This window comes from Homo sapiens, chromosome 4 (genome assembly GCF_000001405.40).
Source record: "Homo sapiens chromosome 4, GRCh38.p14 Primary Assembly".
Lineage (NCBI taxonomy): Eukaryota > Metazoa > Chordata > Mammalia > Primates > Hominidae > Homo > Homo sapiens.
The window spans coordinates 75,632,278-75,859,397 of NC_000004.12; the positions used below are offsets into that span (position 1 = coordinate 75,632,278).

At 40.1% G+C, this 227,120-nt stretch overlaps 2 protein-coding genes, 1 long non-coding RNA gene and 1 pseudogene across 34 annotated transcripts, besides 15 other annotated features; 2 read left to right on the plus strand and 2 right to left on the minus strand.

Annotated features, from left to right (window-relative positions):
• Positions 1–10,508: 10,508 nt before the first annotated feature.
• G3BP2 (G3BP stress granule assembly factor 2) lies at positions 10,509–92,160 on the minus strand. Of its 26 annotated transcripts, none has more exons than NM_001400006.1 (14): positions 91,999–92,160; positions 91,779–91,899; positions 62,521–62,652; positions 29,654–29,772; positions 26,566–26,647; positions 25,280–25,453; positions 24,647–24,737; positions 23,491–23,593; positions 22,789–22,969; positions 21,706–21,804; positions 16,362–16,464; positions 14,752–14,880; positions 14,061–14,179; positions 10,509–13,425 (listed from the first exon to the last, which is right to left on the minus strand). In NM_001400006.1, the coding sequence occupies exons 4-14, from the start codon at positions 29,746–29,748 to the stop codon at positions 13,153–13,155; spliced, it is 1,449 nt and encodes a 482-aa protein (NP_001386935.1). In that variant the 5' UTR covers positions 29,749–29,772; positions 62,521–62,652; positions 91,779–91,899; positions 91,999–92,160; the 3' UTR covers positions 10,509–13,152. The 26 variants fall into 26 exon arrangements, 23 of the variants coding, with proteins under 23 accessions (NP_001386935.1, XP_047272421.1, NP_001386936.1 ...); XM_047416465.1 differs by having other exon boundaries at positions 62,521–62,796; NM_001400007.1 differs by lacking the exon at positions 91,779–91,899.
• Positions 40,014–40,991: an enhancer, noted in NCBI's record as "NANOG-H3K27ac-H3K4me1 hESC enhancer chr4:76597475-76598452 (GRCh37/hg19 assembly coordinates)". NCBI's record gives its function as "activates a minimal SCP1, AML or CMV promoter by ChIP-STARR-seq in naive and primed H9 embryonic stem cells {active_cell/tissue: H9 hESC(naive and primed)}" and the evidence as "EXISTENCE:reporter gene assay evidence [ECO:0000049][PMID:30033119]".
• Positions 40,424–40,663: an enhancer, noted in NCBI's record as "active region_21619". NCBI's record gives its function as "activates an Ori minimal core promoter by ATAC-STARR-seq in GM12878 lymphoblastoid cells {active_cell/tissue: GM12878}" and the evidence as "EXISTENCE:reporter gene assay evidence [ECO:0000049][PMID:35858748]".
• Positions 40,944–41,233: an enhancer, noted in NCBI's record as "active region_21620". NCBI's record gives its function as "activates an Ori minimal core promoter by ATAC-STARR-seq in GM12878 lymphoblastoid cells {active_cell/tissue: GM12878}" and the evidence as "EXISTENCE:reporter gene assay evidence [ECO:0000049][PMID:35858748]".
• Positions 41,970–42,947: an enhancer, noted in NCBI's record as "NANOG-H3K27ac-H3K4me1 hESC enhancer chr4:76599431-76600408 (GRCh37/hg19 assembly coordinates)". NCBI's record gives its function as "activates a minimal SCP1, AML or CMV promoter by ChIP-STARR-seq in naive H9 embryonic stem cells {active_cell/tissue: H9 hESC(naive)}" and the evidence as "EXISTENCE:reporter gene assay evidence [ECO:0000049][PMID:30033119]".
• Positions 42,948–43,924: an enhancer, noted in NCBI's record as "NANOG-H3K27ac-H3K4me1 hESC enhancer chr4:76600409-76601385 (GRCh37/hg19 assembly coordinates)". NCBI's record gives its function as "activates a minimal SCP1, AML or CMV promoter by ChIP-STARR-seq in naive H9 embryonic stem cells {active_cell/tissue: H9 hESC(naive)}" and the evidence as "EXISTENCE:reporter gene assay evidence [ECO:0000049][PMID:30033119]".
• Positions 64,023–64,072: a silencer, noted in NCBI's record as "silent region_15481". NCBI's record gives its function as "represses an Ori minimal core promoter by ATAC-STARR-seq in GM12878 lymphoblastoid cells {active_cell/tissue: GM12878}" and the evidence as "EXISTENCE:reporter gene assay evidence [ECO:0000049][PMID:35858748]".
• Positions 66,602–66,761: an enhancer, noted in NCBI's record as "active region_21621". NCBI's record gives its function as "activates an Ori minimal core promoter by ATAC-STARR-seq in GM12878 lymphoblastoid cells {active_cell/tissue: GM12878}" and the evidence as "EXISTENCE:reporter gene assay evidence [ECO:0000049][PMID:35858748]".
• Positions 70,501–71,247: an enhancer, noted in NCBI's record as "OCT4-NANOG-H3K27ac hESC enhancer chr4:76627962-76628708 (GRCh37/hg19 assembly coordinates)". NCBI's record gives its function as "activates a minimal SCP1, AML or CMV promoter by ChIP-STARR-seq in naive H9 embryonic stem cells {active_cell/tissue: H9 hESC(naive)}" and the evidence as "EXISTENCE:reporter gene assay evidence [ECO:0000049][PMID:30033119]".
• Positions 72,740–73,485: an enhancer, noted in NCBI's record as "OCT4-NANOG-H3K27ac hESC enhancer chr4:76630201-76630946 (GRCh37/hg19 assembly coordinates)". NCBI's record gives its function as "activates a minimal SCP1, AML or CMV promoter by ChIP-STARR-seq in naive and primed H9 embryonic stem cells {active_cell/tissue: H9 hESC(naive and primed)}" and the evidence as "EXISTENCE:reporter gene assay evidence [ECO:0000049][PMID:30033119]".
• Positions 83,845–84,360: an enhancer, noted in NCBI's record as "H3K4me1 hESC enhancer chr4:76641306-76641821 (GRCh37/hg19 assembly coordinates)". NCBI's record gives its function as "activates a minimal SCP1, AML or CMV promoter by ChIP-STARR-seq in primed H9 embryonic stem cells {active_cell/tissue: H9 hESC(primed)}" and the evidence as "EXISTENCE:reporter gene assay evidence [ECO:0000049][PMID:30033119]".
• Positions 91,490–92,410: an enhancer, noted in NCBI's record as "NANOG-H3K27ac-H3K4me1 hESC enhancer chr4:76648951-76649871 (GRCh37/hg19 assembly coordinates)". NCBI's record gives its function as "activates a minimal SCP1, AML or CMV promoter by ChIP-STARR-seq in primed H9 embryonic stem cells {active_cell/tissue: H9 hESC(primed)}" and the evidence as "EXISTENCE:reporter gene assay evidence [ECO:0000049][PMID:30033119]".
• Positions 92,087–92,256: a silencer, noted in NCBI's record as "silent region_15482". NCBI's record gives its function as "represses an Ori minimal core promoter by ATAC-STARR-seq in GM12878 lymphoblastoid cells {active_cell/tissue: GM12878}" and the evidence as "EXISTENCE:reporter gene assay evidence [ECO:0000049][PMID:35858748]".
• On the plus strand, positions 92,300–182,009 carry USO1 (USO1 vesicle transport factor). 4 transcript variants are annotated; one of them, NM_001290049.2, is made up of 26 exons: positions 92,300–92,608; positions 120,096–120,182; positions 120,263–120,327; positions 125,220–125,296; positions 128,317–128,328; positions 138,162–138,262; positions 138,545–138,647; positions 138,805–138,860; positions 142,399–142,519; positions 150,403–150,581; positions 154,785–154,925; positions 157,873–157,961; positions 158,366–158,520; positions 161,413–161,624; positions 163,059–163,079; positions 167,345–167,455; positions 168,074–168,192; positions 168,341–168,522; positions 168,802–168,923; positions 171,857–171,995; positions 172,863–173,026; positions 174,209–174,295; positions 176,676–176,774; positions 178,155–178,262; positions 179,883–180,098; positions 180,929–182,009. In NM_001290049.2, the coding sequence occupies exons 1-26, from the start codon at positions 92,543–92,545 to the stop codon at positions 181,016–181,018; spliced, it is 2,922 nt and encodes a 973-aa protein (NP_001276978.1). In that variant the 5' UTR covers positions 92,300–92,542; the 3' UTR covers positions 181,019–182,009. The 4 variants fall into 4 exon arrangements, with proteins under 4 accessions (NP_001276978.1, XP_006714460.1, XP_006714459.1 ...); XM_006714397.4 differs by lacking the exon at positions 163,059–163,079; XM_006714396.5 differs by lacking the exon at positions 128,317–128,328.
• Positions 92,411–93,330: an enhancer, noted in NCBI's record as "NANOG-H3K27ac-H3K4me1 hESC enhancer chr4:76649872-76650791 (GRCh37/hg19 assembly coordinates)". NCBI's record gives its function as "activates a minimal SCP1, AML or CMV promoter by ChIP-STARR-seq in primed H9 embryonic stem cells {active_cell/tissue: H9 hESC(primed)}" and the evidence as "EXISTENCE:reporter gene assay evidence [ECO:0000049][PMID:30033119]".
• Positions 92,427–92,506: an enhancer, noted in NCBI's record as "active region_21622". NCBI's record gives its function as "activates an Ori minimal core promoter by ATAC-STARR-seq in GM12878 lymphoblastoid cells {active_cell/tissue: GM12878}" and the evidence as "EXISTENCE:reporter gene assay evidence [ECO:0000049][PMID:35858748]".
• Positions 92,591–92,768: a silencer, noted in NCBI's record as "fragment chr4:76650052-76650229 (GRCh37/hg19 assembly coordinates)". NCBI's record gives its function as "represses an EF-1alpha promoter that drives an FKBP-Casp9 reporter gene in an ReSE screen in phorbol 12-myristate 13-acetate-treated (for megakaryocytic differentiation) K562 erythroleukemia cells {active_cell/tissue: K562(+PMA)}" and the evidence as "EXISTENCE:reporter gene assay evidence [ECO:0000049][PMID:32094911]".
• An 8,230-nt stretch (positions 182,010–190,239) lies between the features above and the next one.
• Positions 190,240–206,423, plus strand: LOC105377284 (uncharacterized). 4 transcript variants are annotated; one of them, XR_001741730.1, is made up of 6 exons: positions 190,240–190,803; positions 192,069–192,152; positions 192,862–192,985; positions 198,091–198,352; positions 205,044–205,155; positions 206,073–206,423. It is a non-coding gene; the product is annotated as an uncharacterized LOC105377284 (long non-coding RNA). The 4 variants fall into 4 exon arrangements; XR_938891.2 differs by lacking the exon at positions 192,069–192,152; XR_938890.2 differs by lacking the exon at positions 192,069–192,152 and having other exon boundaries at positions 198,224–198,352.
• On the minus strand, positions 197,177–197,312 carry RNU2-16P (RNA, U2 small nuclear 16, pseudogene; annotated as a pseudogene).
• Positions 206,424–227,120: the final 20,697 nt, after the last annotated feature.

Here is a 227,120-nt window from a genome sequence, read left to right on the forward strand (position 1 = left end):
TTGAAAGCCAGTTGTAGAGGACAGAGGTTATTAAAGACTTACACATTCTGGCCATCTACAGGATTGTTAATAGAGAAGGTATTATGTAGAAACAGGATTGTGTTACTATTTTTTCTTTCTTTTCTTCTGAGGCGGAGTCTCACTCTGTTGCCCAGGCTGGAGTGCAGCAGCACGATCTTGGCTCACTGCAACCTCTGCTTCCTGGGTTCAAGCGATTCTCCTGTCTCAGCCTCCCAGGTAGCTGGGATTACAGGACCCCACCACCACGCCTGGCTAATTTTTTTCTTTTTTTAGTAGAGGCAGGTTTTCGCCATGTTGGTCAGACTGGTCTCGAACTCCTGACCTCAGTTGATCCGCCCGCCTCAGCCTCCCAAAGTGCTGGGATTACAGGCGTGACCCACCGCACCCGGCCTATTTTTTCTTTTTAAAGAGGGAAATATTTATAGGGAAAAAGAGTGGGGAGAGACCTTAAAGGGGCAAGAAAATGAATAATTAATGAAAAACCAAGGAGAGGTACTGAAGAGTAGGTAATAATATATGAGAAGGGGTTAGGCTTGAAGAGGTTTAGAGAAAATGGAAAAAACTGAGAAAAGTGTAGGGCATACACTGTGGGCCCAGGCCATCTCAGTAAAAGAACTTTATTTTTGCATAAAAAGGTAATGGTGAGATAGAGGCTTAAGGATTTGAGAGCAGAAATACGTTAGAATAGTTAAGAAGTCATTTTGATATAAAAGGAACACAAAATAGTAAAAATGTGCTCACTTGAGCCTGGGTACCATGAATTTACAGTGAACCAACTGACACTGTTGCCCAGAATTGGGCAACCCCAAAGGAAAGAATGGAGAAAATAGATGATATATAAGCTGCCTCTTTTAGAGAACTGGTAATGCAAAAAGATTAAACAAAGGAGTTAAGGAATTTCAGAACAAGGATCACTGAGAAAAAAAAAAGGAATCAAAGATGCTGAAGAAAATACCATTAAAATTGCTTGCCATGGGCTCCTGCTAAATAGGAAGATAAATTTTGACAGCAGTTAGCTAATAAACTGAAAACGGAGGCACTGAGGGTCTGGAAGTCATCATAGGCATGAATAATAAGTTTAAAGGAGCAATATAGGAGGAAAAAGTTATCAGAGAAAGCAGTTTGTGTATTCCAGATGTTGGAAATGGCACAGGATGATCAGTTCTAAAGGGTGGAGTATTTGGCTGTTCCTTGGGTAGCTGAAGTTGAGTGGAAAATGTCATTGAGTTCAAAGAAACTTGAGGTCACAGTATGAAAAATTCATTAACATGAACTACCAAGTAGGACTATAGTGGAAGAGGCTGAGAAAGACATTAATCAGTGAAGAAAGTGAAAATGTTCTAAAAATCTAAAGAAAACAGTATGGGAGTGCATGAGGTAGATGTCAAGAGAGGACAGCTTGAGAGATGGCAATGGCAATGAAATAAATGTGAAATAGATTAAGGACCATATGACCCAGCAATTCCACTTCCAGGTATTATAAGAGAAATAAAAACATGTTCACATAAAAACTTACACACAAATGCTCACAACAGCATTATTAATAACCAAAAAAACAGAAAAAACCCAAATGTCCATCAGCGGAGGAATAAAATTTGGTGTATTCAATTTAATGGAATATTACTCAACCATAAAAGGAAGTGCTGATACATGATGGATGAATCTTGAAAACACTATGCCAAGGGAAAGAAGCCAGACACAAAAAGGCACGTGTTATATAAAGTGTCCAGCCTAGGCAAATCCATAGAAACAGAAAGTACATTAGTGGTTACCAGGGGCTGTGGTTAGATGGGAATGGAAAGTGACTACTGGTAGGTATGAGGTTCCTTTTTGGGGTGATGAAAATGTTCTGGAATTAGGAAGTGGTGATGGTTATATAACCTTGTGAATATACTAAAAACCACTGAACTGTATGCTGAAAAAGGTGAATTTTATGTAATTTGTATCTCAACTTAAAAATAATAGACTAGAGGGGGATTAGAAATTAAAGCCTGCCCAGAAATATTTTTCAATGATTTTATATATTTTAGTTTAGAGTAGACCCATTCTTCCTCACATTAGCAATCATCTCTTAAATTACTCTCCACAACAATCATTTTCTACATATCTTGACATCCAAAAAACAATGTGCTTGGGCCCTTTTCTTGCCCGTCCACCACTAGTCCCCCCGGGCCCCATGAGATCCTGACTGATGAGGTTTTGGCATCACCTCAATTGAGTCACCAAGTGAAAGGGCCGTAAAATCTTTAGACTACAAAAGGTTCTTCATTATCAGTATATTATAGAACATGCAACTATGAATACATTTCCCCATTCTATTAAGAAAATGGACTGACTTATTTTGAAGTTCTAAGTTTTTTTGATGGGAGGACATTTGCTAAACCTAGTTTAATGACTTGATTACTACATTAAAAGATTATGAAGACAACTAGATTTGAAAACCTAAAGTATAATGTGCCACTTATTTTGCCAAGTTCAACATATATCACACCTTGCTGTATCAGCCACCAGCATCTATACCATAGTGGTTGTGAACATAGGAATCCATTCCTCAAATATTAAAAATACTATATATTCTTTCCTACTTAGATAACCATGGTAATAAATAAAATAGTATACCTTCTGTTTGTTTGCACTAGTAACATGCCTCTTATTACCCTCACTTACTTTTCATTTCCTTCTAGTTTCACCCCATTCCTCTGTTCATCCTTATAGCAAAACTACAGAAAAAGTTGGTGTTCATTAGTTCAATTTCCAATATCCAGTCCTCTCTTGGACTTCATCCTTATTACTTCATTGAAATAGTTCTTACCAAAGTCACTATGACCTACATCCTGCCAAAGACATCTGTAGTGGAGCTTACTAGCTACTCACAATAAGCTGATTTCTTTTTTGCCTGTATGCATGGCTTATTTTTTGCAACCTCCGTGGAAGTTGGGAATGGCTATGTGATTGAATTCAAGCCAATGGAATATGAGATGTGTACGTTCCCATTCCTGGCACATAAAAATCTAGCACTCATGATCCTCCAAAATCTTTTTCCCTTTTAGTCGGCTATATTAGAGATGATTCCGTGATCTTGAAGCCACCTATTGAAGTTGGTAGAGCCTTCATTCACCTGTGTCCCTAAATAGCTACGAGGGGGGAGGGCCAGACCACTGGTCTTTTCACTGCCACTCTAATACTTTTTACAGGAAGCAGGGAAAAAAAAAAAAACTATTGTATCTGAGCCATTAGACATTTTGGTATCTATTTATTGTAGCAGTTAGCCCACTCTAATTCACTTGCTATTTTATTTGAACTTTCAGCAGCATTTGACACAACTATCTATCCTTTCCTTCTGATAAACTCTTGAAACTTGGCTTTCCGTGACACCAATACTTATCATATTTTGTCTCATTGTTTTCTTTGTATGCTCCTCTCCTGTACTATAACCCTAAGTTTTGGAAGTATCTGAGGTCTCATTCATCAGCCTCATCTCTTCTATACATACTCTTCTTAAGTGATCTCATCTAATCCAAAGGCTGCAAAGATCTGTTTGCACCACTCACAGCACAGACTTCTCAGAACTCCAGAATCACACATTTAATTGCCTGACATTTCTTCTTGGATATCCAATTGGCATGTGAAACTTAACATGGCTAAAACAGAACTGTTGATTTCCCCTCCACAATCCACTTCTCCTCTTTCCCTATGTGAGTACCATAGCCTTCCATCCAAGCTGCCCCCAAATCCTATGAGTCATCCTTCAATCTTCCCTCCCTCACATTCAAAATCCAATCCCTAAGCAACTTTATAGGTTCTACCTTGAAAACATATCCTGTTAACTGACCACTAACCACCGTCTCCACTGCTACAACCCTTATCCAAGCTACCATCACCTGTCACCTGACAGCTCCTAATTCAGATCGCATCAACGTTCAGATCCCTACCATCCCGAGTAAAATTCAGAATACAAGGCCACCCTCAATTTAGCTCTTCCTACCTCTTAATGTCTGCCTACCTCTTAATATCATCTGCATTATCATTAGAGCCATATTGGCCTTCTTATTGCCCTTTAAGATACCAAGCTCCTTCCAAAAACAGGGCCTCCAAATTTTCACTTGGAACACTTTACCCCTAGATTTACTCAAGTCTGCCTTCTCTTCAAATCTTAGGTATACCTCTTTTCATTACCATCCTGGGTAGAACAGCCCCATCTCCAGTCACTATTCTCCTGTACTAGTTCTACTCCAATTAGCCATGTGGTCTTGAACAAATAGCTAACCCTTTGTGCCTGAGTTAACCCTTCTGTAAATCATACTACTCTCATAGGATTACCATTAGGATTAAATAGGTTGTATTCTGCCCAGGACACATCAGAACTGATATTAACATGCTTGCTGCCTCTCTCTCTCAAAATGCAAATTTCCTAAAGGTAGGTTGTGTCTGCTGTACTTCCAGCCAGCATCTAGGCAAGTTTCTGGCACATATTCAGTGCCAATATTCATTGATGGCTATACAAGTTCTTCTCACATCTTTCACATATATGTGTTACTTTATTATTTGTGCCTGCCTTGAAATACCACTCTAAGTTATTCCAAGTCACCTTCCAATGAAATGTCTCACATCTGCTTTCTATTCCAAAAAGCTTGTCACTGTGTCAGGCAGTTTTTTGTTTGTTTGTTTTTAACCTCTCCAAGCTTCAGTGCACCTCTTAAAAAACAAAAAGAGGGTTATCAGAATAAAAGGTATAATGTATATAAAATGACAGTTCATCAAAAAATATTCCCTTTTTTCAGTTCATAGACACAGTATTAAACATCTATTAACTTCTGTTCCAAGTCCCCACTCTGCCTTATTACTTAATGCTTTGCTTCCTCAATATAATTCCTGATTAAGGGATCCTTAATTTTAGGCCTGCTAGTGCTAGAGACTGAGTTTACAATTTTCTAAAATAAAGCAAGGATAAAAATGCATTCCATTCAAAGTTTACATTCCTGGTGTTTAAAACCCCTTTTCTAAAATTAAATAACTCATTCTGAGGTTGATTTTATAGCCCTTTAAGACAGGGTCACGCTCTGTTTCCCAGACTGGAGTGCAAGTGGTGTGAACATGGCTCAGTGCAGCCTTGACCTCCTGGGCTCAAGCAACCCTCCCACATCAGCCCCTGAGTAGCTGAGACTACAGGCATGTGCTAACATGCTTGGTTAATTTATTTTTTGTGGAGACTAGGTCTTGCCATGTTGCCAGGCTGGTCTTGAATTCTTGGGCTCAAGTGATCTTCCTGCTTCAGCCTCCCAACGTGCTAAGATTACAGGTGTGAGCCTCCATGCCCAGCCTGTGTCACCGTTTAAAGCAGATCAACACTTTGATAATCCATCACTCAAATTGTCTCATACTATAGTATCCTAAGCCTCCGTATCTTTGGCTGTAAACAAGTAGACTTAGCTTGTTTAGATCAGATGCTATTTCTCTCCCTCAGATGTAATAGACCTGGACTACAACAGCTTACCAGTTCTGCTTCCATTCTTGTGATTATAGCACCTATTTTCAGTACAGCATATTTTATCACTCTGCTGCTTTCTACTTTAATGTCTTCCTATGGCAATTAGAAAAAAATCTAAATAAACTCCTTACCCTGGCTTACAATCTTGAGAGAATCCTGTCTTCTACCTCACCTCTTACCACTTTGCCACTCCTTGACTCACTCCATCCAGCCTCTCCCAGTTACCCTCCAAGCTTTTCCAGTTTTACAGACTGCATTAGCTAGTCCTTTTGGTGGCGTGCCCCTGCATTAAATGTCAACTCTAGAATATGTGACTGGGTAACACCTGCCTCAAGTTGCCACTGAGAGGCTTTGTATTATCTTAATGTTCTACATCACATTTACAACTACTTCCCCATTACCAAGTAACTACTCTCTGGGAGACCAATGGCCTATTCATTCATGTATCTTTAACATCAAGAATAGGTCCTAGTGCACAGAGGTGCTTAATAAACATCATTCAGGCCGGGCGCGGTGGCTCACGCCTGTAATCCCAGCACTCTGGGAGGCCGAGGTGGGTGGATCACCTGAGGTCGGGAGTTTGAGACCAGCCTGACCAACATGGAGAAACCCTGTCTCCACTAAAAATACAAAATTAGCTGGGAGTGGTGGTGCATGCCTGTAATCCGAGCTACTTGGGAGCCTGAGGCATGTGAATCACTTGAACCCGGGAGGCGGAGGTTGCGGTGAGCCAAGATCGCGCCATTGCACTCCAGCCTGGGCGACAAAGAGTGAAACTCCGTCTCAAAAAAATAAATAAAATAAATAAATAAATAAAAATAAACATTGTTCAGTGGTTGGTCTTCACTAAAACAATGAACTATATATAACAGAAATATCTGAAGAAAAAAATACGTATGCCAAGTCATTTATAGGAACCATGTATGGGCTGCATTATGGGAGTTCATTATTTTGGATCATCTGTATTTTCCATAATGTGCACAGCATGTATTTGTTTTTAATTGTGGTAAAATACACATATTTCATGTATTATTTTCAAAATAAAAAGAGCATAAGTCAAGGGAGCCAAACACAATGTACGAAGTTACAAACACTCCTAGCTAGACTGATCTTTTCAAGTCTTACATCAAAATCCCATAAAGCATTTCTCTAGCACTCCTGTCCCTCCTTTAAAGCTTTTTCCCCTCTTGTGTTCCTATCCTTCATATAACATTTTACTTCTCCAATTATACAAGTGAGGAACTTCAGATTCTTCAATACTACCCCTTTTCTCACCAAGACCTGGGCATATCACCTTCAAATCTTCCAAATGCATCAACTTTAGATTTCTAGCACTGCCACTCTAGTCTAAGCTATCATAGCTCTTGAAACCCTTTACCTGGTTTACTCCATCATTATTGAACTCCTTCAATTTGTTTACTCTGTAGCAAGAGACATTTCAAAATAGAAATCCTGTCACTAATTACCTTCCCCCTACACCTACCTACCTGCCAAAAATCACTAACTTCCCCATTGCACTTAGTTGGAATAAAGACCAACCTCTGTTAGGCCAACTAGACTCTGTACTGTCTGACCCCTAGCTATCCTTCCAAATAGGCACCCACTCAATTTCCTCATAGAGCTTCTTCAGGAGCCCTTTTAAGTACTTAAGAGTGGGAATCTTGTTTAATCATTTCCTTTTTTGAGATGGAGTTTCACTCTTGTTGCCCAGACTGGAGTACAATGGCGCAATCTCGGCTCACTGTAACCTCCGCCTCCGGGTTCATGCGATTCTTCTGCCTCAGCCTCCTGAGTAGCTGGGATTACAGGAATGCGCCACCATGCCTGGTTAATTTTTTGTATTTTTAGTAGAGACAGGGTTTCACCGTGTTGGTCAGGATGGTCTCAAACTCCTGACCTCAGGTGATCTGCCCACCTTGGCCTCCCAGAGTGCTGGGATTACAGGAGTGAGCCACCGTGCCTGGCTTTAATCATTTCTTAGTAGTACCTAGAACAGTGCTTGGTATTTTGAAGTTCAATGGTTAATGAATGAACTGAATAAGCCAGTGGAAGTTAGAATAACATGAACAAGTCTTGTGGAAGGGAAAATGGACAATAAGGGAGGAGGAAGACAGAAAGTATTGAATGGAAAAGATGAGACTTCAAACATTTCTAGGCTGATTAAATCAGAAAAAGAGGTGTTCATCATTACAGAGCCAGGTATACACAGGTTAAGTTGCATAGGAAAAAAAATACATTGTTTTGGACTTACCAATTTTGAATTATCAAAAGGGAACTAGCCAAAAGGATATTTAAAAAGACATGTTTGGAATGCAGGGTAGGTAGACAGTAGAAATGCAACTAAGTCAATAACAGCTAACACTGGCCAGGGGTGGTGGCTCACACCTATAATCCCAGCACTTTGGGAGGCCGAGGTGGGTGGATTACCTGAGGTCAGGAGTTCAAGACCAGCCTGGCCAACATGGTGAAACCCTGTCTCTACTAAAAATACAAAAATTAGCAGGGCATGGTGGCGGGCGCCTGTAATCTCAGCCACGCGGGAGGCTGAGGCAGAATTGCTGGAACCCGGGAGGCAGAGGTTGCAGTGAGCCGAGATTGTGCTATTGCACTCCAGCCTGGGGCAACAACAGCGAGACTCCATCTAAAAACAAAGCAAAACAAAACAAAAACACACAAAAAAACAGCTAACACCAGACATTTTAGGTGCTTTCCATGTTAACTCTGAGTCCTCATAATCACCCATCCCATTTCACAAATAAGGAAACAGGCACAGGAAAATGCTTAGATGGTGGAGCTGCCATGCAAGCCCAGGCTGTCTCCAAAGTTCTGCTCTTGACCATCATATAGCATATGGAATTTACTGAGTGGATAATATATTGAAGCCAGTGTAGTGCCTGGCCTAAATAGAACGATCCAGATAAATTTTGTGGGGAAAATAGACAAGGGACAGAAGGAACTAGTAGGGTATGGTGACAATAGAAAAACAGGAGCAGTGAGGCCGCGTGCGGTGGCTCACGCCTGTAATCCCAGCACTTTGGAAGGCCGAGGCAGGTGGATCACGTGAGGTCGGGAGTTCGAGATCAGCCTGGCCAACATGGGAAAACCCCGTCTCTACTAAAAATACAAAATTAGCTGGGCGTGGTGGCACGCGCCTGTAATCCCAGCCACTCGGGAAACTGAGGCAGGAGAATTGCTTGAACCTGGGAGACGGAGGTTGTGGTGAGCCAAGATCGAGCCATTGTACTCCAGCCTGGGCAATAAGAGCGAGACTCCATCTCAACAACAACAAAAAAAACCAGGAGCAGTTAAAATAATATTAATGTCACAAAAGTGAAAGCATTTCAAGGAGGCAGCCAGCTTCATCAAAATTTTAGAGGTCAGCCGGGTGCGGTGGCTCATGCCTGTAATCCCAGCACTTTAGGAGGCTGAGGGGGTGGGGGGCAGATCATGACGTCAGGAGATCGAGACCATCCTGGCTAACATGGTGAAACCGTCTCTACTAAAAGTACAAAAAGTTAGCCGGGCGTGGTGGCACACGCCTGTAGTCCCAGCTACTTGGGAGGCTGAGGCAGGAGAATTGCTTGAACCTGGGAGGTGGAGGTTGCAGTGAGTTGAGATCGCGCCACTGCACTCCAGCCTGGGCGACAGAGCAACACTCCATCTCAAAAAAAAAAAAAAAAAAAAAACTTTAGAGGTCAAAGACAAAGATCAGTTAATTTGGCCATTAACAGAAAGCTAGTAATGTTTCTGTTATTACTTAATTCTGAATCTGCACTTACAGTATTTTGCCCAATATTTGATAATGCTAAAAAGACTTTTGAAAAATTTCGTAAATTCTAAACTTCTTATATTTCCGAAGCATATGAAACATAATGTGTACAGGTACTACATAGATTAAAAGATTTTATTCCTTATCAAAAACTGCCAGAAACTTCATTATTTAGGAACTGATAATGTTGCAAATTATTTTCTATGTGAACATATTTAAATCACAAATTTCTTTCGTGACTTGTTTATCCAGTAATTGTAAATAAATAAAGAGCACTGGCATCAAACTGATCAAAACAGTCTTCTAACTAGGAAGTCTTATAAACACAAAATTAAAAAAAATCAAGGGTCTCTATTGATCTGTAGCTAAAATATAAGTTATGATGAGCAACTCAACCTCTTGAGTGGCTAAGGTTTTCAAATACGTTGTTCATATAAATTCCCGGGACCAAGTAATAATTTGCTCTTTTAAATTTGAACCTATTTTCAACAGTGTGAGATATACATTTTATCCCCTTTAAAAAATGTTTTTCCATTGCCAGAGTTGGATAAATTACATTATAATTAGAAGTCAGTTTACAAAAGGTTTAAGTCTTCCTTCCCCCCTAAGATGAAGCAATGGTTATTCTGGTTTCTCCCCAGTACAAGTTTGTGAAGACTGATTTAGAAATCTTAGAGTGTTATTAATAGCAGGTAAAATTCAACTATATCATCCCCTTTTAGGAAGGAAAAGGTTCAAGTTCTGAAATTACACATGCCTTAGGACCTCATTTTTCATTGAAAGCATGACTAAATATGGCTAATGGTTACATCAATATTTTTGGAGAGCTTGATAAATTAGTTCCAATTTCTGAACTTGAGTCATGTCCATTAACTTCAGGTAACCTCAATCTTCTCATCCCTTCCCTTCTCCTTTCTTGTGAGATGCAAGGCAGAAAATACTTTAGAAAATCCAAGGTTGTAATCTGCTTTAGATCATTCTCATCATTCTTACTACTTATTATTCTAACATTCAACCTGTATACCAGCAGTCTAACTGGACGGAATAGATCTCTTACAATGGTCAAGTGTTACTTAAATGTTTTACTTTTTTTATACGTATCAAATTTCACAAATAAATTGTTTTAAAACCCAACTGCTTATTATTCCCACTTAGTTTGTATGAAATGCAACTGGGAGAAAACATTTGGGAACAATAAAAACTATAGATTAAATTAGGGACATAGATAAATGCTGCAGACATCAGTAGTTTATTGTTTGTTTAGTCCAAACACATTCAATATGGAAACTCAAAGAATACTTTCCACCTGAAACAATTAAACTAGATTCTACTAGCATATAATGCTTAACACATTACAGCAATAAAGATGGTAATCCATTGTCTTCTATACCTACTAAAGCCAAGATGGTAAAGCCAATTTGGTTGCAATAGTGTCATAAGGATAGAATATTACCATCAAAAAATAAAACAAAATCAGCAAATAACAGTAATGGTAGATGAATATTTTTACTCTGTTTCACTGAAAAGAGGACAAAATGTTAAAACTCCACAGTACTGCAGGTGAACAATCACCATGTAAACTTCTCCATATGATGTTTTAATGTTTTATTCATGGTATGTAAAGACTGAAGCTGAATGGCTCTTTGCTCTACTTTTCTATTATTACACTTAACATTTGTCATTACTTTTGGTGCCAGAACAGTTTTCATGGATGGCAGGGCAATATCCTGAATTGGAAATTATATATATATATATATATATGGAAACAGAAATACAAGAAAATATGCTTGGGGGAAAAAAAACATTGACAATAAAACAACTGCTTCTTTAAAAGTAGTATTAATAAAGGCTTCAAAACTCCAAAGTAATTTTCTGGTAAGAATTTCAAGTACTATATCAGAAAGTATAAAACTGTTTCAAACAGAAAAAAAAAAAATCCTTAAGCCCCCCAAAAATGGAAACTATGAAAATCTGTGTCCCCAAAATATATGCAATAGTGCAAGACTTTCCCTCAAACATGGAAGACCTCATTCAAAGGGGGAAAAAGGGACAGATTTTACTCATATTGCCCAGTACATGAAAAACAAAATACATGCATCATTTGCTAGTTTACTAAATAGCAAACAGTTGCATAATTCAGAACCAATTTGCTACTATGTCAAGTGCATATCTTGTCTGTTTTACAAAGATAGAATGGAGAAGTCTTCCATGCTAACGAGCAGCTTTAAGTGGTCACACTTATTTACCCCACTCCTGCCTGAAACATCAGAAACTGGTATGTACTGACTGCTCCAAGCATAAAATTGGATAAGCTTTGCCATACTTGTGGTTTACTGGAACTTGCTATAAAGACAGACAATAATCCAGCAGCTACAAACTTTGCTCACAGAATTGTTTAAAGATTCATGTAAAAATAAAAGATGTCGTCCCAGACTTAAATTCAGGAGCCACTCGGGTGCTGACATCAGTTCAAGAATTGTGCAAAATGAATGACAGTTCCCTGCCCCCCAAATAGAAAATGCAAACACTTAAAGAGCTGCTGTTCTTTTCTCCGAAAATTGCAGTATCCTCACTTCAGGCTTACTTGCCATTTATAGAATCTGACTGCTTTTAAAATGTCACTAAAAATGTACGTCAAGTTGACTGACTTTTCCAAGCCCTGAAGTGATATGTTTCAACGTCCACATTCAGGCTAAGAGAAAAGTCAACTAGAGGCTTACTCAAATAACTGACTTCCTCCTTCCCTCTCCCCACAAACACACAGGACTCCCTCCCTCCCACAGAGAACACAAAGTTGTTAACTGAAGAACAAGATAAATAATATGCTAGTCCATTTTACTGATTTTAAAGATACTGCAATTTTTATACATTTCGATGATTTTTCAACATTTTGCAGCTGTTTGGCTTTGCAGCACAGCAATTCATACACTATACTGTACAAAATTACCAGCAAGACTGGAATGATGTATTAATAGAAGGCACCATCATGCTTATTACATTACCAGAGAACAAAAATACAGTAAAGACAATTTTCACTGTACACAGCTTAAAGAAAGGAAAAAAGGGGAGGAGGAGTGTGTTGAGCAGCCAGCCATCCCTGTACTGAAGAGGGGCAGGTAGAAAAATCTTAGATATGGAGCTACTAAATCTGGTCTAATAGTCAAGACCATCGCATTTGAAGTTCTAATTTTTATTATTTAGTTCATAACTAAAATGATTTCCTTCTGGAATATACTTGTAGTCTTGTTAAGGTTTATGTGTACACACGCTGGTCACAGCAAGCAGATAAAATGCCCTCATCATTTCACAAACTATTTTCTACTGGAAAAGAAGATGAGATTTTTTCCCTGTTGCCTCCTGTTGCAGATGTCAATGTTAATGAGTTCAGAGTACCCATTAGTACATTTTGATGAGTGCATAACAAGTTTCTGTTGGTTTGTATTTTTGGGGGGAGCCAAGAAAAAAGGCAAGATTCTCCAATTGCACAAATTGCACTATTTGTGTTCCCAGCATTAACAGGCAGAAACAGTAACACTTAAACAAAATGTGCAGCAGAAGATTTTTTTTTTACTCAAAGGACCTGAATTCAGTGGGCATGTCCTTTTAAGTTCACTTTGTCGTAGATAGTTTAAGATATGGTCATTTCTCAGTCCTTAATTCTCCAAGTCTAGATTTATAAATTAACAATGTGAATCCTGTTGTGAAATTGGGGAAATAATGTCCACCTCAATTTAACTGATAACCAAAGATGCTTTTCACATCAAAGAAATGATCAAAAAGGCTGTGTCACATTCCAAAGCCAAAAAAAAAATTAACAAGAATGCAAACACGATGAATAATGTACCACTGCCAAGACTTTGCCAACAGTGGAGCTTCAGCGACGCTGTCCTGTGAAGCGGCCCTCCATTTGCCCGGTTCCTCTTCCAGAGCCAAGTTTCTGTGCCATGCCACCCCTTGGAGGAGGTCCTCTTCCATCACGATCACGCATCATTCCACCACCCACAATTCCACGTGGACCACCGGGACCTCGATCATTGCGCCTAATATCCCTGCGATCATCACCACCACCTCTGGTTTCTCGCTCTCTTGCAGCTCTTGTTTTTTTCTCTTCCACATTTAAACGTACTTCCCCTCGAAACATAATCGGCTTTATAAAAGAGAAGAAAAATATTTACATGGGCAGGTTAGACAGCAATAGAAATGATTACTCTGAACAGGTCAGTCAGATAAGCATAAGGAATAAAACACTTTTATCAGCCCCCCACCCCCCAGAGATAGGGTCTCAGCTGTCACCCAGGCTGGTGACAGCCAGTGGCACAAGCATGGCTCACTGCAGCCTTGACATCCTGGGCTCAAGTGATACTCCCACCTCAGCCTCCTGAGTAGCTGGGATTATAGGTGTCTACCACCATGGCCGGCTATTTTTCTTTTTTTGTAGAGACAATGTCTCACTGTTGCCCAGGCTGGTCTTGAACTCTCCTGGGCTCAAGCAATCCTTCTGCCTTAACTTCCCAAAGTGCTGGGATTACAAGTGTGAGCCACTATACCCAGCCAAAATTCTTAACATGCAATCTTGCAATCTTTCCCACCTTCTTCAGCAAAGCAAGTAACAAAATTTAAAATGATCTGCAAACTAACAAATCTTTATTCTTTGCATAAATACCATTTAATAACTATTTTTAGCTTTATTATTAAAAGATTTTCTATGGTTTTTAAATACCCCAAATTAATATATACAACAGAAATAATAAAGTCTTGAATTATGCCCTTTAAATCACTTACTTTTGCAATTAAGATTCTCTGAACTGGTTCAGAGTCATCAAAAACCACAAAACCAAAATTTGGAAGCTTTCCCCCAACACCCTTGGTATTGATGCGAAGTTCCACAACGTTTCCAAAACCTGTGAAAATATACATTACATCAAGGGTTAAATATTTTTAACAGAATACCTTGATGGCTCTAATTGTTCAGGATGAATATCGTTATCTCCCCGATCCATTTTAAAATAAAACTCGCAAGCTTCTACACACAGTGATAGCCAAGGTACGTTTACTCAAGCAGGCAATCCCCTAAGATACCAAGTAGCCTGCCCGCCTGCTGTGTTACCTTTCTGCATCTTTGGTAGTCCTTTCATAAGTAAAGTTAACTGCATAATTTTGGAAAGACAATGTATTTTCTCCTAATATATTGACCCATTTGCCAAATGAATCCTTTATCTCTGAATTTATGACTGATTTATCCAGCTGTTTCTTCTAAACACTACTGAGCCAGGCCAAATCAACACTAAGCAGTCACTGAGAAACATGTGAGATAAGTCATCTACTCCCTTCTGCACAATTAAGGTGGGTCTGGTAGCTGGACACAGTATAAAGAGAGAAACATTTAAAAAAAATAGTTATTAAAAAAGCTCCATATGCCTCTTGCTTAATTTAAAATAATTTAAAAACTCCAACAGCAAAATAAATCACTTACTCATGAAGAATTCCTTTAGCTCATTTTCATCAATATCATGTGGCAAGTTACCAACAAAAAGTTGATGACTATCTGGATAGCGAATTATTCTACGGTTGTCAGAGTCATTCTGTTCCATATCTCCTCTGCCTGAGAATAGAAATAGAGCAGATACTAAAGTTTACAATATCATAAAAACTACTTCAAAGGAGTGAATGTAAAAATCACTTAATATTGATATTCCTGTTTTAGTTTAATAAGACTAGGTGAGCTTCTTGAAAAAGAGGCAAAAGTACTTATTACTAGTAGGTTAGAAAACAGCATGACACTAAAATGTAAAGTGAGGACAATGACTAGGTTGCTAAAATAGCTTCTTCTAGATCTACTGGATTATACAAAAATCAAATATTAGTACTACAGGTATTCCTCCTTAACCAAACTGTTGCCATCACCCAGGAACCAAGCAGATTTCAGATAGTGAGGTATAGCTTACTAAATATTTGCTTAGTTTTTTGAAATTCAAAATTCTTTGGCTTTATGACATTACAGCAATCAGTAAATTTTAACAGCAATCATCACATTTATGCAGTCTATACATATTAAGTGTGTATGTATATAGATATACATAAAATCTTATTTGATTCTCCCAATAACACAAGGAACACAGTGAGGAAAATAGGCAATACAAGAATAATTTGTGTAATATTTGACATAAAAGAAGCTCAGAATTTAAGGGTTTCACTCAAGATCCCAAGTTTAATCACTGACAAATTTAGGACTTCTAGTTTGGTAACATATCACTTTAAAAATTCACATTGTAAATGTGATATATACTATCTCCATCTCTCCCATCTCCTCCCCAAAGCAATCTAAACATTCTTACAGAGTTCAAATAAAAGTATTACATGTGTAGCTAACAAGGTAAACAAGTCAAAAATCATGGCAACTTACTTAATACCTAAGAATCAAAATGGGCTTATTGTTTATCTGTAAAGAGATAAGACTGCTAAGAGAGTAGGTTATTGGCAGCTTGGTTTTGAACTCTTAAAACCAGTGACTAGGCCGGGCACAGTGGCTCATGCCTGTAATCCCAGCACTTTGGGAGGACGAGTAGGGCAGATCATGAGGTCAGCAGATCGAGACCATCTTGGCCAACATGGTGAAACCCTGTCTCTACTAAAATACAGAAAATTAGCTGGGCCTGGTGGCGTGTGCCTGTAATCCCAGCTACTTGGGAGGCTGAGGCAAGGGAATCATTTGAACCCGGGAGACAGAGGTTGCAGTGAGCTGAGATCACGCCATTGTACTCCAGCCTGGCGACAGAGCAAGACTCCGTCTCAAAAAAAAAACAAACAAACAAAAAAAAAAAACAAAAAACCGTGACAATAACCAAATAAGACTTAAGTCTTTTACACCTTCAAAATATGTCACCATGGCATGTCAACCAATCCTCCCTAAAAATTGGTTATTTGGCCCCAGACACTATTTAGCAGGTTGCTCACATCACATCTTTAAGCAATTTGAGACTATATGGGTCTGTGTATAGAACGCATCATAGTTTTTTGTTTAAGTTCAGTCTTTTACAGCCTTACAAATGTTAAATGCTAAAGGCTATAAAGGAGCTGACTCACCTGGTCTTGGTCCTCTAGGAGGAAAACCAGGTCGTTCTCTAGGTCGTTGTTCACGCACACGAGGTGGCTGAGATTGAACTTCTGGTTTAGCTTCGACTCTTGGCTAAAATATAAAGAAAAAAAAACATTATAAAAAACACTCCACTGGAGAAAAACCAACCAAAGCACCTAACGACAAGTCACTAGCAGACATAACAGTAGTTTTAAGTTTAGAATGTTTTTAACATAGTGTCCTATGTATGAGAAAAATAAATTTTTATCAAGATATTCTGTACCAATCTAGGACTGTAGGTAGCTTTTGTTTTCCCACTTAATGCTGTGTAACTCACAATAAGTTGCTTTTTACAGTCACATTTTTTCATTAAAGTTATATCAACACTGAAATAGCATAAAAGGTATTGCTACCAAAAAAAAAAATCACAAAAATGCAAGATGAACCACTCCATGTAAATACATAAACAAAATTAAAAGCCATCTTCATCTTAGACAAGAATACATAACACATAATTTCTGAAAATCTAATTTGCTATCCTTCAAATGTAACAGTGCTCAGTAGTATTGCCTAAATCTCTGCCCATAACCTTAAAATCAGTATTTTTATAGTTCAAAGTATAAAAATTAGCTTGCTCTAACACCTGAAATTGCTACCTGTAAGGTTAAAATGCATGTTAAAAAAATGACAGAAACTTATAGGAACTTGTATGTAGCATCTCAAATAGTTAAAGTCCTTTAGCTCCCTACTGTTCTTCCTTATGAGAAAAATATGCATTTGAAGTATTGGTCCCAACGATTTTCCTTAACTAGGGGTCTGGGAGTAATAGGACAGTTTAAGATGCCTCCCAAAAGTTTCTGCCAACTGCTGAATTAAACATATAATTATTTTTAAAACAAAATTACATCGGCGTCTGCTATTACCTTTTCCTCAAGACAACAGCATTTTCAGTATTCCCAACCTCTTCAGACCTTCTACTACCCAAATATTTATGGTCCAAGGAGAGACAAATATATGAGCCTACAAAGGATGCTGAAAACACCCAACAGGATATGGAGAACATGTCCTCAACTCAGAAAGCTAGTAATTTCAGTCCCATCTTTAAAGATGGTCATCTCCATGTAATCCCAGCACTTTGGGAGGCCAAGCTGCGCGGATCACCTGAGGTCAGGAGTTTGAGACCAGCCTGCCCAATATGGCGAAACCCAGTCTCTACTAAAAATACAAAAAATTAGCTGGGTGTGGTGGCAGGCACCTGTAACCCCAGCTACTTGGGAGGCTGAGGCAGGAGAATCGCTTGAACCCGGAAGACGGAGGTTGCAGTGAGCCAAGATCACGCCACTGCACTCCAGCCTGGGCAACAAGAGTGAAACTCCTTCTCACAGAAATAAATAAGTAAATAAATAAAAAAGTGGTCATCTCTGAGGACCTCAGTCCATGCAGCGGCTCAAACTCTTTAATCATTTATATAACAGATATTGTAATTTACAAGGACAAATTCTGACACAAAAATGCTTCCTTCAGCCAGGCACAGTAGCTCATGCCTATCACCCCAGCACTTTGGGAGGCCGAGGCGGGCAGATCACCTGAGGTCGGGAGTTCGAGACCAGCCTGACTAACATGGAGAAACCCTGTCTCTACTAAAAATACAAAATCAGCCGGGTGTGGTGGCACATGCCTGTAATCCCAGCTACTAGGGAGGCTGAGGCAGGAGAATCACTTGAACCTGGGAGGCGGAGGTTGCGTGAGCAGATCATTGTACTCCAGCCTGGGCAACAAGAGAGAAACTCCATCTCAAAAAAAAAAAAAAAAAAAGCTTCTTTCAAAAATGACAATTTAATGTAAATGATTTCAGCCACTGTAACCAAAAGGAATATTAACTCCTATGCTAACAGTTTAACCAAGTTTGCCTGCCTCTTCCTAAATTCTGTTTTCCTCTATGTCAATGTCCTATTTCCCTCAAGATGAAGTTGCTTACCATATTCTAGAATTCTACTAGTTATAAAATGAATATTTTTAACTCTCTCCAGGTTTTGTTGTTATTTATATGTATTTACTCCTATAAAGTCTGTATCTTTTATTTTTTTAGAGAGACACAGTCTTACTCTATTGCCCAGGCTGGAGTGCAGTGGCACAATCATAGCTCACTGTAACCTCAAATTCCTAGGCTCAAGTGATCCTCCTGCCTCAGCCTCCCAAGCAGCTGAGACTACAGGCACGCCAGTGCCCAAGGCCCATATCTTAACTTACTTTTACATCACCCAAAGAACCAAGCACAGTGCTATTAGACACAGATGTTCAGTAACTATTTGTTCATTTAAATTAAATTACATTTTTAGTTCTCTGACCCAAAACATGCAGGATAATGTTCTATGTCTGACAAAGATACGTAAGTGACAGCCCTGAGACCACCGCTATCTGTATTTGGGGTTTAATTCTATATAATAATTTGATGCAAAATGTGATGCTGAAAAAGGCAGTTATTTAGAAACTTCAACTAAGGGGGTCTAAAGGCATACTTCAGTATGAATATAAACAGAATTAGAGAATAAACGTACTCTGTCAAAGTTTAATAAAGTGAGTGTATTACTGGCAATTAATAAAAACACTAAATGCACCTTTATTACAAAATTTAAGAAAAACCTTAGACTCATTCAATCCAAATGTTATCAAAGAACTTGAGGCCCTGGTCTTGACTGATTTAAATTCTTTTCAAAACAGATTATCAAAACACGAGTAACTACAAGTAGCAAAATAAAGTTCTTCCTTATTCTTTAAGGATGAAAATTAAAAACAGATAAAGTTAAATATTAATAATTTCCAACATCTTACAAATAATTCATGCCATTGATTTAGGAATCTGACTTTAAGTAGATATCTGATGATGCCAGTTTAAGAAAAATACAAGAACAAAAAGCTAACACTGTCCCTTTCAGTAACTGATTGACATATGTTAACTAAGTCAGCTGCATACTTATAATTCTTCAGGTCTCCAGTTTCATGATTAAAACTAGTTTTTCTGAACAGATAACATGGCCAATATGCCACACAGTAGAGGGCCTTAAAATTAATTCCATGCAACCAGAAAGTATGATCAAATGACAAACCCACAAATGAAGGTCAAACAGAATATGAAGTAAGTACAGAACCATCAAATCAAGTCAATAAAAGCAGGTATAACCACAAATAATAAGCCCTTCAATTAAACATAAGCTTTGTAGGTGAACTAGTCAATTTCCAGACAAAATATTTTATTCAAGAAATTAACTTACCTACTTCTAAGTTAATGCCTACCAATACCCTGGAATTAACTTCCTTTTATCAATAATCTATGTTCAAAGTACAAGGAAATGAATACTACACAAAAGTAACAAACTAAAATTGAAGGATTATTAAATCAAGTAGAAATATCATGAATCCATTTTAAGTATAGCCTAAAGACATTAGAACGTTCTTTTAAAGTTTAAATTCTAAACATTTAAAATTTTTGTTTTATTAAAGGGGTGGCATAGGAAATACAACTTCATTTCCTACAACTAACTTTGAAAATATATTTAAGGCAAACTACTTGAGATAAATATGAAGGTATTTTTCTGGGCAAGAGACTAGGATTTAATCAGGCATGTCTTAAGAGTCCTCTTTGATGCAAATACAGATAAGATACATGACTCTGCAGCAAGGTGCTGGAGAATTGCATAAGGTTTACATGAGGCTGGGCGCAGTGGCTCATGCCTGTAATCCCCACCGTTTGGGAGGCCAATGCGGGTGGATCACTTGGGTCAGGAGTTTGAGACCAGCCTGGTCTACATGGTGAAACCCCGTCTCTACTAAATATACAAAAATTAGCCAGGCGTGGTGGCGGGCACCTACAATCCCAGCTATTCGGGAGGCTGAGGCAGGAGAATCACTTGAGCTGGGGAGGTGGAGGTTGCAGTGAGCTAAGATAACGCCACTGCCACTACCACTGCACTCCAGCCTGGGCGACAGAGCGAGACTCTGTCTCAAAAAAATAAACGTTTACATGAGCCACATATGGACTCATGTCCCACTGCATGACTTCAAAGCCCAACCCTACTATGTACATAAATGTCTGTGAGTTACTCTAGACCTCAATTTTTTGATCTCTAAAACAGAAACAATAGTACCCACCCTGACAGGGTGGTTGTGAGGATTCACTGAAAATGAACAAAAAGTGCTTCACACAATGCTTGGCGCATATCAAAGGCATAAGCACTAGCTATTTTAACTTTTAACTGTTTAAACTCTCTGAAATGAAATAATCCAAAGGTTCCAAATCCAAATCTGATAGGAAATGAAGATTCCAAAAGAAGGGCCAAAAGTTATTTATTGGGTCTTCATATGGGTAGAAAAGCACAAAACAATACTGCACAAACTAATTTCCTTTGTTAAGATGGAACTCTGGGTGACCATCTTACATAAGGGTAACCACGCATTGCCTGAATACCCAAATGAAAAAAAAAAAAAAGTATCACGGGCGTATTCTACTTTTATGTAGCTGATTATGTGTCCCAACACCAAAAAACTAAAAATTACTACTTTTAAAACCTCAAAATTTCACTGCTTAGAACATATAAAAGATACATTTATATACTAACATTTCAAACATAAATTTTCTAGTGGAATGAAGTTTAATGCAAAATGTAGGGAAAAAATTGGACACCCTTTATATGCTGATAAACTTAATTAGAATTTAGTTCATTCTAAACTAAATCTAACAAACTTCTTAGGTAGGCAGTGTCTTATTTTCACATTTTTGAAAGCTCTGAAATGGGTAAGATGACAAACAGACAAAAAGCAGAATACTAGAATGATCAGTTAAGGTGAACACTACAGTCATAAGTTGGTACAGGCTTCAATTAAGTGGTGTGAACCACTTACACACTGAGAGCTTAGGCAGCGTATGTTAAAAAGTTTCCTGGTTTTTTTTTTTTTTGCTTTAAAAAAAAAAAAAAAAACAAAAACGATTCTTTATTACGCCACACTACTTTGTGCCTCTCCGAATTTCTTACCTAAAATATTTTTGCTAAATAGAATTTGAAGCTTTTGAAAAAGGAACATTCTTTTTGTTATTTTAAGAAGCCTTTTAAATGACAATATTATATACTGGTAAAAACCAACTTAATCTGTATTTCACACACCCAAACCCCAAATACCACCTATGTAGATGATGAATGGAGATTTGACATTTAAAGTGGGTGCACTGACATATAATACAAGTTTTTTGTATATTTAATCCATAATTTCTGATTGACTCATTTTTAAAAGTATTTTAAAAATAAGCAATTGGCAATGTAACAAGGATACAATCCAATGTGTTCACAGATTGGTTACCTGTGAGACTGGTGCTTTAACATGGGGTGGAATTCCAGAGGAAGAAACAGTACCACTAGGAGGCAGGTTTTTACTGGTCACTGAAGCCCAGGAGAAAGCCTGCAGGAAATGCAACAAACCTAGACTACTAATCATGGAAAACCACCAACATTCCTATAGGGAAACTTCCAAATATATATTTTCTTTTCATTTCTAAACTATTGCTCTATATTGGAAGACTCCTAAAAGAAAGGCACACACACACATGCCAGTCTATGTGCCAGCTTTCAAAATCTCATTATGCAAGCTTATTTATAACTTTTGTCTGACTACTAAGTAAAACCATAAGCAAGTTCCTACGTACTCTAAGTAGATGAGCAAGTGGCAAACAAAACCACTAACAAACATGCTAGAAAAACCTGAACCTAATAGAAACAATTTATTTCCCCTTTGGGGGTAAGATAGGGTGTGTGATGGTGTTAACGGGAGAGGGAAGGATAGGAAAGAAGAGAGTATTAGCTGGAAACTCTGACATTCACAAATTGAACAAAGAATCTCCTCCTATCACCACTCAAATATACTTTAACCTTTGACTTTGAAGAAAGATAAAAGAAGTTTCAGGTAGGCTTACATGATACACTAAGGATGTCACTCATCTTTCCAAGATAGTTTAATTGGTGTAGAAAGGAAACTGATCCCATTTAAACCACAAACAACAGGTATCTCTTCTTTTAATTATAGACCAACTTGTTTAAGTTGGGAAACTGCATGATTCCTGGTGCATCTGTGCTCAGAGAATTTAATACAGAATGAAAGAACAACTGACAGCTCTATACATGGATCCAAATAATTTCATATAAGTTACTAAACAATGCATACAGACAAGGATTCATCTTAAGTTATAAGTTTCACTCTTAGAGGGGTATTTTGCGGGGCAGGGAAACAATAACATTTTCTCAGGTAACAAACAAACCCCACAGCTTCTTTCATATACATAAAATAATTTACTAAACAATTTAACATAATAGAAAAAGGTCATACTTCATTAACAGCACCAAATTTGAACATGTGATGTTGTAAGTCTAAAGAGTTCTTTGATCTAACCTTTGGTGGTTCTTGTGGCAGAGAAACAGGTTCTGCCGGAGGAGGAGTAGTAGATTTCTCCTCTAGTTCTTCTAAGTTCTTCTCCTCCACTTGTGGTTTCAGCTCTTCAGTCTTTGTTTCAGATTCTGGCTCAGGTTCAGGTTCATGAGAGGATTCTTCCAAAGGCTCCTCTATGCCATTACTACAATAAAATATTTAGTTCACTTTTTAGTAGGAGTTCAAGTAAGAAAAAATTCAATTTCTCTCTAATCCAATGGGTGTAACTAGTTATATGCCAATAACTTGTTCTAGATCTACAAAGTATTCAAAGCAAAATTCCAAAAAGAGCTATAAGACAGAAGGAATAATACTCTCAAGTAGCAGTTCTTTAATCCCACCATTTCAAAACTGAATTACTAAGAATGTTTACTTTAGTGCTAACTATAAACCTTATCTTTTATAAAAATAAAATGCTTACTCTGTGTTGTCTTCAACACTCTACATTATCAGTAAGGAACCACTGTTTTGGTGCAAGCCATGTTCAATTTTTGTATTAAATAAAACCATTCTTTCCAAATTTCTTGCATATACACAATAGGTACTCAAATACTGACATAATAGGTGGTTTTATCAAGAATTTACTTTCAACAATAATTCTAGGAACAGAAACCACCTTGCTGACATAGTTCAGACCAAATTTAACCTTGCAAATAGTATGCTTACGTCACAGGGTGAGCTTCATAGTAACCACTGTTAGCATTTTCTTGCACAGGTTCAGGAGATGGTTGTCTTTCTTCTTGTTCCTCTTCTACTTCATCTTCTGATTCTGAAAATACATAATACAGCACATCTTTTTTAAAGAGGCTTCACAATTTCTAACGGACATATTTTTAACATGTTTAAGGAAGTGGTATGATAGCAAAAAAGAAAATTTGACAATTTTCTTTCCTTTTTTTTTTTTTTTGAGATGGAGTCTTGTTCTGTTGCCCAGGCTGGAGTGCAGTGGTGTGATCTTGGCTCACTGCAACCTCCGCCTTCTGGGTTCAAACGATTCTCCTGCCTCAGCCTCTTGAGTAGCTGGGGTTATAGGTATGCACCATCATGCCCAGCTAATTTTTTTTTTTTAAGTAGAGATGGGGTTTTCACTGCATTGGCCAGGCTGGTCCCGAACTCCTGGCCTCAAGTGATCCACCCGCCCTGGCCTCCCAAAACACTGGGATTCCGGGCATGAGCCACCGCGCTCGGCTCCAATTTTTTTTTTTTTAATAACAAAGGCATTCAACTACAATATCCCCTGTTCTCTCAAAAACTGGAGAGCAAGGATGAAGTTTAATATTTATTGTACTCTATTAGAAAAAAACAAATCTTTCAGTAAAAGGAAAAAAGTTATATTAAAGCCACAATTTAGCTTCCTTTGTAACATATATTTAATAGAGCAATAATGATAAAGAAACTAACCACTGTACATCAATGGAAGATCAATTAAATAATTACGGCATAGCCACAACATAGACAGCCAACAAAGACATATTATTACATTAAAAAAAAGGAAGCTTTGAGTCAGTGTAATTCCACATTTATAAAAATACATGTTGCCAAGTATAGAATCCAAAAACCTTCTCCAATAGGCACCAAACTTGGTTATCTACAGAGGATGAGACTGAGGGGAACCTTTTTCCTTGACATCCAAATTTTGTATATTTTCAAACAATGGACATCTTTTTGTAACAACGACAACAACAACAAAACCATGAAAAAAGGATGTTTGACACAGTTACAATAAAGCAGCAAATTTCCGTAGATGTCATACTTATAGAAATTAGTCCATAAAGAGTACCAACAGAACCCTTCTATCTTCATATCTTCAAAGTAACCTCACCTTCATCAAGTTCAGGCTCAGAATCACCAAACACTTCATCTTCATAACGAAACATATCATTGTGAACATAAAATTTATTTGGAACAGATCCCTATAGGAAACAACATTTATTCCATAAATATCCAGAAATCTGGTATTATATAAAAGAGCAAATTACATGGCATACACAATTTCTCATTTTAATACTAGAGATCTTGACTCAATATAATTTTCCAATGCTGAACATGCTATGATGTTTATATAAAATAAAAAGGTCACTCAAAAAAACATAATAGCAAAACTCGCAATTACTTTTGCACCAACCTAGTAGAACTCAAGAAACAGCTATTTAATAGAAAAGAAACCAAAAGAACTCTTCTATTTTGTTTTCAAATGTAACCTTTCAAATATACCAATATATTTTTTGTATTAATGTAATCTTAATCATCTATTTACAAACTTGTATCAGTATTTGATTTTTAATTCCAAATAGTCAAAGCACATGTACACACACGCACTCACTCAAACAACAGGTCAAACACAAATTCCCCAAAAATAACAATATGCAAATCTAAACCTATTAGAAGAAACCTCTGGACACTTCAACCAACTAGCAACCATATAAATGAAAACTAAGTGAATTGAGAAACTTACTTCAGGAGCCAGAACAAAGGTTTGCATAAACTTTCTTTCTGGTTGTCCACTGTTAGACAGCAAACCCATGACCTGGACAACTACTCCATCACTCAAGGTTGCATGAGCATCCACATGACGAATTTTAGTATGACATTCACTGAAGTTCAGAGATAATACTTTGTGGTGTATATCCTTTATTAGGGAGGGAGGGAAAAATATAAACTCTGTGATACTGCATTACCTACACAATAATATTACCTACCCTCATTGATTTCCTTACAACTCTGCAATATTAACTAATCTTCCTGAACTGAATCCAACGACCATGCTGTGCATCACTGCCAGAATGATGTTCCTAAAGAAGAAATCACAATAGCTCTCCAATATTGTGCAGTAATCTGGGCTTTATACAGCTTTCTCCCACTTTTCTGTAGTAAGTATTTGGTCATTCTCACAAATTGTGTTGACGGCTCCTTGAACTTACACATAATTTTACTGTGTGTTTGCTGATGCTATTTTTTGTCTACTTATAATTCCTTATTTGGTAAGGCCAAATCTTGTGGTCTCACATCCTCTACACAAAGTCTTCCTTCCCTGTTAGGCCATAGGAAACATACATTTCTGTGCATTCCTATAGCATAGGGTTTAGCTCAGATTTGTATAAACTTAATACACTGTCTCAACTATCTCATGTATAAAATACATCAATGATATAAAACATACCATTTTCTCCTTTGTAGCCATCGTAATATAACACCATGTTTCATACAAAAATGATGTTTAAGAACTCAAGCATGTTTGACAATTATTGTCAAACTGAACAACTATTGACAATTTATGCTGACAATTACTGTCAAACATAAATTTCAGTTACCAATAACAATCATATTGGGGAAAAAAAAAAAAAGCCGGCCGGGCGCGGTGGCTCACGGCTGTAATCCCAGCACTTTGGGAGGCTGAGGCGGGCAGATCACCTGAGGTTGGGAGTTCGAGACCAGCCTCAACATAGAGAAACCCCGTCTCTACTAAAAATACAAAATTAGCCGGGTGTGGTGGTGCATGCCTGTAATCTCAGCTACTTGGGAGGCTGAGGCAGGAGAACTGCTTGAACCTGGGAGGCGGAGGTTGTGGTGAGCTGAGATCGCACCACTGCACTCCAGCCTGGGCAACAAGAGCAAAACTCCGTCTCAAAAAAAAAAGAGAAAGAAAGAAAGAAAAAAAAAGCCATGGACACAAGAAGGCTATTTTTTAAAATCTCCATCTTAACACAAAATTTCTAAACTACATATGAAATTGATACTTACATTTTGGCCATAAACAGCTTCCTGGGGCTTTCCACTAGCATCTACTCCACCATGAACATAGGAAGAATTCCTGCCATAAAACCTGCAAAACCATAATTAATGATTAACACTGAATTGTCAAGAGAAGCCTAAGAAGCAGAATTCTGGTGTCATAGACTAGGTTCCGGATCCCGCTCTGTCACTAATTAGTTGCGTGATCTTGGACAGGTAAGTTACTTAAGGTCTTCAAGTTCAGCTTCCTTGGTTATAAAACAGGAACAGGAACTACTCCATATGGTTGTTGTAAGGATTAAATGACTAATGCACATAGAATGCTTAGTTTATCTGGCACAGTAAGTAGACAATCATTAGATATTCACATCTATTTTTTGTTAAGTGGAAAAATCGGATATTTTTGATGATTTAGTACATTCTAAATACAGATGCTATAGTAATTGACCCTGTTTTTTTCTTCAGATACAAAGACTCAGCTACCTAGATTTGTTTGGGAATCAGAGTTTAATACTGTATCCAGATCTCCAAATGATTACTAACTCTAAAGGCTTAAACTGTTTAGATTTAAAATAACTGAAATAATTCAGAGACCAAGTCTAAAATCCAAAATTACGCCAGCATCTAATTTCTTTTTAATATTTTTGTACTGTTCTTAAGTATGTGTAAATTAGTCTTTTATTGGCATTATCCAAAGCAATTAGAATTAACATCTTTCTAAATTAAGCTCAAAGATGTGAAGCTAATTTTTTCACAATGAAAACACAACTCCTATAGTAATAAAACATGTAAGAGCTTCCTTTATGCTAAGCAATGTTTTTAGTGTATTATGTGTACTGATTCACTTAACTTTCTTAACAATCTCATGAAGTGCTATTATCTAAATAAACAAGCTGAGGTTCAGAAGAGGTTAAATTAACTCCCCTAAGGTAATATACCTATCAAGTGGGGCACCCAAGATAAGAACCTAGTCAGTCTAACTTGAGAGTCCATGCTTTTAACCACTACTCTTATCATTAAACTATTTTCTCTCATGTACTACTGGCAATGTTTTCTACAGAACAGTTTGGCTGTGTGTGTATACACATGAAAAGCCTCAGAATGATCATCTCTTTGATGCATTAATTCTTCCAGGAAAGTATCTTAAGAAAATAACTAACTAGCAACGTGCACAAATAATGCATGTTTCAGGATATTCATTAGTGTTGCTTACCACAAGTGGAAAATTATAACAACCTGAATTTTCATTAAGAAAGAAATTGGTCAAATAAGCTAGGTCTAAAACAGAAGTCAGTTACTGTTTAAACATGATGGTGTAGGGCCTTATTGTTTTAAAATTTGTTCTTGGTCACTAAAGAAAACAAAAAACCCTGTATCATGAAAAGACCAAATTTCAGATATCAAAAGGCCCTATTAATTATTTATCTTCCCCCAAACTCCCTCACATACATTGTCATAAAAAAATCTTTATTTTTACAATTAGAGAATGACATGCAGTTATTCATTTTGCATTTATTTGAGGGGAAGATACATGTTAGTTACACTTTATATATATACTACATTCTAATAGAATGGTTGGGGACACTACTCAAAACTGGGCCTGAATACTGGCTATGGTTAGCTTGTTTACTTACTGAGTGATCCTAGATGAATTACTAACCTCAACTGTCTAATAGGTAGAGAGCTAATAAAAGTAACTTCACTTTAAGACTGTCATAAGGAATACATAATATACATACGTAAAGTAATTACAAATAGAGCCAAGCAAACAGTAAATATAAAAATGCCTCAAGTAAGACAGATTACACGTATGTTCAACAGAGCAAGACAAATTGCTACTAAAATGCTAATTAAGATGACCTACAGATAAAGGAATTTAAGTCTTTTAAACAGCCTTTCTCACAGTAAGTGGCAATATATTTATCCTTAACCCATCTGGCCAGTGTGTTCTGCAATACTTACAAAGTCTAATTCTTGTAAGAGTTTCACCTATCTTCTACTTGCTAAGATACACCAAGAAGAACAAAAATTAAATACTACACATAATATAAATCAATTTCACTTCAATCTCTGGAAAAAACAAGCCTACAGATGTCCACTTCTTGTTAAAACAGTAAATAAGGTTATTGCTGCTGTTTTACAAAGGAATACTATTTTACAGATTAGAAGAAATACAAATTTTCACAGTATAATCATTTAACTGATTCATCCCCCAACACTGTTTGGGAGAACTTTAAAAAAAAGATTTAAGCTGTTGATTTCAAATTGCATATTGGAACCCATTAGTTGGTCAAACCCAAGATATGGTCTTTTGAGACGAAGCCTCACTCTGTCACCCAGGCTGGAGTGCAGTGGCACGATGCTCGCTCACTGCAGCCTCCACCTCCCAGATTCAAGCAATTCTCCTGACTCAGCCTCCTAAGTAGATACAACTACAGGCGCCTGCCACACACCCGGCTAATTTTTGTATTTTTAGCAGAGACGAGGCTTCACCATGTTGGCCAGGCTGGTCTCAAACTCCTGACCCTCAAGTGATCCACCTGCCTCAGCCTCCCAAAGCGTTGGGATTACATGAGTGAGAGAGCCACTGTGTCCAGCCTCATGTAAACCTTATATAGTTCTCCAGCACCTGCCCCCAAAGTTTGTTTTTTTTTTTTTTTAATGAAATAAAGGTCGGGCTTGGTGGCTCATGCCTGTAATCCCAGTACTTTGGGAATGCAAGCTGCAAGCTGGGAGATCGCTTGAGGCCAAAAGTTTGAGGCCACAGTGGGCTATGATCATATCACTGCACTCCACCCTGAGTGACAGAGGAGACCATGACTCTAAAAATAAAATACTAGAGTACATATAAGAATAAGCGTGTGCATATATAGATATGAATGTGTTATGTACCAGAATATGACATAAAATGTTTTTATTACTGTGAGTTGCAGTTAAAAACACTTTTTGCCATCAAATGAATAAAATATTGAATACAGTTTAGACATGTTTACAAAGATACTGTCAGATAATGAGGAGACAGGAAATGCAAAATATATATAGTCATACCCAAGAAAAAAAGTAGATAAAAATACCAAATTATTTGTTTAAAATTTACCTGTGTAAATATTCCGGAGCTTTATTCAGCAAAGTATAATATTGCCTCACAAACTCCCGCCCTACAAGCAGCGGACTGGGCTTCTCCATAACCATTTCTTTGCTGCACAATGTCAAATGCTGAGGGAGCAAACACAAGAATAACTATTAAAAAGTCATCTTTGTCATCAACCACCATGAAATAAATTTTCTTTTTAGCCAAATTTAGCAGTGGGGAGTTGTATACCAATTTTAGTGACACTAATGTTAATAAGTTCTGATAACCCACTACCATCAGACTAACCTGAAATAATTTTTTTTTTTTTTTTTTGAGACGGAGTTTCACTCTCCTTGCCCAGGCTGGAGTGCAATGGCGCAATCTCAGCTCACTGCAACCTCCGCCTCCCGGGTTCAAGCGATTCTCCTGCCTCAGCCTCCCGAGTAGCTGGGATTACAGGCATACGCCACCACACCTGGCTAATTATGTATTTTTAGTAGAGACGGGGTTTCTCCATGTTGGTCAGGCTGGCCTCGAACTCCTGACCTCAGATGATCCGCCCGCCTCGGCCTCCCAAAGTGCTGGGATTACAGGCGTGAGCCACCGTGCCCGGCCTAACCTGAAATAAATTTTCTTAGTCATACAAATGGGAACAAAATTAATGCCACTATTAAAAAGCAACTTACAACAAATAGCAAAACAATACATTCCTAACTACTACTATCCATAAGGTAACCTCCAACATTTGTGTCTCCCTTTCTCTCTCTTTCTTGATTTCCCTACCCTTCGGTAAAGGGAAATAGCATCTTTGTTCAATTTCTTATCCCCAGGAGGTCCAATGCTGCCTCAGACTACGTACAAGTCCTTCTATTCACAGTGCCTTTTTCCTTTGGGGACCAAAATCTACTACATTCCTGGATTCCAGTGGTTTTATCCTAGGAAGCAAGACAGAGGGCCCAAGTTAAGACTCAGAGATAACACTCATGGCAAAGCACCATGACTTGTGTTTTTGTATTCTCTTTCCTTCTGGGAATTAATTTCACCATTTTCAAAATGGTAACAATGATTAATCACCAGCTATAACTTCAGTACTTAGAGAGAATCATTTTTTACCTTTGATATTATGTCTCTCTTTCTTTCCACTAATTAAGCATCTAACTACATGAGATACTGTTTATAATAAATGAAATACTCTAGTGAACAAGATAAGTCTCTAGCCCTCAAGGAGTTTATAGTCTGTCAAGAAATATAAACAAGCAAACTGGAAACTTAACAGAATGGGTTAGGTGCTATGATAATGTGCCTCAAAGTTAAAACCAACAAGAACAACTAACATGAAATAAATACAATTTCCTATTTTTGTCTTCTGAGACAGGGTCTCGCTCTGTCACCTAGGCTGGAGTTTAGTGGTGCAATCATGGCTCACTGCAGCCTCAACTGCCAGGCTCAGGCTCAGGCTCAAGCGATCCTCCCCGCTAAATCTCCTGAGTGGCTGGGACTATAAGCATGCACCTGGCTAATTTTTTTAAATTTTTTAATTTTTATTTTTAGCAGAGACGAGGTCTGGCTACAATGCCCTGACTGGTCTCGAACTCCTGGCCTCAAGTGATCCTCTCACTTCAGGTGTGAGCCACAAACAAAACTTATCATTTACTGTAGGAATATAATCCCCAGGGCCAGGTACGGTGGCTCACACCTGTAATCCCAGCACTTTGGGAGGCAAGGCGGGTGGATCACAAGGGCAGGAGTTCAAGACCAGCCTGGCCAAGATGGTGAAACCCCATCTCTACTAAAAATAAAAAAATTAGCCAGGTGTGGTGGTGGGTGCCTGTAATCCCAGCCACTCCGGAGGCTGAGGCAGAGAATTGCTTGAACCCGGGAGGCGGAGGTTGCAGTGAACCAAGATCGCGCCAGTGCACTCCAGCCTGGGCGACAGAGCGAGACTCGTCTCAAAAAAATAAAAAATAAAAATATGAAATATAACCTATTTTATTTTTGAGATGGAGTCTTGCTCTGTTGCCCAGGCTGGAGTCCAGTGGTACGATCTTGGCTCACTGCAACCTCTGCCTCCCGGCAGAGCAATTCTCTTGCCTCAGCCTCCCGAGTAGCTGGGACTACAGGCACGTGTCACCACACCTGGCTAATTTTTGTATTATTAGTAGAGACGGGGTTTCACCATGTTAGCCAGACTGGTCTTGAACTCCTGACCTCGTGATCCACCTGCCTCAGCCTCCCAAAGTGCTGGGATTACAGGCGTGAGCCACCGTGCCCAGCCACCTGTTTTATTTTAAAAAGACCTATTAAACTTAAAAGTACTAAAAAAAAAAAATCATAATTCCTAAGCATGTATCTACTGGGTAAATCAGGATGCAGTTGAAATTCCTGCTTAGCCAGGTGCGGTGGCTGACGCCTGTAATCCCAGCACTTCAGGAGGCCAAGGTGGGCAGATCGCCTGAGGTCAGGAGTTCGAGACCAGCCTGGCCAAAATGGTAAAACCCCTTCTCTAGTAAAATACAAAAATTTGCCAGGCGTGGTGGCTGGCGCCTGTAGTCCCAGCTACTTGGGAAGCTGAGGCAGGAGAATCGCTTGATCCCAGGAGGCAGAGTTTGTAGTGGGCCAAGATCATGCCTCTGCACTGCAGCCTGGGCAACAACAGAGTGAGGCTCCATCTCAATAAATAAATAAAGTCCTGCTTAAACTTCAGGTTGAGCTGGGAGGATCATTTGAGATCAGGAGTTCGAGACCAGCCTGACCAAGATGGTGAAACCCCATCTCTACTAAAAATACAAATAATTAGCAGAGCTGATGGCACACACCTGTAATCTCAGCTACTCAGGAGACTGAGGCACAAAAAATCACTTTAACCTGGGGGACAAAGGTTGCAGTGAGCCGCGATCACACCACTGCACTCCAGCCTGGGCAACTGAGTAAGACTCTGTCTCAAAACAAACAGACAAAAAAACACTGCAGGCTGGCACAGTGGATCATGCCTGTAATCCCAGCACTTTGGGAGGTGGAGGTGGCAGGAAAGCTTGAGGCCAGGAGTTCAAGACCAGCCTGGCCAACAGAGAGACCCCATCTCTATACAAAAAATTAAAAATAAAAAGTCAATTTCCATGTGTGTTTACTTTAAATAACTAAAACAATTTCAGAGACAGCCCTGCATAGGTCATTAAAATTGTGATGCTGTTTTTAATAAAAATCAAATACCAACTATAGTAGAGCTTACAGATAGAGTGTAGCTTTACATAATTCTAGTGACTCACAATTCAACTTCTACATTATGTTTTTAGGTTCCTTGTTTCTTCCTTTCCAACAAACTATCCCTCCTCTAACTGTCCTTCTTAAACTCTCAAACTTGATTTACAAAAATCCCCAAATCTGTTTAAAATTTTTTATAATGCCTCACTTGCTTTCAAAAATAGTTAATTCACAAAGAGCAGATCCAAATACTGCCATTTCAGGTGTCATTGATTTTCCAGAAAACTTAAAACTCCCAATAAGGGTAACAACCCTAGTGCAAAAAGGACTCACATATGCTACATTTAAAGTAACAAAGCACTGGGCTGTGGCTCACGCCTGTAATCCCAGCACTTTGGGACGTCGAAGTGGGCAGACTGCTTGAGCTTAGGAGCTGAAGACCAGCCTGGGCAACAAGGCAAAACCCCATCTAAAATTAGCCAGACATGGTGGTGCACACCTGTAGTCACAAACACACAAACACACACACACACACAAACACACAAACAAACACACACACACACACACACACACACACAGCTAAGCAACTAACATTTTTATTTTGAATAATGAGGGTGGGTAAAGAACAGTAGACTTACCTGGTAAAATTTAACAAGATAACTAAAACATGGAAATTATATGTATTTTAACACCATAAAAACTGATGGTAAAATAATACTAACACATGGGAAAATACTACATTACTCTCTGAACAAAATAACTATACACAAAATAGTTTTCTTTAAATTGATAGTGACAGAAATACTATTAGGAATTTCCGGGTTTGGGAATTGTTTTCTTCTCTCTGGATTTCCAGATTTTCTACAGGAACACTGTTGTCATTTATCCCAAATTTCCCATCATATTCATAGAGTACATACTGATCTATCATTTTTGTCACTTACATATTTGTTTCTCAAACCAAAATAAAATGGTACATAATACATATATAATATCACAGGTCAAAATGCTCTAAAGATTTGTTGTAACAAGGTTCAAAAAAAGCTTCAAATTGCCCACTATCTACATGGTCACTGAAGTATAATGGCCAACATACCATCAATTTAGAACAGAGAGACAGGGAAGGGCAGTAGAAGTAATATTTGATTAATCAATACTCAATAAATTAATACTTAGAACTATTGGAAGGCAGTAACTTGAAAAGTTAACTTCAAATGGTAAATAAGTAAGGCAATGCTAATCTGGTAAAATCTAAACAGGCATATAACAGGTTATATAGAAAGCTGAGCTTTTAAGGTGCAGAGGAGGCTCCCAAAGGAATGGTAAAACAAAATCAAGATTTACTGAGAGAACAGTGTTTCAACTAATTACATCAGTTACTTCTTTAACCATAACTCCGATTTGAAGTGACTCAGAATTTAGAGAGCCAAAATATAATTGATAGAAATCAACCAGAAAATGACTACTAGAGATCAACCATCAAACAACGTGGTTTGGGTATTGCAGGAAATAAGACTATGAAAATTGAGTAAGTAATATAAAGTTCGTATTTATAATTCATGCAGTGTACGTAAGAAGGTTGAGAAAAAGGAAAAAAGCCAAATTACACTTTCAGAATAAAAGTGATTACAAGAAGAAAGAATTGTGCCATTTTTATTATTCATAGCAAATCATCTTACAGGTAATCCATTTCTAGATCTGGGACCTTCCATTTCTTAAAAAAAGTTAACAAAACGAAACAAAATTCTGAATATGGGAGTAAAAGGTTTCAACTATCTTATCCATGGCCATGAAAAACTCATGACCTTACTGGATCTCGATTTCCTAGTTTACAAATTGAGAAGAAATCCCCGGTCAAGCCTACAAGACTATACAGTTCTACAAAGATAGCCAAGAAGGCCTGGTGCAGTGGCTCACACCTGTAATCCCAATATTTTGGGAGGCCAAAGTGGGTGAATCGCTTGAGCTCAGGTGTTTGAGACCAGCCCAGGCAACATGGCAAAACCCCGTCTCTACTAAAAAATACAAAAAATTAGCGGGGCGTGGTAGTGTGCAAGCGTAGCTCCAGCTACTCGGGAAGCTGAGGTGGGAGGAATGCCTGAGCCCGGGAAGTCAAGGCTGCAGCGAGCCAAGATGGCACCACCGCACTCAAACCTGGGTAACAGGAGTGAGACACTGTTTAAAAAAAAAAAAAAAAAGATAGCCAAGATTAAAGGATACTTATACACAAAAAGAAATCTTTAGAAAGTTCTTAGATTAGCACCTTCAAAGATAACTACCATCTTCAATAAGGTGGTTGTTAGCCTCACCTAACAACCTTTTTAGAAAAAGTTAAATACAATATATCACACTCCACTTCTTCCAATGACACCTGAAAATGTGAAGAATCTCACACAGGAATGCACAGTGTAAAATTTTATCTGATACATTAGCTCTATACACAGTCAAAGCTCTCTCATGAACAAATCCGTCTTTTACTTGTCAAATGAAAACATTATCCAAGGCCAGGCGCAGTGGCTCATGCCTACTTCCCAGCACTTTGGGAGGCAATGGCAGGAGGATCACAAGGTCAGGAGATCGAGACCATCCTGGCTAACACAGTGAAAGCCCGTCTCTACTAAAAATACAAAAAATTAGCCAGGCCTGGTGGTACGCGCCTATAGTCCCAGCTACTCAGGAGGCTAAGGCAGCAGAATTGCTTGAACTCAGAGGCAAAGGTTGCAGTAAGCTGAGATCACACCCTTGCACTTCAGCCTGGGCAACAAGAGCGAAACTCTGTCTCAAAAAACAAAAAACCGAAAACATTATCCAGTATAGTTTAGAGGCTTTTTACTCTCCAACTCTGCCTATCGCACCTAAAATCCCAGTGAATCTTCATCAGAATATTTTATTCATTCCTGTTTCTTAAAATGTTTCCTCTGCATTTGCCTAATTCCTGAAGCACATGCACTTCAGCTCTCACGGAAAATTGCTCTATATTTGTCACCATATTTTCTGAATCTATTAATTATACACATTGAGAGAGAGTGGAGTATTGGTAGATAATACACACTGAGAGGGAGTGGAGCATTGGTAGACATACATGCAGATTAGAAAAGAAAGTCACATTGAGCTTCATTATCCTACAATGAACTTATATTTCCTCAGTTTCAAAATAACGTAAAAACCAAAGTTATCACTCTCCTTTCCTCAAACTTTGACTAAAACGTCACCTTTTAGGTAAGAAACATTTAGGTTTTTTGTTTACCATTTAAAGTTCAGTGAATCACTACTATAATGGGGCTGCCTCCAAAACAATCAATCTTAGGCTACATTAATTTAGATGTAATATCTAAAATGAGTTGATTGCTAATTGAATATAGTGAATGGAAATTATAAGAAGGTAGATTTGGGTGAAACATAACACAAGAATAACGCGAGTTGTCCAAATATCAAATAGAGCTACTTAACAAGTAGCCAGTCACTACAGGTATTCCAGAGACTAACTGAATGGTTTGGCACAAACATAGTAGAGTCCATACATCCAAAAAAGTAAGATTAGGCCATTCCAACACTAAGATCCTAAAAGTCTGTTAACAAGAAGCAGGACTTTTGACTTCTCCTCCAATACTCATCTCACACCTTCCTATCTGCAATGATTGAAACCCTATGCATTTATCTGGGCCCAGCAGAAATCCTGTCCCCTTGAAAATCTTTCTACTCCTACTGAATTCCTCAACAGAATATAACTCTTCTCTATTAACTCTTAAAGCACTTTTGGCCTTTATCATAGCAGTTTATTGATCATGCTCTGCCCTAAATTACTAACTGTACACCTGTCTTCATCTTCTATTCCCCTCTCAAATATTATAACTCAGCTCTCCTTTGAATGCAATTCTCTGGAAACATCACAATTCTTCTCAATAATCGAATGACTTCTCAATCCTCCACCCATCTGCATTATCAATGTTGACTACCTCCTCCTAACTCTTCTAGAGTTCTATAAGGCAAATTTTCCTTCTCATCCAAACGCAGAATTTCTCAAGGTTCTGTCTTCTAACCTGGCAATTTCAGCTTCTGGTCTCATGTCTACCTAAACGTGTATCTAGTCTATACCATAAGTTCAAATTTTACATTTGTCACCACATACTGAACACCTAGACATGACCCACATATGTCCCAATACACGCATGCACCAAAGAAAGCTATTTCCTTATTTCTGTTAAAAGTGTCATAATCTTCTCAACTTGAAAGCTCAGTCGTGACTTTCTCCCCTTTAGCTTTGCCACTTAAACTGTGAAATCCTTACAATTCAGAAGGTGGAATTTGTGCCCTCCTTTTCACTCCCACTGTTCAGACCTTTTATTCTTCAAAAGTCTTTCAAGCCCCTGTATCACGTGTAGTATATACTGTACTGAGTAAAATCCAAACACCTGCATTCAGTTTGGCATCTAAGGCCCTACACAGAAATCCAGTCTGACATTCAATGTCATAACCAACCTTTCAAATTTATCTCCTACTATACTTTCTCATCCCTGTATCAAATTCTATACAAATATTTTAATCACCTAATATTATTCTCTGCAATTTCACTCTCTGCGCCTTTGTCTTACTTCATTCATTCCCATCCACAAGCTGAGTCAATGGGTTATACAAAATAAATTCATTTCAACATTTATTTTATGGCTACTATGTATGTACCAGAAACTACAAAAGGAAAAAGAGGCCGGGTGCAGTGGCTCACGCCTGTAATTCTAGCACTTCGGGAGGCCGAGATGGGTGGATCACCTGAGGTCAGGAGTTCGAGACCAGCCTGACCAACATGGCAAAACCCATCTCTACTAAAAACACAAAAAAGTTAGCCGTGTGCAGTGGCGGGCGCCTGTAATCCCAGCTACTCAGGAGGCTGAAGCAGGAGAATCGCTTGAACCCGGGGGCGGAGGTTGCAGTGAGCTGAGTTGTAAGTACTTGGTATTAGTTATTATAAAAAGAATAAGACCTCTAGTAATAGGAGGCAGTTCTCTTTACCAGATACTGTTACCAAAGGTTATGTGGGTGCTAAGACACAGCTTATCTCCACTATAGGATACTTACCCCTTTCCCCTCTGGAGTCCCTCACTCATAGCTGGGCTCAAACTAGTCAGGTTTATTTATTTTAATTGAACCATGGACTATATCCATTTCCAACAGCTAAATGCATATTAATACTGGAACTTTCTGAAATTCCAGATGGTTTTTGTTTGAAGTAACTTAAACAATCTAAGGAACACTATACCTTTTTAAAGAAATGACCTTCAATCTTTTGTGGTACACCATTGAATGAAAGCTTCACAAAGAAGATCTAAGAATCATAGTGGTACAAATAAATAATAAAAGTAAGTTATGGATTAAATCTCTTATTCAGGCTCCAAAAGGTGTTTTTGTTTTCTGTCCTTCTCAGAAGTTGAGGGAGGCTAGTTTTAAAATTCAGAAGCTATTAAAAGTGACCAAGCAGTAAGAAATGGAAATGCTTGCTGTCCACAAAAATAAAGCATGTATTTATACTATGTTTTAAAGTTTAACAAGTAACCTACTATTTTCTTTTGTCTTTAAAATAGATAGGGCATTATCTTCATTTACAGAAAAGGATGTTTAGAGAGCCTAAGGAAAGGTGTTTGGGGTTCCTCAGTTACAGTAAAAAGAAAGAGGATTTGAAATCAGGTCTCCTGACTCCTGACTCAACTGATGTTTTCATTACACTTTGGTTAGGAACAACCGCTTTGGAAGAGCAGCCAGCTCTTCCAACAATACAAAAAATTAATTTTAAACAAGCAATTGTTAGCTTATGTGAAACTGTTGAGAAGAGTGAAAAGCAAAGGAATACAGCAGGACAGCAACAGAAAATCCAAGAATAATTTTCAATATACCTATGGTTTCAAGATAGGGTAAAATACTTGGAAATTAGCAGATAAAAGTAAGCAGAAACACGACAGTCAAGAAACTAATTCTATTGCTTCTGAAGGTAGGCCAGGACCTTCCTGAAGGTGGGTGGACCAATTTATTCTATCGGATATAAAACAAGTGTCTACCAGTGGAGAGTAACTAGGTCATGTTTGTCCATTAAATTCTACTGAATTTAAGTTCAGACGCAACACTTTAGTTTGTGCCTTTCAAAATCAACATTGAAAAGGAGTCATTCACTGTCTCCATATTCACTCAAAATATGTGGAAAGTCTTTTTAAAGCAATCTAGGGGGAAAATGTTCAATCCTAATTATGCGTAATAAACAGCGATAATTTTGCAGGATAAGGAGGGAAGTTTTCAGAATCTAAAGACACAGTGCCAACACTTTCTTCAAACCAGGAGTTGCCTGCTGACAAATCAACTGCTCAGCTGCTAACTGAACAGTTAAGTTAGTTACTCTACGAAATGGTCAAATAATGTGTTTTCTTCTTTACCTTCTAATTTTTATCCCCATCCATCCCACAAGCATTCTGGTTCACTCTTGATGTTTTTTCACTATTACTAATATTTCGACCCTGAATATCAATCTGAACTATGACAGCTCTTAGTAAGAAATTCATTCTAGGTCCTTATTATTCCTACAATTCCTTGACTGCTTTTCAGAATTAGTTTGTAAAGATTAAATCATAACATAAAGGCCCATAAGAGTAATCTTAAACATTTAAGAAAAATGTTACTGCCAAAGAAAGGATAATTCAATCCTGAGGTTCAAACTCATCGTACCGTTTATCTCCTAAGACCAGGAATCTTGGATTATCAAAAAGACCACTGGATGCTAACAGGGCCAAAAGTTTACTTAGAAACTTGGTTCACATGCCTAAGGCTATATTAACTGCCAAATATGGAGCTAGAGAAAAATTGCCATCATCTCCCACTCTAGTACACCGGGGCTCTCTTAACGACAGTTAATGTTTCCTAGATCCAGGTACCTGCAACACTAACGTTTGAAAGACCAGAACAAGGTACAGAGCCTTGAACCTAAAACCACAGTATCTTAATCCAAGTTAATATCCCACAACAATCATACAGGGAGAACAGGACTTTACTATTCCAGCTAAAAGTGCAAGTGCCTTTTTTTTGTTGTTGTTATGAAGGAAAAGGCACTCTCCTCCCACCCCCCAAATCCGTTAGAACATTAAGTATGTCTTGGGGAAAAAAGCTGATCTATGCAGGAAATTATAGACGAAAATCTATATTCGCCCCAAAGCGGCAAAGGGCCATCTTAAGAAATCTGCTTTTAGAGACGCAGGAAAAATTCTATCAGATTCCACTAACAAAATCAACACAATCTAGGGAAGCTTCTGTTCCTTTCTGTCCCCCCATCCCAACAAAAGCGGGAACCCATCCCCCAAAAGCCATTCCCGAGTCAATAAGGGATCGTCTGCATAAGAGGGGGACGAAGAAGGCGCACGTTACAGTTCCAGTATCCGAACACGTTCGGATTAAACCCGCGGTGGCAGGGAGAGGGGGGTTGGTCAAACACGACGGAACACTAGGTACTGGGTAAGCGAAGCGGCGGCTGCCTTCAAACCCGGATTCTGTTTCCGTGCACAGAAATGGTGCCCGGAGGCCGCCACTTTCGCATCTGCGTCGCTTCTGCCTCCGTCGACACAACCTCTTTTCCCCTCCCCCCACGGGCGGGGTGGCGACGGCCTCTCCGCTCCGAAGGAACAAGGTACAAGAGCCGAAAACGATTCGGAAACAGGAACGGTGGGCTACCCACCCTAAAACATCCCCTCCAGAAAGCCTGCTCCCACACTTCCTGTATTAAGCTTCCATCAGCGCGCCTTCGGGAGCTGCTGCGTGCCTCCCCCCCCACTTCGCCACCTCATCCCCAATAAACCTCAACCCCACCTGTGCACTCGGAGCCCTCTGCCCGCAAGACGCTCGCGGGTCACCTCCCTTCCCAGGCGGCCTCCCACCCCTCACCTAGAGGAAAGACTGGTCTTCTCTCACGCACACACGGCACCGTAGGGAGCCGGCAAGAACAATGTCTCTGCCGCTACACCTCCGGCTCCCGGGCTCACACACCGGACGATTGCCTCGCGCCGCGGAGCGCGAATGGAATGTCCCTTTCCGACCACCACACCGACCTCCCCTCCCGGCGCCCGTACACACCTCCAGCCAACGGCGGCGGCGGGTACGTCGCGCGGAGGTCAGAAGAGTCGCTGAGGACCGGGTGCGGCGGGTTCTTATTGCTCGCCGCCCCCTTCCTCCGACAACTCGGAAGCCTCGGAAGCCGGAGAGCCGCGAGTTCGTCTGCCTCACAACCACCTCTTCCCGGGCGCCAGGCGCTGCGACGTGCGACAAGGACCACGGACGTCCCGCCCCCTTTGCCACCGCCCCCTCTTATTGTTTTACCCCTGCCGAAAGGGCCAGGGAACCCCCGAGCACAGCGTCAGCCAATCACGCATCTCCTCCAGAGCCGGACCCAACCTTCCCGTGTCCCTCTGCGGAGCACGCGCAGTACGCTGCCGCGCTCGCACACGCTCGCGCCCGGAAAGCCGGGGAACCGGAACCGGCCTAAAGCCAAGATAAGAGTCCGCTGATTTGACGTCACAAGCAGGCTGCCTTTCTCCGGTCCCGAGGCTCCAGCCTTGCCGCCCTTCTTCCTGATCGCGCAAGCGAGAGCTGGTTCGCAGCAACGCAGTGTCTTTTGTAGACTGATATTCTGGTCCTTTTTATTAATGGGAAGGAGGGAATTTAGTAATCTCTCTGAATAGGTGTCTGCAGGTTGCTGCTGTAGACGAGCTTAAAATGCAGCCGGTGATTTCAGCTGTTTGCACACTAAACTCACCTACATTGTTTACTTAACCCATCCTAGGTTTTAAGCCCCATTAAGAGGCCCTGCAGTAAAGGAAGAACATGACGTGGGCTTTACAGAGGGGGAAAAGACTATTTCTTTGTGTCCTTGTTACGAATTTAGGCATGGCTAAATATCAGTAGATACTAAAGCATTTTACATACTAAAGCTAAAAGAAGGCCTGAAATACAAGGATTACAGTCCTGTTCTAGCTCTAAGCCCAGACTTGCCCCCAGGGTGAGACACTGGTGACCTTGTTTCATGGACAAAGCCAAGCCAAATCTTGTAGTCAAGGAAGCCACTTTGCATCTTAGGTCTGGCAGTGTTTTCAGAGAATACCGAGATAGCACAGGAATTTTGGAATGAAGGACTGAGGAAGTGTTCAAAGAAACGGAAAGGAAAAAATACATTAATGAATGCTTACGAACTAAACATGGTGGACGCAAGCATGTACATCTCATCAGTTTTCTTCGCAATCCTGTAAGGGCAATTTTAAGGTATTTGGCATGTTAAGACAATACGTCAAATACCTTAAATATTGGCAGAGGCAATGCCAACATTAGGGCCTCCAAAGTCTACAATATCTTTACCTTTAGACTGCTTAAAGATACTGTTATATGCAAAATATTTGGGCAGACCATCACTTTAATGAAATCAACCTGATGTTTTTCCTTAAAGCATCAAAATACATTACATGCCGGCTGTCCTTTAATATACTGGGCTTATATACCAGGCATTCTTGTAATTATACAGCCTTCTGAGCCTCACAGTAACCCTATGAGCTAGTTGCTATATGTATGTACATATATATATATATATATATATATTTTTTTTTTTTTTTTTTTTTTAAGATGGAGTCTCTCTGTGTCGCCCAGGCTGGAGTGCAATGGCACGGTCTTGGCTCACTGCAACCTCCGCCTCCCGGGTTCAAGCGGTTCTCCTGCCTCAGGCTCCCTAGTAGCTGGGACTACAGGCGCATGCCACCACACCCAACTAATTTTTATATTTTTAGTAGAGACGAGGTTTCACTATGTTGGCCAGGCTGGTCTCGAACACACCTGACCTCGTGATCCGCCCGCCTTGGCCTCCTAAAGTGTTGGGATTACAGGCGTGAGCCACCGCACCCGGCCAGTAGTTGCTATTTTTATGCCCATTTTATAGATGAGAAAACAGGCTTGGAGAGGTCAAGTAACTTACCCAGGACTACACTGCTACTATTCACTGGAGCTGGGATTCAAACACAGGCAATCTGCCTCCACAGTCCATACCCTCAGGCAAACTATAGAATACTCCCATTGTACTAATTGCCGCAATTCACTTATCTGCCCTACTGCTGACTAACCTTCAAGTGTTTCCGGTTTGGAGCTCTTCCGTGCAATGCTATTATAAATATTCTTCACCATGTATCCTGCAGAGGTGCAGAACTTTCTCTAGAGCAGTGGTTCTCAGACCTTAATGTGCACCGAAATCACCTGTAGGGCTTGTTAAAACAGATAGTTGGGCCCCACTCCCTAAGTTTCTGATTCAACAGAGGCCCGAGAATTTGCACTTCTAACAAGTTCTCAGCTGATGGTGCTACTGCTGCTCTAGGAGCCACACTTTAAAAACCACTGATATAGGCCGGGCGCGGCAGCTCACGACTGTAATCCCAGCACTTTGGAAGGCCGAGGGGGGCGGATCACCTGAGGTCAGGAGTTTGAGACCAGCCTGACCAACATGGAGAAACCTCGTCTCTACTAAAAATACAAAATTAGCCGGGCGTGGTGGCGCATGCCTGTAATCCCAGCTACTCGGGAGGCTGAGGCAGGAGAATCGCTTGAACCTGGGAGGCGGAGGTTGCGGTGAGCTGAGATCGCGCTATTGCACTCCAGCCTGGGTGACAACAGTGAAAACTCCGTCTCAAAAAAAACAAACACCACTGATCTAGGGCAGAGGTGGGCAAACGGTTTGATAAGGGAAGGATTAGATAGTAAATATTTTTGGTTTTGAGCGCCACGTATGGTTTCTGTTGCATATTCCTCTCTCTCTCGCATCCTTTAAAAATTTAAGAAACATTTTTAGTTTAGCTCTAGAGCTACACAGAAACAGCCCTCAGGTAACCCTGCTCTTGAGTAGACACCAATAAGTGGAGTTAATGGGAAAAAAGATTCAGCGATCTTCAATGTTAAGTAAATATCTCTAACCTATTCTAACTGGCGATTTTTACCTCATAAACATATCTCTACACAAATAGCCCCTGCCCAGGTTCAGGCCCCTTCATCTTCCCAGGAAGACTGCAGTGGCCTCCTAACTAATCTCCCTGCCTCTCAAACATAGCCTCCATGAAGCAATGTCCACCTCCTATAGACTAGGCAGGGAGACCAGTGTGAACGGTATTCATTCGGTGGCTCAGGCCAAAAACCTCTTTTTCTCACACCAATTTATTGACAGCCAATTGCCAATAATTTTTTTTTTTTTTTTTTTTTTTTGAGATGGAGTCTCGCTCTGTCATCCAGGCTGGAGTGCAATGGCATGATCTGGGCTGACTGCAACCTCCACCTCCCAGGTTCAAGCCATTCTCCTGCCTTGGCCTCCCAAGTGGCTAGGACTACAGGCATGTGCCACCACGCCCATCTAATTTTTCTATTTTTAGTAGAGACGAGGTTTCACCATGTTGGCCAGGTTGATCTCGAACTCCTGACCTCAAGTGATCCACCCACTTCGCCGAATTGTCAATACATTTCTGTTCCCTCTACCTTCAACATTTATTCTGGATTAAATACTTTGCATCACTGTTACTGCTGCTATAGTAGTCCAGGCCACCATTGCCTATTGCAATAGCTTTCTACTTGGCCTCAATGCTTCCACTCTTATTCCACTACAGTCTGTTCCCCTCACAGCAGCCAGATCTTTCATAGTTATAATTGAGATGGTCCCAAAACCTTTAAAAGGCAACACAAAATCTCAGGTCCTTACCATGGCCTACAAGGCCTACCTGATCTAGTCCTTACCTATTACTTCCATTTCTTTTCTTACCACTGGTTTTCTCACACCACCCCAGCCAGCTCTTCCTTTGACATTCTCATCACATTACCACCCCAAGGCCTTTAATGTGAACCTTTATCAAAACACTGTGAAAAATAAAAGTAAATGAATCAGACCCAATCACCATTAGCAGGTAAATTTTTAAAAGTAAAATTACTAGAATTATATTACCTGATTCCTGATTTTTATTATAAACTTCAGCATAAAATACTTAGATAAGTATTTGAATAAGATAAGACATTTGAATTTATAAAGCTTTTCCTCTACACCCTTTCATTTGACCATTCTCAACTTTACTGAATACTAAAAGATCAACCAAGTCCATTATCACCACTTTTGCTGATGAAGTAGGTGTATACGAGATGACTACATGCGGCTGGGCGCAGTGGTTCACGCCTGTAACCCCAACACTTTGGGAGGCCCAGGTGGGTGGATCACGAGGTCAGGAGTTCGAGACCAGCCTGGCCAACATAGTGAAACCCCGTCTCTACTAAAAATACAAAAATTAGCCAGGCATGGTGGTGCGCACCTGTAGTCCCAGCTACTGGGGAGGCTGAGGCAGGAGAATCACTTGAACCCAGGAGGCGGAGGTTGTGGTAACCCGAGATCGCACCACTTCACTCCAGCCTGGGCAACAGAGCGAGACTCTGTCTCAAAAAATAAAAAATAAAAAAAAAAAGAGATGACTACATGCATGTTTAGGGGTCACACACCCCACATAAATAAGGTTTATGAAGACCAAGCATTGGAAGGGAGTAAAATCCAAGTCCTTAAGGGAAACGCATTTTTCTTGGAAAGTGTCTTTACTCACCATGTTTTTAAACTTTTAAGGCTTGCAAAACAAATGTCTTGGCCCCACTACTAATTCAGTTAGGAAGGATGATGCTGTGGATTGAATGTATGTGCCCCTCCAAAATTCATGTTGAAACTTAATCTCCAATGCAAAAGTATTAAAAGGTGGGTGGGACCTTCAGGCGGCAACTAGGTCATGAGGGCCTCACCTTCATGAATGGAATTCGTGTGCTCATAAAAGGGGATTGAGGGAGTTCATTAGTCTCTTTTGTGCTTTTGCCCCTTTCACCATGTGAGAACACAGCAAGAAGGCACCATCTTTGAAGCAGAGCAAGCCCTCACTAGGGTTGGCCCTTTGATCTTGAACTACTCAGCCTTTAGAACTATAAGCAATAAGTTTCTGTTGTTTATAAGTTACCCAGTTGAAGGGTGGTTTTGTTGTTGTTGTTGTTGTTGTTGTTTGAGACAGGTTCTTGCTTTGTCTGTCACCTGGCTGGAGTGCAATGGTGCGATCATAGCTCATTGCAGCCTCGACTTCTCAGCCTCCTGAGTAGCTGGGACCACAGGTGTGCACTACCGTGCCTAGCTTGTGTGTGTGTGTGTGTGTGTGTGTGTGTGTGTGTGTGTGTGTGTACACAGGGTCTCATTATGTTGCCCAATCTGGTCTTGATTGCCTGGCCTCAGGCCATCCTCTTGCCTCAGGCTCCCAAAGTGTTGAGATTACGGGCATGAGCCACACCTGACCTAAAGGTATTTTGTTATAGCAGCCCAAATAGACTAAAACAAATGATAATGCTGTCAACAGCATAGTATTTAAAGAGTCTGGCTGGGCACAATGGGGTATGCTTGTTGTCCCCACTACTTGGGAAGCTGAAGCAGGAGGATCACTTGAACCCAGGAGTTTGAGTTCAGCCTGGGCAATATAGCAAGACCCCATTTCCAAAAAAAATAAAAAAGAATCTGGGCTCCAGAACCACACTGCCTGGATTTGAATCCCAGCTTTATCTCATCACTTACTAGGTATATCACTATAGGCAGGATGTTTCACTTTTATGTGCCTCAGTGTTTCTCATCTGTAAAATGGGGACAATAATAATATCTACCTTATTAGGGTACAGTAAGGTTTAGACAATACATGTAAAACATTTTAACAGTGTCTGGCACATGGTAAGTGCTCAATAAACATCGGCACTTAATGTTTGGTTCTTGAAAAAGTATATGCACCAATTGCTTTCAACTGATTCCTTTTTCGCAGACTGCCCACTGCTTTGTTCTGAAGTAACAACTTACATTTGTATAGCATTTTACAGTTTTCAAAACACTTTCAAACACATTATCTCATTTCAATTTCACAGCAATTCACAAAGCAGGCAAGCTGCACAAGGCTAAAAATGGCCAATTTAGAAAGAGAGCCCAGAGTCCCTCTGACTCATGCCACTACACCATGTCCTACTGCTAAATGATGAACTTTTATAGACTTTGAACAAGACTTACTGATTGAAAACATGTTACTTGAGAATCCCAGGGCTCTCTCTTGGTGCAACTGGATCCTTTACAAAGCTTTTTAATGCACAGAGAAACCTACTCCCATGAGTAGGATGAATCCATTCATTTTAGAGCAAGAGAGGAGAAAGCCTATTATGACCTAAAGAAAGAATCAAATGTTAATTTCTCCCTGCAATCTTTCCAGCCATTATCTGTTTGTGAGGCTGGGACAGGTTAGGGTATAAAGGAGTGTTTTCCTCTCCAATCATTGTGAGTGTGTAAAATATGTCTCACATCCAGAAAAGTGCATGAAATGGCCTGCCAATCTGTGTGATGAAGTACAAAATGTCACAATATGAATGACTGCTATAGGTGGTAGATTTTAGGTATGTAACTTGTTTTGATCATATCTATGAAAGTCTATAAGTAGGTGAGATTCTACATGCTACCTGAGTTTGAGAGAACAAAGGTTGCAAGTTCTAAGAAAGTCACTTCTTCAGAATTTAGAGGCAATAGTCTCATAAAAAAATCAACATACAAAGAATCAGATTATCAATTATGAAAATAACCCACCCTGAATTTGTGAATTCTAACGGATTCCATTTAACACTCTTGAAGCCATGATGCCAGCTAAAAGCACCTCAGGCTGAGTAAATGAGGTGCTTTTCAGAGATAAAATAATCCTGGAAAGCAGAACAACTAAAGATAACATAAATGAATGAGGAGGCATTTGCCCTGAATCCAGAAAATGACTTTGAAAAGAGGAAATATTTCACCAGTGTTTATCTCACACTGTCCAAGATAGACTATATTTGTCAGGCAGGAATATCCTAGCCCTCAGTGGGCTGCAGGGTGTGTTTAATTCTTCAAGCCTTACAGTCTGGATATGAGACGCCACAAGGTTATCCAATTCTCTCCTCACCAAGCACTGTGACACAGAGAAGGGGGCCTGATCAGCAGATATTCTATGTCTTTGGATGGCATATCCCTTTGTGAAATGGAATTCCTGTGGTTTGTTCATCAGTCTCTTATAGATTAAGTTAATATAAAAGAGTGTGTCAGAGACAGATTTCCTTCTGAGGGGGGATAGGAAGTTGTACTGAAAGAAGTCAGGGCTGAGAGCAAATCCTCCACTTAAATATAGAAGCATGAAACACATGGGATCAAATCGCATTTTCTTCACTAACTACTTCTGTGACACTAGTCAGGTTAGTTCATTCCTCTGACCTTGACTTTCCTCAGTGGATAAACAGCCTACTTAGGATTGTTCTGAAGATTCTTTATGGCATTTAGCATACTTTCTGGCAAAGTGTGTATATGTGCATGATTCCTGTTATAAAACCGAGGCAAACCTTCAACATCAGGGGACCCCAACACAGTGCCACGCAACTTCATAGACAGCTAGCCAGGTTTCCCATCCATCCTTCCATTTCCCACTCTCCTCTTGGGACAAATACTTGGTTGTTTGGCAGTGTAAAGAAACTGTGGCCTAGCCAGGCGCAGTGGCTCACGCCTGTAATCCCAGCACTTTGGGAGGCTGAGGCGGGCGGATCGCGAGGTCAAGAAATCAAGACCATCCTGGCCAACATGGTGAAACCCCATCTGTACTAAAAATACAAAAATTAGCTGGGTGTGGTGGTGGCATGTGCCTGTAGTCCCAGCTACTCGGGAGGCCGAGGCAGGAGAATAGCTTGAACCCAGGAGGCAGAGGTTGCAGTGAGCTGAGATCATGCCGCTGCATTCCACCCTGGCGACAGAGCAAGACCCCGTCTCAAAAAATAAATAAAAAATTAAAAAAAAAAAAAGAAAAACCGTGGCCTAAGTCTTTCTCTTAAATATAGTCAAATTCAGCCAGGCGTGGTGGCTCATGCCTGTAACCCAGCACTTTGGGAGGCCAAGGTGGGTGGATCACCTGAGGTCAGGAGTTCAAGACCAGCCTGGCCAACATGGTGAAACCCCGTCTCTATTAAAAATATAAAAATTTGCCGGGCGTGGTGGCATGCACCTGTAGTCCCAGCTACTCGGGAGGCTGAGGCAGGAGAATCGCTTGAACCCGGGAGGCAGAGGTTGCAGTGAGCCGAGATCGTGCCACTGCACTCCAGCCTGGGCGAAAGAGCGAGACTCCGTCTCAAAAATAAATAAATAAATAAATATAGTCAAATTCAGAAGGAGGAGGAAAAGGATATATAGTAGTCCCCCCTTATCTGCAGAGGGTACATTCCAGGACCCTCAGTGGATGCCTGAAACACCAGACAATACCAAACCCTATATATACTATGTTTTTTCCTACACATACATACCTACGATAAAGTTTATACATTAGGCACAGTAAGAGATTAACAATTACTAATGATAAAATAGAAAAATTATAACAGGCCAGGCGTGGTGGCTCACCCCTGTAATCCTAGCACTTTGGGAGGCTGAGGCAGGTGGATCACCTGAGGTCAGGAGTTCGAGACCAGCCTGGCCAACATGGCGAACCCTGTCTCTACTAAAAATACAAAACTTAGCCGGGCGTGGTGGTGTGTGCCTGTAGTCCCAGCTACTCGGGAGGCTGAGGCAGGAGAATGGCTTGAACCCAGGAGGCGGAGGTTGCAGTGAGCCAAGATCGCACCACTGCACCCCAGTCTGGGCAACAGAGCAAGACTCCATCTCAAAAAAAAAAAAAAAGAAAAATTATAACAATATGCCAGCATCACTACTCTTATACTTTGGGGCCATTATTAAGTAAAGTAAGGGTTACCTGAACACAAACACAGTGAAACTGGGATAGTTGATCTGATAACTGAGAAGGCTATGACATGACCAACCAGAGGGTAGAGCAGACAGCATGGATACACTGGACAAGAATGATTAACATCTTGGGTGGGATGACAGAGGAAGGTGCAATATTTCATCACACTACTCAGAATGGTGTGCACTTTCAAACTTATAAACTGTTGGCCAGGTGCGGTGGCTCATGCCTGTAATCCCAGCACTTTGGGAGGCCGAGGCAGGCGGATCACGAGGTCAAGAGCTCGAGACTATCCTAGCCAACATGGTGAAACCCCGTCTCTACTAAAAATACAAAAATTAGCTGGGTGTGGTGGCACACGCCTGTAGTCCCAGCTGCTCGGGAGGGCTGAGGCAGGAAAATCCCTTGAACCAGGGAGGCAGAGGTTGCAGTGAGCCAAGATTGTGCCACTGCACTCCGGCCTTGTGACAGAGCGAGACTCCGTCTCAAAAAAAAAAAAAAAAAAAATTATGAACTTTATTTCTGGAGTTTTCCATGTAATATTTTTGGATAGCAGTTGAACATGGGTAACTCGAAGGGGGAGGAATAGTGTAGTACTTTTGAAAGCAAATGTGTTTTATTAATTTCGTTCAGCTCCCAGGTTATAAAACTATTCAGGGTAGTAAAAAATCAACTGTATGGAAAATACAGGGCTTTCATCAGCAGACAGAAAACTTGGTAGTTGTGAAACTTCTCATTGGGAAAAGATCTCCATAAAGAAATCATGCAGCTGGGCTGGGCACGGTTGCTCATGCCTGTAATCCCAGCACTTTGGGAGGCCAAGGCGGGCAGATCACGAGGTCAGGAGATCGAGACCATCCTGGCCAACACGGTGAAACCCCGTGTCTACTAAAAATACAAAAATTAGCTGGGCATGGTGGGTGACGTGTGCCTGTAATCCTAGCTACTTGGAAGGCTGAAGCAGGAGAATTGCTTGAACCTGGGAGGCAGAGGTTGCAGTGAGCTGAGATGGCGCCATTGCACTCCAGCCTGGTGACAGAGCGAGACTCCGTCTCAAAAAAAAAAAAAAGAAAGAAAGAAATCATGCAGCTGATAGACACAGCGCATTGTGACTTTCTTCTACCTTGGCCAGTCTGGAGCAGAACACAGCCAGTCCCTCATGCAGGGTCCGCATCAGCTCTCATTTTCCACCCACACATTTCTAGGTGTAACCACTTCCTTGTAGAGTCTAGACTAGCAAAACTGGGGGATCTGGCTCCATGGCAGCAAAATACTTCTCTCTGCTTTACCTCAGCAGGAAGCATACATGAGATTATAACTAGGGCAGGAATGGTCCTCAGAATAAAGATGTAGGCCGAGCACGGTAGCTCACACCTGTAATCCCAGCATTTTGTGAGGCCAAGGCGGGCAGATCACCTGAGGTCAGGAATTTGAGACCAGCCTGGCCAACGTGGTGCGAAACCCTGTCTCTACTAAAAATATAAAAATTAGCTGGGCGTGGTGGCGTGTACCTGTAATCCCAGCTACTCGGGAGGCTGAGGCAGGAGAATCACTTGAACCTGGGAGGTGGAGGTTGCAGTGAGCCGAGATTGTGCCATTGCACTCCAGCCTGGACAACGAGCGAAATTCCATCTCAATTAAAAAAAAAAAAGAATAAAGATGTAACCTGCACTTCTGGTTAGTTCATAAGCCTGGCTTTTTAAACATCTATATCCTCCTGCTGGACTGCCACTCTGACCTATATGCCTCTGTTGACTCACTACCTAGGTGAGTCCTGGCTGTGGAAGTAAATTACCTGGCTGCTAGTGTCTGGCTCAGAACTGACAGGAGCTCCCAGTTATCTCCCTTTTTCTAGCTGGGTATCTAGTGATCCCTGCTGGGCCTGACCCCTAACTCCATAGCCATGCCGTAAAATACCCATGTTTATGGTGGTGACATGAAAAGGGAAAGAGAACCAAAAGTTATTGACCAAAGGCCTTTTGTGCACAAGAAAGCAGTCCTAGATAAAATGTGTTTGTAAGGGCAATGTTGGAAGCAGAGGATTTTTTTTTTCTCTAAGCAACAAAGAGCTATGGAGAATCCAAGAGACTTTCAATGAGTAATTCAAGGAATAATAAGAAGGTTATTATTCCTTGGGTGCCAGAGGGAAGCTTTGCTATAAGCAGAACTGGAAAAAGATATTAAAAATCATAAATAGGCCGGGTGCGGTGGCTCATGCCTGTAATCCCAGCACTTTGGGAGGCCAAGGTGGGCGGATCATGAGGTCAAGCGTTTGAGACCAGCCTGGCCAATATGGTGAAACCCATCTCTACTAAAAATACAAAAAAATTAGCCAGGCATGGTGGCATGTGCCTGTAGTCCCAGCTACTCAGGAGGCTAAGGCAGAAGAATCACTTGAACCCAGGAGGCAGAGGTTGCAGTGAACCAAGATCACACCACTGCACTCTGGCCTGGGCGACAGAGTTAGACTTTGTCAAAAAATAAATAAATAAATAAAAATAATAAAAATAAAAATCATAAATAAAAAAATAAAAAATATAACAAGTTTCTGGATTTTTTAAAGTAAATGTATTTATTTAAATGTTGCTCTAAACTAGAAGTTTTTTGTTTTTGTTTTTGACAGAGTCTGGCTATGTTGCCCAGGCTGGAGTGCAGTGACTATTCAATCACAGGCATAATCATGGCAAAGCAAACTGCAGCCTCAAACTCCTCGGTTCAGGTGATCCTCCCACCTTAGCCTCCCTAGGAACATGCCACCATGCCCAGCTAAACCAGAGTTTTTAATCTGAAGCCTAAGCATATTTTGGAAGGGTGGATATAGGGAATGTTTGTGAAACCATGAACATTCTGTATACATGTATGTCTCTTTTTTTTTTTGCTGAAAAGATCCATATTTCATTGTCTTCTAAAATGGGTCTATGTCCTAAAAGGTTAAAAACCAATTATCTAAACCATGCTCTTTTTCGATATATTTCCTGGTAATAAGTTATCAAAATAAAGGCTTTATAGTATAAAGAATACTATTTTTTATTAAAAAGTCATGTTACACTAAAATTCTGTTAATCAATGACCTCAGTTTGTCATAACTGTGAGATGCTGAACTATTTACTGATTTTGATCTTGTTCTGTAGTTATATAGGATACCAATATTGGCAGAGATGGGTGAAGGTTGCACAGAACCTCCCTGTACATTTCTTTGCAACTTCCTATTAATCTATACATATTTTATTTTGAAAATAAACACTTTTTTAAAAGTTTATTAAAAAAAAAAACACAAAACAAAAAAAAACAGGCCATGCATGGTGGCTCACGCCTGTAATCCCAGCACTTTGGGAGGCCGAGGCACGTGGATCACCTGAGGTCAGGAGTTTGACACCAGCCTGGCCAACATGGTGAAACCCTGTCTCTACTAAAAACACAAAAATTAACTGGGCATGGTGAGGTATGTCTGTAATCCCAGCTACTCAGGAGGCTGAGGCAGAAGAATCACTTGAACCTGGGAGGTGGAGGTTGCAGTGAGCCGAGATCGCGTCACTGCACTCCAACCTGGGGGACAGAATGAGACTCCGTCTCAAAAAAAAAAAAAAAAAACCAAAAACACAGATCCTGAAATTTGATGGTATTTGGTTCTTAATCCCAGCTCTGTATTTAAAACCTATATGATGCTAGGCAAGTTACTAAGTTCCCTCAGCTTCTTTCCTCATTGATAAAAAGGCACAATTGCAGTTAGAACTGTTGCATACATGGTTTTCAGCACAGGGCCTGACACACAAAGCACCACATAAATATAAACTATCGTGATTATTTTTAGACAGTATGGTCATAACGCAGACATCACTCTTCACTGGGTGACAGGTACATAGCTTCCAGACATGGTTCCTAAGTGGAAATAAACTGTCTCCTTTGGAGTAGTTTTGGAAACCAAATCTATAAAGTGACAGTAACTATCATAAACAAGGAACTGCCCTTTGAAAATTAGAAGAAAAATGTCCAGTGTAACAGAATAATATGGAGTTAAGGAAGGAGAGAAGGAAGAAAGGAAGGGAAGTGTGTGCACATACACCACACATGTGCACACACACATACACACAGAGCAAAAGCAGGGAATGAGACAATTTTTTAAAATGGGTATTCCAGTCCATATTTGCTCAGCACTAACAGTGTGCTTAAAGACTGAAAATTAGATAGAATCTTTATTTAAATTGTTTGTTCAATGGACAAATTAATGATAGTGTTCATTTCCCAAAGCTGCACATGTTTTCCATTAAGGATTATTTAACTAAACCTAAAATCTGGAAAAGGCCAGTAAAAGAAAAACAAAAAGATGGTCATGTAGTTAATCATATTAATCATTTGCTTTCAAGGAGTGTATATGCTAATGGAAGAGACACAGGCAAAAAAGAATTTTAATATCACAGTAACACAATAAGGTTTCAGACAGATTTGTACAGGGTACAGTGAGAACAGAGGAAATGGGGAAATAATGTCAAACTACAGGTTCCAAATTCCTGGAGGAGATGACACCTAAGCTGAGTCTTGAAGGTGGTGGGTGGTGTAAGAATGAGCCAGCGAAGGAAGTGCAGTGGTTGACATAGCTGTCCTGGCAGAAGGAACAGCAAGAGCAAAGGGTGGGTGGCGGGGGGTGGGGGTGGGGGGGCGGGTGGCACAGCACTAACATGTGCTGGCAACCACAAGCAATTCAGTATTACCACAAGATCAAGTCTAAAGTAGAGCATGGCTTACAATAGTGTGGTATCTCACAAAGGGGGGAAATGGCATTTAAAGAAATTTTTTCTTCAAGTTTTCCCACTGTATATAATAAACCCTAGAAAAAAATAAAATACATTCTAGCAAAAATATTTGTTCAAATAAGCACTTTCATCTTAGAATACCTATTTCTATGGTGAGCAAAGACATTAAGTTTTTGAAATCTGGGCTTAACTTCCATAAATAGTCTGCATTTCCTCCCTACTTTTCTCTGTAAACTGAGATTTAAAGCATTTAAAAGCAGTACTTTTGGCTGAGCATGGTGGCTCATGCCTGCAATCGCAGCACTTGAGGAGACTGAGGCAGGAGGATTGCTTGAGACTAGGAGTTCCATGCCAGCCTAGCCAACATAGCAAGACCCCCATCTCTAAATACATGCATACATACATACCTACATACATAAAAGCAGTATTTTTTTTTTTAACTGGCAGGAGTCTTGATATGGTTTGGCTCTGTGTCCCCACCCAAATCTTATCTTATAGTTCCCATAATTCCTATGGGTTGTGGAAGGGACCCAGCTGGGAGATAACTGAATCATGGGGGTAGGTCTTTTCCATGCTATTCTCATGATAGTGAATAAGTCTCATAAGATCTGATGGTTTTAAAAACAGGAGTTTCCCTGCACAGGCTTTCTGTCTTTGCCCTCTGCCATCCATGTAAGACATGACTAGCTCCTCCTTGCCTTCCACCATGATTGTGAGACCTCCTCAGCCATGTGGAACTGTAAGTCCGCTGAACCTCTTTTTCATCCCAGTCCCAGGTATGTCTTTACCAGCTGTGTGAAAACAAACTAATAGAGGTCTGATGACCTTTCCTATAAGATGTGAGATCTAAAAGAATCACAGCAGAAGCTGAGACAACACTTGTCATAGAAACCTGTAAAACTGACGAATGATTTGTAACTCTTTGCTTAGGAATACATTTTTCAAATCATTTTTGGAGAACTCAAATGTGAGGGCTAAACATCATTGCTAATTTTATGGGCACACATGTAGGCTAAACACTCCTAAAAGCAATAACTTAACCATGCCCTGAGAGTGACCCGTATGACAGATGCTCCTGAATGTGTGCTCTGAGCTAGGGAATCCAGGAGTGGCCAACTTGGAGATACACTCCTTGTCTATGATAAATAACTGAGCCCCTGGCCTGTCCTGTGGAACATGGGCCATACAAGGGTTTGAGGCCCTGAGTTTTGTGTTAAATGAAGGTGGCCAAGTGAAAGCTATTAGGAGGGTGTTAAGTTAAAAATGCTATATAAAATGCATAATGTTTGCAGGTGGCTGCAGTTTTCCTGCCCAGCCTGCTGCCACTGGGCTATGCAGTTACACTGTGCTGCCCATGGTCACTGAACTGTAGGAAGGTGCATACTGCCACTGGACTCTCTCCCCTGTATGTAACCCCCTAATAAAACTCTACGTCTCATTTTGCTGGCTTATGGTCTCTTCTTTGGCTTCTTGAACCTGGTGCCTTCCTTCTTTTTTTTTTTAATAGAGAACAGAGAGTTTATTTTTAAATATTTTTCTTTCTTAGTAGAGATGGGGTTTTACCATGTTAACCTGGCTGGTCTCAAACTCGTGGTCTCAAGTGTTCCACCTGCCTCAGCCTCCCAAAGTGCTGGGATTACAGGCGTAAGCCACCACACCCGGCCCCCATTAAGATTGATAGAGGTTCGGCACAACATCAGGGAAGTAGTATCCAGTGAAGGGAGCATATTTATGGCTATTTTGTTTGTTGTGTGTATTTTAAATGTCACAGAGCCTCTGTTTTCAATGCTTTGAATGCTCTGTTTTCAATGTTCCAGTTGGCCTCGATCAAAGATATCAATCTCATAACCCAGTCACTCTGTGAGCAACTGAGACTTATTTTGGGGAAGAGGACACAGCACAAAACCTGCATCCCCTGCCCCTTTCCTTACCCTCTCCAAGGCACCTGAATGTTCAAATACATTAGGTAAGGCCTGATTCACAAAAATCCTCCTTGTCCTTTACTCTGAAGGGCAAAAACCTTGGATGATCCATAAAAAGAAATTCCACAGGGAACAGATTTCTGTAAAAACTACTTTGCCATGTTTAGCAAGAATTCCACTAGCTCGTTTGAGAATGGTAAGTGTGCAGAGAGAAGAAATTGCTAAGGAAACGATGAGTAAATTATATGGTACTTGATAGTGTACTTCAAAAGCATGACAATCAATCCATGACTGCTGATATAAATAATTCAGAAGACATATTCTTACATTTCCTTGTAGGTGTAAAAACACTACTTCATCCCTAGCTATATGTTTACTCATTAGTCTTTCCTCCTATTAAACACTCCTAGGCAAGGAAAGGGGTTGTCCTATGGTATTGGATATAAGATGTGAAAGAGAAAAAAAAAATAATGGGAGAAAAATTATAAGCAGTTTCCAAAGGCTGGGCGTGGAGGCTCACTCCTGTAATCCCAGCACTTTGGGAGGCGGGCGGATCACTTGAGACCAGGAGTTCGAGACCACCCTTGCCAACATGGCAAAACCCCGTCTCTACTAAAAATATAAAAATTAGCCAGGCGTGGTGGCGCATGCCTGTAATCCCACCTACTGGGGAGGCTGAGGCAGGAGAATCGCTTGAACCCGGGAGGTGGAGGTTGCAGTGAGCCAAGATCCGCCACTGCACTCCAGCCTGGCAGACAGAGCAAGACTCCATCTCAAAAAAAAAAAAAAAGTAGTTCCCAAATCATGCCAATGGAAAAATAATTCCAAGAAGACCCAGATAAGTAATTCAATCTCTTGTATTTGTCAAATGTTTATAATATATTGTGATTCTTAGTAAATCATTTTGAATTTAATACTGCTATTCTCTTTTTAAGAACTTCAAGTTTAATGACTTGTACAACTAGCTCTGCAAGAGAAAGATGCTACTACCATTTGTTTTCAATGATGCCAGTCCTCTGAATTTAAATTCCCAAACAAATCCTTCAGGATCAAATTATTTTTACACTGACCAAGGGAGGTGGCTTATTCAATAAATCATCTGAAGAATTTTAGTTTCAATAAACCTTTTCAAATAATTTGTTCTGAAGGAAATGGGGCAAATTTAATACCATCAAAGACTGTCTTGGCTACAGGCAATAATATGCATAAATCCTACAAACACAATGTTGAGTAAAAGACGCCAGACACAAAAGAAGATATATTTTACAAGTATATGGGTATAAAGTTCAAAAGGAGCAAAACTGATTATTTTCAAAGTCAGCAGTGGGGCACAAGAGAAGCTTCTGGGGTGGCAATAAGGTTTGGTATCCTGATCTGTGTGCTGGTTACATGGGAGAGTTCAGTTTGCCAATTTTTATTAATCTGTAAACTTATGGTTTATGCTTTTTTCTGTAAATATGTTATATTTCAGGAAAAGTAAAAAATTAAATTCACAAAGGTCATCATGGGTCCTGCTTCAATAAAGCGCCTGGGTTAAAAATCAACATTAGAGGACAGGCGCGGTGGCTCACACCTGTAATCCCAGCACTTTGGGAGGCCAAGGTGGGCGGATCACCTGAGGTCAGGAGTTCGAAACCAGCCTGGCCAACATGGCAAAACCCTGTCTCTACTAAAAATACAAAAGCCGGGTGTGGTGGTGGGCACCTGTAGTCACAGCTACTTGGGAGACTGAGACAGGAGAATAGCTTTTGAATCCGGAAGGCAGAGGTTGCAGTGAGCCAAGACCGTGCTATTGCACTCTAGCCTGGGCAACAAGAGCAAAACTCCATCTCCAAAAAAAAAAAAAGAAAAGAAAAAATTCAACATTAGAGTCCAGAATAGGAAAACCTACAGTAGATTAGTTGTTGCTTAAGGGCTGGGGATGAGTGGGTGGAGGAATAGCAGGACTGAGGGTTGAAAGGTATGGAGTTTCTTTCTGAAGTGACAAAAGTGTTCTTTTCTCACTCTGTCGCCCCCACTGGAGTACAGTGGCGCCATCTCAGCTCACTGCAACCTCTGCCTCCCGGGGTCAAATTATCCTCCCACCTCAGCCTCTCGAGTACCTGGGACCACAGGTATGCACCACCATGCATGGCAAATTTTTTGTAGAGACAGGGTTTCACCATGTTGGCCAGAGTAGTCTCAATCTCCTGGGCTCAAGCAATCCACCTGCCTCGGCCTTCTGGAGAGCTGGGATTACAGGTGTGAGCCACCGTACCAGGGAGACAAAAATGTTCTAAAATTGAATGTGGTGATAGTAACACAACATGGAGAATATAGTATAAAAACCATTGAACTGTACACTTAAACAAAAAAACAGGAAAACTATTACCTTATAATCTTAATTGCTCAGTGTCGTTCACTGGTCCCTCCTTTTTTATTCCCCTGACTCCCAGACTGGGTATCAGTAGAATGAGTACAAATGTACATTTTGTTTCATTTATTCTTTTTTTTTTTTGAGACAGACTCTTGATCTGTCACCCAAGCTGGAGTGCAGTGGCACAATCTCTGCTCACTTCAACCTGTGCCTCCCAGGTTCAAGCGATTCTCCTGCCTCAGCCTCCAAAGTAGCTGGGATTACAGGTGTGCACCACCCTGCCCAGGTAATTTTTGTATTTTTAGTAGAGACCGCATTTTGCCATGTTGGCCAGGCTGGTCTCAAACTCCTGACCTCAGGTGATCTGCCCACCTCAGCCTCCCAAAGTGCTGGGATTACCGGTTGTGAGCCACTGCCTTCATTTATTCATTTTTTAGAGATGGGGTCTCACTATGCTGGCCAGACTGGTTTCAAACTCCTGGCCTCAAGCAATCCTCCCACCTCGGCCTCCCAAAGTACTGGGATTACAGGCGTGAGCCACTGTGCCCATCCCAAAGGTACATTTTCATTTGAAGAAAAAGCTAATGAAAATCACATTACCTGAGTTTCATTCTGCTACCCCCACCCCCGACCTCCACCTATTTATTACTCACTGCTTACCTTCTCTGTATGAGCAGCGCTCAACAGGAGTCTGGGATTGGGGGATGAATACGGTGATTCCCAAACTTGGTTGCACGTTGAAATCACCTGGGGAACTTTGAAAGCTACTGATGCCCGAGTCCTACCTCTACAGATTCTATTTAATTGGCTGGGGTGCAATATAGGTATACAAATTTTTTTAAAGCTCTCCGGGAACCAAAGTCCAGACACATTATATATTGATATAATACACTGATACATTACCTAAACACACACACACATACACACGCATACTCCTCAGGTGATTCTAATATGCAGCCCAAATTGAAAGAATTTTTAGTGATTTTCCCAAAGAACTGAAAATCTAAATTCTCTGCCATTTATTAGTTCTGTGATGTGTAAAACTATTTAATCTCTCGGAACTTCAAGTATGACTTTGAGACATACCTAGGGCATATTAGGTTTTTAAAAAATGTTAGCTGCCTTTCCTTTTGTCTTTCCCTTCAAAAATTGGAGAATTTTATTTTTCAAAAAAGCAATTGTGTTGTCACTATTATGTTCCTTTCTGTTCTTCAGAACCCTGTGCCTAGTGCTTGCTCTCTAACGTAAGTTAAGGAACCTCTTGTGCTCTGGCTTCCTGGAACCTTGGATTTGTAGATTGAGAATCTGATCTCTGCCTTGGCTGACCTCTCAGGATTTGGTAACCAGACCACCTGTCAGTTCTTTTTTTTTTTAAGACAGAGTTTCGCTCTGTTGCCCAGGCTGGAGTGCAGTGGTGTGATCTTGTCTCACTGCAACTTCCGCCTCCCAGGTTCAAGCAATTCTCCTGCCTAAGCCTCCTGAGTAGCTGGGACTACAGGCGCGGGCCACCACACCCAGCTAATTTTTGTGTTTTTAGTAGAGACGCGGTTTCACCATATTGGACAGGCTGGTCTTGAACTCCTGACCTTGTGATCCACCCACCTCGGCCTCCCAAAGTGCTGAGATTACAGGTGTGAGCCACTGCACCCGGCGTCAGTTCTTTTCTGATTCTGGTTTTCCCTTTTCATGCTGTCTTTACCGCTGCTGAAAAGCCAAGCATGCCATGTAACAGGCTTTGCATTGTATCTTTATGAAGTAGGAATTCGTATTTAGATCAACAAGGAGAATGAAATTGGGCAGTCTAGATAATGGGCTATGAAGAAAAAAAGGAAAAGTCATGAGAACACAAGGTGTCAAGCAACATGGAGGGTCTTGAAGGGGTTTCTAGAGAGCAGGGGTTGCAAACTGGTGGCCTGCAGGCCGCACCCAGCTCCAATGTTCTGTTTAGCCCTCACAGTGTTCAAAACGTTTCTGAACTGATTGCTGGCTTTTAAAATCGAGAAATTTCAGCCAGGCGCGGTGGCTCACTCCTGTAATCCCAGAACTTTGGGAGGCCAAGGCGGGTGGATCACGAGGTCAGGAATTTGAGACCGCCTGGCAAATATGGTGAAACCCTGTCTCTACTAAAAATACAAAAATTAGACGGGTGTGGTGGTACACGCCTGTAGTCCCAGCCACTCAGGAGGCTGAGGCAGGAGAATCACTTGAACCTGGGAGGTGGAGGTTGCAGTGAGCCGAGAGCATGCCACTTCACTCCAGCCTGGCTGACACAGTGCGACTCCCTCTCAAAATAAATAAATAAAATAAAACTGAGAAATTTCAACAAAAATCCAGATGTCTAGCTTCTCTCGAAAAAGACGACAGTCTGGCAACAATGGACTCACTGTTCCACATGGAACCAATGAGGACATCAGTAGCTGCTACTTCCTTGGGATGGGGTATCCTCTCTCCAGTTTTTTGCAGCTACAACCACCACCTGCTTCACTGTATTGACTGGCCAGCCTCTCCAGGTATCTGAGTTTTTTTTGTTTTTTTTTTTAAGAGTTGGAGTCTGCCAGGCGCGGTAGCTCATGCCTGTAATCCCAGCACTTTGGGAGGCCAAAGCGGGTGGATCACGAGGTTAGGAGTTCAAGACCAGCCTGGCCAAGTTGGTGAAACCCCATCTCTACTAAAAATACAACAATTAGCTGGGCGCGGTGGCGGGCACCTGTAATCCCAGCTACTCAGGAGGCTGAGGCAGGAGAATTGCTTGAACCCGGGAGGCAGAGTTTGCAGTGAGCCAAGATCGCACCACTGCACTCTAGCCTGGTGACAAAGCAAGACTCCGTCTAAAAAAAAAAAAAAAGAGCTGGACTGCAACCTCAAACTCCTGGGCTCACGCAATCCTCAGGCCTTAGCCTCCCAAGTAACGAGGCCCACAAGCCTGCCACCACCATGTCTGGCTAATTTTTTTTTTTTAATTTTTGTACAGATGGGGTCTTACTATATTGTCTAGGGTGGTCTTGAACTCCTAGTCTCAAGCAATCTTCCTGCCTCAGTCTCCCAAAATGTTGGGATTACAGGTGTGAGGCACTATGCCCAGCCATATCTGAGGTTTCAATCCCTGCTAAAGAGACAGGGCTTCCCTAAACTAGATGTTCAGTAACTATTTAGTAAATGAATGAATTAAAGTGGAAAAGACGGAGAAAAACGTGGAAGAAGAGGATGAGGAGAATCCCTCTATTAATAACACTCACAATAGTAGGTGTGGAAGGCCTCAAATAGCACATTGATAAGTTTGGACTGTGGCCTGAAGTACAAGGTACCTGAAGGTACTTTCCCATGCAACAACATGATCAGGACGAGTGTTTAAAAATATTTTAGGGTCGGACATGGTGGCTCACGCCTGGAATCCCAGCACTTTGGGAGGCCGAGGCGGGTGGATCACGAGGTGAGAAGATTGAGACCATCCTGGCTAACATGGTGAAACCCCCGTCTCTACTAAAAATACAAAAAAAATTAGCCGGGCGTGGTGGCGGGCGCCTGTAGTCCCAGCTGTGCGGAAAGCTGAGGCAGGAGAATGGCGCGAACCCGGTAGGCGGAGCTTGCACTGAGCCGAGATCGCGCCACTGCACTCCAGCCTGGACGACAGGGCGAGACTCCGTCTCAAAAAAGGAGTCCTGAGACTCCTACTCGGGAGGGTGAGGTGGGAGAATCGCTTGAATCCGCGAGGCGGCGGTTGCAGTGAGCCAAGATGGCGCCATTGCACTCCAGCCTGGGCAACAAGAGCGAGACTCTGTCTCGAAAAACAAACAAACAAACAAACAAACAAACAAAAAACCACTATGTCTTTATACCTTACCAAGTTCCAGGAAGGATTTCAGATGGCACTAGCAGACAGGATGGGCTAAAGACTGCGACATCACATCCAGAAGTAACAGCCGAAGGGGTTTTCAGTAGATTTGGACAGGAAGCGATAAGGACATGAAGGAAACTGGAGCAGCAAGACAAGAAAGGCAGGACTGTGAGAAGAGGTAATCGTCAAGACCCGATGAATATCCGGGAGAATGGCCCTGTGGCTCAAGAGCCAGTATCCAGAAGACTCAACCACTGTAGATAGGAACTCAGCACTGATGGGCTTGGGAAAAAACACAACAGGATTTGGTTGTCAGGGAAGAGACATGGTAAAACTAATCAACATTTCAGGGCCTAAACAAAAAAGGCATCAGACCTGGAGGGAGAGTGAAGTTACTGGGCAGTAATAACAGCAGCACCCAGGACCCAAGGAGGGAAGGCTGTGTGGCTGCAGCCACTCAGGTGCCCCAGGGTCCATTCAGGCCTGCCTGATTTGCGGCAATCAGACTCAATTCTAAGATCCACATAAGCTGTAATCCTTCTCAGTTGCTGCCATGATTGTCTCCTGCACTGGGCAGGTCTGTGCCTGGAGGTGACAGGTACAGGTGTCTAGGGTCTGAGGGTCAAGACAGAAGCTGGGCTAAGAAGTCTAAGGTAAGCAAAGTCAACCTGGACCTCCCCAGAAATTAGCCAAAAATGTGGGTATGGGACTTAGGAAAAAAGTTAGGCTTGAAATAGAGATTTGGGAGCAATCTCCCAAGAGCTGAAGCCAAGAAGAGAGTGCCAAGAGAAACACAGATGACTGTCAAAGCCTATAGAGGAGCCACATTTAAGGGAGGGAGGGAAAGGAGGCAGCTACTCTGGCAGTCAAAGACGCATACACAAAAGCCCAAAACACCTGAGGCCAGGCATGGTGGCTCACGCCTGTAATCCCAGCATTTTGGGAGGCCGAGGCGGGTGAATCACATGAGGTCAGGAGTTCAAGACCAACCTGGCCAACATGGTAAAACCCGTCTCTACTAAAAATACAAAAGTTAGCCAGGCGTGGTGGTGGGCCCCTGTAATCCCAGCTATTCAGGAGGCTGAGGCAGGAGAATCGCTTGAACCTGGGAGGCAGAGGTTGCAGTGAGCCAAGACCACACCACTTCACTCCAGACTGGGCCACAAGAGTGAAACTCTGTCTCAAAAAAAAAAAAAAAAAAAAAAAAAAAGAGTTAACAGAAAAGCACCTGAGATGAACAGAATCCTACAGCTTCACAGAAGCGAAGAAAATAAATTTAAAGAAGGGGGTGGTTAACAGCCACTTACTGAAGAAAGGACACATAAGACAAAGACCAAAATAGACCAAAAGCAGGTAACCTTCAAAAGATTTTTCAGAGAAAGGGGTGGAAACCAGACTGCAAGGGGTTAAGAGAGTAGGTGTTGAGGAAGTTAGAGAGGAGCCAGACAAACCCTAGTATTTATGGTAGTGAGGTTTGAGCTGTGTTTGTTTGGGCTGTGCAGTTGCTAGGTTATGACAAGTGCACACTGAACTCCGGCTCTGCTGCCCGTTTTTATGTCTGGCATTCTCAGAAATCACCTGGATCACCTAGTCTTACCTAGTCCTAAGGAATAACTGAACTTGTTATATTTCTTCCTTTTCAAAGTGGAAGCCAGCGGCTCCCTAATGCACCCATGGTTGCCAACAGTCCTTCACCATGTGGAATGGGGTCAAAAAAGCATCATGGTGTCCATGGTTTTGAGAGTGTGGAAGGGTCACTGCGCATCAGGCTGCCTATGAAGAAAGGAGTTATGTTCTTCCCTTCTCTTTGTACATTTCTTTTTACTTCCCAGTGCCCAGTGGCCTTGGTAAAAAACATTAGATGTGTAAATGATGTGAGCATGGCAGACAACTGCCAGCTTTCTAGCAGTTGTTCCCAATCATCATTGTCGTCATGGAAAGAGGACTAAATCAGGAGTGTGGACACCAATGGGCAGCCTGCTAATTTTATAACTGTAATCCTTTTACATAACACAGGTCCATGTTCACATGCATGCAAGAGTAACATGAAGTTAAACTCAGCACTTTCCGCACAGTAGATGCCCTACAATACTCGAGTAAGTAGTTAAAGATGGTCATTCCTCATAAAGACAAGCTGAAGAAAATCTTCCCTTTTCTTCAACATATTCAGACTTTATTTTCATCCCCTTTAAAAAGACAAGTTGGACAGGCACTGTGGCTCATGCCTATAATCCCAGCACTTTGGGAGGCCAAGGCAGGCGGATCACAAGGTCAGGAGATGAGACCATCCTGGCCAACATGGTGAAACCCCAACTCTACTAAAAATACAAAAATTAGCTGGGCTGGGTAGCGCGTGCCTGTAGTCCCAGCTACTCAGGAGGCTGAGGCAGGAGAATGGCGTGAACCCAGGAGGCGGAGCTTGCAGTGAGCCGAGATCATGCCACTACACTCCAGCCTGGCTGACAGAGCGAGACTCTGTCTCAAAAAAAAAAAAAAAAAAAAAAAAAAAAGATCATGAAATTGAGGTGTTTTGTTGAAATACTTATGGATGATATGATGTCTGGGATTTATTTCAAAATAATAATATGGGGGAGTGATAAAAGTATAGATAAAATAAGATTAGCCTTGTGTCGATAATTATTTAAGTTTGGTGATGGGTATGTGGAGATTTAATACACTATTCGACTTTTTTCCATAATATAGATTTTAAAAATTAATGTATTTATGTAAATTAGATAGTATCTTGTAAACAAGTGAAAGGCAAGCAATAAACTGGGCAAAATATGCAATATGCGTATTTCAATATGCAGCTAACAGAAAAAAATGTCATAAGTGGGTAATTCATAAAAGAAGAAATACAGGCCAGGTGCAGTGTCTCACGCCTGTAATCCCAGCACTTTGGGAGGCTGAGGTGGGCTGATCACTTGAGGTCAGGAGTTTGAGACAAGCCTGGCCAACATGGCAAAACCCAATCTCTACTAAAAATAGAAAAATTAGCTAGGCGCGGTGGCACACACCTATGATCCCAGCTACTCAGGAGGCTGAGGCAGGAGAATCCCTTGAACCCGGGAGGCAGAGGCTTCAGTGAGCCAAGATCGTGCCACTGCACTCCAGCCTGGGCAACAGAGTGAAACTTCATCTCAAACAAACAAACAAAAAACACAAAAAAATATGAAATACAAACAACCACTTATACATTTTTATATATAAGTATAAATACACTCAACTTCACTAATTGTAGAAGACAGAATAATGGCCCTCCCAAAGGTGTCCATGTTCTAATCCACAGACCTGTGAATATATTTCCTTACAGAACAAAAAGGGACTTTGCAGCTATGATTAAATTAAGAATCTTCAGATGGGGAGTTTATCCTGAAATATCTAGGGGAGCCCACTGTAATACAGAGAGTCCTCATAACAAGGAGACAAGAGTGTTAATGTTAGAGAGAAGGCTATGTGAGGAAGGAAGCAGCCAGTGAAGGAGATATAATGACATCATGTTGGTGGCTCTGAAGACGAAGGAAGGAGCCATGAGCCAAGAAATGCAGGTGGCTTCTAGAATCTGGGAAGGGCAAGGAAACCAATTCTTTCCTAGAGCCTTCAGAAGGAAGCAGCCCTGCTGACACCTAGAGGTTAGCCCATTGACTATGCCCGGAAAACACTCAACATACCATCTGATCCCACTTTAAATTCTTGCCTACTGACTTCCAGTGGGCTGGAAGGGGTCCCTATCTCCGCCAACACTACAATAATGCAATATTTCCCACCAATTTACCCTCCTACTCTCCTAGACAGCTATTTTACAGCTTCTGAGCTTTCCTCAAATCTCCCAACTTCTCTTTTGGGTCATGCTGTTTGCTGGAGGGAGGGACTTCACCACATACTTACGAAGGGGTCATGAGCAACCAGAACTTCCTTTTTTGTTCATCTGATACAGGGTTTCACTTTGTCACCCAAGCTGGAGTGCAGTGACATGATCACGGCTCACTGAAGCCTCAAACTCAAGCAATTCTCCTACCTCAGCCACCCAAGGCGCTAGGACCACAGCTGCATGCCACCACACCTGGCTAATTTTTAAATTTTTATAGAGATGGGGGTCTCACTATGTTGCCCAGGTTGGTGTCAAACTCCTGGGCTCAAGACATCCTCCCAAAGTGCTGGGAATACAGGCTTGAGCCACCACATCCTGCAACTGGCCCAGAACGTTGAAACTCTCCTACCTCTACTTATGTATGCCAGCATCTGTACCCACCTACTCCTCTGTCCCACTTGTTACTTTCAATACACTGTGCTCCTGTCTAAAACCAATCCCTCCCCTCTCACCTCAAGAACATTGCTTCTGTAGTTCTCCATCATTGTGAAATTTTTCCTCTCCACTGGCTCATTTGTACCAGCATACAGACGTGATTTTAAAGCACCCAGTGTAAAAACAACAGAATTCCTCCTACAATATCCCTCTCTAGCAATCAGTCAGTTTCTCTGCTCCTTCTTAGAGCAAAGCTCCTAAAAAGAGATTTTTATACTTGCTGTCTCCAATTCCTCTTCTATCCTTTTTGAACCCACTTCAATGGGCTGTTAATCCATCCTCAGCACAGTTCTACCCAGTGGGAGTCATTATTTCCATTGTACAGAAGAAGAGCAGAGTTTCAGAGAGTTTGGGCAACTTATTCAAAATCACACTCAGCCTGACCCTAAAGCCTATGCCCTTTCTACTCACTGCTTCAGCCTGGCCCTCAAACTTTAGTTTCTTACTCACATGTAAACTGTACTGCCTAGCCAGACTCCTGTAACACTGGCCTTGTTACATGTCTTGTAAAGTGTTTATTAGATTTGATTCCAATTCATTTATGAACCATAACGTATTGATTTTGAAACTAATATATTTCAGATCTTATCTGGTTGTGTCATGGCTCACACTGACATAATATTTTCTCTTATAGTTGTTGTTTTTCAGAAGGATTTCATTAATATTTCTTTAGGCATGAGGCTATATTATTATAATCCATATTATACTATTTATTCATAAATTTATTATTTTCATTTTAACACATGCTCATAAAGAATGTAGGAAATGGGAAACAAAAAATATACTTACCATAATTACATCACCAAATACAAATACTGTTAGCACTTCTGTTTCCTTCTAGATTTTCATTTTTTTTAGTTCTAATCATCGCAAATGTAGAAAAGTAATCTTGCAATTATTGTTAAAATATGCAAAGAAATCAACATAAAATAAAAGCACCAGTACTCAAGGATATATGATATGAATTTTTTTTTTGAGGCAGAGTCTCGCTCTGTTGCCAGGCTAGAGTACAGTGGTGTGATCTCAGCTCACTGCAACCTCTGACTCCCTGGTTCAAGCTTTTCTCCTGCCTCAGACTCCCAAGTAGCTGGGATTACAGGCACGTGCCACCACACCCAGCTACTTTTTGTATTTTTAGTAGAGACGGGGTTTGACCACGTTGGCTAGGATGGTCTTGATCTCCTGACCTCTTGATCTGCCAGACTTGGCCTCCCAAAGTGCTGGGATTACAGGCGTGAGCCACCACGCCCAGCCCTGAATGCTTAATTTAGCATAGGAAAAAACCGAAATGAAAACATTAATAAAAACAGCGACATAATTTCTTTCTTTCTTTTTTTTTTTGAGACGAAGTCTTGCTCTGTCGCCCAGGCTGGAGTGCAGTGGTGCGATCTTGGCTCACTGCAACCTCGTCTTACCAGGATCAAGTGATTCTCCTGCCTCAGCCTCCTGAGTAGCTGGGACTATAGGCGCGTGCCACCACACCCAGCTAATTTTTGTATTTTTAGTAGAGGCAGGGTTTCACCATGTTGGTCAGGCTGGTCTCAAACTCCTGACCTCGTGATCCGCCTGCCTTGGGCTTCCAAAGTGCTGGGATTACAGGCATGAGCCACTGCGCCCAGCTGAGACCATTTCATTTTATGGTTAAAAAAAAAAAGAAAAAGAAAAGGATGCTGAAAATACACTATTAGTATTTATTAAGATGACCCTTAAAAGGGAGAAAAGGATTAAACAAAATCAGACTAATAATTTTATTTTTTTGAGGTGGAGTTTCACTCTTGTTGACCAGGCTGGAATGCAATGGTGCGATCTCAGCTCACTGCAAACTCCACCTACTGGGTTCAAGCGATTCTCCTGCCTCAGCCTCCGGAGTAGCTGGGATTACAGGCATGCACCACCACACCTGCTATATATTTTTTTGTATTTTTAATAGAGACAGGGTTTTACCATGTTGGTCAGGCTGGTTTCAAACTCCTGACCTCAGGTGATCCGCCCACTTCAGCCTCCCAAAGTGCTGGGATTACAGGCGTGAGCCACCACGCCCAGCCAGACTAATAATTTTAAACCATTTGGTTTAAATAAAATATTTTTCTTATCCCCCCCAATTTGCAAAAAGGAATCTTGTTGACTTGGGACAACACTGTCATCTGGACTCCACAAATAATATTCTAGTTACTGCATTTATATTTGTTTTATATTTCATTTATTTCTTTTTGAGACACAGTCTCACTCTTGCTGCCCAGGCTGGAGTGCAGTGGCACTATCTAAGCTCAATGCAACCTCCGCCTCCTGAGTAGCTGGGATTACAGGCGTGTGCCACCACACCTGGCTAATTTTGTTTGTTTGTTTTCACATGGAGTTTCGCTCTTGTTGCCCAGACTGGAGGGCAATGGCACGGATCTTGGCTCGCAGCAACCTCCGCCTCCCAGGTTCAAGAGATTCTCCTGCCTCAGCCTCCTGAGTAGCTGGGATTACAGGCATGCACCACCATGCCCGGCTAATTTTGTATTTTTAGTAGGGATGGGGTTTCACCATGTTGGTCAGGCTGGTTTCAAACTCCTGACCTCAGGTGATCCGCCCACCTCAGCCTCCCAAAGTGCTGGGATTGCAGGCGTGACCTGCTGTGCCCAGCCTGTTTTATATTTTAGCTACTTGTTTGAAGGCTTTTGGACTCAAACACAAATACTGATACAATTTTGGAGAATAATTTTATCCACTTATATTCTACCCACTGGAATACTCTATAGATGAGAAAGATAGACCTTGAAGAGGTCCAGAATATGCCACTATGGCATAAAAACTATTTCAAGCAGAAGGTATTTGAGCTTCTGGGATCTTACCTATCTAAAAGCAGAGTCTCCCAGTATAATTCAATTGTTATCAGTTCCCTCCCTGGGAGCAACCAGGGAAGACTGGCTCTTATCACAGAAGATGAGATGTCTCCATACCACACCTAAACAGATATTGTCACAGAACTACCATATCTCCCATGTATTCTTCTAAAGGCCCTTTTAAATCATTTATTTTCCTATAAGTGCCGTTCCCCCCTACCTTAAGATGGTATATAAACCCCCCAATTTTTTTTTTTTTTTTTTTTTTGAGACAGGGTCTGGCTCTGTTGCCCAGGCTGGAATGCAGTGACACAATCTTGGCTTACTGTAATTTCCATCTCCCAAGTAGCCGGGCTTACGGGCACATGCCATCACACCCGGCTAATTCTTATATTTTTTGTAGAGATGGGGTTTTGCCATGTTGCCTAGGCTGGTCTTGAACTCCTGAGCTCAAGCAACCCACCGCCTGGGTCTCCCAAAGTGCTGGGATTACAGGCGTGAGCCACCACGCCTGGACCCCCGAATTCTAACCACCTCTTTGAGTTACATTGTTCTGTGAACTCCTGTAAATGCATTAACTAAGATGTACAATTGAATTTTGTCTTTTCTCTTGCTAGTCTATCTTTTGTCATAATTTGCAGGCCCCCAGGAATGGAAACTAAGAGGTTAAAGGAACAGTTTTTCTATACAGGTGCAACTATAGAAGCAAGCATTATGCATGGTTACATTAGCATCACTATTTGTGATGAATCTATAGCAAGGCAATTACTGCCATGGATGTCCCTACCTATGCCATCAACCCTGGAATTTGGAAATAAGAAAGGCATCAGACACAGCAGAGATTTGGCAAGGGACATGAAAGAGACTTCCAAATGCTTCCATGAAGTAAACTGCACTATAACCAGACTGCAATGTAAATATATCAACAGAAGGAGTCAGTGAGACCCTAAAAGGATAAGAAGGAGCCCAGGGAACAGCTTTGGAGTGATTTCTGGATGCATTATCTGGGGCAAGGGCCACTTGGCCACTCCATTGGAATACTATGATCTCCATATCAGGGAGGAGTCGAGGCTCCTAAACTCCCTCAGCTGAAGGACACTCCTTAAAATCACCCACATTCTTTTGTTGCGATGCTAAGTAGGCACTCAGTAAATGCTTACTGAATGCATGAAGAAGGCTCCTCCAGGCAGCCTTCTGATTGTAATCTGGCTTCCCTGTAACTTCCTATGGGGAGAATGTGCAGACAGGAGGAGTCTCTTCCTTCAGACAGTTAACATTTCTTCTTACACATTAACAAATGATCAAACACGAGTGTGGTGCAAGGTTCAGATAGCAAAAGCAGATTTCACAGGGCTTAAACAGTGTCTGCACCAGTGATGAGAACCAGACAGCACTCCAGGACCAGACACTGCGGAGGCAGCAGCCAGCACCCCACAACACTCCACCTCTCAAAAGTCCCCCAATCCACACCACTTACCCTTAGTCACGTATGCAACTTCTACTGGTTTCCCCCAACCCCTAGACCTTTAATTGAATAAATATTTACTAAATGTCTACAAAGGGCCAGTCCTAAAATGTATACGACTGTGAAATAGACAAACAGGGTTTTTAGCCAGTCCTAAAATGTATACGACTGTGAAATAGACAAACAGGGTTTTTAGCCTCTTGAGGATTGAGGTCCCCTCAGCTGGGGATACAAGATAGCAAGAGGTGAGTTTAAGACAATGGATAAAAGCAATGCTAGAGGCATATGGGAGCACCAGATTCTGACAGAGTGGGAGAGAAGTCTTCCAGACTGAAAACTGAAGAATAAGCAGGCACCAGGATGTGGATGGAAAATGATCCTGAGCTTACCTTTCATTCATAATTTCCTTCCTTCTTTGGCTATCTATTTGATTCATAAGATGTTTCCAAGGTCATTTCATTTTCTTATTATTAGAGTTTAATTAAATGATAATTTAACCTAAATATAATTTCATTTTACCACGATGTTTCTAGGGTATCTCAGAGTAAATGCTTCTTTTGATTGATAAATAAATTTTAGATCTTAAGCAAAATGCATAGTCCTCTGTAATGTCTATGAAAGGTTTTTTTTTTTTTCTTTTTTTTTTTGAGACAGAGTCTCGCTCTGTCGCCAGGCTGGAGTGCCGTGGTGTGGTCTTGGCTCACTGCAACCTCCGCCTCCTGGGTTCAAGGGATTCTCCCGCCTCAGCCTCCCAAGTAGCTGGGATTACAGGCACGCGCCACCATGCCCGGCTAATTTTTGTATTTTTAGTAGAGATGGGGTTTCACCATGTTGGCCAAGCTGGTCTTGAACTCCTGACCTCATGATCTGCCCACCTCAGCCTCCCAAAGTGCTGGGATTACAGGCGTGAGCCCCCGCCGGACCTGTTTGTTTGGTTTTTGTTTTGAGACAAAGTCTTGCTCTGTCACCCAGGCTAGAGTGCAGTGGTGCTATCATGGCTCACTGCAGCTTGGAACTCCTGGGCTCAAGTGATCCTCGGGCCTCAGCCTCCTGAGTAGCTGGGACCACAGGCTTGAGCCACCATGCCCAGGTAATTTTTAAAATTTTTTATAGAGACAGGGTCTCACTATGATGCCCAGGATGGTCTCGAACTCCTAGGCTCAAGTAATCCTCCCGCCTCGGCCTCCCAAAGTACTAGAATAGTAGGTGTGAGCCACTGTGATGGCCCAATATATTTTTTTAATTTAATTTAATTTTTTTGAGACAGAGCCTTGCTCTGTCACCCAGGCTGGAGTGCAGTGGCGCAATCTCGGCTAACGGCAACCTCCACCTCCTGGGTTCAAGCGATTCTTCTGCCTCAGCCTCCCAAATAGCTGGGATTACAGTTGTGTGTCATCATGCCCGGTTAATTTTTGTATTTTTAGTAGAGACGGGGTTTTGCCGTGTTGGCCAGGCTGGTCTCAAACTCCTGACCTCAGGTGACCCACCCGCCTTGGCCTCCCAAAGTGCTAGGATTACAGGCGTGAACCACCACACCCAGTCTTAATTTTTTATCTCTAGGCCTGCCCTGAGATTTAAGCCTGTTCAACCCACAACCCAGGACAGCTTTGAATGTGGCCACAAATTCATATGCTTTCTTAAAACATTGAGATTTTTTTTTTAGTTCATCGGCTATCATTAGTTTTAGTGTATTTTATGTGTGACCCAGGGAAGCCAAAATATTGGACACCCCTGATCTAAACCCATTGCCACACTTGGGGAAAAACATGCCCAGAGGGGATAATCTTTCCCCTCCCCAGTGGAGGGCTCAGGTCCATTAAACTGCCTGACCTCCCAGCATTCGGGTTCCTCAGAGATGCAGATAGCCCATTTCACAAAACAGAATGCCCACAAAAGCCTGGGCTGCGCCTACAGGCTACCTGGGAGGTACAGGCCCACACAGAGAAACAAGAGGTGGCAACCTACAGTAAATCATGTTTTACCATTTCAACAGAAGTCTGGAATTATAGACCAGAGCCATATTAAGTCAAATTCCTACTTTCCAGTGGATTTTCCTGTGTATTGTCTCTAGTCGCTTCCCTGTGGTGATCAGATGTAAAGCTTATTTTGAAAAATAAAAGGCCTGCACAGGTCAGGGAGTGGGTTGGGAGAGCCAGAGAAGAGCACATTCCACCCTACAGGAGGCCTGGAGGAGGGAGGCCTTCCAGGAAAGATGGATGGCAGGGAAGGCAGGCTGGGAAGGAGAGTGAGGGACAAAGGCATCAGGGCTGAGTAGTGGAAAGGCCGTCCCTCCAGAAGTTCTGCCACAGCCACATTCAGGATCTCCTAAGTGAGCTAGGCGGGGGCCTTAAAAAGAACGGGTAGGAGGTTAACACACTTACTGTGGAAGTGGGCTATGAAGAAAGAACAGGTGTAACAGCCTCTCAACATCTATAGACCAGCAAATGCCATAAAATTTTACTGCCCTTAAAACTCATGGATAATATTTATTTAGTGAGCATAGGAACAGTGACTGGAATAATGAATACTTGCTATGTGTCAGGCACTATTTCTAGTTCTTCCCATACACAATATATATACATATACATATATATGTATACACACACATAACATTATATATGTCTCCACTCATTTAATCCTCTCAACAATCCTATTGTTACCAGAAAGGAGTGACACTATGAGGTTGGTTCTATTATTATTTCCATTTTACAGATGATGATATAGGCTCACAGAGGTTAAGTAACCAGATGTAACTCATAGGTGAGTGCTTTGGAAACTCTACTAAGATCCTACTTACACTTGAACTTCAGCTATTCTTATAAACCTGGATATTGAGGCAGCATTGTGTTTTTGTTTTTGCTTTTCCTTTGGTAGATATAGGGCCTCACTATGTTGACCAGGCTGTCTTTAAGTCCTGGCCTCAAGTGATCCTCCCGCCTTGGCCTCCCAAAGTGCTGGGATTACTGGGCCATGCTGCTCTATTGTACTCTTGTATACTGTTATGGATTCTGGAGCTAGATTGGGCTTGAATCCTGAGCTCTGCCACTTAGCAGCTGTGGTGTGACCTTAGCCGAATGAGCATAATGAAATCAGCCTGACCAACATGGAGAAACCCCATGTCTACTAAAAATACAAAATTAGCGGGGCGTGGTGGCGCATGCCTGTAATACCAGCTACTCAGGAGGCTGAGGTAGTAGAATCGCTTGAACCTAGGAGGCAGAGGTTGCGGTGAGCCGAGATCGTGCCATTGCACTCCAGGCTGGGCAACAAGAGCGAAACTCTATCTCAAAAAAAAAAAAAAAAAGAATGAGCATAATGATACTGCCTACTCTACAGGGTGGTTATGAAGATTATATTAGCTAATATATGCAAAGTTATTAGAACAATGTCTACAATATGGTCAAAGTTGACCACCACTAAAGGTCTATGTTAAATGACAAGTAGCAAATCGGAGTGGAAAGGACTATTATGCATAGCAAGGGGAACTGCTAACAACCTTAACAGCAAAAGGGAAAAGAGTGGCCAGGCTTGGTGGCTCATGCCTATAATCCCAGCACTTTGAGAGGCTGAGGCGGGCGGATCACCTGAGGTCAGGAGTTCGAGAGCAGCCTGACCAACATGGAGAAACCCTGTCTCTACTAAAAATACAAAATTAGCTGGGCGTGGTGGCGCATGCCTGTAATCCCAGCTACTCGGGAGGCTGGGGCAGGGAGGTGGAAGTTGCAGTGAGCCAAGATCGCACCACTGCACTCCAGCCTGGGCAACAAGGGCGAAACTCCGTCTTGAAAAAAAAAAAAAAAAAACAGAAAACACGGAAAATAGTATAATAAAAGACAGGTATGTACGGGACATGTGACCCTCCAGCCCTCAAATAAAAACTAGACATTCACAACCAGGTTGGGATAAAGAAATTGACCTGAGATAATGTCTACAACACTTAAGACAATTATCGGCAGCGCCGTGGCTCACGCTTGTAATCCCAGCACTTTGGGAGGCCGAGGTGGGCGGATCACGAGGTCAGGAGATCAAGGCCACGGTGAAACCCCGTCTCTACTAAAAATACAAAAAATTAGCCGGGCATGGTGGCGGGAGCCTGTAGTCCCAGCTACTCGGAGAGGCTGAGGCAGGAGAATGGCGTGAACCTGGGAGGCGGAGGTTGCAGTGAGCCGAGACTGCGCCACTGCACTCCAGCCTGGGTGACAGAGCGAGACTCAAAAAAAAAAAAAAAAAGACAATTATCAGTTTTTAAGTTTTTGCTATAAAGGATCATTAATGGTTAGCTTTATTATAATCCGGTGGTTTAACAAATCAATGTAGAAAAATGTTGATTGGGCCTTAGTCCTGTCAAAGATAAATTTTATGAAATTAAAATGAACTTGCATTTTTCAAACTTTGTGGCATTTACTTAGAGCAGAACTGGATTTACTGAAAGCAGAATATATTATTCAATATTACACATTAATTTTCAGAATAAAAATGTAAACATTAATTTAATTAACTCATTGGGTTTTTTAAACTACTGTTACTACAAATGACCTGCTTTTCAGCCAATATATACATAAAATGAGATTTATTTCATAGTAAATTCCATGTATATGTAATTAACAGACCCTCTATAACCAACTATGTGCATCGACAAAGTGTTACTTACTGTGCTGTGTGCTGAAATGGTTGCCCTCTGCTAGAGGGATAGGTATTGCCTTAGGGAAGTACCCTTTTCAATTTCAAACCAGAAAACTAGGAACTGTCAGGGAAGGTGTTAAGAAGGCTGTCAGGACCTTTTCCTTGCCCTGTCTCTTGGCCTAGTCTTGAGGAATCTAGGTGAATACCCTTCTTCCCCACTAGACTTGGCTCTTACAAAGAACTTGGCAAACATGTTTTGTTCTACTCTAGCCCCTACCATCAAGCCTGGCTAATGATTCCTTGGATGCTGGGAGTAAAGAGGGCCCAGTATGCATGAATAGCCCAAGACCTAGGAAGACAGGGATCCCCGTGAGCTGCAGAGGGTAAACAAATTCTATAAGCCACATGATCTTGATTGACGTCACTCTCACTCATAGAATTTATTTCTCCTAGCAGCTAGAACCCAGCTCAGCTGTAGACTAGATAATAATTCACAGCAACTGGTCCACAGCCTTAAAGGGGGAAGCAGTGCCTCCTAGAGGCAATTATGCTGGTGGAAGCAGTAATTTGTGAGACCTGAGGAGATGGTCCATACATCTTGGGGAATACAATAATGATAATATGGTCCGGTTGAACCTCTCCACTGGGATCTTCTCCATTAAGTTACAAAGTTTGGGCTGGGCATGGTGGCTCATGCCTGTAGTCCCAGCACTTTGGGAGGCCAAGGCAGGAGGATCGCTTGCACTGAGGAGTTTGAGATCAGCCTGGGCAGCAGAGTGAGACTCTCTACAAAAATAAAAAACAAAAATAGCTGGGTCCAGGCACAGTGGCTCATGCCTGTAATCCCAGTACTTTGGGAAGCCAAGGCAGGAGGACTGCTTGAGCCCAGGAATTCAAGAACAGCCTGGGCAACATGGTGAAACCCTGTCTATAAAAAATACAAAAAAATAGCCAGGCATGGTGGCGCACACTTGTAGTTTCAGGTACTTGGGAGGCCGAGGTGGGAGAATAACCTGAGTCCAGGAGTTGGGAGCTAAAGTGAGTCATAACCAGTCACTGCACTCCAGCCTGGGCAACAGAGAGAACTTGTCTGAAACAATAACAACAACAACAAAACAACCAGCCAGGCAGGGCATGGTGGCTCACACCTGTAATCCCAGCACTTTGGGAGGCTGAGGCAGGGGGATCACAAGGTCAGGAGTTAGAGGCCAGCCCGGCCAAGATGGTGAAACCCTATCTCTACTAAAAATACAAAAATTAGCCAGGTGCGGTGGTTGGCCCCTGTAATCTCAGCTACTCAGGAGGCTGAGGAAGGAGAATCGCTTGAACCCTGGAGGCAGAGGTTGCAGTGAGCTGAGATTGCACCACCACACTCCAGCCTGGGCAACAGGGTGAGACTCCGTCTCAAAAAAAAAAAAAAAAAAAAAAACCTACTACGAAAAAAACCGACCAGCCAGGTGTAGTAGCACATGCCTATAGTCTCAACTACTCTGTAGGCTGAGGTACAACGATTGCTGGAGCCCAGGAGGTAGAGGCTGTAGTGAGCCATGATCATGCCACTGCACTCCAGCCTGGGCAACAGAGCAAGACTCTATCTCAGAAAGAAAGAAAAAGGAAGGAAGGAAGGATTGATTTGTGGTTTCATTTTTATTTAAAGAATGCAGTTGTGTGTGTGTGGTGGGGCGGGTTTCAGAGATGGGGTTAGGGGGTCGTGTCTCATTATGTTGCCCAGGCTGGACTCTAACTCCTGGGCTCAAGGGATCCTTCCACCTCAGCCTCTGGAGTAGCTAGGACTACAGGCACACATCACTGCACCCAGCTCAAATAATGCAGTTTTTTACAGTATCATCTATTCCAAGGGTTGCTAACCTGTTCCCTTCAACTCCATCAACTCACTCTGGGTCCTCACTTGGGTAAGAATAGACCAGCTCTGATGGCCCTTGGCTTGAATTTATTGAAAGGGTATAGACTAAGGTCAGCTAATTCCATTTAATGGGAAAAAAGAGCTTATTGAACATATGACCACATACTAGGTAATGTAATGTGCTAGGTACCAAGCTATTACTGAATGTTAATGATACCTTCTATAAATGACAAGGTGTGGGATGTGTTTGGACTGCTTTATTTTTTCTAGGGACAGAGTCTCACTATGTTACCAAAGCTGGTCTTGAATTCCTGGGCTCAAGCAATCCTCCTGCCTTGACCTCCCAAAGTGCTGGGATTACAGATGTGAGTACCACACCCAGCCTGCTTCTCGAGTTGGTGGATGACGACATGAGAAACCAAGAGGACTGTCTCTCCTTGTCTCCATGTACTCTGACAAGATTGCAGCTTTGTCACAGGCCAGAAACAACTGGGAAACACTTCCTCTATAAGTGGGCCTCTGTAATCTATTGGTTACTTTTCCACATCTCATAAATTATGTACTTCCCCAAGTGAGCTAACTTAGCTGGGAAGTAAGCAAAATTGACCCTTTAACAATAGGGGTTTGAACTTTCTCCCACAAGAATACAAGCTCCACAAAAGCAAACATTTTTGTCTGTTTTAATCATTGCTAAATCCCCAGTGGCATAGTAGCTGCTCACTAGCCGCTTATTTATTTGTCGAATAAATAAATGATGAAGCCAGGATTCAAATTTAAGTCTGTCTGGCTTTATTTATTTATTTTTCAGGAACGGGGTCTCACTTTGTTGCCCAGGCTAGAGTGCAGTAGTGTAATAATAGCTCACTACATCCTCAAACTGCTAGGCTCAAGCAATCCTCCTGTCTCAGCCTCCCACGTAGCTGGAACTACAGGTGCACACCACTAGGCCTGGATAATTTTTTTTTTTAAGAGATGGGGGTCTCACTATGTTGCCCAGGCTGGTCTTGAAATCCTAGCTTCAGGCAATCCTTCTGCCTTGGCCTCCCAAAGTGCTGGGATTATAAGCAGGAGACACCGTGCCTGGCCCTGTCTGGCTTTATTTTATTTTATCCTTTCTCACCATTCCTATTCAACCTGTCTGGCTTTAAAGAGTAATTTTCAGCTGGGTGCAGTGGCTCACGCCTGTAATCCTAACACTTTGGGAGGCCAAGACGGACAGATCACCTGAGGTCAGGAGTTCAAGACCAGCCTGGCCAACATGGTGAAACCCCATCTCTACTAAAATACAAAAATTAGCTGGGCATGATGGCGGGTGCCTGTAATCCCAGCTACTTGGGAGGCTGAGGTGGGAGAATCTCTTGAACCCAGGAGACAGTGGTTGCAGTGAGCCAAGATTGTGCCACTGCACTCCAGCCTGGGCGGTTGAGTGAGACCCCATCTCAAAGAAAAAAAAAAAAAAAGACTAATTTTCTTCCTACTGTCTGTCTCTCTTATAATTATTCTCATCACCTACCATATAGTGTGAGGAAAATAAAAAAAGAATAAAGGAAAGGGGCAGGGCATGGTGGCTCACGCCTATAATCCCAGCACTTTGGGAGGCCAAGGTGGGCGGATCACCTGAGGTCAGGAGTTTGAGACCAGCCTGGCCAACGTGGTGAAATCCTGCCTCTACTAAAAATACAAAAATTAGCTGGGCATGGTGGTGCGTGCCTGTAATCCCACCTACTCAGGAGGCTGAGGCAGGAGAACTGCTTGAATCCAGGAGGCGGAAGCTGCAGTGAGCCAAGATCATGCCATTTCACTCCAGCCTGTGCAACAACAGCAAAACTCCATCTCAAAAAATAAATAATATAATATAATATAAAGGAAAGGAAGAATGAAAGGGAAGGAGAAAGAGATGGTACCAAAGAGGATGGGATGAAATTCAGGCTCGGGCATCAGCTGCAACATGGAGCCCCTTGGGTCTCTCCTCCCTAGCAAACTAGTAGTTTTGTTGGGGTTCCAGATGACATTTCTCTTCCACAACTGCTTCTACTTAATTTGTTCCCTAAGTCTGTTGTTATTTGTGATTATAAAAAAGAAAAGCTGGAAATTATGGAACAATTGAAAGAAGAAATAATCACACAAAACCCTTCCATCAAAATACAACTACTGTTAGCAGATTTTGAATGTCCTCAACACAAAGAAATGATAACTGTTTGAGGTGATAGATACGCTAATTACCCTAATTTGATCATTATACATTGTATACATGTATTGAAATGTCATATTGTATCCCATAAATATGTACGATTATGTGCCAATTTAAACAATTTTATATATATACATATACATATATATCTACTCTTAGTTTATATCTTACTACATTTCCTTCTAAGCTTTTTCCTGTGTAAATATTTTAAACTTAGCTGGGATCATTCAGTAATTTCATATCTTGATTTATTCCTTTTTTACCATCATTTTTAATTTCTGTCATATACTAACATTATTTTGAGGTACATGATCTCATCATACTCAATGTAAAATTCTCAGTTAAATAAAGTGAGATTTTACTGCCAACTGGTATTAAATTTTCATGTTTTTCACATTGATTCTGTGAGAAGAGAATGTTAAAATTCCAGTTCTTACAACTGACAAGAGGAAAGATTTTTACAGTTCCCTCTGTCAAATATTTTTTAAACTGCAAAGAATCAATACAACATATGATTGTGTTTCTTTATAAAGCTGAGCAAATGCCATTATTCTCTGAGTATTTTCCCCTCCTAGGTCCCTCTAGATTACGATCACTGGGAGAATAAATGAATAGCCATTAACCCCAAAAGTGAACAATTATCTTGAACTATAAGGGAGGTGAAAATATCCAAATAGAAAGAAATTTGAATCAGGCTTTTTACTTAATATACACATAATGTTGTCTTCATCTAGTATATAAGACCATTCCATAAAGAGTTCTGTAGATTAATACAGTATGGAAGTAGTCTTAGTTATATAGCTGAAGGGAGTGACAAAAGATTTAAGAGAATATAGAATTTCTAAAACCAGCAAAAGGAACTATAGTATAGTGACTAGACTAGAGTTGCAGACCTGTTATGCTATTTACTAGCTATGTGACCAAAAGTGATCAAAAAACAAAACAAAACAAATAAACAAAACCCTATTCCCATAGGTTAGAGGTGGGTATTTTTAAGTATCAATCATAATTCAATTTAATCCTTACACCAATGCTATTAGGTTGGCAAGTTGCTTACCTAGTTTTTATCCTCCCTTCTATTGAGAGAATATGTCCATATCAAAACAAAACAAGAAAATAATTCATTTCCCAGGCACTCTGGCAGCTAAGAATGGACACAGTTCTTAACAAAATAGGTGGAAGTTGAAAGATGGAGATTCCTGGAAAGCTTTTCATACAGGAGGCAGACTGGCAACCACCAATGATTCAGGCAAGAATATGAAAGGATGCTAAAATTGGAGAGTGAAAGTTTGATGAGAAACAGGATATTTATACAGTATTAAAGCATGTTCCCAAATGATACTTACTAATTACAAGGGGAAAAAATAGTAACTGTACAATGGAGAAGACCGGTAGACAGTACTTTAAACTATTAATCAAAAGTGATATCACTGGCAGGGAGTGGTGGATCCTGCCTGTAATCTTGGCACTTTGGGAGGCCAAGGTGGAGGATTGCTTTAGGCCAGGAGTTCAAGACCAGCCTGGGCAACACAGCGAGACTCTCAACAGAAATCAAAATAAAATAAAATACATTAGTCAGGCATGTTGACAAGTGCCTGTAGTCCTAGCGACTCAGGAGGCTGAAGCAGGAGGATCCCTTGAGCCCAGGAATTTGAAGTCACAGTGAGCTATGAATGGGGCACTATACTGCAGCCCAGGCGACACAGTAAGACCCCATCTCAAAAAACAAAAACAAACCAAAAAAGTGGTAACACTAATAATGGGAAAAATAGATGTCATATACTTTCTGAGAGGATATACTATGAGAAGGACAGCACTTCTGTGATATTCTAATTGTGAGGCAAGCTCAGACAAACCTAAATTGAGGGGCATTCTACAAAATAACTGACCAATACTGTACTCTCCAAAACATCAAGATTATGAAAGACACAGAAAGATGGAGTAACTATTACAGATTAAAGACAGCTAAAGAGACATGACATCTAAACACAACATATAATCCTGAATTGGATCCTAGACCAAAAGAAAAAAACTTTTTCCCCAAAAAGGAAATTAGTGGGACTACTGCCAAAATTTGAATAAGGCCTGTAGATTAATTAGATAATGGCAATGTATCAGTGTTCATTTCCTGGTTTTGATTATTAAAATCATTGAGAAAATACTTTTGTCTTTAGTAATTAGACACTGAAGTATTTAGGTGGTCAAGTGACATCATGCCTACAAATTCCTCTCACATATTCAGGGGGAAAATATATACATTTAAAGAAAAGAAATGATGCTGGGCACAGTGGCCCACGCCTGTAACCCCAGCACTTTGGAAGGCCGGGGCGGGCAGATCACGTGAGGTCAGGAGTTCGAGACCAGCCTGGCCAACATGGCGAAACCCCATCTCTACTAAAAATACAAAAAATTAACTGGGCGTGGTGGCGAGTGCCTGTAATTCCAGCTACTCAGGAGGCAGAGGCAGGAGAATCACTTGAACCCGGGAGGCGAAGGTTGCAGTGAGCCAAGATCGCACCACCGCACTCCAGCCTGGGCAACAAAAGTGAAACTCCATGTCAGAAAAAAAAGAAAAGAAATGATAAAGCAAATGGGGTAAAAAGGTTCACCTTTTGCAATCTCTCTGCAATTCTGAAATTAGTTCAATATAAAAAGTTAAAAGGGTAGAAGAATGGGAAAGGCACACTCATTTGTAGATACTTTTTCCCCTTCACCTTTGCCCCTTTTCTTGCCCAGAATAAGAAATGTGATGCTGGAGATAGAACAGTCAGCCTGTAACCTCAGGCCAAGGATGCCTGCACAGAAAAATTCCAGCTTGCATCCAAGCTGGCATCCTACAGCCTCTGTTGTTAGTCCTGCACTGCCTACCTCCTAATTTATTCAAGACACTCTTTAGTTTGGTGTTCTATTGCAGCACGTGGTAATCCAATTGATACAGCAAAATTAAATAATTTGCCCAAGGTTACAGCAGTCCAAAAGTGGCAACATCTGTCTAGGTTTGCAAAGAAAACATGCTTTTCTGGTCTGTATCATGCTGAAGTCTAGGCTTCTCTCTCTGTGAAACAGGAATAAGAATTTCTAGCAGTCCAGAACGAAAAACACACAGAAGACTGCCTATGGCAGGGCCTGGCACAGAGGACAGAGGCTCAAATGTTTGCCGAATCAATAATTCAAGAAACCAAGCACATCTGTTTTCAGTATTCTGGTATACTGAGCTATTTTAAGTACTGAAGGAAAAAAAAACTGTATTTATGTGGGTGCAATACTCTAGCTGCTGCAGATATTAGTCAGCAATTTCATTCAGTTTCTTGGATCTCTCTCACACTCGATCCTCACTGTATCCTTCACAGAAATCCTTCTACCCTCTCTTTGTCCATCAGCTCCTGCAACTCATGTCCCCATCAAAGGGGCAGAGTATGGATCCCATGTGAAAAGCTCTCTGAACACAGTGGCTTACTCAGCTGGGGCAGGCAAGTGTTAGACCACAAGAAGGACCATCCTTCCCAGGTTGTCAGAAAAAAATCAAAACTGCTGCACCAGGAAGGCCTAGCCTCTGGCCAGAGCTAAGCAGCTATCCAGAGGCTGAGGCTCAAAAAGCTTCATGCAACAGAGTTAAAGGTGCAGGAAAGAAGACACTGAAAGCTAATCAACCCATCAGCCATGCCCCGGGGCTTTTCTGAAGTTGATAGCAATCACTAATATATGTTAAAATGAAATGTGTTAAATACTTCCTTTCACTGATTGGTTTTAAATGGGACAAATTACGAACTTTTTAAAAAACAAAGATCCTGGTATTTATTACACCATAAATACCAAAATACCAGTATAGTCATTTTTCTCTGACCCAGATACTAGAACGAGACCTAGATAGCAGCACCCTCACATGAAGGAGACCGGCTGCTGCAATAACCTATACAGACCTTAGATTCTGAGCTTTTTAGGAGTCAATACTCACATACTTGGGAAAGAGAGAGCACATCTAGGACTAGGGTCTAGGTCACTTTGGGTCACAGACTTTGTGCCCCTGTCCTGAAAAGGTCATGTGTGTAGGTATTGGAGGTGGGGAGAGGGCAGTGGGAAGGGCAAGTTGGAGCTTTTCTAGTTCTTTTTTTTCCCCTGGAGACACAGTATTGCTCTGTCACTCAGGCTGGAGTGCAGTGGTGCAATCTCAGCTCACTGCAACCTCCGCCTCACAGGTTCAAGAGATTCTTGTGTCTCGGCCTCCCAAGTAGCTAGGATTACAGGCACGTGCCATGATGCCCAGCCAGCTAATTTTTTGTATTTTTAGTAGAGATGAGGTTTCACCATGTTGGCCAGGCTAGTCTCAAACTCTTGAGCTCAGGTGATCTGCCCACCTCAGCCTCCCAAAGTGCTGGAATTACAGGCGTGAGCCACCACACCCGGCCCTCTTCTAGTTCTTGTTTTTTTTTGTTTTTCTTTGTTTTGTTTTTGTTGTTGTTTTTGGAGACAGAGTTTCCCTCTTGTCACCCAGGCTGGAGTGCAGTGGCGCGATCTCGGCTCACCGCAACCTCCGCCTCCCAGGTTCAAGCGATTCTCCTGCCTCAGCCTCCCGAATAGCTGGGATTACAGGCATGCACCACCATGCCCAGCTAATTTTGTATTTTTAGTAGACACGGGGTTTCTCCATGTTGGTCAGGCTGGTCTCGAACTCCCAATCTCAGGTGATCCACCCGCCTTGGCCTCCCAAAGTGCTGGGATTACAGGCGTGAGCCACTGTGCCCGGCCTCTTCTAGTTCTTTATACCACCCACAACTAGTATGGTGTTTGTGCGATCCTGTAAGGAAGCATCAGGGGACAGAGGCCAAACAGAAGACTTCTCTTCTTTGCCTCTTTGTACTTACAATCTTCTCATCTTCCATCCCTCTGCCCATGGACTCCTAAGCTACTGGCAGAAAATTATGTCCACACCCAACTACCTCTCCTTTTCCCAAACCACCTGCCTATGCCAGTTCTGGACCCTCCACATAACATCTGCAGGTTACTGAGCCCATCCTGATTATCTCCCTAGTGTATTTGTCAATCACAGGCCATTGGCATCTTAAAGTCAACTTCATTAAAAAACTGGAATTATGGCCGGGCATGGTGACTCATGCCTGTAATCTCAGCACTTTGGGAGGTTGAGGCGGGTGGGTCTCCAGGAGTTTGAGAGCAGCCTGGGCAAGACGGTGAAACCCCATCTCTACAATAAAATAAAATAAAAATTAGCTGGGTGTGGTAGTGCACACCTGTAGTCCCAGCTACGCAGGAGGCTGAGATGGGAGGATCGCTTGAGCCTGGGAGAAGGGGGTTGCAGAGAGGGGACCTTGGAAGTGTGGGCTGACTTTGGAAAGTTTTGGTCCAGGTCAGCTACCATCTGCTGGCCTGGAGGCCCAGTCTGATCTCAAGAGACAACTCTGTCACTCCCTCCTGCCACAAATACTTGCTTGGGGCATAGCCTCAGGCAAATGACAGAGATCAGCTGCCAACTACTCTAAAATCATAGCTTGCTGGGAAGTTGGCAATGACTCCATTAAAATCATCTTAAGCTTACATGGAATCTTGGCATCACCCAATGCGAACTTCAAAGGCTTTGGTCTAGCTATTGAATGGGACAGTAAAGACTGCAACCCTACCCTGGCTATTCAGGACATACTTGTTCAGCTGGCTTGAGGTGTTGGGGGAGAGACAATGGTGTTGGGAGGTAACAGTCAAATTCTCCACAAGAAACAGTGCTAGGGCCTGGATCTGATAAACTTGTCCCTCGATAAACAGTTTTATAAAAAGTCCTTTGGCCAGGCGTGGTGGCTCATGCCTGTAATCCCAGCACTTTGGGAGGCTGAGGCGGGTGGGTCACGAGGTAAGGAGATCAAGACCATCCTGGCCAACATGGTGAAACCCCGTCTCTACTAAAAATACAAAAATTAGCTGGGTGTGCTGGCACGCACCTATAATCCCAGCTACTTGGGAGGCTGAGGCAGAATAGCTTGAACCTGGGAGGCAGAGATTGTAGTGAGCCAAGGTAGCATCACTGCACTCCAGCCTGGAGACAGAATGAGACTCCGTCGCAAAAAAAAAATTACAAATAAAATAAATAAATAAATAAAAATAAAAAGTCCTTTGGAAATGAAAATGGGATTTCCTAATTTAGGTGTTTCTTCTTTCTTTCTTTCTTTTTTTTTTTTAGGTGTTTCATAAGTAATTCTGCTTATTGTATTTTCTTAAAAATGGAAACACACCTGGGTTATACTTTCTTTAAAAAAAGGGTATAGATTTGCTTGCTGATTTAAGTACAATGCAATGTCAAATTACGTTTATTAAATAATGTAACATGATCTTTTGAATCTTTGCAGAGAGGCAGAACTTATGCTAGCATACACTAGTGATAAGGCTGGAAAAATAATTTCAAAAAAAACTGGCAAGCAGTTTAAGTACGTTAGGGGATACAGTGAGCATGTATTGTTTTTCTTATCCTGATAAACATTCTCCTGGCATACTATTCCAGATTTCCTAGGAGAAATGTGAATGTCCCTGTTCCCCAGCTCCTATGCCATATGCTTTGAGATGAGATGAAGACTTCTACTCCTTGCTTTAGAGGTGGGAATGTGACTCAAGGCCAATCAGAACATCTCAAACCTTAAACTACAGGAATTAGCTCACCACATAGGCATGCGACCCTATCAGGTAAAATGAGTCACAAGGAGACTTTTGCTGGGACTCTTAGGAGAGAGGTTGGGAGTCTTTGATGAACTTGGGCCTAGGATACTAGGACTATAGGTCCTGGCAGCCATCTTGCCCCGCATGGAGCTAGAGAAAAAAAAACAAAAACAGTTAAGGAGAGCAGAGTCCAGAAATAGTGAAAACCCAGATAACAGGGAAATTGGCTTGATACCCCAGATTAAGCCTCATCTGAAGTAACAGACTTCTCAGTAACATGAGCTAGTAGGGCTGGAGTTGAAGACTTACAGGGTAATATCTTTAAACGTTCAGTTGTTAAGAAATTGATAATACCGTGGCTCACGCCTGTAATCCCAGCACTTTGGGAGGCCGAGGCGGGCGGATCACGAGGTCAGGAGATCGAGACCATCCCGGCTAAAACGGTGAAACCCCGTCTCTACTAAAAATACAAAAAATTAGCCGGGCTTAGTGGCGGGCGCCTGTAGTCCCAGCTACTTGGGAGGCTGAGGCAGGAGAATGGTGTGAACCCGGGAGGCGGAGCTTGCAGTGAGCCGAGATCCCGCCACTGCACTCCAGCCTGGGCGACAGAGCAAGACTCCGTCTCAAAAAAAAAAAAAAAAAAAAGAAATTGATAATACCGAAGATGATCAGGGTCTCCACTCTAATCATTATTGAGTACTTACTATGTTTCAAGTACTAAGTAATATGAACGTTACAGATATTATCTAATAAAATCCCAAAAACAACCACAGGAGGCAACAATTACCATTCCTTTAAAAAAAAGTAAAGCAGGAACTCTGGGCTCTATAGCATGTGAGACACCTCAACTATTCCAAGTCCTTACCTTGGTCTCATTTCTTTTTTGAGACGGAGTTTCGCTCTTGTTGCGCAGGCTGGAGGGCAATGGCAAGATCCTGGCTCACTGCAACCTCCGCCTCCCAGTTTAAGCGATTCTCCTGCCTCAGCCTCCCGAGTAGCTAGGATTACAGGCATGCACCACCACGCTCGGCTAATTCTGTATTTTTAGTAGAGACGGGATTTCTCCATGTTGGTCAGGCTGGTCTCAAGCTCCCGACCTCAGGTGATCCACCCGCCTCGGCCTCCCAAAGTGCTGGGATTACAAGGGTGAGTTACCGTGCCCGGCCTGGTCTCATTTCTTATCTCCTGAGAGAGGTAGCTGTCCAACATTTTAGCCTCTGAATCTTTTTGTTCAAGCGAAACAGGAAGTATAAACAAATGAAACCAATCAAATGGAGCAGGATGGGGGGGCCCAGAACCCTTTTTTTTTTTTGAGAAAGGGTCTCACTCCGTCACCTGGGCTGGAGTGCAGTGGCACAATCTTGACTCACTGCAACTTCAAGCAATTCTCATGCCTCAGCCTCCTGCGCATAGCTGGAATGATAGGCCACCACGCCCAGCTACCAAAACCTTCTTTCTTGGACTCTCCTCTCCCAAGGATTTCCTAAGGCTTTTAAAAATATTTTGAGGGCGCCGGGCGCGGTGGCTCATGCCTGTAATCCCAGCACTCTGGGAGGCCGAGGCGGGCGGATCACGAGATGAGGAGATCGAGACCACGGAGAAACTCCGTCTCTACCAAAAATACAAAAAATTAGCCGGGCGCGGTGGCGGGCGCCTGTAGTCCCAGCTACTCCAGAGGCTGAGGCAGGAGAATGGCATGAACCCAGGAGGCAGAGCTTGCAGTGAGCTGAGATCGCGTCACTGCACTCCAGCCTGGGCAACAGAGCGAGACTCCGTCTCAAAAAAAAAAAAAAAAATATTTTGAGGGCTAGGCGCGGTGGCTCACGCACTTTGAGAGGCTGAGGCAGGCGGATCATAAGGTCAGGAGATCGAGGCCATCCTAACTAACACGGTGAAAACCTGTCTCTACTAAAAATACAAAAAATTAGCCAGGCATGGTGGCATGTGCCTCTATTCCCAGCTACTTGGAAGGCTGAGGCAGGAGAATCGCTTGAACCCGGGAGGCCGAGGTTGCAGTGAGCCGAGATCGCGCCACTACACTCCAGCCTGGGTGACAGAGCGAGGCTCCATCTCAAAATAAATAAATAAATAAATAAATAAATAAATAAATAAATAAATAAAAATATTTTGAAGCCTGGGGCAGTTGGCTCACACCTGCAATCCCAGTATTTTGGGAGGCTGAGGCAGGAGAATAGCTTGAGGCCGGGAGTTTGACATCAGTCTGGGTAACATAGCAAGACTTCATCTCTACAAAAAAAAAAAAAAAAAAAAAATTAGCCAGGCATGATGGTGTGCACCTGTAGTCCTAGCTACTCAGGAGGCTGAGGCAGGAAGAGCTCTTGAACCCAGGAGTTCCAGGATGTATGTGCCACCACGCCGAGCTAATTTTGTATTTTTAGTAGACAACGGGGTTTCTCCATGTTGGTCAGGCTGGTCTGGAACTCCCAACTTCAGGTGATCCGTCCACCTCAGCCTCCCAAAGTGCTGGGATTACAGGCGTGAGCCACCTCGCCCAGCCTCAACTAGTCTTTTTTTTTTTTTTTTGGGACAGGGTCTCACTCCATCCTCCCAGCTGGAATGCAGTGGCACAATCATGGCTCAATGCAGCCTTGATCTCCCAGGCTCCAGCGATCCTCCCACACCCTCCCAAGTAAGTGGGACTACTGGCTGGGAATACAGGCGCATGCCACCATGCTCAGCTAATATTTTATTTTTTGTAGAGACAGGGTTTTGCCACATTGCCCAGGCTGGTGTTGAACTCCTGAGCTTAAATGATCCTCCCACCTTGGCCTCCCAAAGTGCTGGGATTATAGCCATGAGCTACGTCTTTAAAAACCTATATACGATACTGAAGGGGCTTATAACCTACCAAAATAATAAATAAATAAAAACCTATATATGATAGATTTCAAATACAAATGATCATTTATATTTATCCTCCCAAGCAGGCATAGACAACATTCCACCTTACTACCACCCCAACTAAAAAACAATCTTATGCAATTATATTTCGTTGTTTTTGCGAGTTTTCCACTAGAAAGTTAAGTGGGCCACTGAAAAAAGCAATTTGAAAAAATGAATTTCAAACCAATGAATTTTGTTCGTTGATCTATTGTCAGGTTTGGTTTAGAAAAAGATCACTCTTAATTTTGATTATATGTATTTTAATGATTCATAGGACTCTTATCCTGAATGCTTAGATTTATGAAAGCCAGAAGTATTAACAGTGCAAGTCAGGCCGTCACAATTTGTTCAAGTTTTCTCTTCCTTTATTAACTCAGGTAGTTCCTGAGCATCTACCATATTAAAGGAATTATACTAGATGATTAAAGGATGCAAACAGGAATACAACACAGTCCCTGACTTTTCTCCCTCTACAAAATCAGTAGAAGTGGATTAATATGTAACTCTTCCTCTGAAATAAGGAGTCTATTTCATGGTTGTTCTGTAGTGACAATGCCTCGGGGATCCCACCTTCATCACCTTTGCACCCAACTGTCCATCACTCCTGTGCAGGGGATGCTGCTGGGGAAGAAAACAGGTCAAATGCAGGGAAAATTCATAGTAAGCTGTTACTACTACACTCACGAAAGTATAGTAACCTACTTTACTCACTGAAGTACAGTAACCTACTGTACCCACCAAAGTTTAAAACAAAACAGGACATTTGACAAGGCTGGTGCCTTTAAACAACTTTGCTAAAATGTCAAGGCACTCTTTTTAATTATTAAATAAGAGGAGTAATAGACATTTGTGGCCCACTCCGTCTATGAGCCTCATTCCTGATGATGGGGTAGAGTGAGTTTCAGGGACAAGGTGAAGTGAGGTTCAGGGAGGGGTGAGGCTTAGGGGCTTAAGTGAAGTTCTTTGCATGCATTTCTTAGTAACAAAAATGCTGAGTAATTTACTGGTTACTTTTTTTAGGCTGCAACAAAATGCTCCCATGGAAAATGTCTACGGTAAAATGTCAAGTGTATAGCTTTAAAGCAGAGGACAATGCTTAGCGCACAGTATTTTTGGCAGTATGACCCCACCATTCTCCAAGTTGCCCAGGCTTAAAATGTTGGCACTAGGAAACACATAGCTTATGATGTCTTCCCTACAATTTCACTTTACAGATTAAAAAAAGGGAACCTCCTCTTAGTATAATATTCATATATTCTTTCAATAATTTATTCATTTATCCATCAATATCACCTTTTATGAGACAGTGGTAAGCAACAGAGATATAAAATGAATAACATAGTCCTGCCCTTAACAGTTTGGTTTAGCAAGCATTTATTCAATGTACACCATATACAGTATCAATAACTGCAAAGTGCTAACATATAGATGTGTACCTACATTTTAGGGAAAGCTTTCAAGAATGATGTCAGAGTTGAGCCTTAAGGAATTAGCAGGAGTTTGCTTGATGAAGAGAAAGGAAGGGAAGGGCATATCCAGGTCTGAGAAAAATGCCCAGAGTATGTGGGGGAGGCAGGAGCTGAAAAAGTAGGCAGGAGCTAAATCATAACAGGCCTGTATGACAAACTAAGGAGTTTGCACTTTATTCTGGACAGAATGGGGAACAACTGGAGGATTTTAAGAGGAATGACATGAACAGATGTTTTGTTGTTGTTAGTCTCACCCAAGGATGGACTGGAGATTGGACTGGAAGGAAGCCAGGGCTGAATGCAGACAAACTAATTAGGAGGCTGTTGCTGTCATCTCAATGAGAAATGATGAGAAGAACATAATCTATGTCACAGGCACAGAGGATGGAGAGCAGAACACCTATTTGAGAAATATTCTATAAATAGAAATGATAGGACATGACTATTGATTGGACATGTGTGGGTGGAAAGCCAGAGTCTAAGATTCTTCCCAGCTTCCTCTGTCTAGCTTAGGCAATTATTTGGACAGTGGTACTACTGAGCACGGCACGCACACAGTAGAAGCAGCATATTGACTTTTTTTCTTTAAGGGAGGCAGGGAAAGATGACGAGTTCAATTTTAAATGCTGAATCTGAGACCTGTGGGGAATCCAAGGGGAGAGGTGCATGAGTCAGTTAGCTAACTAGACCTGTGCTTTTTAGCCTCAAGAAATTTACAAGACTATTCCAGAAGCATGTGTACTGACAACCTCACTGCCAAAGGAACAGGCATACCAATTAGAGAAAATGACAATTTTTCATGTTAAAAAAAAAAAAACTGAAAACACAGGGGTTGAGAGTTAATAACGAAACATTATGTTACTCGCCAAACTGACACAGCAGAACAATGTATTTCTCTAGTAAGCTAAATGTAGGGTTTGATGGGTTTCCTCCTGACGACACTTGAAAATAGAGGTGTACCTGGTGTTTAGATCTAGGAATTCCTTTCAGCAGGTTTGAAGAGCAAGAGCTGAGAAATGCGCCCTCCAGTGGCAGTGGAATGAGGGGTGTCTAGTAACCCTTTTTACCACCAAACAAAGCCCTGTAAAGAAATGCAATTTACCGGGATCAGAAAGCCACAATGCTGGTACCAGTAAACCGTCAAACCAAGCGAACCCTCTCAGGCGCCAGGAAGCCTTACCTGTCACGTTGGCCAAAGGAAAATTTCACTTTCGACTCAACAAAATAAGACCTCAGATTTGATAGCTTGCAGTAAGTCCCGCTTGGCGACGATTAAACACCCTGCAAGTCGAAACGCGTAGTCTAATCAAATCCTCTCCAGCCTGCAGGGCCGGGCTTCCACCACGTGGGTGGCTGCGGCCAGCAGGATCAATCCGCGAAGGGTGGGGGTAGGAGGCGTGCCCCTGCGGTGGGAGGCGGGGTCTGCGCAGTGGGTGGGGCTTCGGCGGAACCTAGCTAAGAGGTTCCTCTCGCCTCCGCTCCCCTTTTGCCTTCAACCTTCGAGCCGCCACGTAATGCCACGTCCCCGCGCATGCGCATCTTGGCCGCTGCTGGCGGCTGTTTCCGGGCTTAGAGGGCTGGAGTGGCCGCCGAGTTGGAGGCGGTGGTGGCAGCAGTAGGAGTGTGTAGAGTGCGGGATTGGGGCCCAGGCCCTGCGGAGGGCGGGGGAAGTTGTCTTCTTTTTTTTCCGGAGGGGCCGGTAAACCTGGTGGCTGAACGGCAAGATGAATTTCCTCCGCGGGGTAATGGGGGGTCAGAGTGCCGGACCCCAGCACACAGAAGCCGAGACGGTGAGAGGAGCAGCGGGTCTGGGACTTGGGAAGGGGTCCGGGCAGGGACGGGGACGGAGCACTCGGAGACCCGAAGGTCACCTCCAGCGTCCCACCATGGAGGGGGCATCCACATGCCGCCTCCCCCTTTGCCCTCCTTCCGCTCCTGAAATCCCAGAGTTATTCAATCACGCCCCCAGCTCAGTCCCCATTGCTGCCGTTCGGCCGGACTGACGGCGGCCGCGCCCCGCAGCTCTGTAGGCCCTGAAGCTCGGGCTAGGAGAGTGGTCCGCAGGTGGTACCGCACGGGAAGGGACGGATGCGCGGCCGAGCTGGCCCGAACTGCCTCCCACGCCCCTCGGGGCCGTGGGCCCCTCCCTCTTTCTCTTTCGCTCGTCTGCACTGGCCGAGAGGAGCCTGAAGTCCTGCTCCCTCCCTCGCAGTCTGAAACTGGGGCGTTGGGGAAAACTGCGAGAAGGTTTAAAACCCAGCTGTTGGTGAGAGCATTTGGCTAAGAATAAAACGATATTCTTTGAAGGACAAATCCACCTGCTCCTGTCCCATCAACTGGAAGAGCGGTCGTTCTGCCTGGTGTTATTTGTTCAGATCCGGCTTTTCGGGCTCACCCAAATATATATCATTTGGCAAATGCTACCTTGAACGTAGTAGGGATCTTAAGCGCTCAAACTGCTTTGGGGACACGTCCACCGCTTTCTGCCTGAACTCCTAATGACATGATTTGCGGCGTTATTTAAAAAAAAAAAAAAATGGTTAGCCGCTGAAAACATTATTTAATAGTTGCTTAGATTCTAGGTTTAGAATACACTTATTTTGAAGTTTGGTTAGTGTTTAATGGAATCGAGGGTGTATGCCTTTTTGAAATAAACTTTTTATTTGAGAAGAATTTTAGATCTACATAAAAGAGACTAAGTATAACACTTTAATGGCTAACTTTGTTAATGGGATCCTGAGGGATAATATAGTAGCTTTCATTTGTCAGGCTCTTACCTTGTGCTAGGTTCTGTGCTGAGCTCTTTATATTCCACATTATGCTTTAATCGTTAACTACCCTGCAAGATAGGTGAGAGTATTCTCACCTTAAAAGTCAAAAAATGAGACTGAGAGGGGTGAAGTAGGCCGGACGCGGTGGCTCACGCCTCTAATCCCAGCACTTTGGGAGGCTGAGGCCGGCGGATCACCTGAGGTCGGGAGTTCGAGACCAGCCTGACCAACATGGAGAAACCCCGTCTCTACTAAAAATACAGAATTAGCCGGCCGTGGTGGCACATGCCTGTAATCCCAGCCACTCGGAAGGCTGAGGCAGGAGAATCGCTTGAACTCGGGAGGCGGAGGTTACGGTGAGCAGAGATCGTGCCATTGCACTCTAGCCTGGGCAACAAGAGCGAAACTCTGTCTCAAAAAAAAAAAAAAAAAAAAGGGGTGAAGTAACTTGACCAATGTCACACTGCTAATAATAGAGCCAGGATTCAACCAAGAGGTACCTTACTTCAAAGCCTTCACTTTATTGCTCATGCCTGTATTTCAATACTTTTTGGGAACTTTATATAGTATTACTAAAATTAACTGCAGCTAGTCGCAGTGACACAGGCCTATAATCCCAGCTAAGGGGATGCTAAGCCAGGAGGATCGCTTGAGCCCAGGAGTTTGAGACTAGCCTGGGCAGCATGAAGAGACTCCATCTCAAAAAAAAAAAAAATAACTGCGCAGGTCTGGTTAGAATTGTTTAAAGCATAAGATGAAAGCCGGTAAATCTGTTTCTTTCATTTGAAAATCACTTTTCTGTCTCTCACTGTAACACACGCACACATTTGGCTTCACTCATCCATTCCCACTTGGCAACAAGGCAGCCTGAGCTACCCTACTAGAAGATCATGTTCTGTCTAGATTACCAGAGTCATACCATAATCACAGCCCACCACTTTTTTGTCTGATATTTGTGTTTGTGGCACCAGGTTATGAAATATGGTTTATTACAGCTTGCTTTGTGGAGTTAGACTTTGATTTGAATCCTGGCTTTCCACCCCTGATTGGATTGGATATGTAAGAGATAGCTAATACCCTCTAAGTAAAATGAGGAAAATGCCTGCTTTTTAGGATGTAATGAAGATTAAGTGAAATAAGTAGAAAGAGCCTGGCACTTAGTAGATGTATAATGAGAGGTAATTTTTACTATGTGTGGGTTGAACGAAGAATACCCTTTCCTGTTTTTGTTATTATTGGCCTTGTCACAGTGACTTCTGTAGAAAAGATGGAATAGAATTCACAGTGTATAGGATTTTAAAGCTAGAAAGTCCCAGATAGAGCCTCTTCATTTTATAGTCACAGAGCACTAAAGTAGCTTGCACAAGGTTGAAGAGTTGGAGCTAGAACATTTTGATCTTGCCACTGTGGATGGAACAACATAGTTTTTATATCACAATTTCAAAGTGAAACTTGAGTATCACTTGCGTATGTTGTATATATAAACTGAAAGGGTCCTTTCTTGTTCTTGCCTAACTTTGAGTATGTACATTTAAAATTGGAAAAGTAATTTGTCTTCTATTTTTTCTTTTTAATCACCTCCACAATAAAGCAATTTGCCTTCTGAAAATTATTATTCTGAGGTACAGTATGAATAAAATTTGTTTCACTATTTCGTTCCACCAGGAAGTACAACAGGTAAAAGGGGTCATGGATTACTAATTTAGAAGTATTTATAGAGCATCAGTGGAGTGTATATACAATTTTAGATGTTTTAATTGATGATTTAGTCTGGCCAGGATATTTGAGTTACCAGAGCTTGGAACCCCTAGCTTCTATATTATCATTTATTATTTTGTAGTTTTTTCCATTTCTGCAAAATTAAATTTTTTTCATGGTGGCTTTCCATCTTTCTTGCTTTTTCTAACATCTTTTTTCCAATGGAAGGGCTCTTTTCTTTGTCTGAATTAGACCTGTTATTTAAATTCATCATCAGCGCCTCCCCTAATCTGTACTTTCCCCCAGCACGTTTCAGATGCTTTTTCCTTTCTGAGCTACCTTTACATTTTAACTACAGTGTGCATATATCTTATTCCTTCTAGACTCTTAAAGTGTCTTTAGGGCAGGGTTCATAATGTATTTTAATCTTTGTTTTTCCACAGTAGTAGATGCCCAGTAAATACTTGTGAAATGAATTAATTATAGTTTTATTTGAAAGAAATCACAGATCTGTAATTATAGCAACTTACGTTACTAGGTACTAAAACACTTTTTAAAGACTAGAAACTGAAGTTCTCAAATGAAGTTCATTGTGTCAAGCTTTTTACTTAAGGGATTTTTTCATATTTACTAAATGCTTTGACTGCTTTCTTGTTTTTTTTTTTCTTATTGAATTTAAGTATCTTTTAAATGTGTGAGAGTTATGTGATTGATTGTATAGTATCTAGCTTTTCATACTCTTAGTTAAGAGTAACTTTGGACTGATATTAAGATGTTCTTCAGGCCGGGGGCTCACGCCTATAATCCCAGCACTTTGGGAGGCCAAGGCAGATGGAGCACTTGAGGTCAGGAGTTTGAGACCAGCCTGGCCAAACTCCTTTCTGGAGTCAAGCACATTTTTATGGTGAAACCCTGTCTCTACTAAAAATACAAAAATTAGCTGGGCATGGTGGCACATGCCTATAATCTCAGCTACTCAGGAGGCTGAGGCAGGAGAATCGAGGCGGTGGTTGGCAGTGAGCAACCACTGAGTGGTTAAGATTGTGCCACTGCATTCCAGCCTGGGCGAGAGAGCGAGACTGTCTCAAAAAGAAAGATGTTCTTGAGAACCTGTCAAGTAGTAAATATTTTATCATAGGATAGTCAATTCTATAAAGTACTGGATATTTTAAATTCAGAATTTCATCCACATTAAACTTTTTCTGTTTTAGAGTCATGTACTTTTGTTTTTGTTTTTGTTTTGTTTTGTTTTGAGACAGAGTCTCGCTCTGTGGCCCAGGCTGGAGTGCAGTGGCGCAATCTTGGCTCACTGCAAGCTCCCCCTCCCGGGTTCACGCCATTCTTCTGCCTCAGCCTCCCAAGTAGCTGGGACTACAGGTGTCTGCCACCACACCGGCTAATTTTTGTATTTTTAGTGGAGATGGGGTTTCACCGTGTTAACCAGGATGGTCTCGATCTCCTGACTTCGTGATCCGCCTGCCTTGGCCTCCCAAAGTGCTGGAATTACAGGTGTGAGCCACGGCACCTGGCCCCAGAGTCGGGTACTTTTACATTTCATTTCTCTTTTTTACTTGACACTGATTTCTGGTGATTGAAGCCTCTTTAGCCTTGACACAGTTTGCTGGGTGCATATTATTATAGTACAAATCCTACTCATGCTTTTGTTTTTTAGTTTTCTCTTTTTCCCTAACCACTAGACCACCAGGGACTTCATGCTTTTGAATGTAAGCTTATGTGTGCTTAGTGTTATATCTGCCTTCTATCTAGCACCTTTTTTTTGGGTAGGGGGGTGGGGTACGAAGTCTCGCTCTGTCGCCCAGGCTGGAGTGCAGTGACGTAATCTCGGCTCACTGCAGCCTCCGCCTCCTGGGTTCAAGCAGTTCTCCTGGCTCAGTCTCCCGAGCAGCTGGGACTACAGGTGCACGCCACCACGCCAGGCTAATTTTTTTGTATTTTAGTAGAGACAGGGTTGCACTGTGATGCCCAGGCTGGTCTTGAACTCCTGAGCTCAGGCAGTCTGCCCGCCTCGGCCTCTCAAAGTGCTAGGATTATAGGCGTGAGCCACTGCGCCCAGCCCCCAACTTGTACCTTTTTTAAAGCTAGTTTCTTGAAAATTCCAAGCAAGTGTTAACTACATTTGATGATGAATCATAGAGGCATTTTCTGTTCTCAAGTTGGACCCCGAGACATGAAAGTTGCTAATGTCCAGAAAAAGCATACAGAATTAGAACATTGTTATGGGGTCTCTTTCCAGATCAAACTTTCATCAGCTGTCTCAGAAAGCAGAAGGGCTAACAATATAAACACAGCCATATTTTCTTTTAATAAAAATTGTTATTAAAGAGTGTGGACTTAAATTTAGACATAGTTTTCGTTTAGTCAAGCACATTTTATACCATGTTACTATAAATGTGTAGTCTGAAATTCCTATTTGGGTTGATGTATTCTACATTAATAACCAGGTCAATGTCATAACTGGAATGTGTTTTCTCTCTTGGCCTGTTTTGCAATAACAATGTCGGAGAGAACTGTAATAATGATTTGTGTTTTGGTCATTTCTATATCGAAGCACTCTTTTTAAGTAGGGCCTATTGAATACTACATGGCTTTTTGGAAGGTTAATTTTGTAGATTATATAGGGTTCATTTAAAAGTTAGAATCATTTAAATTATACATGCCGTAGCATTACCAAGGTATGCTTCAAAAAATTTGAATAGATGTCCATGAAAAAAATTTTGTCAGCAAAGAAGTGTGTGCAACGACCACTAACAAAGAAAAAACCTCTAGTATTTATGCAAGGTTTTGTAAGCAGGCACTGTGTTATAGTTTCAGATATTTTTAAAATGTAGATAAAAAGTAAGCTGTTTGCCAAATTTATCTGACCAGACCTTTTTTTTTCCTCTAGGGAACTTTGTTATCTATTATTTTGAGAAGCATACTTAGGGAAAAATTGTCCAAGAGGATATATAATTCTGATGCCTTTTTCTTTATTTTCCTTTATTTCATTAAAAACATTACTCTTGAATCTGATTAGGAAAGAATATTAGAATTCCTTATATACATTTGTTGATACCAAATACTGTTCCTCTTTCTTTTTATGTATTTACCTTTTATTATTAATATTACTGCTTTGTACTCTGCTTTTTGTCTGTTGTAGGTATAGTAAAGTTATGCTTATTATTTTTATACCTCAAGCAGAAGTGCCATAAACATTTTTTGTGTCAAAAGTTATTCACCATTAATTTGAAAACTTTTTTTTTTTTTTAAAGAGACAGGCTCACAATATGTTGCCCAGGCTGGTCTTGAACTCCTGGCCTCAAACAATCCTCCTGTCAGCTTCCCAAAGTGCTGGGATTACAGAAAAACTTTTGTGGTGTTAGATTTTGAGATGCTAGCATTTGTGATAGGTTATTTGGTAGACATGTTTCATTATGACCCCTTGCTTAAAACGATGTCCTTTTGAAAAGCATAGTTCATTTATGGGAAAGAGCATGGAGAATAAATGAAGCAGTATATTACTTGGCTGACTTAAGGTAACTATAATGGAAATGGATTCATTGGATTTGTCTACAAAGAGACTTGTGTTTGATTTTTTAATGTTCCCACATCTCTTTTTATAGATTATAATAATTTAGGTCATATGAAGATAAGATTTGCTTTTGCTGTTTTAATAAAGTCTTCTCAGTAACAGAGTTAAATTTAAAACAAATTTCTGGGCCAGGCCTGGTGGCTCACGCCTGTAATCCCAGCACTTTGGTAGGCTGAGGCGGGTGGATCACCTGAGGTCAGGAGTTTGAGACCAGCCTGGCCAACATGACGAAACCCTGTCTCTGCTAAAAATACAAAAATTAGCTGGACATGGTGGCAGGTGCCTGTAATCCCAGCTACTAGGGAGGCTGAGGCAGGAGAATCACTTGAACCCACGAGGTGGAGGTTACAATGAGCCAAGATCGCACCACTGCACTCTAGCCTGGGCAATGGAGTGAGACTCCGTCTCAAAAAAAAAAAAAAATGACTTTTGTAATCTAAAACAATAATATTTTTATTTCATCTAAAACATAAGTGAATTGACTATTAGCATGAATTATTTGTCTTACAGTTAGGGAAATTCTGTTTTAGGAAGGTACAACTATGTTTTAAATTTCAAGGTAAGATTATATCATAAAATTAAATCAATATTAGGTGCTTGACAAATATTTGTTGGATAAATGATTGATTGATTAGAGTTAGCATTTTAATTGCCATTCCTGTTCTTTATTTTTTCCTGTCAGTTAAGTAGTTACTGAATACTTAAAAAAAAGAATTGTGAAAAAATACTGCAAGCTGTATTACACTAGTGTCCTTTAATTTTTTTGCTTTTATATTTTTATAAACGATTAAACGTAAATTAGTATTGTTTCATAAGCAAATGTGTTTATGAAAATAAACATTTCTCTAAACAATATTTTTTCCCCATAACTTTAAAGTTTTAGAAGGTTACATGTGCAAGTTGTTACATGGGTAAATTGCCTGTTGCTAAGGTTTGATGTATAACCATCACCCAGGTAGTGAGGATGGTACCTGATGGGTAGTTTCTTAACTCTCGCCCCCTCTCCCACCTTCCCCCCGTTGTTGTCCCCAGTGTTGACTGCTCCCATCTTTAGGTCCGTGCTTACTCATTGTTTAGCTCCCACTTGTAAGTGAGGAAATGCAGTATTTGGTTTTCTGTTCCTATATTAATTCGCTTAGGATAATGGCTACCAGCTGCATCTATGTTGCTGCAAAGGGCATGATTTTATTCTTTTTCATGTCGACATAGTATTCCATGGCATATATGTACTGCATTTTCTTTATCCAGTCCACTATTGATGGACACCTAGGTTGACTCCACATCTTTGCAGTTGTGAATAGTGCTCCAGTGAATATGCAAGTGCATATGGCTTTTTGATAGAATGATTTATTTTTCTTTATTTTCCCTTATTTCATTAAAAACATTATAATTGAAATGACTATTAGCATGGATTATTTTAGTCTTACAATAAATAGTCATAGTTACTGGACGCAGTGGCTCAAGCCTGTAATCCCAGCACTTTGGGAGGCTGAGGCGGGCAGATCACGAGGTGAGGAGATCAAGACCATCCTGGCCAACATGGTGAAACCCCGTCTCTACTAAAAATACAAAAATTAGCTGGGCATGGTGGCACCTGTGCCTGTAATCCCAGCTACTTGGGAAGCTGAGGCAGGAGAATCACTTGAACCAGGGAGTTGGAGGTTGCAGTGAGCCAAGATCGCGCCACTGCACTCCAGCCTGGCGACAGAGCGAGATTCCATCTAAAAAAAAAAAAAAAAAAAAAAGTCATAGTTGGGGGAGTTCTGTTTTAGGAATGTTTTAAGCTTCATGAAGGTAAGGTTATATCATAAAATCACGTCTGTAGGGCCGGGTGCGGTGGCTCATGCCTATAATCTTAGCACTTTGGGAGGCCGAGGCGGGCAGATTACAAGGTCAGGAGTTCGAGACCAGCCTGGCCAATATGGTGAAACCCCGTCTCTACTACAAATACAAAAATTAGCCGGGCGTGGTGGCGGGCACCTGTAGTCCCAGCTACTTGGGAGGCTGAGGCAGGAGAATAGCTTGAACCCAGGAGGCAGAGGTTGCAGTGAGCCGAGATCACGCCACTGCAGTCCAGCCTGGGCAACACAGTGAGACTCTGTCTCAAAAAAAAAATTAAAAAAAATAAATTAAGTCTGTATTAGCTGCATGACAAATATTTGTTGAAAAAATACAGTAGTGAGACTGCTGGGTCGAATGGTAGTTCTGTTTTAAGTTCTTTGAGAGATATCCCAACTGCTCTCTACAGTGACTGAACTAAAATTACATTCCCACCAACAGTATATAGCATTCCCTTTTCTCTATAACCTCTCTAACATCTGTTTTTTGTTTGTTTGTTTTGTCTTTTTAATAATAGTCATTCTGACTGGTGGGAGATGGTATTTCACTGTGGTTTTGACTTGCATTTGTCAGATGATTTAGTGGTGTGGAACATTTTTCCATATATTTCTTGCCTATGTATATGTATTGTTTGGAGAAGTGTCTGTTCATGTCCTTTGCCCATTTTTTAAGAGTTTTTGGTTTTTGCCTGTTGAATTAAGTTCCTTACAGATTCTGAATATTAGACCTTTGTCAGATGCATGGTTTGCAGATGTTTTCTCCCAGGTTATAAGTTGTTTGTTTACTCTGTTGATAGTTTCTTTTGCTGTGCAGAAGCTCTTTAGTATAATTAGGTCCCACTTGTCAATTTTTGTTTTTGTCACAATTGCTTTTGGGCACTTAGTCATAAATTCTTTGCCAAGGCCAATGTCCAGGATGATATCTCCTAGATTTTCTTCGAGGATTTTTTTTTTTTTTTTTTTTTTTTTTGAGTAGGAGTCTGGCCCTGTCACCCAGGCTGGAGTGAGTGCAATGGTGCGATTGGCTCACTGCAACCTCTGCCTCCCGGATTCAAGCGATTCTCCTGCTTCAGCCTCCCAAGTAGCTGGGACTACAGATGCACACCACCACACCCAGATAATTTTTGTATTTTTAGTAGAGACAGGGTTTCACCATGTTGGCCAGGATGGTCTCGATCTCCTGACCTCGTGATCCTCCCACCTTGACCTCCCAAAGTGCTGGGATTACAGGCGTAAGCCACCATGCCCAGCCTCTTCTCGGCTTTTTATAGTTTTAGGTCTTATATTTATGTCTTTAATCCATCTTGAGTTAATTTTTGTATATGGTAAAAGGTAAGGGCCCAGTTTCATTCTTCTGCATAAGGCTATCCAGTTATCCCAGCACCATTTATTGGATAGGTAGTCCTTTCTCCATTGCTTGTTACTGTCAATTTTGTCAAAGATCAGATGGTTGTAGGTGTGTGGCTTTAGTTTTGGGTTCTCTATCCTGTTCCATTGCTCCATGTCTGTAATAGGCTGTTTTGGTTAGTGTAGCTTTGTAGTATAGTTTGAAGTGGGGTAGTGTGATTTTTCCAGCTTTGTTCTTTTTGCTTAGGATTGCTTTGGCTGTTCAGGCTCTTTTGGTTCCATATGAATTTTAGAATAGTTTGTTCTAATTCTGTGAAAAATGACATTGGTAGTTTGATAGGAATAGCGTTGAATCTGTAGATTGCTTTGGGCAGTATGGCTTTTTTTTTTTTTTTTTTTTTTTTTTTTGAATTAGAGCCTTGCTCTGTTGCCCAGGCTGGGGTGCAGTGGCACAATCTCAGCTCACTGCAACCTCTGTCTCCCGGGTTCAAGTGATTCTCCTGCCTCAGCCTCCCAAGTAGCTGGGATTACAGGCACCCACCACCACACCCAGCCAATTTTTGTATTTTTAGTAGAAACAGGGTTTCACCATATTGGCCAGGCTGGTTTCAAACTCCTTGCCTCAAGTGATCCACCCGCCTCAGCCTCCCAAAGTGCTGGGATTACAGACATGAGCCACCATACCTGGCCCCATTTTAACAATATTGATTCTTTGATCCATGAGCATGGGATGTTTTTCCAGTGGTTTGTATCACCTATTATTTCTTTCAGCAATGTTTTATAGTTCTCTTTGTAGAGACCTCCTTGGTTAGATGTATTCCAAGGTTTTGGGGTGTGTGTGTGTGTCTGTCTGTCTGTCTAGGGTAAATGGGATTGCATTCTTGATTTGGCTCTCAGCTTGAACGTTATTGATGTATAGAAATGCTACTGATTTTTGTACATTGATTTTGTATCCTGAAACATTATTGAAGTCGTTTATCAGCTCTAGGTGCCTTTTAGTGGAACCTGTTGGGTTTTCCAGGTTTAGAATCATATTATTAGCAAAGAGATAGTTTGTCATTTTTTCCTATTCGGATGTCAATTCTTTCTCTTGCCTGATTGCTCTGATTAGGACTTCCTCCTTTAAATTTTAAGTGTACTTTCACCATCCTAGTTCTATGCTGTCTTCTTTTTAATCTTTTGATAGTTTTTCTTTTTTTGGAAACAGGGTCTCACTCTGTTGAACAGGCTGGAGTGCAGTGGTGTGATCACGTCTCACTTCAGCCTCAACCTCCTATACTCAAGCAACCTTCCCACCTCAGCCTCCTAAGTAGCTGGGACTACAGGTACAAGGCACCACGCTTGGCTGATTTTTAATTTTCTTGTAGAGACAGGGTCTTGCTATGTTGCCCAGGCTGGTCTTGAATTCCTGGACTCAAGTGATCCTCTCAAAGTGCTGGGATTGCAGCCATGAGCCCCTGCACCCAGCCAGTAGTTTTTCATTTTCACATTCCTCATCTCAGTTTTTTCTTTCCTAGTCACTCCTGTTCCCATTGTGTCTTTTTTGGTCATCTTTGTGTAGCAATGAATATAAATAAATAGCCCTATTGGCTAGCAAAAAATGTTTTTTTTAATTGACCAGTTGTTAGACTATAATTCTGATTATGCCCAATTTACCAGTTGTTAAATGGATTGTTTGTCATTTTCATGTTTCCCTTGGTAAGTGAAATTGTGAACATCATGTAGCAATTATCATTTTTTGATTTTACAAAATGGCAGACAAAATGAGTAAAGTTTAAGTTCTCTTTACTCCTGTCACCAATTTCAGTTCTCTTTCCAGAGATAACCACTATTACTAGTTTGGCATAAATCCTTCCAGACCTTTATACGTAATCATGCCTCTGTGTAATATACAAATATATATTTGTATTAGCATATTTATTCTTATTTACATAAATGGTATACTGTTTATTGTGTTCTACAGCTTACCTTTTTTTTTTTTTTTTTTTTTTTTTTTTGAGGCAAAGCCTCATTCTGTCACCCAGGCTGGCGCAATTTCAGCTCACTGGGTTCTCAGCTCACCTCCGCCTCCTGGGTTCAAGCAATTCTCTGCCTCCACCTCCCGAGTAGCTGGGATTACAGGCCTGGCTAATTTTTGTATTTTCAGTAGAAATGGGGTTTCACCATGTTGCCCAGGCTGGTCTCGAACTCCTGACCTCATGTGATCCACCCACCTTGGCCTACCAAAGTTCTGGGACTACAGGCGTGGGCCACCGCGCCTGGCCAGCTTACCTTTTTCATTGATGTGTTTGGAGATCTTTCCATGTTAAAACATACAGAGGTACTTTAAAATACCAGATTTTCAGTTACTTTTGTTAATTACACTAAAGTCTCTTCTAATAAACTGTAAAAGCTTCTTGATAATAGAATCCATGTCTTATTCATTATTATGTTTCTCAGAGCACCTAATACCTAGTTAGCATAATATAGATTAGTCAAACTGTCTCTTTTTTCTACTGTCATTCCTTTCTGGTCCTTCTAAATAAAACAGTGGGCTAAATTGTACTCATATATGTTTCTTTTTCACTTTTGTTAATATATAGTATTCTGTTGTTTAACACAAGGGTCACAAATTCAAAGTCCAGTTGGGGAGGTTCAATGTAGCTGGTCAGGTCATAGAGAAGGCAGAGGTTTGGGATGTTACTCGAGCCTGCATATCCTGATTTGAGGATGTGGCTAGTGCTCAAATCCAGCCAGTTATTGCCTCATGAAATGTTGGCCCAGAGAACCAATTTAATGTAGTGGGAAAGCACTCAAACTACTTGGCTGAATGCTATCTCACTACTTACTTTATAAATGTGGACGAGTTACTTAACCACTGTGCCTCTGTTTCCTCATCTCTAAAATATAAATAGTAATATTGCCTATCTTACTGTTTTTGTGAAGATTAAATGAATTTCAAAATGTAAAACACATTAGGACAGAGTTAGCACATAGTAATTGGCATAGATACCACATTTTACCAATTCTGAGATGCACATTAGCATGTAAACCTCTTTGAAATCAGGATACATCTTGTAATTATAACTGGGGGTATTTCTTTTTTCTTCGTGATTTCATTAAAAAGATGGGGGGTCTTAAAATTGATGGCTTCTTAAATTGTACAAAATAAGAGTGTTAGCTACCATTAGCTGTCAGGCTGATGTTTTTCAAGAAAAGATACAAATTTGAGCTGAGCTCTGTGTTGCATGCGTGTAGTCCCAGCTACTTGTTAGACTGAGGTGGGAAAATTGCTTGAGCTCAGGAGTTCAAGGATATAGTGAGCTATGAATAGTGCCACTGCACTCCAGCCTGTACAGCAGAGCAAGAAGATCCTGGCTCTAAAAAAAGAACAGTGAAGAAAACATAGAAATCTGGATTTTTAAATGCTGGCTTAAAATTTATTTTAAATGCTGTATGAGTCAAATAGATTTTTCAAATAATATAGTAAATATAATACATTATTATTATTATTATTATTGTTATTTTGAGTCAGAATCTTGCTCTGTCACCGAGGCTGGAGTGTAGTGGCGTGATCTCGGCTCACTGCAACCTCCACCTCCCAGGTTCAAGCGATTCTCCTGCCTCAGCCTCCTGAGTAGCTGGGATCACGGGCATGTGCCATCACACCCAGCCAATTTTTCACTTTTGTATTTTTAGTAGAGACAGAGTTTCACCATGTTGGCCAGGCTGGTCTCGAACTCCTGACCTTGTGATCTGCCTGCCTTGGCCTCCCAGAGTGCTGGGATTATAGGTATGAGTCATTGGGCCTGGCTAATACACTATTATTTTTTAAAATTCTATAATATTAAGTTGGGGGCCAGGCACAGTAGGTCATGCCTGTAATCCCAGCACTTTGGGAGGCCAAAGCCAGTGGATCATCCAAGGTCAGGAGTTCAAGACCAGCCTGGCCAACATGGTCAAACCCCATCTCTACTAATAATATAAAAATTAGCTGGGCATGGTGGCACATGCATGTAAGCCTAGCTGCTTGGGAGGCTGAGGCAGGAGGATTGCTGGAACCTGGGAGGCGGAGGTTGCAGTGAGCCGAGATCACTCCATTGCACTCCAGCCTGGATGACAGAGTGAGACTTCGTCTCAAAAAAAAAAAATTAAGTCTTTTTTTGTTTGTTTGTTTTGAGACAGGATCTCACTCTGTCTTGCAGGTTGGAGTGCAGTGGCGTAAACATGGGTTACAGTGGCTTCAACCTCCTGGCTTTAAGCAATCCTCCCACGTCAGCCTCCTGAGTAGCTGTGACCACAGGTGTACAACACAATGCTTGGCTAATTTTTAAAAATTTTTAATGGAGATAGGGGTTTCGCCATGTTGCCCAGGCTGTTCTTGAACTCCTGGGCTCAAGCAATCTTCCTGGCTTAGGTCCCCAAAGTGTTGGGATTACAGGTGAGAGTCACTGTGCCGGGCCAAGTATATATATATATTTTTTTATCCTTTAAGTTCTGTCAGACCTGACTGGCCAAGTGTTTTTTTGTTTGTTTGTTTTGTTTGGTTTATTTTTTTGGAGTCTCACCCTGTTGCCCAGGCTGGAGTGCAATGGTGCAAACTGGGCTCACTGCAACCTCCACTTCCCGGGTTCAAGCGATTCTCCTGCCTCAGCCTCCCGAGTAGCTGGGATTACAGGTGCCCGCCACCATGCCCAGCTAATTTTTTGTAACTTTAGTAGAGACAGGGTTTCACCAGGTTCGCCAGGCTGGTCTCAAACTCCTGACCTCGTGATCCGCCCGCCTCGTCCTCCCAAAGTGCTGAGATTACAGGCGTGAGCCACTGAGCCCAGCCAAGTTTTTTTAAAGTGTTGTAAATTTTGAGCGTTAAGTAACCTTAGAGTTATTCTACTTTATCTTTCCATTTTGCAGATAATGAATTTTACTTTAAAAGATTATATTTAAGGGACAGTCCATCCTCATTATTTGTCAATTTCTTACTTGCAAATTCACCTACTCACTAAAATATATTTGTATCGCACAAATCAGTACTTTGAGCACTTTATGGTTATTTGTAGATGGTACAGCAGTGAAAAATTTGATTCTCCCAACATACACATCTCCAATTGAGGTCAAAGAAGGTGATGCTTTGCCTTCTTGTTTCAGTTCTCATGCTGTAAGTGTGTCCTTTCATGGTCTGTTTAGTGTTATGCTTTTTGCATTTTTGTATTTTATCTTTTTCTTTTTTTTTTTTTTTTTTTTGAGACAGAGTCTGACTCTGTTGCCCAGGGTGGAGTGCAGTGGCGTGATCTCGGCTCACTGCAAGCTCTGCCTCCGCCTCCCGAGTTTAAGTGATTCTCCTGCCTCACCCTCCTGAGTAGCTGGGTTTACAGTCATGCTCCACCACACTCAGCTAGTTTTTGTATTTTTAGTAGAGACAGGGTTTCACCATGTTGGCCAGGCTGGTCTCGAACTCCTGACCTCAAGTGATCCACCTCAGCTTCCCAAAGTGCTGGGATTACAGGCGTGAGCCACCACACCCAGCCTCATCTTTGTATTGTTTTGTTTGGGATTTCCCTATTAAAAATAGACCCCGTGTAGTGTTGTCTGGTGTTCCTAAGCACAAGAAGGCTGTGATGTTCCTTACAGAGGTGATATGTATATTATGTAAGCATCACTGAGGCATGTGTTATAGTGCTGTTGGCCATGAGATCAATATTAATGGTCAAGGATGTATATTAAATAAGATGTCTTTGGCCACATGCAGTAGCTCACACATGTAATCCTAGCACTTTGGAAGACAGAGGCAGGAGGACCACTTGAGCTCATTAGTTCAAGATCAGCCTGGGCAACATAGTGACACCTCATCTCTAAAAAAATTTTAAAAAGGTGTCTTTAAACAGAAATACACATAAAAGGTTTTATATTGATCAGTTGATGAAAATGTGATCAGAGGCTTGCGGGAAACTAACCCTGTATTTTCTCTAGGACCAGTGGGTTTTGTTTTTAGAGATGGAGTCTCACTCTGTTACCCAGTCTGGAGTTCAGTGGCACGACTGTGGCTCACTGCAGTCTCAAACTACTGGGCTCAAGTGATCCTCCTGCCTCAGCCTCCTGAGTAGCTAGGACTACAGGCACTCGCCAACATGCCTGGTTAATTTTTAAATTTCTTATAAAGACAGGATCTAGCTGTGTTGCCCAGGCTGATCACAAATTCCTGGCTTCAAGCAGTCCTCCTTTTCGGCCTCCCAGAACTCTGAGATTACAGACATGAGCTACTGCGCCTGGCCTAGGAGCAGTGGTTTAGTATTCACTAATTCAGTTTTCATGGTAACTTTATAAAACATAGCTACTGTAAATAGCAACAAACAGTTATATTCATAAACCAGGTGAATAGTCAATCAGGTGGTATTTTAGAGTAGGTAATAAAAGCAAGATCTAATATGGAAATTTCTTTAATTTTTTTCTCTTTATTTATTGAAGCAATAATGGAAATATGCTTGCTGTAAATAATCCAAATCAGTATGTAGTCTAAAATTGCCTCTTTCTTCCTTCACAGTCTTACTTCGCATCACTCGAAGTAATCTCTAGTAAAGTTTGGTGTACATCCTTCTACAGTGTTGTCTTTTGTATTTACCAATATATATATTTACACAAATGAGTTTCTTTATAAAAATCTGTAACTGTGATAGTTCTTGGTAGCTCAGTGTCGGGGCTAAATTCTGAGAAATGCATTATTAGGCAGTTTTGTTGTGCAAACATCCTAGAGTGTACTTAAAGCAAACCTAGATAGTATAGCCTACTATTCACCTAGGCTGTATGGTGTAGCCTATTGCTCTTGGGCCATAAACCTGTACAGCGTGTTACTGTAATGAATACTGTAGGCAATTATAACAATGGTAAATATTTGTGTATCTATGCATCTACAGTAAAATGTGGCATAAAAGATAGTAAATAGTATGCCTATATAGGTCGCTTAATCATGAATAGAGCTTGCAGGACCAGAAGTTGCTCTGGATGAGTCAAGTGAGTGAGTGGTGAATGAATGTGAAGACCAAGGACATTATGTAAAGTATACTTTATAAACACTATACACTTAAGGCTACACTAAATTCATTTTTTAAAATTTTCTTCAGTAATTGACCTTAGTTTACTATAACTTTTTAACTTCATAAAGTTTTAAACTTTTTTTAAAGCTTTCTGTAATAATGCTTAGTTTAAAACACAAACACATTGTACGATATTTTTCTTCTATATCCTTCTTCTATAAGCTTTTTCCTATTTTAAAATTTTTACTTTTTAAACTTTTTTTTTTTTTTTTTTTTTTTGAGACAGTCTCGCTCTGTCAGCCAGGCTGAAGTGCAATGGCGCAATATCGGCTCACTGCAACCTCCGCCTCCCAAGCTCAAGTAATTCTCCCGCCTCAGCCTCTCGAGTAGCTGGGATTACAGGCACCTGCCATCATGCCTGGCTAATTTTTCCATTTTTGTAGAGATGGGGTTTCACCATGTTGGCCAGGCTGGTGTTGAACTCCTGACCTCAGGTGATTCGGCCTCCCAAAGTGCTGGGATTATAGGCGTGAGCTACCATGCCCGGCCACTTTTTTGTTAAAAACTAAGACACAAACACCTGTTAGCCTAGGCCTACACAGGGCAGGGTCATCAATATCACTGTCTTCTACCCTCATCTCTTGTTCCACTGGAAGGTCTTCAGGGGCAGTAACATGCAATAGAGCTGTCAACTCCTATAATAATAATGCCTTCTTCTGGAATACTTCTTGAAGGACCTGCCTGAGGCTGTTTTACAGTTAACTTTTATTTTTTGTGAGTAGAAGTACACTCTAACATAACCATTAAAAGTATAATATAGTAAATACATAAACAAGTAACAGTCATTTGTTACTGTTATCAAGTATTATGTACTGTACACAATTGTCTGTGCCATACTTTCATAAGCCTGGCAGTGCAGTGGGTTTGTTTACACCAGCATCACCACAAACACATGAGTAATGTGTTGTGCTAAGGCTAGGACATCGGTAGGTGATAGGAATTTTGCATTTCCATTATCATCATATGGGACGTCTGTGCAGTGGTCCATTGTTGACTTGAATGTCGTTACGTAGGCCATGCGTATTTTAAAATTTTTAACAGTGGGTTTTGGAGATTTGTTTCAAACAAATAGGCTGAGGCATTTGTTTCTTGTTAACACTTTTCTATTCTGTAATCTTACCTATCTTCACTGTATTTACATATGTGTTATTCAGATGGTGAAATTTTGGAAAAGTTACTTGTTTCAAGTACAGAATGGTTGAAATGTGTGCCTTGGTAGTATGCTGAGATAAGAAATACTTTGTTAAAAGGCCTAGGGGCAAACATTTCTGACTTTCTCATGAAAATAGAGTGGATCAATTTCTTCTGTGTTGTAACTCCCTCTTTTGATCACTAATTGATAAGGTGCTAGATTACATTAAAATCTGATATCTAAATGTTTTACATCCTTCCCAACTTTCCTATCATGTAGATGAGAGTGTTGAGAACTAAGATAAGAGTTTGTGACTTCAGATGACCAGTGAGTTTATGAATTTTGCTTAAAACTACTAATCGTCTTCTTTGGTCGGTTTCCAAGAGAATGAGGTTCCAGCAACAAAGCCTGCTTCAGGATCCCATCTGGGAAAGTGAATAAGCATATCTTTTTTTTTTTTTTTTTGAGACAGAGTCTCGCTCAGTTGCCCAGGCTGGAGTGCAGTGGCACGATCTCGGCTCACTGCAGGCTCCACCTCCCGGGTTCAAGCCATTCTCCTGCCTCAGCCTCCCGAGTGGCTGGGACTACAGGCACCCACCACCATGCCTGGCTAATTTTCTTGTATTTTTAGTAGAGACAGGGTTTCACCGTGTTAGCCAGGATGGTCACGATCTCCTGACCTCGTGATCCACCCGTGTCGGCCTCCCAAAGTGCTGGGATTACAAGCGTGAGCCACCATGCCTGGCCGAATAAGTGTTATCTTTTAACTGTACAATTAAATTGTTTTTCCTTCTGATGGTAACATACTCATTGAGTCGGTTTTCCTACTCTTCTTTTTGCTTCATTCTTGTTACCCTTACTCACACTTCCATCTGTATCCAAAATTGTGTTTCTCTAAGGCCCCTCTGCCTGGCTGTGCTGTCCAAAGTAGCACCTTCACTCAGTCACGGTCTCACTTCCCTCACTTTCTGTGTTTGTCTTACTTGTTTTTAATATATTCTGTCTCTTTGCCATTATAGTTTCATTAGAATAGGTACCTTCTGTACTGGTTCTCTGCTATTTTCCCAGCGTAGACCAGTGCCTTGCAAAATGTTAAGTACTTGAACGGTGTTTCCCAGACTGTCTGTAGTGAAGGACCAGTTGATTTTTTAGTTTGTTTTTCAAATTTCATCATAGGCCAGTAAATACATTTTGTTATAAAATACAATAAAAATCAATTACTAGAAAAAATGACATCACATACAAGCCCTTTTTTTTGAGACAGAGTCTCGCTCTGTCACCTAGGCTGGAGTGCAGTGGCGCGATCTTGGCTCACTGCAAGCTCCGCCTCCTGGATTCACGCCATTCTCCTGCCTCAGCCTCCCAAGTAGCTGGGACTACAGGCGCCCGCCACCACGGCCGGCTAATTTTTTGTATTTTTAGTAGAGATGGGGTTTCACCGTGTTAGCCAGGATAGTCTGGATCTCCTGACCTCATGATCCGCCCGCCATGGCCTCCCAAAGTGCTGGGATTACAGGCATGAGCCACTGTGCCTCGCCCCTGTTTTTCTTTTTTTTATTAGATCCAACAGCCATAAAAGTATCCATTGTCTATAGAGGTTTCTAAATGCTTAGTCTCTATTTCTGAAGTTAGTTTATTATAAACCACTGCTTCAGGTTGCACTGTTCTTGGCCCCCCCATAAGTGTGGCAGCACTCTAGTATTTGTTGAACAAATGAATGGATTACCAGCCTCAGGGTTACCACAATAAATTCTTCAGACTGTATTATTCCTTTGACCTTTAACTTTCCTAAACCCCAGAGTATATACTGAGATACGGAAGGATGATGGCTCATTCATGATATCAGACTTCAGCTGGCTTATTCACTGCTGTTTTTTGATTCTATAATAATTATTATTTTGAGACGGAGTCTCACTCTGTCGCCCAGGCCAGAGTGCAGTGGTGTGATCTTGGCTCACTGCAACCTCCGCCTCTCAGGTTCAAGCAGTTCTCGTGCCTCAGACTCCCGAGTAGCTGAGATTACAGGCACCCACCATCACACCCAGCTCTTTTTTGTATTTTTAGTAGAGACAAGGTTTCACCATTTTGGGCAGGCTGGTCTTGAACTCCTGACCTCAGGTGATCTGCCTGCCTTGGCCTCCCAAAGTGCTGGGATTAGAGGCGTAAGCCACCGCGCCCAGCCCCTATCCTTTTTGTTTTTTATTATAAAAGTAATATCTGAATACATGATTGTTTAAATAAATGCTGTGTAAGTGTATAAAATGAAAAGTAAAAGGCCCCCATGAATGGACATTAAGATACTTCCGATGTGTTTTGTTTTCTATTGCTGCAGTATTTGTTACTGTACTTGTGATGGTACATGTGCATATATTGCTCTAAAACAAATTTCTAGAAGTTGAATTCCAAACAGTGACTGTTCCAGATGTCTTATTTTTTAGGACCCCAAGCCTCTTAAATTTAGGTCTTTCCGTTATTCCCTTACCTTCTCCCTTATCCCTTCAAATCTTTGCCCACTGCCATCACATTAATGCCTTCTTTGACCTTATTTTATCTGTTATAGTAATGAGCTGCCCTGTTCTTTCTATCTTTAATCTCCCCACTCCACCTTGTCCTTATTATCTCAGCTAGTTTAATTCTTAAAAGTGAGTATATTAATCCTTGGAATCTTTCTTTTTTATATATATATATAGTACTGATATTTTTCAGTTAGTAGCTTCTGATTATAACTTTCCCAAATTGAGGCTTTCATTTCCTTAGAACAAGGAACTGCCCTGGCTGGGCAGTTTAGTCAAAGGCTTGTCAGGGTGTTTAGTAGACAGTTGTGCAAGTGGAGCTATTCACAGGGACTGTATTACTATGTTCCTTTGTTACTAAAAAAAAATTCTTGCAGTCCCTGTAGTTCGCAACAGATACTCTGACTCATATTTCTCTACATAGGAGAAAGAGTATGGACTTTGGAGTGATACATCTATAGCTCGGTTAGGATCTAGACTCTGCTCCCAAACTGGTAGTGTATTTTGGGGTGCACTGCTATGTTTCTGAGCCTTCATTTCTTCCTTATAAAGAGTTTATTAGTTTGTAGCCAGGCGCAGTGGCTCACACCTGTAATTCCAGCACTTTGGGAGGCTGAGGTTGGTGGATCACCTGAGGTCAGGAGTTCAAGACCAGCCTGGCCAACAGGGTGAAACCCCGTTTCTACTAAAATTACAAAAATTAGCCGGACGTAGTGGCACATGTTTGTAATCCCAACTACTCAGGAGGCTGAGGTGAGAGAATCGCTTGAATCCAGGAGGCAGAGGTTGCAGTGAGCTGAAATTGTACCACTGCACTCCAGCCTAGGCGACAGAGTGAGACTCCGTGTCAAATAAAAAATAAAAAAAAAACGAAAAAAACAGTTTATTAGTTTGGGCATTGTTTCAGCCGCTGTAACACAGGCCAGGAAACAGAAGTCTAACCAAGATAAAAATTTATGTCTTTGTCTGATAAAAGTCCAAGCTAGTAGATAATCCCTACGGTATGTAGTTCTGTTCCTTAGGTGGTCCAGGGGACCAGGTCCTGCTTTTTATCTTATTCTGCCATCTTCCTGTCCCCTCCCTCTTGCTGTAGTTTGAATTGTTAAAGGCACCTAATAACCACCAGCCTAAGTTCTAGGCCAAGGGAAGGAGAAAGAGCAATGAAGAACAAGTAGCTTCCTTTAGGGACGTGAACTTAAAGATACTCACAACTCATTGGCCAGAATGTATTATAGTTTCTGTCCATGCCTAGCTGCAAGGAAAGCCTGAAAATAGGATATAGGTGGACAGTCATGTGCCCAGCTAAAGCACAGAGACGTCTAGTAACTGAAAGGAAGAAGGATAGAATGGACAATGTGGCACAATTATACTGCACTGAGTTGGTTTTTCAAGTAGGAAATAAATGGAATAATAGTTTTGAGATCTACAATTTCTGAGTAGAAACTAAGCGTACTTTTGTACAGAATTTTTGTTTGGTAAATATCAACAGAAAAATATAGACTTGTGTATAGACTAAAACATGACTAGGTCTTTGTAGGGTTTGGAACATAAGTAATATGTTTTCCTTTCATTTGGCTTCAGTTGTCTGTAAATAGCAAACATAATGCTTTCTTATAGAGAGATCACTTTTTCAGAAACTTCAACTATCTGGAATATTGTTAGGAGGTAATAAGGCCTCAAGGTAGCAAAAGTATAAGTTGCATAGTCCGTGTTCTCAATCTTGATTTCAAGCTTGAGTAATTTTGGGGTATAGACATATTACTATTCAACTTAATTATTTAGTACCTCGCTCAGTAGCAAATTTAAATCTGCAATATTTGAATGGTCCATTAAAGGTATATATGATGGAAATGATAGCCAAAAGCCTGATAGGATAGAAGAATAATACAAGGAAGAAAAATACAAAGAAGTCATAAGCTTGGTAATAATAAAATTTGCTAACATTTATTGAAGATTCATAGGTGCCAGGTATTATATAAAGCTTTTATATGTATTATTTCATTTAATATCTAAGACATCCTCTATATCATATAGGGGAGGATTTAGGTTTATATGCTAAGAAAGCTCATAATTACATTCTTCTTTGTTTATGAAGATAGAGAAGCATGTAACTAATTTTAGATCACCATCAGAAATCATTAAAATGAAAAGGCCATTTTGGTGCTTGACAGAGGTATCTGAAAGAGCTCAGTCTAATGGTGCTAGGTAAATAAGTTGTTCTTTTTAAAATTATTATTATATTTTGAGGCAGGGTCTTGCTCTGTCATCCAGGCTGAAGTACAGTGACGCATCCACAGCCACACTCACTGTAGCCTCGGACTGCTCAAGCAGTCCTCCTACCTCAGCCTCTGGAGTAGCTAGGACTACAAACATACCACCACGCCCACTTAATTTTTTTATTTTCTGTAGAGATGGGATCTCACTATGTTGCCCAGGCTGGGCTTGAGTTCCTAGCCTCAAGCATTCCTCCCACTTCAGTATCCCAAAGTGTTAGGATTACAAGTGTGAGCTGCCATTCTCAGCCATAAGTTGTTCTTATATTCACCTTTGACTTTTTTTTTTTTTTTTTTTTTTTTTGAGATGGAGTCTCGCTCTGTGGCCCAGGCTGGAGTGCAGTGGCGCAATCTTGGCTCACTGCAAGCTCCGCCTCCTGGGTTCATGCCATTCTCCTGCCTCAGCGTCCTGAGTAGCTGGGACTACAGATGTCCACCACCATACCCAGCTAATTTTTTGTATTTTTTTTTTTAGTAGAGATGGGGTTTCACTGTGTTAACCAAGATGGTCTCGATCTCCTGACCTCCTGATCCGCCCACCTCGGCCTCCCAGAGTGCTGAGCCACCTCACCTGGCCTTTTTTTTTTTTTTTTTTTTTTTTGAGACAGAGTTTCACTCTTGTTGCCCAGGCTAGAGTGCAATGGTGCGATCTCGGCTCACCGCAACCTCCGCCTCCTGGGTTCAAGCAGTTCTCCTGCCTCAGCCTCCTGAGCAGCTGGAATTACAGGCATGTATCACCACGCCCAGCTAATTTTGTATTTTCAGTAGAGACGGGGTTTCTCTGTGTTGAGGCTGGTCTCGAACTCCTGACCTCAGGTGATCCGCCCCCTTCAGCCTCCCAAAGTGCTGGGATTACAGGCGTGAGCCATCGTGCCCAGCTGGTATTTCTTTTTTTTTTTTTTTTTTACAGGCTGGAGTGCAGTGGTGTCACTTTGGCTCACTGCAACCTCCACCTCCCAGGCTCAAGCAATTCTTGTGCCTCGGCCTTCTGAACAGCTGAGACTACAGGCGTGCATGACCATGCCTGGCTAATTTGTTGTAGTTTAGTAGGGACGGGGTTTTGCCACATTGCCTACACTGGTCTTGAACTCCTGAGCTCAGGCAATCCACCCCTCTCAGCCTCCCAAAGTGCTGGGATTACAGGCATGAGCCACCGCGCCTGGCCATCCTCCAGTATTTCTAAAGCTAAGTTTCTCTACCAACATTGAACAGCTTTTATATTTCTGCGTTTAGCAAGTAATGATTGAAGAGCATCCAGACATGGAAATTTATATTTTGAGACAAGTAGCTCTATACACCAACCAAAGGTAAGGTTGAGGCTAGATTCAAGCCCTGCATGGTACTGGGACTAAGTACCTCAAGGTAGATAAGAATCCCAGATCTAGAACCAGTACTTGAGGTCTAAGACTAAGAAGAAGCAGAAAACGCCTGGAAAAAAAATTTACCATTCATAGTATCAACTATAAGCTACCTTAAAAAAATGAGCAAAAGATGTACAAGTCCTAAGTAAAGGCAATTGCAGTCTTGCTTTGGAAAACTATTTTGACTCAATAAATTCTTTAAGCTGAGAGTAATGAGGTTCATGTTTTTAAGAGATAACTAAGTAGTTTTTCTAAGTAGTAAAAAAAATATATATATACATATATGTGTATATATATGTATATATTAGGAAAAGTGTCAACCAGTTATATAATAAAGAGAAAATTATATCATTTCCATGAATGATTTTTAAATGTGAACAGTTAGAATGAATAAAGAAAGAATGTAAAGCTAGGCTTGGTTATCCTGCTATATCTGCTATATGAAGAAATGCAAATCAGCAATTGTAAAGACTCCTAGAAATCATGCAATGCACAAACCGAGTTAATTTCGTATAACCTTGTGTTTCCCACTTGTTCTGTGATCGTAGGGAATCTATTAATATCTTCTGGGACACTAGAAGTCTGCAAAACATAATTTGGGAAATGCTATATGTATTTGAACACCATTAATTCAGATACGTAGGGTGCAAACATTTGCATTGCCAAAATCTTAATGTACAGAATCTTTAAAGAATATAATAAACTTATACTTTCTTTTTGTTTTTTTTAATGGAGAAACAAGGTCTCACTCTGTTGCTCAGGCTGGAGTGCAGTGGCGTGATCATAGCTTGCTGCAACCTCTTAACTTCTGAGTTCAAGTGATCCACCTGCCTTAGCCTGCTGAGTAGCTATGACTACAGGCTCACACCATCATACCTAGCTAATTTTATTTTTTGTAGAGACATGGTCTCACTATGTTGCCCAGGCTGGTCTCAAACTCCTGGCCTAAAGTACATTCTTTAGTAAGTTAAAATACTTGCTTTTTTAATGATAGTCTTGAAAAAAAAAAAGTTAAAATACTAATTGGCCGAGCTAGAAAGGACCCAAGTGTTTTTTAAACTATGTTCTTTTTTTTTTTTTTCTCCCGAGACGGAGTCTTGCACTGTCGCCCAGGCTGGAGTGCAGTGGTGCGATCTCGGCTCACTGCAAGCTCCGCCTCTAGGTTCATGCCATTCTCCTGCCTCAGCCTCCTGAGTAGCTGGGACTACAGGCACCCGTCACCAGGCCCAGCTAATTTTTATTGCATTTTTAGTAGAGACAGGGTTTCATCATGTTAGCCAGCATGGTCTCGATCTCCTGACCTCGTGATCCACCCACCTCAGCCTCCCAAAGTGCTAGGATTATAGGCGTGAGCCACCACGCCCGGCCTAAACTATGTTCTTCATCAGATGTTTTCCAAATATTTTCACCCAGTCTGTGGTTTACCTTTTCAGTCTCTTCATAGTGTCTTTCGAACAGCAGAAGTGGGGTTGGGTGCAGTGGCTCACACCTGTAATCCCAGCACTTTGGGAGGCCAACGTGGGAGAATCACTTGAGCCCAGGAGTTTGAGAGCAGACTGAGCAATATAGTTAGACCCTGTCTCTAAAAATTACAAGAAAATTAGCCAGATGTAGTTGTGGTTGTGTGCCTGTGGGCCCAGCTACTCGAGAGGCTGAGGTGGGAGGATTGCTTGAGGACAGGAGGTTGTGGCTACAGGGAGCCATGATTGCACCACTGCACTTCAACCTAGGAGATAGAGCAAGACCCCATCTAAAAAAAAAGTGATGAAATCTAATTTATTACATTTTTCTTTTTTTAATTTTTATTTATTTATTTTTGAGACAGGGTCTCGCTCTGTCAACAGGCTGGAGTGTAGTGGTGCGATCTTAGCTCGCTGCAACCTCTGCCTCCCGGGTTCAAGCGATTCTCCTGCCTCAGCTTCCCGAGTAGCTGGGGACTATAGGTGCGCACCACCTCACCCAGCTAATTTTTGTATTTTTAGTAGAGACAGGGTTTCACCATGTTGGCCAGGATGGTCTCGATCTCTTGACTTTGTGATCCACCCACCTCGACCTCCCAAAGTGCTGAGATTACAGGTGTGAGCCACCGTGCCCATTCTACATTTTTCTTTTATGAATGTGGCATCTGAGAAGTCTTCGCCTAAACAGAGGTCACGAGGATTTTCTCGTATGCTTTCTTCTAGAAGTTTTACAGTTTTAGGTTTCCAAATTCTTTTTTAATGTAATTTTATATGCACAGTCTGATACTTTTGCTTTACTGAATCCGTAGTTTAAATTTAGTTTTATAACTTGCTTTTTTTCATCTCATTATTATACCATGGTATTTTCATATCAGTAGTTAATTCTTTTGAATACCTACATGGCGTTCCATCAAAGAATGTATTACAATTGTTTAGCTTTCTTCTCATATTGGATAGTTAAGTTGTTATCTGTTTTTTCCTATTATTAATAATGTTCCAAGATTTGTTTTAAAATTCAGTTGAAAGTTTGGTTTCTATAAATTATTTTATTTTATTTTATTTTATTTTTATTTATTTATTTATTTGAAACGGAACCTCACTCTGTCACTCAGGCTGGAGTGCAGTGGTGCAATCTCGGCTCACTGCAACCTCCGCCTGCCAGGTTCAAGCAATTCTTCTGCCTCAGCCTCCCAAGTAGCTGGGACTACAGACACGTGCCACCATGCCCGGCTAATTTTAGTATTTTTAGTAGAGACAGGGTTTCACCATATTGGCCAAGCTCATCTAGAGCTCCTGACTTCAGGTGATCCACCCGCCTCGGCCTCCCAAAGTGCTGGGATTACAGGCATGAGCCACTGAGCCCGGCCAAGATTCGTTTTAAAATTCAGTTTAAATTTTGGTTTTGGCCGGGCGCAGTGGCTCATGCCTGTAATCCCAGCACTTTGGGAGGCCGAGGCGGGTGGATCACCTGAAGTCAGGAGCTCTAGATGAGCTTGGCCAATATGGTGAAACCCTGTCTCTACTAAAAATACTAAAATTAGCCAGGCATGGTGGCAGGTGCCTGTAATCCCATCTTTTCAGGGGGGCCGAGGCAGTAGAATCACTTGAACCCAGGAGGCGGAGGTTGCAGTGAGCCGAGATCGCATTGTCGCACTCCAGCCTGGGGGACAAGAGCGAGACTTCGTCTCAAAAAAAAAAATTTTTTTTTTGGTTTCTATAAATTATTTTATAATGAAGCGTTTCATCCTTGTATATTTTGAGGCACACTTAAAAGTTTTGATATAAAGTTTTGACTTCTTCTTGTTCAGATATATGATGAAAATGTTAGGAAAAAGATGATGTAAACAATTACTATTTTAAAAATTTTAAATAACTTTCTGTCTTCTATCATAACCATATTGGATTATGCTCCCCTCCTGGTTCAAACAGTCATAATAGGCCTAATTAGAAAGCTCTGATTTTACCAATTATTTCTTTTAATTCCTCAATTTATATGATTTATTTTGACTTCTCTTTCAGCCCCTCCCACTTTTTAAGTCTCTGCAAAACTATTTGATCTCTGTAATGAGATTATAATACTACCTAAATGCATAGTTAGATTTCTGAAAGACCATTTCTGTTACATCCCATGTGCTGATTTTTTTTTTAATTACATGGCATAAATTTAGGGGACAAAAATTTCACGGTTTTTTTTATTCTTTTAATGCCATTTTATTTTTTCATGACAGATTCAAAAGCTTTGTGACAGAGTAGCTTCATCTACTTTATTGGATGATCGAAGAAATGCTGTTCGTGCTCTCAAATCATTATCTAAGGTTTGTAACTTTGTAAATGTTTTAAGTTTCTTAAGTTGGATATTAGTTACTTTAGTAACATTTTTATTTTTTATGTGCAGAAATACCGCTTGGAAGTGGGTATACAAGCTATGGAACATCTTATTCATGTTTTACAAACAGATCGGTAAGTCTCTGTTTAATGATTTTTTTCCCTAATTTTTCTTGAACTTTTGTTTTAGAGTCAGCATCACTATTCCAAAAGATTGCTTTTTTTTTGGTATTTTTTGGTAGAGATGGGGTTTGCCATGTTGCCCACGCTGGTCTCGAACTCCTGGGCTCAGGCGATCTGCCCACCTCGGCCTCCCAAAGTGCTGGGATTGCAGGTGTGAGCCACTGCGCCTGGCCCTAAAAGTTGTTGACATACTAAAGCTGTTAAGTTTTTACTTCAGATGTCATTTCGATAAAGATTTATTGGACAGAGTGCGAGCCACTGTGTTAAGCATAAAACAGACATATAAAAATGGGATAAAGCAACTCTTTAATGCCTTGAGATTTTGAGTTTGAATTGGGCAAGTGGTATTCATTTACACTGGGCAAGTAGATATTCATTTACATATAATATACATATTTTGGTATTCAGACTTGCTTTTTTAAGAGAAATAAACTGCAGTAATAAGAGTTAAGTGTTAAATATGAGCCTGTCGTAAGAGAAAGATTGCCAGATATGGTGGCTCAAGCTTGTAATTCCAGCACCTTGGAAGGCTGAGGTGGGAGGATTGCTTGAGCCCAGGAGTTCGATACTAGCCTGGGCAACATAAAAAATAAAAATTAGGCCAGGCATGGTGTCTCATGCCTGTAATCCCAGCACTTTGGGAAGCCGAGGCAGGTGGATTACTTGAGGTCAGGAGTTCGAGACCAGCCTGGTCAAATGGTGAAACCCGGTCTCTACTAAAAATAACAAAAATTAGCCAGGCCTGGTGGTGCATGCCTGTAATCCCAGCTACTTGGGAGTCTGAGGTGGGAGAAATCACTTGAACCCAGGAGATGGAGATTACAGTTAACCAAGATCGTCCAACTGCACTTCAGCCTGGGCAACAGAGCAAGACTCTGTCTCAAAAAAACAAAAAAGATAAATAATAAAATAAAAATTAGCTGGGTGTGTTGTCACATACCTGTGGTCCCAGCTTCTCGGGAGGCTGAGGTGGGAGGATCACTCGAGCCCAGGAAGTCAAGGCTGCAGTGAGCCGTGATCATACCACTGTATTCCAACCTGGGCAGCAGAGTGAGACCTTGTCTTGACAAAATAAATATAAATTTAAAGAAAAAGAAGCATCATTTAGCCCATTTTTAGCTCTTTCAATTTTTTTTTTTTTTTTTTTTTGAGATTAAGTCTCGCTCTGTCGCCCAGGCTGGAGTGCAGTGGCATGATCTCAGCTCACTGCAAGCTCCGCCTCCCGAGTTTATGCCATTCTCCTGCCTCAGCCTCCCAAGTAGCTGGTACCTGTTACAGGTGCCCACCACCACACCTGGCTAATTTTTTGTATTTTTAGTAGAGACGGGGTTTTACCATGTTAGCCAGGATGGTCTCGATCTCCTGATCTCGTGATCCACCTGCCTTGGCCTCCCAAAGTGCTGGGATTACAGGCGTGAGCCACCGCGCCCAGCCTTTTTTTTTTTTTCAGATAGAGTTTCGCTCTCATTGCCCAGGCTGGAGTACAATGTTGCAGTCTAGGCTCACTGCAGCCTCTGCCTCCTGGGTTCAAGTGATTTCTCCTGCCTCAGCCTCCCGAGTACCTGGGATTACAGGCATGCGCCACCATGCCTGGCTAATTTTGTATGTTTAATAGAGATGGGGTTTCTCCATGTTGATCAGGCTGGTCTCGAACTCCTGAACTCAGGTGATCCGCCCACCTCAGCCTCCCAAAGTGCTGGGATTACAGGTGTGAGCCACCACACCTGGCCCTCAATTTCTTTTTAAGAGATTTTATCTCCATCTTTGGTTTTCATTAACTGTGCATGGATAGCTTCCAGATCTTAGCTACAGTTGAATGTGTCTTACAAGCTTTAGCTGTGCATTGTACATTTCTACTCTACCAAGATCTCTCATAAGCCTCTCAAATTCAAAATGTTCAAAGTTAATTTATCTCTGGTCCTCCAATCCTTCTAGGCTTTCCATGCCCCCTTCGACCACTTTTACCCTAAGTTCATCTCAGTCATGAGCATCTTTCCATTCAAGCGAGAAACTGGAGGATTCTTAGGGAACTCATTCCTCTCCTGAACCCATCATGCCTACACAGGCCAAAAAACAGCTAGAGTCCATTATTTTCTTTCCGTTTCCTTTTTTGGCCTTAGTTCTGGCTCAGTGTCAATCACTTAAATAATTTCCACAGCCTCTGTGTTTGTTATCTTTGGCCGTGTAACAAATTACTTCAAAACTTAGTGGTTCAAAATAAAATATTTATCACCTCATAGTTTCTGTGGATCAGGAATTGAGGATCAACTTAGCTAAGTGGGCTCAGGGTCTCTCATGAGGTTGCCATGAAGCCATCAGCCAGGTCTGCAGTCATCTGAAGGCTTGACTGGGGCTGGAGGATCTGATTCCAAGATGTCTTACATTGCTATTGGCAAGAGGCCTCAGTTCCTCAACATGTTTCTCTCTTGGTAAGGCTGTTTGATATGGCAACTGCTCTCCCAGAGCAAACTATCCTAGAGAGAGAAAAATAGAAAGCCACAGTGCCTTTTATAACTCAATCTCCAGAGTCATGTACTGGCAATCCCATCATATTCTAGTTGTTAGAAGCAGGTTAATAAGTACAGCCTATACTTAAGGAGAGGAGAATTAGGCTTCACTTTTTTGAAAAGAGATGAATCGAAAAGTTTTGGACATAGTTTAAAACAATCGTCATCTCCAAAGTATTATTTTCCTCCAGTCTCTTTGTATTTCCATTCAGTCTATATGTTGCAAGAATTATCCTTCTGAAATGCGTATCTTCAGTCATTCTCTCATTTAATGCATTTCACCAGTTCAGTGAAGTGTGAAGTTCATGTTTCTCAAACAAAGCTAAAGATACAAGCTTTTTAAAGATCTGTGTACTGCCTGTCTAATCTCGTAGACTCGTTTTCAGTTATATTTCAGTTATGCCCAGCTGCTTGTCCATAACAGTTAGGACCTTTTTTCTTCTCCCCAGACAGTGTAACTCAAATTGACTACCTTTTCAAAGCCACTAAGTCTAATGCATTTGAATAAGCGAATTGGATGCATCAGGACTGTCTGTGTTATTAACATCACAGTAGGTAACTGTGGTAGACAGAATTATGGCCTCCCAAAGATATCTATATCCTAATCAACAAAACCTGTGAATTTTACCTTAGATAGTGAGAGAGACTTTCCAGATATGCTTAAGTTAAGGACTTTGACCCTGGTGGACCCAGTGTTATCACAGGGTCCTTAGAAGTAGAACAGGAAAAGGCTGGGCACGGTGGCTCATGCCTGTAATCCCAGCACTTTGGGAAGCCGAGGTGAGCGAATCCCAAGGTCAGGAGATCGAGACCATCCTGGCTAACACGGTGAAACCCCATCTCTACTAAAAATACAAAAAATTAGCCGGGAGTGGTGGCGGGCGCCTGTAGTCCCAGCTACTCAGGAGGCTGAGGCAGGAGAATGGCAAGAACCCAGGAGGGGGAGCTTGCAGTGAGTCAAGATCGCGCCACTGCACTCCAGCCTGGGTGACAGAACAAGACTCCGTCTCAAAAAAAAAAAAAAAAGAAGTAGAACAGGAACGCAGAAGAGGAAGTCAGAGTGTAGTGATAGAAAAAAAGGACTCAACCTGCTCTTGGTGGCTTTGAAAATGGAGAGAAGGAGCCGTGAGCCAGAGAATGTGGGTGGCCTTTAGAAGAGCAGGAAAAAAGAAGCAGATTAGTGTGATGATTATACATACTTATAATCTTCTTTATTCTATGAGTGTTAAATCACACGCATATTTTATTACTGAGTCTTATAAAGTTAATGATGAAATGATTAACATCTCAATATGGAAAATAGAATGCATCTCTTATGTAAAGTGGTCTTTATTGTCTTTCATAATAATTTTTTTTTTTTTTTTGAGACGGAGTTTTGCTCTTGTTGCCCAGGCTAGAGTGCAGTGGCACAATCTCGGCTCACTGCAACCTCTGCCTCCCAGGTTCAAGCGATTCTCCTGCCTCAGCCTCCTGAGCAGCTGGGGTTACAGGCATGCACCACCACGCCCGGCTAATTTTGTATTTTTAATAGAGACGGGGTTTCTCCGTCTCTACTTTTGGTCAGGCTGGTCTCGAACTCCCAACTTCAGGTGATCCACCTGCCTCAGCCTCCCAAAGTGCTGGGATTACAGGCGTGAGCAACCGCACCGGGCACCATAAGATTTTTTTTTAAGAAAATAATATATAAAGAAGAAAAACACTCTAGTAGTTGAACTAGAGATAACAGTTACTTTTCTTTATATTTTTAAGTCTACTTCGTTCCTCTAGATATGAACAGTTAGATTTTTATATATGTATACATATATATACATATGTAAACATACACAGACACACATAAAATTAACTGAGTCATGCTAGTTTTGCTGGTTTTAAAGTTGTACTTATTTTGTAAATTTATAATGTTTTAAAATATGCATAGATACAAACGTATACATATATATTTTACTAAATGGAATAACTGTGCATAAATTTTTATATTTTTCCACTTGCTATTATATCAAGAATTTTTAAAATTATCATGTCACTAAATATTCTTCGGAAATACATTTTTTAGCTTCTCAGGATTCAAAGTAAAAAAACAAAATACATTTTTTAAATTGCCGCCTTATATGTATGAATTTGCCATACTGTGTTTTTTTATTATTGAGCATTTAGGTTGCTTCTAAATTTTCACAATTAGAAATAAAACTACACATTTTTTACAGTTTGCACTCTGATATTTTCTTAGAGTATGCCTTTAGAAATGGAATTTTCTAAAATTGCTAAATAACTAAAAATGGTCATAACAGTTTATACTCTCATCAGCAGTGTATAAGTGTAATAATTTCTTTTTTCCAGTTCAGATTCTGAAATAATAGGTTATGCTTTGGACACACTATATAATATAATATCTAATGAAGAAGAAGAAGAAGTAGGTAAGTTTCCAGTTATTTTTACTGTGTTTTCTGTACTTAAAACCAACTGGGTTGTGCTAATTTTGCTGGTTTTAAAGTTGGACTTGTTTTATAAATGTATAAGTTTTTTTACTTTTTTCATTAAAAAATTTAATAAACACATAGGCTTAGATCTAGAAAAGTGTCTTTAGGATGATTGCTTTGTGTGTAAGTCAGAACATTATAGTGAGATGGAATAAGATCCTTCTTTTTAACTAATATTTTTGCCCGCTTGTGTTTGGTTTTAGTTAGGCAGTATGCATATTAGCCAGTTCTGGATTAAATAATTATTTATGGCTATTGATTGAAAATTTATATTATTATCTAGTGAGCAATATAAAATTAGAGAGTTTTTCCTAATAAATACTTAAACTTTTTACATAGGACTTATGTTAATTTATAAAGTGCAACAATTTTTTAAATTTAGATTTTTTTTCTTTACATTTTGTCTGTTTGGTGAACATTGCTATAAATCGGTTTGAAATCCACACATTTCTTTGGCACATTCATTTTCTTTTTTGTTTTAAAATATTTGCACACTTAACATAAAGTTATCTGTCTTATTTATTGTCACTGTGTGAAGCTTGATTGGAAGTCTGTATACATTTTGTCCTGTATACATTTTGTTCTATATGTTGCAAAACATTCGCAGTAACATTTCACAATTCTGTTGAAGAGTGTATTTGTCATATCAAATTGGCTGTTACAGTAGGACGTAGTAGATTTTTCATTATTCTGTAAAGTCAGAACAGTGGATATATTCATACATTTTATAAATCTAATTTAGACTGAAGTTATATGATCTCTCAAAATTCTGAGTAGACAAATAATAAAGAAGTATAGATACATACTGACCTTGCTCATATTTTATTAAAATTAAAAGTAGAGCAGGAATATATGTCAATATTAACTTCACAGAATACTAGTATTGAGAACATCTGAAACTGGATCATGTTGCATAGTCACAATTTCTTAGACATAAATATCCTTTTTAAAAAACTTTTATTTTGGCTGGGTGTTATGGCTCATGTCTGCAATCCCAGCACTTTGGGAGGCTGGGGTGGAAGGATTGCTTGAACCTAGGAGTTCAAGAGCAGCCTGGGCAACATAAGTGAGACCCCATCTCATTTAAAAAAAATTTTTTAAACAAATTTCTCCATGATATCTATCCTATAGCTTAACTTTATTAATTTCTTAAGGGTGAAAAATATTTAGTAAATGTAATTTGGTACCCATGGAAAAAGAGGTTGTCAGTCACGTGACAATACATAGATACAATACACACAAGAATATACTTTGAAGAAAAAGATACTTATTTTCCCTAGTTATTTCTACAATGAGAAAATTAGATGCAACGCAGTTGTTCAAATACATTTTTAAAAATGACATTCTTTTCTTTCCTTTTATCCCCCTTAGTTGTTTCAGATTAAAAATTTAGCTCTTTTTCCAGTTAATTTGCTGGGATAATTTTTTCTGTTCTTAAAAAAAATGTGTAGCAACAATATTTTTTAGTTAGGAGGTTTTTTTTTAATAAATTTATAATCATGTTTAGAGCCCACCTGTTGCATTTTTCTTTGTGTTTTTAGGCTCTTTAATTTAGCATCCAAAAATGATCCTTTGGATAAACAGTAATAGAATCACTTTTATTAAGGACCTTTTTTTTTTTTTTTTTTCTGAAAATTTAGTCATCCTGAAAGAGTCAGTTAAAAAGTAGACATTGGGCTGGGCGCGGTGGCTCGCGCCTGTAATCCCAGCACTTTGGGAGGCCGAGGCGGGTGGATCACTTGAGGTCAGGAGTTCGAGACCAGCCTGGCCAACATGGTGAAACCTTGTCTTTACTAAAAATACAAAAATTAGCTGGGCGTGGTCGCACACACCTGTAATCCCAACTACTCAGGAAGCTGAGGCAGGAGAACTGCTTGAACCCAGGAGGTACAGGTTGGAGTGAGCCGAGATTGTGCCATTGCACTTCAGCCTGGGCACCAGAGTGAGACTCTGTCTCAAAAAAAAAAAGAAAAGAAAGAAAGTAGACATTGGCTGGGCACGGTGGCTCACGCCTGTAATCCCAGTACTTCGGGACACCGAGACAGGCAGGTCACCTGAGGTCAGGAGTTCAAGACCAGCCTGGCCAACCTGGAGAAACCCCGTCTCTACTAAAAACACAAAAATTAGCCAGCCATGGTGTTGCACACCTGTAATCTCAGCTACTTGAGAGACTGAGGCAGGAGAATCACTTGAACCTGGGAGGCAGAGGTTGCAGTGAGCCAAGATTGTGCCACTGCACTCTCCAGCCTGGGCAACAGAACAAGACTCTGTCTTAAAAAAAAAAAAAAAAATAGACCAGACATGGTGGCTCACGCCTGTAATTCCAGCACTTTGGGAGGCCAAGGTGGGTGGATCACCTGAGGTCAGGAGTTCGAGACCAGTCTCACCAACATGGTGAAACCCCATCTCTACTAAAAATACCAAAATTAGCCGGGCGTGGTGGTGCACACCTGTAATCCCAGCTACTCAGGAGGCTGAGGCAGTAGAATTGCTTGAACCCGGGAGGCGGAGGTTGCAGTGAGCGGAGATCGCACCATTGTACTCCAGCCTGGGCGACAGAGGGAGACTCTGTCTCAAAAATAAAATAAAATAAAAATAAAAATAAAAATAGACATTGAGACATGTCCTTCAGTTCTGTTATTGATACTTTGCTTTTATTGCTTCATGAAATGTAATTCTTAGCTGACACAATGAACTACATTTTAGAGTTCTTTAGGACTGTTTTACAACCCTCTAATGATAAATCTGTCTCGTAGTCCTAAAAATATAGCGTATGCTAAATCTCTTTTAGTATATCTGAGGTATTTGACCAAAGTACATATGGATCTCTTCTTCCAAAGGATTATGTAGCTTATTAAACATTTTTAAGCTCCTATTTTACGTGTATACTACTACATTAAAAAACTATTGTCTTTATCATCCACTTTTTATTTATTTATTTTTATCTACCTTTTCAGATGATGTTGAAGGTAAAAGATTGCATTTACATCTGCATGATGCTTTTAGGCATAGTTTCTGATAATATAAAAGGACACTGTCAAGTACTGTTTCTTCTGGCTGGTAAAAAAAAAATCTGAAATTTGTTTTACTATATAAGAATTCTTTAATTGAAGAGGAATATTTTAATAAACTTACATTACTATTATTTCTGCAGCTACTAAATCTGTTTACTGTCCAGAACACATAAAATATTCTAGTGCACCTTTAAATAAAATTAAAGGTTTTTCTGGCCAGGCGTGGTGGCTCACACTTGTAATCCCAGCACTTTGGGAGGCCAAGGCGGGCAGATCACTTGAGGTCGGGAGTTCAAGACCAGCCTAGCCAGCGTGGTGAAACCCTGTCTCTACTAAAAATATAAAAATTAGCCAGGTGTGGTGGCTGGTGCCTGTAATCCCAGTTACTTGGGAGGCTGAGGCAGGAGAATTGCTTGAACCCAGGAGACAGAGGTTGCAGTGAGCTAAGATTGTGCCACTGCACGATCCAGCCTGGGCGACAGAGTGAGACTTGTCTCAAAAAAAAAAATTAATAAATAAAAATTAAAGCTTTTTCTCTGGTAGGACAATTTATTCAAAATTACTTGTGTGTATTTCCTGGAAAAAAGTTTTTAGACAGTTCATTTAAAAATACTTGCCAAGTGCAGTGGTGCATGCCTGTAGTGCCAACTACTTGGGAGACTAAAGTGGGAAAACTGCTTGAGCCCAGGAGTTCGAGGCTGCAGTGAGCAATGATTGCACCTGTGAATACCCACTGCACTCAAGGCTAGACAACATAGTGAAACCCTGCCTCTAAAAAACAAACAAACAAAAATCTATAAAAGTAATATTTCAGTATGTATACATATATTTTTTACCTATATTCAGTAAGAACTGGAAGGTATTCTAGTTCAGAGAATGTATATTGATATTGTCCCTTTAAAATAATGCATACTCAGTAATGATGTTTTAGTTACTGACATTTCTTACCTTAACTCGTAGAACTCACTAGTTTTTTTATTTTCTTCTCTCTAATCTCTTTTAAGTTTCATTTACTTTTAACATTGATACTTGTTTTCTTCATAACTAAAGTAACCAAGTTTTTTTGGTTTGTTTTGTTTTACCAATTTCCTTGAGGTGCTTAACTTTTTTAAATGAAGAAGGAAATATTCGTATCTAAAGCAGTGTTTAAAAGGTACATCACAAAGTTGCCTATATATAATAAAAATACTAACAAATAAACTAACTTATTAAAGTATGAAGCATTACCTTTTGTGACATTTGAATCTCTTGTTTGACATCAGATGATACCAGAGCATTGTGCCTTGACTCTTGTCAAGCTATTTCCTTGCTGGGTAGTAAAGATCAGTAGTTGTTTCTATTATTGTGATACTGTAGAGAGCTTTAAAATTTATCTTTCATGTTTATCTTATGTAATCCTCATAGCAGCCAGTGAGGTAGGTGGTATTTTTCTACTTTCTAAAGATGAGAAAATGGAAGCCCAGAGATGATGTAACTTATATGGTATCACTGAGTAAGTAGAAGAACAATTTTACTTTTTTTTTTTTTTTTTTTTTTTTTGAGACAGAGTCTCACTCTGTTGCCAGGCTAGGGTGCAGTGGCACAGTCTCGGCTCACTGCAACCTCTGCCTCCTGTATTCAAGCGATTCTCATGCCTCAGCCTCCCAAGTAGCTGGGATTAGTGTCACCACACCCAGCTAATTTTTGTATTTTTAGTAGAGACAGGGTTTCACTATATTGGCCAGGATGGTCTCGATCTCCAGACTTCATGATCCGCCCTTCTTGGCCTCCCAAAGTGTTGGGATTACAGGCATGAGCCACCACGCCCAGCCAGAACAATATTTTTAAATACATTTTTTCCTTCCTTTTTTTTTTAAAGTATTTCTTAGATTTTTAATTCAATAAATTGTGGCCAATTTTTCTTTATTTTTCTGACTGGGTTCTTTATTAAATCATGTAATTCACAAAACTAGTTTATAGAATATTCAGATAAATGTTAAAAAGTATACATGTACCTGGCCAGGTACGGTGGCTCACGCCTGTAATGCCAGCACTTTGGGAGGCTGAGGCAGGCAGATCACAAGGTCAGGAGATCAAGACCATCCTGGCTAACATGGTGAAACCCCATCTCTACTAAAAATACAAAAAATTAGCCAGGCGTGGTGGCGGGCCCCTGTAGTCCCAGCTACTTGGGAGGCTGAGGCAGGAGAATGGTGTGAACCTGGGAGGCGGAGCTTGCAGTGAGCAGAGATCGTGCCACTGCACTCCAGACTGGGCGACAGTGCGAGACTCCGTCTCAAAACAAAAACAACAAAAAAAGTATACATGTACCTGTTTAATTAACTACCAGTATAAACGAAGATTATTTGATATTTCTTCACTCTGAGGACTGATTTTATTAGGATATCTCCTTTTATAAAGCAATTTCTTTTCTTCATAATATAGATTGTGAACTTAGTATAGAATAGAATTCCAAAGAGAAGATCCAGAAATGTTTTTAAATATTGTTTACACCTCTGGAAAAAGTACTACTAGAAATACATTTGAAGAGTAAATATATCTATGCATGCGTACTTAAATGCCAGCCATATAAACAGGCCTGAAAACTATCCAGAGCTATACAGACAGATGATGGTTCAACTTCACGATTTTTTGATTTACGATGGTGTGAAAGCAATATACATTCAGTAGAATCTATACTTCGAATACCCATACAACCATTCTGTTTTTTCACCTTCAGTACAGTATTCAGTAAATTACATGAGATAATACTTTATTATAAAATATGATTTCTGTTATATTTTGCCTAGCTGTAGGATAATGTAAGTGTTCTGGGCACATTTAAAGTAGGTTAAACATATTAAATACATTTTCAACCTATGATATTTTCAGTTTTTGATGGGCTTATCAGGACATAACCCCATTGTAAATTGAGGAGCATCTGTGTAAGTACTTAGAACGGGCATTTTTTTATTTTACATTCCTATATTAAATTTATTTTTACTATGGTAACAAAGGGCCATTTCATTTTTATCTTATTTTTTTCATTTACCTTACAATAAATGGTCATTTACAGGTTATAAATGCACAATATAATATATAAACTATAGGCTATAAAAAACTTAGCTATAAAGGTTGTAATCTAATGATTAATGATGAGAGAAGATGGTTTACTTGTTTCATGCCTTTGCTTACACGTATAATTGGTATAATTTCTCATGGTTCTAGTTTTTGTTCACAACTTTTAGATATTAGTGTAGTAGTTTATAGTAGTTTGTAGCTTAATTTACTGCTACACTTAAAGCTTTGTGTATTACCTTAATTGCTTAGCTAATTTGGGGATACTTCATTAAAGTTCAGAAGTGCTGTCTTATGACTGTAACTTAAAAGAAATGGCGTATATCTCACACTTTTTCAAATTGACAGTGTTAAACCAGAAGGAACCATTGATCCTTGTAATAGGACCATATTTTACTAGTTCAGTTCAAAATGTAAATTTTAATTCTATACTGATAAGCTACAGCATATTATACAATATAGCTACAGAATAAATTAAAGATATTAACTCTACTTCTTCCTAAGTTATTTGCTTGTGCCCAGTGCAAACACTGAATTAAACTTTTTCTGGTATTAGACCTGACTTCCTTAAAGCATAGCACAGAAGTTCTAGAGAGTGTTCTGTATTAAAACGGGTTCATAGTTAAATAAACATAAATACTATATTCCCCTCTGAAGCTTCATAAAATTTACACTGGTGTAGTAAGTGCTGAGAAGCCTGCAGTGAAAAATCTTGTTCAACTTTGTTTAATCCAAATATATTTGTCCACAGGGGCTTAGTTCTGCCATGTACCTATTAACATGCCACACTATCCTTTGTTTTGAAATATACTAACCAAGGCTTGGTTAGTTGTTTATGTTTACATATGTAAAAATATTTCAACATTTTAAAATACATTTTAGGGGAAGAATCCATCAAGTCTATATGTGGTTTTTTTTCTTCCTTTTTAGATTAGTTTATAATTTTTAATGTTTTCCCAAATGTCAATAACTATAATTTTTAGCTTTTCTCATGAGGTCACAAACTTTTGGCCCAAGGGCATTGTCTATCTTGTAAGCAAGGCTGTTTGACCCACATAGTATTTTAAGTAAGGTGAATAAGTTGCCACTATTATAAATTGGGAGCTTGTGTCAACGTTTGTATTTTAGACTTCTTTTTGAAAAAACCTGAAGATTGGCAATACCTGGATCTGCATTCCTACATGGCAACAGGCAGCTGGAGTTGAGTAACTGCTGTTTTCCTTAGACAGAGCATATACTCCCCATCCTCTAATGTTAGCCTGCTTCACTCACTCACATTACTGTCTTTTGTTTGTAGTCAAGTTTTCATTCTCTGCTATCTTCACACCACTGAGATAAAAAATAATTATGCTATAAATTACTTTCAAACGCATGATTTTTAAAGTTATATATCTCATTCAACAAATATGAATATATGCAAATGGAAACTAGCCCTACAAAGCACCCATGACTAAGTTAATATTGCTGTGATTTTAATTTCTTGAGGGAGACAATTCTGAGAGAATATTACTTGTCTTTTGAACATAGATTTCTCATGTATTTGGAGAATAATTTATTTGACATGCATTCCCAATGGGCCCTTTTTGTATAATTTCTTTATCTGCTTTTTTATCTATACAGTTTCACTAGAATTTGGCTAACATCTCCATGATTTGTTAGGGTTCTGGGGTGGCTTAAAAAACAAGGTAGGCTCATTAGCCCACCAGCTCTTGTGAGATTTTATTGGGTATGTAACATTTACCATACTGTGGGAATCAGGACTTCTGTTCATAGCTGATTCTAAAGATGAAAGCTTTCAAAAGATTCTACCAGCTCCCAAGTTCCCATTATCTTTTCCAATTTTTTCACAGTCTCCTTTTCCATCATCCTGTCAGTTTGTAAATAAAATGGGAAGGGTGTGCAGTTCTTGCTATGTGCCTGGTACCAGTTCTTTTTTTTTTTTTTCCAACTCCATTCATAAGTTCACCTTTGAGCTTTGAAAATCACAATTTACCAAGCAAGGTTTTACCTTCAAGCGTGTGTAAGTAATTAGGACACAATTTTATCAGCTCACAAAGGAACAACAGGAAATCCTTTAAGGAGATCTGTAGCAGAGAATGTCCCTTGAATCCACTCTAGTTATGTTTGAGTATTAGGCTTCCTTATGATTATTATCAGGCCTTTGTAGCATCAATCCTCTGCCACCTTCACTTAATACCCTCAGTATATCTGTGATTATGTAGTAACATGATAGCTTTCAAGTGTACTTTTGGTGTTTGTTTTTTGTTTGTTTTTTATCCTTTATCCTCTCCTCTACCTGTTTTCCTGAAGTGGAAGTAGTGACTGCTTCCCGATATAATTCTTCTGAAGCCACCACTAACCTAAGATATAAAACTTTAATTAAAATACAGTGAATTTACTTTTATTTAGAGTCAGTTACTTTTTTTGATAGATTGCATATAACTTTTATGAGAAAGAGAGAAATATAAGGTAAAATATCAAGACTTACAGACAACTTTCTGGAAGTATAGGATATACTTTTTCTTATGTCTTTTGCATCTTGGTGATAATACTTATTAATGATAACCTTATAAGAATCCAAAATTCTGAATCATCAAAGGAAGATTGTTAGGTTCTGTTTCATTTGAAAACTTAGTAAATATATAGCTTATGTTGTAAATCTTAGGACCATGGTTCTCAAGTGAGGGCAATTTACCCTCCTTTACCCCACTCCTAGTACATTCCGCAACGTCTGGAGACATTTTTGGTTGTCACAGTAAGAGGAAGTAAGAGAGTGCTACTGCGTCTAGTGGGTAAGGCCAGGGACAGTGCTAAACATCTTAAACTGCACGAGGAGGTCATACAACAAAGACGTACCTGGCCAGAAATGTCAGGAGTGCCAAGGTTGAGAAATCCTGTCTTGGGGATGATGATTTTGATGATGGTGATGATGACAGTGCTTCTGTTTATTGAGCACATTATTTACAAAGCCCTATGCTAGATGTTCTACTTATTTTAAATCCTCACAGAAAACCCCATGTGAAGACATTATCTCCATTTTACAAATAAGGAAACTGAGACTTGACAGAGTTAGGCTACTTGCCCAAAGTAACATGGCTATTAAGTGGTTGAATATGAGTTTAACTGGTCTTACTCAAAAATCTTTGTGAGCTTCTTCCATTATACTGTACTGCTACTCAGGAAAGTATTTAACTACTCAACCCTAGTCATTTTGTAAATGAATGGAAATTACCTCTACCTGTGTTAGTAATGTACCTCATTTCTTGAAGTTCAGAGGGGATTCTACCTATCATTAGTATTTGATAGTCACTCCTTTCTCATTGAGTACTTTCTTCATTTGTTTGTCAGTCTGCGAAGTCTCCTGGCTTTCTTCCTTTTTCATTGGTTACTCTTTGTCTCCTTCGCAGTTTTCCTCCCCATCTCCCCAACCTCTTAATATTAGAATGCCACAGGGCACAGATTTCTTTCCTTCCCCCTTCCCTCCCTTGTTGATTTCATCTAGGCTTGTAACTTCAAATATAATTTATATGCTTGCCACTCAAATGTGCATGTCCAACCCAGACCTCTCCCCTGAAGTTCATCATTGTATATTCAGATATTCACTCAATATCTTTACTTAGATACCCCCTAACACATACAGCTTTATTGACATCTAATTAATGTAAAATAATGAACATATGTAAATAAACAATTTGATGACTTTTGATACATGTATAAACATGCTTGGCTTTTTCTTTTAAAAGTTTGTAACTCTTGGCCGGGCATGGTGGCTCACGCCTGTAATCCCAGCACTTTGGGAGGCCAAGGCAGGCGGATCACAAGGTCAGGAGATGGAGACCATCCTGGCTAACACAGTGAAACCCCATCTATACTAAACGTAGAAAAAATTAGCCGGGCGTGGTAGCAGGCATCTGAAGTCCCAGCTACTCGGGAGGCTGAGGCGAGCGGATCACGAGGTCAGGAGATCATCCATTTTGAGTTAATGGGTGTATTTTTGGTCTGTTCTCTTCTATTGATCTATGCATGGTACATCATCTTGATTACTGTAGCTGTATAATAAATCTTGAAATTATGTAGTGTTAAGTCTTCTAACTTTGTTGCTCAGAATTGTTTTGACTGTTTTAGGTTTTTTGCATTTGCAAACCAATTTTAGAATCAGCTTGTGAATTTCTACAAAAAGGGTCAACTGAGAATTTGGGATTCTGTTGACTGTAGATCAATTTGTGAAAACCTGACATAAAAATATTGTACCTTCTAATACAAGAACACAGTATATCTCTGTTTTTGCAGGTCTTCTTTAATTTCTTTTTTTTTCTTCTCCTTTTTTGGGACAGGGTCTTACTTTGTCACCCAGGCTAGAGTTCAGTGGTACAATCATGGCTCACTGCAGCCTCTAACTCCTGGGCTCAAGGGATCCTCCCACCTCAGCCTCCCGAGTAGCTGGGACTACAGGCATGCGCCACCAAGCCAGCCTAAATTTTTATTTTTTGTAGAGACAAGTTCTCACTATGTTGCCCAGGCTGGTCTTGAATTCCTGAGCTTAAACAATTCTGCCTCAGCCTCCCAAAATGCTAGGATTACAGGTGGGAGCCACTGTACCTGGCCTGTTCAATTTCTCTCAGCAGTGTTTTGGAGTTTTCAGAGTGTAAGTAGCACACACCTATTGTCAAATGTTTTTGTTGATGCTATTGAAAGTGGTACTGTTTTTTGAATTTTAATTTCCGATTGTCATTACTAGTATCTATTAATAGAAATACAATTAATTTTGTGTATGACCTTTTATCCTGCAACTTTCTAAGCTTACTTATTAGTTCTATTAGCTCTTTTGTAGATTCCATAGGATTTTCCTCATAGACAAACATGTCATCTGTAAATAAAGACAGTTTTACTTCTTTTCTAATCTGTATTCCTTTTCTTTTTCCTGCCTTATGGCACTGACTAGGATCTTCAGGTCAATGTTGACTAGAATTGATGAGATTGGACATTCTTGCCTCCTTCTGATCTTAAAGAGGAAAACATTCAGTCTTTCACCATTAAGTATGATGTTAGCTGTAAGGTTTTTGTAGTTGCACTTTGTCATCCAGTCTTGTGACTTTAAATATCATTTATATGTTTACCACTCTAATGTGTTTATCCACACAGACTTCTCCACTGATATCTATGTTAGTATTTATCCAGCTTCTTACTTGGTATATGCACTTGGATTTTTATAAGGTATCTCAAACTTAATATGTCCAAAACTAAACTTCTGATTCTCTGTATACTTCCAGCTTGCTTCTCCCACAGTGTTTCCAATCTCAGTAAATGGCAACCCTATCCTTCTAGTTCTTTAGGCCAAAAGCTTGGAATCACTCTTCCTTTTCTTTCCCCACACTCCTCTGTGCAACATGTCAACAAATCATAATCCTTTGTAATAAAAATTATGACATCTAAGGTCTAAGCCACCTTCATGTGACTCTTTTCTTGATTATGCCTCCTGACCTGTCTCCCTATTTTCCTTACTCACTGACAGTGTGTTCTCAGCATAGCAACCAGAGTAATCCTTTTAAAATGAAAGTATAAAGCAGTGAATTCTTTTACTGATATAAGAGATGATTAAGAGAAATATTTCTTGGAGTTTCTGAAGGATAAACCCAGCATATTTAGGTAATTAATCAACTGGAAAACATTTCATTTCTACTTTTGGTCTCTTCTTTTTCCTCTATAAACAATTAGATGGGATTATGACTGTCAATCTTGGATTGCTTTGCTTTTCCTGTCATCTGCTGGGTTTTTTCCCTCACATTTAGAAAAGAATTTTCTGAGGGATAATGGGTTTGATCTTGACTTTCAGCTCCATTGGCTGATAGTCACTTAGTGGAGTACTATATGGAAAAGTATTCTGACGCTCAGCCAATGCTGTGATTAATTAGCTGTGTCTGGTGTGAGTGAGAGAATGGGAAGTAGTATGTTTGCATCACTAATTTGAGTTTATAATATAGGCAGATCTTAAGTAGTTTGCTTTGGCAGTTGTTGCTTTCATTTTTAGTGATCTTTTTTTTTTTTTTTTACATAGTACATTGAGACAACAAATACTTTAATTAAAAGACATTTAAACATTAAAGACAAATGTAAAATCCTTTAAACAATAAGTGAGAAATTAGATGTCAAATTCTGATTTTATTGCCAAAGAATTTTGTAGGATATGTATATGAAAAAGATACTGAGAAATCTGGAGTAGATTGGTTTAATTTCATAATTAAATTATTTAACCCAGTAACACTAACAGTCAGCAAGGACTATATGTTCAATATTGTTTTGGGGACAAGGGTTTTAAGATACAACTTATATACAATAAAATTTACTCTGAATTGTAGTCTGAGTTTGGGCAGAAGTATACAGAAGTGTCACCACTACCACATTCTAGATAGACTATTTCTATCCCAAATTGTTTCCTTATGCCCTAATAGAAGAGTAACCTAAAAATGCCCTTGAGAAAATATGAGTATTTAAGTATCCTTTTTTTAGATATCATATTTAAACATTTAGCCAATAAAATGTATTTAAATGAATTTGAACATTATTTTAAGGATATAGCTTTACATAATAATTGTGATATTGCTACCAGCCACACTGTTCCAGTGTTGAATTGTTTACCAGGAAAATTATCATTCACGCTTAACTCTTCAATGAAAGGATATTTTAAAATAACCTACTATTAAATTGAAATTCTTTATTTTTGAATATTACAGAAGAAAATTCCACAAGACAGAGTGAAGATTTGGGAAGCCAATTTACAGAAATTTTCATTAAGCAGCAGGAAAATGTCACTCTTCTGTTATCTTTATTGGAGGTAAATAGGGAACCTTGATGTTTTTGTCATCTTAATAAGCTGCTTTTGTTGCCTTTTGGATGTTATTGAGGAAGTAACATGTATATACCTTTAAAGGTAGTAAAGTTTATTGTATTATAGCAAGAGATCCACATGGATGTTTCAAGAACTATGTAATCACTTAAAGTATGCTAAACTTCCATGTTTTACTTGTAGTTTCTGGTAAAAGTTATTAGTGGAAAAAATGTTTTTCTCGAAAATGTGAATTACAGATGTTAAATATTTTGAATTCTTACATTGCAGGAGTTTGATTTCCATGTCCGCTGGCCTGGTGTGAAGCTTCTTACTTCTCTTTTAAAACAACTAGGGCCTCAGGTGCAACAAATTATTTTAGTCAGTCCTATGGGTAAGTGACTTATCTTTTTTATATTATTTTGATTCAAGCATGAGTATCATTTCCTAGAGAAAGGGACTGAAATGGTGTGTTAGTAAATTGTTAATAATTTGAGTCACTATTTGTATTTTTGGTCTGCCAGCATTTTTCACATGGTTGTATGTTCTAGGTGTTTCAAGATTGATGGACTTACTAGCGGATTCCAGGGAAGTTATACGTAATGATGTAAGTTAAATTTCAAAAAGAAATACAAAAATATGTGGCTTTTTTTTCTCTTGCAAATGAAATCCTTGTTGTTGAGTTTTAGGAAATTAGATTTAGAAAGCTGGAGTAATGACCTTTTTTTAAAAAAATTAAAAATTAGTAAACAGAGATGGGGGTCTCTCTATGTTGCCCAGGTTGGTCTTGAATTTCTGGGCTCAAGCAATCCTCCTGTCTTGGCCTCCCAAGATGCTGGGATTACAGACATGAGCCACTGAGCGTGGCTGGAGTAATGACCTTTTAAAGTTGTACAAGGCCACATTGTTTCATTCTTTCCTGGCTATCCAGTATTTTGGGTTAGACAAACCATTTTGCCATTCAAATTTATTTCTTCCATTAGTTTAGGATTTCTTATACTATCTGCTGAAAGGTTGTATTTGACACCAAACTCTACCTCTGCAATTTTCTTTTCCTCATAAAGAGTAGCGGAGATACCTCCAGACATTGAACTGTGTAAACCCAACAAAGCATTATATTTGGAATCCTTGCCCTTATTTGATTGAGTGTGTATTTCTAAGGATTTGCCTTGTTAATCATGGAGCATGATTTGCTCTGGACTTATTTTCCATTCCGATTTATTTTATATTTGCATATAAGTTTGAATATTTTGTATTTGATGCTGTATATTTTGTTGCATAAGCATTTTTCTCTATTGTTACCTACAACTTGATAAAAATTCTGTAATATTTAAAATAGCAATTAGAAAAATTAAATTCTGGAGCTAGGAGATCATATCAAGCTAATTAAATCTCCATATTTATAGTGAAATGCCCAAGACCCACAGAAACCAAGTAAAGTTAAGTGTTCTTTGTTAGCCATGTCTTACTCATCTTTTTATTTATGGTATTGGCCGTGTGACTTTTTCATCCTAAGTTTTAGTAAATATCATTTGGATTGCTCTTAGCCTTATAACTGGTTAATGGCAAAGCAGAGACAAAACTGAAGCATTCTTAACTCCTAGTCTATGGATACAGTTTTTAAAATTTGTTGTACTTAAAATTTTGTAATATGTATATCAATTCAGTATTATAGGTAGTGAACTTAATACAGTATGTAACTTACAAGAAGGACATTTTTTTTTGAGATGGAGTCTAGCTCTGTCACCCAGGCTGGAGTGCAGTGGCATGATCTCGGCTCACTGCAACCTCTGCCTCCCGGATTCAAGCAATTTTTCTGCCTCAGCCTCTCGAGTAGCTGGGATTACAGGCATGTGACATCACCCCCAGCTAATTTTTTTGTATTTTTAGTAGAGACAGGGTTTCACCATATTGGCCAGGCTGGTCTCGAACTCCTGACCTTGTGATCCACCCACCTCGACCTCCCAAAGTGCTGGGATTACAGGCGTGAGCCACCGCGCCCGGCCGAGAAGTACATTTTTTATTCTTTAATATTTAAGTGTCATTTTTAAGAAATGTCTTATTTAACTAGGTATCTATCTATTAGAAATTTGGGGTATCTTTCCTTGACTAAAATATGACTATGTATCTTTAAAGCTTCTGTTCTATTCTTTCCATGTCCTGCAATTTAAATAAGAGGATATCATGCAAATCATAAATTATGTCTCCCCACATCTTTTAATTTCATTACCACTTATTTTCATTTTCAGATATAAAAGTGCTCTTAAAAAAAATAACTGCATTAGGCCAGGCGTGGTGGCTTATATCTGTAATCCCAGCACTTTGGAAGGTCAAGATGGGTGGATCACCTGAGGTCAGGAGTTTGAGACCAGCCTGGTCAACATGATGAAACCCTGTCTCTACTAAAAATACAAAAAATTAACTGGGTGTAGTGGCGGGCGCCTGTAATACCAGCTACTTGGGAGGCTGAGGCAGGAGAATCGCTTGAACCTGGGAGGCGGAGGTTGCAGTGAGCTGAGACTGTGCCATTGCACTCCAGCGTGGGCAACAAGAAAGTAACTCTGTCTCAAAAAAAAATAATAATAATAACTGCATTAATTCTGGAATCTCCTGTTTTCCTTTAACTCTTTACCTTTTTATTCTGCTCCTAACCTTTTTTCAACTTTTATTTGAGACAGACAAATAAGTGTCTATTTATATTGGTTTTTATTAATTTTATGATCACAGATTAAGTTCTGTTTTTGTTGTAATGTCTGGATTATTGGTTTTTACATGTTTTATAACCTTTTTTTTATTTTAATAAACCTATTCAAGAGGGTAAAGAGAAAAGAAACTAAAATATACTAAGACCTTGAAAGCTAGTGGGTTCTATAGAACTTATTTTGTCTCCTTTAGTCTTTATAAAAACCCTGTGACAAAGATATTACATGAGTATACTATAAGTTCATGTAATTTGCTTAAAGTTGGCACAACTAGTCAGTAGGGCAACCAATTTTTTATTTTTTTATTTCATTAGTTTTTGGGGAACAGTTTTTGGGGAACAGTGTTTGGGCAACCAGTTTTTAAACCCACTTTATATAACTCAGAGCCTAAATATTTTCTCCACTGTATTTCTTCTTCTCTTTGTTAGTAGTTAAACTGAAGTTGGCAGCATTAAGTGGGAGAATTTGACATCCAAAAATAACTGTTTTCACCTTTTTCTCTCATATTAATGTTGAAAGTTGACAAGAAAATGAGTGGAATAAGCCCAATAAAGTCATAGGCATTTTTTGTCTTATATGAATACTTACCTACTCAGTACTGGTAGCCAACAGCTAGTTTGCCTCTATGGGACTTTTTACTACCTATTTGCTATTCCTCTTCCTCTACAATAATATCTGTGCTTTTTTTTCGTAAAATATTTGTTGTCTCTTTTACCATCATGCTATTATTTAATACTTAGGGACTCATAAATTGCATAATACCAAAATAAGCAAAAATGGGTAACAGTGAGTTTTTATTGAATGATAAAGATATTATAAAATATATAAACTGTATCCAGCTTACCAGGAGCTGAGAAAAACTGGAAGTCAGAGGCAATGGCTGCTGTGAATTGTCTTGTGTTGGACATGCCATTCACGAAGCATCAATTTTCATCTTCCTTTTTTATTTTGACTTAGAATCAAGTTTTGGGGATTTGAAGGCCAGATGTTTACAAGAATTTCTGAACTTTCTCTACTAGACTGTGGTGGTGTTCATTGATTTATATTATTGAATTGCAAGTTTTTCATTATTACTGTTGTGAAGCAGGTACAGTGGCATTCCTGAGACAGATACTTTCATGCTCAACTCTTTAGCTGCAACGAAAGCTATGTAGTGGTTAATGAATATAAAGGAATTCTAGTATGTTTATATCATAAAGTTGAAAGATAACTGAACTAGGAATTGTTAGAAGAGGATTCTAGTCTAGTGTCTGTCTCTTTGAGGTTTATAACCTTAGGGAGACAAATTGCTTAACTATTCTGTTCTTGTTTTCCTTATGTATAAAGTAAAGGAGTTGGGCTTGCAAAATCTCTGCCAGTTCTAAAATTCTGTGATTTTTGAAGTAATTTAAAAATGTCTCATAAATTTTGTACTCCACTAAACATTCTCTTTCTTCTCTATAGGGCGTCTTACTACTGCAGGCACTAACAAGAAGCAATGGTGCAATCCAGAAAATTGTTGCTTTTGAAAATGCTTTCGAGAGACTACTGGACATTATTTCAGAGGAGGGGAACAGTGATGGAGGTATAGTATGAAGAAATTATTTGAAGACATTCCTTTTGTACTCACTGACTTGTTAGGGTATAGGGAATACAGTTGGAGGGAGAAATGGGGACTCTTATTTATACTCTTTGTTTTTCTTTCACTATGGCATGTTGACTATCGATTTCTCTTTATCCTGTTTCATATTTGTTAGGCTTTTACAATCTAGGTTGGTGTCTTTCCTTGTTTAGAAAATCTCACCTATATCTCTTCAAATACTGTATTGCTAGGTTTCTTTTATTTTTCTGAAGCTATAGATTATTATGCATGTCCTTTTGCAGATTTGGTGATAGGGAGTTGAGTTGAAGGCAGAATTATATACTGAGTGAATAGGGAGGACACAATTGAGAATTAATGGGAAAGGTTAGAAATAGTCTTTTGGAGAATAGGAGAGCTAGTTAATTATTGTAATTAGGAAGATTTTCAAAGTGATACGAACCCCAGCTGGGCTTGATGGCTCATACCTGTAATGCCAGCACTTTGGGAGGCTGAAGTGGGTGGATCACTTTAGGCCAGGAGTTCGAGACCAGTCGGGCCAACATGGCAAAACCTCATCTTTACTAAAAATACAAAAATTAGCTGGGCGTGGTGGTAAACACCTGTAATCCCAGCTACTTGGGAGGCTGAGAAACGAGAATCACTTGAACCCGGGAGGTGGAGATTGCAATGAGCTGAGATCGCACCGCTGTACTCCAGCCTGGGTAACAGAATGAGACTCTGCCTCAAAAAAATAAAAAGGGGGATAAGGGCCCCATTAAGGGTATTCACCATGATTTTACAATAGCACCAACTACTTGAGTGTGTAATTTATTTTCTCCCCTAGCAGCACTCAGCTGCCTAGGTGCAAATATAGAAAAAAAACTCAGTTTTTCACAGGGTTGGGCCTTTTCTGGGAAGGTGCTATGAAAAGACAGTAAGACAAGAGAACATAGTATATTCCTATTCCACTTCTGTAGAGTGGAAGAAACGAAAATCTCTATAATCTAAGCTAGATAGGGAAGGAAATAAAAACAAGGGAGTTTCTAAAAAAGGCATTTGGTTGGTGGGCCAAGAGACTCAAGGAAGCCATGGAACAAATGTGTTGAAAATACTTGAGCCACAAAAATAGGTTTTAGTAAGAGAGGATTATCGCCAAAGATGAGGCAAAAAAACTGAGTGGTCTAGGTATTAGACGGGTTGCTGTTGAAATTAAAATTAAGTAGACAGCAGAGCTTAGAGAAAGAAGACTTTGAGCAAGATGCCAATGATGTTTTCCGTGGACAAAGGATAGTGACTATGAATTTGTTATATATCTGCAATGAGAAGTCGTAAGAGATGGTACAGCCATATAGCCAAGCCTCAAGGGAACAGGAGATTTTATGAGAGTAGAGGAACTATGGTCTCTCGAAAGTACACTGGGCTGGGAGGGTCACAGCTTCAACATGCTGACTCTAAGGTACATGGGATTGAGAACATGAATTACTTTCACTTGAGAACATTACAAGATAAAGCAGATTCTTTAAAGAAACGGAGCATTTCAAGATATAATTGGGTTATAGGGTGTTTTATTAACCAATATCTGAGAGTTGGCAATGGCATCATGAAAGGGTTTGAAAAGATTAAATGGAAGAGGGGAAATGCAAACTATTGTAAAATGAAAAACTGGGAAAGCAGAGATGACCAGAGAGGTGTACATTTTTGGAGGCAATTGAAGAAAATAGGGTTTTAAGGAAAGATAGAATTTGCTAAGTTTTCCTAGTTGCTAAAACAAGTTTCAGTGGCTCTTTGTAAGTGATAGTGGCCATTAAGGCTCTAGGGTTCACTAAGGTGCATGCTGGAAAGAAGGCCTGCCAGTTGTAGTGAGGGCTTTTGACATGCTTTTTCCTTCAAAGCCTTCAGATGGTCCTAATGGCAGACCATATTTAATAGATATTTATGGTCCTACCTAAGAGGCAGATAGAGTGGTTCCTCCTCATAAGATGAGGATCCATATGGTTCCTCAGTAGGAGGTGAGGAAGCCTCTAATCTGGAGAGATTAGGTCTGGTTAAATCAGGAATTCTTGAAAAGCATTTAAAATGTGCACCTTAAGCATTTTAAAGTTAAATGTAATAAAATAAAGGTGTATATTTATGTACTAATCTTTGGAATAGGGCCAGAACTACTACCTTGAATATGGGTATGCTGATTAAAGTTTTTCATCATCTTCCTTGCATACATCACGCCTATAATATATCATGTAGGATTTGCATTTTGTTTTCTTTAAAATAGATTGCAGGATATATCTGGGTTTTTAAAATTACTTTTCTATCTTTTAGAATTGTATTATCCATATTTAACAGCTATATTTTTAGTGACGTCCTTTCATTGAGTTTTGCCAAAGACTTAAATTTAATTTTCAGCAAAATAACTGTTTTCACACATATTTTGGTAGTTTTATATAGTATTTAATTAATAACCAGTGCAAATAGCATGGTAGATTTGTGAATGAAACAATTGATTCTTAGATGCAATACCAAAAGTGTGATCCATAGAAAAAAATTGATAAATGAGACTTCATTAAAGTTGAGAACTTGTGCCCTGCAAAAGATTCTGTTGAGAGAATGAAAAGATACTTCACAGATGAGAAGAAAATATTTGCAAAACACATGTTTGAAAAGGGACTTGTATCTAAAATATATTTAGAACTCTTAAAACTGAAAAATAAGAAAACAATAAGCCAATTTAAAGATAGACAAATGATCTGAACAGACATCTCACCAAAAAGATATACAGATGGCAAATGACCATATGAAAAGATGCTCAACATTATATATCACTAGGGAACTGCAAATTAAAACAATGAGATATCACTACATACCTTTTAGAATGAGGAAAACTAAAGAAAACATTGACACCACCAAATGATGGCGAAGATGTGGAACAACAAAAACACATTTGTTGCTGATGGGAATGCAAAATGGTACAACTACTTTAGAAAACAGTTTGGTGGTTTCTCACAAAGCTAAACATAGTCTTATGACTCAACAATCACGCTCTTTGGTATTTACCCAAATTAGTTTAAGACATATTCACACAAACATCTGCACATGAATATTAAAACACCTTTGTTCATAATTGCCAAGACTTGGAAGCAACCAAAATGTCCTTTAGTAGTTGAATGGATAGATAAACTGTACTACATCTATACAATGGGATGTTATTTAGCAATGAAAAGAAAAGAGTTATCAAACCATGAAAGGACATAAAGGAACCATAAAGGCATATTGCTGAGTGAAATAAACCAGTCTGAAAAAGCTACATAATATATTATTCCAACTATAGTTGACCTTTGAATAACTTAGGATTTAGGGACACCAATGCCCCAGTTGAAAATCTACTTTTTAACTTTTGGCTCCCCCAAAACTTAACCGCTAATAGACTATGTTTACCAGAAGCCTTACCAATAACATAAGCAGTGGATTAATACATTTTGTACGTTGTATGTATTATATACTCGATTTTTACAGTAAAATAAGGTAGAAAAAAGAAAACATTAAAATCAGAGGGAAGAGAAAATATATTTACTGTTCATTAAGTAAAGTGGATTATCATAAAGGTCTTCATCCTTGTCATCTTCATGTTGAGTAGGCTGAGGAGCAAAAGGAAGGATTGGTCTTGCTGTTTCAGGGATGGCAGAGAGGAAGAAAACATATATATAAGTGGACCCACGCAGTTCAAACCCAACTGTTGTTCAAGGGTCGGCTGTATATGACATTCTGGAAAAGGCAAGACTATGTGGACCATAAATATTTAGATCAGTGGTTGCCAGGGATTTGGGGATAGAGGAAAGAAGAGATGAATAGGTGAAGCTCAGGGTATTTTTTAGGGCCATGAAACTATTCTGTATGATACTGTAATGGTGGAGACAAGAGATTATACTTCTGTTAAAACTCATAGAACTTTATAGCACAGAGTGAACCTTAATGTAAACTGTGGACTTTAATTAATAATAGTGTATTAGTATTCATTTATGAATTGTATTGCAAGAAATGTACCACATTAATGCAATATATTAATGATGGGGGAACTGGAAAGTACAGGCATACATTATTTCATTGTATTTCCCAGGGAATATGTTTTTTACCAGCTGAAGGCTTGTGTCAACCCTGCATTGAATAAGTCTGTTGACTCCATTTATCCAACAGCACGCCCTCACTTCATGTCTCTGTCACAATTAATATTTCAAAAGTTTCATTATTATATCTGTTATGGTGATGTGATCAGTGATTTTTGATGTTACTATTGTAATTGTTTTGGGGTACCACAAACAGTGCCCATATAAGAGGGCAAACTTAAGCAAAAATGTTTTATGCATTCTGACAGCTCCACAGACTGGCCCATCCTCTCTCTCTCCCACTCTGTCTTCCCCTCTTCCCCTCCCTCCCTCGGGCCTCCCTATTCCCTGAGACATAACAATATTGAAATCAGGCAAATTAATAACCCTACAGTGGCCTCTAAGTGTTCAAGTGAAAGAAGAGTTGTATATCTCTCACTTTTAATCAAAAGCTAGAAATGATTAAGCTTTCTCTGCTGAAGATACAGAGGAAGGCATGTTAAAAGCTGAGGCCAAAAGCTAGGCCCAATAGCCAAGTTGTGAATGCAAAGGAAACGTTCTTAAGAAAATTAAAAGTTCTACAGCAGTGAACACATGAATAATTAGAAAGCAAAACAGCCTTATTGCTGATATAGAGAAAGTTTTAGTTGTCCAGATTGAAAATGAAACCAGCCACAACACTTCATTAAGCCAAGCGTAATCCAGAGTGACGCCCTGACTCTTCAATTCTGTGAAGACTGAGAGAGGTGAACAAGCTGCACAAGGAAAGTTGGAAGAATGGATATTGTGCATGAAAGTAGCAGATGTTGCTGCGTGAGATCTAAGGAAAGAAGCTGTCTCCCTAACAAAAGTACAAGGTGAAACAGCAAGTGCTGATGTAGAAACTGCAGCAAGTGTATCCAGAAGATTTAGTTAAGATAATTGATGAATTATGCTAAATGTTCAGCATAGACAAAACAGCCTTCTATTGGAAGAAGATGCCATCTAGAACTTTTGTATCTAGAAAGAAGTCACCCCCTGGCTTCAGAGCTTCAAAGGACAAGCTGACTCTCTTGTTAAGAGCTAATGCACTGTTGACTTTAAGTTGAAGCCAGTGCTCACTTACCATTCTGAAAATCCTAGGACCCTTAAGAAATATACTAAATCTACTCTGTCTGCCCTCTATAAATGGACAACAAAGCCTGGAAGACAGCACATCTATGTAATAGCATGATTTACTGAGCACACATTTACTGAACACACATCTCTTACACTTCTGTGTAAGAGCATGGTTTTCTAGGCCCAGTGCATTAGAAAAAACGATTTTCAAAATATTACTTCTCATTGACAATGCACCTGATCACGCAAGAGCTCTGATGGAGATGTAAAAAGAGAATAATACTGTTTTCTTTTTTTTTGAGATGGAGTCTCGCACTGTCACTTGGGCTGGTGTGTAGTGGTGTGATCTCGGCTCACTGCCACCTCTGCCTCCTAGGTTCAAGCAATTCTCCTGCCTCAGCCTCCTGAGTAGCTAACATTACAGGCACCCACTACTGTGCCCGGCTAATTTTTTGTATTTTTTTTTTTAGTAGAGATGGGGCTTCACTATGTTGGCCAGGCTGATCTTGAACTCCTGACCTCATGATTCGCCCACGTGGCCTCCCAAAGTGCTGGGATTACAGACGTGAGCCACTGTGCCCAGCCAATAATATTGTTTTCATACTGTTAACACAACATGCATTTTGCAGCCCATGGATCAAGGATAAATTTTGACTTTTTTTTTTTTTTTTTTTTTTTTTGAGATGGAGTCTCACTCTGTCCCCCAGGCTGGAATGCAGTGGTACAATCTCGGCTCATTGCAGCCTCTGCCTCCCAGGTTCAAGCAATTCTCGTACCTCAGCCTCGTGAGTAGCTGGGATTACAGGTATGCACCACCATGCCCAGCTAATTTTTGTAATTTATTAGAGACAGGGTTTCACCATGTTGGCCAGGCTGGCCTTGAACTCCTGACCTCAAGTGATCCATCCACCTCAGCCTCCCAAAGTGCTGGGATTACAGGTGTGAGTCACTGCACCCAGCAATTTTGACTTTCAAGTCTTAATATTTAAGAAATACATTTCATAAGGCTATAGCTACATAGATAGTGATTTCTGTAACGCATCTGGGCAAAGTAAATTGAAAACTTTCTGGAAACGATTTGCCATTCTAGATACCATTAAGAACATTTGTAATTCATGGGAAGTCAAAATACCAAGATTTACAGGAGTTTGGAAGAAGTTGATTCCGGCAACCCTCATGGATGACTTGGAGGGGTTCAAGACTTTAGTGGAGGAACCAACTGAAGATGTGGTATAAATAACAGGAGAATTAGAAGTGGAGCCTGAAAATGTGATTGAATTTTTGCAATCTCATGATCAAACTTCAACAGATGAGGGGTTATTACTTATGGATGAGCAAAGAAGGTGGTGAAGATGCTGTGAACATTGGTGAAATGACAACAAAGGATTTAGAATATTACATCAACTTAGTTGATAAAGCAGTGTCAGGGTTTGAGAGAATTGACTCCAGTTTTGAAAGAATTTCTACTGGAAGTAAAATGACTCACTGAAGACTCAGGTGGTCATTAGCATTTTTTTAGCAATGAAATATTTTTAAATTAAGTTATGTACATTCTTTGGACATGATGCTATTGCACACTTAATAAATTACATTATAGTGTAAATGTAACTTTTGTATACACTAAGAAACCAAAAAATTTGTGGGACTGACTTGATTGTGATACTTGCTTTATTGCAGAAGTCTAGAACCAATAAGTAGATGTCTGTGTAGAGAAACTCTATTTGTACTTACTTTTTCTATAAGCCTAAAACTGCTCTAAAAAATGATGTCTTTTTAAAAAAAAAATAATTTATTTTTGTCAACATACAGCTCAACTATTAGGAATAAAAGTGTTGATGTACCAGATGAGCTTACTTGTCGTTACGTACAGCATCCAGCATCAGTCAATATGTTTATCAGAAGAAACGGAGGCTATTGGTTAATCTATTAGTACTTGGTAAAGTAGAGATCAATTGGAGAGTTTTCACTGTGATAATAGTGAAAGCTGTAGTGTGGATGAAACTGCCCTGGAGAGTATATGCTGTAAACAAAGAAGAAAAAGGATAAAACCATGGAGGACAGAAACAATGAAAGATTGAGCACCTGCAGAGCTGTAAGGAAAATCAAGAGAGCATAATGTTTTAGAAATCAAGGGAAGTTTCAAGGAAGAGACAAACCGACAATGTTAAGAGCTTCTTAGAGATCAAATAAGATATGGTTGATTCATTCAACAAATGTTTAATAGTTAAGTACTGTGTATATACATGATATCATGTCTCTGTCTCTGCTAAAGATACAGAGGTAAGTAGACTGTTCACAAGCGTTTGTGAATTATAATCTAGTGGAGAAGACAAACACTACCTAATAATAAAAGGAGAAGGCTACTGTAAGAGCATGTAGCTGGTGACGCTAACCTAGTCCTGTAGTCTTGGTAATCATTCCTGAAGAAATGATGTTTAAGCTGGGATTTGAAGATAAACAATGAGTTACTAAGGCGATTGGTTACTTGACATAGAAGTCAAGAGATCTTTGGGGTACCTGAGAAAGAGCATGCAGGTTATGGCCTGTGGCCATCAGGTGTCAGAGCAGACTGTCTATCTGCCTGGCCATATTGAAGAGATGCTGAGCATGGAGATTTATCTTTTTAAAAATGTTTGGGAGTTTTGCGTCAGGTTTTACGAGCCTTAACGCTTGTGTTTTACATTATTTCCCCAGGTATAGTAGTTGAAGATTGTTTGATTTTGCTCCAAAACTTATTAAAAAACAACAACTCCAATCAAAATTTTTTTAAAGAAGGCTCATATATTCAACGTATGAAACCTTGGTTTGAAGTTGGAGATGAAAATTCTGGCTGGTCTGCACAGAAAGTGACCAATCTACATCTAATGCTACAGGTATACTATCCTTAGACATAAATGTGGTAAGAATTTTGACAGTGATCTTTTCAAAGAGAAGAAAATCGCTTGTATTTGATAAATCCAGAATATTTGATGGATTTCAGGTTGGCTTAAAAAAACTGTAATATGGAAATTTGCAGTTATCCTCTAGCTAGAGATCTTGCCTACCCATTACTTAGCTTTGACAGTTATTAACATCTGGCAATTTTGTTTCATCGTTTATTCCTCTCTGCTGTATGATTTTAAAGCAAATTCAGACATACAGTTTCCTGATGGGTTTTACATTAAGGAATAATAGGTTACATTGTTGATTTGAATTTTTAAAAACCTGCTTTCTTCACTTAGGGCTCTAATAGGATAAATTTTAATATTCAAACTATTAAGTTCAAATAAATTCATTCAGTAAGCATTTACTGAGAGCCAGGCACTGGATGCTAGGAAATAAATGATCATGTCCTGCCCCCAAAGATGATTAGTCTGAGTTTTAAGTCCAAAACATGTTAAATTGACAGACCACCTGTGATTTATTGATCCTTTATGGTGAAAGCTTAGTGGTAATAATAAAAGTGAGGACAGTAGGATCCCAAATTATTTCCTCATCAGAGAAAATTTTGAAGTTCTTTGAAGTAGTCTACTTACTCCTTTATTGAATCCTCCTTCTCCAAACTGTTAAGTTTATACTAGTCTCCTTACTTATGAACTCATAATTCTTGTGGGCCTTTGAATGTCTCTGAATTATACCTGTGTTTCTCGGAAGTTGTGGACCTAACTAGATGGTTAGGTCCGCTAGTAATTAGAGGCTGAATGTTGTCCCATGCCATGGGAGTTGCCTGCATAGGACTGATAATTAGGGTAATCTGTGTCCCAGTTTGCCAGTACATTACTCGTTTTGTAATTACTAATAGCATCCTCTTTCACTTCAAAAGTGTCCTGGTTTGGATTATAAATTATGCAGTTACCCTAGTTAGAATATGCCTAAAAACTGTTACAAAAGTATTTACCAGGAGAACTTAGTTACAGAGTCTATTTGTACTCCCAACTCATCATTTCTGTTTTCAAATGTTGGTATTATACATTTAAGAAGTTAATAGTTTTTTAATGTTTTAGAAACAGTGTCACCAAGTGGTAACCTTGATACCTTTGTTCAAAACTGCTTTATTTTGTTTTGTTTTGTTTAAGAGACAGGTTCTTACTTAGTTGCCTAGGCTGAGTGCAGTGGTGTCTTCACAGCTTATTGCAGCCTCAACCTCCCTGGCTCAAGAAATCCCCCCACCTCAGCATCCTGAATAGCTGGGACTACAGGCGCAAGCCACCAGACCTGACTGGATTTTTTATTTTTAGTAGACATGAGGTCTCACTGTATTGCCAGGCTGGTCAGGAATTCCTGAGCTCAAGCAATTCTCCTGCCTCAGCTTCCCAAAGTGCTGCTGTTATAGGTGTGAGCCACATGCCCGGCCTACACTGCTTTCTTAAATAAGGAAATTCCTCTAGAAAAGTAATTTCCAAAATGTGATTAGAGAGGGTGAGAGAATCTGATGATATAAAAAAGCATGTATTTCGTATCAAACAGTGAAAATTTAAATTGTTTGAGGAAGCTACACATGTTTTATGGTTTAGGGTACTATGTAAAGAATTATTCTGAAGGAAGTGTCACTGTTAAAAAGTAAAGTAGGTCAGGTGTGGTGACTCACACCTATGATCCCAGCACTTGGGGAGCCCAAGGCAGGTGGGGATCACTTGAGCTTAGGAGTTTGAGACCAACCTAGGCAACATGGTCTTTATCAGCCCGGTGTGGTGGTGTCCACCTATTGTCCCAACTACTCAGGAGGCTGAAGGGGAGGATCACTTAAGCCCAGGAGGTTGAGGCTGCATTGAACCATAATCACGCCACGCACTCCAGCCTGGGAACAGAGTGAGACTCTATCTCAGGAAAAAAAAAAAAAATTACCAAAAAATTATTAGAGTACAGCATGTAAACAGAAAAATACAGTATTCTCGTTATATAACAAGTTGATTCTTTAAGAATTCTTTACTTTTAAAAAGTGAATAAACTGACTTTCTGTAGCTTAGTAAAGCTTTTATCTCTTACACTTGTCGTGAAGACCGTAAACTCCAAAGCAGAGGAACTGAGTTTAATTCATTTTAATATATTCTCCACCTGCAATACTGAATAGTAGATTCACTCATGACTTTACAGGCCAGGAGTTATCTTCTGCTATTCTGTTAGAACCTGTTGGAATACTTTATGTATAACTTTATTTAGAGTTGCTTGGATTTTAAGTTCTCTATTATACACTAAATAAAAATGCATCATTGTTTTCCTGTTGGGACATACACATTCTGTGTTGGAACTATTCATCATCACAGTTATCATGATTGCATTCTGAGCTACTAAAAACAGAATTGATCTGCTTGCTGAGTTTTAATTCAAATTTTGCAGACTATATTTAGGGAAAACATCTTTTGAAAAGTTTTTTAGTTATAAAATATTTTATTTTTTTAAAAAATTATAGTTTTATGGCTAGTCTACTTTTTATCCCTGCAGGAGTCTCTTCTATGGCATTTTATTGGGAAGATACTGCCAATAGCTCCCAGAAAGTTCATAACCTTATAAGATAATCATTTTCATTCTAGGGTAGTTTTAATTATTAGAAACTTTATATATTAAGTCATAAACTGTCCTGATATGACTTCTGTAAATTTACTTTTGCTTTCTGGAATGACACATGTTCATTCCTTGTGAATATTTCATATATTTACATGTTGCTATTAGATCTCTTTTTATCCTCATAAATATTCCCTTTTTCTTTATTTACATCATCAGTAAAGACACTCAACTGCTATTAGAGGATAGTAGAAAATTACTGTTGATTTTGTCCATTGTAATAATGGTATGATTATATTTCAAAAAATATCAAGTGGAGATGCATACAGAATTATTTGTGGTACAATTGACATATTGCGTAGTATTTGTTTTAAATACTCAAAAAAAGAAGGAAAAGAAGTAGTAAGGATAGGAGGGAAATAAATTAAGGGAGGAAAAAACACCAGAAATCTCACTAGAAAAGTCCAAGGACAGGAACCAATGTAATCCTGACCTTCTCTTTAGTGACATCAATTTATTAATGAACCCTCTTTGAGATGTCTGTTAAGCCAGACATGGAAACATCTAAATCTGTTTTGTCATTACTCACTGAGTTAACTACTGGTTGAAGTTTTTCTCTAATTCTAGTGATTTCTGGTTACCTTTTTATTCACCAACAATAAAAAGTACCACTTTTCAAACTTTTTTTTGTTTTAGTATTTAACTCCTCCCTCACAAAAAATCCCCTTTCTTAGTGGAGTCAATCCATAGATCACAATATGTGTCGGCTGTAGTAATACAAGTGTTTTAGTTTACTCTCTTAAATCATTGATTACTTCTGTGTATCTCCTATAAAATAATGGTTAATGTTTGTATAGCACTTTGTTGTTAACAAGGTATTATCATAAATACCCCCATTTGATCTTGATTTAGAAGATTTTGCACATATATATACACATAACTCTAGTTTTAAAATGTGACACACATGTAAAATGAATTTGGAGACATAACTGTGTTAAATAGTTATTTGAGATGACTTTTTTCATGTTTCTGAAATTTTATGTTTACAGTCCAAGTAATCATAGAATCATAGGGATTTAATTGGCATTAGCAATCAATGCAGCCCACCCCATGCCTAATACATGAATCTTTTACCATCTCTCCAGTTTTGGTTTTAGCCTCTCTTTAAATATTTCCAGTTTAGGGGAGATTTATCACACATCAGGTCATTCTGTTTTCAGACCTGCTCTCTTACTAGGTAGTTCATTATTAACTTTGAAAAGAAATCTGCCACTCTGTAACTTATTCATTCATTTACTTATTAAATATGTACTGTTACAAGTACTATGCTTCTTTGGGAAACAAAAATGACCAAGGCAGTTTCTCTCTGGGAGTTCACAGTCACCTGAAGAAGACAACCTTAAGTTTAAGAGGCATAATGTAATATTACTATCACAGAACTTATTGCCATGGGAGCACGAAAGAAAGAGCACCTAAATGTAGCTAAGCAGCTAAGGGAGTACTTCATGCAGACTTTCTTGTTCACATAGATCAGATTTGCCTCAAGCCTTTTCAAATCTTTAAAAGACAAATTTTGTTTTCTCTTTCTTTCACAGCTTGTTCGTGTATTGGTATCTCCCACCAACCCTCCTGGTGCTACCAGTAGCTGCCAGAAGGCTATGTTCCAGTGTGGGTTATTGCAGCAGCTTTGTACTATCCTAATGGCTACTGGGGTTCCTGCTGATATCCTGACTGAGGTAAAGCAAATGAAGTCAAAGCCAACTCTGTGGAAGTTGAAATCCTGAATCCTAGGAAGAATTAGATATTTGTTGAAGGAAAAACTACAATAGTTAACCATTTTTTAGGTTAAAATTTTTAATGATCTTACTAAAATATAATTCACATAATGATAAAAGTATTGATTCCAAAAGATATACTCATCCCTCAAGTTTTATAGTACATAAATAATAATGTTAAAGCTTTGCAGATCCATCTACAAAGATTTCTCATTAATTTTGTTATATTCAACAGGAGTGCACAGTATGATTTCGTTTTTATTTTGAGAACAAAGTGACTTAGTCTTACTCAACCGGCAGATTCATTGAATAGTAAATTCTTTTCCCCTAATGTGTGGCATTCTCTGTTGCTTACCTATAAGAAAAAGAAGTTAGTTTGAAGAAAAAAAGTTTGTTTATATTTTTAAAATTTTTCTCAAATTAACACGTGCAATATCGAAAGTACAAATAATAAAAATTTTATAACAAAAATAACTGCCTTCAGCCTCAATTGTCCTTACTGTAAGTCCCACTTTACTTCCTCATGTCACCTCATAATTATTTTATGGAATTTATATTTAAATCAGTAGTTGGGGTTTATATTTTTACAGCTGTATTGATACCATTCCTGCTAAGCCAAATAGAGTCCTATATCCTTTTTTAAATATATATTTTTCTCATCCATGAGTTGTAATTGTGTTCTTCATTTTACTGTTACTCTATATATGCATAGGTATATATGCTTAATAATCATATACTTAACACTTTGTTTCCCACCACAGGCCACCTGCAGACCCTCCATTCTCCTACTCCAATCTGTGCTCTAATTCTTCCCCATGTCTCTTGTCCTGGGAATTTTTTTTGCCATCTTCCTAGGATTTCCTTTACTTGTCTCCTGACTTGGCTTCCTTGATTATCTGGATCCTATATCTTTATTTATTTATTTATTTATTTTTTTTTTTTTTTGTACAGAGTCTCAGTCTGTTGCCCAGGCTGTAGTACAGTGGCATGATCTCAGCTCACTGCAACCCCCGCCTTCCGGGTTCGAGCAATTCTCCTACCTCAGCCTCCTGAGTAGCTGGGATTACAGGCACCCGCCACCATGCCCGGCTAATTTTTGTAATTTTAGTAGAGACAGGGTCTCACCATGTTGGCCAAGCTGGTCTCGAACTCCTGACCTCAAATGATCCACCCATCTTGGCCTCCCGAAATGTTGGAATTACAGACAGGAGCCAATGCTCCTGGCCTGGATCACATATCTTTTTCCTCTATCCCTTGGTTCATTAACTTTATTTTTCTTAATTTTCTTTTCTTTTCTTTTCTTTTCTTTTTTTTTTTTGAGATGGAGTTTCGCTCTTGTTGCCCAGGCTGGAGTGCAATGGCATGATCTCGGCTCACTGCAACCTCCGCTTCCTGGGTTTGAGCAATTCTTCTGCCTCAGCCTCCAGAGTAGCTGGGATTACAGGCGACTGCCACCATGCCCAGCTAATTTTTTGTATTTTTAGTAGAGACGGGGTTCCACCACATTGGCCAGGCTCTTGACCTCAAGTGATCCGCCCACCTCAGCCTCGTGAAGTGCTAGGATTACAGGCGTGAGCCACTGCACCCGGCCGTTATTTGTCTTAATTTTCTAAAAAAAAGAATAAGTAACGAGAAATTTTTTTATTTTTTGCTCTTTCATGTCTGAAAATGTCATTTCTCTACTTTCAGAATTAATTTAATGTTTGGCTAGATATGGAATTCAGGGTTGGAAATCACTAATACTCAACTTTCCAAACATCATTCCAGTGTTGCTATTAGGAAGTTTGAAGTTTGAAGCCATTATAATCCTCCTTTTTTTTTTATTGTAATCTTTTTCTCTCTAGAAACTTTTGAGATCTGTTATTTTTGATTTTCTGAAATTTACTGATGATGTGCTGAACTGTGGACCTTTTCCCCACTCCCTTGCTCCCCAGTTATTATCATCATTCACTGAGCACTTTCAGCTGGAAATATACATCCTTCAGTTCTGAGGATGTTTTTGGCATTGCCTGATAATTTTCTCTTTTCTGTTTTGTGTTGCTGTTGTTGTTGTTTTGAGGCAGTCTTGCTCTATTTCCCAGGCTGGAGTGCAGTGGCACTATTTCGGCTTACTTCAACCTCCACCTTCTGGGTTCAAGCAATTCTCCTGCCTTAGCCTCACAAGTAATGGGGATTATAGGCACACCACCTTACCCAGCTAATTTTGTATTTGTAGTAGAGACAGGGTTTCACCATGTTGGTCAGGCTGGTCTCAAACTCCTGACCCCAAGTGTTCCACCCACCTGGGCCTCCCAAAGTGCTGGGATTACAAGCATGAGTCACCACGCCTGGCCTCTTTTCTGTTCTCTTTCTGCAATTCCATTAGTAGACTTTCTGGGTAATTTGTCTTTTTAAAAATTAATTTTTAATTAACAAAAATGGTATATATTTATCTTGTATAACATGTTTTGAAATAGTCTTTTTATTTTTTAACTTTATCCTTAAATTGAATTTTTTAACTCTTTAAATTTGTTCTTTGATTATTATTTTAAAACCTTTTTCTGTTTTTATAAAATATTTTATCTCATAGAGAATAGTATAGTTTTTGAGATTTAAAATGCCTGTCAAGTGTTATTTTATTGGAGACCCATGCTTAATGCTTTAAAATTTTCCCTTGAGGAAGTGTTACAAGATTATAATGTTATCATTGATGTTTTTGTGCCTGAATTTTGGCACTTAAAAAGTGGGATATAAGATTTTTTTTCATGTATACATATGTAACTAACCTGCACAATGTGCACATGTACCCTAAAACTTAAAGTATAATAAAAAAAAAAACAAAAAAAAAAGATTTTTTTTCTATTGAAAACATATTTTCCTTCTTGACTTAATTTCTCTAAATGTTCTTTTTCTTTCTTCCCCTTAACAGACCATAAATACTGTATCAGAAGTTATTCGAGGCTGCCAAGTAAACCAAGACTACTTTGCATCTGTAAATGCACCTTCAAACCCACCAAGGTAGAAAAAGGGAAATACTGAGATTACTCTGAGGAAGTAAAAACTTTGGGTTGTTAATGTATCTCATATACACATCTTACTCTTTTTAAAGAAGTTTAGTTGTATGTTTTGGAACTAGAAATTATCTGACAAGATAAATGATATTGATATTTTAAAAGAGTTGGTAGTCTTTGGAATTTAGATACTTAGATTCAGATATCATGTCGTCCACATCCTAGCTGTATGCCTTAAGCAAGCAGTCACTTCACTTCTGTCAGTTACAGTTTTCTGTGAAATAGAGATGGAAATACTTAACTTGCTGGTGTTCTGGTTATGATTCTTCAATCAACAAAAATGACTAGTTATTGACTTGTATACTTGGGTTGCAATGTTTCATTTTGTTCTTTTCTTTTTAAATGCAACAGACCGGCAATTGTAGTACTTCTCATGTCCATGGTTAATGAAAGGCAGCCATTTGTTTTGCGCTGTGCTGTTCTCTATTGTTTCCAGTGTTTCTTGTATAAAAACCAAAAAGGACAAGGAGAAATCGTGTCAACACTTTTACCTTCTACCATTGATGGTAAATAATTTAGTTCTAATTTTTATTTGAAAAAGTAAATCATTGTCTTCCAAGCTTTTAATTGATTCTTTCTTTTTATGCTTTAGCCTAAAATACTTTGCATGCTTAGGAGAGAAAAAAAAAAAACAAAAACACCTGAATTCTAAGGCCTGCAGGTAAATTTAGACAACAGGCTTTGGAGTCAGACCAGAGTTTGCATTGCAGAATTTTCACTTTTGCTGTATAACTTCTGCCGTATAACTTTTTAACTTGAGCCTCACTGAGTTATGGGGGATAATAATACTCATCTCTATGTGGGGTTAATACCCCATTAGGAACATTGTGAGGATTAATGCAGTTACATGCATTACATTACATAAAGTACTCACGCCAAAACTTAGCATGTATAGATGCCAGTAAACAGAATCTACTGTTAATTATAATTGTCATTCTAAAGATGAATTTTGCCAGGTGCGGTGGCTCACGCCCGTAATCCCAACATTTTGGGAGGCCAAGGCGGGCAGATAACCTAAGACCAGGAGTTCGAGACCAGCCTAGCCAACATGGTGAAACCCCGTCTCTACTAAAAATACAAAAATTAGCTGGGCGTGGTGGCAGGTGCCTTTAATCCCAGCTACTCAGGAGGCTGAGGCAGGAGAATCGCTCAAATCCTGGAGGCAGAGGTTGCAGTGAGCTGAGATTGTGCCACTGCACTCCAGCCTGGGCAACAGAGAGAGACTGTGCCTCAAAAATAAAAATTAAGAAAAAGAAGATGAATTTTACCATTAAATCACATTTAACTTTCAGTCTGTTGTTCTAGTATAGGTTAGAGTCATTACCCTTTTTATGGGGTCTTTAAATATTTCATCTTACCTAAGATAAATTTTTTAAATGTTTACCTTTGTTAACTTTTAAACTTCAAGAGCAGTTTCATAAAGGTAATTGGAAACATCAATAAAACTCATTTTAATTACATACATTGAGGTTTTTTGTTAGAATTTAAGTCTGTTTAATTATATTTACCAAAAAAAAATTTGGTAAAAAATTACCATAAAAAATTATTGATCATTAATGAAAATAAGACCCTGATGTAGTAGAATGATCAAAATGTGGCATTTCCTTAAGTTTGTTTTAGAAATGTTGTTTTTAATTAAGGTAATTTTTTGGAATGTTACCATCATCAGTTTAATGCCGAAAATACTGTAATACAAGTTGAGCATCCCAAATCTGAAATCTGAAATGCTTCTTTTTTTTTTTTTTTTAACATTCCTTCAAACATTTAGCCTTTGTGTTTCAAATAATCTAATTGTACTCATTAAGTAATTTTGAAATGTATACTTAAGCCAGGCGTGGTGGCTTACACCTGCAATTCCAGCATTTTGGGAGGCCAAGGCAGGTATATTGCTTGAGTATAGGAGTTCAAGAACAGCTTGGGCAACATAGTGAAACCCCATCTCTACTAAAAATACAAAAATTTAGGCTGGGCTTGGTGGCTCACTCCTGTAATCCCAGCACTTTGGGAGGCCAAGGCGGGTGGATCACCTGAAGGTAGGAGTTCAAGACCAGCCTGGCGAACATGGTGAAAACCCATCTCTATTAAAAATACAAAAATTATCCGGGCATGGTGATGCATGCCTGTAATCCCAGCTATGGGGGAGACTGAGGCAGGAGAATCGCTTGAACTTGGGAGGCGGAGGTTGCAGTGAACTGAGATCACGCCATTGCACTCCAGCCTGGGCAACAAGAGTGAGACTCTATCTCAAAAAAAATACTAGCCAGGCATGGTGGCACACACCGGTAGTCCTAGCTACATGGGAGGCTGAGGTGCGAGAATCACCTGAGCCTGGGAGGTCGAGGCTGCAGTGAACTGAAATTGCACCACTGCACTCCAGTCTGGGCAAACAGTGAGACCCTGTCTCCAAAAAAAAACAAAAAATAAAATATACACTTATTTTTTATTATAGTCACCCTGTTGTGCAATCAAATGGTATATCTTATTCATTCTTTCTAACAATATTTTTGTACTCATTATCCCCATCTTCCCTCTAACTTCCCACTACCCTGCCCTGCCTCTGATAACCACCTTTCTAATCTCTGTGTCCATGAATTCCCACAAATTTTTAGATCCCACAAATAAAGGCAAATAAATTTTACCTTCTACCATTGATGATAAATAATTTAGTTCTGATTTTTATTTGTTCTCACAAGTAAGTGAGAACAAATGTTAGTCTTTACATACCTGGCTTATTTCACTTAATATAATGATCTCCAGGTTCATCTGTGTTGTTGTAAATGACTAGATCTCATTGTTTTGTATGGCTGAATAGTACTCCATTGTGTGTATATACCACATTTTCTTTCTGAAATACTTCTGGTCCCAAGCATTTTGGATAAGGGATACTCAACCTATGTTTCTTTTCTCTCTCTCCTTTTTTTTTTTTTTTTTTTTTTTGAAGATAAGGTATCACTCTTGTCCAGGTTGGAGTGCAGTGGCGCAGTCCATAGCTCACTGCAGCCTCAAACTCCTGGGCTCAAGTGATCCTCAGGCCTTAGCCTCCCGAGTAGCTGGGACTGCAGGCATGCACCACCAACTCCTGGCCTCAAGGGATCCTCCCACCTCAGCCTTCCAAAGTGCGAGAATTACAGGCGTGAGCCACCATGCCCAGCCTCCACCTGTATTTCTTTGTTCTATTACTTTTCTTCCAAGATAACTTTCTCTCATTGTTCATTTTGCTTTGAAAAGCAGACTTTTATCATTTTGAAAGTATATTTAATACTACTCATTAATACATGTTTAATGATTATATTTAATGGTATTTCACACTATTTTATGTGTACAGAAAACAATTTATTTAAAATTTGGTTTACGTCAAAATCTAATATATTTTTATTGTCTGCCTGCCATCTTTGTAGCAACAGGTAATTCAGTTTCAGCTGGCCAGTTATTATGTGGAGGTTTGTTTTCTACTGATTCACTTTCAAACTGGTGTGCTGCTGTGGCCCTTGCCCATGCGTTGCAAGAAAATGCCACCCAGAAAGAACAGTTGCTCAGGGTTCAACTTGCTACAAGTATTGGCAACCCTCCAGTTTCTTTACTTCAACAGTGCACCAATATTCTTTCACAGGTAAAGTTTTGCATAAGGGAAAAAGTTCTATACATTTTGATGTCAGTGATACAGGATTTAAGGATGTCTTTAGAAGATGCAGATGAAAAAGGACAGAGAAGACTTATTCTGTTTATTAGTTCATCATAATCAGAAACAGTTTTGTGGAGAAAAAGCAATAAATACTCTTAGAGGAATAGTTTTGCTAAATAGTTATAAGGTCTGCATCATGATGAAAATACATGTTCTGGGCAGAAAGGTATTTTGAGGGTTTTGTCTTGTTTTTAAATTATCCACAGTGTTCTTGCATGTCATTTTTCTCTTTCTTCTCAGTAACTGAATTCAGGTTAGTTTATGGGAGGGAGTAAAGTAGTTCATAGCTGTGTATTTCCCTCTTTCTCTTCCCAAAGCAATTGATCATCTAGAAACAATGGAACAGTGGTCCCTTGTATATATAGTTATACAGTATATCCCCTTGAAGTTTGTGAGTTCTTCAATCCTTAAGTCCCCGGTGCATATAATTTACCTAGTAAGATGGAGGAAAACATAACAAAAAATTTTTGCATGTCTTAGACTCCTAATGAGAACAACAAAGCTTTATTGAAGTGTAGTTGCTAGGCATTTAGGAATGTCACTTTTTGTTATGTGATTTCCCCACATGTACCAGCCTTGCTATTGAACAGTTCAAGTTCATGCTTTAGCAAAACTCTAAAGTCATTGACGTTTAGAGTCACTCAGGGAAAGTAAAAATGTGACTAAATCTAAAATTGTTCTGTACACTGCTCTAGCAGTAGTTATCCTACCCACTCCCCATAATAATGTGGTTGTGTCCTTCTTTAGTTTTAATCCTGCCACACTCGTTGAATTTTTCCTTATTTTGAGCTTTTAAAGAAACATTAGCTCCATCCATAGAAATTATAAATGAAAGCTTAAAAAGTAACTATAGTGAAAAGGAAGTTGAAGTTTAAAATTGGTTTACTTTAATTGAAAGCTTATTTTGTCTTTATCACTTATCTCTTAGAGATTAAAAAAACTATCCCAAATTTTTATGTCTTTACTTATTACTTGGCATTCTCATGTTGCTATCTGTTAACAACAGTTTTATTTTAAAGCCAAACAGTAATTATCTCTCTCATCACCATCACCACAGACTTCACTTTAACATTGAAATTACAATGAATGCCTGATGAGAAGTGCTAAAGATGGTGGTGTCTTCCCCACTCTTAAGTAATCACAGTGCTATAAAATTATCCTTTATCTTCTAAAATATATAGCCTCTAAATGTATCCTCTAACTTTTTATTGTATAAAAGAAGTATCATTAGAACCATCCTGTCCCAAATTATTGGCTTGAGTTTGTAGAGAGACTATGAAAAAGTATTTGAGGGATTTTTCCAGATTTAGACTTTTCTAAAGTAGTAATATGTATGAATAATTTGTAATGTATAATTTGCAGGGTGATAAGATCGACAGACGGGTATGTATCACTTGATTAAGCTTAGGCATTTTCCTCTTATAGCAAAGCTTTTTCTCTGTCTTGGGTTTTGCTGATTGGTTTTTTTTTAACTGCTTGTTTGAAGTTACATTCTACTCACACTTTTGCGTGTCAGCCAATTTATTTCTATTGTAAATGGCTCTCCAGTTTTTCTCCATGGGATATTGTATTGGTGTTACTAAACACTGTGGGAATGAGAATCTGAATCTATACTTGTGCTTCTTCTGGGGATGCTTGCACTTTCTGGATTTCCTTGGTTTCGGTTTTTTGTGTTTTTTCTCCAAGCTTGCCTATTTATTTCCTCTGAAGCCATTTCAAAGGAAGTAGAATTCAGGATTAAGAATTTTGTCTTTAATTAATCAGCATATGAAAGAATCTGATGATGATTTTTATACTAGATTATTTAAAATGTGCAATAGTAAGTATAATTTTATAATTTGAAATATTTTAAATGAAATATTATGGATTATTCTGAATATAATCCATATGCTACAGCTACCACTGAGGATTCGTTTTTGTTGTGTGTGGGGAAAGTGCTATTTTTGTTTTGTTTTGTTTTGTTTTGTTTTGTTTTGTGTGAGTATTTGGCAGAAAAGGAGTGTACCTTAATATCTATGTTTGGGCATGGGTTTCAGTTGAATAATGTGGGTAGTAATAAATGAGGTCCTGTTATGAATTGTATCTTTGTGTATGAGCATGATTTAACATGTGTCATTAACTTACACACACACATACATATTTTGCAGCTTTAGCCTGCAGAATTTTATATTAGGGAAAGTATTTTATAAGTATACATGTCAGTCATTTGAAAGGGAATTTTTTTTGAGGTATTAATTTATATACAATAAAATGCACAGACCTTCTGTGTTTCATGTGATGATTTTTGGTGTTTGAGTGTATCTCTGTAACCACCACCCAAAACTAGATGTAGAACGTTTTCATAATCCCAGAAAGTTCCATCATGCTCTTTTTTTTTTTTGAGACGGAGTCTCACTCCGTTGCCCAGACTGGAGTGCAATGGCACGATCTTGGCTCACCGCAACCTCTGCCTTCTGGGTTCAAGCGATTCTCCTGCCTCAGCCTCCTGAGTAGCTGGGATTACAGGTGCGCACCACCACACCCAGCGAATTTTTGTATTTTTAGTAGAGACAGGGTTTCATCATGTTGGCCAGGCTGGTCTCGAACTCCTGATGATCGCAGGTGATCCACCCACCTGGCCTCCCAAAGTGCTGGGATTACAGGTGTGAGACACCGCGCCCAGCCCGCAGCTTCAAATATTTTGTTTGTAGTTCTCTTTTATCGTGTAAAATCTGTGGTTTATAATTACCCCCGAGAATGCTCTCAAATTACAGTTTTAGCCTCCATTTGTTTTCTCAAATCTCCTCAATGGTTCACACACTCTAGGGGCTCTGAAAAGAGGTGTGTACTTTTCCTTTTATTTATATCCTCTGCCCATTTTATATTAACATACTTAACCCTTGTTTTTAATATGAGTTACAGATTTTTTTTTTTTTTTCTGGTATGTCATTTGTCTTTTGACCTTGGTGTTTTGTTATGGATTTTTTTTTTTCTCAGACTTATCTTTTATGGCTTCTGCATTTTAAGTCATACTTAGAAAAGGCCTTTCCATGTTCAGATTTTAAGGAATTTACTAGGCCAGGCATGGTAGCTCACACCTATATGTTAACACTTTGGAAGCTGAGGTGGGGGCATCGCTTGAGCTTTGGAGTTCAAGGCTGCAGTGAGCTATGATTGCTGCACTCCAGCCTGATAGACAGAGCGAGACCTGGTCTCCAATCCCCCCAAAAAAGACTTTATAAGGAATTATACTTCAATGTTTATCTTATACTTTCTGGTTTCTTTTTTTTTCATTTAATTCTTTGTTCTGTTTTTCTCAGCGAACTGTATGAGATACAGATCCACTGATCTTTTTCTAGATAGCTCTCCAGTTGTCCCAAAATCTTTTAAGTCTATTTGTAACTCACTGATAGTTGTATGCTACTTTTTCATATATTAAATTCTCATTTGTATATGGGCCCATTTTTCTGGATTTTTGTATTCTGTCTCTTGATTCCTGCTTGTTCGTGATCCATTATTCTCTCTTTTTTCTTTTTTTTTACAGTGTCCCTAGTTAATCTCACTTTTTTCATATGATCTTCAGAATCATGTTGTTTTGTTCCAGAAGCAAAAAAAAAAAAAAAAGCCTTTTAGTAATTTTTATTTGAATCACATTAATTTTATTCATTTATTTATTTTTAATTTATTTTACAATTATTATTTTTTTTGAAATGGAGTCTCACTCTGTCACCCAGACTGGAGCGCAGTGTTGTGATCTCGGCTCACTGCAACCTCTACCTCCCAGATTCAAGTGATTCGCCTGCCTCAGCCTCCTGAGTAGCTGGGACTACAGGCGCGCGCCACCTCGCCTGGCTAATTTTTGTATTTTTAGTAGAGACAGTGTTTCACCATGTTCGTCAGGCTGGTCTCGAACTCTGGACCTCAGGTGATCCAACGCACCTCAGCCTCCCAAAGTGCTGGGATTACAGGCACATTAATTTTATAAATTAACTTAGAATTAACACCTTTGTGATGTTGAGTCTCCTATCTAAGAACATGGTGGCTTTCTATTGGTTTATGTCCACTTTTGTGCTCTTTAGGAGTGTTTTAAAATTTTCCTTGTTTAGATTTTATACCATTTTGATTAGGTTCACTCCTGAGTACTTTATCTTTTTTTGTCTCTGTAATAAATGGAGTGTTTCATTCTGTCTTTTAACTGGTTATATTTGACTTTGCTCTTCTTATCCTTCAATTAGACCCCAAAAGCCATGCTTTTAGAAGATTCTGATTTAAATCTTACTCTGTTTTTTTTTACTCATACATCAGCCAGTGATTTGATAGGATGTTCTTATATATACATTGTGGGTATATTTGGTACCTGCAAATGGTTATGCTAAGTAATAATGAACTTATATATAACCAGGTAGATGAACAAAACATTTGCATTTGTAACTCGAGTAGTTGTAAGTTTTCTGTGGCACATAGTCAGTTGGCAGTGACTGGTTTTTAACTTTCCAATTTACATGGATGACTTGAAGATATATTGTGGGCATGGTAATGACGTAGAGGCAAGGAAACAGTAAAAATAATGCATCATGTAAAAACTAAATTTGTATCAGTGCTTACCTGGCAAATCATTTGAAGAGGTCCTGTTTGAACTTAATTCAATATTAAATATACCTAAAAATAGATTATAGAAGAGTCAAGATATTGGCATCAAGGTTTGTGAAATTAGAATAGTCTGGGTGGTAGAAATTTTTCGGAACACAGTGATGATTACTTTAAATTCATTCCTTGTCTAGATCTTTGAATTATATTTCGGACATTTTATGAGACTTTCCCCAAAGTGATGCATTACTATTCTGATTTTCATTATTTTATTTCAAACAAGTTTTGTTTTGTTTTTTTAAAAAAAGATACAGGTTATAGGAATATAAATATGGGCACTGTCAATATTGTGAACTAAGAGAATATTCTACCTAGGAGATGTAAATGTGTTGTATTAAAATTTTGAAAACTAATTTTGCTGGATATGCTAATTTTCATTATTAACTATACTTGGCAGCTGTTAATGGTTTGGGGGCACTTGGCTAATTTAAATCTTCCTCTTGATTATGTTTGTGATTTCTCATCTGGTGTGTGATGACTGAATTTGTAGTATGGTTTATTTATTGTTAGAGAATATATTCTCTCATGGAATTTGACTAAATGATTCAGGGGATTATTTTTTGCATTTTTCTTGATTTTTTTGTTTTTTGGTTTTTTTTGAAGGAAGTAGAATTTTCCTTTTATCAGGAACTTGTTTTTAAACTTGTGACTGAAATATCATAAATTTGCTTGGCAAATTTATTGTAAAGGGTCTTGGGATTAATAGATTATTTTAAAGCCTCCACACTGATTTTTTTCCTTAGCAGACAAGGTTTTTAAACTAATCATATTTTAAATAACCCAGTATATGCCTCTGAACATGAATCAGTTCTAATTTCTGCACTCTGTTCATTTTAGGAAGTGCAGCCTGTGGTGCATACAATAATTTATTCTCTTGTTTAGTTTTTTAAAACTGGATTTCTGGCTCATCTCTTGTAAGATGTTAAAGTTCTTTTCATGCAAATGGAAGGGATCTTAGGGCAACTTTAAGTTTGAAAAATATAAAATGAATGGAAAGATTTCTACCAATTTATCTGTTGCAGGGAAGCAAAATACAAACAAGAGTTGGATTATTAATGTTGCTTTGTACCTGGCTAAGCAATTGTCCCATTGCAGTAACGCATTTTCTTCACAATTCAGCCAATGTTCCATTTGTATCCTTTATGTTTTAGTAACGTACATGTAAGTATTTATATCTTTTTTAGTTTTTCTCCTCAATTAGAAGTAGTTCTATGCCCAAAATATTTGAATTCTCCACTATCTTATCTGTGTTGCAACTTTTTAAACTGTTAAAGTTGTTATGATGCTTGTTTAAGTTGTGTGTGTGTGGTTTGTTTTATGCCGGGTTGGAATATATATATGAAATTTCTTTTTTTTTTTTTTGAAATGAAGTCTTGCTCTGTCGCCCAGGCTGGAGTGTAGTGGCGCGATCTCGGCTCACTGCAACTTCCGCCTCCCAGGTTCAAGCAATTCTCCTGCCTCACTCAGCCTCCTGAGTAGCTAGGATTACAGGTGTGCGCAACCACAACCCGGCTAATTTTGTATTTTTAGTAGAGACATGTTGGCCAGGCTGGTCTCAAACTCCTGACCTCAGGTGATCCACCCACCTTGGCCTCCCAAAGTGCTGAGATTACAGGCATGAGCCACCACACCTAGCCTATATATGGAATTTCTTATGGGAACTCTTATGTGAAGTATTAATGTATGTCAAATTCAAATTGCAAAATGTACTAGATATTTTCAATCCTTAGCCTCCTTAACAAAGATTTCAGCTTACAGGACAAATTGCAGAAAATCTTGGAGAAGAAGAGCAGTTGGTCCAAGGCTTATGTGCCCTTTTGTTGGGCATTTCGATTTATTTCAATGATAACTCACTTGAGAGCTACATGAAGTAAGTAAGGGGAAGATGGTTTTCTAATGGCATCAAGAGATAATGATGCTTTTTTTTTTTTTTTGCCAAAGCATTATGTAGACCAAGCTTTTATGTTTTGTTTTGATTTTATTTTTTTTAAAGCATCTCAATATGCTTATCTCCGTAGAGAGAAGCTAAAACAACTGATTGAGAAGAGGATTGGCAAAGAGAATTTCATAGAGAAACTAGGATTTATTAGCAAACATGAGTTGTATTCCAGAGCATCTCAGAAACCCCAGCCAAACTTTCCCAGTCCAGAATACATGATATTTGATCATGAGTTTACGAAGCTGGTAAAAGAACTTGAAGGTAAGACTGAAGATTTATATTGATATTTGATGGAAAGTAATTATATTTATATTGTACATGTATATTCTGGATGCATACAGGTTATATGGTAACTCTAAAGGTATATTTTCTTCCTAGCTCTTGATCTGTAGCCCATTGAAGGACATTTGGCTTTCAGTAGGATTGAAAAGATTATTTCTTACCTATCATGGAGTTAGGTTATATGTTTTTACTAAGTCTTAGTAGTAAAATAGTATTTAAAACATTTAAAACAAATTTTAAATAAGCTTCCTTTTATAGGTGTTATAACTAAGGCTATTTATAAGTCCAGTGAAGAAGATAAAAAAGAAGAAGAGGTGAAAAAAACATTAGAACAGCATGACAATATTGTGACTCACTACAAAAATATGATTCGAGAGCAGGTAAGTACTAATGAACTGTATATACCCTCTGATTACCAATAGGCACTTTCTGCTTTAAGGGAGCCTTTTTTTCTGACATTTCAAATGAAAGAGGATATAGAAAGCAAAACCCATCATTTTTCAAAGCATCTGAGTATTCAACAAACAGAGTGCTTAATATGTGCTAAGCACCATGCAGCTGATTTATTAGATAATGATGAGTGGATAAAGATGAAACTACAATTGCGGAATCATCAGTTGACATTTTCTTTCCAGGATACCAGTGAACTTTCATTACTTGCATTGTGTTGAGTACCCTAAACCTTCATTATATTCCTTCAAAATGTTTTCTTGACTTTTACTCTCATTTAATTTCTTATGATATTTACCTTGATTGGAATTCTAGAAAGTGCTGAAAAATGAGGTTATTAATGTTGTTAAAATTCCAGTGTCATAAAAAAATACAATAGTGGCAGACCCTGTGGGACAGATTCATCCCCTTCCCTCTACTGCTCTCCACACCTGTCTACTAATTGTGCACAGTTTATGGCAGGTGTGGCAAGTAAAAGCATAGATAGAACCCTTTAAATTGACAACTGTTTATATCTTATTTTCTTCCTCACAATCTACATTACTGAGATTAGTTTGTTTTTTGTTTAGACAGAGTCTTGCTCTTGTTTCCCAGGCTGGAGTGCAGTGGCGCAGTCTCGGCTCACTGCAACCTCCGCCTCCCAGGTTCAAGCAATTCTCTTGCCTCAGCCTCGCAAGTAGCTGGGATTATAGGCGTGTGCCACCACGCTGCCTAATTTTTATATTTTTAGTAGAGATGAGGTTTCACCATGTTGGCTGGTGTTGATCTCCTGACCTCGGGTGATCCCTTCCCTTCCCTGCCTCAGCCTTCCGAAATGCTGGGATTATAGGCATAAGCCAGCGCGCCCAGCCTACTGAGATTAAAATTTTAAGAAAGAATGAAAATATTGTGGTATATTTAGCATTCATTCTAAGCTTTTCAGTTTAAAAGTAAATCAATCAATAAATTATAATCTTAGAATGGTAAAATTTGAATCATCAAACTACCTATGGTTATTAGGATTTTTCATCTATATCTGGGTACAAAGATGGAGCCATTTCCAGTTGCTAAAATGTAATAATATCTTTGGAACAGTGAAAAAAACAAATAGTTGTAATGTGATATAGAGTCTATACTTGGGGCTGCAAATACAGTTGATTTGGCAAAAGAAAAGAGTGATTGACACAATTACTCTAATGACTTCCTTAGAAATGTTCATTTTAAATATTCTTACCATTTAAAATGCTATTTGGCATTAGTCCACAAGCATCTAGAACTATAAAATGTTTATATCCTTTGAATGACATTTGATAATTCATCCTAAGGGAATTCTCCAAAATTCAGGAAAACAATTATATGGACTAAAATATATAATGTAATGAAATTTGTCACTTTGAAAAATGGAAAGCAATATTAAGTAGATGCAATACAATTTATATTCAGTGTTTTTGATGCTGAGGTTGCTTTCCATTTTTCTTTTTCTTTTCTTTTTTTTTTTTTTTTTTTTTTTTTGAGACAGTTTCGCTCTTGTTGCCCAGGCTGGAGTGCAGTGGCTGAGCACGGTGCCTCATGCCTGTAATCCCAGCACTTTGGGAGGCCAAGGTGGGCAGATTACCTGAGGTCGGGAGTTCGAGACCAATCTGACCAACATGGAGAAACCCTGTCTCTACTAAAAATACAAAAAATTAGCTGGGGATGGTGGCACATGCCTATAATCCCAGCTACTCAGGAGGATGAGGTAGGAGAATCGCTTGAACAACCTGGGAGGCGGAGGTTACAGTGAGCCGAGATCGCACCATTGCACTCCAGCCTGGGCAACAAGAGCGAAACTCTGTCTCAAAAAAAAAAAAACCCAAGAAAAAAAGAAAGAAAGAAAAGAAAAAAAATGGAAAGCAACCTTAGCATCAAAAACATTGAATATAAATTGTATTGCATCTACTTAATTAGATAGGATTAAAAATTATGGTTTGAAAACTATGTAGCAATATGGGGAAATTATGATAGAATGTTAAGTAAATTAAAGGCTACATAATTATATATATATACCTATTGTGACAAATTTTAAACCATGGATTGGGAAAAAATTAGAAGAAAATAAAGAAATACATAAAATTCTGGCCGGGCACGGTGGCTCACGCCTGTAATCCCAGCACTTTGGGAGGCTGAGACCGGTGGATCACCTGAGGTCAGGAGTTTGAGACCAGCCTGGCCAACATGGTGAAACCCCATCTCTACTAAAAATACAAAAACATTAGCTGGGCATGGCAGCGGGCGCCTGTAATCCCAGCTACTCAGGAGGCTGACGCAGGAGAATTGCTTGAACCTTGGAGGCAGAGGTTGCAGTGAGCTGGATTGCACCACTGCACTCCAGCCTGGGCGATAAGAGCGAAACTCCGTCTCAAAAAAAAAAAAAAGAAAAAAAATACATCAAATTCCAACTATAGTTTTATTATGATGGTAAAAGTTGGAAGCTCTTTTTTCAATTTCCTATATTTATTTTCTCATTGGCTTTTAATATTAAAAATAATATAGAAGCATATGTATACATACATATACTAAATTTCTTAAATAGTTTGATGTAAATTTTTAAATGGTTTTATGACCATAAAATGGAGTTTTTTCATTTTATTTCCCACTATAATTGCAGGCTATGCCATGATGTTTATTAATGGAGCCTTCTTTGAAATCTTGTAGTTCTGCTGCATGTTAATTGGCCTTGATGGATATATTAACACACCAAGTTGCTTAATTACTGAACGATTTTGGAAGTGTTAAGCACTTTAGCATACTGTCCCAAAATGACCTCTAATTTTTAAAATGTGTTCACCTTCTTAATGCTAACGAGTATGACTTTAAAACACATGAATTATGTTTTGTTTCACAGGATCTCCAACTTGAGGAATTAAGGCAGCAGGTTTCTACATTAAAATGTCAAAATGAACAGCTCCAGACGGCAGTCACACAGCAAGTATCACAGATCCAGCAGCACAAAGACCAGTATAATCTTCTTAAAATACAGCTAGGTAAGCATAGCTAAGCCATCACTATGATAGCACTCAGGTCATTCTTTCCTCAAGAGCTAGACAAAGTAAAAGATTCTTTCTGTGGACTAGTATTTTTCTAACCTTAATCATGGTGACAAAAATGTAAATCGGAGTTTAAAGCAAAATAGCATGATAGTTAAGAGCAGTTAAGACTGGACCTTTAGAGATTGAAGTCCAAGCTTCTTGCTACCTGTTTATCTGGCCCATTGATTCTCAACCCTGGCTGCATATTAGAATCTCCTGAGATGCTTTTTTAAAAAAAAATACCAATGCTGATACCACAATAGTGTTTCTGATTTAATAAATCTGGGATTAGGTCCAGGGATCAGTAACTAGTATAAGCCCACCAGGTGATTCTAATGTATAGCTGATTAAGAATGACCGCTGTAATCTTTCAGTTTCCTCTTCTGCAAAATGAAGATAGTAATAACATTTGAGAACTAAATGATATAATAAATGAAAAATTTAAGTTGTGCCTGGAAAATGGCAAGAGCTCCACTGCTTTTAAATAGTATTATCCTACGGTGCTTGTGAAGATTTTTTAAAAGGATTTTATTTTCTCATATTCAGTTGACAGAATTGGAATTAAAATTACTGTAATTCTTAATCATAGATCACCAGACCATGCAGTTTAGTCAAGGCTGTGCTGTTTTTTCTCCCAGAAATCTGGAAAATACTATCAGTTCACTATTTTTATCAGTATACCATTCTGCAAAGATGAAATGTGATTGCAAAAGTGCTGCCAAAGTAATTGAATGAAGAAAATTACATATTTGAATCTTCTACTTCAAAAATGAAAAACTGAAGTTTCCCGTTGGCTTTTAAAATGTTATGTCTGTCTAACAGGAAAAGACAATCAGCATCAAGGTTCTTACAGTGAGGGGGCTCAGATGAATGGCATTCAGCCAGAAGAAATTGGTAGATTGCGAGAAGAGATAGAAGAATTAAAACGTAATCAGGAACTTTTACAAAGCCAGCTGACTGAAAAGGACTCTATGATTGAAAATATGGTAAAGTAAATGTTTAAGAAGTTAAAATAAGAGTTCAAGAGTGGTTCTCATTATCCTGCCTTTTTTTTTTTTCCTTGGATCTCTTAAGCCAGAATATCATATGTTAAGATTTTACAGGATGGGCCAGGCACAGTGGCTTACGCCTGTAATCCTAGCACTTTGGGAGGCTGAGGTGGGCGGATCACCTGAGGTCAGGAGTTCAAGACTAGCCTGGCCAATATGGCGAAACCCTGTCTCTACTAAAAATACAAAAATTAGCCGGGCATGGTGGCAGGCACCTGTAGTCCCAGCTACGCAGGAGGCTGAGGCAGGAGAATCTCTTAAACCCAGGAGGTAGAGGTTGCAGTGAGCCGAGATCACCCCACTTCACCTCATTGCCTGTGCGACAGAGGGAGACTTTCCATCTAAAAAAAAAAAAAAAAAGATTTTACAGGATGAGCTTTAGAGTCAAACTGTTTAAACTTCAATGCTTCCTGGCTCATTGAATTTAAGCAATTTAGTTAACCTCTTTAAACTTGTTTCCTGATCTATAAAATGGTAGTGGTAATGTCTAGTTCATTGTTGTGAGATTTAATTTACTCTTCTAATAGATGGAAATTATTTAATAAATGTTTGCTTTTATGCTCTTTCTCCATATGAACGCAGGTAAATGCTTAGATTTAATAAATTGCTCGGTAAAATAAAAATTTTATTTTTTTTTCTTTAGAGACAGAGTCTCGCTCTGTTAGCCCAGTCTGGAGCGCAGTGGCACAATCTCGGCTCACTGCAACCTCCACCTCCCAGGTTCTAGCAGTTCTCCTGCCTCAGCCTCCCGAGTAGCTGGGATTATAGGTGCACGCTGCCACGTCCGGCTAATTTTTTGTATTTTAGTAGAGATAGGGTTTCACCGTGTTGCCCAAGCTGATCTTGCATTCCTGAGCTCAAGCAATCCACTGGCCTTGGCCTCCCAAGGATTACAGGCATGAGCCACCGCACCCAGCCTACAAATGGATTTTTAGCCATGAAAAAGTTGTAGACAATATGTGCTGTGTTGGAATTTTATCTTGGGCATAAAAATTAAAAGGTTGGTGTGAATTTTTTGGTAAGCACATATGATATAGTTTATATGTGTACAGTTCTGTTTTTTTTTCTCATCTCTTTAGACTGAATATATTTTATAGTTTATTTTTGTGCTATTTGCAGAAATCTTCCCAAACATCTGGCACAAATGAACAGTCTTCAGCAATAGTTTCAGCTAGAGATTCTGAACAAGTTGCAGAATTAAAACAGGTAATTTTCCACTTTGATCCAATTCTACTTTGTCATGTTTTAATTATAATAGAATAACAGCCCTATAGTTTCACAAATCTAGAACTATATTAGCAGATGTAAGTAAAATTTAAGTTAAGACAGCCATTTGAAAATCCAGAAGCTGTTTCTATTTATATGGTAATAGTACTTTGCTTTTTATTGTGTTTTTATTTTTCAGAGGTATTCCTTTTAAAAAATCTCAGCATCTCACCCATGTTATTTATAGATTATCAGTGAACTAACAAGGAAAAATTTAAATTTATAACTTGCAAATATGAAAATGTAAAATCTTATGCCTAATTTTAATATACTATGATAATTGCTTGACTAAATGTATGGGGTTTTTAAACTGTTTTGTCTAGAAAATATAGAATTTTAGAATTGGAAAAGAGAAGAAAGGTAAACTTACCTATATCTCAATTAAATGACTCCAGCTAAAAAGCAAAATAAACTTTTTCTGTGGTAATTTATAACATCTAGAAAAGCAAGTTAAACTTTTTTCTACTTGCTTATAGTATTTATAAATTCCTGTTAAACTAGATCATACAGATTTACCTTTATCCAATGAAAAAATTTAAATGTATTGTTCAAGAAAAGAATCAAAAGAGAGAAATGAACTCTGTATACTTACAATTAAATAATGTAGCAATTGGAAGAAAACTCTAGAGTATATTATCCCTAAACAGGTTCTGGGGTTGTTTTTCTTTCCTCCTCTCTTTTCTTCTCTCTCTTTTCTTCTTTCCCTCCTTTCTTTCTTATTATAAAAGAAATGCATACTTTTTTTTTTTTAATCCAAGCAATACTAAAAAATGACCATCCTCACTAACCTAGGACTAACTGTCTTCCTTCTCTCTCCACTAAGCAACTGGCCCTAGTCCACTGACATGGCTGCTTTGAAAGAGAAATGACTGAACATAGAGAAATTTTGTCTTATTTTGATAATGTCCATGTACCTCAGAGTAGATTCTAAATATCTGACCTCTTTTTAAAAAAAGAATCACTTATCATTTGAGGATTTTCAGGTCTCCAATATTTGTTCACAATGTTTTATTTGTGTGGGAAGATTAATATGCTCTTTTGGTTTTATTAAGTGTACCTATACTAGAACTGTATTAAAATTAAAGGGAATTAAGTTACTAATATATAGCCTTAGTTTGTAAATTCTAAGTAAAAATAAGCCATTTAATTATCTTTCCCAGTGAAACTTTAATTAGATATTTTTATAAAAAGAGAATTGCCTTTTAGTTTTTTTACTTTCTCCAGTTTATTTACTTTTATAAACTTTAGATTGTTAAAATATATGTATTTTTTAAGTGACAGTTTTGTTTTTTATAATATATAGTAAAGTACTATATATAGAAAACTGTAACTCATTTTAATAACTAAACAAAATAAATTAGAAAAGCCACAAATGTACATGATAGAAATTTTAAAGAGAACCAAAAGAAAAGAGCCTTTTACTTGCCATTGTCCCACCACTTACTCAGTGTCTCCAGACATTACCAAATGTCCTCGGGGATGGGGGGATATGGGGAGAAATCACTCCTGCTGAGAGCCATTGTTATAATTGCCTTTCTTTTCCTGTACTTTTTTTGGGGGAGGAGAAGGTGAGAAGTTTGGAAATTCAACATTAATAAAAACTTTCAATTAATACCCTGGTTTTCATTATAGTACTACTGCTTTCATCTGTGTTTGGTGGTCCCTAGTCTAAAGATGTCCTGTTTTGCCCAGCCACATAATAAACCTCAAGTCTTCATCCAGGAAAGGAGGAACGGTTGCCTGATGCCTAAGATTGAGACAGGGATCTGATGATCTATTTCTTAAATAGTCTTTTAACCAGGCCTGCAGTTTTTAACCTCATTTTTATCTGTACTTCCAGTGGTATCTAATGATACCAGTTCCTAACCTTTCTGGTAGTTAATGCATTCATTGTAAGTCAGGTACTATCTTAACTTTCTCAGTGGTCATCCTAGCTTTCAGCTTTCTCAGGTGTGCTGATTTAGTTATCACTGTTACTTGCTTTCTCAAAATTCCCCAATTATATTGCTCTCTTCTCTTACTGTTCTTGTTTTTGTAGGTTTCTTCCTCTCTCCCTCCCATCCTTCCTTTCTTTCTTCCTTCTCCCCTCCCTTCCTGTCTTTTATGATTTTTTTTTTTTGCATGGGATTTCAGGAGGGAGCAGAGGTAAATGAATGTGTTGAATTTTCCATCTTGAACCCAAAATTCAAGAATAGTTCTTTAGAGTTAGATTTTAAAAGTAGGAGGTTGTAAATCATTTTTTTAAATGTCTCCCTGTAAATATTTCCTTGATGAATTTAATACCATTTAATGTTATGACTCAACTATTTTTGTCTCTTAGGAACTGGCAACTTTAAAGTCTCAGTTAAACTCACAATCTGTGGAGATCACCAAACTACAGACAGAAAAGCAGGAACTGTTACAGAAAACAGAAGCGTTTGTAAGTATTTTCTCTTTTTTCTCTGGAAGGTAATAAAGACAAGGTTGATGTATTATTTCTTAGCCACAATTAAAAAGAAACAAATTCATCAGATAGCACCTTCTCTTTAGATTACTTACTAGCCGGTATTCTAGTAACATAGGCTTCATGTTCATGGTGACAGTCGTTTTATAGTCAGTCTCACCAGATTAGTTTATTCAGTTACTTAATAGTTTATTTTGCTGGTATTACATTCTATTTCTGTCCCTTCAGTCCAAGCTGGCAGTTTTTCTGCTGTCATAAAATATTCAGAAACCGTTGTTGTTTTCTCCAGAACATTCCTTCTCATACTTTTGCAATATAGGTAGACTGAGAATTTTCCAAATCTTCTAATTCTGATTCTTTTTTGCTTAGCAATTTCTTCTTCAATTTATCTCTCTTCTCTCACATTTAACTTTAAGCAACAAGGAGAAACCAGGCTGCACTCCAACACTTTGCTTAGAAACCTCAGTAAAATATCCAAATTCATTATTTACAAGTTCTGCTGTCCACAAAACACTGCAACACTATTTGGCCAAGTTATTTGCCACTTTATAACAAGGATTGCCTTTCCTCCGATTCCCAGTAACATGTTCCTAGTTTTCATCTGAGACCTCACCAAAAGCACCTTTAACATTCATATTTCTGCCAGCATTCTTCTTCTCACTATGACCATGAAGCTTCTTTCCAACTCCGCTCTTTTCTTTCTGAGCTCTCACCAGAATCACTTAATGTCCATATCTCTAGCAACAGTCTCATCAAGGTAATGCAGGCTTTGTCTACCATGCACCTCTCTTACAGCCTCTACTCATTACACAGTTCCAAAGCTACTTCCACATTTTTAGATATTTGTTGTGTCACTACCCGACTTCCTAGTATTTTAGAAAAAAGACAAGGAAAGACTGAAAAACTGTTATTCAGGAGTGTCTCCTCTAGCACTTGAGAAAAGATTTGCATTTCACTAATAATGATATTTGGCTCAATTTATCTACCTATCTAGGGTGGTAGTATGGACTTATAGGAAATTTATGAAGGAAAGGCTTTGAAAAATATTCTGTGTTTATTAAATGCTGGGTTACAGTTACATTAGAGCTGCCTTGCTGATTACTTTTCTGGGCTTACCTACCTTGAGGCACCTTAGCCCAGCCTTCCTCGTACTCTTATGAGATTTGATGCTCTTCCATGTGGGAACAGCTCATCTGACAGTGGAGAGCACTTTGTTGCACATAAATACATAAGGAATTATATTTTCTGTTAGTGAAAGTAAAATATCAAAATGGCAAAAAAATTAAATAACCCTTTGGGAGTTCATATTGATTGTAATGTTTAAGAGACATCTTTTTTTCCAATTTCTAATTTCAGGCAAAATCAGTTGAGGTACAAGGAGAGACCGAGACTATAATAGCCACCAAAACTACTGATGTAGAAGGAAGACTGTCAGCATTATTACAAGAGACCAAAGAGTTAAAGGTTTGTTTTTGGTGCAACTTTTATTTACTGCATATGATATGAAATGAACTCTAGGAAATTTTATATATCTTTCAAATTCTTAGATTTATGAAGAAAGCTAATGATGTGTAATTTTATCTCACAACATTTTCACTCCTATATTGATGATTTAAGATGGCACAAATGAAAATTTTTTTTGTTTTGGGTTTTTTTGTTTTGTTTTGTTTTTTTGAGATGGAGTTTCGCTCTGTCACCAGACTGGAGTACAGTGGCGCGATCTCGGCTCACCACAACCTCTGCCTCCCAGGTTCAAGCAATTCTCCCGCCTCAACCTACTGAGTAGCTGGGACTACAGGCGTGCACCACCACACCCAGCTAATTTTTGTATTTTTAGTACAGACAGGGTTTCACCACGTTGGCCAGGATGGTCTCCATCTCTTGACCTCGTGATCCACCTGCCTTGGCCTCCCAAAGTGCTGGAATGCTGGAATTACAGGTGTGAGCTGCCGCACCCAGCCACAAATGAAGCTTTTAAAATACTATTTCAAATAATGATAATATGTAAGATAAGCATACATATGCATGTACTATAAAAGTAAAATTTATTGAAAATATTTTTGTTTTCTTTCTTTCTTTTTCTTTTTTTTTTTGAGAGAGAGTCTCAATTTTGTGTTCCAGGCTGGATGGAGTGCAGTGGCATGATCTCAGCTCACTGCAGCCTCCACCTCCCAGATTCAAGCGATTCTCCTGCCTCAGCCTCCTGAGTAGCTGGGATTTCAGGCACCTGCCAACATGCTCAGCTAATTTTTGTACTTTTAGTAGAGACGAGGATTCGCCATGTTGGCCAGGCTGGTCTCAAACTCCTGACCTCAGGTGATCTGCCCGCATTGGCCCCCCCCAAAGTGCTGGGATTACAGGCGTGAGCCACCACACCCGGCCTGTGTTTTCTTTTTAAGATCAACATCTAATCACAATAACAAAACAAGGAGTACAAATTTAGCTAATACACAAGCCACATGTAGGCTTTCCATAAGCCGTGGAACATAGGCACATTAAATCCTGTCAGCATATTATTGTGTGACAGAGACATCAGAATAAATAGCATGAAGAAAGGAATGAGGTCACATTAAGGAAAATAAGGAAAATAATGTATAATTGTGCTTTTTGGATTGTGGCCAAATTATTTTATTTTTAAACCATAGATTTTTATTTGAAGCTATTTTCATTTAATTGTATGCTTGAAGTTGGGATAAAAAATTTTTTTTTAACTTGAGCTTTGAGTTCTAAAATTCTGGTACTAATCAGACTTCTTCTGTAAAATGCTTTGTGTTTCTGTTTACTCCTTTGATTATCTGAAATGGTACTGTTTTTTTTAAGTCTCTTAAAGGTTTTTTCAGGGATAGCTAACTAAAACTATTTTTTGGATGTTAAACTATTTTTTGGCAATAACCATTTTTGATGAACAGTCTAATAAATTCATGTTAGTGTGTGTGTTAAACCTCCTGTACCCTTAACCTCCACCCCTAAATTCCTTAGGTTGAACAAGTACAGTGATTTGTCATAGAAAGAAACTATTTGTTAAAAACTCTAGGAAAGTGAGTGCTAATTTTAGATTCCTGCCTTTCACCTTTCTTTTCCTAGAATGAAATTAAAGCTCTGTCTGAGGAAAGAACTGCCATTAAAGAGCAGCTGGATTCATCTAATAGTACCATTGCCATTTTACAAACTGAGAAAGACAAACTAGAGTTGGAAATTACAGATTCTAAAAAAGAACAAGATGATCTCTTGGTGCTCTTGGCCGATCAAGATCAGAAAATACTGTCATTGAAGAATAAACTCAAGGATCTTGGTCATCCAGTAAGATTAAAATGTCTCCAAAAATGATTTGTATTATGTTTTAGTATAATGCATTTAAAAGATTTTTAATGTAACATGGAAAAGTTGTGCCTGTATTATAGGAATGGATATGTGGGTTCATGAATATGGTACCATCTATACTGTTTTCACTGTTTTCATTGAATTTACTTAATACACAGATTAGGTTCAGTTTTCAGTACTTACAGACTATTTTCTTTTGGACCGTAAGCCTAGAAAGTGAATTGATTTGATTGGTAACAAGACTGTAGTCACCCAAGCATGTCATTATCTTTTGCCATGTTTGTTTCAGATTTGTGTGTAAAGAGGTGTAGCCATTTATCAGCAAAGTTAACTGATATATCTCATTCATATTAGAAATGACAGAGAGCCTTGGCATCAAATCAAAGAAATCAGATGGCTTATATTCTACTGTAGTTACTAGAATACAAAATTTGTCTGGGCACAGTGCTCACACCTGTAATCCTAGCACTTTGGGGGGCTGAGGTGGGCAGATTACCTGAGGTCAGGGGTTCGAGACCAGCCTGGCCAACATGGTGAAACCCCATCTCTACTAAAAATACAAAAATTAGCAGGGCGCTTGGTGGCAGGCACCTGTAATCCCAGCTACTCGGGAGGCTGAGACAGGATAATCGCTTGAACCTGGCAGGCAGAGGTTGCAGTGAGCCGAGATCGCACCATTGCACTCCAGCCTGGGTAACGAGCAAAACTCCATCTCAGAAAAAAAAAAAATTATCAGTAGTATATATTGTTAAATGTTGAATGTGACATGAACAGATTTTCACAATATTAAATACGTCTTTTTCCTCTAGGTTGAAGAAGAGGATGAACTTGAATCTGGAGACCAAGAGGATGAGGATGATGAAAGTGAAGATCCTGGCAAGGATCTAGATCATATCTAGTTTTCAAATCTCTAGGAACAATAGAGATTATATCATAACTCTGAAGATGGACTCTAAACTTTGGTTTACCTCCATGGAAAATAAAGATTTAGAAACCAGGTGGAAAACATTCACTATTAAGACTATTGATATATTTTTGTAATGTTGCCACCCATGTTGAAAACCTTAAAACTGAATTTATGTAGAACACACATCTTTTATTTAAATCCATCTGAACTGTCCCAAAATGTAATTTGCAAAGAGCTTCAAACACCAAAAATATACCATTTTAAGGCATGTGGTGACAATGCTATTTGCCTTAGTTCATTCGTTGTTTACTTTGCAAAATTTGTGACTTTTAAGTACTAACACATTTGATTGAATGTGTATTGAATTGGAATTATTATTTCTAAATTCAGCATTTGAGTCCTTAGTTGATGATTTTCTTTTAAAGAAATTAGTTTATTTAAAAGCAAGATAGCCTGGGTTGGGAGTTAGTGCATATCATCAGCCCTCCATCTAATGTGATTGCTAAGATGTGCAGGATAGGACAGCTTAGAATGAGTGCCTTGACACCTACATATGGCTGCATTCCATACCTCAGTGAAGAAGCCGAAGGATGCTGACACACAGTGATGTGGAGGGCATTCCGGAGAAACTTTTGCAACAGTGTATTAATGTGATTGGTTTTCTTTTTGTTTTAAGCTAAACATCTAAAACAAATTTCAAGTTAACAGTTCATACAACTCAGATTTAGTAGTATTGTTTATCATAAAACATATTATGTTCCTAGTTTTAAAAAGACCCAAAGTATGATTAATATAATTTATTGGCATTTTTGCTGAATAGGTTTAAGTCAGATAATAGATTTTAAAAAAGCAAATGAGGCAATGTGTCAAAATTTAATGTTTCATAATAAAAATAGATACGTTGACTTAATCCTTGGTCATGGTTCCCTTTGTTTACATCTTAAAAGTATTTTATTCTTAATAAAAGATGAGGCAAGTGAAAATGATGAGGCGACTTTTCTTATTAGGGGTACACAACTATAACTGAATGTTAAAAACAATCTTCTTTAAAACCAATGATTATGATTCCCTAAGATTGGAGGGGGTTAGAAGTACAGAAGTAGAAGAGGTTGGAAAAGGGTTTGGACGTTTTTAAATTCAGCACTGGAGTTCTTGGCAATGATTTCCTGTTGAAGAAGTGGGTTTACTTAAAGACAAGATAGCCTGGGCTAGAAAATAACGTATTTATCTGCCTTCTGGGGTCAGGAATAGGACACAACTTTTGAAAGAGAAGGAAGGTCACTGTCTTGATGAAGGAGACAGCTGTGTGTTACAGAGCACTCGTGAATGCTGCACTGTGCCCATGTTCCACCACTACTGCCATCCTAAGGTGGCACTTGCCATCAGAGAAAGAACTATATTACTGTCACCAGACCAGCTCAGATAGGTGAGGTCTTCCTAAAGTTGACAACCACATAATGAACCATGAGTTAATGACTACCTTTCAGGCTAACGTACGGTTAAAGAAAAATGGATCAGGAGTGAGAATTTGTAAATACAGAACACCAAAGATCTTCATTAAGAAACATCAGCAGAATCAGTGCTGCTGTGCTGAACTCAGTCACTCAGGATGGCTTGTAGTAGAGAAGACAGGAGGCCTCATAGCTGCACAGTTCAGCCCAGAGCCAAAGGGACATCTTCCCAACCCCAGCTGTAATTTTTTGCTGGTGAGCATCCTAAACTGGTCTCTGTCTCCAGTCCGGTTGTTACCTCTCCGACCCCACACTCCCACCATTCTCCATCTTCACCACAGTGAGCTATGGCAGGTGCCTACAGTTTGGAGTCCTTAGTACAGTAGATAAGATTCTTACCCCTAAGGTGTTGGTATTGGGAATTGGAGCCCTTGGAAGACAATACAGTCTTGGGGACAGTGGTCTCAATAATGGGATTAGTGCCCTTATGAAAGAGGCCCTGAAGAGACACCTTGCCCTTCCGCCATGTGCGAGTAGAGTGAGAAGATGTGTCTATGAGGAAGTGGGCCTTGACCAGACAGCACAACTGCCAATGCCTTGATCTTGGACTTCCCAACCTCCAGAATTGGGCTAAGTAAATTTCTGTTGTTTATAAACCACCTGATCTATGGTATTTTGTTACAGCATTCCAAACAGACATGACAGATGACATAAATTCTGCTTTCTCCTTTCTCACTTTGCTTTTGCACATGCCCTTTCCTCTGGGTCAGCCCAGGGCTACAGTAGTGGAGCAATAATCATAAAGCATGAAACCATATTTGTCCTTATGATTTGAAACTTATTCAAGTGTAGTTTATACCTCTAGCACCTCCAAAAGAAAAGAGTACCCAAAGTTACTAAAAGAGGTAAAGTGACAGCTCACATTTTAATGGGTTGAGTTACTGGTCTGAAATTATGCTGATAGAAAAAGCAAACCCTTATGTTTCATAGTTTTGTTACAACCAGTTAAGGGTCTCATGATGCTCATCAGAACTAGTAATCTTCACTGGTATAGCAAAACGTATTAAATCATTCAACTATAGGCATTGGGAATATAACGGTGAAAAAGACAAAGTCCCTTTCCTCATATAACTTACATTCTAGAGTGTAAACAAGCAAGAATAAATCTAATAAAAATTCTACACCTTTACCTTGTTTCCCCCCACCTTTTTTTTGTTTTGTTTTTTTGAGACAGAGTCTTGCTCTGTCACCCAGACTGGAGTGCAGTGGGGCATTCTCGGCTCACTGCAACCTCCACTTCCTGGGTTCAAGCAATTCTCCTGCCTCAGCCTCCCCGAGTAGCTGGGACTATGGGTGCCTGCCACCCCATCCAGCTAAGTTTTGTATTTTTAGTAAAGACAGGGTTTCTCCATGTTGGCCAGTCTGGTCTCAAACTCCTGACCTCAGGTGATCCGCCTGCCTCAGCCTCCCAGTGCTGGGATTATAGGCGTGAGCCACCACACCCAGCCCTCCCCCCACTTTTTAACCTATTGTTTATATCTTACTGTACTGTCTATGTCTTGGAAAGTTGTAGTTACTATTTTTGATAGGTTCATCATTTAGTCTTCCTATGTAGAATAAGAGTGGTTTATACACCACAATTACAGTGTTATAATATTCTGTGTTTTTCTGTGTACTAACCTTCAGGTGGTTACTTACTGCTCATGAACATCCTTTTCTTTCTGACTGAAGTACTCCCTTTAGCATTTCTTGTAGGACATATCTGGTGTTGATGAAATCCCTCAGCTTTTGTCTTGGAAATTATTTTCCTTTCATGTCTGAGGGATATTTTCACTGGATTTACTGTTCTAGAGCAAAAGGCTTTTTTTCCTTCAGCACTTCACAAGGTGGTATGTCATGTCACTCTTGGTCACAGGCCACAATCAAGGTATCAGCCAGGTTGTGTACTCATCTGCAGATCCAACTGGGAGAGAATCTGCTCCACAAACTCACTGAGGTTGTTAGCAAAATTCATTTTCTTATAACTGTAAAACTGAGGGCTTCAGTTTTTTTGCTGGCTGTTGATTGAAGTGTGCCTTCAGCTACTAATGGCCCTAGAACCCCTAGTTCTTTGCCTAATGGGCTTCTTCAACATGCTCACTTGCTTCATGAAGGCAGCAAGACTGAGTCTCATATAATGTAACATGATCACGGGGGTGACATCCATCACCTTGCCATATGATGTAACACAATCATGGGAGAGATTGCCCATCACTTTTGCCATGTTTTATTGGTTAGAAGCCAGTCAGGTCCTACCCACCGTCAGGATAGGGCATCACACAAAGGCATGACTACCAGAATATAGAGATCATTAAGTTGCCACATACTTTTATTTTCTTGAACCTAATTGTTAGTCTCAAGATGTTTTCAAAATAACATAGGGGTAAGGGGAACTGGGGAGGTACAGTTGGAAGGGGATAATACGTTTAACAGCAAAGGTTTGTGTGAAACCCCACCCACCTTATTTAGTTTCAGACTGAGATCTTTGCAAATGGACAACTAAATAGGTCAAAGTACCTATCACATTAGTCAATAAGAAATGTAACAATGGCCAGGTGTGGTTGCTCAGACCTGTAATCCCAGCACTTTGGGAGGCCAAGGCGGGCGGATCACTTGAGGTCAGGAGTTTGAGACCAGCCTGGCCAACATAGTGAAACCCTATCTCTACTAAAAATACAAAAATCAGCCAGGTATAGTGGCGTGCACCTGTAGTCCCAGCCACTGGGGAGGCTGAGATACAAGAATTGCTTGAACCCGGGAGATGGAGGTTGCAGTGAGCCAAGATCACGCCACTGCATCCTGCCTGAGCAACAGAGCAAGACTCTGTCTTTAAAAACAAAAGGCAAAAAACAAAAAAAAAAAAAAAGAGAAATGTAACAGTATAAAGAGAGAGATGTAATAGTGTAAAGCTGTCAACCACGATCTAGATATTAGTCTCTTACAAATTTGTATGTTCAGGTCAGTTCTCTGACCTTCATTTCCACTTGTTGTCTCTAGTATCTCAGACATCTCACATGTATCAAATGTTAAAAATCAAATTCATGTTCCTCTCCTCCCCATATCTGGTCCTCTCTTATGCATATCTCAGTAATTTGGCACCATCTTTTATCCAATTGCACAAACAGGACAGCTCAGACTCATCTTTAATAACTACCTCAGTTTTGGTCTGAATGCCTAAAAAGTTCTCATATTTGTCCATCTTCTTCCATCTGCCTGGTATTCTCTCCTGGCTCTTAAGCACTTGCTCTAACTGAAAGGGCCACTTGGCAAGAAACTGGGGCAGCCTCCCACCGACAGTCAGCAAGGAACTGAGGCCCTCAGTCCAGCCGCTCAGAAAGAAATCAACCTGCTCAACAACCACTAACTGAGCTTGGAAGTGGTTCCTGCCCCAGCAGAACATGAGCTGACTGTAGACCTGGCTGACACCTTGATTGTAGTTTTATGAGAGACCCTGAAGCAGAGGGCCTAGCAAAGCCATGCCAGATTTCTGACCCACAGACATTGGGAGATGGTAAGTGTGTATTGTTTTAAGCCACTTAGTTTGGGGATAATTTATTCTGCAGCAATGAATAACAAATATATAGGAGGTGGTAGTACATAGTACCTAGTTATCTTCTTTTTTAAATTGTTTTTATTTTTTATTTTTAGAGACGGGGGTCTCATATGTTGCCCACGCTGGTCTCAAACTCCTGGGCTCAAGCAATCCACCTGCCTCAGCCTCCCAAAGTGTTGGAAGGCAGTGAGCCATTGCACCCTGCCCCCTTTCTTTTTAATGTCTCTTTCACAATTTTGATAGTTTTTACCACTACAAATTTCTACCTTATGTGTTGGGATGAAATCTGCTTTCCTGTTGTTGATTGTAGTTTGCTTCGTTATGATCCTGCAGTCTTAAGCAGCAAGTAGGTACCCCCGTGCCTGCTCTCTAGGCAATCTTCCCTGCTTTTTCAAGTGTTCCTTGGTGGTTCCTTGAATAAACTCTGTCTGTGTACACTGTACCCAGATTGAGCAGAAAAGACAATCACCTCCATGTTTTGAATACTTTCCTTGTCTGAAAGCCACTTACTCCATGTGAAGCAAGGCTGGTAAGGTGCTCAGTAAATGTTGGCTGTTAAAATCATGTTCTCAGGCCGGGTGCAGTGGCTCATGCCTGTAATCCCAGCATTTTGGGAGGCCGAGGCGAGTGGATCACCTGAGGTCAGGAGTTTGAGACCAGCCTGGCCAACATGGAAACCCCGCCTCTACTAAAAATCTAAAAATTAGCTGGGTGTGGTGGCGTGCACCTGTAATCCCAGCTACTCAGGAGGCTGAGGCAGGAGAATCACTTGAACTCAGGAAGTGGAGGTTGCAGTGAGCCACGATGGCGCCATTGCACTCCAGCCTGGGTGACAAGAGCAAAACTCTATCTCAAAAAAAAAAAAATAAATAAAAAATCATGTTCTCAATGTAGTCCAACATTTTAGTAGCTTTTTAGGAGACACTGTAGCATTGCAGACTTGTTGCCTGCTTATTTTCCACAAGTGCTGTTGTTAAGCAGTTTTGTATTTGAGCAGCTGTTCTTTTTGACTCCCAAGGACGCTCCAGTTTAAATTTCAACTTGTAAAGTTCCCTACATTGCTGCAGCCTTTCAGGCTCTTTTTTATATTCTGATTTTTATCATAAACACTTCATATTCTCCATCTCTAAAGAAAAAAACTGGTGGAGGAATTGTTTTACCCTGCGGACCTCACCATGTTATTGCCACAATTCAATATGCTCATGCAGTGGAAAACTCATAAAATTTCAGGTTTATTTTTTTATTTAAGATCAGTTATAACACATTATATAATTGAGATTGCTTATGGTTTAGAAGTGCTATTAGATATCTAATAAAGATACAGAATAAACATATAATAAAGATAATAGGATTCTGAACCTCATTTAATATATCTAAATAACTTTAAAATTTTCTAATCTTATATAATTGGTATTTTTCTTGTTAATAAATACAAAGCATCTAGTGTTGAAAAAGTACACAAAGTACTTTTGCAAAGTACATTGCAAAAGTAAGACATTAATTTGTCTTAAATCATAATCTCTCAAAACTTTCATACTAAGGCAAGTAAATGAATACATTATGACAAAAATTATGTAGATATTGAATTCAAAGCAGTATCTTCCTTGTTCAAGTTGCGGTATGAGCATATCTTTATTCTGTTTGGTCATTTTTGAAGGGTGTTAACAATATGCTGCCATTTCAGTGACAAATTTCTCATATCAAAGCACTCTTTCTCCCAATTTAATAATCTTGAGTCATAGTAACAATCAGTATTCAAAGGAAAAAAGTTTTGAGTTAAAAGATTTTAATATTTAAGGTAACTTGGGTTATAAGTAACAGAGAACCTAATTCAGAATAAGTGAGACTAGAATATTTGGAAATGAGCATAGAAAACTCCCGTGAGATATCTTGCTGTCATAGAGAGTTGAGAAATGAGCCAATAATTGGAGTAGGATGTGGGGTCAACAGGGAGACATATTTTAAAATAGGAAATACTAAAGGAAATACACTGATGGAAATGTTTGGCTAGAAAAGAGGAGGTGTTTACAGTGCTAGAGTCGTCCTTGGGGATAAGGTCTAAAGCACAGTGGCAAGGGAAACCTTGGATTGGTTTATAAACAATATATCTGTAGTAACAGGAGAGAAGGTGGAGAATATGGATTAAAAAGGAAATTGATGGGTCTGTGGTGGTGGGAATGTGTCAAAATTTTATCTCATTGCTTCCATTTTCTAATTTAAACAGGAAGCAAGATACCCATTGAAAGTAAGAACTGGGGAAGAAATTTGATGAAAGTGGAGATATTATAAAGATAGATGTCTTAGAGTGGAGTGTGGGAAACTGAATGGGCCAGGAAAATGTAGTTCCAAGCATCAACTTCAGACACAAAAATGTCCAGAGGAGTGAGACTTTATTGTCTGTGTCTCTTTTTGAGGGCCTGGAAATCTTTTCTTGAAGCTTCCAGCCGACTGCCTATCAGTAAGGGTTAACATCTCTGAACATGTTTAGGTCTACCTGGGAAGGTGACCTTGGGTCTGCCTTCTCACAGCACTGTTCCCTTGGCAACTACCAAGTTAAGCTAGTTGAGGAATGCTTTGTGCTAGGAACTGACTACCTGCCTTGTTTGCTGTGAAATCCCCTATCTGTGGATCTCCACGTGAACTGGGAGAGCTATGAGTTGGCACCCAGACAGACAACTGATGAGAGACCTACCAAGTGAAGCCGGGCACTTCAATCTTCCTCAGGAGCTATACACACCCTAGAAAGGTGATGGAGGCCAAGAAAATGTATACATAGTAGTCTCTGAGCCTCCAGACGACATGAAGATACTATGCACTCCGTATTCCTGTATTGTATCACTCTATAAAGTTAACAAATGAAGTATTAGAATGAAGTCTGTTATATCATATGAGTTTTACTGGCAACCAAAACCTGTGACTGGTGCTGATAGGGACAGAATTGTATTTGAAGCAGGATTGGCATTCAGATCCTCAATTTGCATCTTCCTGTTTTATGGTCATAATTGGCTCACAGACCCATTTACTGGCAAACCTATTACTGTCAAAGGGAATGAAACCACCATGATTGCCTTGACTAATTGCAGTTAGTCACTCACGTTCCTGGTGTGTAGTAGGTGAGTGGGCAGCACCTCTTAAAGCACACTTCTCGGGGTGGGTGATAGATACATAAACAAAACAAGGGTTATGTTAGGAAGAAGGAAACCTAAACCCTTGCTCCTACACTTTTAAATTTCTGAGCGAATTACAAAACCTCTAAGAATCTTAGTTTCTTCCTGGAGCTAATTATACCTACCTAATAGGGTTATTGTGAAGATTAAAATTATTGAATTTCTTTTTTCTTTTTTGAGACAGAAGCTCTGTTGCCCAGGCTGGAGTGCAGTGGCACGATCTCGGCTCACTGCAAGCTCCGCCTCCCAGGTTCACGCCATTCTCCTGCTTCAGCCTCCCGAGTAGCTGGGACTACAGGCGCCGGCCACCACGCCTGGCTAATTTTTTGTATTTTTAGTAGAGATGGGGTTTCACCATGTTAACCAGGATGGTTTCGATCTCCTGACCTCGTGATCTGCCCGCCTCAGCCTCCCAAAGTGCTGGGATTACAGGCGTGAGCCACCACGTCTGGCCTAAGAGTGGGTTTCACCATGTTGGCCAGGTTGGTCTCGAACTCCTGACCTCAAGTGATCCACCTGCCTCAGCCTCCCGAAGGGCTGGGATTACAGGCATGAGCCACCACGCCCAGCCTTAAACTTTTAATACACACATAAAAGTCTGCTTAGGCTGAGTTATGCTGTAGAAACAAACAAGTCTTAAATTTCAGTGGCTTACCCAAAGGTACTTCTTGTACACATTCATATCTTTGGCATGCCAGCTGTGGCTCTGCTCCAAATCTTCATTTCAAGACCAACACTGAAGAAGCAGCTTCTGGCTGGGTATAGTGCCTCGTGCCTGTAATCCCAGCACTTTGGGAAGGTGAGGCAGGTGTATCGCTTGAGCCCAGGAATTGGAGACCAGCCTGGCCAACATGGCAAAACCCCCATCTCTACAAAAAAAAAATACAAAAATTAGCCAGGAGTGGTGGCACATGCCGATAGTCCCAGCTACTCAGGAGGCTAAGGTGGGAGGATCGCTTGGGACCAGGAGGCAGAGATTGCAATGAGCAGAGATCGTGCCGTTACATTCCAGCCTGGGCAACAGAGTGAAACCCTGTCTCAAAAAAAAGCAGCAACTTCTCTCTGGGAAAGGCAGGTCTTGTGACAGAGGCAAACGAGAGATGGCAGAATCTCACAGTGGCATTTATAACTTCTGCTTTGAAGTGGCAACATTTCCATTCACATGTCATTGGCCAAAGCAAGTCATGTCCAAACTAATATCAATGCAAAGCATAATCCCATAAGGACACATCTGATATAGAGGGGCAGTGAAAATGTCAACAATAATATAATCTATGAGAGGATACAGAAGCATAACCAGTAAATGTTAGTGTCCTTCCCTTTCCTCTTTTCCCTTACTGGTTCCCCCTGAGAAACACAAGTGTACAGCATGGAGAGGCTGTGTGATGTCATAATTAAGAGTGTAGATTCTGAGAACAGACTGCCTGAGTTCAAATCCTTACTCTGCCATTTTCCAGCTGTGTGGCTTTGGGCAAGTTATTTAACCTCTCTGTGCCTCAACTTCTTCATGTAAACTGGCAGTAATAATAATACGAATGCCACAGAGCTGTGGATGAAATGAGCCCATGTAAGTAAAGTGCATAGTACATGGTAAGCCCTATATGAAAGTGTTAACTTTGTTATTGCTCCTGTCATTATTGAAGGAAACCTGGTGGGAAGTCAAAAGACCTAATATAAAATCTCAGCATTATAATTCTTTTTTTTTTTTTTTAAGATGGAGTCTTGCTCTGTCGCCCAGGCTGAAGTGCAATGGCGTGATCTAGGCTCACTGCAACCTCCTGCTGGGTTCCAGCGATTCTCCTGCCTCAGCCTCCAGAGTAGCTGGGATTACAGGTGCGCGCCACCATGCCCAGCTAATTTTTTTTGTATTTTTAGTAGAGATGGGATTTCACCATGTTGGTCAGGCTGGTCTCGAGCTCCTGACCTTGTGATCCGCCCACCTTGGCCTCCCAAAGTGCTGGGATTACAGGCGTGAGCCAGCGTGCCCGGCTGCATTATAATTCTAATAGTGACTTTGAGCAAGTTACATAATTTCTGCAAACCGCTTATTCCTTCGTCTGTAAAATTAGAATAACACTCATTTCTGGAGAGGCCACTTAGGACAATGGTTAAAAGTATGGACTGTGGAGCTGGAATACCTTGGATCAAATTCCAACTCCACCACTTTCAAACTGTGTGACTTTGGGCAAATTACTTCAATTTTATTATCCATAACACAGGGACAATCATCATACCTTACCTTCACAGGAATAGTATGAGAATTAAGTGGATTAACAGTTGACATGCAACATTGTTAGAATAGTGCCTGGTGCTTAACAAAGGTTCATTAACTGTTTGGCACATAGAGGAAGTGCTTCATAAGTGTTAACTATTCTCACAGGCTATGAGGGGATTGGCTGTATGAACAGGCATGAAAATGCTTTATGAAAAGCAGTGGTCAAACACGGAGACTCAGGAATCTGCAGTATAGAAGTCTATGGCTATGTCGTTAGGCTTAACCAGGCTTAGCATGTCCAGCCAGTGGCAAGCACTTTCTTCTGGAAGCCTGTCTGGTGCAGAGGGACCTCCTTAACTGTTTCCTTTCATGGGGATGGGCCCTGGCTGCTGTGCTTGTACCTTATAACTTGTAGAAGCAAAAGCTGATACTTCACCCTGTTTCCAACATGATTGAGCACTTTACAAATCAAATTCAGGACAAACAAAGCTTTGCACCCTGAGATAAACCAAAACCACCCCGACTAGTTCTGATCTCTAAAATAAGAAAACCTTGACTTATTTCTTGTAAAACTAAACTCCCTAACCAAAATAATTTTACCTCTGATTTTTGCTAAGGAATGTCTGAAGACACATCATAACCTTTGTGACAATGCTAATCATGTGGGAATGGTGCTGTTTCCCCACCACAAGCTGGCCAATGTAACTATTATAATCTTGGTAACTTTGAGGGGTTTTTTTTCCTTTAAATGTTTGTTTGGGGCCGGTCATGGTGACTCATGCCTGTAATCCCAGCACTTTGGGAGGCCAAGGCAGGTTGATCACTTGAGGTCAGGAGTTCAAGACCAGCCTGGCCAACATGGCAAAACCCTGTCTCTACTAACAGTACAAAAATTAGCCGGGTGTGGTGGGGCATGCCTGTAGTCTCAGCTACTTAGGAGGCTGAAGCAAGAGGATTGCTTGAGCCCAGGATTTTGAGGTTACAGTGAGCCATGGTCATGTCACTGCACTCCAGCCTGGAAAACAGTGTGAGACGTTGTCAAAAAAATATATATCTATATATAGATATATATAATATATATATCTATATATAGATATATATAATATATATATCTATATATATAATATATAACATATATTATATATATAATATATAACATATCTATATATAATATATATATCAATATATAATATATATCTATATATATTATATATATTTATATATACACACATATATATAATATATACATATACAATATATGTTTTTGTTTTCTAATTTGAAAAGTCTGTTTTTCCAAAGTCTAACTCCCTCTTTCTTTGTAAGTAAACTCTGTCTTTTGTTTTCTAAAATGTTTCTATCTTGGCTATAGTTGACTAGACGAGGGAAATTCATATCTGTATTCTTTTTCAGTCCGGTCTGGCTTCTTTAACCAGGAAGATGTGGGCTGAGAGCTGTGGAGTAGATGTCTTCACCAGATGAGTACACAGAGAAGTAGAGAATGTGTATCTGCAGAGTAGGATGAAGCAGAGACAAGGTGGGATGGGAGAGAGACAGGGGCTGCAGGACAACCCTACCATCAATACACCCAACAGTCGCCATCCTACCCCACTTATTTATTCACTTAGTAACACTAATTACTCTCTAAAAATACTTGACTATTTATTTGTGTATCTACACCCACAGGAATGGATGTAAGTGCTATGAGGGCAGGAAGATTGTTTTTCCTACCACTGAATTCCCAGGACCTCAATCAATGCTTGGTATATAGTGGGCACTCCATAAACATTGGCCGAATAAATGAATTCTATTTACTTGTTCACAATTGTAGGGGAGGAAAAAATTATGTTCCTTCTATCCATCTTAAATTCATTGGCTGAGGCCCCAGTAAATTAGACTGAATAAAGATAGACTAATAAAAGTATGCAAATTGATTTAATACAAAATTTACATGTTGTGGGAGCCTTCATAAGGAAATGGAGACCCAAATAAATGGTGAAACTCGAGCTCGATGAAGAGTGGAAAATCGTGGGTAAATGTGATAGGACAAAAAGGGGTATGAGCTAAGAGTGGTAAACTGGGGCAAGGCACATTCATTCGGGTTCCTCTCAGCAGTCTTCCGTCTTTGGAGATAAGGATGCTCCTTTTCTGCAGATATAGGGAGGACACCTCTCACATGAGGGTCTTGTAAGCTGTTTCAAAGGAAGCTCAGAGAGTCCTTCCAGCACCTGCCATTTATCAAATCCCTCAGCTTAAAATATTCAGTATGCCAGTGTGCCATATTTTGGGGTAATATATTCTGAACCCTCCATAATCAAATTAAAATTTTGAGAGCTTCTGTCCTATTGTTTCAAAGATCTTGTTACCTGCTTTGAGTTATTGAGAATTTAACAGAATTGGGGATATGAAGTCTGAGACTTTAAAAATGATGAGACTTTACTACATGGAATGAGTTTTAGTGGAGCAACCCTTCAAGACAGCCAATAATGTGTGAAACCTCACCAACCATCATGCAGAATGATCTAGGATGATTTCTCCCAACCACTCCCATGGATTATAATGAGGAGCCCTCAACAAAAGGAGAGGGGGCTGTCATGGTTTGTTCCTGTCTTTGTTATGAAATCCAAAGGCACATGATTGCTTGGTTTTATGTGTGACTTTTATGGAACATTATTTATCCAGAAGAAGTTCCCTTCAAATTGCCTTTACCTTCCAAAATAGTCAAAGGAATGCCCTTTATAAGCAGGCAATTAACATGGGCATTTTGTGCAATTTATAGTAATAGACTAAAATGTTTCTCATATTATCCACCAAGTTCCTGTTCTTGATAAATCTGTTTTGATCACAATAAATATTTTTTCTTTTTCTTTTTTTTTTTTTTTTGTTGTTGTTTTGGAAATGGAGTTTCACTCTTGTTGCCCAGGTTGGAGTGCAATGGCACGATCTCAGTTCACCGCAACCTCTACCTCCCAGGTTCAAACGATTCTCCTGCCTCAGCCTCCCGAGTAGCTGGGATTACAGGCATGCGCCACCATGCCCAGCTAGTTTTGTAGAGACGGGGTTTCTCCATGTTGGCCAGGCTGGTCTTGAACCCTTGACCTCAGGTGATCCGCCCGCCTCGGCCTCCCAAAGTGCTGGGATTATAGGCCTGAGCCACCATGCCCAGCCAAATATTTTTTTCTAGTTAGGTATTTAATCTTTGTTAATATGGAGATAAGCAATTTCCCATCTTAATTAAGGAGTAATGTGGATCTGTATGGCTCATTTTTGTTTGCTCTCCTCTAAATGAGAAATTTTTCTATGGGCTAAAATACCATTTAGTGAATTTAAGCACTCATCAAAATTTTAAAATAAATGTATTTATTGTGCCCATTTGTTTCCAGAGTTTCCTTGTTTTTGAGTTCTTTTTTCCCATGCGTGTGTGCATGTGTGTTAAAGATACAAATAAACCATTTGTGAAGATACCATTGTTTTTAAAGAACTCATTTTCAAATGATGCAGCAGTATCTTCAACAATGTTTTATAAGCCCTTCCGATCTATATTTAGCTTTGTAGAAAATGTGTTCATAATGAGGAAGGCTCAAGGTGCAGAATATGGGGGGGGGGCAGTGGTAGCTGGGTCCTGTCTTCACTACAAAACCAAGGATCCTTGGTTTAAGTGTTCCACTGTATTTACATTTATTTGGGCAGATAAATATTTGCCATGGCCAGGCATGGTGGCTCACACCTGTAATCCAAACATTTCAGGAGGCCGAAGTGGGAGGATCACTTGAGCCTAGGAGTTTGAGTCTAGCCTGGGTAACATAGTAAGATCCTGTCTCTTACAAAAAAAAAAAAAAATTAGCTAGCTAGGTGTGGTGACTCACCTGTAGTCCTAGCTACTTGGGAGGCTGAGGTAGGAGGATCACTTGAGCTCAAGAGTTTGAGGCTGAAGTGAGCTATGATTGAGCCATTGTACTCCAGCCTGGACAACACAGACCCAGGCCCTATCTCTTAAAAAAAAAAAAGTATATATATATATTTTAAAAATAGAAACATTTTCCTTAGTTCCTCTTTTATGTAAATTACTTTGAGTTGTGCTCTCCATACTTTTTCTTTATTCTGTTGGGACTCAGAGAACACTACTCCAAAATGAAGGCCTCAGAAGTAGCTTCAGAAGCAAAAAGTTTTATCTGACCTTCTGCCCTCCTGTCTCTCAGTCCCATTATCCCCCAAAGCTAGTGCTAGAAACTAGAATCCCTCTTTCCCAAGGCAAGTCATAGAAACCAGAACACCTTTTCACTCTTAACTTTCCCTTTGCCTGTCTGTGTAAAACCTAGCCATAAAGAAATTATCTGGCCAGGTGCGGTGGCTGGTGCCTATAATCCCAGCACTTTGGGAGGCTGAGGTGGGTGGATCACCTGAGGTCAGGAGTTCGAGACCAGCCTGGCCAATATGGCGAAACCCCGTCTCTACTAAAAATACAAAACATTAGCCAGGCATGGTGGGTGCCTGTAATCCCAGCTACTTGGGAGGCTGAGGCAAGAGAATCGCTTGAACCGGGGAGGCGGAGTTTGCAGTGAGCCAAGATTGTGCCATTGCACTCCAGCCTGGGCAACAAGAACGAAACTCCACCTCAAAAAAAAAAAAAAGAAAGAAAAGAAATTATCTGACCTACTTCGTTTGAATGTAGGTCACAAGACCCCCATTCCAGAGAGGGTTCTGCCCCGTACCCAGAAGGAAGGAAAAGTAGGAATGCTGCTCAGAGAAGCCAAGAAGAATCTAGACAGACAGCCCTTGCTGAGTTTCCGCTCAGTCTGGTAGCATGCTCTTTTGTCCAATCATATTTCTACACATTGTTCCATACTTTGTTGAATGTAAGCATAAAAATGGACACTGTCCCCTGTATCTTTGGGTCTTCGTTCTGAAGGCTACTGTGCACATGTTAATAATAAATTTATATGCCTTTTCTATTAATCTGGCTCTTGTCCATGATTTTTTCAGAGAACCTCCAGAGAGTAAAGGGGAAATTTTCCCTTGGCCCTGACAGGTCTCCTAACTTTCAGTAGTTTTGTATAATGCCTACACTTCTGTGATGGTTTTGTATTTTTTTCTTGTTTTGGTTAAGAAAGGCAGTTACTTTTATTCAAATTGATTTGAAAGCAATATAAGAAGTGATTTGTGGAACCTTGGATGAAAATGGACCCATTGTCAGTCACTGTTTTTGAATGTTTTAGTACAGCCTGTTACATAATAATTGAGTCATCATTCCACCAATCTGATTCTTTATTATTCTTTGTGTTTTAAAAACGGGGCTTTGGTCTTCATTTTCTATCTTTCCTACTTTATATAATTGAAATTGCTCAGACTGATTAAATTAATATTATCAAGTGAGAGAACTGTATGTCTACATGAGTAAAAAGTCTTAGTCATCGTCAAAAGAATGTTAGAATAGACAATGACCTTGGAAAATTGTTGTATTATAGATATCTGCACATTGAACTCTATTCCTCTTATTAAGGAAGTACAGATGGAGAAGTTTATCTATTCGGTGTTTATTACTGCATTAAAGTCTCACCAAGTACCTATTGACTACATCTAAATTATAGTAATTTTTTAAAAAGGCATGAAATATAAATGTCTCCACTTGGGCACAAGCACATCCAATTGCCTTTAATGGAGATAAAATAACCATTAGGATCTTTTCCAAGCCCTTGAGCATTAGATGAAAATTTTTATAATTAGAGTGTGTAGCAATGGCTTTTAGTTTTGAAGTCTTTGCAGCCATATATTTGACTTTATTTATTTATTGGTTGTGAGACAAGGTCTCACTCTGATAAGAACAGATACTACACTTGATCTTAGCCAAAAGGCCAAGAAGCGATAGAGTCTCACTCTGTCACTGGGAGTGCAGTGGCACAATCACAGCTCACTGCAGCCTCAACCTCTGGGCTCAGGTGATCCTCCCACCTCAGCCTCCCAAGTAGCTGGGACTACATGCACACTGCACCAAGCGCAGTCAATTTTTCTATTTTTTGTAGAAATGGGTTTTTTTTCATGTTGCTCAGTCTGGTCTCGAACTCATGAGTTCAAGCAATTCTTCTGCCTTGGCCTCCCAAAGTGCTAGGATTACAAGCATGAGCCACTGCACCAGACATATTTATATTTGTTATATATTAAAAAACTTTTTTTGTAGAGATGGGAGTCTCACTCACTATATTGCCCAGGCTGGTCCTGAACTCCTGGGCTCAACAACCCTCCTGCTTCAGCCTCCCAAAGTCATTTGACTTTAAACAGCCAATCACTTTCTTGAGTGGTAGATTAGATCATTTCAGTGTGTTTCTGGTAACACTATGAAGTTTTTGCTTGGTTTTTAGCAGAATTCATTTATTCTAGGTCTTTTTGATGACTTGCCTTGGCCAGGATTGGCTAGCAGATTTTACCTGTATGACAACTTGGTGCACTGGTGCAATTTGGTTGAGATTATGAGACCACATTTTGCTCAGTGGGGCAAGATGTCCTGCTCCCTTAGTGATGTCTGCCATGGGAAAGAGAATGGATATTGGTGATGGGTTGTACATCTGCCATCAAGTAAGCACAGTGAAGCCTTTAGGCAACCTTTGAAAGCCATTGAGTTACCTTTAATGCTCTCTCATTTTTCAGATGAATTTAAGTGAATAATGATGCCAAAGCATCTCATGGAAAAAAAAACATGAATAAAAAGCATTGCTCTAAATGTAACGTTATCAAAATCACTGGTTAAAGCAACATATAGCACTCTTGTTTTTGATACCAGTCTTGTGAATAAGGTATTCAGGAAGCACAGCTGTCTTTTGTTCCTGAAGCCGTATCAGGATTCAGCAGGAAAGAGCACCAAGATCACTTGGCAATGTTTATCCTGATCAAGCACGGGCACTGATGGCAGGTATGCCAACTATTTTGACATAAATTCTAGATATATGGTAGACCTGTACTATGTCATATCTATGTCTATGTTTATATCTATATCTATACAATGTCTATAACTATCTATCCGTTTGGAAAGAGCAAGAATTGGTTCTTTTCGGGGTTCTCTCCTATATCCCATACAATCAAACAATAAATATGTGTTGAATAAATCACTTGTGCAAATTCTAAAATTCACATATGACCCTGTATTTTATCATATCTCCCATAGAATAGGTGAGAACCAGAGAAAAATATTGTTAAGCCCAGGAGCCCAAGCTATATGATCAACTGGAAAGACTCAGTAGGTAATTTGTTCCTAGAAAGCAGCCTATGGCAACAAATGATTGAAATTTCCACCTTGATAAAATGACGAATTACTACATGTCAGAGATTTCTAGTTTGCTTGTAAATAATGAAAGCTGTGATGATAAATCCCAGATTTTCACCCTGAGGTACCCTATCAGCAAAACAGTAAATGCCATTCATTCTTCTGGAGGCCTTGCCAAAAAAAGTCATTGCCTAACTAAAAAATATGCTGGAGTCTCACATTTTGTCTTAAAATTTCATGTGAATTTTGGATTTTATGCCACAATACATATTTATTATAATATTAACATTAAATTACCAGTTAAATTTCTTAAATTTTTCTAAAAAATTTTGAAAAAGCTGATAGTCCCAGAAGATGTATCATGTTTAGCTTGTGTCTTGGCATATCATCAAGTCCAAGGAGCACATGACAGATGAGAAAGGTGAGTGTAATCCATGGAACTTGGTCAATGCAGTAGGTTGAATTGTGTCCCCCCAAAAGATATGCACAAGCTCAGCTGGGTGTGGTGGCTCACACCTGTAATCCCAGCACTGTGGGAGGCCAAGGCAGGCAGATCACTGGAGGTCAGGAGTTTGAGACTAGGCTGGCCAACATGGTGAAATCCCATCTCTACTAAAAGTACAAAAATTAGCCAGGCGTGATGGCAGGTGCCCATAATCCCAGCTACTCAGGAGGCTGAGGCAGGAGAATCGCTTGAACCTGGGAGGCAGAGTTTGCAGTGAGACAAGATTGCACCACTGCACTATAGCCTGGGTGACAGAGCAAGACTCTGCCTCAAAAAAAAAAAAAAAGATATGCATAAGCTCTAGCTACCCCACTCCTTTTTCTGTGAATGTGACCTTATTTGGATATACGGGTCTTTGCAGATATAATTAAGTTGAGGATCTCAAAATGAGATAATGCTGGATTTAATCCAATGAGAGAGATCTGAGACCCAAAGAAACAGGGGAGACAGTCATATGAAGAAGGAGGCTGCTATGGTTTGGATGTGGTTTGTCCCCACTAAAACTCCTGTTGAAATTTGATCCCCAGTGTGGCAGTATTGGGAGATGGGAAGTGTTTGGGTCATGGGAGCAGGTGTCTCATGAATAGGTTAATGCCCTCCCAGTGGAGAGCATTCTCATTCTTGTGGGACTGGATTAATTACTGAAGAGCAGGTTGTTATAACAGTGAGTTCAGCCTCCTAGACTCTCTCTCTTGCTTCCTCTCTCACCATGTGATCTTTTGGCACACACCCGCTTCCCCTTCCTCTTTCTTCCATGAGTTGAAGTGGTGTGGGACCCTGACCAGTTGCAGCTACCCAATCTTGAATTTCCAGCCTACAGAACTGTGAGCTAAATAAGCCTCTTTTCTTTATAAATTACCCAGTCTAAAGTGTTCTGTTATAGCAACAAAAATAATGGACTAAGAAAATGGTAGGAGACGCCCTGGCTTGGTGGCTCATGCCTGTAATCCCAGCACTTTGGGAGGCCAAGGCAGGCGGATCACCTGAGGTCAGGAGTTCAAGACCAGCCTGACCAACATGGTGAAGCCCCATCTCTACTAAAAATACAAAAATTAGCCGGCCTTGGTGGCACGCACCTATAATCCCAGCTCCTTGGGAGGCTGAGGCAGGAGAATTTCTTGAACCCAGGAGGCAGAGGTTGCAATGAGCTGAGATTCTGCCACTGCACTCCAGCCTGGGTGACAGAGCAAGACTGTGTCTGGAAAAAAAAAAAAAAAGTGAAAATGGCAGGGGTTGAAGTTATGATCCCACAAGCCAAGGAGCTTCAAGAGCCACCAGAAGCAGAAAGGATTCTCCTTGCAGCTTCTGGTGGCTGGAAGGATTCTCCCCTAGAGCCTTCGGAGGGAGCATGGCCCTGCTGACACCTTGATTTCTGAATTGTGGCCTCTGAAAGTACAAAACAATCATCTTTCGTTTTAAGCCACCAAGTTTGTGGTTACTTCAGCCCTGGAAAATCAATATACTTAGGAATTGCAAAAATTACAATTCCAAAGATAATACTTCCAATACTTGAATCCTGCTCTGGCCATATAGTTCAAAGTCATTTTTAACCATTGCTCTCAGACAAAGTGGCAAAGCTACAACTAATCCTAAATCCAATGTCTGATCAGCTTTGCTAACTACCCTCACAGTAGCTTGGCAATTAAACCTTTATCTTGAGACCATTAGCAGTTTTACTAGATTCAGGTGACATAAAAATGTACAAATTTGGATAAATACCAAGGAAAATAACTTTGTCTAAAAAAATTCAATTATTTGTGCCTCAAAGTATTAATTCTTTGGTCTGAACTTCAGTTCTCTAACTAGCCTCACTGAACATTGGTCTGTAATGTTCACCTCTTGTCTATTGCCATTTTGTAAAAGTATCTAGAAGGTTTAAAAAAAAATAGTTGTGAAGAAAGATTGCCAGAAGATATATTTTAATATTTTGTAAAGTATTTTTAAATAACTTACAGGCACGAACTCATCTGGTATTGGCAACTGTGACTTGGAAAATAAATTCAGCATATTTTTACACCATACTACTAGACAATTTGGTCACATCCATCTATATAATTAGAAGAGCAGGAAAATGGGGCACTCTCACAGTGTATATTAAAAATTGTGAAAAACGTTTCACAAAATGCTAGGAAATTAAAAGCCATTTTATACATGACTGACAAGAGAAAATTGATTAGAAAACAAAACCAAAATAAACAATGTTTCTTTTTTTTCTTTTACTTTGAGAGGATCTCACTATGTTGCACAGACTGGAGTACGGTGGCATGATCTCGGCTCACTGCAACCTCCACCTCCCAGGCTCAAGCCATCATCCTCCCACCTCAGCCTCTCAAGTAGCTGGGACTAGAGGCACCTGCCACACGCCCAGCTAATTTTTGTATTTTTCGTAGAGACAAGAGTTTGCTATATTGCCTAGGCTGTTCTTGAACTCCAAGCTCAAGCGATCTACCCTCCCTGGCTTCCCAAAGTGCTGGGATTGCAGGCATGAGCCACCACACCCAGCCACCAGCAGTGTTTACGATGCCAAAAGTGACATTAATTTCTGGCCGTATAAATATTAAAAACATTATTATGTCACTTAGTAGATTCAGAGCTTGGTTTCCCATGACTTTCAGTTAGGTAATCTTTTAAATTTGGTCCATCATTGTTTGAGAGAATAGATCAAGCTTTCTTTGAATGTGAGAATATCTTTGCCTAAAATTACTCCCACTTCTGAATCTCACAATACATTAAAAAACAAAATATCAGTGAATTTAATTTAAGGAACTAACTGACATGTGTTAGCAATTCATGAATCAGGCAGCATCCTGTTTATAAACTAGAGGGAGCTCCCTTGGGCATGGCAGAACAGTTGGTTTTTATAAGATAGCTTGAGCAAGAACAAGGAAACAGCATAGGGCAAAAAGTGACATTAGGTTACTACTTCAGGTTACTTTCCTTGATGGGTTAAAGCAGAGGGGGCTTCCTTATCATGTCTGCTCAGGTTAACTGGGTCCTTTACAAGTGGTTGCTGTGAATCTCTTTGGTTTTTGGGAAAACTACCTATTTGGAAATTGTTCTGTTTTTTAAAGTTTCAGTTTGATTGTGTGGTGCTTGACGTGAGTGACTCCATTTTGGTTTGGTCTGTTGGGGCCAAGTGCAGGAGCTCAGTCAAAAACAGTGGGTGACTCCATTTTGGTTTGGTTGTTGGGGCTGAGTGCAGGAGCTCAGTCAAAAACAGTGGGCTCCCTTAAATTTTATTTACCACTGAATTCAATCCTTTCTGTTTTACTCTCTTTCAAGTATCTTCTTCTAAATTTCCTAAAAGGGTGGAGGAGTTTATAAAGTTGCTATCCCCTAAGTACAGAGAAGGAAACTGTATTAAAAATGGCTCCAACAATGGGGCACTTCTCAAATCACAAGGCATCTCCTATTTCAGAATTTTTGTTTCACAACTAAAAAGAATTGTTTTACCCCGGTTACTCATGTACTCTTGCTACATTGTTCTTCAAGCAAAAGCTCTGAATTAGAGGTTGCTGCCCTTGAGTGTCTTCTTTAGCCCAATGACTTATATTTACTGGGTAAATAAAATAGAATTTTAGGAATCTGTTCTTACGATATACCAAACAAATTCTAAAGTGCTACTTTTCCTAATAGCAAACAGCAGCTACAGTTTCAGGTTAAACAAAATTGCATTGTTTAAGCCAAGCACCATTACAAGATTTGTGGAGCAAGGAACAGATTCAAGTTGTTATTTAAATTATAAAGATAGATGCAAATAGAAATGTGTTTCTGATTGTAGGAAAAGACATTCTATTAGAATTTCATAAAGGAAGTTGACACCATTAACCCATTTGTTTTTTACCAGGATGTCAATGTTGAAAAGCAGGTTATTTAATTCTGCTATTTAAAAGTGGCTACGGACCAGGCGCAGTGGCTCACGCCTGTAATCCCAGCACTTTGGGAGGCTGAGGCAGGCGGATCACCTGAGGTCGGGAGTTCGAGACCAGCCTGACCAACATGGAGAAACCCCATCTCTCTACTAAAAATACAAAATTAGCTGGGCGTGGTGGCGCATGCCTGTAATCCCAGCTACTCGGGGGGCTGAGGCAGGAGAATCGCTTGAGCCCAGGAGGCGGAGGTTGCGGTGAGCCGAGATTGCGCCACTGCACTCCAGCCTGGGCAACAAGAGTGAAACTCCATCTCGAAAAAGAATTAATTAAAATAATGATAGGCTGTGGAAAAGGAAGGATTTACAAGAACTGTAAATCCTTTTTTCACCTCTATTCCCTAGGACTCTAGTTTTCCCGTGAATTCATTTTTGTTTCTCCTTTACAAAACTATAGATATGCAGAGGCCAAGGGAAAACTTCCCCTTTACCCTCTGAAGGTTCACTGAAAATCACTGACAAGAGGCAGATTAATAGGAGAAAAGGCATACAAATTTACACAGAAGTCTTCAGAGTGAAGACCCAAAGATAAAGAGGACATTGTCCATTTTTATGCTTAGGTTCAACAAAGTATGGACAGCTGTGTAGAAATCTGATTGAACAAAAAGGGTAGATCCAATGCCAATAGACTGAGTGGGGAAATGTAGTAAGGCCTGTCTGTTCAGATTCTTCTTGGCCTCTGTGTGCATACATTCCTTCCTGCTGGAGATGGGGCAGAACCCTCTCTGGAATGGGGGTCTTATGACCTACAGTCAAACAAGGTAGGTCAGATCATTTCTTTATGGTCAGGTTTCACACAGAAAGATGGAGGCGCCGGGCTGCGGTGGCTCACGCCTGTAATCCCAGCACTTTGGGAGGCTGAGGCGGGTGGATCACAAGGTCAGGAGTTTGAGACCAGCCTGGCCAATATGGTGAAACCTCGTTTCTACTAAAAATACAAAAATTAGCTGGGCATGGTGGCACACGCCTGTAGTCCCAGCTACTCAGGAGGCTGAGGCAGGAGAATCACTTGAACCCGGGAGGTGGAGGTTGCACTGCACTGAGCTGAGATCACACCACTGCACTCCAGCCTGGTGACAGGGCGAGACTCCTTCTCAAAAAAAAAAAAAAAAAAAAAGATGGAGGGAAAGTTAGATGTTATTTTAAGTTTTATGACTGGCTTTCGGGAAACAGGGTTCTGGTTTCTATGACCTGCCTTGGGAACAATGGGACTGAGAGACAGAACAGGAGAAGGTCAGAGGAAAACTCGCTTCTGAGGCCTTTGTTTGGGGATATTGTCTTCTGAGTCCCAACAAATAGTTATACAAATTTCAAACTACTCAGAGCATCTCATTCTTACGTGAAAGAAAAATAAATCTTTTTTTTTTTTTTTTTTTTTTGAGATGGAGTCTTGCTGTGTTGCCCAAGCTGGAGTGCAGTGGCGCGATCTTGGCTCACTGCAAGCTCCGCCTCCCGGGTCCACGCCATTCTCCTGCCTCAGCCTCCCCAGTAGCTGGGACTACAGGCACCCACTACCACACCCGGCTAATTTTTTGTACTTTTAGTAGAGACGGGGTTTCACCGTGTTAGCCAGGATGGTCTGGATCTCCTGACTTCGTGATCCGCCCGCCTCAGCCTCCCAAAGTGCTGGGATTACAGGCGTGAGCCACCGCGACCGGCCCTGAAAAATAAATCTTAAGACCCCAAAATCACTAAGCCAAAGGGAAAAGTCAAGCTGGGAACTGCGTCAGGCAAACCTGCCTTTTATTTTATTCCTAAATAAGATAGCTACAAAGAATTTAAAAAGCTACATACCTTCTTCACAATTTGCCCATTAGGAAATTTCTTGTGGGCCCCAAGATCTTTACCCTAAAATTGTTCTGTTGAATTTTACTCTGGCAAGGTAAATTGACAGCCTATCTTCACAGATGCAGGACAAAGGACAGAACTCTAAGTCATCCCTGTGCTCACCTGAGACAAATGCATGTCTGATTGCTTCCACTGATGTAAAAATGCAGATTTGCTGAGTTAGACGAAGACGTAAGTAACTTTCCTCTAAGGCCCTCTCACGTGTAAATTGTGTATTCGGTGATGGCCAAAGGCTCAAAAGAATGCAAATGTTTGTCTCTTATCTACCCACATCTTTTAAAATTTCTTTCTCTTTCCCCAATATCTGTCCTTTCCCCTTTAAATATTGAAGCCCTTAAAATCATCTTTGGAGAAGGCACAGACCTGGCCCCTGGGCATGCATTCTTAATCTTGACAAAATAAATTTTCTAAAATTTCTTTTTTTTTTTTTTCCCCAGGTGGGGTCTTACTGTGTCACCCAGGCTGGAGTGCAGTGGTGCAATCTCAGCTTACTGCACCCTCCACCTCCTGGGTTCAAGTGATTCTCCTGCCTCAGCCTCCTGAGTAGCTGGGATTGCAGGCACCCGCCACCACACCTGGATAATTTTGTAGAGACGGGGTTTCACCATGTTGGCCAGGCTAGTCTTAAACCCCTGACCTCAAGTGATCTGCCTGCCTTGGCCTTCCACAGTGCTGAGATTACAGGCATGGGCCACAGCATCCAGCCAAATTTTCTAAGTTGATTGAGGCCTGTCTCAGATACTTTTTGGTTCACAGATTGGCAACCATGAAGGAAGTCAGGTGGAGATGCCCTTGACCTTTGGCAAATCTCCTATCTGGCTGGAGCTATCTTTATTGCTCAAACTAATAGGTCAATTTGCTTAGGCCTGGGAGCTGCCCCCTCCAGAGAATCCCTGATCTCCCAAAATTTGGTTGAAATCTAAGGTTTATTTTGCTGTACAACTCCTTTTCTGGAGTTTTACTCACTTTCAACAAGGAAAGTGAGCTTTTCCTGCTTCCATAATGATGGAGAGCAGGCAACTCCTTTCTGGAGTTTCAACTTGCTTTGAACAGGTAAGGCGAGTTTGAGGTTTTTTTTCTGCTTCTAGGATGGCAGAGAGCAGTCTTCATCCTGAGCCCCATTCCTAGGTAAGTAGCTGAATTGGGGTTTTGTTTTGGAAATTCTCCTTAATGGCTAAAGTTAAGATTAACAACCAGCTGGTCTTAATTTCTTCTTACCATTAGAGCACTCAGTAATCTAATATAAATTATAAATCTAATATATTAGATTTATTTTGGGTTTGACCAACTCTATCTGACTTGATCAAATCCAAAGGAAAGTTCCAAATTATGGGGAATAAGGCCTCTGAATTGGCTACATTCCTGCAGCTGAAAATAAGGAAAGAAAAAAGGGAAAAAGTAAAAGCAGCCAGGCCGGGCATGGTGGCTCAAACCTGTAATCCCAGCACTTTGGGAGGCCAAGGCAGGCAGCCTAGGAATTCGAGACCAGCCTGGGCAACACAGTGAGACCCCATCTCTACAAAAAATACAAAAATTAGTTGGAATGGTGGCATGCGCCTATAATCCCAGCTACTCAGGAGGCTGAGGTGGGAGGATTGCTTGAGCAGGAGGAGGGTGTGGGGGAGGGTGGGGAGGTGAATGCTGCAGTGAGCCAAGATGGAACCACTGCATTCCTGCCTGTCGACAAAACAGCAACAACAACAACAACAACAAGAAAATGACAAGAAAAATAAATAAAGCATGTCAAACAAATATGTCTCTTATTGGGGCGGGGGAAGGAGAAGTATAAATGTGACAAAGTGGCCAGGAATTCTCAAAGTCAAGTTTTAATCCATAATCATTTTAAGCGATTTTGATAAAAGCATTAACATTTTGCCAAGTTCTGTTTTCTCTCTACTTCATGGAAGAGCTAATTCTAAATTTATCTCCCAGGTAAAGATTAGTTTAGGAAATTTCCTTGTATAGTTGAAATTGTTTTTATTTCAAAATTCAAAGCACCCAGTTGGTATTTGGTGAGCATTTCCTGTGTGAGGTACACCAAACCCCTTTGCCCTCCAGGTCCTTCCCGGGACAAGTCAGCAGTGCACAGGTTCCTAAGGTGGCCCTTGGCCCTGACACCAAGGAGTAAATTTGATCGGGTCTGCCTGCCTTTCTTGCTTTTGGTCCCTTGCTTTTTGTTATCTGTTTTCCTTTTTCCATGAAGCTGAAAGCCAAGATAGCTGAAGGCCTTGCCACTGAATGCTGAAACTTAACCTTCACTACTTTGTAGACAGTGTTCGCAGGTCACCATGGTAATGGGAGCAAAAAGATGGTTGTTTCTCAGGAATTTGGGCCAGCTCCTGTCTAGTTCAAACTGGTGGAAACCACCAATGCTTCAACTGGGCCTGCACTAGTGCTCAAGAGGTGGCCTTTTGATGTGAGAAGGCCAAAAACTCCACCCTCAGATCATGCTAACACCACCATTTTCTGTACGTATGTTCTATAAAATGCGATGAGCCCTGACTATACTTGTGCAGAACAAACCTGTTAACGTCTTTTTTTCCCCCAGTGCCAATCACCTTTCCCCATGCCTTAGACCATCCCACTTCCCTAACGCATAAATATCCCTAAACTTTATCTTCGGTCAGGTGGATTTGAGAGCTGTTCTCCTGTCTTAGCGCTGGGGCTTTGTGAATAAATCTTCCCTCTTTTGCAAAACCTGTGTTACAGTGATTGATTTACTGCACGTGGGCAGAATGGACCTGGACCTGGCCAATACTAGCCCTTGGTTCTGTACTCTTACATAAGGGCAAATTCTCATTCTCAGGGTGACCATAATTCCAGTGGTTAAAACTGCTGCTTAGCTTTGACACAAGAGTTTTCATTTTGCTGGGCCGGGAGCGGTGGCTCATGCCTGTAATCCCAGCACTTTGGGAGGCCGAGGCAGGCGGATCACCTGAGGTCAGGAGTCTGAGATCAGTCTGGCCAACATGGTGAAACCCCATCCCTACTAAAAATACAAAAATTAGCTGGGCGTGGTGGTAGGCACCTGTAATCCCAGCTATTTGGGAGGCTGATGCAGGAGAATCGCTTGAATCCAGGAGGCGGAGGTTGCAAGTGAGCTGAGATTGCGCCATTGCACTCCAACCTGGGGGACAAGAGTGAGATGTCGTCTCAAAAAAAAAAAAAGGAGTTTTCATTTTGTAATAAAAACCGTGGCGTCTGGTGGCTGGGCGCAGTGGTTCACGCCTGTAATCCCCGCACTTTGAGAGGCCAAGGCGGGTGGATCACCTGAGGTCAGGAGTTCAAGACAAGCCTGGCCAAGATGGTGAAACCCCATCTCTACTAAAAACACAAAACTTAGCCTGGCGTGGTGGCGTGCACCTGCAGTCCCAGCTACTCGGGAGGCTGAGGCAGAGAATTGCTTGAACCCAGGGGGTGGAGGTTGCAGTGAGCTGAGATCACGCCACTGCACTCCAGCCTAAGCAACAGAGTGAGATTCCATCTCAAAACAAACAAACAAACAAAAACAAAACCATGGCATCTTATGATGTTTTGTGATGATTATAGCTGTGGCTTCTTTGTCTCCAACTATAATTTTTGCCTTGATTAAGTGGGGGGAAAATTTTCTAAGTTAGAGATTTACAATGTGACTGTATATTAGATTTACTTTTTTGGTTATTTTGTTTGTTTGTTTGTTTTATTTTTTTGAGATAGAGTCTTGCTCTGTTGCCCAGGCTAGAAAATGGTGTGACCTCGGCTCACTGCAACCTCTGCCTCCCGGGTTCAAGAGATTCTCCTGCCTCAGCCTCCCAAGTAGCTGGGATTACAGGCACCTGCCACTATGCCTGGCTAATTTTTGTATTTTTTAGTAGAGATGGGGTTTCACCATATTTGCCAGGCTGGTCTCAAACTCTTGACCTCAAGTGATCTGCCCATCTCGGCCTCCCAAAATGCTAGGATAATAGGCTTGAGCCACCATGCCTGGCCTTATTAGACTTACTTCTAAAAATAATTGTTGATGCCTGGGTCCCACCCTCAGACATTTTGATTCACTTGATCTGGGATGGGACCAAGGCATCAATATTTTTTTAAAAAACACTCACCTCCCTAGACCATTCTAGTGTGGAGAAATACTGTTCTAAGGGACTTGAACCCTGGAGTCCATATCCTTTCATCTTTGAGTTTTGAGACCCCTGAGAGTTTCTGCTACTGGTTTCTAGGGTACCTTACTATTTGCGGGGCCAGCAGCAGGCACTTTGGTCTCTGCAATATGGTTCGCTGTAAGAATGGGAAAGTTGACAGGACATCTTGCTCTTTTGAGTACAGTTAAGGATGGTCCAGTGATCTTATACTTACTCCTAAAAGCTCAGGAAACGAACACATTACTGCAGGGCTACTGCAGACTCCTCTGAGGAAAGATGAAGAATGACAGCCCAAAGTCTAAACTTTCATCAACATCCGGTACAGAAAACCGCTGTTAGCAAATAAACTCATTAGCGTCCTATTTGAGCTCTCTTGGGGGGAATAATCTCTCACTAGCCTGAGAAACACTTTGAGAACTCTTGTTTTACATGTGATGTTGGCTGTGCAGCTCACACAGCATGGTTGAGAGCTCTCAGCTCTATTTTCAGCGGCTGTTGGTAGTAGTGACAACTAAACAAAGAAGACTAGAATTTCAACAATGCTGTCTGTCCCAACTCAACAGGCATGACAAAGCAGTTTTCGATATACCGTATCAGTAAAGATGGTAAATACACAGGGAAATGTTTGAAATAGGAATAGCCTACCCACTCCCAGGGTGTAATGAAGACAGGCATCCAGTGGCAAAGCAAATGCTCCCTATTTAGGCTGGAGGGCCTGTCTTTAGCCAGAACACGAAACATAAATGGGAAGGCAAGGACTACACTGATGTAGTAAGCATTTACTTGGGAGACTTGACCTGAAAAAAGGAGCAGTCAAAACAGGAAAAAGTCAAGGACCTCTCAAATAACATCCTATTTGCCTATAGAGAGAGACAGCCCTAATTTGATAGAAAGGGCTACTACCCAAGGTCAAGATGTTGTCTGCAGGTGACTAAGATTTGCATTTGGCCTGGACACAGTACCATGTACTGTTACCATGGGGATCACAGAGACAAGGAATATAGAATGCCTATGTAAACTGTAAAGTGTAATACCAATTTGATGGTGGTGGTTCATTACCTAGAGGACCTTGCTACTCAAAGTGTGGTCTTTAACCAGCATCATCAGCCTCACCTAGGAAGTTGCTAGAAACGCTATTGAATGTGCTTTTTATTTTTTTTAATTGTAGTAAAATGTACATAATAAAATTTACTGTTTTAACCACTTTTAAGTACAGTTCTGTGGCATTAGGTACATTCACATTATCGTACAACCTCATTACTCCATCTCCAGAACTTTTTTTATCATCTGAAACTGAAACTCTGTACCTTGAATGTGCTTTTTTTTTTTTTCTTTCTTTTTTTGAGATGGAGTCTCGCTCTGTCTCCCAGGCTGGAGTGCAGTGGTGCAATCTCGGCTCACTGCAACCTCCACCTCCCAGGTTCAAGTGATTCTCCTGCCCCAGCCTCCCAAGTAGCTGGGATTACAGGCATACGCCACAACACCCCAGATAAATTTTGTATTTTTAGTAGAGATGGGGTTTTTCCATGTTGGCCAGGCTGGTCTCGAACTCTTGATCTCAAGTGATCCACCTGCCTCAGCCTCCCAAAGTGTTGGGATTACAGGCATGAACCACCATGCCCGGCCCCACATGTACTTTTAAACAGGATCTCCAGGTGGTTCATATGCACAGTAAAGCTGGGAAGCACTGTTCTAGGAGACTTCTCACCATGGTAAACCTAATAGCATACTGTGTGGTAGACCCTGTACTAAGTATTCTGCATGTCTTATCTCATCTAATCCTCTCAGCAACCTGATGAAGTAGATACTATCATGAACTCACTGTACAGATAGGGAAACATGTAAGCGTTTGTACTCAAGGTTGTACAATTTGAAGGGATGGAGCTGGGTCTGTGATTCCAGAGTGTGTGCTTTACTCCCTCTGAACTTTTTCTCTTTTTTTTTTTTTTTTTTTGAGACGGAGTCTTGCTCTGTCGCCTAGGCTGGAGTGCAGTGGCGCGATCTTGGCTCACCACAACCTCTGCCTCCCAGGTTCAAGCAATTCTCCTGCCTCAGCCTCCTGAGTAGCTGGGATTACAGGCGTGTGCCACCACGCCCGGCTAATTTTTTTTTGTATTTTTAGCAGAGACGGGGTTTCACCATATTGGCCAGGCTGGTCTCAAACTCCTGACCTTGTGATCCGCCCGCCTTGGCCTCCCAAAGTGCTGGACTTAGAGGCGTGAGCCACTGCGCCCAGCCCTTTTTCTTCTTTTTGAGACAGGGTCTCACTCTGTCACCCAAGCCAGAGTGCAGTGATGCAAACCCGGCTCACTGCAGCCTCAGCTTCTTGGGCTCAAGTGATCTTCCTGCCTCAGACTCCCATGTAGCTGGGACCACAGGCATGTGCCACCATGTCTGGCTAATTTTTGTATTTTTTGTAGAGCGGGAGTCTCACCATCTTGCCCAGGCTCCCTCCAGACCTTTTCTGTGCCCAGAAATATCCCAGCAGGTGTCTTGCATTTGAGAATGTGCATTGAGGAAGAAAGATGCCTGAATATGGAGAGGGAAGAAGTAAAATAAGATCCCCACTGCAAATAAATCTTTTATCTGTAGTTTTACACAGCTCTGGCATCCAGTAAAGAGATCTGGAGAATCTGGGACTGTGCTTTCACAGCATTATTTCATTTTGTCTCCCCAGAAACTTGAGTCTCCTAATTAAGATTTTCTTTCCTTTCTTAGGCATTTCAGCTGCTCCTATTTCTTTCTTTTTGGACTCTTCTAGAAAAACAGAGAAATCAAACAGGAAGCTGCTGCTGGGGAGTTCTGTGTTGGATAGGATAGTGTGGCCAGGCTCACTGTTCTACTACCTCAAACCCCAAGGTTTCAGCATGACTCAGGGGGTGCAAACTCCAAAAGGTCTAACTTGGAATGTGACTTAGGAACTCTGGCCAGTCTCCCTTGCTCAGATCTGAAACTGGGAAATTTTCAAAACCCAAAACCTTGCATAATCAGAAAGAATAAATCCCTATAAGGAAGAGAAACACAATGGAAAATTCCACTGGAGATATCTGAAATTGCCTGACTCTTGTGTCAGCAACTGGGAGGTCAGATGGCCACAAAGAGTACACAGTTGGACAAGATCTATCCTTCTAGGAAGTGGATTCCTGGAGGGTACTTCTGGTCATTAAAAGTTGCTTGAAAACTGTAGAAACTAAGACCCAGTGTTGTGTTTGTGCGTGTATGTGCAGTGGCGCAATCATAGCTCACTGTCACCTATTATTCCTGGGCTCAAGCGATCCTTTTGCCTCAGCCTCTGGAATAGTTAGGACTACAGGTGCACTGCCACCACCACACCCAGTTAACTTTTTAAATTTCCTTGTAGAAACAGAGTCTCTGTGTTCCCAGACTGGTGTTGAACTCCTGGCCTCGGCCTCCTGAAGTGCTGGGATTACCGGCATGAGCCACTGTTCCCAGTCCTGGTCTTCTTAATGATTGTTTCAGAACTACTCATGATCAAAGATCAGTTAGGCAAATGGTTCTCAATCCTGGCTAACGCTAGAATCGATCACCTGTAAAATTTCTTTAAGAATCCGGATGCCCAGGACCCATTCCCAGAGATTTGGATTTAATTGGTCTGGAGTGACACCCAGGCCCAGGTATTTTCCAATGTGTCCAATGTTGAGAAACACTGAATTAGACAAAGTAGGGCAAAACTGTCATTTATTTTTGTATTTGCTATGCCTAACACAGTATCTGTCCCTTAGTTAGGTATTCCGTAAGAGTTCATGGAATATGTATGTGAATAAATGAACTAGTGTCATCACATAAACAACTTTCAGCACTTAGGTTGCACTTTATGGGTTTCAAAATACTTTTGTATGTGCTGCTCTCATTTTAGTCTGTTAAAAAGGTAAACTGAGGCACAAAAAATTATTTTTAAGGTTTATTTGAGCAAACAATGAATCATGAATCACACAGCTCCAAACCAGGAGCAGTTTAGGGGCTCCATTAAGGAAGTATGAAAGAGGGACAGGCTCTTTTATTTTATTTATTTATTTATTTTTTGAGATGGAGTTTCACTCTTTGCCCAGGCTGGAGTGCAGTGGCACGATCTCAGTTCACTGCAACCTCCGCCTCCCGGGTTCAAGTGATTCTTCTGCCTCAACCTCCTGAGTAGCTGGGATTACAGGCAACCGCCACCATGCCTGGCCAATTTTTGTATTTTTAGTAGAGACAGAGTTTCACCATTTTGGTCAGGCTGGTCTCGAACTCCTGACCTCAGGTGATCCATCCACCTCTGCCTCCCATAGTGCAGGGATTACAGGCGTGAGCCACCATGCCCAGCCCTAGGAACAGGCTTTTATACCATGAATACCTAAGTAACACATAGGAAAGATTTGATTTGTTACAGCTATAAAGTTGCCTTATTTGGTCTATACTACTGGAAAGTCCCTACTTAGATAAGTTTGTTGGCTATTTCTGATTGGTGGAGCTTAAGTTCTGTTTTTCTTTAACACAGACATTTACAAGAAATAAGTTTTTCTTATGTTTGCAAATCAAGCGAGGTTAAGATCACCTATGAGGCCTAGCTGGCTTTGTCTGCTCAATGATTCTTCTAGCCTGGTCTCCATTTTAATTTACTTTAACAGATCTCATGTTCTCTGAAAAATATCACTGTATGATGCTCATCTTACAGATGGGGAAGCCGAGGCTTAAAGAGATTAGGTGATTTCCACCTCCACCCCAAATCCAACAAAACTAATAAATGGAACTCTTGTTTATTTAACTCTTTTCCACTCATAAGGTTTAATGACTAAGGATGGTTCTCATCTGGCTCCAGTCATGCCCTGAGAAAGTTTGTTTGCCTTGGCAAGTATGTCATTTATTCTTCCCACCTTGAGGTCTGAAAACTGCTTATTATAGAAAAATTCAAACAAAAAAGGTTATAAAATAGTATAATTAACCTTCATGTAATCATCACCCAGCTTCAACAGCGATCAACTCAGGGCCAGCCTCATTTTGTTCACACCCCTGCCTCTATTTTGAAACAAATCCCAGTAACTATGTCAGTATGTATCTCTAAGAATTTAAAAAAAATTACCTCTGGCCAGGCGCAGTGGCTCACGCCTGTAATCCCAGCACTTTGGGAGGCTGAGGAGGGTGGATCACCTGAGGTCAAGAGTTCGAGATCAGCCTGGCCAACATGGTGAAACTTCCTCTCTGCTAAAAATACAAAAATTAGCCGGGCATGGTGGTGGGCACCTGTACTCCCAGCTACTAATAGGCTGAGGCAGGAGAATCGCTTGAACCCAGGAAGCAGAGGTTGTAGTGAGACGAGATCATGCCACTGCACTCCAGCCTGGGTAACAGAGCAAAAACTCTGTCTCAAAAAATAATAATAATAAAATAACCTCAATATCATCACCATACCCCCCCCCACCCAAAAAAAGAATAAATTCTTAATATCACCAAATACTCAGTGGGCATTCACACATCTCTTGTCTTTTTAAAAAAAAAAAAAAAATTCTGGCCAGGTGCGATGGCTCACACCTGTAATCCTAGCATTTTGTGAGGCCAAGGTAGGTGGATCACCTGAGGTCAGGAGTTAGAGACCAGCCTGGCCAACATGGTGAAACCCTGTCTCTACTAACAATACAAAAAATTTTCCGGGCATGGTGGCGGGTGCTTGTAATCCCAGCTTCTAGGGAGGCTGAGGCAGGAGAATCGCTTGAATCCAGGAGGCAGAGGTTGCAGTGAACTGAGGTCGTGCCACTGCACTCCAGCCTGGGCAACAAGAGCGAAACTCCATCTCAAAAGAACAAAAACAAAAACAATTAGCCCGGTGTAGTGGTGCATGCCTGTAATCCAGGCTACTTGAAAGGCTGACGCAGGAGAATCATTTGAACCCAGGAGGTGGAGGTTGCAGTGAGTCGATATTATGCCACTGCACTGCAGCCTGGGCGACAGACTGAGACACTGTCTCAAAAATAAATAAATAAATAAATAAATAAATAAACAAACAGTTTCTTTGTTTGCTGTACATTTTATCAGAAAAAGAAATTAAAAAAATAAACAGCTTCTTTGATTAGGGATCCAAGTAAGTTCTACACATTGCAATTGGTTGATATGTCTCATAAGTCTGTTTTAATCTATAGGTTTCCCTTCATTTCTCTCTGTTTGCCTCCTTTTAATTTATTTGTTGAAGAAACCATTTGTCTTGCCAAGTCCCCACAGTCTGGATTTCACTGACCACAGCCTCCTGGCATCATTTAACACATTCCTCTGGGCCTTGTAGCTCCTATAATTTAATAGGTAGATCCAGAAGCTTGATTCGATTTGGGTTAATTTTTTTTCTTTTTCTTTCTTTCTTTTTTTTTTTTTTTTTGAGACAGAGTCTCCCTCTGTCCTCCAGGCTAGAGTGCTCACTGCAACCTCTGTCTCCGGGCTCAAGTGGTCCTCTTGCCTCAGCTGGGACTACAGACGTGTGCCACCATGCCCAGCTGACTTTTGTATTTTTGTAGAGAAGGGGTTTCACAATGTTGGCCAGGCTGGTCTCAAGCTCCTGAGCTCAAGCGATCCACCTACTTCTGGCTCCCAAAGTGCTGGAAATACAGGTGTGAGCCACTACTCCCGGCCAATTTTTTTTTCTCAAAACTTCCTAGATGCTTGTAAGGTCTTACATAAAGGGACAAATTTTGGTAACAAAACCAATTGTGAAGGCTAGGCAGCTAATACACATAAAATCATGGCCCAGAATTAAGGAGGGACCTGTGTAATTGTGACCATGAAGTGCCCAGTTTAGGCTGGGAGGACCCCTTTTCTAACTCTGGGTCCAAGTTTAGCCCTGCACATCCCCATCAGACGTCCCGGCCCCTTCAGCTCTGTGTGTTTGCTCCTCTCCTCTCCTGATTTCTACCATTTGGTGCCAGCATAGGCAGGCATTCTATGGGGACTCTTCCTTGGGAGTCAGCGTTTTCCTGTGACCTGGTAACATTGCTATTTCTAGCTAGTTGGTGATAAGGGATCAGCATTTTCTAGCAGCTACTGTTGCCACACAGAGCATTTGCTCAGAGCGACATCTAGTGGCTCTTAAAAAAATAATGTAGTGAGGTGTAGTGGCCCTTTTTTTTTTAGACGGAGTCTTGCTCTGTCTCCCAGGCTGGAGTGCAATGGCGCAATCTCGGCTTACTGCAACCTCCGCCTCCCCGGGGGTTCAAGCGATTCTCCTAAGATTACAGGCGCCTGTCACCGTGCCCAGCTAACTTTTGTATTTTTTAGTAGAAATGGGGTTTTGCCATGTTGGTCAGGCTGATCTCGAACTCCTGACCTCAGGTGATCCACCCGCCTTGGCCTCTCAAAGTGCTGAGATTACAGGCATGAGCCACCATGCCTGGCCATGGCCCTTTTCTAAAGCGACATCTGATTTTAAAATATGTATTTTATCGTAATTTTTAATTACAAAAGTAACTCATCATCATAAGAAAAACCCCAAAAGATATTGAATAGTAATAGCCTTGGCAATCAGATTGGCTTCCGAAATTTCATTCAAGTCTTTCCTGGTGCACCACTGAATGCAAAATGAAAATCCCACCAGATCTCAAGCCCCAAGAGTAACCACAGTGAATCATAGATCATGCTTCCCAGTGGCCGCATAGTATTTCCTGGAACATAGGGATGGGGATAATTGCTCACCTCATCTCTTATTAGTGGACTTTATGGGTAGATTTCGGGGTTTTTGCTTTTACAAACAATGCTTCCAGGAAGTCTTTGTACATATGGCCTTTGCATTCTTGAGAGTGTTTCTGTCAACAGTCATATAGAAAATGGAATTCTGAGTCAAAGAGAATGAGCATTTTTTGCTCTGATTTACACCTCTACCAATAATGTGCCTGTTTCTCCGTGTGCTCACAACCCCAGAATATTATCACTTAAATAAAAACGTTTGTGCATGTTGGCTTTTAATCTTTCTGTTTAAAAGAAAAAATGAATTTTTGGTGTTGTGGTGACTAGGTTGGGTTCTGTGTGATGCAATTTTTTTCTGACCATTATCTTCCTAGAGACAGTTCATACTGAATTTGTAACTGGTGGTGGATTCCAACATAGAAACAAGGATATTTGGACCCTTATTAATATTTGTGAACTCAAATTATATTTATGGATTGCCTACTGTGTGCCCATGCAGACACATGAAACCTGCCCTGTCTTCTGAGGGAACTCGCAGAGCAGTGGAGGCCGCCGGCATGCACGCCAGTCACTGCAATGAGTGGGTGATTCAGGCTCTACCTTGAGCAACATAAGGCAAGCTGGTGCCCGAGAGGAGGCAGTGAGGAGGAAGCAGTCAAGGGAAGGCTGCACAGAGGGGAGGGCGTTGAAGCTGGGTCTTGAAGAATAAAGGCCAGGCCCACAGGAAGGAGGGCAACTCAGGGAGGGGAAACAGAATGTGAGAGGAGTGGTGTGTTTGCAGGCTGCAGGAAGATCCAAGTGTCTAGAAAGAGTTTTGAGACTGCACATATGGCACAGGCTGGGTCACAGAGTTTGTACTTTATCTGCAAGACAAAGAGATTTTCAAACTCTAGATAATTTTATTTTAAAAGAAAACACGGCCGGGCTCAGTGGCTTACGCCTGTAATCCCAGCACTTTTGGAGGCTGAGGTGGGCGGATCGCTTGAGGTCTGGAGTTCGAGACCAGCCACAACATAGCGAAACCCTGTCTCTACTAAAAATACTAAAATTAGCCAGGTGTGATGGCACACGCCTGTAATCTCAGCTACTCAGGAGGCTGAGGCAGGAGAATCGCTTGAACCCGGGAGGCGGAGGTTGCAGTGAGCTGAGATCACACCACTGCACTCCAGCCTGGGAAACAGATTGAGACTCCGTCCTCCGTCTCAAAAAAAAAAAAAAAAAAAAAAAAAAAAAAAAAAGATAGTATTACCTCAATACTGTAATAGAGAAATCAATATCATTTGCCATAAATAGAACCATAAAAATTAATTTACAGAACAGAAAAAAAAAACCAAGTGTGTTTAAAACAGTTCAAAAATTAAAATGAAATCTAGGCCGGGTGCAGTGGCTCACGCCTGTAATCCCTGCACTCTGGGAGGCCGAGGTGGGCGGATCACCTGAGGTGAGGAGTTCGAGACCAGTCTGGCCAACATGGTGAAACTCCATCTCTACTAAAAATACAAAAATTAGCCAGGCGTGGTGGCAGGCGCCTGTAATCCCAGCTACTCGGGAGCTCTGAACCCGGGAGGCGGAGGCTGCAGTAAGCCGAGTTTGCACCATTGCACTCCAGCCTGGGGGACAAGAGCGAGACTTTGTCTTTAAAAAAAGAGTTAAAAAAATTAAAATGAAATCTAATAACTAATCTGTTTACAAAAAAATCATGTCTAAAATTATCTTCATCTGTGAGAAAAATAAACCAGTTTATGATCAATCAATAGTAATAAAGAGATTCAGCTCTGTATCATTTAGTTTAAGACTAAGATGAGGGTTATGTCAATGACAATTCTGTGTCTTTTTGTGTATGTTAATCAGCATCTCCCCCACCCATCCCCCCACGCCCCCAGAAATCTCGACACACTGATGTAGGTAGGTAGAGCTTCCCCCTGCTCCTGAAAAGCAGAGTCGCAGAAGCTCAGGGTGGCCACTGTAGCTCAGATAACCTAGATCCTACAGCCAGGAACTGAAATCCAAATCTTCTGACTCCACATTCTTATACCAGGCCGATGCCTGGTATAAAAGTTAACAGAAAAAAACCTTTCTAATTCATATATCTCTCCACATACAGAACTAGGCTGCCTGTAGGAGCAGTGACCTCTACCCTGGAGCATTTCCACAAAGCCTGGAGGACACGTGTATCTTTCGAGGTTTTTCTCCAGAGAAATGCTTTAGAGGTTGTACTTAATATCTGAAATTCCTTATAATTCTTAACAGTCTCTGAGTCTGTGACTGAGAAATATTTCAAGACACTAACACAGGGATTAAAAACTTTATCCCTTTGTTTTAATAATTAAAATGCAGACTAAAGGAGGTTTTGAGTTCTATAGAAATAAACACTCAAATTTAAAATAATGGTCTTTATGGCTGAACACAGTAGCTCATGCCTGTAATCCCAGCACTTTGGGAGGCTGAGGCGGGTAGATCACCTGACGTTAGGAATTCGAGACCGGCCTGACCAACATGGTGAAACCCCATCCCTACTAAAAGTACAAATAAAGTAGCTGGGTGTGGTGGTGGGTGCCTGTAATCTCAGCTACTCAGGAAGCTGAGGCAGGAGAATCGCTTGAACCCGGGAGGCAGAGGTTGCAGTGAGCTGAGACTGTGCCATTGCACTCCAGCCTGGGCGACAGAGCAAAACTCTATCTCAAATAAATAAGTAAACAAAATAAAATAATGGTCTTTAGAGATTTATGAAACCCTAATTATGTCTGCATGTGAGTTCTATGTCCAGCATTAGTAATAATTGTTTTTTTAAAAAAACAAAACAAGGCCGGGCACGGTGGCTCACAGCTGTAATCCCAGCACTTTGGGAGGCCAAGGCGGGTGGATCACCTGAGGTTGGGAGTTCGAGACCAGCCTGACCAACATGGAGAAACCCCATCTCTATTAAAAATACAAAATTAGCTGGGCATGGTGACACATGCCTGTAAACCCAATTACTCAGGAGGCTGAGGCAGGAGGGAGAATCGCTTGAATCCGGGAGGTGGAGGTTGCAGTGAGCCAAGATCGGGCCATTGCACTCCAGCCTGGGCAAAAAGAGCGAAAACTGTCTCAATAAATAAATAAATAAATAAATAACCAAAACCTAAAACACTTATTTACAACTTGAAGACATGTCAAAAATGCTAAAACAGAGAAATTCTTTTATGACTATTAGCATTTTCTCAGAAAAGATCGTTTCTGGGAAGTATGAGCCCTTCCTGAAATTATCCTTCTATTTTGATTAATACAACTAAACTTTAATTCCTTGGATTGTCAATGTTTTGAGTTATCTACTGCTACATAACAAATACCTCAAAAGTTAGTGGTTTAAAACAACAATAACCACCTATGATATTTCACAATTCTGTGAGTTAACTGGGGTGATTCTTCTGCTCCATGTGTTATCAGCTGGCCTCCCAAAGTGCCAGACATGAGCCACTATGCCTTGCCATTCTCAGTTTTAATTTCTAATACAGTAAATATCAATAGATATAAGCCACATCAGCAAAAGTTCTTTGGGATCGTCAGTACTTTTTGGGAGTATAAAAGGATCCTGAGATGAAAACATTTGAGAAGCCCTTCAATAGAGGCAAAAGAAGAATTGGGGACACGTGAGAAATAGTATGGACTAATAAATAACTGGACTAATGATTTTAAGGTGGTAGCAATGGGGAGTAAAAACGGCTCAATTTTAGATGTGTTTTGAAGGGAAAGTCAACAAGATCGATCAGATGTGGGAAATGAGGAGAGAAGTCAAGTATTATTCCAAGGGTTTTGTTTTAGTTTTTGCTTTGTCTTTCACCTGAGTGAACTGGTAGGATGGCATTGATATTTAATTAGAAAAGACCAGGGAAGAAGAGATGTAGGGGAAATATAGTGAACTTATTTGGAGAATGTTGAGTTTGAGATGTTCATTAAATATTTAAGTGTTAGGGGAGTTGTCTCGGGTGGAGATATAACCTTCAGAGTCTTAACCATATGGATTGCATTTAAAACAATGAGACTGAATGAGATCGGCCGGGTGTGTTGGCTCATGCCTGTCATCCCAGCACTTTGGGAGGCCGAGGTGGGCGGATCACGAGGTCAGCAGATCGAGACCATCGTGGCTAACACGGTGAAACCCCGTCTCTACTAAAAATACAAAAAATTAGCTAGGCGTGGTGACGGTCACCTGTAATCCCAGCTACTCGGGAGGCTGAGGCAGGAGAATGGCTTGAACCCGGGAGGCGGAGCCTGCAATGAGCCGAGATTGCGCCACTGCACTCCAGCCTGGGCGACAGAGCGAGACTCAGTCTCAAAAAAAAAAAAGAGACTGGATGAGATCAACAAAGGAGTGAATGAAGATAGAAGAAAAAAGAGGTTGAAAAACAGCCTGGCAGGGCGCGGTGGCTCACGCCTGTAATTCCAGCACTTTGGGAGGCCAAGGTCGGTGGATCATCTGAGGTCGGGAGTTCAAGACTAGCCTAGTCAACATGGTGAAACCCTCGTCTCTACTAAAAATACAAAAATTAGCCGGGCACAGTGGCACGCATCTGTAATCCCAGCTACTCAGGAGGCTGAGGCAGGAGAATCGCTTGAAGCTGGGAGGCGGAAGTTGCAGTGAGCTGAGACTGAGAAAGCTGTCAGGTAGTTAAAAAAAAAAAAAAGGAGAGAATGGTAATTTGAACTGTCAAATGCTACTGATAGGTCAAGTAAGATAAAGACAAATAGATCATTGGTATCTGAGGGACTGTGTGCCAGAGAGGGGAATAATGTGAGCAAAAAGCCCAAATCAGGAGCAGTGTGTTGTGCTAGAGCATAAGGGGCAGGGATGAGATGGGAGCGCAGGCAGGAGTCAGCTTGTGAAGGGCCTGGCATTCCATATTAAAGACTTAGACTTTATGCTGTGGGTTTGGGGAAGCCACTTAGAGGATTTAGGCTGAAAAGTGACACAGTCCAATTTGCATTTTAGATAGATCATTCTGGATGCTTGGGAAGGGTGGGGAGGATAGAGGATGGGACTGAGCCAAACCGAGCAAGGGGCTCAAGGAAGTGGAGGCTGTAATAGGAGAGGGCCAGAGACAGTGAAGGTGTGCATTTCAGCCATGGATGTGGGGATGGAGAAGAGAGAGTTGATCAGGAATATTTAGGAAGCAGAATTCTCAAAATTTGGAAACCGTTGCGACTGGGGGAGTGAGAGAGGTAGAGGAATTAAGCCTGGGTAACAGACTGCATAGAAAGTGGGGTACCAACCTGAAATACAGAAATTAGGAGCCAAAACAGTTTGGGGGTGAAGAGATTGTCACATTTGAACATGTTATATTTGAGATGTTCATGAGAGATGTAGGTGGAGATGTCTAGAAAGCAGTTGGGTATTCAGGCGTAAAAACCAAGGGAGAAGATCTTTAGAGTGGTACTAATGTAAAGTCTCAACTGGTTTATATGTCCCAGCTTTCTAAAGAAAAACTAATTTTAGTAAATTTCCAGTTTAAAAAATTAATAATTCTTGGAGAACTTTGTATGTTTTAATCTGTTTTCATCAAGAGTTCTTGGGTCTGTTAATATAATTTGAGGGTATTTAGCAGTTTAGTCATCTAAATCTGAAAACGTTTGGTTTCTGAATTGACTTCTCATATTGATGGTTATACCAGTGCAGATAGCAGTAGGATAGTCTTACCAAATAATCACCCTTTATTATTGCAGGGTAAACCAATTAGATGAACGGTACTAAGCCTGGCTGCACATTAGCACCACCTGGGGAGTATTTCAAACATACCAATAAACGTCTCTAATAATCAGAAAAATGCAAAGTAAAACCACAAGGAGTTATCACCTCACTCATGTTACATTGGCTGTTATCAAATAGATGAGTGACAACAAGTATTGGCTGGGATGTGTAGAAAATAGAACCTTTCCTGGGTGTGGTGGTTCATGCCTGTAATCCCAGCACTTTGTTAGGCCAAGGCAGGTGGATCTCTTGAGCTCAAGAGTTTGAGACCAGCCTAAAGTAGAAATTTTGTCATTTGTGACAATATGGATGAACCTAGAGTACATTATGCTAAATGAAATAAACCAGGCACAGAAAGATAAATACCACATAATCTCACTTATATGTGAAATCTTAAAAAGTCTAACTCATAGAAATAGAGAGTAGAATGATGGTTACCACAGGCTAGAGACAGGGGGATAGATGGGAAAAGGGGAGACATTGGGTCAAAGGGTACAACGTTTCAGTTAGACAAGAGAAATAAGTTCTGGTGTGCCATGTACAACATGGTGACTATAACTGTTAATAGTGTTTTGTAGATTTCGAAACAGCTAAAAGAGATTATTTTCAATGTTCTTACCAAAATAAATTATAAACATTTGAAGTGATGGATATGTTAATTAGGGTTAATTAGGCTGATTCGATCATTCCATAATGTCTGCATGTAAGGAAACAGTACATTGTACTCCATAAATGTATATAATCATTATTTGTCGGTCTGGTGTGGTGGTTCACACCTTTAATCCCACACTTTGGGAGACAAAGGAGGGAGGATTGCTTGAGCCCAGGTGTTTGAGACCTGCCTGGCAATGTAGCATGACCTTGTCTCTACAAATTTTTCTTTAAAACTTAGCCAAGCATTGTGGTACACGCTTGTAGTCCTAGCTACTCAAGCGGCTGAGGCAGGAGGATCACCTGAGCCCAGGAATTTGAGGCTGCAGTGAGCTGTGAGCTATGATCACACCACTGCACCCCATCCTGAGTGACAGAGTGAGATCCTGTCTCTAATAATAATAATAATAATAATAATAATAATAGTCAATTAAAAATAAAGCAAAACTCAAACGTACCAACATACCAGTGGCATGACGTCTCACCAAGAGATTTTGGTTTGATTGGTCTGGAGGGGGCCATAGGCATTCTAGGTTTGAAAAGTTCTTCCTGATGATTTTAATTAGCAGTCAAGGGTAAATCACTGGATTAGAGGTATGATTTTGCTATGTTTTTCTAGCACAATTAAAAAATTCATTTTAGATTAAAACTCCCTTGAAGCAAACCCCTATTAATTCACTGTGTTAACTGACTAAGGAAATTTTTTGTGAGCCTTGCATATGTGCACAGGACATGTGGGATACTGAGGCTGAAGAGTATAAGACAGCAAGTAGTGAGGGCCCCTGAAGAAGGAACCGGAACAACAGCTCGCAGAAAACCCATCAGAATAAGCAGAACAGCCTGATGTGAATTGGTGACTATGCTATCTAGACTCAAGAAAGGATCTCAGGGTTCAGCAAGCCCCCCATCAACCTCCACTATCAACAAATCCTGAATTGACAAACCAAAGACTCATTTAGACTGACCAATCACTTTACCTTATGTAGCTTTGTGGCTTCTGTCTTGATAAGCCCCTTGCCCTTGGTGGAGAGAGATGGACTTCCTGGGCTATTCTCCCTTTTGTATCTCTCTATATGAGTAAACCCCCAGGGCTTTACCCCATTGTCTCTGAATTATTCTTTTGATGTCTCAGAACATTTGCTTACTTTTAATCACAATAAATCACAATCTCAAATAAATAAGCACTTTGTTGAATTTGAGCTGTTTGCACAAGATAGGACAGACAGATGCAGACATGCGTTTGCAACCAATACTTTGCCTCTCAGTTACTAAGTCAGGCAAGATAAACCCACGGTCGTAAGTATTCACTCAAATGCCTTACCAAAAATGACCCTGACGCTTCTCTGGATTCTACCCACTGATGAAAATTCAGATTTTCCTGAATAGTGGAATAAGAAAATAAGACGTTTTCTGGGAAGCAAGGTATATATATATATATATATATATATATATATATATATTTTTTTTTTTTTTTTTTTTTTTTTCTGAGACAGGGTCTCACTGTGTTGCCCAGGATGGAGTGCAATGGCACCATCTTGATTCACTGCAACCTCTGCTTCCCAGGTTCAAGCGAGCCTCTCACCTCAGCCTCCTGAGTAGCTAGGACTACAGGCATGTGCCACCATGCCCAGCTAATTTTTGTGTTTTTAGTAGAGATGAAGTTTCACCATGTTGGCCAGGCTGGTCTTGAACTCCTGACCTCAAGTGATCCATGTGCCTCGGCCTCCCAAAGTGCTGGGATTACAGGCGTGAGCCACCGCGCCTGGTGGCAAGGTATATTTTCTATGCTGTGGAACAAATTACAACAAACTTAGTGGATAAAGAAGCTGAGCATGGCTTTACTGGATCCTCTACTTAGGGTCTCACAAGCTTTATTCAAGGTGTTGGCCAGACTGCATTCTCATTTGGAGGCTCAACTAAGGAAGAACCTGCTTCCAAACTAACACAACTTATTTGAGAATGTATTTCCTTGTGAATATATTTTTGAAGACCCCGGCGTTTTGTAGCCATTTGTCGGAGGCTGTTGGCAGATCCTACAGGGCACCCATCATTCCTTATGTGAGTTTCCTTAACATAGCTCCTAGCTTGTCCAGCCAGCAAGGAAAATCTCTCTTTCTTCAGTCTACTAACATGGAATTTTATATAATGTAATATAATCACAAGAGTAACACCCCATCACCTGTGTCATAGTTTCTTGGTTAGAAGCAAGTCACAGGTCCCACCTACACTCATGGGGAGATCACACAAAGGCACAAACACCATGAGGTGGAAAATCACTGGGGTTGGGGGTCACTATAGGGATAGGGTCTGCTTGTCACACAAGAAAGAGCCATAGATTGTATATAGACAATCCAAACAGATAATACAGTCATGGGTATAACTGGAAAGAATCCTAGGTGGAGGCAGAAATCATGGGCTCCAGTCCTGGCTGTGTTAGTAACTTAGATCACATATACACAGCAAGTTCTCTAAACCTCAATTTCCTTAGTTTATAAATAAAATAAGGTTGTGGAGACAGCTTTGGATTGCCAAGACCAGCTTGGCTGGGGAGACCCTAACCCAGCAGCGCTAGAGGAATTAAAGACACACACACAGAAATATAGAGGTGTGAAGTGGGAAATCAGGGGTCTCACAGCCTTCAGAGCTGAGAGCCCTGAACAGAGATTTACCCACGTATTTATTAACAGCAAGCCAGTCATTAGCATTGTTTCTATAGATATTAAATTAACTAAAAGTATCCCTTATGGGAAATGAAGGGATGGGCCAAATTAAAGGAATAGTTTGGGCTAGTTAACTGTAGCAGGAGTGTGTCCTTAAGGCACAGATCGCTCATGCAATTGTTTGTGGCTTAAGAATGCCTTTAAGCAGTTTTCTGCCCTGGGCGGGCCAGATGTTCCTTGCCCTCATTCTGGAAAGCCCACCACCTTCCAGCATGGGCGTTATGGCCATGATGAACACGTCACAGTGCTGCAGAGATTTTGTTTATGGCCAGTTTTGGGGCCAGTTTATGTCCAGATTTTGGGGGGCTTGTTCCCAACATTGGATGTTAATTACATAAATGCATAGTAAAATATCATGGAAGCACTATCATTCACCTTTTGCATAAGTTAGAAATGATCCCACTAAAAGCTTATGAGTTTATGGTAGAATTGGTATGCCCAGTTCTGAAGAGCAACCTGGCAATACGTATCATGCCATTAAAATGTTCATACCTGTGATGGTTAACTTTACGTGTCAACTTGATTGAGCCACAGGATATTTAGATATTTGGTTAAATATTATATGTGGGTGTGTCTGTAAAGATGTTTCTGGATGAGATATGACATTTGAATCTGTAGGCTGAGTAAAGGAGATTGTCCTTGCCAAGGTGAGTGGACCTCATCCAATCTGTTGAAAGCCTGAATATAATAAAAGGCTGAATAAGAAAGAGTTATTTTTCTCTGTCTCACTGCCTTTGAGCAGGGACATTGGTTTTTTCCTGCCTACTCAAACATGAACTGGAACTGACTCCGTTGGATCTTCTGAGTCTCAGGCCTTTGGACTTAGACTGTAACTGACACCATTGGCTCTCCTGGTTCTCTAGCTTGCCAGCTGCAGATCTTAGGACTTTTCAGCCTCCATAATCATGTAAGCCAATTCTTAATAGTAAATACTTATGTAAATTTCATATTGGTTCTGTTTCTCTGAAGCACCTAGACTAATACAACATCCTTTGTCAAAGTAATCCCATTCCTGGGAATTTATACCACTAAAATGTAAAATTCAAAAGATTTGTGTAAAATAAGCTGTATGCACTATGTTATTAACTACAGTGTTTTTTTTTTTTTATTTTACTTTAAGTTCTTGGCTACATGTGCTGAACATGCAGGTTTGTTACACATATGTATACACATAGGTATACATGTGCCATGGTGGTTCGCTGCACCTATCAACCTGTCATCTAGGTTTTTGTTTTTTTTTTTTTTTGAGATGGA

Bases quoted from the DNA above. Each gene is read 5' to 3' on its own strand.
- G3BP2 (NM_001400004.1), bottom strand. From the start codon at position 29,748: ATGGTTATGGAGAAGCCCAGTCCGCTGCTTGTAGGGCGGGAGTTTGTG. The intron at 14,180-14,751 runs GTAAGTGATTTA...ATATTTTCACAG, and splicing joins GCTAAAGGAATTCTTCATGA to GTTTTGGAAACGTTGTGGAA. The intron at 13,426-14,060 runs GTAAGTGATTTA...TCTTTTATAAAG, and splicing joins AGAGAATCTTAATTGCAAAA to CCGATTATGTTTCGAGGGGA.
- USO1 (NM_001290049.2), top strand. From the start codon at position 92,543: ATGAATTTCCTCCGCGGGGTAATGGGGGGTCAGAGTGCCGGACCCCAG. The intron at 92,609-120,095 runs GTGAGAGGAGCA...TTTTCATGACAG, and splicing joins AGCACACAGAAGCCGAGACG to ATTCAAAAGCTTTGTGACAG. The intron at 138,648-138,804 runs GTAAGTGACTTA...TGTATGTTCTAG, and splicing joins TATTTTAGTCAGTCCTATGG to GTGTTTCAAGATTGATGGAC.